Source organism: Lacerta agilis, chromosome 3 (assembly GCF_009819535.1).
Source record: "Lacerta agilis isolate rLacAgi1 chromosome 3, rLacAgi1.pri, whole genome shotgun sequence".
In the NCBI taxonomy this organism is placed as follows: domain Eukaryota; kingdom Metazoa; phylum Chordata; class Lepidosauria; order Squamata; family Lacertidae; genus Lacerta; species Lacerta agilis.
Genome location: NC_046314.1, coordinates 7428287 through 7665197, shown reverse-complemented (window position 1 = coordinate 7665197; position 236911 = coordinate 7428287). Strand labels below are relative to the sequence as shown.

The 236911-nt window shown below is 43.8% G+C and overlaps 7 protein-coding genes across 14 annotated transcripts in view; 3 read left to right on the top strand and 4 right to left on the bottom strand.

Moving 5' to 3' along the window:
* The window catches only part of SERTAD2 (SERTA domain containing 2), a 123857-nt gene extending 98573 nt beyond the window's left edge, over positions 1–25284 (bottom strand). The window contains exon 1 of the mRNA XM_033142733.1: positions 25199–25284. The gene's annotated coding sequence lies outside the window, so the exon portion shown is untranslated. The remainder of the gene's footprint in view (positions 1–25198) is intronic.
* Positions 25285–52191: 26907 nt separating this feature from the next.
* CENPA (centromere protein A) lies at positions 52192–55251 on the bottom strand. Its single transcript, XM_033145355.1, has 2 exons — positions 54772–55251; positions 52192–52887 (listed from the first exon to the last, which is right to left on the bottom strand). The coding sequence occupies exons 1-2, from the start codon at positions 55249–55251 to the stop codon at positions 52753–52755; spliced, it is 615 nt and encodes a 204-aa protein (XP_033001246.1). The 3' UTR covers positions 52192–52752.
* A 22411-nt stretch (positions 55252–77662) lies between these two features.
* On the top strand, positions 77663–108864 carry SLC1A4 (solute carrier family 1 member 4). Of its 2 annotated transcripts, XM_033142730.1 has the most exons (10): positions 77663–78360; positions 85187–85229; positions 87451–87513; positions 88243–88311; positions 90519–90685; positions 93837–94070; positions 95185–95379; positions 97215–97349; positions 100464–100629; positions 108844–108864. In XM_033142730.1, the coding sequence occupies exons 1-10, from the start codon at positions 77825–77827 to the stop codon at positions 108847–108849; spliced, it is 1614 nt and encodes a 537-aa protein (XP_032998621.1). In that variant the 5' UTR covers positions 77663–77824; the 3' UTR covers positions 108850–108864. The 2 variants fall into 2 exon arrangements, with proteins under 2 accessions (XP_032998621.1, XP_032998620.1); XM_033142729.1 differs by lacking the exon at positions 108844–108864 and having other exon boundaries at positions 100464–101563.
* A 3866-nt stretch (positions 108865–112730) lies between these two features.
* On the top strand, positions 112731–134506 carry CEP68 (centrosomal protein 68). Of its 3 annotated transcripts, none has more exons than XM_033142725.1 (7): positions 112731–112799; positions 124370–124819; positions 126691–128124; positions 129363–129485; positions 130746–130842; positions 132085–132247; positions 134066–134506. In XM_033142725.1, exons 2-7 carry the CDS (start codon positions 124421–124423, stop codon positions 134067–134069), a joined length of 2220 nt encoding a protein of 739 aa, XP_032998616.1. In that variant the 5' UTR covers positions 112731–112799; positions 124370–124420; the 3' UTR covers positions 134070–134506. The 3 variants fall into 3 exon arrangements, with proteins under 3 accessions (XP_032998616.1, XP_032998618.1, XP_032998617.1); XM_033142726.1 differs by lacking the exon at positions 112731–112799 and adding an exon at positions 118132–118155; XM_033142727.1 differs by lacking the exon at positions 129363–129485.
* A 2992-nt stretch (positions 134507–137498) lies between these two features.
* RAB1A (RAB1A, member RAS oncogene family) lies at positions 137499–162177 on the bottom strand. 2 transcript variants are annotated; one of them, XM_033142724.1, is made up of 6 exons: positions 161844–162177; positions 148245–148317; positions 146037–146132; positions 141998–142093; positions 141345–141476; positions 137499–139509 (listed from the first exon to the last, which is right to left on the bottom strand). In XM_033142724.1, the coding sequence occupies exons 1-6, from the start codon at positions 161864–161866 to the stop codon at positions 139312–139314; spliced, it is 618 nt and encodes a 205-aa protein (XP_032998615.1). In that variant the 5' UTR covers positions 161867–162177; the 3' UTR covers positions 137499–139311. The 2 variants fall into 2 exon arrangements, with proteins under 2 accessions (XP_032998615.1, XP_032998614.1); XM_033142723.1 differs by lacking the exon at positions 161844–162177 and adding an exon at positions 152698–152738.
* Positions 162178–167263: 5086 nt separating this feature from the next.
* On the bottom strand, positions 167264–184047 carry LOC117043244 (N(4)-(Beta-N-acetylglucosaminyl)-L-asparaginase-like). Of its 2 annotated transcripts, XM_033142721.1 has the most exons (10): positions 183926–184047; positions 180982–181120; positions 179955–180111; positions 178060–178105; positions 174402–174440; positions 173836–173924; positions 172016–172031; positions 169080–169147; positions 167976–168080; positions 167266–167730 (listed from the first exon to the last, which is right to left on the bottom strand). In XM_033142721.1, the coding sequence occupies exons 1-10, from the start codon at positions 184035–184037 to the stop codon at positions 167638–167640; spliced, it is 864 nt and encodes a 287-aa protein (XP_032998612.1). In that variant the 5' UTR covers positions 184038–184047; the 3' UTR covers positions 167266–167637. The 2 variants fall into 2 exon arrangements, with proteins under 2 accessions (XP_032998613.1, XP_032998612.1); XM_033142722.1 differs by lacking the exon at positions 180982–181120 and having other exon boundaries at positions 167264–167730; positions 179955–180088.
* Positions 184048–184205: 158 nt separating this feature from the next.
* On the top strand, positions 184206–211835 carry ACTR2 (actin related protein 2). 3 transcript variants are annotated; one of them, XM_033142718.1, is made up of 10 exons: positions 184206–184366; positions 190240–190350; positions 194854–194868; positions 197037–197252; positions 201435–201507; positions 203959–204095; positions 205712–205861; positions 207276–207421; positions 207763–207895; positions 210463–211835. In XM_033142718.1, exons 1-10 carry the CDS (start codon positions 184319–184321, stop codon positions 210631–210633), a joined length of 1200 nt encoding a protein of 399 aa, XP_032998609.1. In that variant the 5' UTR covers positions 184206–184318; the 3' UTR covers positions 210634–211835. The 3 variants fall into 3 exon arrangements, with proteins under 3 accessions (XP_032998609.1, XP_032998610.1, XP_032998611.1); XM_033142719.1 differs by lacking the exon at positions 194854–194868 and having other exon boundaries at positions 184208–184366; XM_033142720.1 differs by lacking the exon at positions 184206–184366 and having other exon boundaries at positions 190243–190350; positions 194851–194868.
* Positions 211836–236911: the final 25076 nt, after the last annotated feature.

Genomic DNA, 236911 nt, shown 5'->3' with positions numbered 1-236911 from the left:
TTTTTCTTGTTGAAGTTGAGGATGTGTGGTTTCCTTACCGGCTCTGCAGATGCTTTGGGCGCCGCCATAAATGGCTCTCATTTCGTTTCCGGGTGTCCAGACTCTCCTCTCAGTGGAGACGGAGTCCCGGAAATGACCGAAGTTTTTTTTTTTGTGGCCGACTCCACAGGCGCTACGGCCATTTTGTTAGTGGAGGTGGCGTCGGAAACTGCTTCTTATCCGGCTGGCTCTACAGCCGCTACTGCCACCGCCGCAAATGACAGTAAGTTTTGTTTCTGCCCGCTCTGGCTGTTGTGTTAAGTGGAGGCAGCGTCGGAAACTTGAAAGGTTTGAGAGTGCCGTTTCCGCCCGCCCTGGCTCTGTAGGTGGCCGAGGAAACAACGCAGATGGGGGAAGCGACGTTTCGTCTCACTTTCCCTCCCCACCCGCCAACTGCACAAATGGATGTTCTTGCCTGCGTGGGTCTACAGCTGCTGCCGGAGACAGCAACGGCGTTTGTGAGCGGCGTGCCCCTCTATTGGCTGGAGGTAGTGACGTAGTAACAGGAGGAGGAGGGGTTTGAGACATTTTTAGTGTGTTGTGGTGTTGTGGTGCATTCCGTCCACTGGAGGGCGCTGTGTTTTTTGGCATAAAATCCAATTTTTAACCAGGGTTAGGTGTATTATTTTTGCAATCTAACTACGTAAGATCCTTCCCATATGCCCATGGAACGTTGTGTCCAAATTTGAAGTAAATGGGTCAAGTGGTTACGGAGAAAGGTGGTACTGCACAAACACCCACCTTTTACGATTTTATATATATAGATATACTCACACATCCAAAAGTGTCCTGAAGCCATTTATAGTTAAGAAAATGTGAGATAGGAAATGCACAAGATAGTCAATAAAACGTAAGGTATCTAATAGAACAGCACGAAATATAATTCATTTCAAGCAGTAAATGAATTATAGGATAGTTGTGAATTTGGCATAACAAGTCAGAAACGTGTAGCCTTTGGCTGATTGAACTATACGGCCTTTTAAATGTGTTGTGGGGTTTTTTGTTTTTTGTTTGTTATTGCATTATGTATTTTGTGTTTTTTAATGTTTTGATCTGCCCTGTGATCTTTGGGTGAAGGAGTATATAAATTTTAATAAGTAATCACAATTGTCATAGCCTTTGAAAAAATGCACCAGAAGCCGTTCATCAACAAGCAGCGATGGTGTGAGCAAACGAGAGATTAAAACACGCACAGTGGAGATGGAGGAACCTGGTCCCCTCCAGAGGTTGTGGGATTCGAGTTCCCATCACTTCCCACCAGCATGGCCAATGCTCTAGATTTCACTGCACTTTATTTTATTACAAAACAAAACGTTGCAGTGCATCCTTGCCTCCTGTTAGGAGTGCTCCTGTTCTGAGTTCCACCATCGCCCCAGTTAGCTATTCTACTCCCCATTCCCTCCAAAAAAACTGAGACTTAACATTCTGTGGCTATTGTTCAGTCCTTATTGAACTATTGGGCATGTAAAGGTAAAGGTAAAGTTACCCCCTGACCATTAAGTCCAGTCATGGACGACTCTGGGGTTGCGGCGCTCAACTCGCTTTACTGGCCGAGGGAGCCGGCGTTTGTCTGCAGACAGCTTCTGGGTCATGTGGCCAGCATGACTAAGCCGCTTCTGGTGAACCAGAGCAGCACACGGAAACGCCGTTTACCTTCCCGCTGGAGCAGTACCTATTTATATACTTGCACTTGACGTGCTTTCAAACTGCCAGGTGGGCAGGAATGTCTGCCAAAATCACATATAGTCAAAACACATTGGGTGCAATGGTGGGTAGGATTGTCAAAGTCTTTCCCCCCCCAGATGCCCGCTTCCTTTTATTTTTATTTTTCAATTGCCATGCGCATAAAGCTGAATGTGTACAAGTTAAATGTGCACAAGTGTGCTCATTGTACTCTCTCTCTCTCCCTCGTTCCTTCCCCTAAAAAGAGGATGGGCTGCATACAGCAGTCATAGCACTCCTGGATTTCTGCAGTCAGGAAATATTAGCGGTTGGTTCTGCAAGCATATAAGCTGCAAGCCTGTTTTGGAAGATGTTCTTCCTGGCATAAGCCCCATTGGGCACAACCCCATTTATTTTCTTCAGAAAACTTATATATACTGCCTTTCACACAGGTACATTTCAACATAAGACCAAGTGCATTAAAACTGCATTTTAAGATACATTTAAAAAACAAAAAGCAGACAGGGAATCACTGAGCAAAAAAAAAAAAGAGGAGAAATTAAAATCCAATAAGTGTTCAGGTGAACAAAAATGTGGGTGGGTAGGTAGAAACTGTGTGTGTCTTGAAGAGAATTCTCACCCCCTCACCTTATCCTAAAATGCCCTTCTACCCATTTAAGCCAGTGTGGGAGAGCTAGTGTGGTGTAGTGGTTAAGAGCGGTAGACTTGTAATCTGGGGAACCGGGTTCGCGTCTCCGCTCCTCCACATGCAGCTGCTGGGTGACTTTGGTCTAGTCACACTTCTTTGAAGTCTCTCAGCCCCACTCACCTCACAGAGTGTTTGTTGTGGGGGAGGAAGGGAAAGGAGAATGTGAGCCGCTTTGAGACTCCTTCGCGTAGTGATAAAGCGGGATATCAAATCCAAACTCTTCTTCTTGCATATCTTTTTTTTAAAAAAAAGCCCAGTACTTCAGCTCTTAAAACTAAGCTTTACAGACACAATGTTCCTTTCTTTAATGAAATTACCATTTATTTCAAAGCCACTATCTCCCATCTCCTCATGATGCCCCATGATAGCTCATCATTCACTGGACTTCACTTTTGTGATGAATGAGAACCAGCAACACATGCTTTCTTAACAGCTCTATTAAAACGAGCTCCACAGTTGAAACAAATCATTCCAACAGCAGTTCTGAATTATGCATGGAACCATTCAGAAGCTAGAGGCAGAATATTCTTCAGCGTTCACAGGGTTTAAGATCTTCAGACAGAAATTACTCAAGGCGATGCAAGCTCTCATTATTGCCAAGTCAAAGTTCTACCAAGGCATGGTGAGTGTGTGTTCTGCAAGAAATGTTAAGAACTATAGATGGCCATGGATCACCGAAACACACAAATCCTTGTTGTGGGGTACAGTGCTCAGAGATCATTGCTATTCCTTAACTTTTCATAAGCAGCACATACGGGGACACACAAATGAAGTTCTGTTTGCCTTCAATACTGGTCCACACCTCACCTGCTCCTGAACCCAAACTCCATTTTGTCCCCCCCTTTTTTGCACAGATCCTGTAATCTTATTATAAATCTTTTACAACAGGATTGATTCCCTAGAATGCATTACAGGATCTACTGTCTGTCACTCCTAGCTTGGTGGTTTTCCAAATTTCTACCTTGAGTGCACTTGATTTATACACTGATTCAGATGCTGTAGAACCCACCCACCCACCCATTACAAAAACCCTGCACACTGCCGGGAGGGGAGTGATATTGGTGAAATACAGAAATGGCTGTCTGGGATGAGATGGTGGGGTCAGGTGTGTGGGAACACAGGAGAACCACGACCAGTCAGCTAATTTAATGACCCGGCAGCACGGTGGGAAGAAGAAAGATGATCCCAACAAGGGGTGTAGCCGGGACTGGGACACACTGGGGCAAGCTGGGGATGGGGAAGGAGAGGTTGGTTTAGGAAGTACGGGATGATGGAGGATGGGGGTCAGTGCACAGGAACCAGAGCAGCAGGACCCATCACCAGTGGGCTCTGAGGCAGGGAGCAGTGGGAGGTACACTCTAGGAGACTGAGGCAGGCAAGGGACCACAGCCTAGCTCACTAGCTGGCCAGATGGGGCTTGCTAACTCTGGGAGGAAGTGTGTGATTCTTCAGCTGGAGTACCACCACAGGTGATACTGATGTGGCCCACAGGTTAGAGGCTTGCAGTTCTAAAATAAGAGCTTCTCTCAAGGTCGCCTCCTCTGGAAGAAATCGCAACTGGCAGAGGCCCTAGTGCAGACAGAAAGAATGGGAGAAGCCGTTTTCCTCCCACCAGAAGACAAAGCAGTAGATGGGTCCCTATCCCCAGGGGCAAGAAAGTACACAGGGGGCAAAATAGAGACCGGAGGGATAGGGAGGGTGAGGAAGAGGAAGAGGCTCACACTCCCCACTCTGCAAGTAAATTATGCCCAAATGTGTGACCAATTCCACCAGCAAACAAAATCACACAGGATTAACCCTCCTCACTTTAAGTGGACAAACACTGTGTTAATGGACAAAAATCCAAGCGCATTGGAATAAAACAAGCCCAGATTCAGTGTTTTTTTTTTTCTAGAAACCAGGGGCTGTATTTAATCTTGAGTGTTAAATTATACTTGTATTTCACAGGCAAGATATTTGCTGGAGAAGAAGCATTCAGAAGGCGTAAAGAGAAGCCTCTCTCGATGGCCAGGATCCAGCTTGCTTGTTCAAAACTCCAGCATGTGATGGGAGGCCCAGAGGGGTGGAAATAGACAGCAGACACAGCGCAGCCAGGGATGTGAATATTCCGATATTACCAAAATAAGTCTTAACATTTTTTATTTGATGGCAGCTTTATAATCCGGCCTTTTCTCTCTCAGGCACTCAAAGCAGATAACAACACAGAAGGTGAAAATGCAGAGGGTGGGGTTGGGGAAGGGACAGTGTGTGAATATTGTGCGAAGCTCTTGATTTGAGTATACACACACACACAAAATTATAATAGGAAATAATTTTAAGTATTAATAGGAAAAAAATGTGGAAATAACAAACATTACAGAGCAATGCTTTTATAAAACATGAGCACTGACAGGGTCAAGCAGAGTTGTTGGCTCATTTGACAGTGGGCAGACTTATAGGAGTACCGGTAATTCAGATATTAGTACTACTTAGTTTTGTACATTACCATTACATTTCACATAACTTCACAGGGGTACCCTGCGGTAGTTGTGTGGTGAAAACATTTAACTTACTTAAATGTTATCCAGCAACAGCCATTCCACCAGGCTGGCGCAGAAGGCGAAAAGGGAAGCAGGCCCAGGAGCTGAGAGATCAGCAATGTTCGGCTCCTCCTCTTCTTGAGCAGTTTCCATTCCAGCTGGTCATTTCAAGAACCCTGTTACGAAGCTCTAGTGCCCAAATCTGCTTTTCTCCTTCTCCCTGCCCCAATCCCTTTTTCCTTTTTTGTTGGGCAGCACTAAGAACATCTTTCTGTTTCTCCAGTCTTTACTAGCTCCGGTCTATTTACTCAGTTATTTATATTTTTATATACGCATTTCTATGTCACCCTTCTAGTGCCTATGCAGTACACAGAGTGGCTTGCAACTATTTAAAATCACAATTGCATAAAATAAAATAAAAAATGCAGTAATAAAATACCCTACTGAAGTATTGTATGTGTCACCCTCCAGCATGCTATGTCTTAGTTAATTTTGTCGTGCCTATCCTATTCAAATTCAGGCCTTGCACTTCTGCAATTAAGGGTAGAATACATTTTCTGCATGTCTTCATTTACTGACTGGATTGCTTGAGTGTTCTGGGCTAGTAGACACAAGAGTGCCTTTTAACCATTCCCTGGGTGTATGAGGGGCCTGGATGACAGTACTGTAAAAGTGTTATTTATTGCACTCATAAGCAGCAAGAGAAAAAATTGTGGAAGGGACTGTTTCCCTTCCTAGCTTTCCAAGCTCATTCTTCCCCGTTCTCACTGCTGGAAGCAGACACCCAACACGAAGCATGTAGTTAGTCCCCACATGTGACTGTAGATTTGGCGCATAGTCTGGCCAGTAAAGAACAAAAACAAATAGTCTGATACAGGTCTCAGCAGATATCATAAGGAAGAAGAAAAGTAGGATGGAAGACCTGGCCACTTTTCTCTTCATAGCTATCCTTAGATTCCACTATTGCAGGGGTCTGCAACCTTTAAGACCAAAAGAGCCACTTGGACCCGTTTCCGAAGGGGGAAAAAAAACTGGGAGCCGCAAAACCATTGCGACATTTAAAACAAATATAACACTGCATTTTATTTTTAAAAATCCGATTTAAATTTTAAAAAATCCGATTTAAATTAAAAAAAAATCCGATTTAAATTTAAAAAAAAAACATTCATTTTTATCCACCCTGGGGACCACTACCAGGTCACAGCCTGATCCAAGGTGGGTTGCAACAGCATACAAATATTTGATTTGTTGTTTTTTAAAAAAAAAATGAGTCCTCAACTGCACACTTGTGTTAACTGTTTGTCCCATGTCTTATTGAAGACTGCTGGCTTTTACAATAATCTTAGTGTCTTTTACCCTTAATATTCCAGACCAGAGGCTATGTTCACCTCTTCCAACCTCCTCTCTTGCTAAATAAAGCACAGAATTGCACCAGAGAAGCCTGTGATGTTTGTGCTGACTTGCATACAGGTGGCTGTAGTAGTTCGTAGTGTTCAAACATTTTTAGGGGAGTTCCCTGCCCCCTTAATGACAATGGCGATAGATTTTGCACATGAACACAGATCCAAGTTAGGACTCCTCTCTTCCACGCCAACAGGTGCTTTGTCAAGGCTCCCCTAACACACACTCAGGACAGAGGAAAAACTGCAAAACGTCCTGGCCTTGCTCCGGGGCGGAGAGAGACGCGCACCCGCGAGAGCGCGGTCTGAGGCTGCGAGCGGAACCAGGAGCGAAGGAGGCAGCGGCAGGGAAACAGGCGCCGCTTCCTCGACCATTTTTAAAAAGAGGGCTTCCCCCCTCGCCCGCCACCCGCCGCCCCTAGCCCAGCCCGCAGCTGCCTACCTCATCGTCGCCTCGACGCAGCAGCCAGCAGCCTTCCGAGAGGAACCGCGGCCAGCCCTTCCCCGCGGTCCCACGACCCAGCCGAGGAGTCCTGGCCTCCAGTGCCCATGCGGGGACGCGTCTGAAGGCCCCCTTCCTGCCCCCATCCCGTCCCGCCTCCCAGCTGCCTCTGGATGCCGCGGGGTCCCACATACCCGCCGACCCCGGAGCTCCCCTGTCCGCCCCAAGGCCGCCTCCCACGCTAGGAAGACTCCCGGAGCTGGGCAGGGTTGGTCCCGCCAGGCAGGCTCGGGGGGCGGCCTCTCCCATGGGCGCCTGCTTCGGAGGCGGAGGCGGGATCTTCAAAGTTCCCCCTCCCGCTCGCCCAGCTCCATCTCTTCCTGAAGGAGCGTGCGCGCCTCAGGCGCGCTCCCTGCCAGAGCCCTCGGCTGAGCTGCGCCACCTCTACTGCGTCCCCACCGCCTCCGAGCCCCGCTGCCCCGCTGTTCAAGGCCAGGTGATCCTGGGTACGCCCCTGAGCAGCGCCCTCAGCCTCCGGAGGGCGGGCCGCCGGCCAGCTGGAGGGCGGTCGCTGCCAGCTGGAGAAGTGGGCGGGCGTATCTGCCCCGGAGCCGCGGCAGCCGTGTAAAAGAGCCGCATGCGGCTCCGGAGCCGCAGGTTGCTGACCCCCGCACTATTGCCTCCATATGCAAATCATCATCATCTCCCTTCTCAACAGCTGTGTTAACACATAATGCTAAGCCTGATCACAGCTTGGTGCAAGCTACCGAGGTGGTGAAGGGGCTCTCTCCTTCTTAACCATGAGCTGCAGCCAAGGCAACAAATCATGGTTTAGTAGGAGAGGCCATAACCACAATCCCTGGTTTGGACAACATGCTAAGCCAGACTTTGGTTCAGCTACCATGCCACGTTGAGCTAAAAGGGTCAGGGACTTGCAAAGTGGGTGTGAGCTGCTCTCCAGGAGCCAACACATTTCACGAACCTGTTAAGCCAGCGTTTCTCAAACATGGGTCCACAGCTGTTGTTGGACTACAACTTCCATCATCCCTGACCACTGGGATGTTTGGGAAACACTGGGTTAAGCCATAGTTTGGCTTATTGAGTCATGTTAGCCAAGCAATAATCATGAAAGACATATGAGTTGTCTCTTTGCAGACTTCATTTAACAGCTCTTCATTTTTCAAGAGGCAGCTGGTAGGATATAAAATCACTACAGAAACTACAAAAGTTAGTGGGGGGTGAGGGGAATCAAATATGCGTTTCTCTCACCTCTTTTCATACATAGTTTGTGTGCTATGGTGCTTCTAATTCACAAAAAAGGAGAAGGAGCGTGGAAGGGAAGTGTGCAGGGGGGGGAGTAGGGGCAGGAATTCCAAAAGATCCATTAAGCTACAATAAAAAGGTGTGATTGTGTATGCATGCCCCTAGACAAAGTACAGAGCTTCATATTCCCAAATAAAAGTCAGGATAATAAATATCCACCATCCCACAGAGTATGCACATGTGTGCAGTAACAGAAGCATTATGGATGAATTAGGCTTATGATTTTCAATTACGTATAGCAGCAACACCCAGACACCCTAGAGGACTGTGAAAACGTAAAATGAAGCAAATGCTTGCCTCCAAGGACCACACCGTCCGCTTTTTGGAGACTGGAAATTCCTGAAACAGCTACTGTTTCATCTGGCATATACTAGTTACCAGCTAAAAAAGCCACTTTTTCAAATACAGCACATAAGCAAAATTCTGCTTCCAGACTCTGTGAGATGCAAAGGAGCGCATAACAAAAGCAGGAAAGTCTTGCTCATTCTTCTTTACTCCTTGCAAAAAAATATTCAAAGCAGCAGAAACTATTTATTAAGAAATGCCACAAAAGGATTGCTTAAATGTAAGGAATAAGGACCTAGAGAAGAGCACTTAGGGCTTCTTCATAGAGATCCACTTATAAAGTCCTACCCTATTAAGCCACCAAGACATATAAACGAAATCAAAGGGGGGCTTTTGCAAGACACCTCAGGTCATGCTCAAGAATGCTAAAGAGAACAATTGCAAGTCTCCCACATGTACCCAAAACATCTGAACTGCACTTGTGGCTTCCATCATCACTTCAAGAAGCACTACGTGGAAAGCTCCAACCACAGCAGAGAAATTGTGTATTAGAAAATAGGCCTGTAATTCATAGGTCAGGTGAAGAACAATATAGCCACACAGCCAAGGATTGCACGATATATTCAATATTGTGCTAAACTGTTTAGGGACGCGGGTGGCGCTGTGGGTTAAACCAAAGAGCCTAGGGCTTGCTGATCGGAAGGTCGGTGGTTCAAATCCCCGTGACAGGGTGAGCTCCCGATGTTCAGTCCCTGCTCCTGCCCACCTAGCAGTTTGAAAGCACGTCAAAGTGCAAGTAGATAAATAGGTACCACTCCAGCGGGAAGGTAAACGGTGTTCCTGTGTGCTGCTCTGGTTCGCCAGTAGCGGCTTTGTCATGCTAGCCACACGACCCGGCTCGCAGTAGATTGTAAAGACTTAGATATTTTGTTTTGCCTGAAAAGATTTACATGCAAAGTACACATTGAATCTGTTTATTTCCAATGAACTGAACACATGCGTTTTAAATACTCACATCGAGAGCACATGCCAGTGTTGCAAGTGTGGATGTCCTCAAACTCTGGTTTTATGCAATGTCTCGATGGATGAGTCTGCCAGCTTCCTTCAGTATGCTAGCAAATTGAACACATGCGTATAACAGCTCTAGCTCTTGTGTCTAAGAACCAAAATGCACAATTGCAGTCCCCACCCCCCTTGGGGTAATATAGTTTGGCCTCACTATATATTGGTCATCATCACCCTGAATGATAAAATAAAGCCTTTTTAAAGGTTGATTCTACATGAAACCAGCAAGTCAATGTGTAACCCCCAAAATCAGCAAAGCAGTTCAGAAAACTTGTATGAATGAAGTCTGAGATTCAGACGCAAGGTTGCTTAACCAAGTTGTTCCCAAACTGTGCATCTTTTAAAACAAAGTATTTATGCAATATTTCTATTGATAGGTGGCAGCCATTTTTAAAATGAACAAAAAACAAGAAGTGCTACTCCGTCAAAAGGAGGCTGACAACTGCAACTTTACACGATTTATTGTTGAGGCCTTGACTCCTTCAACACAGTCGTTTTCAGAGTTTAGTAAAATCTGCTGCATCAGTACTTCAAGTACAATTGGATCATTATTTCTCAATATGGCAGAACCATCTGCCCTCAAGAGCAGGTTGGCCTGTTGTGCCGCTCTGTGGACCAGTGTTGTGGTCTTGTCTCCTTCCAATGAAGAGGCAGGCCTAGCTCAGCCAACTGATGCAGAACTAAGGGTGGGGTAGATATGCTTTTCCAAGAGTGTGCCTCAGCTATCATAAGTTTTGAACTGCTGGCTCAACTGGGCAAAAAACACCACATATGCCAGTTTCCACATCTGTTAAACATATTGGCTTGTATTCAGCACAGTGCTATGCCTCCCATCAGCATAAAGATTTATTGGGCGATATCCAACTCCCTCATCTTGCCAACACAAAATTTACACTTGCAAAATGGGATGCTCTCCCCTCCATCTGCTCCTCTCCCCTTAAATTTGTTCTGGGGTTTTCCCCCAAGACTCTGGATAATTTTTGGTGAGGGACCAGGGCATATCTGGTTGGGGAGAGGAGGGGCTATGTGTGCCTGGGAGATTAGCAGGTGTGATGCCAGGCAAGAGACTTTGAATCCAGCAGGTAGTCCCTCTACATTAAAGTAGACCACTGAATCCTTCTCATCTTGCCCTGTATGACAAATAAACTGGTGATGGCAAGAGGAAGAGAAATTGGATGGTTGTCTTACCTTACCGGGTTCACACTGTCCTTCATAGTCAGTGGATCTAAAAAAAGAGTGGCCAGATACCTCAAAAACATGCTGATAGTGACCAAACAACACCCTTCTTCTCATTTACAGCGTAAGAAGCCAAATCAGACTTGCCTTCCTGCAGGCCATTAACCGAGTCTATAAAATAGCCCCCACTGCCCCTGTTTCATTATGATTATTCTAATCAGGCTTGTGGTGTGGCACAAATCCATTAAAACCATTAGAAAAGCCAACCAGACAAGCACCAGGGTGTGTGGATACATGCATGTGTGCGTACAGGCACACATATACCACATCACACAAGGAGCTAGCTTTCTTCTAAGAAAATGTCTTCCATAATAATAATAATAATAATAATAATAATCATTTCTTATAATTCTTCAGCGCAGGACAGTAGTCTTATTAGTTTTCAGGGCACTTTACGAAAGGACTAATGCAGCGACATTATAAAGGCACAGTGATTTTCCTAGACTAGCTACTACCAGATCCACTGCAAAGGCAGGAAACATCGTCCAGATCTCCAGAGTCATAGAAAACCGATTCCCACAAACGTTTTTGAGTACTGGTATCAGAGCAAGTAGACTCTTCGGATATGGAGAGCCATTTTATTGTGAACACCACCAGATCGGCCTTGTTTTCAGAGAGGTCTCCGCAGCCCCCTAACCTCCTCGTCTTTGCAGACTTCACATGGCATCAAACACACTCAGAGTCTGATTGGAAATAGGTAGAAATGCCCGCAAAAAGGAAAGAAATTTTTGACAGCTCTAGCCTAAGGCTATTAAAGGAGGTCCCATTGAAAGGAGAATGCCATGCTATTTAATAAATTATGCTCACTCTTGTCAACACACACACAAGCTTTTCTCATGACAACCTGAACAGCAACATACACTCCTTGTCCACAGCAGGTACTACAGTAATCAGTTTGGCATCCAAAGATGAACCCTTAAAGGAAGCAACAACAGAGGTGAACAGAAGCAAACAAGCAATCCATGAGGAATGACAGGCTAAACTAGAAATGTGAGGATTCCAGCAAACATGTGTGATTCATCATTTGAGACGGGAGTAAGTACAACTTTGATGCCTGCATAAAATTTAAATATGTAATTCTAACTAGCAGGTACAACCCATCACACACAACACAATTACTATGGCAACCAGAACTTTTTGTGCTCCTGCACCACGACCACGATGCATTGCCTGAAATCCTTACAGCAACCTAATTCTGAATTGCAGTTAATCATATTTTGACAGTGCTGCTCTTCCTGTAAATACGATTCCTTGCCCACTGTCAGCACATATTTTTGCAGATGTTCAGGGAATAGAAAAAAGGCAAGAACCTCTGAAGAGGGGCTTAGCTTCCCAATCCCAACCGCTTCCAAAAGCAAAAGTTTGGGATTTCCTTGATTACAAAGAAAAGCCATGGCAATCTGGCTTTCACTCTGCTTAAGAGTTATGTGCTGCTGGAGATATATAGAGGGATTTGGGCAGTGCTAGGGAGAAGTGCCAGGCAATATTGTGGATAATGTGGAATTTATTTGTTTACCTCTAAAAACCCCTATCTGCCTTTCAGGGATTGTTTCTAAATAGCACTCAATCTTAGCTTTATACCGGAGCCACAAACATGATAGCAAACGTTTGCTCTAATTCAAATCAGTCTCACTTATTAAGTAGCAAACTACAACGTTTTGATTTTTAAAAAAATCTTTTTCTTAGCATGGTGAACAAAGAATTGGTTAGGTTGGGGAGGAGAAACTGGCAACTGAAAGCACAAAATAATAAGTGTACACATCCACTACAAAACATACACACTGGAGTGTGCCACACCCCAACCAGCTCTCTCTCTGAAATGTCAACATGGACGATATTATTAATTTTCCAACTTTGTGACCTTTACTTTTGCATGCATCACCAATCCAGTACTGTAATATGAAGAGTTTCTCTCTTCTGCAAGTTTTGTAGGCTCCATCCAGTCAGTGCTCACTTTAAACAAGCACCATGAGCCTCCACAGCAAACCTCTTTGTGAATCCTGTCTGATCTGGACTACAAACCCCAGCCCATTTTCTTCCTTCCCTTCTTCACCCACCTTTGCAGCACTGTCCATCCCCCCACCCCCCAGCCGAGTCCTCTTCACCAGCACTGCCCACCAACCAGGGTGGATTTGATTTAAATCAAATCGCTTTAAATCACAATTTAAATCACTAGTCAATAAGACTTGATTTAATTTAATTTTATTTTTAACAGAAAGGCATTCCTGCTGGTATAATCTTAATATCTGCAACCAGATGGAGGTTTCATTTTTGGAATAATAAATTTTCAGAGTAGTTTTTACAGTTATAACAAAAAATTACTGATTTGGTTATACTATTAGAAATACATAGGCAAATAGTTATGAAATTATTGTGAGGTTTAATAAGTTAACTGTTTGTACTTGGACAACTTTTCTGTTGTACTTTATTGGAAGGGAAAAAATAACCATTTCCTTAATAACAATTTAAACACTTCATTTAACTAAAACAATAACATTATAGCATATGTATCCACGTTTGTGGTTAAACATTTAAAAAAACAAAAACAAAACTGATTTCCAGCACACATGAAAAACTTAAAACAAATCCTTATTTCCTGATGGCCTTTGGACTATAATGTAACTTAAATAGAAAAATGACTTTAGAAAGATATTTTCCTCCAAAAAGAATTTTAGTTTAAAAATCCAATTTAAATAATTTTTTTGATTTAAATTTTAAAAAAATTAAATCATCGATTTTTAATCCACCCTGCCACCGGCTCACTCACTTCCCTTTTCCAGCTGTCAAACACCTCTCAGCTCCAGCCCCACGCATCTCATGCATTCCTCCATTCCATGCCTTCCCGACCCTCCTCTCTAGTGAATGCTCCCGGTCACCCACCCACCAACCCCCCCCCCCGCTTGAGCCGCTTGCCCCCCTCCAACTATCTCAGCCCTCTGAGCTGCTCTTAGCCCTGGAAGTCCTAATATCTGCCGTGCCCCGAGGCACACCCATGTCCTCAGGCCTCTTCCCAAGCCTTTGTTATGGTGGAGGCTCCTCTGCCATCCCCCTCACAGCTGCTATCACTGCCCGCCTGTCACCATCCCCGTGCCTTGTCAAGGGACTCACTGCCAACAGACCTCAGCGGTAAACATAGAGAGAGGCGAATGGGCAGGTGGAGTGGTATACTGTCTTCTGTGCCCGGGCACCACCATGTTGACCAGAGGCAGGGAATTGGGAGCCTTTGTTAATACAGTGGTACCTCGGGTTACATACGCTTCGGGTTACATACGCTTCAGGTTACAAACTGTGGGAATTATAGTTTAGCCAGGCGCTGGCATACCACGCCTCTTATTCAAGATAGAATTCCTCTCTGTTTAGATAAGAATAATTAATATACAGTGTTGGCATACCACACTAAATTAGGTAAGCTACAGAGCTTCATTTGGCATACCATTTGGCTCTGTGGGCACCAAGTTGGGAAACACATGTTTAGGCAGAGCAGGAGAACAAAGGAATAGGTGGAAAAGTACTGGAGATCATGAGGTGTTTAGAGGAGGGGGTGAGTGATAGAGCTGTAAGCATGCATCAGGTCACGTACTCAATGAAAGGAGGAAAAGGGTGTGTTATTAGGAGGGGCTTTCCATATTTGGTATTGGAAGATAGCACCTTTCCTTATTTGGTCTTTGGAGTTCTCTGTGTATGTTAATGTTTAACTTAGCTGTGAGTTTTCAATAAAAGGAGCCCCCTAGAATGCTCTGGGCGGCCTTCCCTTCACATCATCCTGTTCATCGCGTCAGTTAATTTCCCACGATCAACAATATCTAATATTGGCTTTAATATCTAATATTCCATAACAACAACAAACTCCGCTAACCCAGAAGTAACGCTTCAGGTTAAGAACTTTGCTTCAGGATAAGAACAGAAATCGTGCTCTGGCGGTACAGCGGCAGCGGGAGGCCCCATTAGCTAAAGTGGTGCTTCAGGCTAAGAACAGTTTCAGGTTAAGAACGGACCTCTGGAACGAATTATTGGCACGGGCAACACTCAAGGAATTAATGGCACGGAGGGAGGGTGATGGAGAGAGAGAGAGAGAGAGAGAGAGAGATAGGACTCCCAAGTATAGCAAATGAAGTTGGTATTATTAAACACGATAAAAGAATAGATTAAAGCAGGGGTAGGCAACCTAAGGCCCGGGGGCCAGATCCGGCCCAGTCGCCTTCTCAATCCGGCCCACGGACAGTCCGGGAATCAGCATGTTTTTACATGAGTAGAATGTGTCCTTTTATTTAAAATGTGTCTCTGGGTTATTTGCGGGGCCTTCCTGGAGTTTTTATATGAGTAGAATGTGTGCTTTTATTTGAAATGCATCTCTGGGTTATTTGCGGGGCATAGGAATTCGTTCATATATTTTTTTCCAAAATATAGTCCGGCCCACCACATGGTCTGAGGGATGGTGGACCGGCCCATGGCTGAAAAAGGTTGCTGACCCCTGGAGTAAATTGTGCATTCCCTACTCTTGCTGGGCATAACATGAAGAGCCATGCTAAGGGTTAAAATATCTCCCTCCCCCTTATATGTATACAAAGAGGCATGGCTGGCTGGCTGCCGCACAAAGGGTGCGAACATCGCCACTGACATTCGGAAGATTATGCGCTTGAGAGTGCGGGACCAAAATTATGGAAATTCCGAGATCCAATCAAAAGCCAAGAGGGCTTCTGCAATTCTGGGACGTCCCGGTCAAATCAGGGTATGTCATCCTGTATCAGATGGTCAACTAGATCCTATTCAGAATTACTGCAGTTACAACTCAGGACAAACACTGTGCTACAAGAGCAAAGAGGCACCTGAAATGAAGCAAGCCAAATTTGTATTATTTTATATTCATAAAATATAAGTAAACTGGTAATGCCAGCCTAATTTTCTTGGTGCTTCCCAAATAGGGCTTATTTAGCAAGTGTTTCTGAAGCAAGGCAAGAGCATAGGATTGATGTTAGGAGAAATGCAGACATCTTTAATGTCCACTCATTTCACAAAACATAACACAACTAAACGGATCGTTTTCGCTTGGTTGAGGGGAAGGAAACACAGAAGGCAACAAATTCTCCTTCCTTACATTCAAGATGTTTGAGGAACAACAAGTTAGGACAAAAAAGCAGTACCACAGTGAGGTAAATCTAGCTGGATCCTAGACAAAAATTTCCCAACTATGAGAACAAGTAACCTAGGAAGGTTCTGGAATGTTTTCCCTTTGACCACTAGACACAATTTGTTGCGAAGCTTTAGCTACCCTACTGGTAGACATCACACCTAATAAACTAGTGGATGATACACTGGATATCTTCCCATTCTGAGTCTTCACAAAACACTTCTGCCGTCCATATAACAAAAGAGAATAAAACCCGTTTTCTTAGCTTTTGCATTTTAAAGGTAATAGCCTTTCAATGTAAACACATTTGCCATTTTTTTAAAAAGTGAATCCACATTTAAATGACAAAATTATCTAGGTTGAAAGGTTGTCAGTTTTAAAACTACTTTAGTTCAAGTTGGGTAGATAGATTTTAACTCTTTATAAAGAAGGAACATATTTTTATACTCCTATTAAAAATCCACTATTTGTCATAAATTTACTAGGGAGGGGGGAGACTCTGTTGTCTAATCACACATTTTCATCTAACTATTTCAAAATCTTTCCTTCTCGTACCATGCTGAACACTTTTTTTTAAAAAAAAAATAAGTGCTTTTAAAGGCTGCATTTTGCTAAAGCTTGAATTCCTCTTTGGTCACCTGTGCTGAAACTAGTCCCTCACTAACGAAGTCAAGCTTCCCCAGAATCCTAAAATGTAAGAATTTTGTTTACTGCATAAACTATTTGGCAGTATCGTGAGCCAGAGAGCCCCTAAAGGCAACCAAGTCTGTTTAATTAATGTTAATTACTAAAACATCCCCATCAGTGACACAAAGCATAGCTATGAACACTCAGTCACACAAGCCAGCGGAAACATGATGAAACAAACCGAACAATTGCTCGTCATTCCAAAAGCTTCAGATATGAGTTTCAGGAGATTTCATTTAAAAGATGCAACTACACGATAGTTGAGCTCAAAACCATTTACTAGACAGGTTGCCTTCTTGATAATCTGTTAGAGCCGCAGCTTTCTGCCAACACAAGAAGCAGCTCCGTAGTGTGAACATTTTGGATAATACTACTGTAACTTCTAGCAACATCAGACAAAAGTTGCTTAGATGCTTGTTTGATTTAATTCCCACAAAAATCAGTGATTAAAATCAGCGTGTTAAATAACAGGAATATAACTAATCAAAATTCCTTCAAGCTAATTTCAATGTGTGTGTCTATATGACAGAATGATACACAATTAACATTCCTCTAGACCTAGGAAGGGAAACAAAACTTATTGCATCACCACAGAAATACCTTCCAGCACTATTGTACTGAGTCATACCACTGGTTCATCTAGCTTAGTACTGTAATAGATGAACGAAAAACCAAGACAGAACCAGGGTTGAGATCAAAGTAAGTGATCAGGAATATAAACAAAATGTACGTTACAAAATATAGCATAAATAGATGCAATCTCTTCATTATGCAAGAAAAAAAAACCTTTAGGACAAAATAAGCCAACCTCAATACATGCATCGCAGCTTCAATATGTCCAATGAGGCTGGAAAAAGGAATTGGTAGAGATTTTCATTATTAATATAAGAGACAAAGTCGCACCACACTCCCAAGGAAGAGTCCAGTTTTGCTTTTCTAGGTTAGAATCTAACATGCCAGGTAATTGTTTTTCGTAAGAAAATGTTCCTTACGTTTGTCAATTATCTAGCTCAGCTTTGCCTAAACCAGGAATGGGGAAGAGGATCTTTCCAGTGGGCTGGATCCTGAGCTCCTCCACACACACCCCGGGCCATTTTGAAAGGTGAGTGAGGCAGCCCAATATTCAATCACCACCTGACATTTAAAAAAAAAAGTGAATCAGGATCACACTAAGTGGACTCCTATTTCTTTCCTTCCTTCCCTCGCAACCTGATTTGAACACAAGTCTGACTGTAAAGGAAGATCCCTGCCAAAGTGGAGTTCCCAAGAGCAGCCATTCCCAGCTGGGTTGGCAAACACTGCCATCAGCTGAACCTGCAAATCCCACTTTGGCAGAATTGGCCGAACTGGTAAGCTGCAGAATGCAGCCCATCCTATCCCATCTGGCTTACTACGTTTTGAAGTAAGTGAATTAATACATATTACCATCCAAAAATGGGAAGGCGGGTGCTACGGTCTTTAAACCTGGAGCCTAAAATTATGTAACTGTACCACTGGCTGGGAGGGGAACAGGAACAGGAACAGAAGCTGGCAACATGCCTCCCACTTGCAGAAGGGGGGAATGTATTGGGCAAGGGGCTTCGACAGAGCCTAGGGCTTGCTGATCAGATAGGCGGAAAGCTAAACGGTGTTTCTTTTTTGAGGTTCAGCAACCAGGTGGCGCTGTGGTCTAAACCACTGAGCCTAGGGCTTGCCAGTCAGAAGGTTGGCAGTTCGAATGCCCGTGACAGGGTGAGCTCCCATTGCTCGATCCCTGCTCCTGACAACCTAGCAGTTCAAAAGCACGAAGTTCAAGTAGATAAATAGGTACCACTCTGGCGGGAAGGTAAACGGTGTTTCCGTTTGCTGCTCTGGTTCGCCAGAAGCAGCTTAGTCACTTGACCCGGAAGCTGTACGCCAGCTCCCTCGGCCAATAAAACAAGATGAGCACCGCAACCCCACAGCCATATGCGACTGGACCTAATGGTCAGGGGTCCCTTTACAGACATTACTGGGCTTCTGCTTTTCAAGAATTTTTCTGGATCCCTTAGCTACGCCCATTTTGTTACCCATTTGAAAAGATCCTTTTGGAATAACTTAATAGTTATTTATTATTTCAATTTATATCCCCAACATGCTTCAGCAACAGCAAACAATTAAAAGTGTGAAATCCAAACCATGCAATGAAGTTATTTAAAACTTGGTTTTTCAAACCACAAATTCAGTTCTTTAAAAAAATTGCAAATTCGCAACAGATTCCAACGAAACATTGTGTTGAGTCCAGAGGGGACGGGAATCATATTCCCTTCAAATGTGGTTTTAACGGACATCCTCGGTCTAAACCGAGGAGGCCTGATGAACTTCCCAAGGAAATAATTCTATCAATTCTATACCATCAAGAGTACCGGTATATTCTGTCTGTGCTGGTCACCCTAAGCCAGGGGTTGTCAACCTGGTCCCTACCGCCCACTAGTGGGCGTTTCAGGATTCCAGGTGGGCGGTAGGGGGTTCTACGGCACAAGCTGAATCCTCCTTACATCGAGCACTGGGGGGCGGTAAGAAAATTTTACCATCAAGAAAGATGCATTAATGGGCGGTAGGTAGAAAAAGGGTGACTACCCATGCCCTAAGCTAACGAACGCAGAGCTGGATGCCATGCATTGCTCTTCAGAGGTTCATATGGAAGAAGATGCCACAAACTCTTTAAAAGCCAAAAACAGCTATTCAGCTTGTGCCTAGAAATTAATCACCCAGTGTATATATAATTTAAACACAAATGTTACATGCTCTTATGCCCTATCTTGCACTATGAAGTGATTTGATGCATTCTGAACTAACTGAAGTTTCTGGACAGCCTTATGTGACATCACCCCACAGATAGGTTGCCAAGGTATTTATGACAGAAGCTACATCCCCTTTCTCCAGGAATGTCCACAGCTTGATATATCATCTGAACCTGAAAAAAAGTGATCTTGGCCACAGACACCGTCCGGGAATTCAAGAGATTTCCAGATCCTGCAGAACAGGCAACACTGTGCAGGTAGACTTTAAGGCAGCCTTTCTCAACCTTGGGTCCCTAGATGTTTTTGGCCTACAACTCCCATCATCCCTGACCACTGGTCCTGCTACCTGGGGATCATGGGAGTTGTAGGCCAAAAACATCTGGGGACCCAAGGTTGAGAAAGGCTGCTTTAAGGAGTAATTGCAACCCCATCCAGGGCACAATACACCAACAACTAACTCAGTCAAACCGTCCACTGTTAACATTTACATCATGCCTGAACAGAGTTTCCACTGCTGACTCCAGATAGCCATGCAAAGCTTTCAGTGCTTCATCCAGTTCAGATAAAAGGAGAAAGTAGTGCTGAATGTCAAAGGAATATTGACATCGCCACAGTCCAAACCTCTAGGTAACCTTCCCCAAGCAATTTCACCTGAACGTTAATGAACATGCGAGACAAGCAAAAACTAGTGGCACAAACAGGACATATATTTAATGGGATACAGCAGCAGCCATCCTCAAGGAACACTGATTTAAACCAAGGTAATTTCCATCTTTCTTTTAAATGACAAAGAAAAAGGGATAGTTTTAAAATAACTGATCAAAATCAAATTTCCATCTTTCATGTATGCCCAGAAAAGCATGCATACTACAGCAATTGGTTGCTCATAAAACGTACCTGTTTGCAACTAAACAGAGCCTTCATACTATCCAGAAAAAGAATATTCCAGTCATGTAACTCACATGACATTTTACTAAGAATTTTATGTATGCCCTGGTGAGCAATTGTGAAATTCAAGGAATTCTGTTTGGCTCACTTTCCAGGATCTGTCCAAAAGGAGCACAACTCCCTTCAAGGAGCCTAGAAATTAATCAGCGAGGGTGGTATATATTATTGAACACATGTGTGTTTGGATGATGGTATGGAGAGAAAGAGTGTCTATGATGCTGGGTGACAGAAAGAGTAGGGGGAGGGAATTGATTGAGAACTAAAACAACAATAAGTTATTTGGTATGATTTGGGGGGCATATTTTGGGGAAGGAATGTTTCTATTATATAACAATAGATCTGCTATTACATTATATATTTTCTTGTGTATGGAGAGGTATGTTATAGCATCATGTAATAATGACAGCTCACTGGATATGACTGCTCACTGGAAGGACAGATCCTGAAACTGAGGCTCAGATACTTTGGCCACCTCATGAGAAGAGAAGACTCTCTGGAAAAAAAAAAACTCTGATGTTGGCGTTAGATTGAGGGCACAAAGAGAAGGGGACAACAGAGGAGGAGATGGTTGGACAGTGTTATAGAAGCAACCAACATGAATTTGACGAAACTCCGGGAGGCAGTGGAAGACAGGAGTGCCTGGAGAGCTTTGGAGTGCCTGGAGTGCTCTGGTCCATGGGGTCATGAAGAGTCGGACATGACTAATCGACTAAACAACAACAACAACAACAACAACAATATATACAAACAAAATTATACACACAGTTATTTCAGGGGCCCCAATAGTACAAAATTCCTGGATACAGCCCTGCCTCTGGGGTAATCACAGCAAGCCAGAAAAGGTTCCCCAGCCCTGAAGTTTTCCCACATTCCTTCATGGACAACATGCTTCATTGACAGGAATTCCCTGAAAAACTATGGACTCCTTCATGTGAGAGAAAGTGCAGGGGGAGGTAGCATCAACAACTTGCCAATTCCCTGTTCCAATGATCAACAGGGTAGTTAGTTGTGTTAGCCAAACATTCCCTGATGGTTATCTGGGAATCATCTATAACAGTGGTTCCCAACTAGCTAATTACTGAGGACCCCCTATTTTTCAAACGCTAAGCCACAGACCCCCTACTTCTGAAAAGTTTGATAACTCTATGGCAGTTACCTCTGCAAAGCAATTTTTTGAACAAAATATGGGGTAGCCCCTAATAAGTGAAGGATTTTAGGTATTAAAAAAAAACAGACTAGGGCTGAGAGAAATCTGCTTTTCAGTATTGTGATATATCAGCAGCTAAGCATTGCAATATTCCGATATATCACGATGGCTGAAATTGGAGATCAGGCGTAGGAATGAGGGAAGGAGAAGCTGCAGAGATCTGGTGGGTGGGGAGAGGAGAGGAAGTGTAGTCGCCTCCACTGCGTGATTTGAGTGGGAGGTAATGGGGATGGGGGGGTGCATTAAGCTGCCAGAGGTGGCAGCCAGCGAAGATGCATATTAGGGGTGCCAACATGCCCCCCGCATTGGGATGGGGGACCCCCTGGGTGCATTCCGTGGATCCCCAGGGGTCCCCTGACCCCCTAATTGGGAACCACTGATCTATATCCATCAGTGAATGGAGAAAGGTAATTCTAATAGCTCCACCAACTTGCAAGGGCAGCAACAACCCACCTTCACTGGACTGTGTCTGTGATCTATTTTGTAGGTGAGCTAACAACACCCAACCAACCAACTAAAGAGCACCATTCTCCTAGCCAGTACATAACACCAAATCCAAAGCAAGTCTTTTTTTTTATAAATAAAGTATTTTAGAGGATTTGCTTAAAAGTCAGGGCGGTCCTACATATTTAGTTTCATGACCGAAGAGCCAAAACCATCAATTTGAAAACAGAACAAGTGGAGTTTGCAACAAAATGTCGCGGTGTAGAATGCTCCTCCTCGGGGTACTTCACTTCCCATTTCTCCTGGTTTTTCCATTTCACTCTTGACCTCTTTCAAACAACAACCATTTTTAGTTCGCTGAGCATGCTCAGTTCTCAATGGGCTGTTCCCCCACGCTGCTTTTAGGGTCTGTTAAAATGTATTTCTGCAAACTGTGGAGTTACCCCAAGCCAGCTGATACCAGCTTCTTATGCATGGATGGTGTTTTGGCTACATAATCAATGACACTCGCTTCTGAAGATCACAAATAGGAGGAATATTTAAATGTGCACTTCTAAATGCTGTAAAACATGACAGCACTGAATATTAGGGTTGCCACCTGTGCTCTGGCAAAATACAGGATACAGGACAGGGTAGGGGCCATTGGTGGACGGTTTCTATTTTCATCTGGTGCTGAAGTGACTTCAAAGCAACCCATAGCAATCTATTGCTGCCTAACAGGATGGCCCCGCTGGAATTTGTCACACATGCACGTGCATGCACGCTCAAACACACAAATTTGTAAACATGTCTGTGTTTGGGTACCCAGAACTTAAATACAAGACCTTTCACACACCCTTTTCAAGCACATGCACTTGGCAGAGAGAGAGAGAGAAGACCTGAAATACAGGACAAAACTGTATCAATACAGGAGGTTGCATTTTACATTGGAATACGGAACAATCCTGTATTATACAGGACAGGTGGCAATTCTACACCAACATTAAGGAAATCATACATTATGCGGGGATGGGGGGAAGCACAGCAAAATTGTGACTGGTTAAAACGGGGGCAAAGCATTTTCACTCTTACTAAACTCCTGAGAGACATCTGATCACACAATACTTGCAATTAAGGCTAAATTCACAGGAACATTAGGTACTTTCTGCAAGGGCTATGCAGGAAGGAGAAGCATATAACTGTGCTGGGCACACAGCTGATAAATACAACTGCATAGCTTTCCTCCTCACTCAGAGTGAACTCATGATGTAGAGATACCCCAGTTCTTCTTGGCTTTGACTCCTGCAGAGCAAACAGCCAATGCATTGCTTCCTCTGGAAACATGTCCATAACATTCACATTAACTCTTTTTTAAGGAGGAATACAGACTCCTGTTCCTTCTCTACTATGCTCTCAGGGTCATTAATGAAATAGTTTTCAACGTTCTCAGATCTGGGAAACACCTTTAGCCTAAACATGCATTTGGAGATCCATTTCTTTCTCTTTTTTTAAACATATATTTGCAGGGTGGTTGTACTGCTATTGTAACCTACGAGTTGGACCAACGAGCTGAAGCGTATTAAGGATCACAGGTGCATTCCTTAAAAAGAAGTCACTGCTTACCTGAAACTGGTCTAAATCAAGAGACTGGTAGCATTGGGTGGGTAGGTAAAACTGAAGGTTCATGGCCTAATGACAGAGGCATTGTGAAAGTAATACAGTGACCCGAAAAAGGCAAGGGATGCCCAATAGCTTTTATATACAGACTGAATAATAATACTAAAATAATATTTAAAACTGGTGATGCAGAGTCACAGACACACAGAATGCCTCCAAAAATGAGCCAAGTCATTGAAGTTACTAAACAGTATACCACTAAGCCCGACATCACACGAACAATTTATGCACACACCACAGTGCAAACCCAGCTTCACACCACAACTTGCTCAATGGAAAATGACTACAGTGTCATTGTTAATACCACTGCTTCCGACATGCCAAAAGAACAGCCATGTAGGTATGTTGCTCTAGCCAACATCCTTAGCTTTAAGGCATTAGTGAAACTTTCTGAATCTTTTGAATGTAAAGAATAAAGGGGTTGAGGATGGTAGTTTAGTAAATGCAGCACAAAGGAGGCGCTTGCAGCAGCAGACCAAAGGGCCCATGAAGTCCAACATCCTGCTTCCTACAGCAGCCAGCCAGATGACTTTTGGAAAGCTGCAAGCAGGCAACAGCCTCCACCCAACCCAGTGCTCCTTAGCAACTGGTGTTCACTAGCATAACTGCTTCTGAAACTGGAGTTTCCATATACCTCTCATGGCAAATATCCACCCCCCCCCCCAAAAAAAATGCACGATAAAACAGCTCTAAAGATGCATTCACCTAGGGAAGTGCATAACCTCTTTTCCGCCAACTGAAAGCTATCCGTTTTCATTCTGGAGCAACACTGAGGTGTTCAGAAGCAATTTACACAGCCAAAAGAATGCATTATTGTTGTAAACTTTGCATTATTGTTGTAAACTTTGCTCAAGCATCTGAACGCAAGAACAACCCCAGCACATCTACATTTTGAATCTGAACGGAGCACAAAAAAGTACATTAAAACCAAAGAGGATTGAAAAGGACCTAGCTGCGGATAAAACAAAGTATATGTGGTACAGCGTGTTTTTTTTATTTAAATCAGGACCTACGAGCCTCAGAAATAAAGGGGACAGGCATGTACAGAGTGCACCTCCTTTGCCAATGAGGAATGTCTGTATTTAATAAAAACAATTCCATGGTGCTCACAGTCCATGCTACTTTGTTGCTAAAAATTTCACATTTTAAACAATTATTTTCTACAATGTCAAAAGAATAATACTAACACCCCTCTTCTCCTACCCACCAAATGATGGTGATTGATGCTTACTAAATGTTGATTACATATTGCTATTTCTTGACTTTATTTCATATACATTCCTAAGAATTTGGGTTTGGGGGTGCTTGGAGGACACCTTTCTAAGCTCAGAGGTCTGAGGAGTCCTGATTTAGGTGCCTATCTACCATTTCACACCACCAGACAGTTATCAATTCCTAGTATTATATAACAGAAGGTAGAGAGGAATAGGAGATGTCTTTTTAGTCAAAAGAAAGAAGGAAAAACAGGTTTAACTTTTAGAGCAGTTGGCAAAAACCTAGAATAAAGTTAGCCATTAAAATGCACAAAAAGCTGCTTAATTCCTGCCATCCAGTCTGTCATTTCCCTCCCCCTTTTCCATTTTACATAGTCCAATGAACAACTCGAGAACATTATGCCCTTTGAGCAAATGTGTGTTTAAAAAAAACAAAACAGAAACAAACAAACAAACACCATTTCGTACTCACCCTTTCCAGAAGAATTCAGCAATCCAGCCTCATAAGGGAGGGAGAAAAAGAGGGGGATCAACTAAAAAAGGGGGAGGGACTGGGGGAGGGGGGGGACAAACACGAAAAAAGACACAAGGAAGACAAACAAGAGTCTCTCAAAGGAAGGGGAAGGAAAGGGAAAGGGGGGGGTACGATCCGAAGAGTGGGAAGGGGCGACCCAGGCTGGCGAGGAGCGAAAGGCATGCGCCCCGCCAGGTGCTGGAGGTGGGGGCCTTTTTGTGTTTTTATTTCCTTGGTCTATCCCATCCCTTTGCAGCGGAGCCTCTGCTCTGCCAAGGACCTCCTAGCCAGGGAGGGAAGTTGGCACTGCAGCGGTAGAGGAGGATGTGACACTGTAGCGAGTGCAACCAGCTAGCCATGTATCGGCAGCGAGGGAGAGAGGGAGGAGGAGGGAGGAGGAAGAGGAAAGAGGAAGGAGGAGGAGGAGGAGGAGGAGGCGACGCCAGCGAGAACGGGAGCAGCTCGCGGCGCGCGCGGGGAGGAGGGCAGGCTGGGGGGGGGGACCCGGAGCAGGAGGAGCCCCGGCCCGCCGCCGCCGCCGCCTCAGCGCCCCCGCGCGCGAGGCATGTCTGGGGAGGAGGAGGAGGAGGCTGGCGCAACCCCGGGGGCGAAGGGAGACTTCTGAGGCCAGGCACTACTCAGGCGGCGTTGGTGGAGCAAGCCTTCCGGGAAGCCTATGCCCGAGCCAGCGGGCACGGACTGGCAGCTCTGCCTGGCATTTGCGTGCTGCCAAGCGCCACGGCCGGGCGGGCGAGCATGCCTTGGGTGCCTGGTTCCTCAACGGAGTCTCCTGAGCGCGTCGCCGCTGGTTCGACGGGGAGAAGCTGAGGAAAGAGAAGGGGCGTGTGTGAGAGAGAGAGACTGCGAGGGACGGGGGACGCGGCTCTCTGTTTCTTCCCCTCCCTCAGTCTGTAGAAAGTGGGCCAATGCCGTGTGGGGAATTGCTTGATAGGCAAGGAGTGACCGGCCAATCAGGGGGGGGGTAAGGAGGGGAGGCCGAGGAGGGAGGCTGGTCAGGCTTTGCCCCGCCCTCTAAGAGAGGCGTCACATAGAACCATGGAATGGGGTGGAGTAGTTGGAAGGCACCCGGGGGTCATCTAGTCCAGCCCCCCTACAATGCAGGAATCTCAACTAACGTATTATATGCATTGGCAAATGGTCCTCCAACCTTTGTTTCAAAGCCTTCCGGGAAGGAGAGGCCACCGCTTCTCACGGGAGTCCGTTCCGCTGCCGGGCAGCTCTTACTTGCAGACTGGTGCATTGGAGCTGCTGGGTGATGGAGAGGGGAGAGGAGCACAGTATTGAAATGGCCCTCCCCCTCCTGAGGCGGTGGGCACAGGAAAAGAGGGGCAAGTGGCACCTGAGGGCTGAGCCAGCCTCATGCATGCCCACCTACTTACCTGTAAGCCCACCATGAGGCCAGGTGATGTGACTGCCTCGGGCGGCAGGGTCCACAAGACCAGCACATCCTGATGTAGAGCTTTATTCAGAGCCGGCCGCTCACCCATGAAGCCAGGTGAGGCGACCATCTCAACTGGCAGCATCCGCCAGGGCAGCCCACCCCAATGTCAGTTTCCCCACTACACCCCCTTGTTCCTGATGGAGATCTTTCACCCCTTTCCTCCCTGGTTGGGACTTGGGAGCGGAGGGGCTCCATCTTGGGGTCTGCCTCAGGGGCCAAAATGTCTTGGGCTGGACCTGTCTGTAAGGCCCGTGGACAGCAATGGGGAGTCTACGAGAGCCAGCCTGGTGCAGTGGTTAGAGCAGCCTTTCTCAGACTTTGGGTCCCCAGATGTTGTTGGGGCCACAACTCCCATCAACCCTAACCACTGGTCCTGCTAGCTAGGGGGACAATGGGAGTTGTAGTCCAACAACATATGGGGACCCAAAGTCTGAGAAAGGTTAGAGTGTTGGATTAGAACCTGGGCGTCCAGGGTTCAAATCACTACTCTGCCGGATTTGGAGAATGGAAGAAATATTTAGGTTTTATGAAAATGAGTTGATTATAATAATTTTGAAGTTGGGATTAGAAGTAATAAGGGCAACAGCTTTATTGAGTTAAGAGAAGAAAGGATATAAGAAGTTAAGATTTGGAATGTGATGTTTTATTTGATAAAACATCAAATAAAGATTTGTTGATTATAATTGTAAGATTAAGATTAGTTATAAGGATTTAGATTTTACAATGTTACAAAGTTACTAAAGAAGATTCGAAATGAACGCACAAGGGAGGGCGAGAGGAGGTCCCGAGTAAGATTCATAAGAAGTGAAGGATTTTTAAGTACCGGTAATTGTGTTGTTTTTGTGTGTTGGTGTATTGTGTTGTTTTGTATGGGATGTGGGTATTTGTAATTGGTTTAATTAGGAAAATCCAATAAATTTTTATTAAAAACAAAAAACAAAAACAAATCCCTACTCTGCCAGTCTTAGACCAGTCACCATCTTCCGGCCTAACCTAGAGGAAGGGGATGGGGGCCTTGTATACGCCACCTTGAGCTCCTTGGAGGGAAAAAAAGGTGGGCTACTCAGGCAAGAAAGAAATAAACTGTCTCGGATTTGTTTCCAGTTTTGAAGGTACCATAGAATGGCTGTCTGAGGCGTTGGATCACACCCCTTGTACCCAGGGTCCGTTAGTACTACAGTATAGCCAACATTGCCTTTCCATATAACAGTGAGCGGCAGCCGACTTTTGCTTTCACTTTTGTTGTAATTATTTTGCAGCAGAGCCAAATTAGCCTCACAAAATAAGCAGGATTGCACTTAATTCTCAGGCCCGCCACTTCTGGGAATGCCCCTGTGCTAATTAACCAGAGCATTTGATGGTTAAGCATCTGAACTTGCAGAATTCCCACGTTAGCAAATTCTATCGTTTTGCTTTCATGAAATGAGATAATGAGCACAATGCAGGCCTAGAAATATTTACTAAGACTAGCTACTAATGTGGTGTGTGAATACCACAGAGAAACTACAGGTTCTGTAATGGTAACTGCTGTTGTGGCTAAGTTAATATATGAACAACCCTTTGGGGGAAAGAGATTGAAATTTCTCAGCAGTGGTGAAAGTGGATTACATCTTTTGCTAGAATCATAGTGTTGTTGTTGTTGTTCAGTCGTTCAGTTGTGTCCGACTCTTCGTGACCCCATGGACCAGAGCACGCCAGGCACGCCTATCCCTCACTGCCTCTCGTAGTTTGGCCAAACTCATGTTAGTAGCTTCGAGAACACTGTCCAACCGTCTCGTCCTCTGTCGTCCCCTTCTCCTTGTGCCCTCCATCTTTCCCAACATCAGGGTCTTTTCTAGGGAGTCTAGAATCATAGTGTTACAAGACGTAAATGCTTTGTAGGAATGGCTTGTAAATTTTGTCTGTGATATTCCATCCGTTCCTTCTGCTTTCACCCTGGGAAGAGGAACTTAGGTAGTTAGTTGCCTTATACTGAGTCAGACCCTTGGTCCATCTTAGCTCAGTATTGTCTATTGGCAAGGGCTCTCCAGAGATTCAGACAGGAGTGTCTCCCACCCCTGCCAGGAGACACTGGGGATTAAAGCTAGGATTTATGCATGCTCTGTCACTGAGCTACAGTGGTGCCCCGCAAGACGAAAATAATTCGTTCTACGAATTTTTTCGTATTGCGTTTTTTTCGTCTAGCGAAGCGGCAATGACAGCTGCGCTTTCGCTAAACGAAGAAAAAAAAAAGACGAAAATTTTTCGTCTTGCGAGGCAGCCCCATAGACTTTTTCTTCTAGCGGGGCAGCCTTCCGCAAGACGAATGCCTTCGTCTAGCGAGTTTTTCGTCTAGCGAGGCATTCGTCTAGCGGGGCACCACTGTACATTCCTTCCCCAGTCTTTTCCAACTGCAAAGTGTGGGTAGGCAGAGGATGGTTTAATCAGCCTGATTTTCATTGCCTGGAGAGCCCTAGAGCATGTGGGGGGGGACAGTAATGATGATGCCTCTAAACATGGGCAGAGTTATTTCCCTCACTTCTGAGTAACTGCACCTGGGTTGCTTTCAGACAGCTTGTTTACCGATCACTCATTCTGATTTGTTTGCGGGGAGAGTAGACCATGCTACATCGATCAAATGCTGACCGACACTTTTCAGAGCATTTCCTTGTCACTTGTTGCAAGAAATCTGATCTTTTGTGGAAGGAGTTTTGTTGTGCAAGAACTCCAGTCAACTTCAATCGCTCAGCCTAAATCAGGGGTCAGCAACCTTTTTCAGCCGTGGGCCGTTCCACCGTCCCTCAGACCATGTGGTGGACCGGACTATTTTTTTTGCGGGGGGGGGGATGAATGAATTCCTATGCCCCACAAATAACCCAGAGATGCATTTTAAATAAAAGCACACATTCTACTCATGTAAAAACACCAGGCAGGCCCCACAATAACCCAGAGATGCATTTTAAATAAAAGGACACATTCTACTCATGTAAAAACACGCTGATTCCCAGACCATCCGTTGGCCGGATTGAGAAGGCGATTGGGCCGCATCTGGCCCCTGGGCCTTAGATTGCCTACCCCTGGCCTAAATTGTATGTGACTGAATCCTACTCCCAAGTAGTGGCAGTTCGAGAGCATCCCCCATCCTCTGGGCCTCTCCAGATGACTTACTTATTGATCATTCATCCTAGTTCGCATTCACGAAGCTTACCCGGTGGTTTCTTTTGCTTGCAGGGTGCTTATACAACAATGAGCATTCATCCTGATTTTCTTGTGTGGTGTTTTGACATCTTCCTGTTAGTCATTCATTCATCCCACACTCTTCAATGCATTTCCTTATCACTTCCAAAAAGTCTAGGTTCTTTGTAAAGTGTGTTTGTTGTGCTAGGGTGACAGAGCCCTTTAATCCACTTTAAATGTGGAAACCTAGGGTGTTTACACACAGCAGTTTAAAATGGATTTGATGTATCTCACATGTGCATATACTGTATATATATTTGGATCCTCCACCTGATCCCATCCCCATCCAAGTGGCAGCCTGCATGTCCCCCAAGTTAATTCAGATTTCCCTACTCTGCAGATAATCTAATAAGGGAGGGGAAGCTGACATAAAATTGCACATTACCGAAGGGTGGATGTTTTCACCATACCTTCTGTTTTCATTTGGTCCTCTCCTGAGTATCACCTAGCTATTCTGTTTCCATAACCCCACAGGAAAGGATGTAGCTTGCTTATTTCCACAAGTGGTTGGCTGAAGGCACCTTCAAATAATAATAATAATAATAATAATAATAATAATAATAATAATAATAATCATTATCATTATTTTGTTTTCAGAAGAGCAGTTTTGCACAGAACTGCTCTTGTGCAAAACAGCTTTTTAAAAAGAATAATACTGTTTGTGGAAGCACTGCCCAGTAGTGTGGATGGGAAGGACAGATTTCAGCTGAAAGTGCTCATCTGTGACGAAAATGCACAAAAGCATACATGAAACAATCAGGTCTGTGCAACACGTGTGCACATTAATGCCCAGGTGTGTACACAGCCCATAAACCTTTTTGTCTGTGCTTGAGTCCCTCCTGCAAAATAGTCACTGGCTAAAGGCACCCTCTGTGACTGAAGGATTAGAACAGGGGTCAGCAAACTTTTCCAGCTGTGGGCCGGTCCACCGTCCCTCAGAACATGTGGTGGGCTGGACTATATTTTTTGGGGGGCTGGATGAACGAATTCCTATGCCCCACAAATAACCCAGAGATGCATTTTAAATAAAAGCACACATTCTACTCATGTAAAAACACCAGGCAAGCCCCACAAATAACCCAGAGATGCATTTTAAATAAAAGGACACATTCTACAGTATTCATGTAAAAACACGCTGATTCCCGGACCGTCCGTGGGCCGGATTGAGAAGGCGCTTGGGCCGCATCTGGCCCCTGGGCCTTAGGTTGCCTACCCCTGGATTAAAAGAAGGACTGTTATCAGGGCTTTTTTTCTAGGCGGAATTTGCCAGAACTGTTTCCGCACCTCTCAGGTGGGCACCACTGCCATTCCTCTCAGGTGGGCACCACTGCCATTTAATGTATTTGATTTTTGTTGGAAGCCGCCCAGAGTGGCTGGGGAAATCCAGCCAGATGGGCGGTGTACAAATAATAAATATTATTATTATTAGTATTATTATTATTCCAAAAGAATGAGAGAGGCATTCATGATGGGTTCTGGCGCCTCTTTTTCTAGAAAAATAGCACTGACTGTTAGGATAGATGGAGCTTATTTGTTTGTTCGCTTGCGCTCTGAAATCTTGGTATCCGCCTTGTGGTGAGTTAAGCACTGAGGGTGCTGAAGAAGATTTACTAGGTGGGATAAAAAGGTAAAGGCACCCCTGACCATTAGGTCCAGTCATGGCCGACTCTGGGGTTGTGGTGCTCATCTTGCGTTACTGGCCGAGGAAGCCATCGTACAGCTTCCGGGTCATGTGGCCAGCATGACTAAGCCGCTTCTGGCGAACCAGAGCAGTGCATGGAAACGCCGTTTACCTTCCCGCCGGAGTGGTACCTATTTATCTACTTGCACTTTGATGTGCTTTTGAACTGCTAGGTGGGCAGGAGCTGGGACCGAGCAACGGGAGCTCACCCCATCGCGGGGTGATAGGAGGTGGGATTGTTGTTGTTGTTCAGTCGTTCAGTCGTGTCCGACTCTTCGTGACCCCATGGACCAGAGCACGCCAGGCACGCCTATCCTTCACTGCCTCCCGCAGTTCAGCCAAACTCATGCTAGTCGCTTCGAGAACACTGTCCAACCATCTCGTCCTCTGTCGTCCCCTTCTCCTTGTGCCCTCCATCTTTCCCAACATCACGGTCTTTTCCAGGGAGTCTTCTCTTCTCATGAGGTGGGATAGGAGACGTTAAAAAAGAAAAAAAAGTACATGCCTGTTTTTGAAAAACAGAATGGAATAAGAAGGCAGGTAGCCTGTACTGAAGTCAGAAAACAAGCACTTCCAGGGAACTAGAGAGGATTGCCAGAGGGGGACGGAAATGGTCTGCCTTGGAAATGGAGAGGGCCCACAGGGGGACGGAATTCGCCTGTCATGAAGAGAAAGTGGGCTGTCTCCAAGCCTGCAGTAGCCTGGGAGGCCTGAGGGAAAGGAGCGCTAGCAAAGTGTGCTTCAGAGAGCAGGGAGTTGGGGGGGGGGATGTGTGGTTTTCCAGAGAGAGAGCATTGGCAGGAAGGCTGCTCTTTCCACCCAGAGCTCCCTGCTGCTTTTAGAGGAGGGGGGGGCGGCGGCACACAGACCCTTCCTTGGCCTGTGGATTGCGAAGAGATGTGGGATTTGTAATGGGCGTGCAGCAAGCGGCTTCCTAATTATTGGATTGCACATTCTGGTAACGGATCTCGAAACGCTCATAATTTATCGCACATCTGTTCTGTGTGATATATGTGGGCTGATTGCACCTAAGCTTAGAATGCCTAATTCTCCCCACCCCTATCAATATTCTCAATTTGTCGTCTCCTTTTTTATATTAAAAACAACAACCAGGATTGGTGCAAAGGAATGTACAGGTCCATATATATTGTTATTAGCATGCATTACAGAAATGGCAGCACAGGCCAATAATACTGGAACTACAGAAAGCTGAAGGCAGCATCAAGTTGATGCAAGTGGGAGATTGTAGCTTCGGAACACAAAGTCACGGACAAGTACCATTTATTGCTGATTTAAAGGTAAAGGGACCCCTGACCATTAGGTCCAGTCGCGGACGACTCTGGGGTTGCGACGCTCATCTCGCTTTACTGGCCAAGGGAGCCAGCGTACAGCTTCCGGGTCATGTGGCCAGCATGATTAAGCCGCTTCTGGTGAACCAGAGTAGCGCACGAAAAACACCGTTTACCTTCCCGTCGGAGCGGTACCTATTTATCGACTTGCACTTTGTGCTTCCGAACTGCTAGGTTGGCAGGAGCAGAGACCGAGCAACAGGAGCTCACCACATCGCGGGGATTCGAACTAGATGGGGTTGGACTGGATGGCCCTTGTGGTCTCTTCCAACTCTATGATTCTATGATTCTACCTTTAATAGTACGCCAGCAAGTGCTGAGGTGAGGTATAGATTTCTTAAACAAATACAAATTTTATAAACTAGGGGGAGAAAAACAGGAGAAAGTGACTTGACAAAGATTGAAGCACCAATAGTGAGTTTTCTAGCTAGACCCTTCAACAAATCTTGGGCAGAAGCCTTGACTGCAGATTTCTTAAGGTTTGTACAGTATTCCAACAATAGTACTCAAACCCCTTTTACGTTTAGCTCCTGCGATTCTGGACGGGCCTGTAAAGTACTGTAGATGTTTAGTGAGTGGCATGAGATGTTCCCTTTGTTGTTCTTCACTCTGTGAAGCATTTAAGGGCTGGCCACAATCCAAGGTAGATGCATCATTTGCTCAGCGGCAAGAGAAAAGGGCAGGCGGTGAGGGGGGGGGACATTGCGGGGACCTTTACCAGCTGAGGGAGAAACAGTGAGCAGCATCCAGAAGCCAAGTGGCCTCACAGTGCCGCAGCTGCTTGTCTCTGCTAAATATAAAGAACTAGCTATCGGCGCGGGGAAGGGGGGGACACACGACTGGCTGGGGAAAGTTTGGCATGAAGTGGCAAAATGTTTTGAATCCTGCACCAGTCCAAACCCTCTTGGCTGGGGCAGGGGTTTGAGGGAGGCATGCTCAGAAAGGAATAGCAACATTTTCTAGAGGCTGAGAGAAGGATTGCCAAATTTTGAGTTTCCCAAATTCTGGCATTAAGGTGGAGCCAAGGACTGGAGAATGGATAGAGCCCAGCAGACTCTGAGGAACTGATCAGAAAAAGAACGACGAACAGATGCTTTCTCTGTATGCCTGTGGCTGGCAGGTACACGGGACAGAAGTGGGCTCCTGCCCTCACTAAATGTTCATCAACCTTAAAATTCACATCTTCTGCACTGGAGTGGGAAACCATTTCAGCCTAAGTGGGCTGGATCCTGAGGCCACCCACTCACCCATTCTGTAAATCCCTTTAGGGCCTACAACTATTCCCATAATTCACGAAACTTGCACAAATCACACTCATGGTTTTTAATCAGCATAAAGAAATAACTGTTTATTCTGTTTATCATTTTGACATTCAGTGCACTGAAAGAACATGAAGATTTACAGTACACACATAATGTAGCTTGCCTTGCTAACTATCACCTGTCACTTTTTATTTACATTTATCACCGCCTGGGACTGCAGACAAAATAGAGCCTCTTTGTAAAGGTAACCATAGCTTTTGATATCTCCTAATGATGAGTTTCTAACTAATTACCCATTTCTGGCGATTTTATATGTGTTTGTGCTGGAAGAACGAAACCTTTGAACAGGTCGTTCTGTTGTGCTTTGCCAAATGGTTAAGGGCTCTTACATTCTGAGCTCCTACAAATAGCTCCCAGCTTCCCTGTCTATTCTGAAAATCCACAAGATCCTAACTCCTGCTGTATTCCCTACACCAGCGTGGTCCAACGTGCAGCTCAAGGGCTTTTTCTTTTTTTGGTAACCCTCCGCAACACTGGACGCCTCCCCACAGCCCTTGGAAAAGCGTTGACCCTGTCAGAGTCTCACATCTCCTTCCCAAAGCCTGGTAAGTGAGGCGCTGGCCTTTGGGAAGGAGATGTGAGACTCTGACAGGGTCAACGCTTTTCCAGCTCTGGGAAGGGGGGGGGAGGGTTCTACCACCCTGCCAAAGCCTCATGCCTCCTTCCCAAAACCTGGTGCCATCTTCTGAGGGAGTCTGCTAAGGGTGATGGGAGTTTCCAGGAGACCCCACTATTCCCCTCACACAGCTACAGTTCCCAGGATGGTTTAATCATCAACCGCTCTTCCAAGGGAACTCAGATTTAGATGAATGGCTTCAGAGCTATATCTAAACATTAAATTTAGGCTATGTAGATATTAGTGGTTAAAAACACAGCAAAGTTGTTTCGAGTCGCTTTTTTATGTTGCCGGGCAAACTAGTGATGGGGCAGTTAAGCTGTCGTCCAATGTACATTACCTGATCTGTGTCTATTCACTGAATCCACCTGTCCGTATGCAACAGCTGTCTCAAATGTACACCCCTCAGCTTAACCATGGCTTCCATTTTCAAATCAGATGGAAGCGGGTTTGAGGGAAAACATGTCAATCAGATGTATTTCTCAGGAAACTACAGAATACAGCTGGGTTGTGCCTAATGTCACTCTGCTTCAAACATCAGCACATTGGACCCAGAATAAACAGAAATATTCACACAGCGTCCAAACTCAGACATTGTGTACAGAGCTTGCTTTTCTCCTCACAAGCAATAACCCCAACACCATTTGTTCTGAGAGTTAAAAGGGGAGTGTCTTTTCCCTTTTATGACGATTCGAATTCTACTGTGTTTTGCTTTTTGAATTTAGAAACAAAGGACAACACTGCTGTCTGAACTGGAGAAGGCATTTTAAGGGCAAACAGGGATAGGACCCTCCAAGAAGCCAAACCTTTCCTGATGACACCAGCTGCACAGCCAGTGGTTTACCTCCGGTATTCTCCTCTCTCTTCCTAGGCCACAACCTTCAACAGAAAGAAGTGATGAAATGACTACCTGTGCCCCAAGGCACTTCAGCTTCCTGCCCAGAGTCTCATAATCCCATCTGTCTTGCTGCTCCGTCGCAGTCGACTCAGCTCTATCGAGAAACTCTGCACGTTGTCCTGTCGCTCGAGCTTTGAGCCTTAAACCGCTGCGCCTTATATTTCGGCAAGACAAACCAGCTTGCACTTGCTACAAGCATACTGTTGCAATGTTGCATGTTCTCTGGCAGAAAGACCAGAATGGCACAGGTGTCGCAGGTCACTGCAGCATCTCCCTCGCCCTCCATGTCTCTTGGTCCTATGCACACCGAGAGACAGTACTCTGGGCCTCCCCTTCAAACTCCCCTGCTAAACACCCGTACAAAAGCCCCTGTTTGCAGGGTCTGTTCCGCAAGCTCACAGAAGCTGCAATGGTCTCAGTTAGACTACTTTAGTGTTTTGAGATGAAAACACAAAATACATAAAATAAACCAATGACAAACACCACCACCCCACACACACAACAAACACATTTAAAAGGCCCTGTCCAGGCACATCAAACAACACCAGAGTGGGGTCAGGGTAGCTCAACCATATGGCTGCCCACAGCTCATACACACTCTGATCACCTTTTCAGTTTTTAGTCTTGTGATCCAGTACATCCTGGGGGCTTGTTAGGGAGCAGCACCAGGTCGCTCAAACCTGAGTATTTTGTGTTGCATTCCAAATCTCTCTCTATTTTCTACTTTCCTCCTTGGTTTCAAACTTTAAAAATAAATAAAAATAATTACCTGGCTGCTTGGCGTGCTGCAAGGGAAAGTGCTGATGAGACCCCACCCAGCATTTTAATTTGCTCAGAGACTAAAAAGTGCATATAAATTAGCAAATGTTAATTGTACGCAAATTTGTGCCAACGTGGGCCTGTGCCCTGAGTCTCCTAATTATCTAGCAATGCTCCCGAGTCCAGTGTTGCTGCAGTCTTCCTGGTGGCAAGAGACAATTTCTGCTAGCGTTTCTCCCCTTCTTGGAGATTGAAACATAGAGGTATAGGACAACAGTTCAGGCAAACAATTCAGACATCCTTCCTAGCCTTGCACAGTATGCTCTGTCCACTGTAACACCACTGCTGCAGCACCTCCCATAGTTTTATCTTGCCCCTGCCACTTCTTAACTCTCGGATCCATACCTGCACAATCCTGTGTTGCAATCCATTGCTGCCACCCAGCTCACAGCAGGTAGAAGGGGCTCAAGAACTGCCCATCCGTTCTGTTAGCTGAGATAGCCTGCTGTTCACTTGGGATACATTTGATTCCCCTTAGACGGTTTATCATGAGGGATGGAGAGAAGGTGGCGGATTATTTAGAGCAGGGGATGTTCCGAGAATCAGCGTATTTTTTACAAGAGTAGAATGTATTTTCAGAACGTTTTTCATACGTGTGTAGATTCCACCCCAGTATCAGAGAAATCATTCAAAGAAACCAAAACAGTGCTGGCCTAATGATCCCAGCAACACTTCCTGGTAGGTCTTGCTCCAGTGAGGCCATTGTGAGGACTGAAAATCCCTGCCTTTCTACCGCTCTCTAAGACTCCTCCTCCCCTGAGTTTCCTTCGTCTTGTCCAGGGGTAGGCAACTTAAGGCCCATGGGCCGGATGCGGCCCAATCGCCTTCTCAATCCGGCCCAAGGACGGTCCAGGAATCAGCGTGTTTTTACATGAGTAGAATGTGTGCTTTTATTTAAAATGCATCTCTGGGTTATTTGTGGGGCATAGGAATTCGTTCATTTCTCCCCCCCCCAAAAAAAAGATAGTCCGGCCCACCACATGCTCTGAGGGATGGTGGATCGGCCCACGGCTGAAAAAGCATGAACCTTCAGAATGCATTGGGCTTTTCCCAACATCTCTTTTGTTGTTCAGTCGTTCAGTTGTGTCCGACTCTTCGTGACCCCATGGACCAGAGCACGCCAGGCACGCCTATCCTTCACTGCCTCCCGCAGTTGGCCAAACTCATGTTAGTAGCTTCGAGAACACTGTCCAACCATCTCATCCTCTGTCGTCCCCTTCTCCTTGTGCCCTCCATCTTTCCCAACATCAGGGTCTTTTCCAGGGAGTCTTCTCTTCTCATGAGGTGGCCAAAGTACTGGAGCCTCAACTTCAGGATCTGTCCTTTCAGTGAGCACTCAGGGCTGATTTCTTTGAGAATGGATAGGTTTGATCTTCTTGCAGTCCATGGGGCTCTCAAGAGTCTCCTCCAGCACCATAATTCAAAAGCATCAATTCTTCAGCGATCAGCCTTCTTGATGGTCCAGCTCTCACTTCCGTACATTACTACTGGGAAAACCATAGCTTTTACTATACGGACCTTTGTCGGCAGGGTGATGTCTCCAACATCTCTAGTTACAACTAATTGACAGCAGAGGGAGCACAAGTGTAGTTAAGGCTTATACAGCCGCTTTCTCCTCCTGTACAAGCGTCCTCCTCTGGCGATTAAGACCTTTGAATGGGATTCTGATCCAAGCTCTATCTCAAACCCAGTTCTTCAGCTTAAGCCAAGAAAAAGTTTTCTTCATGAATTTTTATAAGTATCCAAGTTTTGAGAACCACTGAAGAAGCCCGTAATCTTTCGTGGGAGTGTGCTATCTGCAAGCCCCAATCAAAGGGTCCCATTGGGGGCGAATAACGGCCTCCTAAACTACAGGATTGCCTGGGCGAAACAGGTGAAAAACGCCGGCATCCTTTCTCTTCATCTTTATGTACATCTTTAATAACGTCTGTTTGTAATATCATCAACACCTCACGCTTTTGGAAACCACGGTGAACTTACCTTTTGTTGATATCTTCAGGAATTTATTTAAAGGAAATCTAAAGACCGAGTTTAACATCTGGAAGACATACTAGAATTAGTATGTATCTCAAGAAGTGTGCATGCACACGAAAGCTCATACCAAGAACAAACTTAGTTGGTCTCTAAGGTGCTACTGGAAAGAATTTTTTATTTTGTTTTGACTATGGCAGACCAACACGGCTACCCACCTGTAACTAGAATTAGATATTTAGATGGTATCAAACTTTTTTTTGGGGGGGGGGGAACACATTGTAATTAGATATCAACAGTCTGTCTTCAGAATTGTCAGGTTATAAGTCCTTGTGGCTTTTGTATTTATATATTTTTCTCAGAACTTTGATGACTAATATATGATTAAGAATGTTGTGTATTAAGCAATAACACAGTCAAGATGTTTAATATAGAGTATTGTGTTGTATTACAGACCTTATTTGAATGTACAAGTTACAGCAGGAACGGCAATCATTTGCTGATTCAGGGAGCAGGATTCAGATCCTCTGCCGGATTGGTTTCCACGGGAGGGAATCCGTGCCATTGGTTCCCGCCAAAATGTATCTTCTCCCTACTAGATGACTGTTATTATATAAACCCCAGTTTTCTCCATTCCTGTGGCTGGCTCTTCCCTGTTCCCGAAATAAAGAGATGTTGTATCTGATTCTCACCTCCAGTTATTAATCAACACCGATGGAATTCACTGAACACAACACAACACAACACAACAAAGAATGTATTATTGTGCGCCGCCAACGTGTTGCATATATTATACTGTTGTTGTTCAGTCGTTCAGTCGTGTCTGACTCTTCGTGACCCCATGGACCAGAGCACGCCAGGCACGCCTATCTTTCACTGCCTCTCGCAGTTTGGCCAAACTCATGCTAGTAGCTTTGAGAACACTGTCCAACCATCTCATCCTCTGTCGTCCCCTTCTCCTTGTGCCCTCCATCTTTCCCAACATCAGGGTCTTTTCTAGGGAGTCTTCTCTTCTCATGAGGTGGCCAAAGTACTGGAGCCTCGGCTTCAGGATCTGTCCTTCTAGTGAGGACTCAGGGCTGATTTCTTTAAGAATGGATAGGTTTGATCTTCTTGCAGTCCATGGGACTCTCAAGAGTCTCCTCCAGCACCATAACTCAAAAGCATCAATTCTTTGGCGATCAGTCTTCTTGATGGTCCAGCTCTCACTTCCATACATTACTACTGGGAAAGCCATAGCTTTAACTAATATATTATACTAGATTGCACCTATCTCATGCGGAGCCTGGAAGGGCCCTGATGGACCTTATTCAGCACCCCTCTTTCCTCAGTGACCAACCAGATGACAATGCAAAACCCAAAGCAGTAGTACCTCAGTGCAGCAGTACTTTCCCGCTTCTTTCTCCCAGCGACTGGTATCGAGAGGCATGCCGCCTCTGATAATGGAAGAAATATATATTGTTACAAAATCTGGGTGCCTGCCCCTCTCTCTGCTGGGTGATGGAAAGAGCCCATGAAGTCCCAGGCGGGGTCTGTGCTCCTTGTAGAATTGAAGACGTGGCAGAGACTGCTGTGACTTTTAAGAAATATGGTTTGTTCACCTATTTACACCTTCAGTATGCAAGGAGGGAGTCCAGATCTTACAGCATAGTCATTTCAAGAGCTGCTTGTACCCCACAGCTGGGCAGCCACAGAGTCCAAGGCATCTCTGCCGCTAGCACTGCAGCCAGCCTCTCCAAAAAATGGATCTCAGCTCTTCCTCCTCCTCCTTATTCCCAGCAACGCTTGCCCCCTGTGGAGCAGTTAACCCTCACAACCTTCCAAATCCCCATCTCTGTTAACACCTGGGGCAAGGGGGAAGGAGTTCTCTTGTATTGCTAAAGGTAAAGGGACTCCTGAACGTTAAGTCCACTCACAGACGACTCTGGGGTTGTGGCGCTCATCTCGCTTTACAGGCCGAGGGAGCTGGCAGACAGCTTCCAGGTCATGTGGCCAGCATGACTAAGCTGCTTCTGGCGAACCAGAGCAGCACACGGAAATGCCGTTTACCTTCCCGCCGGAGCGGTACCTATTTATCTACTTGCACTTTGACGTGCTTACAAACTGCTAGATTGGCAGGAGCTGGGACCGAGCAACGGGAGCTCACCCCGTCACGGGGATTCAAACCGCCAACCTTCAGATCGGCAAGCCTGATAGCCATAGCTCAGCCAGGTTGTTTTGCCTAAGCCAGCCCAGGAATTCCTTTGCAGCTTGCATTTTCCCTTCATATCACAAATAACCAAAATTCTAGCGCTTGCTGATCAGAAAGTCAGCGTTTTGAATCCCCTAAACGGCCTCAGTCCTGTATACCTGAAGGAGTGTCTCCATCCCCATCATTCAGCCCGGACACTGAGATCCAGCGCCAAGGGCCTTCTGGCAGTTCCCTCACTGCGAGAAGCAAAGCTACAGGGAACCAGGCAGAGGGCCTTCTTGGTAGTGGCACCCATCCTGTGGAACGCCCTCCCATCAGAGGTCAAAGAGATAAGCAACTACTTGACATTCAGAAAATACCAGAAGGCAGCCCTGTTTAGGGAAGTTTTTAATCTGTGATATTTTAATGTATTTTAATATTTGTTGGAAGCCGCCCAGAGTGGCTGGGGGGACCCGGCCAGATGGGCGGGGTACAAATAATAATAATAATAATAATAATAATAATAATAATAATTATTATTATTATTATTATTATTATTATTATTTACATGTGCAAGAAGGGTGTACAGTAAGAAACACAGGACAGTGCTAGGCACAGAAGTGAAATTCTGAGTCTCCACTGGTCTGTCTTACAGCTCAGCATTTGCACTGAAATGAATCTGCTCACCCTGATAGATTATCTGAACCAAGAGAAGGCCAAGGAGAACTGGACTCTGCTCATTCTTTTGCAGCCATGTTTGATACTATTGATCTCAGCATCCTTCTGCAACATCTGTCTGGGTTGGGGGTCTTCTCTTCTCATGAGGTGGCCGAAGTATTAGAACCTCAGCTTCAGGATCTGTCCTTCCAGTGAGCACCCAGGACTGATTTCCTTAAGAATGGATAGGTTTGATCTTCTTGCAGTCCACGGGACTCTCAAGAGTCTCCTCCAGCACCATAATTCAAAAGCATCAATTCTTCGGCGATCAGCCTTCTTTATGGTCCAGCTCTCGCTTCCATACATTACTACTGGGAAAACCATAGCTTTAACTATACGGACCTTTGTTGGCAAGGTGATGTCTCTGCTTTTTAAGATGCCGTCTAGGTTTGTCATTGCTTTTCTCCCAAGATTTGGGTTAGTCTCCAATAAACTCAGGTCTCATTCCACCCATAGGGCAAGGCCACCTCTAGTGGCAGAATCCACTGGGGCAGCTGATGGTTTATTTATTTATTTATTTAAAATCTACAGTTGTTTATTCGTTAATCATTTTAAATATGTACCTGGTTAACATTAAAACAATTATACAAACAAATTCATAAATAAGCCAACAATGGAATAAATACAGGGAGCTAGTCTAGACCAATAATCTTCCCCTCCAAACCACTAACAAACAACCCACACAAGCCAATACGACCTCAAACTGGTGCTCTTTGCAGGTTTCTGACTGAGGCCTCGGCCACACTGCCACTTATCATGAGCCGATAAGTTTTCTGCTTGCCCCGTGCTTTGCAGGCATGAGTCCGAGCTGTGTTTCATTTGTCCCAGGAAAACCTGCTGTTTAGCACTAAACTGGAACAAATGTCAATCTGCACAACAGGCGTTTGTTGCGACTCTGCAGTTAACAGCAGTTTTTTCCCAGAGGAAAGCAGCTGGAGAAACCTGGGGCAGCTGATGTTGATCTTTCCCTCCACTTATTCCTGATGTGGATCTTCTCTCACCCATCTCTCACCCTGGTGGGGAGGGAGACACTGTTTTGGGGGGCTGATACAACAGTGGTCTGCTGTAGATGTTAGTGCGTAAGGACCATTTCACACATGTATACTCATCAGTGCATGACTTCAACCTCAGGAGATGACTTGTCGTATCTCTGTCAGGGATATACTGTATTATTACAGATAAAACTACGGTATCTGCTCACATCACCTCATGTGAAATGCTTTCAAGGGAGCCAAGTCACACATTAGAGGGCAGTTAAGACCTGAACTGTAGAGAGATCATGGGACATACATGCATGTGTGAACCAAACTTAAGAATATGCATCTGTATTTATTAGGCTTTAATCATACAATCATATACACACTTACTTGGAAGTAAGTTGGATCTAGTTATGAGCAGGCATGCATAGATTTTAGTGTCAGGATACCTGTACATCTGGGTTGCAGATGGCTAAAAAGCTGTACATTTAACCAAAATAAACAAGCGTAAAATGTATTTGAGCCAATAAAATCATTTATGTGACATGAACAATCCCAAGCTTTTCTCTTTAATACAAATTATCACTTACAAAAAGCCCAAGTTACAAGCTAAAATATTTTGAGTATCAAAATGGGATGTTTAGCACAGGTCTAAAGAAAGTTGTGGGGTTTTCGGGTGGTTGCTTTTTTTAAAAGCTTCCTTGTCCCCTTTTTTCTGCTGGACCAGAACAGAGCCCAACTGTTTAACTTGTGGTTAAGGATTATTTGTGTAGGGCACTTCTGTAGGTAAAGTGTCATGTATTTGGCAAGGCGCCCACAGAACACTGCAGGATCTCTGGTTACAAATTGCAGCTGTATAACATAACAGGAAATGTCGGGCTTGAAGTTATTCCACTGGAAAGATTAATTATTTGGAAAAATAGCTACGCAGCAGCCTGATGTATTTCTGGAGCAAAGGCAAGTGACACCATTTTATAAATGTATAAGACAATAGAACCATTTTGGAAACGCTTTAAACCCTACCCACTTTTCTCTTCTGCGACAATGTGCGTCGGGTTAGTGCGGCCTGTGTGCCTCTTACTTATTCTCAGAATTTAATTGGAGGCAGAACTCACCCAAGACTCAGCTCAGAAGTTATTTTCCACGACAGAGCTCAGTCCTGGAACACGTGAAGCAGCAATGGTGCATCTGCGAATGGGCAGAGTGCCATTCCCCATGGAGGAACTACTGCCAGCTACCCTTCTTCTGAGCCCCGAGAGCAGGAATATCATTTCAGAATATATACCAAGCTACCCATTTCGATGCTAGCATTGCTTTTATGAATTTAAGGACTGGTAATGCCAGCGTCATGTCCAAATACGTAACTGTCGTGCCTGGGAAGTGAATTGGATACAGCATGGACTGCACTAGATAGGCAGATAATTCATCCCCAAAGACATAGGCAGGGGTGGGTGAGGTGGGTGCCCTGGGCACCCAACTGAGAGGGGCACCAAGCTTTGCTCCGTGGCTGTGCTTCTTGTATATACTGTCTGCAGTGAGGTAGAATCATAGAATCATAGAGTTGGAAGAGACCCCAAGAGCCATCCAGTCCAACCCCCTGCCAAGCAGGAAACACCATCAAAGCATTCCTGACAGATGGCTGTCAAGCCTCCGCTTAAAGACCTCCAAAGAAGGAGACTCCACCACACTCCTTGGCAGCAAATTCCACTGTCAAACAGCTCTTACTGTCAGGAAGTTCTTCCTAATGTTTAGGTGGAATCTTCCTTCTTGTAGTTGTAGAGAAACTAATAGCAAGTGTCTATAACCTTTGACCTTTTATTCAACAGTCTACTGGTTGTTTGGGTGCTAACTGCAAAACACACACACACACACACACACACAAAAAAAAAAAACGTCATTCAATTAGCTTTAAAGAGGGGGAATTATGTGGGGCTACCTTTGAAGGTGACCCGGAAACTACAACTAATCCAGAATGCGGCAGCCAGATTGGTGACTGGGAGCAACCGCCGAGACCACATAATACCGGTCTTGAAAGACCTACATTGGCTCCCAGGACATTTCCGAGCACAATTCAAAGTGTTGGCGCTGACCTTTAAAGCCCTAAACGGCCTTGGTCCTGTATACCTGAAGGAACGTCTCCACCCCCATCGATCATTGAGGTCCAGTGCTGAGGGCCTTCTGGCGGTTCCCTCACTGCGAGAAGTGAGGTTACAGGGAACCAGGCAGAGGGCCTTCTCGGTAGTGGCACCCGCCCTGTGGAACACCCTCCGATCAGATGTCAAGGAAATAAACAACTATCCGACTCTTAGAAGTCGTCTGAAGGCCGCCCTGTTTAGGGAAGTTTTTAATGTTTGAAGTTTTATTCTGTTTTTAATGTTCTGTTGAAAACCGTCCAGAGTGGCTGGGGAAACCCAGCCAGATGGGTGGGGTAGAAATAAATAATAATAATAATAATAATAATAATAATAATAATAATAATAATAATAATAGTTGTTGTTGTTGTTGTATTTTACATAGTTTTGCATGAAACAGAATAGTTCAGTTTAGAGATCCTTCCCGCCATGCCCATTTTATTTCACAGGAGACGACACCTTATTGCTCTGACAAGAATCATCCAGAGCTCTGAAGTAAACGTCAGTCACACTGTGCAAGTTCATCTGCATCCATTTCAGAGTTGTTTAAAGAGAAGGCTGTTGTGGGGCAGATTCCAAAACATGCCTGCGATCAGGATTCCATTTGCGTTTGTGTGTGTTCCCAAAGGGAATGTGGTTTGGATGAGGTATGGGCAGGCAGAGCTATTTTAAAACCAGCACAACATGCCACTTAATAAAAACTTTTCCACCCAGAAGTCACTGAACTGAAATCCACTTTAGGAGCAAAACGTTACTGTACCATTAATGCATTTGCTATTCGGATTTTGCCTGAGGCTCTGACCAACAGCTGCCAGCCAAGGTGTTCTTGAACTACTGTTCCTGCTAACAGGAAATCCCCACTAGAGAAACATCTGCAACCATCTATTTTGTGTGGATTTTGGATGTACTCAGGAGAAGTTTGGCATTAAAACCTACCAAAAGAAAAGAAAATAAAAATGAAAAAAGAGAGAAGAGATGTTTTCCTTTTCCATTGTGGAAAGCTTAGCTGGTTTTCCTTAAACAAAATAATAATAATAATAATAATAATAATAATAATAATAATAATAATAATAATTCAAATGTCCCTTTTCCTTGCTTTTCCTATGCAGTTCATAAAATAAAGGGCCTGTTTTTTCTTACTTGCTAAGCCCTTAAGAGTCATAGAGTCTTAGGCTATTATGCCTTTTCCTAGAGGAAAATGAACACAGTAGGTGAATGGCTTCTTGGTCTGGGAAGGAGGAATTTTCCATCTTTTGGAAAGGTAAAGGGACCCCTGACCGTTAGGTCCTGTTGCGGACGACTCTGGAGTTGCGGCGCTCATCTCGCTTTACTGGCTGAGGGAGCCGGCGTACAGCTTCTGGGTCATGTGGCCAGCATGACTAAGCCGCTTCTGGGAAAACCAGAGCAGCGCACGGAAACGGTTTACCTTCCCGCCAGTTCAAGTAGATACCGATTTACCAGTATCTACTTGCACTTTGTGCTTTTGAACTGCTAGGTTGGCAGCAGGGACCGAACAACGGGAACTCACCCTGTCGCGGGGATTCGAACCACCAACCTTCTGATCGGCAAGCCCTAGGCTCTGTGGTTTAACCCACAGCGCCACCCATGTCCCTTCATCTAATAATAATAATAATAATAATAAACCTTTATTGTCACTACACCACCTGTGTGCAGTGAAATTAAACGAGCCCCCCTCCCCCCCATACACTCAAGTCTTGTTCGCACTGTGTGTGCTTGTCAATTGCACCACTATTTTTTTCTATTCAGCAGCCCAACAGCCCACGGATAAAAACTTTTCTTTAACCTGTTGGTGCGGCTGACTATACATCTTTATCTCCTGCCCGAAGGTAGGTGATTAAAGAGGTGCTGGCCGGGGTGTGAGTCGTCCCTGAGAATTTTCCTCGCTCTCCTGAGGCAGTGGTCTCCTGCGATGTCAACTAGTGAACTCAGGGGACAGCCCATGATATCATATGCTGTATTCACCACCCTCTGCAGGGACTTCCTGTCCGTGGCTGTCAAACCAGCGTACCACACTGTAATACAGTATGAAAGGACACTTTCTATTGTGGACCGGTAGAATCAATTTTTGTTTGACATTGTTCTTACGCAAGACCCTAAGGATATGGAGTCTCTGTTGGGCCTTCCTAACCACCTGGGTAGAAATCAGCCCTGAGTGCTCACTGGAAGGACAGATCCTGAAGCTGAGGCTCCAGTACTTTGGCCACCTCATGAGAAGAGAAGACTCCCTAGAAAAGACCCTGATGTTGGGAAAGATGGAGGGCACAAGGAGAAGGGGACGACAGAGGACGAGATGGTTGGACAGTGTTCTCGAAGCGACTAGCATGAGTTTGGCCAAACTGTGGGAGGCAGTGAAAGATAGGCGTGCCTGGCGTGCTCTGGTCCATGGGGTCACGAAGAGTCGGACACGACTGAACAACAACCACCTGGGTTGTATTGTTTTTCTAAGTGAGGTCTTCACTAAGGTAAACTCCCAGGAATTTGAAGGAAGATTCTCTCCACACAGCAGCCCCTGATATACAACAGGGCTAGTTCCCCTCTCTTCCTCCGAAAGTCCAACACCACCTCCTTTGCACTAATCCTGAAATGATTGAGAGGACTCATTAATCTAGCACTGTCACTTAAGGTACAGGTATCTCCAGTGATGAAAAATGCTCACCCCACCCTCCCCAGCTTAGGATCATACATCAGCTGCAACCTCTTCTGGGCAGGTAAGGGTCTTGGTTAATGATATATTCTTCTCTTGGCCAGCACTCTTTCGACTGTGCTACACTGCCTCTCTAAAGAATTAACCACCACGAATTCATGATGAAACTACAGATTAGAAATGGGCATTCCATTATATAAATGGGACTGCAGCAGGTCATCTTTAAATAAATAAGCTTTCATGCTTGAGGAAGAAAATCCATGTAGCACCAACTCACAGCAAAAAAACAACAATTAATTAAATATCCTTTATTAGTTTTCATAAATCAAGTAACTAACAATTTGTGGCTCCCCCATGCTATGCTACTCTATTGGAGTAACTGAAATTAGCTTTCCAATGCTTCCACTTGCATAGAAGGTACCAAGAGTGAAAGATAACCTGGCAAGTCACGGTTTTTTTTTTTTGCCTGCTGCTATGTTCATTGGCTGTACCCGTCCAATGGAAGCAGTAAGCTGGATGGATTGTGGAGCAGAGAGTACTAATGAACAAGCTATTGCTATAAAAAATCCAGCCTTCCTTCAAGAACACATGGGACTTCCAGATGGGTGATTATTTTAAGGCTGTTGCTCCTAACGCATGCAAGAACCCCAAATTAAGAGCTTTGGGGTTTTCATCAGCTGTACGCCACAATCATCACAATTATAACAAATAAAGGCTTGACATATCTCGCTTTGCATGTCACGAGTCTATCTCATATATTAAAAATATAAAAAAAATTCCTTCCAGTAGCAACCTTAGAGACCAACACGGCTACCTACCTGTAACTCATATATTAAACTCCAGTAGCTAATGAAAACAATTGCTTACATAAATGAACTTTTCCACGATATTCTAATTTTTCGAGTTTCACCTGTACTTCCAGTGGCAGATTTAGGGCTCTGCAAGAGGTGAGGACACACTGGGCTCTGAGCAGAGGAAGTGCAGTCTCAAAAAGCTAGTAAGGAAGGTGCTAGGCATTGGGAAAGAGGTGAAGGCACTGACAGGTTCCTAGAGTCCTCCCACCTAGTTACTGCCTTCTCACATTTGGGCAGGCAGTGAGGGCTCGGGGGGGGGGGCACCAAAATCTGACGTTGCACAGGGCGCCATAGTACCCTTGTCTAACACTAATACTTCCCCCTCTATTTAATCCAAGCTTGCATTTTCCAGAGAAAATTCAGTAACTTAAAAAACAACAGCAACCGGTTCTCGAGGACTTGTTCGTGACAGCTGAATGACCCTTCTGGAAACATCCAGTGAAGTATGAAGGAACTTTAAAACTGCAAGAACAGCCCTCCATCCTTCTTTGGCCTGCCTTCTCTGCACTTGCCGCTCTGCAGCGAAGTTGTGCCAACGCTGAGGCAGCGCAGTGCATTTCCACAACACAATGTCAACACAATCTTCCATGCACAGCTCCTTCTGGGTTCTGCTTTGAAGAACTGGGCTGCTCCACATTTAAGAATTGTCCCTCCAGTAGTTATTCGACTGTAGGCAAGGCAACTGTACAGAACCAAGTTGTGGAGCTGCTCAGTACGACAACAGGCGATATCCGACAGTGACTGTCTGCTGGCAGAAGGGAAGCTCTTGGTGGAATCCCCTCTCCCTTAGCAGGACGCCATGCTCCGGAGGGACCCACTAATCCTCAGGTGTTGATTTAAAGGGTAGGGTGGCACTGCAGGGTGAAGGAGGGATTGCCAAAAATTGCTTCCCTCCCCGTTATGTTGGCATATTCCCTTGTCAGCAGACTGAATATTGTCAGATGTAGCCTATCATGCAGGAATTCAAAAAGCTGCACCTGCTAAAATTCTCAATTCTGTTATTTATTTATCAGTATTGAGAATTTTAGCAGGTGCAGCTTTTTGAATTATAAAAGACACTTTTATAAAAAAACAAAAAACCCAAAAGCCTTTTTATTGGGAATAGTGGGGAAGGAAATCCCCAAAAAGGATATTACATTCTTTCTGTATGCCGCAACTGCTGCGCGACTACTACTAGCAAAGAATTGGAAGACCCAAGATCTACCAACGATAGATGAAGGGCAAAAGATGATGATGGACTTCATGGAACTTGCCAAACTGACAGGGAGCCTCCGCGACCAGGGAAAAGACGGTGGAAGATTGGAAAAAAATTAAATTATATTTGGAAAAAATAATGTAAGATTTATTAAAGCTTAAGGAAGGAATTTTAGGTTTTCAGAATCTATCTTATAATTAGGTTAAATGTAAATTGAGATCAAAAGAAATTTGGGTTCAGATTGTATTTCCCTAGAAATTGCCAATATAGATTTGGGATTTGAAATTCAGAAGGGGGGGGGGACAGGGGGAAGTCATTTAAGATGTATAGTGAAAGTTATGCTATGGTAAGAATAATTTTGGTACTTTTTGTTTTTGTCTTATTTTTATATTTTTTGTATTTTGTGATTTTTGTCTTATGTTTTTCTTCTTTAAAACGAATAAAAATTATTTTAAAATAATAATTCTCAATTCCGACTGGTGATTAGGCTAGAATAAATGGCCTTTGCGTTCTTTTATACTGGAGATGCTAAACAGAAAACAAAATCCAAAACCTTGCTTTGGTCTTTCCGCTGAACTGCTGTACAGTCAGACTGATGTCACATCCACACCACACATTTAAAGCAGATCCAATATACATTTAAAGAACATGACTTCCCCCAAAGTGCAACACACAATGTGACACTAGATGACGATGGTGAGCCTTATGGAAAAGTCAATGTATTTTTTAAAACGCTTTTTTTTTTTAAAAAAAAAAAGCATTTTCAGAACGTTTTTTTGTATGTGTGTAGATTCCACCCCAGTATCAAAGAAATCATTCAAAGAAACCAAAACAGTGCTGGCCTAATGATCCCAGCCTTTCCACTGCTCTCTAAGACTCCTCCTCCCCTGAGTCTCCTTCGTCTTGTCCAGGGGTAGGCAACTTAAAGCCTGCGGGCCGGATGCGGCCCAATCGCCTTCTCAATCCAGCCCACGGACGGTCCGGGAATCAGCGTGTTTTTACATGAGTAGAATGTGTGCTTTTATTTAAAATGCATCTCTGGGTTATTTGTGGGGCATAGGAATTCGTTCATTCCCCGCCCCCCTCCCAAAAATAGTCCGGCCCACCACATGGTATGAGGGACGGTGGATCGGCCCACGGCTGAAAAAGGTTGCTGACCCCTGGTCTTGTCTCTCTTTGCTCCACCCTCTTCATTTCTCTGCATGTTCTGTGAGACCAGGGCGGAGAGGAGCTGGTCACGGCAGGAGGGGGAAGACTCCCTGGATTCTTCAGTAATCTGCCCCCACTCCTTTCCAACCTCTCATTCAGCCTCTAATTCCGGTTCTTGAAAAGCTAAGCTCTGTGCTCCATGCACCCTGCATTACCCCTCCCCTAGACTGCGTCAATTAGAATGAAGTTCTGTCAGCATCAGAGCTGAATCTCATAAGATCGCAGAGATCATTTCTCAGCTGGACATGAAAATTCATTGCACAGTTCATCCAGAAATGGCAACAACCAGTTTTTATGAAGAGTCACAACAGCTTCCTGAACTAAGTAGAATGAAATGGCTTCGTGTCTAGCAATCAGACGTGTCTGTTCACATCAAACACTTCTCTCCCAGCGCCAGTGTCATTTGTATTTGCCAAAGCATTCTACGGTTTTTCGGCAACCAAACAGCTGTATGCTTGGGATGGGATGTTTGTTACCTGTTGCATGCATGTAGAAAATCTGCCTCTAAGCTGATAGCAGTCAAGTGCCCAGTACCAGTGAATATGCATCCCATGCAGCAGTCAGCCCATCTAGTTTTGTGAGAAAGATTTCGATTTATTTATTAACAAGCGTTCAAACCCGTTTTATTCAAACTTTGACGGAAAACACCTTGCAACGTTTAAAAAATAAAAAGAGGTTCACTCGTTCTGCGTCTCTCCCTCAATCACTGTTCTGCTGCCCTGGAATTCACTGTCGGTTTAGAAAAGGGCCTGTATGTATTCACTCTGGTTTCTGACAGGATTTTTCATTGCCTAGTTTTTGGCAGGGATCAGGTCTGAGGCGAAATTGCTTTCCCTCAAAGTCCGGCTGGAGATAAAGCATTCCCGCCCCCCGCCCCAATAATGTTCTCGTTTTTGATACAAAATGAGAGAATAAGGTGGGAAGAGATAAAATGGATGGCAGAATATCAGCAGGACATGGAAGGCACTGGTCTGAGGCCCTTCCAGAGGTTTTGGGTGCATGGGATCTGTAGTCCAAAATGTCCAGAGAGGCCCAGGTTGACAAGAGGAATGCTAGAGCATCCACTTGGGGTGGGGGTGGGGGGCAAGCATGGCAGCAAGTAGAGGGGACATCCACTGGCAACAAGAACAGTTAAGATAAAACTTCATGTTTAAAAAAAAAACCAAGCAAACTCTAAAGCAGTGTTTCCCAAACTTGGGTCTCCAGCCGTCCTTGGACCACAACTCCCATCATCCCTAGCTAGCAAGACCAGTGGTCAGGGATGATGGGAGTTGTAGTCTGAAAAACAGCTGGAGGCCCAAGCCTGGGAAACACCACTCCAAAGCCACATCTGCATTATGCATTTAAAGCAGTATCGTAACCACTCTAAGCACCCCTCAAAAGAATCCCGGGAACCGTAGCTTGTTAAGGCTGCTGAGAATTGATAGGAGGATTTTTAAAAGAAATTTGTGTTGTTTTTATGTGTTGGTGTATTGTGTTATGTATGGGATGTGGGTATCTGTATTGGGTTTAATTTGGAAAATCTAATAAATTCTTTTGAGAAAAAAAAAGAGAATTGGTAGGAGTGCCCCCCCCCTACTTCTTAAGAGAGAGGTTTAGCAATCCATCCCTCTTCGCAGGGAACTCTGGGAATTGTCACTCTGTGAGGGGAATGCCCTCAGCACCCCTAAACTACAGCTCCCGGGGGGCTAGTTAAAAACGGCATGATACTGCTTTAAACACACAGTGCCGGTGAGACCTAAGTAAAAATTGTGAGAGTAACTTCGGCAAAGCTCCACTGACACTCCGCGAGAAAGATTTTAAAAGCAAGGAGGGGAGAACTCGCAGCTGCCCACAACCATCAGCTCCAGCCAGCACCACCAATGGTCAGGGCCGGCGGCAGCTGCGCAACATCTGGAGGGGTCACAGGTCAAGCGTCTCCCTCGCTGGAGTCAAAACAGGGCTTTAAAAGCAATTCACGTGGAGCTGAACAGGGCCCCTTTCTTATCCTGCCCCCTTCCCCCCTGCAGCATATGACAACCAAACACTCCCACCCTACCACGCTCCACATTAAGTCACCTCATGGAGGAGTTGGGGCAGGGGGAGTTTTCTGAGGCAGAAAAAAAGGAGGGAGCCCAAGAGCTGAGGCCACGCTGCCACCCCTCACAGTGGCTTTTAAGCCCAAGCCAGCCGCTCCCAGCCTGAAAGAGGCCCCTGAGTGCGTCACAGTTTCTGGGATGCTCCCAATTGCCTTTTCGCTGCTCCCTCGGAGGCAGGAAGCTAGCCCAAGCCGCCCTGGATGCCCCGGATCCGCCGAGCCAGCTGGATGTCCCTGGGGTGGAGGGTGACCCGCTTGGCATGGATGGTACAGAGGTAGGCATCCTCCAACAGGAAGACGAGAAACGCTTCGGCGGCCTTGAGGGGAGAGCAGAGAGGAGGATAGGGGAGAGAAGAGAGAGCAAGTGAGAAGGGTGCAGACAGCATTGGCGGAGCCCCGATTTTGCTGCCCCCCCAATGCTGTTTAACATCTACGTGAAAGCGCCGAGATTTGGAGCACGTTGTCAGCAATAGGCAGGCAGCACGTGCCACTGCTCCACATCTGCCGGTGAGGCCGTGGATGCACTGGGCCGCCGTCTTGCCCCAGTAATGGACTGAATGGGAGCCAACAAACTGAAGCCCAATCCAGATTAAGAGTGAGGCAACTGTTAAGCGGGCAGTTCCCTAGGCCAGATGGATTGGGGGCTGCCTGCCCTTGATGGCGTTAACACAGCTCATTGGACAAGGTTGGGTTTGGGGCCATTTACTTGTCTCCCTGGTTTGAGTGATTACTCAGGTTTAGGGGGGGGGGCGGGGGCGGCACAAAACGCAGCACCAAATTTTGGCATCAGTTTGGGGAGGGATCCTTTGCTATCGCTTTAGGCTCAGGTGGCCTCAGTGATATAGTGCTTTCATTCCATATTTTTTAGGCACCAGGCAAAAACATTCCTCTTCAACCAGGCCTTTGGCTGATTAACCAATCCATAGAAAATTCTTTCCAGTAGCACCTTAGAGACCAACTGAGTTTGTTCTTGGTATGAGCTTTCGTGTGCATGCACACTTCTTCAGATACACTGAAACAGAAGTCACCAGATCCTTAAATATAGTGAGGGAGTGGGGAGGGGTATTACTCAGAAGGGTGGTGGGAATGGGTGATAGGCTGATAGGTGTGGAAAACCTGTTGATCGGCTGCAATTAGTCTTGCAGGGAAAGGCAAGGGGTGAGATGGCTAAAGATTTGTTATGTATAATGAGATAAGAATCCAATGTCTTTGTTCAGACCAGGTTTCTCTGTCTTGTGATTCCTGATATCAGATTTATGTCCATTTATCCTTTGGCGTAGGGTTTGGCCTGTTTGTCCAAAGAGAGAGAAACCAGTAGGAGAACACTTCAATCTCCCAGGACATTCTATAAAAGATCTCAAAGTAGCTGTCTTAATACAAAGAAATTTCAGAAATAGACTGGAAAGAGAAGTGGCTGAATTGCAACTAATCACCAAACTTAAAACCATGGAGAAACCTGGTCTGAACAAAGACATTGGATTCTGTTTCAGTGTGCATGCACACGAAAGCTCATACCAAGAACAAACTCAGTTGGTCTCTAAGGTGCTACTGGAAAGAATTTTCTATTTTGTTTCGACTATGGCAGACCAACAAGGCTACCCACCTGTAACTAACCAATCCATGTTAGGTGGGAGGGGGGTGTTAATCCTTTTCTATTATTATGTCACGTATTTTGCGTTTTTATGTTGCTAAGCACCCTGTTATCTTCACCTGAAGGGTGGTACCGGTATATCAATTTAATGATGCTGGCTGAGTTTGATGGCAGTGGGACTCATCCTGGTTTAGCCAATCCACTCCCATCAGCAGGACCCTCCCGGCTGTTCTCGCCCCCAATTCCATGGGGGAAAGAGATGGCGTTTCATGCCCTCAAGGTGACTACAGCCAGCCCCACAACTCTGCCCCCCCCACCCACAAAACAGCTGCCAAATGTCTGCAGGGGGGGAGGGGGACCCTTTCCCTAAATCGTTTCCAGGGTTTAAAAATGCACAGGGATCCTGGACAAGTTAGGGCCAGCTCACTTTGCCCACAGTCCGCAGGGAGGGTCAGCTGTGGGGCTGCAGTTGCATGAGGGAAAAGGGGGGGGGGGTCCTTCTGTTCTCATGCAAATGACACAGCTTCGTCACAGCCTGCAGAAAGGAGATCGAGACGCTGGCCAACATGAAGCCGGCCGGCCCCTCCCCACACCAGATCTCCGCACTTACCTCCTGCAAAGCAAGCAAGGCCATGGACTGCCATTGCATGTCGACCCCCCGGGTGTAATCTAGGCAGATCTCACGCACCACGCGGGCAAAGGGCAGCTTGCGGATGAGCAAGCCGGTGGACTTTTGGTACTTCCGAATCTCCTGCATGGCTCGCTGGCCAGGTCGGTACCTTCGCCTACGGGGGGGACGCTGTGCCTGTTGTGCGGGTGGCTCCCGGCGACGAGAGGCTGGAGGCGAGCGCTCCCCGCGCGGAGGTGTGCCGGGGCGTCTCCCCCTCCCGGAGGAAGGGGTGGAGGGGGCCCCCCGGGAGCGAGGGGTGGAGGGGGCCCCCCGGGAGCGAGGGGTGGAGGGGGCCCCCCGGGAACGAGGGGTGGAGGGGGCACTCCCGGAGGGAGGGGTGGGTGGGGCCCCCCGGGAACGAGGGGTGGAGGGGGCACCCCGGGAGCGAGGGGTGGAGGGGTTTCTCCCTGAACGCCTCATGGCACCTCCTGCAGCGGCGGCGGCGGCGGCGGCTCTTGGCAAAATCCTCGCTTCCTCCCTTTTTGAATTCTCGCCGCGTGCCCCGGTCTCAAGCCCCCCGCCCCGGCCCGGGAAGACCGTCCACCAATCCGCTCCTCGAACGCCGCCGTTCGAATCATCGCAGCCAATCGGATGGAGCGGGGAGGCGCCTGGGCGGGAAGCGCGACGCGACTAAGAAGAAAATTGTGAATGGGGTGGGGGGGGGTGGGGGAAGCGGGGCGGGAGGTTTTGTTATGTCTTTCCCTGTTCCCGGCAGCGATTGGTTAGCATTGGAGAGAAAGGCAGGAAGTTAGTCCAATAGAAGCTGAGGGAAAAAACAACAACAACAACGAACAAACCAAGATTTCGATTTAGGAGGCACCTGCGGAAGATTTTCAGTGGGGTGAATGCCATCTGATACATCTCAAGGCGTCTTCTGAGCTCTTCTGCAATAAATGTACATTTATTGAATTTAAGCCACTTGTTGCTGCTTTTTGATTGATTGATTGATTGATTGATTGACGGATGATAGAAAGGGCTGTGACCCATATCCCAGAGAAATTTAGGGGAGTCAGGTTACCTCCCAACTTCAAAAAGCCTTTTCACATATTGATAACGACATTTTGGCTCCCGAGATGGCCTTTAAATAAAATTCATTTTAAAAACATTTCAAACCCTCCCCCTTGAAATTCCACCCCCTGGAGCTTCAACCACCCCTTTCTGACCTTTGAACTACAGTATGTGTTTGTGGGAGGGGTTATTGGTTTGCTTTTGTTTATTTTGTGTTCTCGTTTCGAAAGGAAGTTGGTCCTGCTCTTTGATGATTTGATTATTTTCTGCACCTTTTCCAGCTCAACAATATCCAAACCTAATGGACAAGCCACTTGACGCATTCCCCCTCTACAGGGAAAGCAATCTTTAGGCATCCTGAATATTGTCTGAAGAGCTGGTCAAGCGAAGAGAACACTGATGGGGCAGTGAAGACTGCCGTGCATGAATTGCTCGGCCAGTGTCCTTGCAGGATAAAGGGCACCTGGGTGCCTGGTTTCAACCATATGAATGGCCAGGCAGTGGTGAAGCCTATGTTCGAGGCTCCTAGTCTCTCCTCTCGCCTCTCCCCCACCCCGGTCACGCTTGACCCAGGAGTGGAGCCCCTGGCTGTGGCTCAGCTGCTTGTCAAGGTCAAGAACTGGGCGAGCGGAGGGTGGAGAGCACCCAATGATCCTTGCCACCGATGGGCAGGCGCCAGCATCCTGGGTGGGAGCAGGAGGGCGCTCTTCAACACTTCCGACACAGGTTGTCACACACCCGGTTTTTTCCGGACAATTTGCCAATTTTAGAAAACTTTGCCTGGATGCTATTTTTGACGGATGAATCCAGGATGTGTCTGGGGAATTCCAGACGTAAGGCAGCCCTACAATTACTGAATATAGATCGCTGGTATAATAAGAGTCTGGCAAACAACCACAATGGAAAAATTGTCACAAAAATTGAAGGTGGCAGAAAAAACAAGGTAATTTTTACCCTGTATGGTATGAATTTCTTGCTTATACAAATGAAACAAGACCAGGATGAGAAACAGCTACAACATATACTGCAATCTGGTGGAGATAAGCCGGCAATTATTCTTTAGTTATTTCCTCCTATTTTTTTTTCTCCCCCAAATTGATTGACTGAATACTCCATTGAACTGCTTTAGTGTCATCACTTCATTATTTTGTACTGTAAAATAAAATGCTTTGCATTAACCCACTAGTGACCGGTTTTTTTTGTTAGTCTTGGCATGTTTTGTGTTTGCACAAATAAATGATAATAATAATAATTAAAAAACCTTAAAATCAACAACAACTCCCATTATTCCTGACTGTCGGCCATGCAGGCTGGGGCTGATGGGACTTGGAGTCCGGCAACATCTAGAGGACACCCTACTTTGGATGATCCCAGGATAGTGCTTGCTCTGCCACTGTTTCAGCTGTGCCTGGTTGGAATCTTAGCAGCAGCACCTTAAGTGTGCAAAGCAGAGCAGAGCTGAAAAGGAATATTCTGGAGAAGCGTCTCACTCCCACATGATTCCACGCATTTTCATTATACGAGGAACTAAGGGGAATGCATAGCAATTATTCTGTCCTCAGTGTATATGCAAATTCCACAAGATGGAATAATAATAATAATAATAATAATAATAATAATAATAATAATAATAATAATAATTTATTTGTACCCCGCCCATCTGGCTGGGTCTCCCCAGCCACTCTGGGCGGCTTCCACCAAACATTAAAATACATTTAAAATATCACAGTTTAAAAACTTCCCTAAACAGGGCTGCCTTCAGGTATTTTCTGAATGTCAGGTAGTTATTTATTCCCTTGACTTCTGATGGGAGGGCGTTCCACAGGGGGGGGGGGCGCCACTACCGAGAAGGCCCTCTGCCTGGTTCCCTGTAGTTTTGCTTCTCGCAGTGAGGGAACCGACAGAAGGCCCTCGGCGCTGGATCTCAGTGTCCGGGCTGAATGATGGGGGTGGAGACGCTCCTTCAGGTATACAGGACCGAGGCCGTTTGTTTGGAAACAAAGCAAATCCCATTATGGGGCCTAACAGTCAATTGGTGGGGTCAAGAAGATTAAAGACTGAGTTGCATCATAGCATCTGACAAATTGTGACATAGCGACAACAGCTCTGGGGGTGCTTGTGTCAGCCCTATGCTTTCTGTACTGTACTACTCTTCTATCTCAGGATGAGCCAGTAACAAAGTCACTCTATACAGAGAAATCCAAATCAGGAATAGTAAAGGTGGGTTGTTGTTTTTTACGGTGTCGTACAGCTGCTGTGGCTTGGAGATGACTGGGAAGTTTTTAATCATTAATCCTCTGTGAGTGCTATAGTCTGACAGAGGAGACATAATCCAAGGTCCTTGAACAAATCTCGGGGAGTTTCGCTCTTAAAGAGAAAATGAATGAGGTTAAGCAGGGATTAGCGAGGCTACGGCGAACATCAGGTCTAAGCACGGTCACAATAGTGTTTATATGTTGATTTATAATAACCACTTTTTAGTATGAAAATCAACTCATCACACACACCCGCCCATGGTGATCATCAAGGACAGTTGATGAAATGGCATTGACAGATCGGCAGAGTGGGCATAACTCTGACACACAGAAAGAAGGGGGCGGAGACTAAAATATTTGGTTCAGATTACCGGTATGTTTAAGTAGTTCCATTTCATTCTGGTTCAAATGTTTTTGCATTTTGTAATAGAAAGATGCCTTAAACCACCCAACAAGCTTTTTTAAAAGGTAAAAGCTGTTTCTTATGTATTGAAATTACCTTCAGACAGTTCAAATAAGAATCTGGGGAAGGAATTAATGTGAATGAATGCAGTTTCTTTCACGATTCTGGTAAAGCTGGAAATGGCTGCCTTGTGCTATACTTTATCACTTAAAAATATTGCTGACTGGATTTTCCAATGCTGATGTCTCGTAGTGAATGAGTTTAATGTAAAGTGGGGTGTTGATGGAACTTAACATAAAATGAAAGTTGGGGGAAACAAATAGTTATATTGCACTTCCCAAACAGGAAACCATGGGCTGTACCCGATGGTTGCATGAATGGAAGGCTGTTTTGTGTAACTTTGCTTTCCAGTGCTCATTACAATTTTCCTGTTTGCAGGTACTTCCTTGCATTATTGCTTCCAGTTGATAGTGGATGAGGACTTGGGAGCTTCATAATTGCCTCTTGGGTAATCAGTTCCTGCACTGGAAAGAGGCTTTAATTATTATATCTTGCATTAACTTCCCCATCTTTTCTATAGGGAAATAGGACTATTCTTCATATATATATATATATATATATATATATATATATATACACACACACACACACACACACACACACACACACACACACACACATATTAAGCCCCATGGGGGGGAAAGCACAACAGAATTTGTTTACTCAACAGAAATTCCAGTTACAGGTAGGTAGCCATGTTGGTCTGCCATAGTCAAAACAAAATAAAAAAATAAAAAATAAAAAATTCCTTCCAGTAGCACCTTAGAGACCAACTAAGTTTGTTCTTGGTATGAGCTTTTGTGTGCATGCACACTTCTTCAGATACCATGCATGCACACGAAAGCTCATACCAAGAACAAACTTAGTTGGTCTCTAAGGTGCTACTGGAAGGAATTTTTTATTTTTTTATTTTGTTTCAACAGAAATTGACACTGGAGCAATTAAGTTATTTAACAGGCAAGTATGAGGCTGTTCCTCACTAATGTCCCAGCCAAAGCCAACAGGAACAAATAAAAGGTGTAGGAACAACAAACCTTCATTTAAAGGTACAAGAGCCCTGAGAAGTCTCTGTAGTGCTCTGGCAGAGACCACATTAGACAGGCTGGTGCTGAAATTGCATTTTATGCCGTTGCCAAAAATTAGGCCAGTGAAAATCTAGAAAATACTGGGATATGGTATAATGTGGCCAGATGCAGAAAGAAAGAAAGAAAGAAAGAAAGAAAGAAAGGAAAGAAAGGCAGGAAAGGAAATGACTTCTGCTCCTTTAACAGTTGTGTAGAGCAGGGAGTTTCAGCAGAGCTCCATCTACCGACATTTCCTCTCTTCAGGGATATGACCTCTTCATTGATACAACGTCATCAGGATGCTCTGAAAAAAAGTGAATGAAATAAGAATAGTAACTGCAGTGAAAAAGACAAACTTAATCCTGAAAATGTTCTCTCCTACAACTGTAGCACATACATACTGTATGGAAATATGCTATCTTAAGTCAAACTTCTTCAATATATTTCCTTGGTTGAGTCAAGCCGTGTGAACAGCAGAATCACGTGCAGCAGCTCCTTCTGAACTGTACCATTTCAGGCTGCAAGAGGATTTTCAGATGTCTGGATGCCTCCTTAAGCTGAACAAAAATAAATGAATCTGTACTGTACATAAAAATGAGCATGCTAGGGAGAAGATATATGCCAGTCTTTGCCACTAGGTGTCACTGCACACTTGTCAACAAGCTGTGAGAAGTGGCTCATTGGTTTTAACATCCCCGCCCCCTACCCACCCTGAAAATGGAATGTTTTGCTGGTGCAAGGCAGTGCGCAGGGGTACGCATACCCCTAAACATCTTGTGAATCTAAGTTTGGCCTAATTGAGGGGCGGTATTTCCCATGGACTGCAAGAAGATCAAACCTATCTGTTCTTAAGGAAATCAGCCCTGAGTGCTCACTAGAAGGACAGATCCTGAAGCTGAGGCTCCAATACTTTGGCCACCTCATGAGAAGAGAAGACTCCCTGGAAAAGACCCTGATGTTGGGAAAGATTGGGGGCACAAGGAGAAGAGGAAGACAGAGGACGAGATTGTTGGACAGTGTTCTCAAAGCTACTAACATGAGTTTGACCAAACTGCGGGAAGCAGTGGAAGACAGTAGTGCCTGGCATGCTCTGGTCCATGGGGTCACGAAGAGTCGGACACGACTAAACAACAACATTTCAATATGAGTAGGAAAATGAGAGTACCCCTAAACATTTTTTTAGGAAAAAAGCACTGGTGCAAAGGTTTACAGTTCAGACTGATTGCATTGGCCAGACTGTATTCCTTTAGCAGGCTGGCTGTTCCCTCTTCTTCTTCTTCTTCTTCTTCTTCTTCTTCTTCTTCTTCTGCAATCACCTGTAGCCGAGTAAGATTGTCTTCCATAAACACGGTTTTAACAGTGAGTCCATAAGTGACTGTGGAGGCCAATTCTGGACCTACAAGTCCTTCCACAGTGGGGACATTGGTTTCCGGGCAGGAATTCATCATGGTGTGGATTTGCCAAGCGTGCCTTCCTCTTAGCACGTTTCTCCCTTACATCCTGAGTTCAAGTGTCTTCAAAGCCCATGACACCTTTGGTAAAGGCTGTTCTCCAACTGGAGCGCTCGCAGGCCAGTGTTGTCAGTGTTTATACTACATTTTTTTAAGATTTGCCTTGAGAGAGTCTTTAAACCTCTTTTGTTGACCACCAGCATTATGCTTTCCATTTTTAAGTTCGGAATAGAGTAGTTGCTTTGGAAGACGATCATCAGGCATCCGCACAACATGACCAGTCCAACGAAGTTGATGTTGAAGAATCATTGCTTCAACACAGGTGATCTTTGCTTCTTCCAAAACAAACAAACAAAAAATTCCTTCCAGTAGCACCTTAGAGACCAACTAAGTTTGTTCTTGGTATGATCTTTCGTGTGCATGCACACTTCTTCAGATACCAGTACTTCTTCCAGTACACTGATATTAGTTCACCTGTCTTCTGCACCTGAGACAAGCAGGTACAGCTGTAAGATAGTGAAGGAGAAGCTGGCAAAGCAAAGACAGAAGCAGAAGCAAAGGGAGACTACAGTGCCAGCAAATGTCGCTGAATCCAAAACGTCCCTTCGCAGCGGCTAGGACCTCTTCCTCCCATCTTTGGCTCCTCCCAAATTGACAGCTGCTGGGACAAATGGACGACAGACAAGAGATGGAGAAAGTTGGCGACTGTATGCAAAAAGTTCGGCCTTTAACAACTCATTTGGGAAATAATTTGGTTTTACATCTTTCAAATGTTTTTAGATGTTCTTAACTTTTACAAAACAAAATAAAATAAAAAAATCCTTCCAGTAGCACCTTAGAGACCAACTAAGTTTGTTCTTGGTATGAGCTTTCGTGTGCATGCACACTTCTTCAGATACACTGAAACGTGCATGCACACGAAAGCTCATACCAAGAACAAACTTAGCTGGTCTCTAAGGTGCTACTGGAAGGAATTTTTTTATTTTGTTTTGTTTTGACTATGGCAGACCAACACGGCTACCTACCTGTAACTTAACTTTTACAAACATTTTATTAGTTTTTAAACATTCCTATTTTATTTTTAATTGTATTGTTTTTACAGATTTTGGTGTCTGCCATCCTGGGCTCCTTTTTTTTGGGGGGGGGAGCATAGCTGTCAACTTTTCCCTTATTCCAAATAGGATTCCTCGCAAGAAAAGGGAAAAGTTGACACCTATGGGGGGAAGGGTGGAATAGAATTTTCATAACAAACAAATAAATGAAATCAAGCCTGGTTTTCAACCAAGTCCAAAGCCAGCAAAGGCTCTGAAAGAGAATGAGGCCATTTGGAGCAGGAATACTGGGGCTCCCCAGAGAGCTTTCTCTCTCTTTTCATCTCATCTTGCACAAGGGACAATGAGCACCGCCTGCTGCTCCCACAAAGTGTGCAGCAACGTGACACGAATGAAAATGGAGCACATGGCTGGAGCCATTTCCCACTCCCCATAAGGGAGAGCCAAGGAATGACCACGGAATAATAAGCTCAAGGGAGCCAGCGAAAAGTTACATGGAGGAAACAAAAGGTCCATAAGAAGAAGGAAACCCTCAGTTGGACAATACCTTTATTGGGACCAACTAAAATGCTGCAAAATAGTGCACAAGCCTTTGAGTTATCCAGAGCTTTTCGCTGAGCTAAATGTTACCCTGCTTTTTTTAATATCTACCCTGGGGAACTGAAAGATTTCTGGTTATTTTGCAGCATTCAGGTTGATCCTAATAAAGGTATTGTCCAACTGTAGACTTCAGAGTGAAAAATTAGTAACCTCTCAGGTTCTAAATAGAAAGGAAGGAGGACAGGAGGTGTTTTTCTGAGGTTGAAAAATACAAGCAAGGTCCCCATTTCCTGGGGACACTCCCTGGATTTACAAATCTGTCCCCGGACAAAATCCGTCCCTGGAATGTCCCCGGATTTCATTTAATGTCCCCGGATTTATATTTTAAGTGTTGTAGATTTATTAGTAGGGAATGAATGTTGCGTGATTGGTTCAATGGCACAAGACAAATCATATGGGGACTTCCGGCGAGGCAAAATGGCGGGTGCCACGGCAGCGGGCAGCTCCTGAAGCCAGCCAGAGCCAACTGCGCTACCAGGCTGGCTCCGGGCTGCTGAGACTGCCACTGCCACTGCCACTGCCACTGCCACTGCCACTGCCACAGGGGAACCGGGGATGCCCGGCGCATCAACTGAGGGAACTGCTGACACACACACCCCATGACCCAAATCGAACTGGGAGCAAGAGCACCCAGCCGACTGCCCAGCGGTGCTCTGGGGCCAGGAAAAGCCCAGAGCCGCTGCAGGGAGAAGGAGGAGAGGAGAAGGAGAAAGAGGAAGGAGAGAGAGAAAGAGGAAGGAGAAAAAAGAGTGGAGTCCCGACCTTGCCATGCTGCTGAGGAGAAGAGGTAGGAGAGCACCAGGAGGGCAAGGACACGTAGCCAAGCCGAGGCCTCACCCGAGCCTCCTCCATGGCAGCTAGCTCTCCAAGAGAGCAGGGCGGGGCCCAGAGGAAGGCTGCGCGACAGACGAGACCACAGAAGAGAAGATATTACTTCTTTAAAAAAAAAAATTCCAGGTTTATCTCCGTCCTTTTCCTGCTGAGTTCTACAAGGGCAACAGTGAGATAAAGGAGGTGGAAGCTGCCAGCTGCTTGTGAGTAAGAACACAGGCAGCTGCGGGGTCCAGATCTGCAGTCCCAAGCCCTCTTTCAAGCACCGCGGGCCAAAAGACAATGTTGTCGTTTTTGTTGGTCATATTCTAGCCCTGCTTTATAGTCATGACTTTTCAGACGTGTTCATGACCGTGTCTCCTGTGTGTTATGTTAGCCAGGAAGGGACCAAGCGCCCTTGGCAGCTGTTGTTATAAAGCAAACTGCACTCTGTATTTTATTTTATTTTTAAAAACCCCACATAATTTTAACTTGATAATTATGGCACACTGTTTTAATTTATGTATACCTGGTTGCAGTGCTATTTTTCTAGGAAAAGAGGTGCCGGAACTCACCGTGAACACCTTCTTTGTTCTCTTAGAATGGCAATGGTGCCCACCTAGAGTTCCAGTGAGTTCCGGCTGAACAGAAGCCCTGGCTGGCTGCTGCCTTGAATATTCTGACCGAAGAAATTAAGTGTTAGATTCTTAGTTTTTACATTGTTTTGTGATGGGTTTTAACTTTTGTAATGAATGCGTATTTTAATACTGGTTGCAAGTTGCCCTGGTGTAGTGGTTAAGAGCAGTAGACTCGTAATCTGGGGAACCGGGTTTGCGTCTCCGCTCCTCCACATGCAGCTGCTGGGTGACCTTGGGCTAGTCACACTTCTCTGAAGTCTCTCAGCCCCACTCACCTCACAGAGTGTTTGTTGTGGGGGAGGAAGGGAAAGGAGAATGTGAGCCGCTTTGAGACTCCTTCGGGTAGTGAAAAGCGGGATATCAAATCCAAACTCTTCTTCTTCTTCTTCTTCTTCTTCTTCTTCTTCTTCTTCTTCTTCTTCTTCTTTATGTGTCTTTCTATCTCTATAATTACAATAGGATGTAAATCTTGCTAAGAAAAAAGAAGTAACAACAAATAAAGTGTGCTTGGTGTAGTTGTGAGTTTTGAGAACAGGAATGAGAAAGGAGCAGGATGGACCAGAGAGGCTCTTTAATGAAGTGGGCTTTTGAAGAGGAATATGCAGGGTGCAACCTATCGGCTCTTGATGTTCTAGCGATAAGGGGGAAACTGGAAAAAACGATGTATTCAGCAACGTGAATCTGGGGCAACTGAGGACAGTCATGCCTTATTAGACAGAAAGAAACTCTGTGAGACAGGCTAAGGCAGAGCCAAGGAAAGCAGTGAAATGAAAGCAGAGAATTTGGACTGGATATGAAAAGAGACAAGAACTAGAGGGAGGGTGAGGGGTAGGGATTTGATGCCTAAGTACACTGAGGACTGTTTCACACCAAGGAGTGGTGAGGCTTTCTTGGGGAATCTGGGACAATGGATACATGCTGCCTGTGGGATTAGGCAGGCAGACAGGGGAGCCAACTTGAATAAAATATTGGGGTTGGGGGAGGTAAGTCCTGCCCCATCCCACATAATCAATCACACGGCATGGTGCACACACACCATTTGAATGCCAACGGCCCTTCAAATACAGTGGTACCCCTGGTTGCGAACACAATCGATTCTGGGGTGCCGTTCGCACCCCGAAAAGTCCGCAACCAGAGCGGCGCTTTTGCACATGCGTGAAGCGTGATAGAGTGCTTCTGCGCATGCGCGAAGCACGCAGGACGCTTCTGCGCATGCGCAAACTGCGCAGAACGAGCACAGCGCGAGCGAGCATGGTGAAACCCAGAAGTAAACACTTCCGGGTCTGCCGCGTTCTTAACCTGAAAAAACACAACCTGAAGCGGCCGTAACCCAAGGTATGACTGTATTTTATTGGGGTGGAGGGAGATTGGGGCATCATTTCCAGTTCTATGATTCCAACAGCAAAGGAAAAAGGACCTAAGTTTTGGCACTGTCAACTCCAGGCTGCCCATTTGTGTTTTGCCAAGGCCGCCATTCTGTGCAGGAGAGATAACAGGATGATGTTGCAAGGAAGAAACAGATTAAAGTGTGAAGGACTCATATAAGTACGATACAACGTGTTTGGAGAGTACAGGAGGAGGGACGGAGGAGGGAAAGGAGCACGACTCCTTTGTAAGTGTAGTAGAAATGTTTCTCCCAAGCATCCTTATGACTGAAAGGAAACACCAAAAGCTCTTGAGCTAGAAGGATGCAATAATGCAGGGCTTTCTGGGAGACAAAAGACAGGGTATTAGGGAGAGGGGTGTAAATTGTGCTTTTTAAATGAAGTTTGGCGACCAAATCAAACACACATTGGCTAGGAGAAAAAGTCCTCCTCAGCTTTTGAAATATAAAGCCTTCAGTGGCTCAGGACTGCCATACTTGAAGGACTGCCTCTCCTCATATAAACCGTCCTGGACTCTGGGTTCATCATCTGAGGCCTTTCTTCATGTGCCTCCTCCAAAGGGTAGCAACAAGAGAACGGGGCCTTCTCTGCAGTGGCTCCGTTTGTGGAATGCTCTTGCCGGGGAGGTTTGCTTGATTCCTTCATTATATATTTTTAGGCGCCAGGCAACAACTTTGCTCTTCAACCAGGCCTTTGGCTGATTAATATTCGGCAGTCTTTTAAATGTGTCTGTGCGAAGGGGGGGTTATTGTTTTGCTGTTTTGTTTTTAATTATTTACTTGTTTTTATCCTGTATTTCATTCTATGAGATCTTATGATGAAGGGCGGTGTATAAATCAAATAAATAAATAAATAAATAAAATAAAGTTACGGTGTTTTTGTTTTAAAGGGGGACTCAAAACTGTTCAATTGCAGGATAATTTGTCACTTTTTCCAAACTGTATCCTGTCTTTATTGGAGTCTGCCTCTCTGTCATACGACACAAAAAGATACTGAGGCCGGAAGCAAATGCTGGAACGGGAGGATGATTCAGTGGGCAAAGCATGAAACACTTAATCTCAGGGTCGTGGGTTCAAATCCCATGATGGGCAAAAGATTCCTGCATTGTAGGGGAGTTGAACTAGATTTCTCTCGTGGTACCTTCCAACTCTACAATCCTATGATTTAAGCATGACATCAAGGCAGGAAGATACAGCCAGCTCTTTCATGGGGTTCTCAGTGGCAGGGCCCAGCCCAAGACATATTGGTGCCTGAGGTGAACCACAAAATGGGGCCCGCCTCCCCATCAGGGAGGATGAAGAGAGTGAAGACCTACTTCAGGAACAAGGGGTGAATAAAGAGCTACATTGTGATCTTCTGCCCCTGTGGATCCTACTGCCTGAGGCAGCGGTCTTACCTTGCCTGATGGGTGGGCCGGCCCTGCTCAGTGGTCTTCCTTCTTCATATCTGCATCACTTCAGCCATTCTGCAATACCTGCTACTCCCAGGCAATGCTGTGGTTGGCAACCCACACTAGTGCTGGATCCCAGGAACCAGCCCACCATTTGTTCCCCAGTAATCCCTCAGCCGTATCCTTCCCAGAATCTCAGGTGCTATTGGGAGAGAGGTATCACCTGTACGAGTATTTACCTATCTAGGAATGAAGTAGTTGTAAATCTGTGGCCCTACAAATCTTCCTCCACAGGTGGATTTGGCCACAGTGTTTATGTCAGCAGAAAAACGTTGGCTATGTTAAAATGTGCATGGTCTCCTACATTGTTTTGTTGCCCTTTGGAATGGGTTTTTCCCTTGATCAGCTTTCTACTAAGCAATTTCGTGAGTGCCAGCAGGCTACACTTTCCAGAGTTCAGCTAAAGGGAAAAGTTTTAAAATTCAACAGATGGATAATTAGTCTGCCGTTTTATTAATATTCTACGTAGGCTATATCATCACAATTCAGATCATAGCCCGCATCTCGTCTACCTGTGGCTACATTGCAATCTTTGTGTCCAATCTATGTAAGTTCTGCTACCTGGGTCATTCCATATCAAGTGATTCAACTTTTTTTACCTCATGCCATCCAAATTTCAATTTTCCATCTCATCCCATGTTTTAATTTATGAGGGTTTGCATTATTATTTTTTTTAAAGATAATTTTGGCCTACACAAAAACCTTTAAAGCTTAGACCAGGATTGAGATACAGTGGTAGGCTAAGAACTTAATCCGTTCTGGAGGTCTGTTCTTAACTTGAAACTTTTCTCAACCTGAGGTACCACTTTAGCTAATGGGGCCTCCCGCTGCTGCCACACGATTTGTTCTCATCCTGAAGCAAAGTTCTTAACCCGAGGTACTATTTCTGGGTTCGCGGAGCCTGTAACCTGAAGCGTCTGTAACCTGAAGCGTCTGCAACCCGAGGTACCACTGTATGTCAAAACTAAAACCACTCAAAATGAAACATGTGCAACAAATGCTCTTGAAAAGTGTTTGGTGTAAAGTATAAATAATGGAAGAATTAATTTCATGTGTAAGTTCTGTCCCACCCCCCCTAATTTTGTTTGATACGCATGTAATGTTCATGAGATGAAGTAATAACAAGAATTCTTTCAAAGCATTCATATCTTTTTATAATGTGATCCCATTGAGATCCCAATATGAAATTTTGCAGGAAGTTCTTAGAAATATTAAATAATCAATACAAGTTTTTTGGAAATTTTAATCCTATTAATTTTTTAAATGACTTTTTAAAGCTTTGCATTTTGTAACTTACATTTAAAATTTTAAGCAAGTCCATCATATGACATATTATACTGTATTAAAGCCCATGAAGTTCTGTAGAGATTGGTGTTTCCGTGTAGTCCGGGATCAGTGATACTCAGAGGATACTGATAAATCACGAGGTAGCTTTCTGACAAAGTTGTTGATGAGCTGGACAGATTTGGGTTGAACCCTAGCATATGAAGAATTGGTGACTGATCCAAGGTATTTTGGGTGAATGGGCTGAATTGTGAGTATGTAGCACTCAAGTGCAGATGTGTTCTGGTACCTCTGCAAGACCAGAGGTTGAAAAACAATGATCAATAATGAGCAGCAACTTACTATTGACTGTTCTCATTGCCAGTGTTTATTACTGAGTGGGGGACAAGCTGTGTGTGTTGAAATGCTGGCAGTTGTTCAATGTCCTAGCAAAGAGCTTTAGTTCCTCAATGTTTGTGTCAAACACAGTAAGTGCCTCAATTTACAGGTGTAAAATGCCCCCAGAAACTATCAGGCTTAGGTCAACGGGTTTTCACTTGTTTATTTAGCCCACTCTGGACAAAGTCCTAGCAGAGGATCCTGGTTGGTATTATTAATGGTCAACTGTTCAGATTTCATGGTAGAATGATTGTTTCAAATGACAAAGTGCAGCAATCCATCAGTTGTTTGCCCATGGTTTTGACCTAGTTGGAGCCTTCCCATGTGGTCTTCCACCCCCTTGGAATCTGCACTTGTTGAACATCTCACTGTTTTACAAAAACTGCATTGCTACCACACCCTACTGTAATTCAGATGTTTATATCCTATGCTGCTTCACAAACTCTCTTGTCTGCCACACTCCATTTTTAAAAACAGTACAGTGGTACCTCGACTTACGAAGTTAATGCGTTCCGAAGGCGCCCTCGTAAGTCGAAATCTGTATGTCGAAGGCGCCATCTCCAAACTCCTGTGGTTTAGACCACAGCGCCACCCACATCCCCTCCAACACATATAGAAACATAATGAAACTTCAAACATTAAAAACTTCCTGATGCAGGGCTGCCTTCAGATGCCTTATAAAACTGGGACTCTGAAGATGTCTGTGAACCAAATCACAGAGAGGTTGGGGTAGCGGAACATAATGTATCCCTAACATAGAAGATCATGCCACCATCTTTTTAAAATTATTTTAAAGCCCCTTTTCTGGGAAAGCTCTTCCAAAACAGCTTGCAACATTAGGGGGGGGGGGACACACAACCACCACAATGTGTGAACAATGAATAGACTATCACTAAACAAGCCAACAGAAAACACAATAAAACAGAAGATTTGCATTTACGGCAGAACAACATTTGAGTTTGTAGAGATGGGGGGGGGGCAGAAACAGGAAGGGAGCAGGTTCTCCCCCCGTTTTCCCCTAATGCCATTTTTTTTTCTGGAAAAAAATTGAAAAAGACAGTTTAAATTCCACACACTTTCTACAATTTTTCTGAAAAAGCTTTGTTTTTTTAAAAAAATAATTTTTTATTAAGTTTCACAATTTTTTATCCATCACAGTAACATTGTCTTAACAGAAAAGAAAGGTACAATTCCAAAATTCCCCCCCCCCCCCATGACTTTCCTCAACTCCCTATTCTGGTTCGTTACATATTAGCTTCTTCTGCTTGTTTTATTATATCTTAATAATGCTTTTAAAAATTGAATATTATTCTGATCTTATCATTTTTATATCGTAATTGTTTTCAAATTGTCTCATTCTTTTCATTTCATTATAAATCATTCCCCAAAAGTTTTTGATTATTTTACAATTCCACCACATATGAAGAAACGTGCCTTCTTTTTCTAGGGGGAAAAAACGCTGGGGGGGGGGGAAGTGTGTTGAATATTCAAACTATATTAAACTGTCTTTTTAAAATATTCCAGAAAAAAATGGCATTGGAAAAAATCGGGGGGGGGGACTGGTGTCTCCCCCCCCCCCAATTTTCTGTTCCCCCCCCCCAGGCCTTCCCATCTCTAGTTTTGGGTGGTGGTCATGGGTGTTTCTGAACATGCTGAGTAAAATAATCCCACATAATTCATGATTTCCTTTTTCCACGAGCCTCTACAACTCCTTCCTGGGGTTACCTACCGGATGCTGAAAGAGTCCATTGGGCTATGAGAACCTTTTTTTTTTTTTTTTTTTAAAGGAAGTGATAGTTTGCTAATGCTGGGAAAGTTGAAATGCTTCAGGATTTCTAAATGATTTAATTATCCAAAGAGTTCTATTTCGCATTTCAGGAATCCCCTTTAAGCTTCTGACAGGTTGTGAGGGTCCCCGGCAGAAAAAAAGGAGGAATGGAATGATAGGAGATTCCACCCGCCTCTGAGAAAGTCTCCTTTTGTGGTTGTGAAGTTTCACAATCATCTAAGATAACAGAAAAGGCTGAGGTCAAACAAGAAGAGTGACCCTCCAACATTTCTCCCGATGAAAATAGGGGGACGTCCCATTCCATAATGATAATTTTACTATTTATACCCCACACATCTCCCCAGCCACATATATAAAAACATAATAAAACATTAAACATTTAAAAACTTCGCTATACAGGATTGCCTTCAGACAGCTCGGGGGTTGGATAACTCCATACCCTCCAACATTTCTCCATTGAAAATAGGGACACCCTAAGGAAAAGTGGGACATTCTGGGATCAAATCAGAAACTTCTCTAAATCAGGAATGTTCCTGGAAAATAGGGACACTTGGAGGGTCTGCATATCACATTGTTTCCACCCATCCTCCTACCCCTAAACGGCAAAGCGGATTGTTTCCTCAAAATCTGTTTCCTTTCTTCACTTCACTTTCTACCACTGAATGATGAAACAATTTGCCAGCTCATTGCTTTCTTGCAATCGCTAAAGTCTGGTTCTCATCCACAGGTCCCACAACTGGTCACCCCTGCAAAGTTTTCCATTTAAAATCCAACATTGGGGGGTGTTGGTGGTGGAACTGTGTGTGGCCAAAATGACTACTGCTAAGACCTTAACAAACAAGCTCAAACCTTCCAGTTGATTTTGGCTTGCCTTGCCTTGCCTTAGCTATGCTCTTTGCATTTTCAACGCATAGCATTTTGTAGTGGAAGCTTTCTGCTCTCAGTCCTCCATCTGCCCTCCCCTCTTGACCTCTTGCAACAGAAATTTCTCCAGTGTTTTTGAAATTTACCACTATGACCATGCCTTGCATTTATTATAGCTTTATTGTAACTTGTGATTAAAAAACAAGGGTTAAAAAATTGGAGAAGGCTTTGCAAGAGAATCCCTCCCCATTTAATCACTTTGCAAGTTTGTCGTTGGAAAGCAGTTGTTCAAGGGATGTGTTTCCCTTGTACATCCATCCAACCTACATTCATTTAAAGGTCTGCAGTGTGGGCCTGCAGATGTATGGAAAGCAAAGCATCACCCTCATAAGCTTCTTCTGGAAAGGCCTTTTAAAAATCCCATTAGCTTAATTGTGTGCGTCAGTGTTGTCACTGAACAGAGAGCTCAAACAGCATGGGAATGGGATTAGGATTTAGCTGTCAACCATCCACCCATACCCTCCATTCCCTAGCATAAAAAAATAAATACAGACACTCTTTTCCACTTATAGCACGGATATTTTCACACCAAGGATCCTTGCCCCCACCTATTATTACATATTGCAAAAGATTCAACTCAACCCAAAGGCAATAGCCTTTCCTGGGCATACGTAAAAGCCATTTGGGGATTTGTCCTTTTTTATCAAAGCCATGTTAGAAAATCCACAAATGTCTTACACCCGCAGCTCAAAGCAAACCTTGCCAGCTGCAGCAGCCAAAAAGGTAAGTGGTACATAATTTCTGCTTGGTGTGGTTTTTCTAAAGGAGGAGGCCACTTGAAAACAAGCATTTTATTAAATATTGGGCAAAACCTAAGAGTTTACAGTGTTTGGATTCCCAGGGGTCCTTGTTCTAGGCCAGCCCTTCGGAATGTCTGTGTTACATGCAATTCAAAGAAAAAGAAATTGTACCCAGCCACAACTCAGAGCCAAGTTACAGGTTATGTCAATTATGTAAAGGTAAAGGGACCCCTGACCATTAGTTTCAGTCATGTCCGACTCTGGGGTTGCGGTGCTCATCTTGTGTTACTGGCCGAGGGAGCCGGCGTACAGCTTCTGGGTCATGTGGCCAGCATGACAAAGCTGCTTCTGACAAAGCAGAGCAGCGCACGGAAACGCTGTTTACCTTCCTGACGGAGCGGTAACCATTTATCTAGTTGCACGTTTTGATGTGCTTTCGAACTGCTAGGTGGGGAGGAGCAGGGACCAAGCAACGGGAGCTCACCCCGTCACGGGGATTCGAACCACCGACCTTCTGATCGACAAGGCCTAGGCTCCGTGGTTTAACCCACAGCGCCACCTGTGTCCCGTCAATTATGTACTTGCACCCTGAGTGCAAGGTCCACCCTCCCCCCACCCAAGTTGCCAAGACAGGGGCCTCAATCTGGATAATGATGATGATGATGATAATTATATGCCACCTATCTGACTGGGTTGTACCAGTCACTCTGGGTGGCTTCTAAGGAGGATTAGGACCTTATCAAAGGGTAGGGGGCTTTAACCCTTTGTCCCCTGCACCCTGCAATCTTCAAAAGGAAAAGGCTCCTGTGTGTGTGTGTGTGTGTGTGTGTGTATGCGGCAGTACTTTGTGAATTCTGTAAAATGACTTTTGTTGTAAATGTGCCAATTAGCTTTGTTGTTGTTTTGTTTTGTGTAATGTAGATTGTAATCGGTTTACTGATGATTTGCAATCATTATACTGATGATTTGTTAATTATTCTAAGTGATTTATGTTGTATTCGTGATGTTCTATTCTGCTAGTTTTATTTTTTGCTTGCAAGCCGCTTTGCGGTTCATGTGAATGACAAGAGGCAAAGAAATATAATAAATCAATTAAATCAAATCAGGCATCATAGGCAAGTTGGCCTCTTGGTGATAGAACCATGAAAGGCCACTTTGCTTACAACAAACCCAAAGAAAGAAGGAGCATTGCGGGCAGGAACTGGAAAGTCAAGGAAGAAGGGTGAGATAAGGAAGCAAATAGAGAGCTCAGGAAGGGTCATTGTAAAGGAAGACAGGCCTGAGAAACATCAACGTAAATGAAGGATATCAGCAAGAGGAAAAGAGGGGACAGCGAAAAGTTTGTGCACAGGAAGGATAGTTTTTGTTCATGGTAACCAATTCACCACCAGTATTCGGATGGCCTGCTTGCTGTTGCACAGGTTAGGTGACAAGGGTAGCAAGGTAACAACACTGGTTGACTGGATGGACTGTTGTTGTTGTTTAGTCGTGTCCGACTCTTCGTGACCCCATGGACCAGAGCACGCCAGACGCTCCTGTCTTCCACTGCCTCCTGCAGTTTGGTCAAACTCATGTTGGTTGCTTCTATAACACTGTCCAACCATCTCATCCTCTGTCGTCCCCTTCTCCTTGTGCCCTAAATCTGTCTCAACATCAGGGTCTTCTCTTCTCATGAGGTGGCCAAAGTATTGCAGCCTCAGCTTCAGGATCTCTCCTTCCAGTGAGCACTCAGGGCTGATTTCCTTAAGAATGGATAGGTTTGATCTTCTTGCAGTCCACGGGACTCTCAAGAGTCTCCTCCAGCACCATAACTCAGGTCTGGGCTGTTACAGGTCTTCAAAGCTCCCCAAGATGAAACTTCTTTCAGTTGGTCTCTAAGGTGCTACTGGAAAAGAATTTTGTTTCTTCTTTATCTAGTTCTTCATTAGTTTTGGAAGCAATAATTGGAACACAGTTGTTGTTTTTTAACTGATTGCTTGAGAAAGCATGGCCCACAAAGGTTGATTGGTCAGAATTTCATTTCTGTCAGGGCTTTTTTTTGCAGATGCAAATCCAAAACCCAACTATCTTCTTTCTCTGCAAACTCTTATTTGTGCAATACCTGGCCAACACACTGCAGAGAACACTGTGACTTTGTGGAAATTAAATATTCACCTCAGATCAATCAATGTTTTCTGTTATGTTTATCCATGATGTTTGGGTAATGAAGTAATATCTGCTCAGCTGTCTGAAACTACTTGAAAGCAAGGCTGCATTTCTCAAAATATGTTTCCACAAGGTGTGGGAACCTAAACAGATTCAGACTATTGGCAGGAAGAAAGGAACAAGTGGGATTATGATAAAAATTATAAAAATGTAATATGGGGAAGTTAATAATTGCTAGGCTATGGCGGGATGTTAGGAATGCCCCCAAACCCTGATTTTAGTGAGGGTCATCATTGATTCATACAGCACAAATCTGTACGTGTCCATGTAGAAGTAAATTATCCAGAGTTCAAAGGTGTTTACTCCCAAATTATGCCTGCATAGCATTGCAACCTTATGGATATAGATATCACTGAATCTGAAAGTCATTTCCACCCTATGTGGAAAGTTGCACTTTTCAGAGGGGTATTAAATCTGAAGATCAGAGGGCAGTTCACAACATGAAACTAGAAAACGAGAACACAGGATACACGATAAAACAAAAAAACAGAAACAAACCAATTATTCCCCTCTTCCCACAAATACATTTAAAAGGACGTAGGATGTTAATCAGCCAAAGGCCTGGTTGAAGAGGAACGTTTTCCCCCTGTGCCTGAAGATGCATAAGGAAGGTGCCAGGTAGGCTCCCCTGGGGACAGTGTTCCTCTCCACAGAAAAAGCCCGTTCTCATGTTGCCACCCTCCTGGCCTCTTGGGGAGGAGGCACACAAAGAAGGGCCTCAGATGGCGATCGCAGGGTCTGGGTCAGATCATATTACCTGCTTATGATAATAAGCCTATCTGGAAGCACTTGGAGTTCACTCCCGAATTAAATTCATTTGGGGCTCAAGGTTTGGGGCGACTCTTAGAGCCTTTCCTCCTTGTTCATTCAGTGGCTCCCTGCCAGGGTGCCCAGCAGGAGAGGCCAAGCCGAGGCAGAGGCTTCCGGTCTCCCCTTCTACGTGCCCACGTAAGGGGCAAGGGCAGCCAGGTACACTTGCTCTGAGCCTCGAAGGGCTAAGCTGGCTGCGGGGTATGTGTGCACGCGTGCTTTTTCGTTTGAGTTTATAACTTTACTCTAACAAGACTGGTGCTGGAGGAGACTCTTGAGAGTCCCATGGACTGCAAGAAGATCAAACCTATCCATTCTCAAAGAAATCAGCCCTGAGTGCTCACTAGAAGGACAGATCCTGAAGTTGAGGCTCCAGTACTTTGGCCACCTCATGAGAAGAGAAGACTCCCTGGAAAAGACCCTGATGTTGGGAAAGATGGAGGGCACAAGGAGAAGGGGACGACAGAGGATGAGATGGTTGGACAGTGTTCTCGAAGCGACTGGCATGAGTTTGGCCAAACTGCGAGAGGCAGTGAAGGATAGGCGTGCCTGGCGTGCTCTGGTCCATGGGGTCACGAAGAGTCGGACACGACTGAATGACTGAACAACAACAAGAAGACTGATGCCCTGAGCCTCAAGCAAGCTCTCTGGGCAGTGTAATACAGCTTGGTCCTGATCCTGCTGTGCTACCCAAAAGGAGAGTCCGGAATGCCTCCAGCTGCCTGAATGCTCTCCAGTGCCCTGAGAGGACCGGCCCACTTTCCAATGTCCCCACAACTCTGTGAGAGCGTGGAGGCTGTGGCCACCATCCCTTGCATCTCTTGGTGGTGCAGCCATTGGCACTGGGTGGACTAGGCCCAGTTGCCTCTGCCTCGCCACCCAGAGGGAGAAGAGAACAGAGACAGTGGCTGTTCTTTGGAGCTGCCTCTCCCATTTGCTTGCCTGAATAGGAGACCAAGGAGCAGCGGACTATGGGGAGCAGCTACCTTCAACTCTGCCCTCTCTCTGGGCAGCGCAGTGATCAGGGTTTGGCTTTAACAGGCCCAATCCTCCTCTCCTCACCACCTCAAAGGGTAGAGTGGAAACAGCTGCTATTAAGTAGTGGTTTCAATACATAACAGCTGCTCTTTGCAGTTATGGACACTGGGGCCCAAGCGATGGCCAACCATAGTAAATGCTAAGTAAGAGGAACTTTTTGCTTCCGGGGGCAATAGCCACTTCTTGCCACTGTCGTGCGTGCCCACCTAAGGCACAGCCACCTCCGGTAGCCTGCTGGCTCTCTCCTTCCAGGTGGGTCGAGTTCCCATTGCTACTCCCATTGCTTGTCTGCTTTGGGGGCTGCGGGTGGGGAAGAGTTGGGGCTGCTTCCAGAAGCAACTCCAACCTCCCCGGGGCTTCTCCCGCCTAACAGTGGCGGTTGCTGCTCCTCCGTGACGCCTCCGCGGCCACCCAAGAGGGGTACCAACCTCGGAGGCGGGCTCCGCTGGTCGGCGCAGCTCACGCACGAATGTGGCCCGCCTGCTGCTCTGGGTACTACTACTATCAGGGAATCCCTTCTCGGATTGGGTGGGATTCAACGGGATGAGCGGCGATTGGGCCACCTCGTCCACTGCCCACGCAGCCTAATGAAGTGGTCGAACGCCGAGGGCCTTGCAAAGGGCCGCACCATTTCAGACCACGATATTTGCACATTTCGCCTATGACCACAGGACCATCTTTTGACCTTCCTCCTGCTTTTTAAAACCACCCTGCAAATAGAGGACCGCCAGGCGACCAGATTTTCTCTGTTTATCATTATCATTATTATCATTATTATTATTATTAGGGAGTTTCTTATTTTAAAAGCGAGCGGCCATTCAAATACGCCCCACCCCACCCCCGTCTCCAGAAGTGGTACGGCCTCATTATGCCACCCTGCCATTCTCTTCCAGCCGCTTCATTCCGCTTCCATGCGCCTCGGATAGAAGGTGACGCGCTGCTGCTACCTTCTTTCGCCTCAGTCACCATTTATGGGGAAAAGTAGGAGGAGAACGGAGGCGCCCAAAATAAAACTCTAACGGCATTCATCACTCCGTCTCTCTCCGGTGGGATCCCCGTAAGGGCGACCAGGCAAACGAGCCAAGGGGGAAAAGTCTGCATTTCAGGCCCCTGCTGACTGACAGCAGGGTTAAAAGCGCAGTCGCCGCTCCCGCTTCTCTGCAACCTACCAGCCTATTCGGCTCCACCCTCTCGACAACTCCCCCCCCCCCCGTTTATTGCTTCTTTTTCGGAGTCCGGGGTTAAACCCCTCCAACTCGCCGTGCAATGAGCCTATACCAAAGAAGAGGGGAGGGGGTGCATGTGATGGGAGGAGCCAAGTTCCGAGTGAGAAGGGGCGGCGGTAGCAGCTGAGCCCAGACAGCCTTCGCCTTGCATCATCCTGGCTGGGTAGGTGGGAGAGACGAGGAGGAGCGGAGCCGGTCGCCACTGACCACCTTGGTTGCGCCTCACGGTTGCTTCAGCCGGCGAGCGCCTCGGCTTGCCTGCCGCGCGTAAAAGACGCTGCAAGGGCGCGCGCGGCGCTTCGCGAGGGGAGGCTGTCGGTCCGGCCGCGAAGGACGAACCCCGCTTAGAAGAGAGCTCCCACAGCGGTCCCGGTCCGGGCAGCGTTTCTCCTCTCCCGCCGACGTCTCCGCGCGCCGGGCAGCATGGAGAAGCCCAACGAGAGCCGGAATGGCTACCTGGAGGCGGCGGTGGTGTCGGGCTTCGAGGCCGGGGATGAAGGGGCGCGTCGGCCCCGCCTGAAGCTCTTCCACCTGCGGGGTTTCGGGGGCTTCCTGAGGAGGAACTGCATGGTGATCCTGACCGTGTCCGGGGTGCTCCTCGGCGTGGTCATGGGCACCCTGGTTCGGCGCCTGCATCTCAGCCAGGCGCAGGTCTCCTACTTGGCATTCCCGGGGGAGATGCTGCTCCGCATGCTCAAGATGATCATTCTGCCGCTGGTGGTGTGCAGCCTGGTCTCGGGCGCCGCCAGCCTCGACACCAGGTCGCTGGGCAAGCTGGGGGGCATCGCCGTCGCCTATTTCTTGATCACCACCCTGCTGGCCTCAGCCCTCGCCATTGCCCTGGGCTTCATCATCAAACCTGGCGTGGGCGCGGGGAACCTCAACAAAAATTCCCTGGGCTTGGATGATACCCCGCACACCAGCAAGGACACGGTGGACTCATTTCTGGACTTAGCAAGGTAAGGAGTTGAGCTGGGCTTCCCTCTGTGAACCGGAGTCAGGAGGCACACACAGGAGCAAACTCATGAATGCCACGTGTGTTGTCTTCCTGGCTCATAATCTCCCATTTTGGGGAGGGTAGCATCTATGCGCTTTTTTTTTAAGCACTTTGCTAACCTAGTGTGCTTTCTGCCAGACTCTGTGGAACTGCAGACGTGACTGACATTTGAAGATTAGAACCCTGGACATTCCTGCCAGCAAAAACAAAAAAACAAAAAACAAAAGTGACACAGGCACCCTAGGCTTCTGTCATCCAGCCTTCCTCTCTGGGCAGTTTGTTAATAGTTAGAAACCTTGGTCTTCGTAAAAGGTACTTGGAGCTAGGGAACTAGTGTGTTGCTATGAGTGCCATAGTTCCAGTTACAGGTAGGTAGCTGTGTTGGTCTGCCATAGTCAAAACAAAATAAAAAAATTCATTCCAGTAGCACCTTAGATACCAACTAAGTTTGTTCTTGGTATGAACTTTCGTGTGCATGTGTATCTGAAGAAGTGTGCATGCCAACGAAAGCTCACACCAAGAACAAACTTAGTTGGTCTCTAAGGTGCTACTGGAAGGATTTTTTTTATTTTGTTTTGGCTATGAGTGCCAGTTATTGTGATTAAGAGAATTAAATAAGGATTTGAGAGCTTGGTTCTAGAAAGGTGGCCAGTACATTATTTCCAGCATAGGTGCTTGTGCTTCAGCTTTTTATTGCACGCGTGTGCATGGCCAGCGCAGTCTAAAGGCCAAAATGGGCAGGACTGAGCATGATTAAGCCAGGGACCCTCAAACCCGGCCCTCCAGCTGTTTTGGACAGCTCCCATCATCCCTAGCTAACAGGACCAGTGGTCAGGGATGATGGGAGTTGTAGTCCCAAAACATCTGGAGGGCCGAGTTTGGGGGTGCCTGATTAAGCTCTTTGTGCTTTCAAGTGTTTCATAGTCCAAGAAACTTTGGCAGAAATTCATGTTGGTTTACAGAAGAGTATGGCTAAAGAAGCATTCATTTTAATGCTAATTCCAGAGCAGAGTCAGCATTTCTCTGTTGAAGCAAAACAAACAAACAAACAAAAACCAATGTCTTGTGACACATTAAAGTTTAAGTTGAACACTAACATATTTTTTTGTGCCATGAACTATTAATGGATCAGAGTGTGCTTCCACTCATGAAGCATATCCTGGTTTGGAAGAGAGAGAGTGAGCGAGCTACAATAACCAGGGGATAGGATAGGGCTTGGTCAAGTTATTGTTTATATCTGAATGGCCAACATTTGGTTTTGGAAACATCGTGTGCTTTTTTATGTGTATTATTATCTGTATTATTTTAATGCTTCTGGCTTGTGATTCTCATTATGTGTCTCATAATTTATCTCCTTCGTTGTGGTCAGATTGTATCTTGTGGAGGTTTAAGCTTTTTGGCAACTGTTCCCTCTGCAAGGGTGGAGGATCTATTAACATGGTCCGCTGAAGGCTTTGGAGAGTTTTTCCAGATAAGAGTGGCTGCTGCTTTTGAAGCCCTAGTTCCTCTCTGGATTGGAGAGACCTTATGCATCCTCTTCCACTGAGCAGATCCAAGGTTTGGTTTGTACCTGAGCTGAGGGCTGTGATGCTAGTCAAAGATGGCTGAAAAGCTAGTGGAGCAAAATGCATAATGAATTGGGTTGAACACAAGTTATCAGGCCTACTCATGGTAGTGATAGGTAAAGGTAAAGGGACCCTTGACCGTTAGGTTCAGTTGTGGATGACTCTGGGGTTGCAGCGCTCATCGCACTTTACTGGCCGAGGGAGCTGGCTTACAACTTCCAGGTCATGTGGCCACTTTCTAGTACAGTGTTTTTCAACCTTTTTTGGGCAAAGGCACACTTGTTTAATGAAAAAAATCACGAGGCACACCACCATTAGAAAAGTGGAGGGTGTCCCCCTAGGGAGCGCCAATCAGCGCCCCTGCTGGCCGAGGGTGGGGTCAAAAACCCCACCCCCCCATACCCAGGACACAGTCCGGCGCCCGCCTAGTGGGCGAAAATTTGACATTTTTATTAAAAAAAAATCTTTCGAATTTTTCAATTTTTCCCACGGCACACCAGGCAACATCTCGCGGCACACTAGTGTGCCGCGGAACAGTGGTTGAAAAACACTGTTCTAGTAAACCAGAGCAGCACATGGAAGCGCTGTTTACCTTCCCGCCGGAGTGGTACCTATTTATCTACTTGCAGTTTGACGTGCTTTTAAACTGCTAGGTTGGCAGGAGCTGGGACCGATCAATGGGAGCTCGGTAGTGATAGAAGCAAATAAACTTTTCTCCTCCACCATAATTTTATCAGTGTCATCAAAAGGAGCTTTCTCTGGTGTTGTGGGACTTTTTGCAATTGGGGTAGAGTGGGGAAATTTCATAGAAGTCTGGGTAGCAATGCTGTAATGCATTTGCAAGACTCTGAGAAGGTCTTCCATATCAATCAGGTATCTTGTCATTTATTGTGAAAAATTATATTTTGATGCATCCCACTCCCCCGAAACCAGCTTCATGTGACCTGAGAAACAGAATTGACATGGCTGTGTTTTAAGCTGGTAATGTGTACACAGCCGGGTGGATGAAACAGATTTTGTGGTAATGGAATGAATGAAGGTGAAGAATCAGAGTCTCACAGCACAATCCTAAAAGCATGTCTACTCAGAAGTTTATTCACCTTTCTCTCTTTTTCTCTCCCCCCCCACCTTCTTTTTTCTTTCTTTTCCCCTGGATCTATATTTTTATTTTATCTAGATTAATGTTTTAGTCTGGACAGAAAAATATTTGTTAATAATTTTTGTATCTCTTTTTATGAAATCTAATAAAATGTATTCAGACAAAAGAGAAGTTTATTCATCTCCATTCAATGCATTACCATATCCAAGCCCTGATTCTGACCATTCACAGACTTGCTGCATCTGATGGAAAAAAAGACACAGCTGGGTTTTGTTCATGTACTGGTGACATCTTGACTCAAGTCTCTGGATGACTTCGCTCAGATATTAAACAACATAGGGCAGGTGCGCCAAGTTGCCCCCAACATTGGGGCAGTGGCGTTGTAGGCGCACAACGTCACACATGTGCCACCCCCCAACCTGGCCAGGCCAATACAGCCCCTGCCAGCTGTCTCACCTTTTGTTCGCCACCGCAGGGCTGAGGCCACCTCCACAGGGTACCTTTCGTGAAAGGGACACACCAGCACAAAGATGCGCCAGACAGCGTGAACACGCTTCATGTCCTTTTGAGGATCGCCACGGAATTTGGGGTGGGACCATCCTTGAAAATACAGGGGGATGGCACCCCTGCCCCCAGATGGCACCCCTGGAAATAATTCATCTGTGCAGGGTCCTCTGCAGCTATCAAGGGGATGAGCAATAGTGAAACTGCCTTCTTCCAGGTAACAGGTTAGGATTTCAGTCTCATTCCTGACAAGACAGATATACTATTGGTGGGAGGTTGGCCTTCTGTGTGAGTGATACTCATACTGTTCTGGAAGTGGTTGCACTCTCCCCCTAAAAGATCAGGTCTGCAGTTTGGGGATCCCACATTGTCCTTAAGCACTCAAAGCACTTTTTATCAGCTTCAGCTGGGCACCAGCTGCGACCACATCTGGCTTAAGATAGTGTAGTCACAGTTAACCTAGCGTAGCCTCCCATGTAGGTTGCTAACAGACTATTGCTATTTTATTTGGCACAGTGCTGGATCAAACCCCCTGGAAGCCCCTAGGCAGTCAGGGCCCCCTTCATGTGCGCTCTCTAGTGGGATAACATTGAACTAAGAAAAGCTTGATTGTAATTTTCTTTCAAGATCAAATGAATATCATTGTGATCCGCTTTCACAGGGCTACTAAAAAGTGTCGGGCTCACAGGCCAGTGCCTACTCTGCTTATTTGGTAATCCAGCACTGATCCAGTTATATACCAGCAAATTCAGGTTGCACAATTAGAGTTGGTTGGGAGGTATTATGCAACAAACCTGCTTCCTCAAAATATCAGACTTTTTGAGATAAGGAAAGTTGGGGAAACATCATCTAACCCTCCCCTCCAATAAATCAGAACAAATGTCAATTAAACAGCCAGTGTTTTCTTATGTCCCTGCAAATAAATTTGGATGAGAATGATCAATGAACAGGTCAGGTGGAAGTGCCCTTAGACTTTTGTAATGTGTTGTACTTGGAGCTGCCTTCTTGCTTCATATTTCTTAATTTAACATTCCCTATGCTTGATAGCCTGCATCAGCAACCCTTTTCTCTCTGTCTCTTTGAAGTGTCAAGGTATATTAGCCACATATCCCAGTTTTACCCCACATCACACTTGAGAACAGCCATTTTATCAGTCTTCATACCTTGTGCCTCTAGTTCCCTTTCCTTAAGCTATACTCTCCCTGTTTTAAACAGGAAAACAAATCACCGCTCAGCTTCCTCTTGCTTCCTCTTTCAAATATGATAACATTGCAGAGTAGACCTGGCTGCAGGATTAGATTTTTAAATATATATTATGTAGCTTTATGTTTATTATTTATTTATTCATACCCTACTATCCCCCCCAATGGGACTCAAGGCAGCTTACAGATAGAAATAAGAACTGCTAAAAACATAGAAAAAGAAATCAATGGAAAACGGTTAAACATTGTTAGAATTTAAAACTATATGCATATATAGAATCTATCAGAACCATACCAATAATTACAATAAAAACAGCACAGCGCGATTTCATTAAAAGCAGCCAGTTCCCAAAAGCAGTCTTCACCTACTGGCAGAAAGACAACAGGAAGTTGTCTGAAGAAGTGTGCATGCACACGAAAGCTCATACCAAGAACAAACTTAGTTGGTCCTCTAAGGTGCTACTGGAAGGATTTTTTTTATTTTTTATTTTGTTTTGAACAGGGAGGGAGTTCCAAAGCCTGGGAGCAGCCGCTGGGAAGGCCCTGTCCTTTTCCCCACCAAGCATACCTGGGAGGGTGGTGGGACCATGAGAAGGGCCTCCCACAAAGATCTCAAAACCCAGGCAGCAGGTTCATATGAAAGTATGTTGCTTTGAGCATAGAAAAAGTAACTGATACATTCCTTTTCTGTTCTTCTTTCAAATCAACCATGAATCGCACAAATTAGCTTACTGTGTGTGTCTAGTTAGACTGCAAAGATTGGTGGCATCAGTGAATGTACACAAAGCTCCAACGTTTAATGCAGTCAAAGAAGTTCGGGATTAGTTTAAAGAAACTTGTTTGGAATACATCTGAACAATACAGTCTGATACATTTTGTAAAGTTTGAAATAGAACAATACTTCAAACCCTCTGAATTATTTCCCTTCATTTCTAGTTGAGTAGGGGCAGAAAAGCAACAGCAGGAAAACTCAGACACTGGCAGAAGCAGTTTTCTGCATGGTTGTGTGCATGGCTGCTCATGGCTGTGGGAAAGTTCACTCAGTGTCCGTTGAGTAAAGAACTTGAGAGCCGGCAGCTTATCTGTGGTTTAGATAATGGCTCTTCCCTTTGTCATACCAATCTCACCGGTTCACATTATCTTCATACAATAGGTCCTGCAAGCTTATTGTTTTTCTTTCCACCACTGTATATAGACTCCAATCTCAGATTTATTTCGTTGTTGTTGCAGTTGTTGTTGTTGTTGTTGCTGTTGCTGTTGTTGTCAACTGAAGCTGTTTGCTCTGTGGGTGCCCCTTCTGGGATATACCTTCTCTCCTTTGTGAAGTGTGACCTGAATTGTGTGGGCTGTTGTGGAAGGCGTGTGTGTATCTGTATATGCAGGATTGGGGCGGTGGGCTCTAGATTACCAGATCTCATCTCACATGTTATCTTTGAATTACACAGCAAAGTTAAATGTAGCAGTAGTTGTAGTACTAATAATGACACAAAACGCCGGTGATGAACCTTGGCACTCCAGATGTTCTGGGACTACAACTCCCATCATCCCTGACCACGGGTCCTGTTAGCTAGGGATCATGGGAGTTGTAGGCCAAAACCATCTGGAGGGCCGAGGTTGAGGAAGCCTGTAATAGGTGGTCAAACATCTGGAGTGCCAAGGTTCGCCACCACAGGCTGACCACCTATTACAGGCTTCCTCAACCTCGGCCCTCCAGGTGGTTTTGGCCTACAACTCCCATGATCCCTAGCTAGCAGGACCAGTGGTCAGGGATGATGGGAATTGTAGTCTCTAAACATCTGGAGGGCCGAGGTTGAGGAAGCCTGCTCTAATAGACAAGATACAGAAGGGGAAAGGAAGAGGGAAGGAAGCGGAAACAAGCATTGATGCGGCTGCTTCTTTGCTGGCCAACAAATAGTCTTGTTGCCATGCTGAGTTGGAGCAGAGAGTGTCCTTCCTTGCAGGGCGGGTGTGGCGGCGACAAGCAGATTGAGGCAGGACATTATTTGTAGAAGCATTAAGAAAAGTCTGGGCTCAGTGGATCGGCCAAGGGACTAACCTAATGACATCCGTGGGATCCCAGGATGCCAGTTTGATGATGTCTCTTTCTAAAATGTTGGATGTTCCATATGGTGGGGAAATGTCACATGGCAGTTTTGAGAAAATAGTTATTGATTCAACTAGTTCATTCCTGTATTCTGCAACGGCAAGTGCGTCTGCTGAGGCCTAATAAGATTGAGGCAAGAAGTGATTATATGGCATTGTACATTGTTAATGCTGAATTAATGCCCTAATCCCACTATACAGGCATAATGTCGTACTAATGTGAAAAGAAATAATTAAGTTGATAAGCTGTCATTAAATTCTAATCTTTGTTTTTCTTCTCTTTTTCCTTTTTTTTTCTCGTTCCCGCCCACCCAGAAACTTGTTTCCAGCAAATCTGGTTGCTGCAGCCTTTCGATCGGTAAGTTTCATATGTTTTTACCTTCCTTTCTTTGGATTGAGATTTCTGAAGCATGTGACCAAGAAACAGAAAACAAGAAAAACCAACTCAATTCCTAATGGGATCGTGTGGTTCACTTTTTTATTTTTATTTTGGGCATTTCATGCTGGCAAGTACTGGGAGTTTCTTCAAACTCCTCCTGTGTAATTCATGCTGCCCTGCTTGGTTTAGCATACATGCATTTAACATTCTGCCTATGACTTTTTTACATTTTTGTCAGCAAATAGTACTAGCTTGATAAACTGCAGTCCTTTCTGTTAGCTAAGCTGCTAATGAAACAGCGTGGCTTTCATTCATAGATAAATGTGGGGTAGGGAGGGCAAGGCGTCTGTGTGCTTGCTCTGCCTCCAAAATCTTAAATCTATTTATTTATTTTAATGTACACAGACACATGCACACCCAGATAGTCAACAAGAGATTTAGAGTGACCTCTGAGGCCACTCCTATCGAGAGTGGCTGGCGTTCTCTGCACTTTTCCTGGCCAGCAGGCAGCTCGCATCTCAGATGAATGCTGCTTCTTCTGATCTAATGATACTGCTTTGGCAATGTAAACAAAGGAAACATGGTGACTTTTTGCGATTAGGTGAGGAGGTTGGGGGTGCTGTTGGACCTGACCCTGCATTTTGAGGGGCAGATGTGGGCAGTGGCGAAGATTAGAAATCAAAAGTGCCAACAAGGTGTTCCAGAAAGGACTAGCACCTTTTAATGGGAAACCACATCAAAGTGCAAGTAGATAAATAGGTATCCCTCCGGCGGGAAGGTAAACGGCGTTTCCATGTGCTGCTCTGGTTCGCCATAAGCAGCTTAGTCATGACCCGGAAGCTGTATGCCGGCTCCCTCGGCCAGTAAAGTGAGATGAGCACCACAACCCCAGAGTTGTCCGCGAATGGACTTAACGGTCAGGGGTCCCTTTACCGTTAAAATAACGTATTGGGAAACAGAAGCTTTGATTGGTTGAAGGTTGAAAGAAAGGCATAAGGGCTTTCTGTATAAGGTTGCTAGGGAATGAAAGCAAAGAAGAAGAGCTGTATTCACTTGTTTAACTATGGATATTATTATGGTGCTGGAGGAGACTCTTGAGAGCCCCATGGACTGCAAAAAGATCAAACCTATCCATCCTTAAAGTAATCAGCCCTGAGTGCTCACTGGAAGGGCAGATCCTGAAGTTGAGGCTCCAGTACTTTGGCCACCTCATGAGAAGAGAAGACTCCCTGGAAAAGACCCTGATGTTGGGAAAGATGGAGGGCACAAGGAGAAGGGGACGACAGAAGACGAGATGGCTGGACAGTGTTCTCGAAGCGATTAGCATGAGTTTGGCCAAACTGCGGGAGGCAGTGGAGGATAGGGGTGCCTGGTGTGCTCTGGTCCATGGGGTTACGAAGAGTCGGACACGACTGAACAACAACAACAAGTATTTATTTCATAACACACACACACACACACACACTGCTTGAGCGTAAAAAGGAAGAAAGAACCTCACAGTGCTTTACAAAGAAATATCCACAACTACTTCAAAAAGCAGAAGACAGTGAGCCCAGACACATGATGAATGAATGTACTGCTTCCTCAGACATTCAGCATGTAGCACCAGTGTGCCTCTGTCAAAAGAGAAAAATAATATCCAGGTATAGCCAAAGGCATGAGAACATCCCAGCTGCAAATGGGGCACCTAATAGGGTTGTCACATTTCAAAAAATGAAGATCCGGACACAAAAGTTGTTGAGCTCCCCCCCCCTACTTCCCCCCCAAATCTCCCTAAAAATTAATTGAGGTTTTTGAGCTATTTTTAAGGAAACCCATCAAAGCCAGGAAATGTCGGGCAAAATCCCGGGTATATGGCAGCCATAACCTACCACTGAATCACAGGAAAAGCTGGATATAGGGGACTACATATCGAAAGCAATGTTATTTATTTGTTGAATTTAAAAGATGTTTCACCTGCTCTTTAAGAAACATTTTTCACAAAGTGTCTTACAAAACACACATCAAAACACAACACAAAGATATTGAGAGAGCAAAACTGACCTCTTAATATCAGTGTAGAGCCTCATCAATGCGAGTAGCAGTTTCCAATATTACATGTAAGAGATCTGAGATGTTTACAAGCTGTCTTAACAGTGAGCCGGTATATCTGACTACCAGTGTATCAAATAGGACTCAGTTTATCCTTTTGCATTCACAGTATGCCACCGATTATAAAGCAATAGTAAGAAACGCAACTATTGGAAACGTTACTGTTGAAAAGGTAAGCAATGGTTTTGTGTTAATTTCACCCTCTGCATACAAGATTTAGATTAGAATTAAATCTTCCTAAAGTCTTTATAAGATGCATAATAACATAAGAGTGGCTGGGTGGGGTATAAATTGTTGTTGTTGTTGTTATTTATTATATAAATCCTAGGCATGCTTACAAAAGTAAATAACACTGCATTCAATGGGATTTGTTGCTAGGTCAGTGTATGTAAGATTGAAGGTCAGGGAATGTTCAGAAGTACCAATGAAGAAAAATCAACTAGGCTACCTCTAGGCTTTAAATGGTAAAAGAAGACTATTTTGACAAATGTGTTAATTTTATTTGTATCAATGTGTGTGGTGGTTTCCCTCATTATATGTATGAAGCTCTGGATGTGAATTCACAAGCTGTGTAGCGGTGTTCCCCAAACAGCTGCCCTCCAGATGTTTTTTAGTTTAGTTCCCACTATCCCTGATTATTACAGGACGCGGGTGGCACTGTGGGTTAAACCACAGAGCCTAGGGCTTGCTGATCAGAAGGTCGGCGGTTCGAATCCCCGCGACGGGGTGAGCTCCCTTTCTTCTATCCCAGCTCCTGCCAACCTAGCAGTTCGAAAGCACGTCAAAGTGCAAGTAGATAAATAGGGACCGCTCCGGCGGGAAGGTAAACAGCGTTTCCGTGCGCTGCTCTGTAATGAATACATAGAATATTTAATCAAAATATTGGTTTTTTTGTTAACAGTATATTACTGATTATGGCGCAGTAGTGATAAATGGAACTTCAGTTGTTGGAAATGCTTCAATTGAAAAGGTAAGCAATAGCTTAGTTTTAACCTCTCACATTTTAGGGTATCGCATAGATCTTAACATGTGAGTGTAAATGCTTCCTTTAGAGTTGGACTTCTGGCTTCAAAATGTGTGTGTGTGTGTTTTTTTAAATTAAAGTACTCTCAGAGAACATTTTAATCCTTTTTCCTTCTCAAATAAAAGAGCAACCTCTACACAGTGACCTGAGGCCATTCTTGTGGCCCTAGAGAGGGATAGGCAAATCGGCCTGTTTCTTCAGTTGTGTCACTTAAAGGGAAAAAAGGCACATTTTCGCCCATTTCTAGGGTTTGCTAATTGTGGAGGAGCAACCAGCCTGCTGGAGTCCCAGATCTTCCAGGAAATCGTAAAATGACATGATGCTTCATATTTAGAGTCTAAAACTATATAAAACACATTTGTTAAAAGTTCAGTTGCTAAGGTTGTGCCATATTGGTCAGTTACATCAAAGCTATTTTGTTCTGCTGGTCAGAACAAAATAAAAAATAAAAAATAAATTCCTTCCAGTAGCACCTTAGAGACCAACTAAGTTTGTTCTTGGTATGAGCACTTGTGTGCATGCACACGAAAGCTCATACCAAGAACAAACTTAGTTGGTCTCTAAGGTGCTACTGGAAGGAAAATTTTTTATTTTTTATTTTGTTTTGACTATGGCAGACCAACACGGCTACCTACCTGTAAGCTGCTGGTGGCAGTCTTGGATGTGGTGTTGGAGAATCCTTTCATGGTAGTTTTGGGGGACTTCACTATCCATGCTGAGGCTGCCTCAGATGAGCCAGCTTAGGACTTGATGGTCTCTGTGACAACCATGGGGCTGTCTCATCCACACTTCCGCTTGTTCCATGCCTACAAAGCACGTGTTTCCCAGTGAAAACCCACTCTTTAGCTCTAAATTTGAACAAATGGCAATTCACAGAAAACCTGAATTGCTGTTTGCTCCGATTGAGCACTAAAGAGCAGTTTTCTCTGGGGGATAGCAGCGAGACAAGAGAAATTGTAGAAAGCCCTCAGTATGTCACTGGTCCAACACATGTGGCCAGACATACCCTTGACTTGGTGTTTGCCACAGAATGGATTGGCAATACTCTGTTGATTGGGGGCTCTTAACCTTTTCCTGTATCTATGGTGCTCCCGCAAGGTGCATGTTGGGATTGGGCTCATCATCAAATGGCAGAGGTCTAAGTAAACCTCTCTGAGCGGTTGGCCATGCTGGTGCCCAGTAAGATACCTGTGAGCAAATGGGAAAGACTCCCTGAGGGGGAGTCTCTGCTGGCATCTCCCTTAGTGGGTTTCTCTTTCTGTGTCCCCCCTTCCCCCCTTTAGGGTCTCACGTATACTCTTGTGTGCCTCAATGCCAGGTCCCCACCCTACCCTGTTGCACTATCCCTTGTTTACAATGAAGCTTACTCTATTTTGCAATATCAGAAAGATCTAAGAAAGAAAGAGAGAGAGAGAGCTTGCTAGTAAAAAGGAGTCCTCTCAGTCCTAATTATGTTATTTGTCTAAGGCCAATGGGCATCTGGATAGTTAGTGCGAAGATGAACCAAATTCCCTTGGGTACCTCTAAACACAATTATTGAATGTAAGTTAAAATACACAGCTCTCATGTAAGGTCAGGGAAAGCCCCCTTCCCAATTTTGTGGGGTGTGTGTGTGTGTGTGTCCTGAAATATTAGCAGACTGAAGAACCTAGCAAAAAAAAAGTGCTGGGAGTTGGGGTGGGGGAAAAGAGTGGAAGAAACGGCTGAAGCACTTGGCACCCCGTTTTTCTCTCTAAAAGTTTTGCTCCTTTCCTTTGATCACTATACTGCTTGGATCTTCATTTCGTATTTCTTTTTGCCATTATGCCTTTAGAAGACACCTGAAGGCAGCCCTGTATAGGGAAGTGATTTTTTAATGTTTTATTACGTTTTTATATATGTTGGAAGAGGCTCTACTGTCTTTATTCTGAGCTCTCCTGGAAATAATATTTTTCTGCTCAAGGGTTAACATTTGTGTCTAGAGACAGGCTGTTTCTAGTTGTCCCCTGGTGTTTCTACAATATTTTGCATGTATCTTCTATCCATCCTGTGACCTGCCCTAGTTCATCTCAAAAGAGGGGGAAAGGGAAAACCGACCTAAAGATTTAATTTCATACAATTGGAGTTTAGCACTAATATTTTTTTTAATATTACAACTATGTATTGTTTCACAGTTCCCAGTTGGCACGGATATTGAAGGAATGAATATCTTGGGGCTGGTCCTCTTTGCTCTGGCTTTGGGAGTTGCCTTAAAACAGCTTGGCACTGAAGGAGAGGAACTCATCCGTTTCTTTAATTCTTTCAACGAAGCCACCATGGTCTTAGTGTCTTGGATTATGTGGTGAGTGTTCTTTGGGACGATTCTCTCTGGCAAATGTGTGTGTCATCATCAGAGAAAGCAGCACAAATCAGCTAAATATAGGCACAGACCAACTTGGAGATTGGCCTGATCCAACAGGCCCTTCTTTTCACATGGGTCTGGATTTGTGTGTCGAGGTCCCCAAGCCCACCCCTCAAATGAAACACACTTCAGACAGAAATTTAAGTTTAAGGTTTTTGGCATAATTTTGGCCACAACTTCATTAAAATACAAAATATGTGAGTGGTTGCTTAGGCATTGGTTCAGACTATCTGTCCCACTGGGGACAGAACTTGACATTTGTCAGTAAAGGGAAAACACTTTGGAGAGAGAATGGGGGTCGGGGATCTGACCCTCACCTCTCCCCTAATGCTCCCAGGGGCTCTTGCGTGGCTCTGGCCCCCGACCAGGGGATACGGACAAAAGCATGGCGAGCCCCTGGATTCCTTTAACAGAATTCCCTGCGCAGCAGCAGCATTGGAGGGGCAGCCACAGCCAATCCTGACCCCTCCACCAACCAAATTAATAACCAGTGCCTAACCGCCAACCTTACAAGTTGTGACGAATTGCTACGCAGTAGGCGAAAAACAGATGGCACCAGCCAATCAGCCAAATGGAAAAATTCCTACCAGGCCCCTGCCCCAAAAGCAGATAACCCCATGACAGGCATAGCAAGGTCATACGCAGAGGCTTAATAATAGGGAGGGGGGCAGGTGATCCGATGCACGCAGCAAAGAGGAATATCACGCTGCGAGCCAAGCAACATATAGTCGCTGGGCTGTCCATCAACAATTGCAACATAGAAATCACCCCGACGACACCCAGGACCCAATCAAAGCAGTGGCCATCTATACGATCCCGCCCAGCAACAGAGGGGTGACTTGCAACACGTGCTTTCCATGATTTCACACATAATCACTGCTTTACTTGAAATTCATAATTTTAGAGGGTGTGTGCTCGCATCTTCTTAAGAAGCTTTTCTCAGCAGTTAATAGCGTCCAGTGTTGGGCTTGGTCCGTAAGCAATGGAACGAATCTCATAGAACATATGACCTTAGAAACCAGACATTTATGTTAGTACTTGCCATTAGGGATTTGTATTAGAGCAGCTTAAGGTTTTTACTTCCAAGGATAATTAGGGATGGATGAGCTCATTAACATTTGGCCCACTCAAGTCCTCAGCGTAAACACTGGGGGCAGCCATGCTTTCGTGGCTTCCAACAGAATAATAATAATAATGATAATAATAATAAAGTGATAAAACATCAAATATTTAAAAATTCCCTTAACAGGGCTGCCTTCAGATGTCTCATAAAAGTCAGATAGTTGTTTCTTTCCTTGACATCCACAAGGCGGGCGCCACTACCAAGAAGGCCTTGGGAGAGATGCATATAGGGACACATTTGCCAGTTTTCTAAACTATTGATTGTATACTGTTTAGATTTCACTGTATAGCTTGATAGTTAAGCTCATTTGTGGGAAGAAACGCTGATTATACCAGAACAACGTTCGGGTGTTGACTCACAAGTTGATGTAAACACAAGGGATTGCAAAGAAAGAGACTACTTCTGCAATTTATTTATTTGCTTGTTTACACTACTTATTGTGGAGCAGTTGCCCTTGGTGATATATTTTTGTGTGACACTGTATATGAATTCAAAGCATGCAGGGACAAGGAGCCCTGGGTGTTAGTCAGTCCAAGTTATGGATGCCTTACTTTGGGGAGTTTAAACGCAAAACATTTTTAAGAGGAATGGAGGCAGTACATATCCCTTGGACCTTCTTGCAAAGCAATCCACTGGACTGTGGATTCTGAAGTGGAAGATTAATGTTTTCTGGGCCATGATCTCCCCAGATCAAATCAGGTGAGTTTGCTCTGGAATCTGGGTAGGGTGGATTCCTCCCCCCATTCCTAAATATAATCCCTTTGTAATATTATACCAACTGATAGGTGGCATCGCCATTTTGTCATTACTAAGCCAACACTCCAAGTTAATCAGTCATCAAATAATCCTCCACTTTGTAGATTATGGGCATACATTTTAACTTGACCCTGGAATGAACAGAAATTCTCAGAGCTGCTTTTTTTCTTTTCTGGAATTTATTATCTCCCTCTTTGAAATCCTAATTAGCAAATTGAAGAAAAGCCACCCTGCTATAGATTAAAGAGATCAAACAGTTAAGTGGTTTTTTTTTAAAGTGGGATTCAAAACATCAACTTCATTTGGTTTCATGCACAAATCATATTTAGAAACAAACAAAGTTGCTTTTATGCTTAATGAAAACATTGGTTTATCTTACTCAGAATTGTCTATATGTCTGACAACCAATCCCCAAGGATTCAGACAGGAATATTTCCTGGCTATACTAAGAAATGCAAGAGAGTGAACCTGGGGCCTTTCGTAAGCTTGGATCAATTTGTTCTGCTCCTATGTATTTAGCAGGCCCACACACTTATTTAAACAGCAGCATTAATATGTTGTCCCGTGCCCAATAGATGAGAGGAAGAGACAGTAACAGTTTTGCTGTGGGAGCACAGATATTTTACCTGTAGCTCTCACATCTTCCCTCACCCCATTTGAGCTGGATCAGTGCTGCGGGGCTGACTTAGCATAGCATGGAAGTTGACGGATAATGATAATAATATGGGTGGGCCTTAAATATAAGGGTTTAGCACAGGGGTCAGCAAACTTTTTCAGCAGGGGGCCAGTCCACTGTCCCTCAGACTTTGTGTGGGGGCCGGACTGTATTTTGGGGAAAAAAATATGAACAAATTCCTATGCCCCACAAATAACCCAGAGATGCATTTTAAATAAAAGGACACATTCTACTCATGTAAAAACACGCTGATTCCCGGACTGTCCGTGGATTTAGAAGGTGATTGAGCCGGATCTGGCCCCCGGGCCTTACTTTGCCTACCCATGGGTTAGTAAATGTAGGCAGTGCAGAAAGGGTAATACTGTATTGTTTGTGGGAAATATGCCAATCAAAGAACAAATCTTAGTCAAATGTTTTAATTAGAATGTTCCAGACTTGCTCTGTTTGACATGGTTGTTGCATTCTTCACATGCTTTGGTTTATGGCACTTTAAAGACCTTGTTTCTTACTAACGTTGAATGTTAACTTCCCTGCAGGTATGTACCTATTGGCATTACATTTCTTGTTGGAAGCAAGATAGTGGAAATGGACGACATCATGGTTCTGGTGACGAGCCTTGGGAAATATATATTTGCTTCGATTCTGGGCCACTTCATCCATGGACTGATCGTTTTACCACTTATTTATTTTTCAATTACACGCAAAAACCCATTCACTTTTCTGCTAGGACTTTTAACTCCGTTTGCGACAGCGTTTGCCACTTGTTCCAGGTTGGTTGATGTAAGCTTTTACATGTGAAATGGGAATAACATTATTCTAATTCAGAGTAATAATTCTAGGCTAATGACCTGCTTAGTCTTTTTCATAGCTTTTATTGCAACGCAAGAAGCCCTCTTATGGGTGTCCAATTTCTCAAAATGTCACACAGGCTTTTAGAATAATATTTGGATGTCCCATGTCTACGTACCCTAATGTAGCTGTCAGAATTTGACACGAGTAATCCTGCCCTCCTGATCCACTGGCTGAAGAGATTTAAGATGGGGTGAAGTTTCTCCAGCAGAGCTGGGGTGCCCACCAAAGAACCCCCTCTCTCCATGCACATGGAAAGCTCTGCAGGTATAGACTTGCTAATGGTAGTAGCCATTAGTTAGGCCCCGAAATAAGGCATTTCAGGAGCAGGCCAGAGGCCAGAGGCAGCCTTGCTTCCACTGGATCCAAAGTCTTCCAAGATCCTCCAAGAAGCTCCAAGATAAGGCTCATAAGCTATGCCAGTTTGAGGCTGACATAGCTATTTCCTCTTATTAGTTTCAAAGGGGGGGGGCGGCATTTACAATTGGGCTTGGGCTAAAGAGCGAGAGAGACGTCCCTCTTGCAACCCCATCCTGGGCAGCTCAAGCCGGGAGTTGTAAATGATCTGTTGCTTCACTCCCTTTCCCACTTAGGATGGCTCTGACCAGTTTTAAATGGCCAGAGAAAACAGCAGCACCTCCCTAAAAGTGTGAGATACCTGAGGTGCCTGGCTGCTAGGCACTGCAAATTGTCTGCTTTTGTCCACCAAGACAAATAATGAAATCCAGTCTAATCTAAATTCTTAGACAGTGTCTTGCTTAAACTAGTCATAACAGCTCTGAAACAGAAACAGCAATTTTAAAATGTACCCTAGACCGCCCTTTATTTGTCCTCTTATAAGACTTGTGTGTATCTTTTGGAAATGTAAAATGTGGAGCTCTTTTCAGTTCCCTGGTTACCCTGGAACGGCATGTACCTAGAATGCTGCACAATATGTTTAGGCTGGCAGAGAGATCCAGCTGTTGGAATGTTTATATTAATGGGTTATATGCATTGCCAGACCTGATGATGATATCCTTTCTTGGCCACATCCAGCTCTGCAACTCTTCCATCAATGATGAAATGCATCGAGGAGAATAATGGAATAGACAAAAGAATTAGCAGGTTTATTCTGCCAATTGGGGCCACGGTGAACATGGACGGAGCTGCCATTTTCCAGTGTGTAGCTGCTATCTTTATTGCCCAGCTGAACAACCATGAGCTCAATAGCGGACAGATCTTCACCATTCTGTAAGTTGCAATGCAAAGCTGCCTTTTTCTGATGGCCAAATGCAGTCCACTGTGGATATGCAATAAATGGAGCTATCTAGCTATAAAGGTGCAGGAGAGAAACAACAGCTTGCCTTCTTGCAGCTTTCTTGGTTGCACTGCTAGTACTGTTTGGAACGTGTTCCCTTCACAGAGTTTGTGGGTCAAATCCAGGCTTTCCCTTCTATGAATGAAGGAACTTTCATTTGAGGAAGGGACTCAGATCCATGGGAGTAAGTCTTCCACCAATCCTGCCAGTCATGTCCAGTGCCACTCAACATGCTGTTCTGGAGGGAGGACCCCCCAGATCTTCTTTGTGGGTGGAAGCGCGGGAGTCTGCAGTGGGAATAGGCAGAAAATAGTGTACCCTTAAGACGGCACCCATGGAAAGTGTTCCACTTCATGGGTAGTCTGGATTGAATGTGCTGAAAACAACTTTCTCCTCCCAGTGAGAAAACAGTATATTTTGCAAATTGTGAATAAGTGCTCAGATGGCCAGAAGGTCTGAGCATGAGACTCGCGATCTCAGGGTTGTGGGTTTGAACCCCATGTTGGGCGAAAGAGTCCTGCATTGCAGGCAGTTGGACTAGGTGACCCTTGGGGTTCCTTCCAACTCTGCAATTCTATGATTCTCTAATGGACCTGTAAAAAGGCCAAGCCGGGTCTTCTTGCAGAGGCGGTTTTAGGGTAGCGTGACTGGTATGGCCACACTGGGCACAAGCACTGCAGGGGGCACTACAACAATGATGTAGAACAGAGTGTGGCAGTTGGGTGCGCACTGAATTTTAGTGTCACACAGGGTGCCACTGAAATTTGAGAGCCCAAAGTCTGCCACTTGCTCCCTTCCAAGGCAGACCAAGCTAACCCCATTTCTGTGGCTTTCTGCTTTCTGCTTTAAGGCAAAATCCTTTGTTCATAAGCTGATGTATAAATATATTGCCGTTGGTTTTAACTGGTTGTTTCTATTTATGCCTCCTCTGTATTGCTTTCTTTTATTAATTTTTTATTGTATTGTATTGCTGTTAGCTATTTTGAGCAACATCTGGTGAAAAGGCAGGCTACAAATTTAAGAAATAATATAAATAAATAAATAAATACATAATTAAGCCAAGTGTGCACAACAGTGATTCAGATCTGCAGAATACAGCTTGGAGAAATATATGCACTTTGAATTGTGAGCGTGATGCAAATGGAGACCACAGTGAACAAAATTAAATCTAGTGCTGCTAGTAAGTGTACAGTTCCCAATGGTGATATGAAACATCGGAGTTGCAAAAAAGCACTTCTGTTTTTACACCTAAGTAGCTAGAACATAGGGACATGGGTGGCGCTGTGGTCTAAACCACTGAGCCTCTTGGGCTTGCCGATCGGAAGGTCGGCGGTTCGAATCCCCGCGACGGGGTGAGCTCCTGTTGCTCGGTCCCTGCTCCTGCCAACCTAGCAGTTCGAAAGCACGTCAAAGTGCAAGTAGATAAATAGGTACCACTCCGGCGGGAAGGTAAACAGTGTTTCTGTGCGCTGCTCTGGTTTCGCCAGAAGCAGCTTAGTCATGCTGGCCACATGACCCGGAAAAACTGCCTGCGGACAAACACCGGCTTCCTCGGCCTGTAAAGCGAGATGAGCGCCGCAACCCCAGAGTCGTCTGCAACTGGACTTAACTGCCAGGGGTCCTTTACCTTTAACATTTTACCTGGAACCTGTTGTGCCAGCATGTGGGAAGAAAGAAATATCCCTAGACATAAAAGGAAACCTTTGGCATTTTTATGCATATGTGCCTTTTCAGCACAACCGTAACCAATATTGATTCCCATTGACAGGGTTACGGCCACTGCATCCAGCGTGGGAGCTGCTGGAATCCCAGCGGGAGGAGTTCTCACCATAGCTATTATCTTGGAGGCAATTGGACTTCCCACCAATGACATCTCTCTCATATTGGCTGTCGACTGGATTGTGTAAGTACTTGGTGTGTGGTTAGGGCACACATTATTGTGGTGTCATTGCAGGTGGTAGGTGGCATGAATTAAATATTATATTTTGAGGGTAGCATACTGTTGCACACCACTCCAGTCTCCCGAGTGGTGGGAGATTCCTGGGGTTCCAGGTGCTTCACCCAGGGTTGTGTTTCCTTTGCAATGAGGTACCGTGGAGACTGTAGTGTCCTTAAGATATATGGTTTATTTACACATACAGTATATACAAGCTGAGCCTATGATGGATGGGCTCACAGCATTAACATGCCAAGAATGCCCTGCTTCTCCCATAGCCACAGCCTTGGATCTGTGCAGAAATCAGCCATGGCGCTCTCTCTCTCTCTCTCGCTCTCCCTTTCTGATCTGCCGCTTTTGCATCCAGCTTCTAGCTCACATCACTCAACTCTCAACTCCAGCCTCTTGTCTTTCTAACTAACAGAGAGTTGAGAAAGGGACATTTGTCCTCTGGCACAGAGCCACTCCCATATTTAGTGGGCAATTACTGGCTTGGCTATTCCAGCAGTTGAATCTGTGCTGGATCCAGGAATTAGCTTGCCTGCCTCCTCCCCACAAACTCATAACAATACATTTCAGAAGATTTTTTTTAAAAGCTGACAGTGTGAATAAAGCACAGAATTCCTAAAAATCAGTAACCTAAAAAATGAAAGAGAGATTATGTATACTGTAGGTCAGTTATCAAGGGCCAATCTTGATAATGTTATGGCACAGCTAATCCTTAGAATCTCCAGTTAAAGTGATTAGGAACTCAGCTACATTAGTAAAACAAAACCAAAAAAACCCAATACTTTGAATGTGTAACACCAGATGGCACCAGAGAGCAAACAAATTTTCTATGCGATTTTTACATAGGTTTTTTTTTGTTTTAACAATTTAATTTCTGACTTATTTATAGTGTGTTTTTTCTGTGTGAAGATCCACTCTGGGTTGCAGTCTACCAGTCAGTAGACAATTTGGGTCCAGATTGACCAACAGTCTGACGAGCTATAAGACAGTTTGTTGTGTTCCTGTGAGGGAAGCTGAAGTTTCTCTCCATAGCAACTTACTTTCCCACAATCCACCCTCCAGGCACTTTTTGCCTTAGCTGGCAGCACTGGGAATGATGGACTTTTGGCTTATCCACACTTCCCTTTCCTCTGCTCTTTCCACGCATGGTCTGCGCTTTAAAGCTCCGTGCGAAAACCCGCTCTTTAAAGCTCAGTTGGAGCAAACAGCAATCCGTGGAAAACCCAAATTGACACTTGCTCCGATTGAACGCTGAAAAGCGGGGAAAGCTCAGACCAAAAAAAGAAAACGTTTTAAGCGTGGGCCTGTGCTTGGAAAGAGTGGGACAAAAGATAAGTGTGGACAAGCCCTAAGAGAGAAGCATTGTGGAGGGTGGAGCTGTAGGGAGCCTCAGTCTTGGAGCATCCTCTCTGCCTGCAGAAGGTCACAGGTTCAATCCTCAGCATCTCCAGTTAGGGCCGAAACCCTGAAGAGCAGGTGCCAGTTAGCACTGACAATACTGGGTTAGATGCACTGTTGGTTTGACTCCTTTTTCCTATGAGATAAGCCAAAATTCAGCAGAGAGTAGCCTCCCCTCCCATGGAACTGCTGCTGCCCTGTCTGGTTAGACCCTTGGACAATATAAGTATTGATGCTTCCAGCCAGCTATAGTAACCACTGCTTTTGATTACCACTCTAATCCTCTGGCTGGAGCCCCACTTATAAGAGTCACATGCACTACTGACTGAGCTATCATCAAGGAGGAGAGCTGTTTCATTCCAGTCACTTGTTATTCCTACTGGAGGGAATAAGGAGGTTATTGCTCTGGCTGCTCAGGTTTGTCCTTGTTCATTCTCATGGTGGCTACATTTGTCTGCAGTCGTGACGGAGGAAAACAGAGGAAAGCAGCTCATGTGTGGATCCTTCTCGTTCTGCTTCGCTCAGTACTGTCCACACTGAATAGCAGCAGCTTTCTAGTGTTTCAGACCAGGTCTCACTCAGCCCTAACCTGGAGATACCAGGGATTGAATCTGGGATCTTCTGCATTGCAAAGCAGATTTTTTGCCTTTGAGCTGTGGCCCTTCTTCAAGGTTTCAAGGATTATTGGGCTGCGTGTAAGTAGAACTGGGGGAGCAGTATCCTGCCTGAGGGTGGGCTTTGCTTCTGACCCTGAGCCTGCTCACAGACATTGAGCAAATTTTGAGAAGCTCTACTCAGTTTCTCATGACGTCTGAACTGTATGTTGTTGTTGTTCAGTCGTTCAGTCGTGTCCGACTCTTCGTGACCCCATGGACCAGAGCACGCCAGGCACGCCTATCCTTCACTGCCTCTCGCAGTTTGGCCAAACTCATGTTAGTAGCTTCGAGAACACTGTCCAGCCATCTCATCCTCTGTCGTCCCCTTCTCCTTGTGCCCTCCATCTTTCCCAACACCAGGGTCTTTCCTAGGGAGTCTTCTCTTCTCATGAGGTGGCCAAAGTACTGGAGCCTCAACTTCAGGATCTGCCCTTCCAGTGAGCACTCAGGGCTGATTTCTTTAAGGATGGATAAGTTTGATCTTTTTGCAGTCCATGGGACTCTCAAGAGTCTCCTCCAGCACCATAATAATATCCATAGTTAAACAAGTAAATACAGCTCTTCTTCTTTGCTTTCATTCCCTAGCAACCTTATACAGAAAGCCCTTATGCCTTTCTTTCAACCTTCAACCAATCAAAGCTTCTGTTTCCCAATACATTATTTTAACGGTAAAGGGACCCCTGACCGTTAAGTCCATTCGCGGACGACTCTGGGGTTGTGGCGTTCATCTCACTTTACTGGCCGAGGGAGCCGGCGTACAGCTTCCGGGTCATGACTAAGCCGCTTCTGGCGAACCAGAGCAGCACATGGAAACGCCGTTTACCTTCCCGCTGGAGTGGTACCTACTTATCTACTGGAGCCTCTTTTTTTTTAGATGTATACAGTTCAGGTATTTTGGCCACCTGAACTGTGTACATCTGGGAAAAAAATGGTACCCTGTAGGCTGACTGAGCAATCTCATCTCCTGTGATATTTTGTTAACACCGGGTACCCTTTGTGTTCTTTCCTAATTGACCAGGGACCGGACCACTACAGTTGTGAATGTAGAAGGGGATGCCTTTGGAGCAGGTATCCTTCATTATCTGAATCAAAAAGAAGCTAAGGGGAAAGCAGAAGAAAACCTAAATGAAGTCTGCGTAGAAGCCGTTCCAAACAGCAAGGCTGAGGGGGAAACGTCACCACTGGTAATGCACAGAAACCAAGCCATCACAATTGCCACTCCGCCACCTAGCACTAAAGATCTAGGATCTAAAGAGTCAGTCCTATGAATGAGAAGGAGCGGGCAGGCACTCTGAGAACACTGCGTGTTGGAGACAACAGCATATTTAACTTGGAGCAGACCCATGCAGCCATGTGGATTGAACAGATGCGTCCCTTTTCCATTTTGGTGGTATGGAGCACTGTGGTAGCCAGCCACGGATTAAGTGTGCGTGTGTCTGTGTGTCTGTGTCTGTGTGCATTTCTAGTGTGTTTTCCCCTTTGAGTGCAGACACTTCTGTGATGAGGTAGTGATGTTTCATAGTTTTGCGTGTGTGCAAAATATGCAACACTCGTGCGCTGATATGAGTGAAAGCAAGGTGTTTTCTTTTTGTTGGAACACTAAAAGTTCACTCTGAAAGGTAGATTTTGACAGCTGGATTGTACTAAGCAAGGTCACCTTGATAGCCTAGCTTATACGGGGAGACAAATTGAGTTCCCTCCCTTTATTACATCAAGCTTGCCCTGTTGTATTTTGAAAGGCCCCCTCTCTGTGAAGGGATAAGTCTCCTTGATTCTAAGGCTAGAGATTATGGGGGTTATGTTTCTGCTACCAGTTACTGCAGAAATCTTGATGATGCAGAGTGGACTTGAACCAATGTATGCCGGATATGCATGCCTAATGGAAACTAGTCCTAGCTATTCTAAAAAGTACGTTCTCATTTATATTTCTCTTATGCCCCTCCTGCTAAGCCACATTATCTGTGTATGTTGAACATTGGGATACAGTATTTGAAAAGAATCTTTAGATGCTCCAAATAAGAAGTGTCAAGAACCTGTAACTATACAGAAATGGCCACAGTGAGATTGATGCAACAAGTTCAAAGGCTGTTTTACACAAGACACTTAATTTGCCTCTGAGCATCTCTTGGCTCCTTTATTCTAACACCTGGCTATTGTTTAGACCAGGGGTAGGCAACCTAAGGCCCGTGGGCCGGATGCGGCCCAATCGCCTTCTCAATCCGGCCCGAGGACGGCCCGGGAATCAGCATGTTTTTACATGAGTAGAATGTGTGCTTTTATTTAAAATGCATCTCTGGGTTATTTGTGGGGATAGGAATTCGTTCATTCCCCCCACCCCCCCAAAAAAATATAGTCTGGCCCACCACATGGTGTGAGGGATGGTGGACCGGCCCATGGCTGAAAAAGCTTGCTGACCCCTGGTTTAGACAGATGAAAGGCATTTGTAATGTAATTGAACATTCTGGATTATTGGTTAAGTGTTAGCATCCATATTACAAACCTGATTGAAGAAAGACTGATTTAAGCTTCCTGTGCAGATATTCTCATTCTGGTTTCCTTCCTATTACTGGTACCAGTTAACACACATTATTACTTAAGGCCTTAATCCTCAAGAATGCAGACCAAAGAAAAGACTTGAAGCAGTATAGTCATTATTTTCTCTGTGACTGTTAAAAGTGCTTGTTCTTTGCTTTAGAAGAGCAGTTCTTGACCACTAATGCACTACTACCAACCATTTCTGCAGCATTATCATTAAATGCCCGCTAAGCCATAGGTAAGAATTAGGACAGGACTCCAGACAAGGCAACTTACAGTATTCTAATATATAAGGCATAGAGAGCTGTTGCAAATGCATCCCTGCTCAGAATACATTTAATACATTATATCGACTGTTTTGGAGGAAGGGAGAACAGAATGAGACCCTGGCTCCACCTTTCCTCCAGACAGGTACAGTGGTAACTTGGTTTTTGAACGTCTCCATTGATGAACGTTTCAGTTTTTGAATGCCGTACACCCAGAATTAAATGCTTCCGTTTTCAAACGTGCCTTGGAAGTTGAACGGCTCCCACTGAGTCTACATGTTATTTTTCTCAATTTTCTCTATTATATTTGCAGACCGCCCTTTGCACCTCGGGTTTCTGAACGTTTCGGAACTCGAGCAATCTTCCGGAACGGATTGCGTTCAAAAACCGAGGTACCGCTGTATTTTAACACCCAGCTGGGACTACTGCTAATAATGATGCTGATTTCTTATCTGCCTCTAAGGAGGAATGATCCGGTATCTGCGGAAATGACCCTTTTTCAGTCAGCGCAATTTGGTTTAGTGCAGGCCCTTGAAAAAAGGTTGCACATAAATACTGGCCCCCAAAATCTCCCTTCTCTGTGGGAGCACAGCAGTATTTACCATGTGTACCTTTTCAAGTGTACTTTTTCTTACAATGTGTTACGCAAAGAATGCTGTCTTGTTCTTTTGGGTCCTATAGCTAAAGGTCTATGACATGCTGACTGACAAATGCCCTGCTGTAGTCTTAGTAGCCCAGCCAGTTAAGCCAGTCCTATTTGCACAAATTGCCAGGTTCTCTTTTGCAAGAAAGATACAATCTGTAAATAATCCCATTGCCTTTCAGTTAGATAATGATTGTCATAAGATTGCATCTATCCCTTGCTTAATTTGTTGAGCACACTTCAAAAAGGATGGGGGTATATTCTCACTGTCTGTGGTCTTGATTTCAGGGTTCCCGGTTGAACAAATGACAGACATACAGACTGAGATAACAGATGATACAGATAAACTTAGCTTACATTGAAGAGAAAGGCAGTGTACATCTTTTCTTGTTTCTGGCTCCAGCTTGTAGCTTTGTTTGGGGTTCATGAGTCAAGCATTTCAACTTATACATTCAAAGTATGTAGGAGAGCTTACAGGGAAGAAGCAATCCATTTGGAGAATAAACACCAGCAAACTGCTTTAATTGATCTAGCAAATATTTAAGCAAGAAATAAAGGAAGTTCGAAAGTTTGAAAGTAGCATCTTTCCTAATCAGTAACAACATTTAAGTTCAGCTGTTCTTCAGGAAATACCCCATTTTCTCAGCCGGTAATATACAGGAGTTACTTTCAAACAATTTACATTTTGCAGGTGATAAAGGCCAAACTACACAGGATATTCATGACTGGATCTCACCAATACATTTAATTTTAACTGGACAGGAATTCTAGGGTCTCGCCTCCCTCCTCTCCCTAAATTGGATCAGGTTGAGGAAGGGGTGACTTAATTATTTTCCTCTTTGCACTGTTTCCCCTGCTTTAACTTGCCCCCACTGCTGCTAACTATGGAAAGTGTATGTAAGGGAGGCTGTCATGCTCACTTGTTACCTATAAGAGAAGCTAGAGGGTGGAATAAGGGACTAAATTGGTATGTAACTACTTGAGGTGTAAGAAGCAAAGGCTTACTTAGTCCAGCATCCTGTTTCTCACAGTGGCCAAGCAGATGCCTAGGAGAAGCCCACAAGCAGGGCAACAGCCCTCCCCTGATGGTGACCCCAAGCCAACTGGTATTCAGAGCAATACCCCCTCTGGTCCTGGAGGGAGTAGATAGCAATCCTGACTAGCAGCAATTGACAGCCTTACCCTGCATGTTGAAGTGGCTTATTTCAGATGGAGAGTGAGTACCACGTCCAGGGAGAACTAGGCCATAGACACACATTGATGAGCCCCAGTTCCATGTTGAGTCTATAACAGAGGCAGGACTGCTGGGGCACCGCCCCACGAACCTCGGCCTGCTCACCAGCAGCTCCTACTTTGCCTACCTCCTTACTTGCAGCCGGTCCAGGGGGCAGCACTGCCTGTCAGCTTCCTTCTCCTTCTTAGCCTCAGTGGTGCCATTGTGGAACTCAGTGGGTCAAAAGTTGAATTAGTGGGCTCCACCAGTGGCTGCACCCACTGTCAGACTCTCTGCCTTCGGTACCACCGGTTCCAATGGATACCACCCGCCACAGCTTAGCCACACAACTCCGATTCTTTATGGTGTTCACGGTAGCAAACACTGTGGTACACACAGTAAACACACCCCTTGTCATAGGAGAAGGTGGAAGACTAGTCTTCTAATGTCACTGCAGATATCCTCTGTAGCCCGTCATATAAGGAGCCTTGAACAAAGAACCTTTCTGCCGAATCTCCAAAATGGTGAAACCAGCTGAATGTGTTCCCATCATCTTTTGCTGAGAAGATAAAAGCCTTTGGGGATGTTCTTGCCCGTAACGAGGGTACCTTTTCATGCTAAGTATCTGAATTGCAGGCTGATTTGGGGAAAAGCTAATTGAGAACAGAAGCTAAAGAGGAAAACATTTGTTTCTCAACATTTTCTACAGTTCAAATATTGAGTCAGTGCCAACGTAATTACCAAATTGCCGTCTTCTCTTTCCTTCTCTTGTTAAACAATTCTGCTTTCCCCAGTATCTTTATTTTCGAGAAAATCAAGTGGGTACATAGCTGAAAATTGCACAGGTCGTGTGTTCTTTGGCAGCTACAAACTTATTTTATACCAGGAAATCCCTGGACAAAACCCAAGGTGATCGTATCCTTTCTACCCCAACACTGTGTGTACATTGCGTAACACATGTCCTTTTGTACCTTTCCAGCTGCTTTTTTGAACATGGATGGTACAGCCTGTCTTCAGGTGCCCTATGGACCTTTAAATTAGCACATCCCCATTAGGCATGGTCAGACTACCAGGTCAGACTGTGTTAACCTGCAGCACGGTACTGTCTCCTATGACTAGCAGCTGTTCTCCATCATCTCAGGCCTTCTGCATCCTTTTCAAGCTGATTCTTTTTAATTACAGATGCCAGAGACTGCACCTAGGTCATTCTGCATGCAAAAGTAGTGCTAAGTTACTGTAATCCGGTCCCTCCCCAATTGATTTAAATGGCACAAATGTGGTTCTGAGAAGCTTTGGATTTTGCGAGTAGTCTTGCGTATTTGTAACCTGAAACAGCAAACCTTCACCACCATCTGATAGTTTTAACAGCATTCCAGTTTTCTACAGGCCACTAAGAAGTCTTAATGTCACAATCTCTCCTCTCCTCTCCATTCTCTGAATATTTCCCATTCCTTCAAAAGAGAAGGGTTTAAACCACTTGAGATAGACATTAGTCTTGTCTCCCTCTAGAGTAATTAGAGTGAAGAAGGGAATAGTTTTTCGCCCATGCAAGAAACTGCATCTCTGTGTGATTATTAGTGCTAGCTGTGTACACACACTGCCATTAAAGCGCATTTGAAGCAGTTTGTCCCCCTCAAAGAATTCTGGGCACTATAGTTTACCTCTCAGAAATACAATTTCCAGCAACTCTAAATTTCAGTGCCCAGAATTATTTGGGGGGGGGGGAATGTACTTTGAATATGCTTTAGAGCAGGGTTTCCCAAACTTGGGTCTCCAGCTGTTTTTGGACTACAACTCCCATCATCCCTAGCTAGCAGGACAAGTGGTCAGGGATGATGGGAATTGTAGTCCAAAAAACAGCACTTAACCACTCCAGTGGCTGAAAAAAGAAACCCTGGAATTTTTTAAAGGATTGTTTTACCAGATCTCCTTATGCACTTTGGACATGGCCTTTAGATTTTGTTGTTGTTTTTGTTGTAAGGATTTCTCATATATCACGAAACAGCCGCATATCCTGGGCTAAACTGATTTCCAAAGCCATGGAAGGAGAGTGAAGGATCGATGTAAACACTAAAAAATGAGGATTCAGGTTCACAGTTTATAAACAACGAGCAAAGCAGTTGATTTTTGCAGTGCAGTTGTGGAAAGTGCTACTGAAAAGGAAAATAATTAGTGGGAGGGGAACTGTGGACAGGGTTCGAGACTCACATATTAAGAGGTGGGTTTGGAGAAAACGTGAGGGGTATATAGAGATGCTGTGTCCTGTTTTCATTATGGAGGAGATGTGGTCTGAAGTGGGTGTGGTCTTCTGGTGATTTCAAGTGATCCAGGCTAGCTTTCACCTAGTTTGCCAGGAGGGGGGAAATGCAAATCTATGCGTTGTGACTGGTGGTAAGGCTTTGAAAATGACCGTGTCCAAACTGTAGCTGATTTGGTGCTACAGAACTCAACTGGATGGGAGAGGAAGGCACCTCAAGGAAAAAGTATCAACAAACACGAGTGTTCTCACTATAGTCATTCTTTTAGGTGGTTGCCTCTCTGGTTCCAGTGCTACACTCCCATTTTCTTCTGGTTTAGCGGGGTCAGTCCAAACCCTCATGTTAGCAAGATCACTTCAAAGTGGTATCATTTCAGTGACTAAACTTCTCATAAGGAAAAATACGGTTCTGCCATCTATTTCAGACGTTCTGTGTGTGTGTGTCTGCAATTTTAAGCCATATCTTTACATACATGCTTTGTTACTCTTCTTAGTTAGGTGTTTTTTGTTTTTTTGGCGGGAGGAAATATAACGCCACGCCTTGTTACAGTGCAACAATGCCTTCTGTGTCTTTCTCTGCTGATGTCCACAGCAAATGGCAGGTGGGGCCTAAAGAACCTCTGATAAACTGAAAACGAACCGCTGGATGGATATTTTGCTCAACATGGTGCCTACATTATAAGGAAGGTCCATGCTGGGAAGGCCGTGAGTCTAAAAAAAGAACTATGACACCCACTGCCTTATTATATACCTCAGGTGCTTTGACCTGCTGAGGTCTGCTGTTGGCCACTGTTTAGTATCTTGCTGTTTTAATAACTATGCACCATGGGAGGCAGAGATGTGGGCCAGTATCCAAGGAGAAGGAGGGCCAAATTACACGTGACGTTATTCATGCAGTTAGCAATTGTGTGATCGGTGTTTTTAAAGTAAATAGCAGCCGCAAGAGCGCCTAATCCAGACCATAAAGGATAGGGAGGTACTGAACCCTTTACAGCTGCTGCAGTCCCACTTGATCTCTCTCTCTCTCTCTCTCAACACACACACACAACTATTTGCAGTGGAAGGAAAGTTCCCATTGACATCAGTTGAATTGCTGGGTGTATTCCTTCATTAAACTCATTGCTTCACTGATAACATCTGCTTTTTAAAAAAACTATGAGTTTGTTTAACAGGGGCAGATTAGAAAGGTTATTTTTTGCATGATTAGTGCAGTATAATTCTGTACTATTCTGACGTTTCAACGAACACTGTTATGTTGCATCACACCTATCTCGTTCTAGTATATTCCATAGGAATATAAAGGCGTAGTCCTAAAAGAAAGGAATTCTCAGATGCCAAAAACCTATGTCGACTGTACAGATAACCACTCCATTTTCTACAAGTTCCTCCCCTCGCTTTGTGAAATGTTCTTAATATATATTTTGTCCATATGGCTCCATACAGTCCTGATCACTACAAAAGGACCAATGACATTTGTGTACATTAAAGACATTCTATGTAGATATGTGATTGCAGAGCTGATGTTATGATACTATTTGTGTATTTTGCCTCTACACATAAGAGGATCCTAAAGCCCTAACTTGTTCTTGCCTAGAGTGTGTTGCCTAATGAATCAAGTTCCTTTCTAACTTGACAGAGAATAAACTCTCTAACTCCCAAACAATCTTGTTTGTTCACTGTTTTTTTTCTGAATCTGAAATAAAATTCCTTTAGTCTGAATGCACTATGATTTGTCTTTTTTGGAAAAAAGAATATAGACTCTATTGTACAAAGGTATTCTTAGAACATGATACCTTTTGGTATTGCCAGTCAGGAAGCTATTATCATGGCTCTTTGCATGGCCAGTTCTGAGTTTATATTGGGTTCTGTGTTCCTTTGGTAGGGTCCAACCAAGCCACCTCTACACAGGTAAGTAAGCAGATTGCCTTCTGGTGGTTCCATCACTGCGAGAAGCAAAGCTACAGGGAACCTGGCAGAGGGCCTTCTCGGTAGTGGCACCCACCCTGCGGAACGAGATGTCAAATAAATAAACAACTACCTGACGTTTAGAAGACATCTGAAGGCAGCCCTGTTTAGGGAAGTTTTTAATGACTGATGTTTTAATGTATTTTTAATATTTTGTTGGAAGCCGCCCAGAGTGGCTGGGGAAACCCAGCCAGATGGGCGGGGTATAAATAAATTATTATTATTATTATTATTATTATTATTATTATTATTATTATTATTATTAGTGGAAATGCTTGAAAGAACTGCTTTTGTCCTTCAGAATCATGTATTTGGTGTCATTGTGAAAGGGCCATAATATACCTTTTAACACACATTTTACTTGTTAGTAAAAAGTAGAGGATAAAGTGGGCTTGTCTTTCCACTTGACCTTCCCTAGTTTATTTTGCCACTTTGCTCTTTGAGCAGCAGTTCTTGCCTTCAAGACAGAAAGATGCCCTTTAAGATTAGAACTTTGACTTTTCATTTTTTTTTTTAAAGGAATAGACCATTTGCTATGATTTATCTTAACGTCCAAGAGGAAGCAGATCTGAGAGGCTGTACAAAATGAAGTAAGACTACGAATGCAACAAGATACGATGGATCCAGCTTAGTACCAAAAGTTCTCTTTGAGAAACAGCATGGGTATCATCTCAAGAGAAAACTGCAGTTCACACCAAGCTAAAATATGGTCTTTTACACCAACTATAACTAGGGATGCAATGTTTGTTTAATAATGGGTTTGATATCTTGCTTGAGGCTGCAGTCTTATATCCACTTACCTGGGGTGGAGTAAGACTCATTAAATGAAAACCAAGGAGAACCATGTGAAATGCGCAGCAGAACAAAGTGATGAGAGATGTGCATTATTTGTTGTTCAGTCGTGTCCGACTCTTCGTGACCCCATGGACCAGAGCACGCCAGGCACCCCTATCCTCCACTGCCTCCCGCAGTTTGGTCAAACTCATGTTAGTAGCTTCGAGAACACTGTCCAACCATCTCATCCTCTGTCGTCCCCTTCTCCTTGTGCCCTCCATCTTTCCCAACATCAGGGTCTTTTCTAGGGAGTCTTCTCTTCTCATGAGGTGGCCAAAGTACTGGAGCCTCAACTTCAGGATCTGTCCTTCTAGTGAGCACTCAGGGCTGATTTCCTTGAGAATGGATAGGTTTGATCTTCTTGCAGTCCATGGGACTCTCAAGAGTCTCCCCCAGCACCATAATTCAAAAGCATCAATTCCACTGTAATCTGCAGCAGAATGACTAGGTCGGTGCTGAAAGTTTTAAAGGCCAGTTTTCTTATATTTACGTCACCTGTCTCTTAACAGTGCACTTCTGGAGGGGGAAAGAGAAAGCATAAGACTGGATTATTTTCCTCAAGTAACTTGGTCCTCCTTTTACATATGAAACACCAGCATAGGTCACTTCTAGGCAATCTGCTTATTCAGCATTTATCCTGATTTGCATGTCTGGAGATACAACATTGCATCAAGCAATTTTTTAAATGTTATTTATTTCTTTATTGCATTTATATTCCACCTTTCCTTCAGGGAATTCAAGGTGGCTCATGTGGTACGTTATGCTCACAACAACCATGTGAGGTAGGCTCAGAGACTGTGGCTGAACCAAGGTCACCCAGTGAGTTTCATGGCTTGAGTGGGGATTTGAACCCTTGTCTCCCAGGTCCTAGTCCAACACTGTAACCACGGGGAGTATATTCCTATCATGCAAGAAGTATGGTATGTGGGGGCAGGGGGAGAGCAGATTTGTTGCGCAAGAGTGCCAAAGCAACTTTTAATGGTGAAACCTGAATGTGCTGGAATGTGATTGTATCCCACCCAAAAACAGAGTCAGGGGGAGCAGCCTTAATTAATGCAGCTAAATAAACCGGAGTCTATTTCCATCTTGTGGCTAGATGAAGAAAGTGCAATTTTACTCTTTTCCCTAAGAACATAACCGGAGCTTGGTAAACTTGTTTTTTCCCCCTGGTGACAAAAGTGCAAGGGGTGGAGATATCCGAAGCTCTACATCAGTAGCTGGGATGGGGCAGCTTAAGGTTTTCCCCATCCTGCATTATCAACCTCCCTGCTGAAACCTGTCCAAAAATTTATCCATTACCCTCCCTTGCAAAAGTGCTTTCTGTTTTTATTGTGCCACAGAGCACAGAAAACGTTGAAGGGAAGTCCTTCCTTCTACCTTTAAAAATACCTATCTGCACTGTCTCTAAAAGTGTAGAAAGAGCTGCGCTTAAAACGAACAACAATGAACAGCTGTCATGTGCTCACCTTCCTGTCCACAGGAAAGCCCAGCAGAGGATATCATGAGGTTTTTAGGAAGCACATGCAGTCGGAAAGGCCCCAGAGTGCAACTCGTGCAGAGAGATGGTTTGGAGAAAGACAGGAAGGGCTCTCACAAACACACTTTGGCTACTTTGAAAGTAAGAGGAGCACAACAAAAACTCCACATGCCACCCTTCGGAATTTCACCAAAGTTTTCTATTTATTTTCTCATGAATTGATGGAGAACATTTTCACCATATCACTGCCTCAAAGCTTTTCTCACACCTCCACCATCCTTCCCTGTAGCTTTGATTTGGTCTTGGAGTCCTCAGCATGGGGGGGAAATGGCTGGACAGGAACGATGGGTGTTACAACTGGGTGATACCTTAGGCTTCTGCTTCTCCCTAACTTCACACCCACACCTTCACATTTAAAACACGCTTAAAGCATTTGTCTCCCCCCCCCCAATAATTCTCTACAACGGGATTGTACTGAAAAGAGAAAATAAGGAGTGCCTCAACACTACAATGCTGAATGTCTTACACTCCTGTTTCGTCTCAAGCATTTATTTAACAGGATGCAACTCATCTCAAATGCATTTCAAAAGACGCTATTTATTCAGGGGTCATCGCCTACCTCACTCCAATGCATTTCAGTGACCATTTGAAGGGACAATACATTCTTGTTTGGTTCTTTGTGACATTCCTTAATCATACTGCATAAGCTGCCCATCACTCAGGAGTGTAATGCATTCCTTCCAAATGAGTATTTGAAAATCCAGTGCATTTCTCTGGTCATTCAAAGGGTACTACTGTAATGTATCTCAGCAGCCATTCATTGTTGTCCTAAGACATGGGTAGGCAAACTAGCCCAATCGCCTTCTAAATCCGGCCCGCCCGCGGATTGTTCAGGAATCAGCGTGTTTTTACATGAGTAGAATGTGTCCTTTTATTTAAAATGCATCTCTGGGTTATTTGTGGGGCATAGGAATTCGTTCATTATTAATTTCCCCCAAAATATAGTCCGGCCCCCCACAAGGTCTGAGGGACAGTGGACCGGCCCCCTGCTGAAAAAGTTTGCTGACCCCTGTCCTAAGAAGAAGTGTGCATGCACACGAAAGCTCATACCAAGAACAAACTCAGTTGGTCTCTAAGGTGCCACTGGAAAGAATTTTCTATTTTGTTTCGACTATGGCAGACCAACACGGCTACCCACCTGTAACTAAGAGGATATAGTTTGCTGTAACACCCATGCAGTATAATGAAAAGTGAAAGCAACTGCCTTCTCTCTCCCCCCCCCCGCCCCCTGCTTTTCTTTAGTTTGTAAAAGTTCAAGTTTCTTTAGTTTGTAAAAGTCTCTAAACCTTGGGTTCCTAGCTGTTGTTGGACTACAACTCCCATCATTCCTACCCGGCATGGCCAGTGGCAAGATATTATGGGAGTTTTATCACAGAATTGTACAGTTGGCAGGGATTCAGAGGGATCTAGTCGTCTACCCTCTGCAACGCTGGAATCACAACTGAAGTATCCCCTGACAGATAGGCATCAGACTATCTGCTTAAAAACCTCCAAGGAATGAGAGGCGCCCCCCCCTCGTGTGTGTGTGTGTGTGGGGGGGGGGTCTTATTCTGGGGTGCCCAAAAGTCTTGGGCCGGCCCCGGCGGTGACAGCTTCTCCGACCACTTTTGGCGCGCAATGCGCCCCTGACCAAAACGGGCGAGTTTTCCCTCCCTTTCCCTTTCCAGGCCTCCCTTTGTCTCCATCTCCCTCACCAAAGCTACAAGACCGCGCGCGCGCCCCCGCCCGCCTCGTCTCGTCGTCACTTCGGCGCGCAACCCCCCACCCCACCCCCGCACCCGAAAGCTACGACGGGGCTGAACCCGCGCGCTCCGCCGCCGCTTTCGGATAGGAGACGCGCCAGGCCTGGAAGAGCCGCAGGCTCCCCTCAAGGAAAGGGCGGCCGGCGGAAAAGAAGCGCGTTCCGGGCGCGCGCAGGCAGCAGCCTCCTCCGCCGCCTCTCCAAGGCGGCCATTGGCTGCGCTTTGCTCTCCAGCTGCTTCCGAGCGTCTCCATTTCCAGAGGCGGCCCCGGTAGGGCGCGCGTGCTCCCCCTTGCGTTGTTGCCGGACGAGGGCCGGAGGGCGCAGGGCGGCGTCCGGAGCTCGGCGGGGACCCTTCTTCGGGTAAGGGCGCACCACCCGGAACGCTCGCTCGCTCGCTTGCTTCTCCGCCTGCGCCTCGTAGGCTGCGCGCGGAAGCTCCGCTGTTTTCGGGTGCCGCCGGCCGGGGTGGGAGGCAGAGGGGGGCGGCCCCGGCGTTTCTTGGGGCCGAGACACTGGCGAACGCGACTCCGCTGGGTTGGCCTGCCTTCCCCCTGCGCTGCGGTTGTCTGGAGAGAAAGCCGAGAGCTCGAGGTCCGGCGCTTACCTTGCCATTTCTCTCGGCTACTACTACATTTCTATTATTGTGCCGCAGGGCGGTTTGCAAGACGAAAACGCAAAAGAGGTTTTTGAGCAGAGGGCTGAGATTGTTTGCATTGGAAGGGGTTGGGCTAAATGACCCCCGGGGGTCCCTTCCAACTCTGCCCTTTTATGATCTTGTTGAGGTTCTCGCATTGCAGAGGGTTGGACTAGATTGGCCCTCGGAGGGGGGGTCTCTTCCAGCTCTACAGTTCAATGGTTCTGATAACAAACAATGCTGTTCCCACCCCCTTCAGAAGGCATGCCCTTGAATAAGTTATTTTTAATTAATTAATTAAAATTCTATACCGCCCTTCACCGAAGATCCTAGGGAGGTTCACAACAGAAAAATTGCAAATATATATTATAAAACAGAAACAAACCAATAACCCCTTTCCCACAAAAGCATTCTTGATAACGCCTCTAACTTTTTTTTTAAAACAAAAGCCCTCTGCAGGATTTTATTAAATGCAATGGTTCTTTTTAAATCTTTATTTCCTGCTTTGCATCCTTCTAAATTTGCGATTGATAAGCCACGATAGTTGCATCTGTGTGAATGGTAGTGTACAGGGATCTGCTCTCTTGGGTGATTCTTTCATTTGTTTACATTTTTGTAAGAAACAAACCCAAAACTAGTGTTTTCTGGGGGGTTGAAAACCACATAGTTCACCGTCTGTCTAGAGGAGATTTAATTTTATTGGCCAAGGCAGGATCTTTTTAATAGCAATCAAAGCTCTCCAGAGACTTCAGAGAACATTGCAAAATACTATTATTGTCTGGGGACTTGGTTGTTAGTATTTAAAAGTCTGGCAGTGGGTATTAACAAAAGGCAGGGCTGGCATTGTGTTATAAAAACTAGCTGTCTCCAGCTCTACCCACACAGAGTTGTGGCAGCCATTCATGTGCTAACAAAGAAATAATAACTCCAATACAGTAATGCCAGAACAGTTGTAGGCTTTCCTATTACTATTCAACATTTTTCCCACTTAAAGTTAAGGGCAAAACTTACTGACGGCAGTGTCTGTTAGGATTGTGAAGTTTGGGTCCCGATTTTAGGGCTTGGTTGTTTAATTCTGTACTTTTGACTGTTGAAATAAGCAGCCCTTTGGAAACACAGAATAGGAGATCATTGCATCAAGGCCTCTGAAGTCCAGGAGAATTAACTGGCATTTATTAAGAGTAGTCTTAAATTTCGGCTAGGCAGTGTGTTTAAATGCATGCCCATAAGAGCGATTGCAACACAGCCATTGCGTGCAAAGTGTAAGGCAGGCAAGCACAAACCGTTGGCAGGGGAGACGTGACCTGCTTCCTGTTGCCTCCCTCAGGTATGTGTGCGTGCCGGTGCTTCTGGATACTCAAGAGAGCTGTGTTGCTGATGGACTGTCCTTAATTTTCATGGGTTTGCTTCCCTGTGGCGTTGGGAACCCTGAAGCCCCAAATCCACACGTAGTTTTTGCTTGTCCTGCTTCTGCTGTATGTCTGCTTGTTGCTGGCCTCAAAGATAGGAGTGAGTGTACCCAGTTGAACTGGTCTAATAACCACAAGAAGCTAAATAATAATAAGAAATCCTAAGAAGACTCTTGAAAGACACTTGATTTTTTTTTTTTAAAGTGTCAAAAAGTAGTATAAGGAAATGCCAAAGACCTTTGCATTAACCAGAGCCATAGCTATAGGGGGCTAGTTGGGTATTTTTGCCCTGGGTGAAGCCTCCAGAAGGGTGCATTGAGGCTTTCAGTGTGTGTGTGTGTGTGTGTGTGTGTGTGTGCGCAAATGTGTGTGGGCACAGTGTCAAACTGAGTTCTTGACCCGGGTGAAATAAAGCCTAGTTTCACCACTGCCATATCAGATATGTGACAAAAATTGGAACTCTTGGTCAAGGGTAGGCAAACTAAGGCCCGGGGGCCAGATGCGGTCCAATTACCTTCTCAATCCGGCCCGCAGATGGTCCGGGAATCAGCGTGTTTTTACATGAGTAGAATGTGTCCTTTTATTTAAAAAGCATCTCTGGGTTATTTGTGGGGCCTGCCTGGTGTTTTTACATGAGTAGAATGTATGCTTTTATTTAAAATGCATCTCTGGGTTATTTGTGGGGCATAGGAATTCGTTCATCCCAATTATTTGAGGAAATTGCTGGTACAAGATGTGATCATGGGTAGCTTTAAACGGGGATTTGACAAGTTCATGGAGTGGAAGGCTCAATGCCCTATATGCAACTTCCAGGTTCAGAGGCTGCAAGGATGGGAGATGATGGTTGCTTTCACATACTGCTTATGGGCTTTTTGGGTGCACCTGGTTGGGCTCCGTGAGCCTTTTTCTCTTATCTAGCAAGGCTGCTGTGTATGATGTGAAATGCTTAACTAAAACCCAGCTCTTGTGCTCCAGTGCAGCTGTGCTGAACACAAAAGGATGAATAGAAAAGAGTAGCTTTGCTAAAATCCATACCCTGGAGACAGACAAGATGCTGCTATTCTGGGTGCACCTGAATTTGAGCAGCTTGCGAGCCATCTCATGGTACCTGTAACAAGAGGCACGATGGAGGTGGACGGCCAAAAGCCCCCTCACAAACCAGAACAATGGTTTATAATGTAAACCTGTTGATTTATTATTTTGCTGTGTTATTAGAATTCCGTGGTTGTACTAACAGTTGGGATGGTGATCTCCTCCCTAACAAATTCTTGTGTTTGGTGGTGAAGTGGTGTTGAACAGAACTAGTGGTTTGTGGGGGCTGGACCAAGAAGTAACAGTGAACAAAGACTGATTAATTCAGAATTTAGGAGGAAGTGAGTTTTGTGTATGTTCCTGAAGCAATTTGAGTTGTGATTAGAAAAGGAGGAAGCCTTTGCTGACAATAAAAAGGATTGCTCTGACCAGGGTACAATTTGGAGTAAAGGTAAAGTGACCCCTGACCATTAGATCCAGTCGCGGACGACTCTGGGGTTGCGGCACTCATCTCGCTTTATTGGCCGAGGGAGCTGGTGTACAGCTTCCGAGTCATGTGGCCAGTATGACTTAAGCCACTTCTAGCGAAACCAGAGCAGCGCATGGAAACTCCGTTTACCTTCCTGCTGGAGTGGTACCTATTTATCTACTTGCACTTTGACGTGCTTTTGAACTGCTAGGTTGGCAGGAGCTGGGACCGAGCAACGGGAGCTCACTCCGTTGCGAGGATTCAAACCTTCTGATCGATAAGCCCTAGGCTCAGGGGTTTAGACCACAGCGCCACCCGCGTCCCTACACTTTGGAGTAGGAGTAGCCTATTTCAGTTATCAAAAAATACAGAAGAGAAATGTGCATTCCTGGAGGGAGTGGTGCAAATCCCAGAACAAAATGTTTGCTGGGTTTCATTCCTCATTTTGTTTTGCGGTGTGTGTGTGTGTGTGTGTGAAAAGTAAAATAAACATCGTCTGCTAGAATGGCACAGCATGGCAACCCTCACAGTTTGAAAATAAACAAAATCAATCTATAAAAAATGTTCCAGTTACAGGTGGGTAGCCATGTTGGTCTGCCATAGTCAAAACAAAATAAAATAAAAAATTCTTTCCAGTAGCACCTTAGAGACCAACTAAGTTTGTTCTTGGCATGAGCTTTCGTGTGCATGCACACTTCTTCAGATACACACCAGAAGAAGAAGTGTGCATGCACACGAAAGCTCATACCAAGAACAAACTTAGTTGGTCTCTAAGGTGCTACTGGAAAGAATTTTTTTATATATATAAAAATGTGTGCTAGAAAGAAAGTAGAGAGAAAGTTCATTGTTTTGTCAACAGTGCTATCTGTTGGGAACTACCAATAGTTTTTAATATCTTTTTGGGTCATGACATGATGGCTCCTTTTAAGAATCTGGTGAAAGCTATGGATCTCTTCCCCAGAAGCTCAACTTATTTAATCTCTCCCCCCCCCCCCGACACATTTCAAAGTAGCTGGAAGGAAATGGAAGGGGGGAGGATCAATGGGGTGGGTTAGTTCATGAATGCCCCGGGAATCTATAGACTGTAGGTTGAGTACTTCTGTACTAGTCTCCTCTAACACACACAAAAACCACATCCCACATGGAACTTTCTTTAATGAGTTCACTGCTGAGTAAATGGGAGTTTTGCCTCGGCAGAAGTCCTTTGGGTTGTGTAATGATGGAATAGCAGGTGCTCAGTGTTTGTATAATAAAACAACCACCTGGAAACACCCTTGATGCATACAGCTTGGGCTGACTCTCCTGTAACTTTTGTGACTGATCCTCTCAGTTACTTCAGCTTTCTTTCGTTTGCATGTTGAGTTGACCTGCCCTTAAGGGAGCGGCAGCTTACTAGTCTCTGTTGGCTTTTTCTTTCTCTTGGGACCGAACAGTGTGCTCATTATGCATGCCCGTGTAAAATGGACGAAGCATTTAATTTGCCTCTTTCATGCTCTGCAGTGCTTTCCCATTGCTTAGTGATAACAACAATCTGCTTCATATATAGTACCCCTGGTAAAGCTCTCGCTCTTCTTTTTTTGAAAGCTTCATTTGCTCCCATGAAGAACATGCTACATACTGGGAACCTTTGAAGACACCTGCTCTCTTGTGGAGCAGCAGGCCAGAGAGATGCAGTACTGTGGCCAGGACAGAATTAGGCAGTCAGTGGACAAGGCTGGAGGTGGACCTAATGATGGCATCCCAAAAATGAAACAAAATAGAAAATTCTTTCCAGTAGCACCTTAGAGACCAACTGAGTTTGTTCTTGGTATGAGCTTTCGTGTGCATGCACACGAAAGCTCATACCAAGAACAAACTCAGTTGGTCTCTAAGGTGCTACTGGAAAGAATTTTCTATTTTGTTTCGACTATGGTAGACCAACATGGCTACCCACCTGTATCCCAAAAATGGCAACTGAAAGAGGCCTCATGCAATGTAAGGCTGCGTTTGTCCTTTCTCACAATCTCTGCCCTTTTTTTTGCAGTTGGAAGAATTCAAAAATTCAGTATTGGTTGATTAAGGCCAAGATTTATCTGCTTCAAGTACCTCAAGTAGAGGTAACATAGCATAAAGGGTTCCCCCCTCTTCTAGATGTTCAGGAATAACTATGAAGTTATTTCTTACGTGACACAGGTAACTTTTTTTTCTTTTTAAACAATGGCTCTTGTTAGACTGACGTCTAACATACCCTAGTACAGGGGTCAGCAAACTTTTTTGGGAGGGGGCCGGTTCACCGTCCCCCCGGACCTACTGGCGGGCCAGACTGCGCGCATGGGAGTGCCCGCGGCGGAGGGGGCTTCTCTCCCCCCCCAGCCCCATCCCTCCCCCTGCCTATCTCCTTCGCCGCTCTTCCTGCGGTTGGGAGGGGGTGGCGGCGCCTCTCCTTTTTGGGCCAGCTGTCCTAGGAGCCAGGCACAGGGCCAGCAGGTACTCCAGCCCACAGCATGGCCATGGGGAGAGGCCCATGGGCGGGCGGGCGGCAAGGCTTCCTATCAAAGCCCAGCTCCCTTCTTCCACAGGGCGGAGAGGAGCCAGGAAGAAGGAGGGAGGAGACGCCGCTGCGGTGAGGGAGGGAGGGGGGGGAATCGGAAAAAAAATGGCGCCCGAAAATAAATTGGAAAAAAATGGAGACCGTGCCGACCCAAGCGGCGATTGCAGAACTGTTCATGGGCCGGATCTGGAGGGCAATTGGGCTAGATCCGGCCCGGGGGCCTTAGTTTGCCGACCCCTGCCCTAGTAGGAAGGCAGAAAATTGAGACAACCATGTTTGTTCATTAGTATAAGGGAAAAAAGTAGCATGGTACTCTAATTAGGATGAACTGAAAAGTCACAGAGTACCAGTGTGGTACCAATTTTCTTCTTTAAACAGCTGTTGCCTGTTGCTGATGCTCGGATCTAGCCAAATAACCATCTTGTTGATGTTAGCAGTGCCATTTGGTTATTTATAGTATGTGACCCATCCAGTTAGCCACCACAGTGATGATGATACAGCATCATGCAACTCTGTACATTTGGCTGTTTGTGATGATGTCACTAAGGGCAAATGAAGCTCTCTAACTGGCCTCACTCTTTGCTGGCAGCGAAGTGTGTGTATTTGCACAGAATGGGTTCCTACGTCAAGGCAGCAAAACAAATGCTCCCAGTCCTGATAGGGTGCTCTGATAGTACATTACATGCCAGCACACTGTGGCAAGGGAACATTAGCCTACCTGACCTTCACAATCTATAAATATTTATTCCCGCTCCCAGAGCATTGGGAAGGGCAAAAATTGTCTCCCCAGTCTGGACTATCTGAAGTTTTGTATAATACTGTCTGCTCCCAGTGATCTTAGTTTGTTTACTGTCTGGTGTTTCTTGACATAGATTTTGATCATGTGCGTGCATCTGTTAACAACGCAAGGGTTGAGATGCTGAAGAATAAAAATAGAACAGTAGCCTGCACCAGCAAACTATTTTGTTTGTGGTTGTTGCATTCAAGACTTGGTCAGATTGCTCATGTGTATTGAAAGATCCAACAGAGTTTAACACAGTAATCATACCTACGTTACATAAGACAGCAGAAGCTTTAGTTATGGGGCCACCAGATGTTTATTTCTTTTTGCATCTGGGCCATTCCATGAAAAATGAGCCTGATAAGAATGCTAGATGAGCGCTGGACTTTGGTGAGGAAGATTCCAAACGTGCAGTCTAACCATTTTTTTTAAAAGCTAAAGACAAAAGAAGTTTAGTTTATGGACCTTCTTTTCAAAAGTCCACCCACGTAGTCTTCACACAAGTGTTCAGGTTAAAAGTTTTCTGATGACTGTCCCACCCGTGACAGCATTTTTTCCTTAATTTTGTATCGTTAAATTTCTTAAACTTAATTTCTGATTGCATAGTTGTAACCAATAAACATTGATTTAAACAGATATGCTGAGTTTATCATTGATTCACCTCCCAACTCAGAGTTTTTCCATAAATCAAACTTATCTCAAGCTCCATGTCCTTTTTTGTCCCACCCGTGACAATACTTTAACATTTAATAAAATTGTCAAAAATATCTATAAAAATAATAAAAAAATTAGTAAAATGTTCAGTATCTTATTAAGAACATAGTTTAAATTTTGGTTGTTAATTTTTATGTATATTTACATTGTTACACATGTGTGAATACCAAAAAACATGGTCCAAGTGTCCCACCCGTGACAATGGAATGGCCCATCTGCAATCCAAATTACATTAACACGTATTAGGCATTGCACCAGCAACATCTCAGGCGCAGCAGGCATGGGGAACCTGTGGCCCTGCATATGTTGTTGGACTCCGGGTCCCATCAGCCTCAGCCAGCATGGCTGTTGGTCAGGGATGATGGGAGTTGTAGTCCAGCGCATAGCTGCCAACCTTCCTTTTTTTTGCAGTGGGAAACGGTGCTGGAATAAGGGAATCTCCCGCAAAAAAAGGGAAAGTTGACAGCCATGGTCTAGCAGCATCTGGAGAGCCACTCCTCTTTGGACTACAGGAAACCTGTTCCTTTTGAAAGCCAAGATGAAGATACACACAGCTTAAATACGAGGACAGTGCTAAATGAAGCATGCTGCTTGACGTATCAAGGCTTCTACTGCTGAGGATGCAAACTCTGCCCATGCCTTTAAGCTGTTGGACCAAAGTTGAAGCAGGCCTTTTTGTTACTCGTGATGGCATGACCTGAAGCATGTAGTGAATTTACCAGCAGGCCTTTCTTTCACCTGAGCCGGTGCTCTCGCCAACAGGCTTGGATGGAAGGGGCTAGGAAAAGAGGCTGGATTTGCTTCTTGCAAAGCTCCTGGTCGGCTGTTAACAGAAGCCCTATTTTTGAGCTGAGCAAGGTCTGAAGGGCTTGCGACCGTTGGTTCTGCCCTCTGAAGTGCTGGCAAGGAAGGCTGTTTCACACCCCCCTACACACAGTGCGAAAGATTACGCAGAGGCCTTCCTTTAAGCACTTGAGCTGCTCTGCACCAGTTATCTGTGCGGGATTGAGCAGGAGGACAACGGGAGCATCCAGGCAGAGCGTCGGTTGTTGCTCATGTTGGGGAACAGGTTCAGAGGCCTTGCCTTGAGTTGTCCTTGAGAGCCAGTGTGGTGTAGTGGTTAAGAGCGGTAGACTCGTAATCTGGTGAACCAGGTTCACTTCCCCGCTCCTCCACATGCAGGATGAACTTGGGCTTGTCACACTTCTCTGAAGTCTCTCAGCCCCACTCACCTCACAGAGTGTTTGTTGTGGGGGAGGAAGGGAAAGGAGAATGTTAGCTGCTTTGAGACTCCTTCGGGTAGTGAAAAGTAGGATATCAAATCCAAACTCTTCTTCTTCCTTGCCTTGAGGTGTGCAACAGGGATCTTGTGTTGGAAGGTGCTTTTGTATCAGGTTGTGCTGAGGGCTAGATTTGGACCCTGGGTCTGCAGCGAGACCCACAGGAAGTGGGGCTGCCCTTGAGTGCTGCAAGGATGTGGTTTTGGGGTGTACAGTGTTCATCTTGGCGGTGCAGGAGACGATCCACAGCCATCAGGGAACATCTCGAGGTGACTGGGCTGTGTGGCTGAAACATCCTGGAGCTTTCTTCTCCATTGAAACAGAATTTGTAGTCCCAGGTTGACAGCTACGGGATAGTAGTATGTGCATGTTTAAAATGAAGTAGTTGTAGTTGGAAATACAGGCTGGAAACGAAAGTTTCACTTGCATGGGGTCTGTCATATTCACAGTGCTTCTGTTAGACCTGCACAGGTGAATGAATACTTAATATGAAGTTTGAACCAGAAAGTGTGTTTGTGTGTTGGAAAATGGGGGGGGGGAGGTAAGCTGCCCTTTGTGTTGTTAACATTTTTTGTTTCCTCTCCCATTGTGTCTCCTGCTCTGGGTCCTTCCTTTTCCTTCGTTGGGTGTGTGTTTCTGCTTTTGGAAGCTGTTGCCTAGAAGAAAGTGTGTGTGTGTGTGTTGTGTGGGGAGGGTCTTTCCTATCTTGGGATAATACAATGGACATCGGCAATAGGGTGGAAAAAGATGAGATTTTGCCAAGGATTTTGCTAGGAGGAAGTGGGAGGGAGATCTTCAGGCCAGATGACCTCATGAAGGCTTCCTCTGTGAACATTCAGTTGGACAAGGCAGGCTGGAATTGTGTAGGCATAAGTTTTCTGAGAGATTGCTGTTGGACCCTGCCCATGGGTTTGTTTGCAGAATGGTTATTATGCATTTTTGTGCTTTCATTTTGTATTTTTATGTTGTGAGCCACCCTGTCATCTTCGGATGAAGGGGGGTATACAGATTTAAGAAGTAAGTAAGATTTAAGAAGTAAGTGGAAGTAAGAAGTAAGTAAGTAAGATTTGAGAAGTAAGTAAGTAAGATTTAAGAAGTAAGTAAGTAAGTAAGATTTAAGAAGTAAGTAAGTAAGATTTAAGAAAGAAGTAAGTAAGTAAGTAAGATTTAAGAAGTAAGTAATATTTAGAAAGTAAGTAAGTAAGATTTAAGAAGTAAGTAAGTAAGTAAGATTTAAGAAGTAAGTAAGTAAGATTTAAGAAGTAAGTAAGTAAGTAAGTAAGATTTAAGAAGTAAGTAAGTAAGTAAGTAAGATTTAAGAAGTAAGTAAGTAAGATTTAAGAAGTAAGTAAGTAAGATTTAAGAAGTAAGTAAGTAAGATTTAAGAAGTAAGTACGGTAAGTAAGTAAGATTTAAGAAGTAAGTAAGTAAAATTTAAGAAGTAAGTACGGTAAGTAAGTAAGATTTAAGAAGTAAGTAAGATTTAAGAAGTAAGTACGGTAAGTAAGTAAGATTTAAGAAGTAAGTAAGTAAGTAAGATTTAAGAAGTAAGTAAGTAAGTAAGATTTAAGAAGTAAGTAAGTAAAAACTAACTAACAACTAACTAACATAGGACCAGTTCTGCCATCACCTTTATCCATGGTTGTGCTCACAGCATCACCAACAAAATCCTCATGTTGAGAACCCTTACTTGTTACTTTTCAGCTGTTCCCCATTCCAGGAGGTATTGCTTCCATTCTCGCTACCCCTACCTCAAGGTGGGCCTATGTGGGTGCTCCCTGGGTGTTTTGGACTTAGAAACCCTCCAGTCCTATGCAGCAGGGATGATGGAAGTTGTAGTGCCAGATTAGCTGCCCTTGTCCAAAGCCACTGTGGTTTTTAAAGGAGGACCAAAGAAAATAACCGAACGAGGCCCAAAAGTTCTGACTTCTGCTGCTTAAGGAAGCTGAATCCCAACAGTAATACAGGAGGGATGACAAACATGGCTGAAAAGAATTGTGCTTGGGCCACCCAAAAGCTCAGGTAGTTGGGGGGCATAAAGTGGGAAAACAATATGGCCACTGGGTTCCTTGGGTGGTCCTGGTGATCTGCACTAGTGCCTGCTATGTGATAATTCGTTAGTTCCTGAATAGAGTAGGAAGCCCACAATAATAAATAGGATGCATATTGTATCATTTTTGAAGCGTAACCTAAGAAATCAAATATTTTACCCATGGACCATGGCTCTTCATTAAAAGCTACTTTACTGTTAAATAGATGGTCGTGATTCACTTCCAGGAAGTGTGTGTGTGTGTGTGTGTGTGTGTGTGTGTGTGTATTCAACACTTTCCTGCAATGCAGGAATCTCAGCTAAAGCATCCATGACAGCTGTTTATCCAGCCTCTGCTTAAAACCTTCCAAGGAAGAAACAAAATAGAAAATTTCTTTCCAGTAGCACCTTAGAGACCAACTGAGTTTGTTCTTGGTATGAGCTTTCGTGTGCATGCACACTTCTTCAGATGCACACGAAAGCTCATACCAAGAACAAACTCAGTTGGTCTCTAAGGTGCTACTGGAAAGAAATTTTCTATTTTGTTTCGACTATGGCAGACCAACACGGCTACCCACCTGTAACCTTCCAAGGAAGGAGAGTCCACCACCTTCTGAGAGAGACTGCTCTACTGTTGAACAACTTCTACTGTCAGAAAGTTCTTCCGGATATCTAGTTGGAATCTCCTTCCTTGTAACTTGAAGCCATTGGTTTGGGTCCTAGAATCCGGGGCAAGAGAAAACAAGCTTGCTCCATCTTCCACATTTATTTGAAGATTGCTGTCATGTTTCCCCAGTCTCCTCTTATTCTTGGGGTTGTTTTTTTAAAGATCATTTTTACTTGTTTCCTAGGAGTAAGTCCCATTGAAAACAGTATGACCAGCTTACAAATGAATATGCATGGGATTCTAGATACCCAGAACAATCCTAGGGATGCTTTCTTGGACGGCTAATTGGAGCGTACTTGCAAATAAGCATGCATAGGCTTGCAGCCTCTGTGTTAGATATGTGCGAGTTCTTAAATAATTCTGGTGGGTCTCCTGTTTATTTCAGGTTAAAAGACTCACATTTGAGGCACTGAAGGAAAAGAAACCTGCTTTATAGATGGCTTTGGAGGTAGAAAAATCTCCTTTTGAGGCATCGTTGAGTGCGAAGGCCAAATGCTATGGGAGGTGGAACTACCGAGACCTCGAGACGGACCACTCTGAACTAGTTAGCAAGGTTTGCCAGCCTTCAGCTGTGGAAGAAGAAGAGCCTTTGCCCAAAGAAACGGGGGTTAGAGAGCTCAAGGCCATAGAGAAAGCTGACCATACATTTCCTGGCATTTTCCGGAGAACTGAAAAATGTGATAAGATGTCTTCTATGGCTTCGAACAAGTTTTGCAAGATGAAAGCAAAAGCAAAGTATGTGGAGAGACGGCCGCTCATCAGTAGGACCACTTTTGGTAGTGAAGTAGCTCCCAGTTTTAGCAGAGGTTGTCTGTTTCCGGAAGAACAACAACAGGTGAGCATATTTAGGTATCCATACTTGCACAATGCTTCCTAGAAAAATGCTAAGGAGACTGGATTCTCACAGTCGAAGAGTGAATGATCATAGTGCAGAAATAATTTTTTTATTTCCTTTTATACATCTATTTCCATTGGCACAAGTGACATGGTGGAGTTTGGAAGAAACTTTAGGAGTTATCCGAATTAGAAATCAGAGCAAATACATTGCAGCCTTTGACTGCCGTTCTGATTTAGTCACTCTTCTCCCTTCTCTGCCTCTTCCTTCAAAATTGTTTTTATTGAATGTTGGTCAGGCTGGGTAGGAATGCAGGTGGGGAGGAATAATCAGTGAGGAGGATAACAGATTGGCTACCCAGCATTGTTGTTGTTGTTCAGTCGTGTCCGACTCTTTGTGACCCCATGGACCAGAGCACACCAGGCACGCCTATCTTTCAGTGCCTCCCGCAGTTGGGCCAAACTCATGCTAGTCGCTTCGAGAACACTGTCCAACCATCTCATCCTCTGTCGTCCCCTTCTCCTTGTGTCCTCCATCTTTCCCAACATCAGGGTCTTTTCCAGGGAGTCTTCTCTTCTCATGAGGTGGCCAAAGTATTAGAGCCTCAGTTTCAGGATCTGTCCTTCCAGTGAGCACTCAGGGCTGATTTCTTTAAGGGTGGATAGGTTTTATCTTCTTGCAGTCCATGGGACTCTCAAGAGTCTCCTCCAGCACCATAATTCAAAAGCATCAATTTTTTGGCGATCAGCCTTCTTTATGGTCCAGCTCTCACTTCCATACATTACTACTGAGAAAACCATAGCTTTAACTATACGGACCTTTGTCGGCAAGGTGATGTCTCTGCTTTTTAAGATGCTGTCTAGGTTTGTCATTGCTCTTCTCCCAAGAAGCAGGCGTCTTTTAATTTTGTGACTGCTGTCACCACCTGCAGTGATCATGGAGCCTACAAAGACAACAGGCATACCCAGTGTTAAGCACACTTAATTGGGAGTAAGCCTCATTGAACACAGTGGGGCTTGCTTTTGAGAAAATGCACATGGGGTTGTGCTGTGAATTCGCGTTATTTTAGAGTTTCAGATTTGTGGTATTTGCTACTATGGTAGTATTGCAAGTGAGGGTGGGGAGGAAGAATGATGGACCAGCTTCCCTGAATGTATTATTCAGGGTTGGGCAGCATTATGGACTTTTCTGAAAACCTATCCAAATGCTGCACAAGATAGATCTAGTTTGTTCGCTTAAATACGGGTGAACACTGCCTAAGCATAAATAGTCCATGGGAGTGAGTGAACTTGCTTGAATGTAATTGGTCCTGGTCTTTCTATTTGGGTGTGTGTTTTGAGATTCCCAAGTACATAAGTAATTAGTGTCATCCTTTTGATGGCCCTTGGGTTCCTTTCCAAGTCTGCAGTTCTATGATTCTATATCAGGGGTCAGCAGGGGGCCGGTCCACTGTCCCTCAGACCTTGTAGGGGGCCGGACTATATTTTGGGGAAAAAATATGAACGAATTCCTATGCCCCACAAATAACCCAGAGATGCATTTTAAATAAAAGGACACATTCTACTCACGTAAAAACACGCTGATTCCCGGACCGTCCGCGGGCCGGATTTAGAAGGCGATTGGTCCGCATCCGGCCCCCGGGCCTTAGTTTGGGGACCCCTGTTCTGTGTCATTTGAATCAGAATGCTGGATTTCATTCCTCCAGCCTTCAAATTAACCCAGGTTCACTTATTTCTGGGGGAAAGCAACTGACCTTAAAAGAAAAAAAACAATTGCTAGCAGCCTGCTTGCTAATGAAACCCTCACCTGTATTGGAATATTGAAGCCTAACTTTCTAGCCTGACTTCTTCTTTTTTAAATGACTTGCACAGGTGACTTCAGCAGAAGACTCGGATTCTGCAGAGACGCTTCAGGGGCTGCTGGAAATCACAACCAAAGCTATGGACTCGACGTTTTACAGCCCTACCACCAAACCCCTCTACAACCTTGATGCCGATGGGAGGAGCCAGGTGACATTTGCGCCTTATTCATCCACTCCCAAACACCTGCCAGGTAAAATAAAGCATCGTTTTGATGCCGTGACACCTGCGTTCCCTCGGACTAGCTTCACCTTACAGCCTTCAGAAGACTCCGGTTTTGATCAGCAGGGGATGGCGAGATCTAAGAGCTTTTTGGGGGCTGGGGCTCTTTCGTTCTCACCTGAAACATCTACTCCCTGGCAGCTGTATGGTCTCCCTGACCCTTCAGGAAACCACATTCTGGGCCCACACGGGCACATAGCTTTGGATAGCTCCCCCACATTGGGTCACATGGGAAAGATGTCCTCCTTCCAGGCGGACTACTGGGCGTGTGCCATACCCGATTGCCTGCCCCCATCGCCAGACCGTCAGTCGCCCCATTGGGACCCTAATAAAGAATATGAGGACTTGCTTGATTACACCTATCCTTTGAGACCGAAACACAAGCTTGCAAAGAACCCCAAAGAGTCTTCTGTCCACGATTCTGGGGTTGACCTCAATAGCCTTTCCATTTCTCCCGAGAGTACCTTGAAGTCCATGAACCTGCAGGGCCAGGAACCTCTGGCTGCGGAGATCCCACACTCGGAGAGCTTTCCAACCCCTTTATTGGAAAAGTCGGAATGCCCTGTTCCAGTTTCTCACTACAGACTCTCACCTGTTGGGAACGTGTCCTTTTCTGATGGTGTTCCCTCTCCTGGGAGAACTCGCACCTCTGGAGAGAAGATGGTGCATGGCTTGTCTCCTATGTGCCCTCGACCAGTTCCATTTGATTCATACAACTTGGATGAAAGACTCTTGGACACAAGGCGATATGGCTGCCTTACAAAGAGAGATGCTGACAGTAGCAACTTCATACGCTCCACAAGGGTGCTGCCTTTACAAAACGGGAGTTCCATTGATGAAGAGTATCTCTCCTTACCACCCAGGCTCAAAGAGTTAGAGACATTGGCTCAGCAGCTGACTGATCTTTCACTGATCATAAGGAACCCTGAACATTTTCCATATGCCGATGTGAATGGAGAGCAGCTTCCTCTGGAGGTTCAGGGAGATGGTGGAGCCAGCAAGTGTCAGTGGGAAACAGATTGTGATTCTTGTCGTACGTGTAGCTTCCACGAACACATTGAAGAAGACCTTCTGAGCAACCAAAGCTGCCAGGACCAGGAGAGGCTGCTAGGAGAGGCTGCTAGTAGCATTGACTTGCTCAAAACAAGATTCCTCGAGAGTGGAGGTCATCGTGTTGAACAAGAGACAAACCGTTGCAGAGATTCCCTTGCACTGCATATAAGGGTAAATAATAATAATAATAAAAATCCAAACCTGAACAGCAAAATGCCAATTGTGTCATATGATACTTAGATTTGAAAGTGGCCAAAGTTGATTGTGCGACTTTTGAAGGGCTGAAAGACCTGAAGGCCTGGCTGCTTGTCCCTGTGTAGACCTGTATTATCACTTATATAACAATATATTATATAAGTGAAAATTATTAAATAATAATAATAATAATTTATTCTTTATACCCCAGCCACTCCGGTCGGCTTCCAACAAAATATTAAAATACAATAGTAAGTCAAACATTAAAAGCTTCCCTAAACTGGGCTGCCTTCAGGTGTCTTCTAAAAGTCTGGTAGTTGTTTTTCTCTTTGAAATCTGGTGGGAGGGCGGGTGCCACTACCGAGAAGGCCCTCTGCCTGGTTCCCTGTAACTTGGCTTCCCGCAGCAAGGGAACCGCCAGAAGGCCCTTGGCGCTGGACCTCGGTGTCCGGGCAGAACAATGTGGGTGGAGACGCTCCTTCAGGTATACTGGACTGAGGCCATTTAGGGCTTTAAAGGTCAGCACCAACACTTTGAATTGTGCTCAGAAACGTACTGGGAGCCAATGTAGGTCTTTCAAGACCAGTGTTATGTGGTTTCGGCTGCCGACCCCAGTTACCAGTCTAGCTGCCGCATTCTGGATTAGTTGTAGTTTCCAGGTCACCTTCAAAGGTATCCCCATGTAGAACTAATTGCAATCAGGTCATCTGGGGCAAGTTTATGTGTAGCATACAACCTACAGAATGTCATAGGGCAGGGACCTGAAAACAGGCATTTTCAGCTCCTGCACTGTGCCTGTCTCTCTACCATTTGTGAAGCAGCAGCCACCAGTAATGTATTTAGTGTTAATTCTGGAAGTGTCCCTTCCAACACTACAATTATATGGTTCTATGATATTTGGGTGTCATACTGATGCACATTTTGCTCTAGGAGGCTAAGTTAGGTCAGAATCGAGAATACAATTCCAGAATTAACGCTGAATACATTACTTCTGGTAAATGAGCCACTGTAGTCACTCGTGGGTTGTGAAAATTTGTGTCCCAGGCTTTCTGGACTTGTCTAGTTTTCAGCTCTCCCACCCCACTACTGCTTCTAACCTGGGATCTGAAACCGCCCCCCCTCCCCAAAACAGTTTTACAATTATACCTATAAAATTGAATTCTACGATGTCGTATGCATATAATGGGTGCCTTTGTTCTGATTCATCTAAGTAGATATTTTGCTGTCAACTAGAAGAGCTCATTTGTTGGCTGCACAAAGTGGCAGAAGTTACAGACAACTGGATTCCTCCCAAGCCAGATGTTGGAAGTGTCAAGGCAGCATTGCAAAACTACCTGGTAATTCCTCCCCCCCCCTTTTTCCTCCTTAATTGTGGATTTGAGTAGCTCTGAGATCACCGGGCTTCATTATGTAGGAGTAACTGACGGCTGAAAAGAGGCCTAATTCAATTCAAATAATCTCTTAAGCAAACCCCTGTGAGAAATAAGAAAACTATCAGTTTGGAAGAATGCCTATTGTAAATAGCTCTTAGTCCACATCATGAAACACCAGTCTCCCTTGGTGTCCCGTCCCCCCTTCAAATGTATAAATCAGTGGAATACGCTATTTGGAAAATTTATATTCTTGCCTTGTGCTCACCCTCCTAGGAGAGTTCTGCTGTTCTTTGTGTACCGTTGGTAGTAACCGGAGTGCAGACAGTTGTGATCCTTGTTCCATCAGGGCGCAGCTCACACAACTGATATTCCTGTGCCCTGCTTGCTGCCCACCCCTGATGGCCCCAACCCCTTCCAGAGATTCAGAGGGGGCCCCTGAACAGTCGAGGCTGCCTTGCACAGGACTGCAGTACAAAGGGGGAAATTGCATAGAATCTGGCAGAGAGATCTTTCAGCAATGGGAGCTTCTGCTGGCAGAAGATCCCTCTCAATTTTTCCCCTCCTATTTTGCACTGCAGAACTGTACACCACAGCCGCTGCTGTTTTGGGGTGCCCCATTACCTCCATACAGCAGCTGCAGACAGAGGAGGGAAAGAAAAATGGGGTGCACAGGCTGTCTTTTCACACCGTTGGATCCAACCCATAACTTTAAAATACATTTTGCGGAACCTATGTGCCCACTTGTGGATAATGAGCAATTTTTCTTTAGAAAGGTAAAGGTAAAGGGACCCCTGACAGTTAAGTCCAGTCGCAAACAACTCTGGGGTTGCGGCGCTCATCTCGCTCTATAGGCCGAGGGAGCCAGCGTTTGTCCGTAGACAGTTTTTCCGGGTCATGTGGCCAGCATGACTAAGCCGCTTCTGGAGAAACCAGAGCAGCGCACAGAAACGCCGTTTACCTTCCTGCCGGAGCGGTACCTATTTATCTACTTGCACTTTGACGTGCTTTCGAACTGCTAGGTTGGCAGGAGTTGGGACCGAGCTATGGGAGCTCACTCCGTTGCGGGGATTCGAACCACTGACCTTCTGGTCGGCAAGCCCAAGGCTCAGTGGTTTAGACCACAGCACCACCCATGTCCATAATTTTTCTTTACTCATTACATTAATTTTTAATGCTTTGGCTTTGAATATTGTTGCTCATGACATCAATCACATTTCTATGCAGGAGTTCAAAAAGGATTTAGCTGACCACCAGACACTGACTGAAAATGTCTTGCAAGATGGAGATAGGCTTCTCAAATGCATGGTATCGGATTCACCAGGTATGGGGAGAGACAACTATAAGGGGGAAACAGAACCAGAATACGGTGTGGGGGAGGACAAGTGGACTGCAGGCCACTAAATCAGACCTTGTAATATTTTTCTGAAACTCCTCCACCTCACACGGTGTTTTCAACTTTCTAGCTCTCATGGTTTTCAAGATACTTGGCATGAATCCTGCCAAATATAGTTTTCAAATCTCATCTGTTTAAATCAGGGGTCAGCAACCTTTTTCAGCCGTGGGCCGGTCTACCGTCCATCAGACCATGTGGTGGGCCGGACTATATTTTTTTTTGGTGGGGGGAGTGAACGAATTCCTATGCCCCACAAATAACCCAGAGATGTATTTTAAATATTAGCACACATTTTTACTCATGTAAAAACACCAGGCAGGCCCCACAAATAACCCAGAGATTCATTTTAAATAAAAGGACACATTCTACACATGTTAAAACACGCTGATTCCCGGACTGTCTGTGGGCTGGATTGAGAAGGCGATTGGGCCGCATCCAGCCCATGGGCCTTAGGTTGCCTACCCCTGGTTTAAATAGAGCAAACTTAAGCACATATTTGATGTTCTCAAAGAAAGCTGTAGGATTTCAGAATGCTTTATTTTTGCTGAAATATGCCCAGTGTTACCTTCTTTTTACTACATAAAGGCTGAAAAACTAGAAAGCACTTTGGCTGGGCAGTGACCTGAGCACATGTTTGTTCGCTAATAGAAAATGGAGCTTTGGGGTAATGCTTTTTGTTGAATCCTCCTTGTTAGTTTCATCCACTTGAGAAAGCTGCTATAACTTGTACAGCACCACCTCTCTATTCTTAGCATGCACCATAGTCTTTCTCTTTCTACACCAGCGTGGTGTAGTGCTTAAGAGCGGTAAACCCGTAATCTGGGGAACCGGGTTCGCGTCTCCGCTCCTCCACATGCAGCTGCTGGGTGACCTTGGGCTAGCCACACTTCTTTGAAGTCTCTCAGCCCCACTCACCTCACAGAGTGTTTGTTGTGGGGGAGGAAGGGAAAGAAGAATGTTAGCCGCTTTGAGACTCCTTCAGGTAGTGAAAAGCAGGATAACAAATCCAAACTGCTTCTTCTTATTATCATCTAGCTATTTATTGCAAGCGTAATAGGACGCTTAATGCCTCTTCTTGTGGTCATTTCTAACAGTGTGTGTTACCCAAAATTGTCAAGGAGAAACATCACAGAACCTGGATCTTAAATTCGTTTTAACCCTTGCTTCTAGTTTTACAGAACACTCTTGGCTTGATCGCCAAACAATCTGACAGGCTTGAAAGCCACGCTGAACGCCTGTATGAGACTCTCCTAGCAGCTATGGACACTCTTGGCGATGGCTTGATAAAGAATTGTGATGCTCAGCAAACCGCTGCCCAGGCAGAGTCGTCAAGGTGGGTAAGCAGAAGAGAAGATGTGAGGGTGGACGTTAATGAATGTGTTCTTCTTGTGTGGTGGCAAGTAAGGAAGCAGACAGAGCTTTCACCAAGCCTGCCTGGCTCAAAGGGCGTTAGAAGTTCCTTAAATAGTAAACTTGCACCCCCTCATGAATTGACGCTCATCTTGAGCTTTTCATAAACCACTAGAAATTCCGGCAACTTAGGCAGATGCACCCAGCTTTCCTGGGGTGGATATAAGGGTATAAACGCTTTAAGGAAATGCCCTCAAGGTTATAATGAATTAAGGTGGGAAGGGTGATCCGCAAGGGCAGCCCGGGATATTTTGCCACTGTAGGCAAAATTCCCCCACCCTCCACAGAACCAGGCCCCCTCCCTGCCCCCACTGTCATGCCCCTGCAGGTTGTCCTTCGGTTCTTATGACCAAAAGCCTCCTTCCTGCCAGCTGGTCTCAACTGGGCTGGATGAGCCAATGATCTGATTCTGAACAAAGCAGTTTCCTCTACTCTACTCCTAATGGGAAATTTGGAACCAAGGTCTAGCGCTTTGCACCTGAAGGGAACTCCATTGGCCCTTTTATTCTTCTTCTTTTTGTTCCTGCTCTTTGTGGCTAGAGTGGCTTCATTAAATAAAGGGAAAGGGCTTCTGCACTGTCAGTAGCTGCCAAGAAGAGTGAATTTGCATGGCAAGCTGCATCTCTTGAAACTACCTCTTCTACACAACTATTAAAAGTTCAGGAGCCTTTGTTCTTTTTTTTTTTTTTAACCTGCCATCTTCAGGTGAATCATTAAGGCTGCCATCCTATACCCAGTTTCCTCGGAGTAAGCCCCACTGAATTTAGTGGGACGTACTTTGATCAGACATGACACAGAACGGCACTGTAAAGGAGTTCAGCTGCCTCTGTGCTAAAGGAAACAAAATAAAAAAATTCCTTCCAGTAGCACCTAAGAGATCAACTAAGTTTGTTCTTGGTATGAGCTTTCGTGTGCATGCACACTTCTTCAGATACACACCAGAAGAAGAAGTGTGCATGCACACGAAAGCTCATACCAAGAACAAACTTAGTTGGTCTCTAAGGTGCTACTAGAAGGAATTTTTTATTTTATTTTGTTTTGACTATGACAGACCAACATGGCTACCTACCTGTATCTGTGCTAAAGGGTGTGAGGATCCTATCCTTCAAACCAGGGTAAGCTTCCAGAGCACACACTTTCTAGTTTTGTTGCTCCTTGCTTTCAGCCTGTGGTTTAATTTAAACTATCACAGCAATAAAATAATAAAATGCAGAAGACAATTGGGAAATCAAGACTGCATTGCCTGAATAGCACCTTCCTGGCCACTGGCTTTTAAAAAGATTTATTACGGGCTGAAAGTGACAGTATTAACAGTGGCCTCCTAGAAATGTGGAGCTTAGGTTGAAGTTTATCTGTACCTGTACACTTAAGTAAAAGTGAACCGCCATGTAACTTAAGAGGGCTACTTTGCAATGGGATACAGAACTGAGGCATCTTCATCATCATCATTTATTCCCCACCCATCTGCCCGAGTTTCTCAGGTGCTCTGGGTTTCTCCAGCCACTTTCTGTCCTGAGGAACTTTTGGTTGCGAATAAAAGCATACTAACCCCCCCAATATATATTTTAAGTTATTGAAATCCCATAGAGCAAATGAATGCTTGGTACCGTGGGCAGTTTTCTAAAGGCATTTGACGTAGCAACCTTGTTCATCCTAAGTGTATTTAGTTTGAATTCCACAGTGGGGGGGGGGGGGGAAAAGACAGGATGCATTTGTAAACTTGCAGATTATTTTATTTCAGATAATGCCTCTGTGTGGAATTTCACAGGCCTTCTTCCCCTGAATGAAAGAACTGCTTCAGTAAGGAGTTCGAGGAGATATTAAAGTGCTCTCGACAGCGTGCTCGAAGCCTGGAAGCTATATGACCTCTTGCAGCGTCACCAAGCTTTGTTTCCAAGTTCAGGTGTTACAGCAGCTGGGTCCATCTCTGGTGCCAGGTGGGAGTATGGAGGATAAGGCGTCCACAGATGCTGGTGTGGTCATTGACTTAATGGTGAAACGCCTCCAAAGCTGGATGGCCTTTTTATGTTATCGTTGTTCAGGTGAACAGTTGAAAGTCTTCAGTGCCTGGTCGTCTAACGTACTTCGGGTTTTCCTTCGAAATATGTTTCGTTTGTTTACATGTAATTTCTATGGAAGACTACATTTTAAATAAAACAGTTTTATCACCATATATATTAAAGCACTGGCAATGTGTGATTTCAGTACACCTGCCATCTCCCTCTCTTAAGAAGACATGGGTAACATGCTTTTTAAAGGAATAGTGCCATGGCTGGTGTGTTCTTTGGTTAATCATTGGTAGAGGTTCTCTAGCAAACTGCTTTTTAAGAGCTGCTGTTTTTCTTTGGAGCACAGAGAACTTATCCTTATAGCTCTTTTGAAGAATTGCTATGCGGTTTGCTAATGGCCTAATTTCATAACAGGAACGAGACTGTGCAGGCCTCCGCTGCCTCCCAGTAGGGACGTAACAAATGCGACATATTTGCTTCCATTTTCAGCTAAAGTATACTTAAGCCTAAGCAGGGAAGTGCAGTTTTGCCAAACTCTGGATCATGCTTTGAAGTTGCCTTGTTTGGACAAGCCATAGTTAAAACTAAACCTGATTTGTCTCAGTCTGGAAACTATTTGCAGTTTAAAACAGTAGCTGTGCCAGTAGATGAGTGCCCAAATCCAAGGCTTGTTCCCATAGTTTAGTACTGTGTATGATGTTATCCGATGAGGTAAACAGTTTTGCTACTGAAGTTGAGTTTAAAGAATCCTTACTGCCAAACATCTAAATAAGAATTTTGAATATTTAAAATACACCCCCCAAAATTGGATAACTGGCTGCTCATGCAGATTTGGCTAAAGCAAGGCCGCATATACTTTTTCCATCGTAGCAAGAGTCACTGCATAAGCTATCCATGCAAAATTAAATAACCTGTTTTTCAGTAACTAGTTTGCTCAACACGTGCGCCAAAAAATAAAGATTCCAAACCAGTTTATTTCTGGTTTGCAGGAAAACATTGGGTTGAGTAAACCAGTTTGCATCTTAAATGCAGTAACTGTGCTTTCCCCCACATTTGTTTCTCTCCTCCATCATGGGGAATAAAATGAACACATGATGAGACCAAGGCCCTAAATAGGCTGAATGAATTGAACATTTTCCTGCTGTTTTCAACTGTGCCACTTCAATTACCACTATGGTGATAGCTGTTGTGAGTAGTTTAATCTTTGCCTGTTTTCAAACCTAGATCCTAGCTGCATCATTGCAGCTTTAAAATAATGTGCTTTTTACAGGCTTCCCATTCAACTCCAGCTATAATGCTCTTCAGCAAGACAGGTAGTTTTAGTTGTCTGATGCCACTGTTCTGAAGGTGACATGATAGAAGGCACCCGCATTTAGCAATTTGAACCTTTAAACTGAATGTTGAACTGTGGCTGTTGTGAGCTCAACTTTACTAGTGCCCAGTGCAAAAAAGATTTGCTTACAAATGACCGAGGGTGGCATACCGTCTCAGTACCAATCCTTCCATACAAAAACCCATTCCTGCTTACCTTCTCCCCCCTCCCACCAGCTTTCATTTCGGCAGTATAATTTGTAAGTGGGAGATCATTTTGTTACTGCCGTTCATCAACTGGGAGACAAAACAGGAAGCAGCAGTGACGTGTGGGTATGTATATTCAAGCTAACCTGCTATTGTTGCTTTATGAGCATGCTTCAGGAATAACAAGACACCCCAGTTATGGCTCAGTTGTATGTCTTGCAGCCCAAACTGTCCTGTAGATTCGAGGCAGTGATTGAACTCCCTGAAGCTGTAGTCATAGCACTTTTTGAAACTTCCAAGTTCCTGCTTGGGACAAGAACTTAAAATATAAAGAAGTAACTGAGATGAGAACCTATCATCTCGTTACATTTCGGCTGCTTCTGAGAAAAATACTCATATGACTGACACATGGGCATTTCGTATTTGGCATTTTGTCACATGTTTTGAGTGCCCAAACCACAGTGCCGTTGTGCCTTCATCCTAGTAATGCAGATAAAAAGTACTGCTTCACAGAGAGCAGTGAGGCAATGGAACGTGCATCAGAGGAGACCGTGGTGGCCAACAGCTTGGATGGCTTCATCCTCTTCTCACAGTGACTATGTTCTACCTCCACTGTCAGAGGCAGTTGGTGGGCATCTCAGGTGTGTGGAGGGCTGTTGCACTCATTTCTTGCTTACAGGCTTTCCACAGGCTTCGTTGGCCACTGAGAACAGGAGGCTGCACTAGATGGGCCATTGGTTTGATCCAGCAGACTCTTCACTCCTCAAGAACCAGTGTGGTGTAGTGGTTAAGAGCGGTAGACTCGTAATCTGGGGAACCAGGTTCGTGTCTCCACTCCTCCACATGCAGCTGCTGGGTGACCTTGGGCTAGTCACACTTCTTTGAAGTCTCTCAGCCCCACTCACCTCACAGAGTGTTTGTTGTGGGGGAGGAAGGGAAAGGAGAATGTTAGCCACTTTGAGACTCCTTCGGGTAGTGATAAAGCGGGATATCAAATCCAAACTCCTCTTCTTCTTCAAATACTAAGGAGGACCTGCCCTACAAATAACAGGACATAATTTACACAGCTCTTTGTGTTTTCAGGATAATGGTTAGGACTTGCCAAGATTAAAAGGCTGCTTAACTTCAGCAAATAGGCACAGAAGGGTTGTCTGTTATACTAATAAAGTATTGTGCCTGCATAAACCATGTGAAACGGGCTAAGTTGTCCAAATGTGTTCATCAGCAAGATCTGTTCTCCCCATTGCCAGGGTCTTAACTTCAATAGCCTGGTTCTCAGTGTTAAACCTACTAGAACCTGAATTAACTCTGCACATAAGGAGGATTCAGGTAGGCAATCAGATTACAAGTTTGTTAACCAGAGGTTATTTGAGTACAATGGGTATATAGATTTCGTACACTTTTATTCCAGAACCTATTTGCATCCTAATGTTTTCTGCACTTCAGAAATGAATTTAAATGATTGTGCTCAATGAATTCACTTTATAAACTGCATGAAAGGTTTCAGAAGTAGCTTCAGAATAACCAAAATTCATTGAACACAAAGTATTCCAGCTGAATATCTTCTATGTAAGAACCATTTTGATCAAAACAGTACACTATTACCCTCAAAGCATGTTAGGAATTGATCCACTAAGCACATCTTCATTATGAAGTACACTTTATTGTGAAGTTCAAGAGCATATTCAAAGTTTCAATAATTTCAATCTTCTGACAACAGTATGAAGACTTAAGGTACTATGTATTCCAGTTGTGGATGCAAATCACATGTTTATCCCAATATTGGGATGAGTAATCATTTTAGTGATTTGCTAAAACCACTTGCCTCTCAACACATCTAACTGGCATATTTTGCAGTCACATCTGGTTGTTTTCTTGCAAAAAAAAAGCCTTAATGGCAGTTTTAATCTCTTTTAAAAGAGAGATTATTTAATCAAGTTGGTAACTTTAAAACCCAGATAACAGGCACTAATGGATTAGTTTCTCTGTACAAGACGTGGTCGCTGTAGCAATAAACCAAGTTTTGAGTTTTTGCTCAAACTTACATTTTAGAGTCTTCTTGCTGCACAAAGTTACATTAGTCATCTGGTTATTTCCTTGATAACCAGTTCCCACCACTCCAGCTTCCTTGTGCATAACCAAGCCAACCAATAAATTGCACTAAGTTTTATTAAAGTCAACAGTATTTGATTGTGAGAGAATGGAAGTAACATTATTTAGAAAAGACATAACATCAGATTTTTAACATCACCTTGTTAGTTTGAAGTCATTCATATATTAGGAAAATACTGCTTTCCTCTTCTATGACAGAGCAAGAGACACAAGGTATTTCTAAATGCAATCATTTAGAAAGATCCAGACACTTAGGAGCAGGGAAGGGGGAAAATATGGTACATTTAGAGTGATTATGATTCTATAAACAATGTTAGAAGATTTTGTGTTCCAAGTATAGCATACATGCCAGAAACACCATGGCAACTTTTAGTCATTTAAGCCATACTTGCTAGTTATTTGTTCGGCTGGGAAGGTATGGTCCAGGGAAAAGGTTCTAAAGTGCCATTACTGCACATAAAAAGGTACATTTGGGGCACAATGCAAGCCTTTCCGCTTTGCCATAAGAATTAAGACAATACTTAATCACCATACAGTTTGATATTACTTCCAATAAGTACAATATTTATTAAACATTTCTTCAGTTTGTTACATATTGTGCAACAAATTACAATGTTCTGCAGCCACAAATTATATGCAGAGTATTAAGAAAAATCAGCATCTTGGATCCAAAGAGCTATCGCCCAAGGCCTAAGGCATTGCCAATGGAAATCTGCAACTTTCCTTTCAGGGGCAGCCCCCCCCCCCAATGAAACATGCCTCAGTTTCAAAAAAAGGTTTGCCTGGGAGAGGTACAAGTAGAGTCCAAACCTGCCTTGGGCGCACAGAACCAATTAGTGCAGTTCTTTGGATCCAAGACAGATTGCAATCTCTCCGTTTACAACTCTACAAGGAACTAGCAAATCAGATCTTACATAGAACATGTGTCTTACTGAACTTTATGCATGGAAAAAGTGACAGACACAGTTGTGCTGTTGGATACAAAAAAAGGCTACACTTCATCTTCAGAAGACTAAACCTGACATCTAAACATGCCAATATGATCAGAACAAAATAATATATTCCAAGTTTAGCCAACCACAGGGAAACGATCTGGTATAAGAAAAAGCAACAAGGATTACACGCATTTATAAACCAGCACACAAAAGGTTTAACATATTTCTGAAAATGAAGTTAGCTTTATTGAATCGGGGGGAATAAAAAAGTCAGTTATTGACCATTTACAATCTCTGACCTTTGTGGAGACGATAAGAATCTGTTGTAGTGCAGCTACATACAGTACAATTCAGGCATTTTTTTTTTCAGTTGGGTTCAGGTTTCAAATTCATTGCAAATGGGGAGGAGAGTTTTAGCAGCAACCTCCACTAGACTGCTTGACGGGAGTGCTCTGAATTTTAACATTGGACTTCTCTGCACCACCTGCTGTAGCTCCAGGACCCATCCGTTTTTTGATCTCAGCAGCCATGGTCATGAAAGACTGTTCTACATTTGTTGCATTCTTTGCACTGGTTTCCAAAAAGGGAATCCCAAGGGAATCTGCAAATTCCTGTAGGGAAAGCATATCAGTGTTACTTATGTTATACAAAACTTGGAGAAAAATAAAGTAGCTCCACATTTTGCCACTGTACATGAGCAAGTCGGGTGTATATTTATGCCTTACTGCCGAAGTCAACACCATCCTTTTATTTGGTTACATTTTCATAACGGTATCTTGAATCACTGGTACTAGGACTGTGTGATTTATTGATACATTGTTGAAAACCATCTTAAAGTCCAGATTGTGATAAAGGTTTGATTTTTTTTGACCACGCAATACATCGAGAACCCCCACTCTGCTCACGAGGGGTGGAAGCAGTTGTTGAATTCCTTGCTGCTCAATGCCTCTGTGCTTCGGCTGGCTATGCAGTCCTTTACTGCAGAGTAAAGCATTTTACTGCCATGTAAAGGGCTGCTAGCCAGCTCTAAAGCAGCTCTGCACCCTGCTGTCCAAGGAAGAGGGAAAATGGAGTGGAATTAAGCAGAGCCAATTGTAATCTGCTCTCTTTGTAGGCTGGGCTGCAGAGGAAGGGAGGCTGCCCTTATCTTTGCTCTGTCAGGAAATGGATCTCCTGGCAATGGAAATGGTTCCTAGAGGGAACTGGAGAGGAGGGATGAAGAAGGCAAAATTGTCCTCACAGGGACAGTGGAGGAAATCATGACCTTGGATCTGGTTCATGAGACCTTGCAGAGGGGGGTGGGGCTGCGCTTGCCTCCATGTTGTGATTCTTCTGCAAGAAACTACCCCCCCTTCTGTTTTTTTTTTTAAAAAAAGATAATTTCCTCCCCCTCTCCCCACCACTTGTTGATCTCCTATTCTTTAGCTGCAATTGCAAACCTGCTTCTAGGCAAAACTAGGTTTAGGAGGAGTCAGACTTGGAAAAGATTCTCTCTCTCTCCCCTGCCCCAATTTCTTAGCTTATAACTTATATCCTAGTAGCCCCAGTGGACTTCTTTAAAACTCTTTTTTCACTGCTATTTCTGGTTGAAACTGGCCAACTTGGAAATAACTTTACTCCAGGCCCTTAAGTGCCTCTTAAATTTCACCCCCACTTCCCAGCAAAGAAATGGTTGAGTTTTTAGGTGGGCGGGCAATGATTGATTCCACCCCCCTTCAATGAGTGACTGGACAACTGGGCATTATATATATGGCAACTGCCAATCATTTCACAACTGTTGCTATAACTAAAGGGCAATATTGTCTTTTTATTTTAGTGAATAGCACTTCTAAAAAAAGGAAAGTACTGTATATTCTGGCGTATAAAACTACTTTTTAATCCAGGAAAATCTTCGCAAAAGTCAGGGGGTCGTCTTATACGCAGGGTGGAGAATCTGCAGTCGAGTATATCTCAAACTCTATATTTTAACTGGAAAAGTTGGGGTCATCTTATACGCCGGAAAATACAGTAGACACTGAACACTTTTAAAACAAGGGTATCCCTGGGGTGTGAAGCTCTCCTTTCACTTGTTCATGGTTATGTTTTTAGTACATTCCTGGGGAGTTTTAAAAAGTGCAAAAAAAAAAAAATCCTCCTCCCAAAGAAAATGCAAGGAAGGTGCTGCAGGAGAACAGTGCTCTTGGCTAGGGCTGGGCAATGCATTGTCCAAAACCGGTGTGAAGTTCACATCCAGGAATCAACGGCTTTCCCCTCCGCACCTTATTTCTTCCTTCATCCTTATTTCAGACATCGTCATATATATTGTTATATCATGACATTTAGCTGGTGATATAGCACAATGTTGAAAACCAGATATTGCCCAGCCCTACATCACCTTAGCCCATATCCAAAGTCAGAACTGTTGCAATTATTAAAAAACAACAACTTGTAAAATCAGTTGACGTACCTTTGCTGTTGTATAGTCTACTACTTTCTTTGTGGTCAGATCACACTTGTTCCCTACCAACAACTTGTTAACATTTTCACTGGCATAACGATCTATTTCTTGAAGCCACTGTTTTACATTATTGAAAGACTCCTGGAACATAAGGAGGTAAGTGTTAAATCTTGCCTTTATCTTGTACAAGTGTACAGGAGAACTTGAAAAATTGCTATAAGCTAGCTTAAAGCTCACCCAAGCAAACTTTATTTTTTTTAACTGGACAGATTTTTGGACTAACGTGCTTAAAACACACTCTTCTTAGTTCCATCACTTCTTCCTGTGGCTGCAGGAAGGACCTTGTCAAGCTCGAGATCCTTCCTTCAGAGATCCACAATAGCAATGTCAATAAGCTGCATTTAAAGCAATTTGGTGTGTGTGTAAACTCTAAAAGAGACACCTTTCTGGTCACCTAGGAAGGAATAATTGTAAGGCTGCCGGGAAAAGTGGAGCAGGAGGCTCAGAGAGTAGAACTACCACTTTATATGAGCCTCCTCTCTTGCACACAAGCTTTTGACACCTATGTACAAAGTTTACATTTCCCCATGGTTTGCTCAGAAACCATAAACAAGCTTTTGGACACTATTTCCTCGAAGGCAAAACAAAGGCCAAGTGCTTACCTGATCTGTAACATCATACACAACTATGATGCCATGAGCTCCTCTGTAGTAACTAGAAGTGATAGTTCGAAATCTCTCTTGGCCTGCCGTATCCCACTACAAAAAAAGCAAAAGAGAACTTAGAAGATGACACCTGTTCAGAGATGCAGCTCATTCTACCTCAGTAACTCAGGGAAAGTTAAAAGGAGTTCTGTAAATTCTTTCAGTGATCCTTTATGGACTGCTCTGAAGTATTTGCCACGCACAAAAACGCACCTTTACACTACTGAAGTGAAATTGAAAGATTCTGCCATATGTTAAGGCAAGGGGTGTCAACTGTAAAACATGTGACTATTCAAGGACTCTCAGTACATTGCCCCCCTGGGATCCCCCTCTCTAAATAGCACCTGGCTTTAAAGAGTGAAGGATCAAACCCTCAACAGTGAGGGATAGCAGCAGCCCTGCCATCATGCGCCTTTAATTAGCAGCCAACAAACTCAGAAATAAACAGCACACTGATGTGGAGCAGCAAGCTTTTTACATATTTGTTTAAGGTCCTCAGTTTTTGTACTGGTCTTAAAAGTGCAAAGGATTTTGGATGGTCACTGCTGTGCCACGGAGCACAAAAGACGATTGAAATGTGAAATGTCATGGGAGCCTTTGCTTTTGAAGTGGTTCTGTAGAACTCCGATTTCCCACATTCAATGCATCAAACACAGATCGCAAATTTGGAGGGTCACATAAGCTACCTTTGCAGAAGCTGCACGTTTATTATTTAAGACCTTAAAAAGCAGGAAAAGTCCTGGTGCCTGCCATCACCCCAAAAAGGATGCAACAACAACAACAACAACAATAATTTTTTATTTATACCCCGCCCATCAGGCTGGGCTTCCCCAGCCACTCTGGGCAGCTTCCAAAAGAATGTTAAAATACAATAATCTATTAAACATTAAAAGCTTCCCTAAACAGGGCTGCTTTCAGATGTCTCCCTAAAAGTCTGGTAGTTTGTTTTCTCTTTGACATCTGGTGGGAGGGTGTTCCACAGGGCAGGTGCCACTACTGAGAAGGCCCTCTGCCTGGTTCCCTGTATCTTGGCTTCTTGCAGCAAGGGAACCGCCAGAAGGCCCTCGGACTGGACCTCAGTGTCTGGGCAGAACGATGGGGATGGAGACGCTCGAGGCAGTTTAGGGATTTAAAGGTCAGCACCAACACTTTTAATTGTGCTCGGAAACATACTGGGAGCCAATGTAGGTCTTTCAAGACCGGTGTTATGTGGTCTCGGCGCCCGCTCCCAGTCACCAGTCTAGCTGCCGCATTCTGGATTAGTTGTAGTTTCCAGGTCACCTTCAAAGGTAGCCCCACATAGAGCGCATTGCAGTAATCCAAGCGGGAGATAACTAGAGCATGCACCACTCTGGCGAGACAGTCTGCGGGCAGGTAGGGTCTCAGCCTGCGTACCAGATGGAGCTGGTAGACAGCTGCCATGGATACAGAATTAACCTGCGCCTCCATGGACAGCTGTGAGTCCAAAATGACTCCCAGGCTGCGTACCTGCTCCTTTAGGGGCACAGTTACCCCATTCAGGACCAGGGAGTCCTCCACACCTGCCTGCCTCCTGTCCCCCCCAAAACAGTACTTCTGTCTTGTCAGGATTCAACCTCAATCTGTTAGCCACCATCCATCCTCCAACCGCCTCCAAGGCAAAAGTGACAGACCCCAGGAGACAGCCAGTGGCATGACCTCTGCTGCTGTCCACTATTGCAGTTTAAAGGGAAAATGCTACCACCAGAAAGGTAAGCTCTCTCCTCATCACCTCCCAAATTCGTATTTTCACCCCTCAAATTACTGGAATGGCAGTAATCAGTGTTCAAAATTAGCCAGGCGCCAGTCACATTTCACGACTGGCAGCTGGGCCTTTGCAAAGGATTGCAGATGTCCGGGCGCCATATTCTGCACCCTAGCCGTGGCAGGAAACGCGGCAAAGACAGGGTACCTGTGTTCACGGCAAGAAGCGTCACTGACAGTGTGCACAGCTGCCCTGGGGTTGCTGCTGAAGAGCCATTTGTGACTGCCCCCCCTGCGAATGGGGAGCTGCTGCTTGTTCTGCTGTCCTCCATGGAGCCCCTGGCTCAACCCAACCCTGCCACCCTCTCGCCCCACAAGGCAGCAGGAGCATTCTTGCCGCCACTGCCTTCTCCTATTTTCCATTCCTTTGCAAATTTATATACACAGAATCAACCCCATATCTCTTAAATGCTAAGTTCCAAGAGGTTCAATGAATAGATTGTTTGCAGTGGAATAGATCTGCACAAGTAGCTAAGTGTGAAGCAGTAAAAATGAAAGTGCAACCTTGTGAGCAGAATACTCCACAAGCCTTGGGATCTTTGTGTAATAATTATGCAAGTCAGGTGCATGTCTGTGCAACTCAGACTTGAGGCAAGTGCTGAAGGCACTTCAGGGCTGGCAACCTCTCCCTAATAATAATAATACACAAACACACACACACACACACACACACAGCATTCCAACAACTGCACCAACACTTAACTGTACAGAACAGGCACCTGAATGTAAAGCAAATCTAAAGGAATGGTTGGTGGTGGAAATACAGACGTTTTAAGCTTTTTATGTGTGCTAAAACTCAAAGTTTTTTTTTTTTTTAAAAAATCTTTAACCACATCAGTTAACAATCATGGATATATATGCTATAATGTTATTGTTTTAGTTAAATAAATTATTTAAGTTGTTATTAAGGAAATGATTACAGTGTTACCTTGGGTTACCAACACTTCTGCTAACCCAGAATTAGTACCTCGGATTAAGAACTTTACCTCAGGCTGAGAACAGAAATCGCGCACTGGTGTCAGCGGGAGGCCCCATTGGCTAAAGTGGTACCTCAGGTTAACAACGGTTTCAGGTTAAGAACGGATCTCTGGAACGAATTAAGTTCGTAACCAGGGGTACCACTGTATTTTTCTCCTTCCAATAAAATACAGCAGAAAAGTTGTCCAAATATAAACAGTTAACTTATTAAACCTCACAATAATTTCATAATCATCTGTCTATGTATTTCTAATAGTATAACCAAATCAGTAATTTTTTATATAACTGTAAAAACTACTCTGGAAAATTATTATTCCAAAAATGAAACCTTCATCTGCTTGTAAATATTAAGATTATACCAGCAAGAATGAGTCTTTCTGTAAAAACAGTGATTTAAATCGATTCTTACTGACTAGTGATTTAAATTGTGATTTAAATCAAATCCACCCTGGGGACACTTCAGCCCTATTACTGTTTCTGCATAGGCCTTTCACAGCTAACCCCAGCCTTAACCCGTAACCATTTCAGATACATGGCTTCAGAGAGCCAGTGTAATGTAGTGGTTAAGAGCGGTAGACTCGTAATCTGGTGAACCAGGTTCGCTTCCCTGTTCCTCCACATGCAGCTGCTGGGTGACCTTGGGCTAGTCACACGTCTTTGAAGTCCCTCAGCCCCACTCACCTCACAGAGTGTTTGTTGTGGGGGAGGAAGGGAAAGGAGAATGTGAGCCGCTTTAAGACTCCTTCGGGTAGTGAAAAGCGGGATATCAAATCCAAACTCTTCTTCTTATACATCTCATCACACTGTATCAAATATTTTGATAGACTTTGATTCTACATAAGAAGATTGCAGAACCTTGAGTTTAGTCCACTGTGCACCTGAAGTGTCGAACATAGGCAAGGTCTAAGGGACAGTGGACTGGCCCCCTGCTGAAAATGTTTGCTGACCCCTGACTCAGACCATTCATTCAGCTCCTACTTCTAATATTGAACCATTTTATAGCACTACAGAAATTAACAAATGGGGCTGGATTCAACTAAACACCTGCACAATAAATCCTAAGAGTGGTACAGGGCTGACCTCTTCACCTGCCCCCTGTCCCAAATCAGCATTGGGGGTCCCCCCCCCCCAAGAACAGCACATAGAGATTGCACTGATGGACCAATCATACTTGCACAATGTTGAATTCCTCCCATGAACTAGATTGGATTCACCAAGCAGAACAGGGGTTACTTACTATCTGAAGTTTGATTGTTTTTCCATCTAACTCTATAGTTCTGATTTTAAAGTCCACGCCAATTGTGCTGATGTAGCTTTCTGTGTACGTATCATCCTAAATGGGAGAAGAGAAAAGAATATCACCATTTACAAATCAGCAACACTGTGTCCTACAAAGGCGAAACCAGAATCAAGACAAGTTAAGGTTCTGGAAGGGTGGAGCTGAAGCCATTATACCAGCCTGTACTCTAACCTTGCGTAAAAAGTGATGCAACAATATGGCACCAGCAAAGGTAAGGTGTCATGGCTCACTGCAGAGGTGACTTGCAGTCAAAGATTGGCCACAGTCACAACTCTTGCAATATATATTTCAATAATGCAATGGGTGAGGAAACCTTAAACCACTATCTCCCTGGTGTCACAGTTAAGGGCTGATTCACATAATTCTGTCAGGGACAGAAAAGGTGGTAGATCTTAGGTACCAAGAGCAAATTTGTTTACTTTTAACACTTAATCATGTTTGGTGCTCAAACAGAAAAGCATGATTTATCAATATGGCGCGTGTGGTTTTCCATTGAACCAAATATTCCCCATTATCAACCCCAAATTATTGGGTGGGATTCAACTAAATTATTGCACAAATCGAATTGTGTAATGAAACTCTTTCCTCCCATCAGTTCGGGGTTTTTCATCATACTTCTGCAAATTAAGGGATGGCATAGGGCACATGCAGGGGAAGAGAGAAGTCCTGTTGTGCAAGCAAAGTTGTTCTGCTCACACAATTATTTAGTTAAATTCTGTTCACAGTTTATATTAATCAGTTTATTGTTCATTTATAAATTATAACTTACTCATATGCTATATAGAGCTATTTGCTCTACATGAAAAGTTTGGGCTCAGCCTTTATAAGATGTTGTTTTTGCTGGGAATTCCCAATTACACAAAAAACCATTATAATGCATGCATGAGTCCGCTGGACCCTAGGAGTAGTTTTACCCAAAGAGGTTCTTTCTGCTCCAGGTTGGTTTTATCTCACTTTGGGTGAAAACTCTTATTGTTCTGATATTGTTGTTTTAAGTAAAAACTATTAAACTGTTGGGATTATTGAGATACATTGGACACCCTTTTCATTATATTGCTATGAAGCAAATATATTCTCTAGTCTAGACATTATTTGTTTCTGTTTTGTTCTTCTCCTGGGTTATAAATTCACACATATTTTCTGTTTTTGCCTCTAGGACTTCCCAATAACTTAAATTCCTCATTGGGCTAACACTGTGGAGTCTAATGTACCCAAACAGCTTTTGTGTTCCACTATGTTTTTGGAACATGAGGATACTGATAAAATCTTCGTTAAACTGGAGTGATATTTGACATAATTCATTAACTTGTGAATTAAGAGTTGTTGACTCTTAAGATAAGCAATAATGGACTTTCAAAAGCAGTTTTTGATGTAGCATGGGTCCTGCTTTTCAAAGTAAAAAGCATTAGGCAGGCTCAAGATTCTGGCCTACTGATTCTCCCCTGCTGCCAAGTCTTAGATTAAGTGTTCCTCCCTGCGTTATAAACTAAGTGTAGAACTTCACTGACATTTGCAAAATTAGGCACAACTCACAGCTGCAAACCTTAGCGTACTTATTCCAAGTATACTTGGAACTCCATGCAACTGTCCTATTGAACTCCATGCAATTTACTTTCCATTTAATTGTGCATAAGATTTCAACCTGCTTGTGTTTCGTATTCTACAAATATTACAAATCACAGGGTTATTTCTCAATATGGCCTACAGTTATCATGTGGTAATTGCAAAGATCATATAGCAGCATGTTCAAAGATCATATGTTTTGATAGTTCTCCATTCAAGCTACCAAAGGAAGGAAGCTTATCAAGCAGGAAATTTTTTCACCCATCAGCTGGCATGCAAATGAGCTCGGCATAATTGGCAAAGCAAGGAGAATTCAACAACATGCGAGTTTTCAGGTGTATATGCAACTAAAAAACTAAACTTCAGTTCTTCCTGCTAGAAGAACCCATTTGAATTTGAAGGGTAACTGCACCCATAAAAGGAGAACTCCTTTTCATGTGACTGTAAATTGGTATTTTCTTTTGATTATGACTAGCCAGTAGGAAAGAAAAACCAGAAAACCTGGAACACATTCATTTTTGCATTACAATCAGTTTTTAAGGTTAATCGTTAACAAAAAGTTGAAGATGCATGACAACTTACTGCAAACCTAAGCAGAAGGCAAGATTTTCCAACACCAGAGTCTCCAATCAGAAGCAGCTTGAATAAATAGTCACTGAAAAGAGAAAACCATAATTAAATCTACTATAGTATGGCACATAGCAATTGAAACTGTTGGTTTGTAATACACTTTGTTCTATTTCTATCACAAACTAGGGAAATTTCACACCCTGATATTATTTTTATATATATATATAGGACCTATATAAGTAATGCTAGTACCTAAAGTACAAATTTAAAACTAAATTCTATGGCTACCTGGAACTACAGTTTTGTGAAGGTACCAAAAAAGGTTAAAGATCCTTCAGTTTCTTTAAAAAAAAATCTACAAGGCTGTCCAGATGGGAACTGCTGGCATAGTACTCAAGTGGTCCCATTTTTACCTGGTCAGCTGGTTCCACAAGATTATGTTAGGTGACTATTGTCCACACTGGCACCAGTGTCATCGTGTTCCATAGGGCTCTATCTTGTCTTTGGACATCATCCACTGAATTGGAGTCTTATTTAACATCTAAATGAAACTACAGGTTAGGGCACCTGGGCTAAGTGTCAACAATATATAGATTACAACTAGCTTCACATCTTTTCATCCAATCCAGGTGAAGCAGTGGGCATTCTGAACCAGGAACCTAGCTTGCTAATGGACTGGATGAGGGTCAATAAACAGACAAGAGAGAAGCACTGTTGGGGGTGCTCCCAGCTGTTTCTTGAGGCTCGGGTATCTTGGAACACCTTTCATAAGCTATAGTCATCTATACTCTGGTACCCTCCCAGGGTGACTACTGCAATGCATTATACATGGGGCCCTCCCCAGAGAGGCTCACCTAGCACCTATTGTCTTTTAAGTGCCAGGTCAATAACGTCCTATTCGCCAAAGCCTTTTAGCTTCATTTTTGGATATTGTACAAAAGCTGCCCCACAGGCTGTGTGCTGTTGCTAACATTTTAGCTGCTTTACCATACTACATGTGTTGTTGGGGTTTTAAATTGTATTCCTGGTAACCTTCATTTTAAAATGTTGCAAACTGCCTAGGCCTAGGGCAGGCTTCCTCAACCTCGGCCCTCCAGATGTTTTGAGACTACAATTCCCATCATACCTGACCACTGGTCCTGCTAGCTAGGGATCATGGGAGTTGTAGGCCAAAAACATCTGGAGGGCCGAGGTTGAGGAAGCCTGGTCTAGAGGACCCGGTAGGATGAACAATATTCAAGTGTGACAAATACAGGAGACACTTTCTAGTCCTTAAGAAGAGGTATGCACCATGGTTCAAGCTCCTGCTGTTCAGTAGCTATGAATAATAGGAGGCTTAAGACATTTGTGATAGCATGGTTGATACTTTTCCTATCTTGCCCTTCCAGAGTTTTGTGGAAGCCAGAAAAGAAAACATTGCTACTCTCAGGAGACTTCTCAATACGGTTACTTAAAAAACACTAGGCTAACGACTAACCACAACATGGAATATGTTTTCAATAGAAGAGGAATCGTGTGAAGACCACGGAGTTTGTGTAGATAGGAGAGAACTCTCACAAACCTGGAGATCAGTCCCAATGCCACATAACTTATAACCCTCTTTAAAACATTGGAAATCCCATTTTTATTAAGATTGCTATGAAAAGCCTTTTGAACACCTAGGCTTTACTACCTGCCATAGATTGCATTACAAAGAACCCAGTATGCATCAACAGCAATACTAGTTTCAGGTGATCATAAATCCCCTAGAGTAGCTGAAAGTACCGGTAAATAATGAACAGCAATTATAGAAAGGCTTTGTATATGCAACACCACAATCCTAAACTCATTACTTGGACAAAGCAAACTCAAATAAGATTTACTTCCAATTAGTTTAGGATTAAAATTCAAGAGTAAGAAGAGGTAGAATAATGAAAGCTAAAGGGTTCAACTAGTATGTGTCCCCCATGATGTTTGTTCCATGCCTCATTTAGAAGGAATAGATAATGTACAAACCACTTAAGTCCAGTATGTCATATTTATTTAAATATATAGATTACAAACAATTATGTATATACTGAGTTGCCACTGACCTATCTCAGTATTAGCAGCTGCTAACATGATACACTTTCAGGAAATGCTTGTCTTAAAACTTTGAGCCTGTTAAGACCATTCAGAGAATAACACTCACTCCAGTGCCAAGACTTCCTTAGAACCGATTTCTTGTTTAGCATTTCATGTTGTTAGCTTCACCTAACCAAAATAATGTGACTGTCTGTATTGCATTAACTACTACGGCAGCTGTAATTAGGTCCAGTTAAGAATATAGGAGACATAAGGCAAGCTCATCAGAAGCACCTATTCTATTTTTAAGTGCCCTAGAATAGTTGCAAAAATTCAAATGCATTTTGCAGATTTGACATTGGAATGAGGACCTCTCACTTTAACAGTACAAGCAAGTTAACACTGATTAAACCGTCACATTAAAAGCACTGCCCTGACAGTAATACTGAACCACTCATTTGAAAGTATTTTCATTTTAAAAAGAACAATCTTATTATTACATTTATATCCCACTTTTCTCCAATGAACGTAGGGTTTCAGTTTTCTTGGTATAGTTTTCTGAATATTAAAGCAGATTTGACATTGCAGATAAGTTTTTGGCAGCGGGAAGGATCCGATTATCTCAAGTGCCATTCCACATGGTATTTGATATTAAAAACCCAGAGGTAGGCTAACTTTCAGACATGAGCAGCCTACATATCAGTATGCAACTGCTGGAAGAGATCTAAATAAGAAGATTTAGAAACAAAGATTAATGATGCAGTCCTATGCAAACTTTCCTGGGTGTAAGTGCCAATGAAACAGTGACTCTTATTTCTGAGATTACCTACCTACCTACTGACCTACTCCGCCCTTCATTCAAGGATCACAGGGCAGTTTACAATATAAATAACAAACAAAAACAATACCCCACCAACAGTTTAAAAGGCCATAGATTGTTTAATTAGCCAAAGGCCTGTGAGAAGCGGAATGTTTTTGTCTGGCACCTAAGATATGTAACAAAATTGCCAGGTGAGCCTGCCTGGGGAGAGCATTCCTTATGTGGGGAGCCACCACAGAAAAGGCCCGTTCTCATGTTACCACCCTCCACACCTCTCAGATGATGGGCATCAGATAATGATCACACAGTCCAGGTCAGTTCATATGGGAAGAGGCAGTCCTTGAGGTACTGCAGTTCTGAGTCCCTTAAGGCTTTATGGGTCAAAACCAGAACTTTGAATTGGGCCCGGAAACCAATTGGCAGGCAGTGCAGTCAGGCCAAGATTGGCATTATATGCCCAAACTTTTTTGGCCCAGTGAGCAACCTGGCCACTGAATTCTGCACTAGCTGAAGTTTCCAAACCGTCTTCAGAGGCAGCCCCATGTTTAACACATTGCAGTAATCTGGCTGAGAGGTTACCAGAGCACAGACAAAAGAAATTAAGCTATCCCTGTCTAGATAGGGGCACAGCTGGGCCACCAGCCAAAGCTGATGGAAGGCACTTCACATCACTGAGGCCACCTGAGTCTCAAGCGATAGCAATGGATCCAAGTACCGTATATACCCGAGTATAAGCCGACCCGAATATAAACCGAGGCACCTAATTTTCCTACAAAAACCCGGGAAAGCTTATTGACTCGGGTATAAGCCGGTTCACCTTTGCCGCTGTGGAGGAGGAGGAGGAACAAGCAGCCCTTTGGGCGGCTCCTTCCTCTTCCTCCTTTGCCAAGTTTGCATTTATGCGAGCAGTTCAGGAATGAAACAAGCTGCCTGGGGAGAGTAAAGATCCACCGTTCTTGTACACTTCTTAAGGAATGGTTGACTGGGGAGAGTGGGTGACGGCATGAGCAGAAAGAAAGGGCTTCTTTCTTGCCGCCCCCACCGCCCGCCTCACTCAAGTATAAGCCGAGGGCAGCTTTTTCAGCACAAAAAATGTGCTGAAAAACTAGGCTTATACTCAAGTATATACAGTATCCCCCAATCTGCATACCCACTCCTTCAGAGGAAGTCTAACCCCATCAAGACCAGACAACCTCCCATCCATCTGGTCTAGAGAACCACCCACTAACACTGCTTCAGTATTATATGGATTGAATTTCAGTTTATTGGCTCTCATCCAGTCCAGTACTGGATGAGAGACATGGGTCCAGAACATCCATTGCCACACCTACAGATGCAAAGGAGATTTTTGTCATCAGCATATTGCTGACAATGTACTGTACTCCAAAACTCTGGACAACCCTCCCACACACTAAAGACTTCACAGGAGAGAAGAACACTCCCCAAGCACCATCCTCTGAAAATGGCCATCCAAGTAGGACCGGAATCACTGCAAAGCGATGCCACCCACTCCTAACTCAGACAGCTGCTCCAGAAGTATACCATGGCCGATGGTATGGAAAGCAGCTGAGGGGTTGAGGAGAATTAACAAGGACACATTACCCTGTCTCTCTCCTGACAGAGGTCATCATAGAGTGTAACCAAAACAGGACTGTATGATCAATTTATTTGCTAGGCTTCCCATGTTCATTTGCATGTTTCTCCTCTTCCTCTTTTGTTTAGTTGCATCCACTTTCAGACTGAAAGGTCCCTGGGCCAATACAAATACATAAAATACAATCCATTCTTCAGAATATCTGAACTGGGACATCAGCAATACCAGAGAACATATGATTTTAATGTGCTAAAATGTGCTATTATTAAAACATGCTAAGTACAGTCGTACATTGGATCCCGAATGCCTTGCAAGTTGAAGTGAGTGTTTCAGTTTGTGAATGTTCTTTAGAACCCAAATGTCCGACGCAGCTTCTGATTGGTTGCAGGAGCTTCCTGCAGCCAATTGGAAGCAGCGCCTTGGTTTTCCAACATTTTGGAAGTTGGACGGACTTCCGGAACGGATTCCGTTCGATTTTCGAGGTACCACTGTACTGTTAGTTCACAGCCATTATTTTATTCATATTAAACACTCACTTCTTACTGATTTCAAGGGCTGGGAGCAAAAGAACTGTATAACTAGTTTTACATGTCCAATGGCATCACACGGGATTGCTTCACTTGCACATTAGCATCTCCTACTATTGTGCAAACTAGTTCTGAAACCAAGCATACTTCCATAAGGATCTGGGGCACACCAGACTGCATTCTTTACGACAGTAAAAAGAGCCACTGACCCGCACAAGTCCTTGGATGGGCCTAAAGTAGCTCACTAAATCCCTGCTATTAAATCTATACGGACTATAGTAATGACATTCTTCATTAATCCATACACAAGATGCATCCCTTTTTGGAAATACTGGATTAAAACAAACATTTACAGCAAAAATAATTTAAGCAACTGAAGATGATGCCAGGTAATTTATTCACTGCTGATCTCCTATTTTAGACACACCAGAAACTGAAATGAAGTTTTGTCATCAGAATCATCCATTTTATTTCCATATTGCCCTTCCTCACATGGGAGCTTAAGGAGGTGAAGATTAAAAAAATCCAAAAATAATTGAAAGCACCTAAAAATCGGACCTCAAAAATAAAAAGCAATGGTAGGTATTGGGGGAGGCAGCCCTTTATATTCTTGGGCCCCACACCATTTGGGGCTTTACACCAGTATCAGCACCTTGAATTGGTCCTGCTAGCACACACAGTCTCAGCTTGCTGCCCTGCTGAGCAGGCAGTTGGGCCACCTGGGCCTCCAGGAAAAGTCTGGAATTGAGGAACCCAAACTACATACCTGCAGCCACAAAGGGAGCACAACCCTAACCAGAACAAGTTGTCTCCCCAATTTCTGGAGATGAGAACCACCAATCTACAACACCTCCAGATTATCAGCATTCAGCCTCAGTTTACTGGGCCCCATCTAGCCCATCATTCATCCCAACACTGGTCCAGCACAGCCTCTCTGATGCAGGTGGAATGGAGAGAGAAGTGAATATCACTCCAAAATTTAGGATGACAGTTCCCAGCAGCTTCATATAAGTATGAAACAACATGGTGGGCAGAATATACCCCCACAGAGCAACACACCACAAGTGCCACGAGGTCAAGCAGCAGTTCCTCAGCACTACCCTCTGGTAACAATCCTGCAGGTAGGAGCAGGAATGCTGTTAACATGGTCAAACACTGCTAAGAGATCAAAAGCCAACCAAGTCAAAAAATCTCCAAAGATTATCAACAATCAAGATGACCAAGACTGTTTCAGTGTCAAATCCAGATCTGAGGATACTGCCTCAGCTTTGACAGAAAAGGGAGGGCGGGGGGAAGCTTCACTGAGGGAACAGTAGCTGAGAGAGGAGAGGCTTCACTTCCCTGCCTGGCCATGCAGAGGGGGCTGGGAGACAGCCATCCTCTGCAGCGTTGGGGAAGGGGAAGAAATTAGGAGAGCTCCACCTGACAGAGGGAGGGAGACAGTGATAGAAACTGGGATAGGAATGCTAGGAGTCATGTGGCTTTTGGGACCTACCGGTAGGTTGTGAGTGCCAAAACAAAATGTCTAAGCACCATTAAAAAAAAAAAAATTTGCTGCCCCACTACCAAACCAGGCAGCCTTGCAGAAAAAAAAGCTGCTGGGCAAATCAGGGGAGCTGCAAGGTAGTGTGCCACCAAAAGAAACGTATTTTGCTACCACTCTACCCTGCCAAACACCTGCTTCACCAGTCAGCAAAGAAAAAAAATGTGTTTATTTTTGCTGCTGTGCTACTGGGCAAATAAGGTGTTTGGTGGGAGTAGCACTTCTGCAAAAGGCGTGTGTCATTTGCTACCGCTGTGGCCGGTATGCCAGCTGACTCCAACCAGGCAGGTGGAGGTGCTAGGTGCCAAGGGTGACTCCTGAACATCTCCACCCTGTCGCAAAAGGTCGGCTGCCGGATACAAAATGCGACTGGCACTCGGCTAATTTCAAATGCTGGAGGGAGAATAGGAAGAGGAGGAGGCAGCAACAAAGGCGCTCCTGCTGCTGCCTTGTGGAGCAAAAGGATCATGGGGTTGTTTGCGCTGAAGTGCGGAAGCTGTTTAAGAAGTTGGAGCAGCAGAACAAGCAGCTCTACAATTGCAGTGCCGGTAGGGCTCCAGGCAGCCGCCGCAAACAGCATCTCGGCAGCATCCACAGCGGCAGGGGGCGGACGTCTGTATGCCACTGATTGTGCCACTTGCAGTGGCCGTCGGCACCCTGCTGTTGCCTTTGCCACTGTTCCCTGCCGCCATGAGCAGCCTTCTGCTGTCTGGCCTAAAGAGTCACTGCCTCGGCTCCAACAAAACTGAGCCCAGGTGGCCTCTGCTGAATGGGTAAAAAAGGAAGAGGAAGCAGCTTGGCACTAGTGGATGTTTTGGTGGCAGGGGAAACCGCGGAGAATGGCAGCCTTATTTATTATTATTATTATTATTATTATTATTATTATTATTATTATATTATTATTATTATTATTATTATTATTATATTATTATTATTAGAGCCGCTGAAGCCTGCTGAGCAGTACTGGCTGTGGGGAATCACCTGGCTCACGCAGCACCAAAAGAGGTGCTTCTTTTGGTGTTGCGCAAGCTGGGAGATCTGTGGGGCACCGCAGCACAAATGAAGAAGAAGAAGAGGAGTTTGGATTTGATACCCCGCTTTCTCACTACCCGAAGGAGTCTCAAAGCGGCTAACATTCTCCTTTCCCTTCCTCCCCCACAACAAACAGAGTGAGTGGGGCTGAGAGACTTCAAAGAAGTGTGACTAGCCCAAGGTCACCCAGCAGCTGCATGTGGAGGAGCGGAGACGCGAACCTGGTTCACCAGATTACAAGTCTACCACTCTTAACCACTACACCTCACTAGCTCTAGACACTGTGTTTTGGAGCCCAACCCATGTGGCACCTAGCTTTCCTTCCCCAGCTTTGAACACTGCCTCAGATGTCATAGCCTAACCCTCACATCATACCTCCCCTCAACCCTGATGACCCATGCTCCGAGCTCTCCCTGTCCGCCATCTCCCAGTCACATGCTCTTTTCTTACTAATTTCAGCAGAACACAAGAAGAGAAACTAAATCCAGCCAAAATCAAGTGCGGGATGCAACAACAAATTAGGTTGTAGGAACCCACGCTAGGGGACATAGAGAAATGCACTGGCAGCATTTCTGTGCAGTACTTTAGCCATATACAGTGGTGCCTCGGGCTAAGAACTTAATTCGTTCTGGAGGTCCGTTCTTACCTTGAGGTACCACTTTAGCTAATGAAGCCTCTTGCTGCTGCCGCGCGATTTCTGTTCTCATCCTGAAGCAAAGTTCTTAACCCGAGGTACTATTTCTGTATTAGTGGAGTCTGTAACCTGAAGCATCTGTAACCCGAGATACCACTGTAATGCTAAAAAGATGTGTATCTTAGCTTTTTCTTCACCATTCATGCAGATCAAATGGGTTTCTAAAGTTGGTAGTACTAGTACCACTCTAACATCCTATCGCAAATCAAAGTAACAGTACCACGTGTGAATACACAACATGAGTCTCTTGATGGCTGGAGCACATTCTGTCCAAAATTAAGTAGTACCTACCGGTACTTAACTTTCTCTCAGCTGTGGGAGGATTTTGTCTTTGGTAACTTGCTGTTTTTTTAATAATCAGCTGTTTCCGCATCCCCACAATGATATGACTATATTTCCTAATCCCACCCACCCTCCCGATAATTCAGCTGACTCCTTGCAAACTTCACATTGGCACTCTTTAAAATAACCACAGCTCCACAGAGTCAACAGATGCTCCTCTTGAAATTATTTACCAGACAAGACAAATTTATGTCAAATTATCTGCTACCTATAAGCTCACTTCAAAGACACAATAAGATATCACTCAGTATTCTAATCTGGAACATCAAGAAACATGTTACTGCAATTTAAATATCCACTGCATATCAAAACAAGTTACAGCTGTGTTGTTGTTTTTAAAGGGGGTATTAGGATGAAACATGGATACAACACCTGACCATTTATTTAATGTTTCTGTTGCAGAATATTAGAAACAAATACAAACTGCCTAGAGCTGGGGCACTGCTAGGTACTAAAATGACTCACAGCACAGGCTCATGAAATAAATTTGCAGAAAATCTGCATATGCTAATTTACATGCATGGGTGCAAAATTTTAGCTGAATTTCATAGGGGAAACTTTTTTGCCTCTTGCTACGGGTTTCCAAAAAAATTTCATTGCTATAGTGGGTTATAGCCATTGCTAATCCTGTTCAGAATTGGCCATAGTGAAGTTAATTAACATGGCTAACTTAGGTTGATTAATTTCAGTGGGTCTTTGAGACGGGGGGGACGGGACGCGGGTGGCGCTGTGGTATAAACCACTGAGCCTAGGGCTTGCCGATCAGAAGGTTGGCGGTTCAAATCCCCATCACGGGCTGAGCTCCCATTCCTCGGACAACCTAGCAGTTCGAAAGCAGGTCAAAATGCAAGTAGATAAATAGGTACCGCTCTGGCAGGAAGGTAAATGGCGTTTTCGTGCGTTGCTCTGGTTCGCCAGAAGTGGCTTAGTCATGCTGGCCACATGACCCGGAAGCTGTCTGCGGACAAACGCCAGCTCCCTCGGCCAGTAAAGCAAGATGAGCGCCGCAACCCCAGAGTCATCCGCGACTGGACTTAATGGTCAGGGGTCCCTTTACCTTCACTTGAGAAATAAATGGATTGGGTCCTACACCCCACCTACATTCTATATGCACCTATTAACAACTAGAAGAAATCTTGTCCAATGTCTAACATAACACTCACACTCTCTTTCACAAACACTTCTCCTTCCACATGCCATTCAGCTATTGCGTATACTCACAAGTCCCCTACCACCAGTCAATACCATTGATACACGATATCCAACAACCACGATCTATACTAGAATTGGAAAGCAAATGAAAACAGAGGGTGATGGGGTCTCAAAGCACTATGCTTTGCAGTTCACCCAGCCATCCTATAGGCAGGTTTATTTTTTATTTTTTTGGATTGGGGGAGGTGAGAATAACCATGGTCTAGCACAAAAGACCCAGGGTCAGTCCCCAACATCACCCCTGCCTAGTATCCCCATACAAATCATAATAAATTTAGATTTATTGCCCTACAGTGTCACCGCTGTTGCCAGAAACAGAACATGATCTCCTGATAGCAGCCTGCACTGTTCTCAAGAGAGAGGAAGAACTTAAAAAAGTGCGAGGGTCAAAGAAGTTCAACAGTTAAACAACCATTTTAAACAGCTAAATAACTTCTTTTCTTAGAAGCTAGCACTGTGATGCAGCAACATTGCAAAATTAACGTTAAGCCCACAAAGCATTTTGTAAGCATCATGTGGTGAGCACATGACCAGCAGCTAAGTGAAGGGTAGACACCCATGTCAAGCAGTCAATAGCAATTGGTTGAAAAGTGTGTTAGATGAACTGTCAGAATGAGACAAGACTTCACTTTATTCCTTACAGCTTAAATTTAGGGAACTCAACTAAGCTTTACTGCATTTTAATACAAAACAGCAGGGTTCATTGGAAAATAGGCTTGTATGTTCTGCATTGGCAGCCTTAAGGGCGTAAGTAAAGTAGGCCTGCTATGTGCGCAATTGCTTCTCAGTGTAGAGGAGAAAATATCATTAACTTTTCATGACGTGTCATAAAATCTTCTCACTCCCCATCTGTGACCACTGCTGTTTGTAACCCAAACTCCCATGGGACAACATTACAGGCTTCCTTCATTTCGCTTTCATTCGCCTTCACATTTGTTAAGTTTCTAATACATTTTGAAGACAGCTGAAGCCCTAAAGTGTTTCAGTAGTGTAAATAGAGTCAATTGCTTAGAGTGCAATTTTCAGCCAACAATTTCTTGCCTCCATTGTTAAATCCACTAGATGGCTACTCCCAGCTTCATTCCACTTCCTGCACTATGGAAAGAATATTGACTTCTCTTTTAGGGTAGCTCCCTGTTAAAGCAGGGCTGAAACCATAAAGCCTCTGGGTTGACTGTGCTTCTATATGGCAGGAGTAGAGAATCTGATCCAACCCGCCTCTATCTGACCCTTGAGATTCTCCCCAGTCACACCCTCAAGTATTTGTGCTGAGCTGGAATGTGTTCTTAACTATGGAAGTGCCTCTTGCTTGTCTGGATGGATGACAGAAGGATGTGTATGAGTACTAAAGTACTGTACAAAGGTAAAACTTACATTCATTGCTCCACCCACTCTTGCCTCTGGAACTGCTCACCACTGGCAACCTCCATAAAGTTGCTCAGAAAAGAATGCAGCCCTTGCATTCCCCATCCCTGCTAAAATTTATTTATTTAAAAAAAATATTGACCACACTTTCAAATAAAATATTGCAAGGCAGTAAAACAAACCTAAAAACATCAATACGGGAACCTCAGGCACTCAGAATTTGTGGTCTATCTTCAGATTTGTATAAGAGCAATCCAAGTCTATCATAACTGAGACCAAGGACAGGAGATAGTCCACACCACTACTTCTGTACTGTCCCTCCTGTATTCTGAATCACATAGTGACACTGATACCAGTTTTTCCAGTCTTTTGCAGCTGGCCAACTAAGCTGCATGTTCACCTGAATCTCGGATCCCTTCACTAAGATACTGATGCTACTAAACTGAAAAAAAGGAGTTTGGACAAGACAGCAGGCCTTCAGGGGGAGAAAAGCAAACAGCGAAAATTGGGACAGGGGAGGCTGGGAAGAGAAACTGGTAGGTGGAAAAGACAAATATGGGAGAGTTGACAGAGATAGCAACAAAGATGCAGTTGTAGAGACTTGTAAGGAAAACAATGAAGGGTGTCGCTGAGATACCTGGGTGCAGATAGAGACTGCACCTGCAAAGAGGGAAAGAGTGCCATGGGGTATAAAGAGAACAGAAGAAATGTTGAGAGAGAGAAGTTCAGGGAGGCCTGTAGCCATGGGGTGGGAGAGAAATAAATTCACTTACGGGTCACAGAGAAAAAAAGGAGGCAAAGAGATTACAATTAAAAGGAAGTTACAGCTGAGGGCACAAAGCAGGGGTCAGAGCACAGGACTTAAACCTGGGAGAACACTCAGCCACAACTCATGCAAGAGATGTAGATCAGTTGGTACAGCATGAGACTCTTAATCTCAGGGTTGTGGGTTCAAGTCCCATGTTGGGCAAAATTCTCCTGCATTGCAGAGGGCTGGACTAAAAGATCCACAGGATCCCTTCCAAATCTACAATTCTATGATTCTATTCTGGGTAACTTTGGGCTAGTTACCTAGCCTATATCAAAGGAATGTTGTGAGGATTAGAAAGAGGGAGCCCTGTGCTCACTGGAGAAAAAGTGGAGTTTTTTTTTTAAACCAACCCACTGACTTTTAGTGATTAAAATACTAACACAGCTCTAGTGTGTTAGTAAAAGCATTCTTCACAGTGTGATTTGAGTTGTGCACCTCTACTATAAGGTTTAGGGACCCAGGTGGCGCTGTGGGTTAAACCACAGAGTCTAGGGCTTGCTGATCAGAAGGTCGGCGGTTCAAATCCCTGCCACGGGGTGAGCTCCCGTTGCTCGGTCCCAGCTCCTGCCCACCTAGCAGTTCGAAAGCACGTCAAAGTGCAAGTAGATAAATAGGGACCGCTCCGGCGGGAAGGTAAACGGCGTTTCCGTGCGCTGCTCTGGTTCCCCAGAAGCGGCTTTGTCATGCTGGCCACATGACCCGGAAGCTGTCTGCGGACAAACGCCGGCTCCCTCGGCCTATAGAGCGAGATGAGCACCGCAACCCCAGAGTCGGACACGACTGGACCTGGTGGTCAGGGGTCCCTTTACCTTTACCTTTACTATAAGGTTTGCCAACAAGTATGCATACTACTACTTAGCATCTGGGCTCCACAATTTAAAGTTTGAGTTGCATACAACATAGGTGTGCAGAACACAAAGGCACAAGAACAGAATCAGGCAAAACCATATCTCGCAAACACTTTTTTTAAAAGAGAGATTGTTTTGCCCAAATCTGTTCTTGCGCCTTTGTGTTCTGCACACCTATGTTGAATGCAACTCAAACGTTAAATAGTGGAGCCCAGACGCTATGCATACTTGTAGTAGTAGAGGTACACAACTCACATCACACACATATATATATATGTATATGTATATCCACAGCAGGAACTGTTAGCGAGAATGTCATCAAGAAGGTACCTGTGTCGTGACATCCATTCCCCCAATACAGACTGGAGCCCCTTTATAGATCCTCGCCGGCCAAATGCGCCGAAACCGTCCCCCTCCCAGCCCCACAACAGGACTTGGAAGAAAAACCCTCAGGCACATTCAATTCCACCAGTTCGTCTCCACAGGACCCCCCGCCCCAATATTGCATTAATACCACTTTTTCGCAGTCCCTTCAGCCCCTTACTTTCTGCGGCTGGGAGGCCGGTGGGAGCAACTCACCCCCCACCCCGCCCGACCCCGGGTCCAGCCCCCTTCACCCCAGAGACATTTGTCCCCCCCGCACCTATTCCTGCTCTTCGACTTCCGCGTCGCCCCCCAAATCCGAATTAGCGTTTCCTCCCCCCTCCCCCCTAATCCCCTCACCCTTTTCGGCCCACACGCAAGCGCAGAGCGACCCTCCCCTGGCGGCGCGCTACTCACTATTCGGGATTCATGCTTGACATGTCAGCGGGGCCCCGCGGCCTGTGAAGAACGAGCTCGCTCCGCGGAGCAGGCGGCGGTCAGACCCACCGGCGGCGGCAGCGGCGGCTCCTCCCGGCGGTCAGGCTCCCTTTATCCGACGGAGCAGCGACGGGGAGAGCGGAGGACAGCACCGGCAAACTGACGCGGCGTCTCCCTTCTTGGCCGGGCTCCACTCCTCCCCTCACAGGCGGCGGCGGCGGCGGCAGGCAGCGTCCGCTCCGGCACCCAGATCCCAAAATGGCTGCCGGCCCCGCGAACCAGGAAACAGAGAGGCATCCGAGAGGAGGGGCCGGCCTTACATTGCGGCGGCAGAGCGGGGGGAGGCCTTCTCAGGGCACGCCGGGAAATGGAGTCTCCGCTGGAGGAGGCCGCCCTCGGCCCGCCGCGGAGGCGTGAGCAGGGAGAGAACTCAGTTTCCCGGCGGCGCCCTCGGCTCAGCTGGCGCGTGCGCGGTTCGGGCCGCCTGTCTCCCCCGCGGCTTCCCGGTTGACTCAACTCCGATGTTCTGGTAGCGGATTGGCTGGCGGGCTCGGCCGGCCGGGTAAACGTCAGCAAGGAAACGTGGCAGCTCGGGCGAGCCGTTGACCTCGCCGGACGGGAGGGGTGGACGGGGCGGGGACTGGCAGCCCGTGTGGGCGGAGCCACGCTGGCAGGCGGAGGGCGGAATTGGAACTGAGGAGACTCTTGGGGCAAAGTTACCTCTGGGCCCCGATCCGAGTCCCAGAGCAGCAGGGCCGGCCCACCCATGAGGCAAGGTGAGGAGGCCGCCTCAGGTGGCAGGCAGGGTCTACAGGAGCGGCAGATCCTGATGTAGATCTTTATTCTCTCCCTCCCGCGCCTTGTTCCTGTAGATCTTTCCTCAGCCCTTCTTCCCTGACCGGGGGAATGGGCGTAATTTTGTGGTTTGTCTCGGGCACCAAAATGTCTCGGGCCGGCCCTGGTGGAACATAGCCAGGGAGCTATCTTATACCACCCAGCCTGTGGAACGCCCTCCCACTGGATGTCAAAGAAATAAACAACTATCTGACTTTTAGAAGACATCTGAAGGCAGCCCTGTTTAGGGAAGCTTTTAATATTGGATGAATTATTGTATTTTAATATTTTGCTGGAAGCTACCGAGAGTGGCTGGGGAAACCCAGCCAGATGGACGAGGTATAAATATTATTATTATTATTATTCTACCCAGTCAAGCCCATTGCTCCATGTAGCTCAGTATTGTCTACACTGACTGGCAGCAATGGCTCTCCAAGCTTCCAGGCAGGGGGCCTCTCTGGGGATTGAACCCAAGACTTTCTGCTCGCAAGGCGGATGCTCTGCCACACACTGAGCTATGGCCCTCTCCCCACTTATCTGCTATACCATTGGTTTGTTTAAGGGGTTGCAACATGCACATTGCTACAAAGATATCAAGTGATGCTCAGCAATTCCACAAGCTGTAGGTGGCGAGGTTCATCTTGCACTGTGTAATGAAATATTACTATCTAAAATAGTAGCAAAATCACACTTCCCCTGTTTTTCCTCCATAATGGCAGAGGTGGACCACGTGATCCTTGGTGTGAGAATGGGAGTGTTACAAATACAGTGGACGCTCAGGTTGCAAACACGATCCGTGCGGGAGGTGCGTTCACAACCCGCAGCGTCACGTCTGCGCATGTGCGGGTTGCGATTCGGCGTTTCTGCGCATGCGCCGAAACCTGCAAGTAACCCATTCCGGTACTTCCGGGTTCGGCGTGGAGCGCAACCTGAAAACGCATAACCCGAGGTGTTCACAACATGAGGTATGACTGTACACAAGTGTCCCTTTTCTCATCTGTGAAATATTGTTGAGTACAGAAAGTTGGAAACAACCGTCTGATTGAGAGATGGGAGGCCCATTGCTATAAAACAGACATCTGTCAAAACATGATAATTTTATGCATGGAGGCGACATCTGTGTAGGAATCGGATGCACCTCTAGCTCAATGCTGCTTACACTGGTAAGAGCAGCTCTCCAGATTTTCAGGCGGGGAACATTCCCAGTTCTCTCTGGAGATGTCACTGGGGGATATACTTGGGATCTTCTGCTTCCAGGGCCGTCTTAAGCATATCCGGCGCCGTGGTCAAAGCTCCCTCCGGTGCCCCCCTCGTTTCCCGGAGTTGTCCACCTTTCTTTAGGGAGGACGGGGCTGCTGGCGGGGTTGGAGGAGGCGGGCAGCAGCTGGAGGGCAGCTCTGGCGGGGAAGAGGCTGGATGTGGTGATATGAGCGTACATACAACCTGTTAGCTATCAAGAGAATGCATTTCCCTTTCTGAACTGAGCATAACAGTAGTTAGCAGATTCTGGTACTAATATTGGAGAGCTCAACCAAATACTTCAAACCCTGTCCATACTGACACAATGATAAGTGGTCAGAGCATTGAACAAGGGGCCAGAATTGGCTATTAAAGAAGTAGGGGTGGGAAGGGAGATGATAAATATTTGGCTTACAGTTGTTTTCTGTCTCAAGTATCTGTTGCATCCTGTTTAGGTATTAATGTTATATATGCTTCTTTCCATGTATTTGGTATCTTTCCTCCTCTCAAAATATTGTCCATCACATCCTTCAGTACCGGAGTCAGTTGTTCGCTGAGAACTTTGTAATATTTCGCCGACAGTCCATCTGGTCCTGGAGATTTCCCTAACTTCATTCTTTTTATTGCCTCTTGTATTTCCAACGCCGTGATTTGAGCATTCAAGATATCTATCTTTTATTTTGGGATTTTCTCCAAATTGTATTTTTCCAGATATGCTTCTATTTTCCTTCCATTCTCTTTCTCCTGCTGGTATAAATTTTTATAATATCTTTGGAAAGCTTTTTAAATTTCCTTCGGATCTTCTGTTACCACCTCTCCAACTTCCAATTTATTGATTATATTCTGATTTTGTCTCTTCCTTAATTGCCAAGCTAACAGCTTTCCTGTCTTATTTGCTGATTCAAAATTCTTCTGTCTCATCTGTTTAATTTTCCACTCAATCTATTTTTCTGTCTCAAGTATCTGTTGCAAAATAAGGGACAATCTTATCATGTCCCTTTGAGGGACACATACAACTTTGAGCATGCACGTGTATGTGCAGAGCAAAATAACCCTCTTATACCTGGAACTCGTGTGCGCAGGAGGGTGGATCCAGCAAGTCTTTCTATCAGAAAACAATTGTGTAGATGTTTCCTACACAATTTTATTTCTAAATTTTGCATTTTACTCATTGCCAGCGTATGGGTACAATGACAAGCTAAACTTAAAAAGCAGTTATCTGAATTGGAAGAGAACTCCTTGCTCCCTAAATAAGTCAGCAAAAGGATTTGGGTGGTTGTGAATGTAATTATAACGTTCAGACATCTCACACTAGACTAGTGATCTCATGTTATGTCTCCAAAGATGTTTTAAAACTGGTTAAAGAAATGGTTGTGGACCAAAAGGTAACAGCAATCATGTTCCCTTGTAAAGAACAAAAACAGTGTCCAAATGACAAAGGCAGCCCATAATTATCAGCAGCCCATATTTCCACTGAGGTGGCAAGCTGTGATTATATCCTAAAATGTCAATGTATTCTTATCTTCACCCTTTTTTGCAGGCAGAATGTTTTTGTTTTCTGTAGATAGTCTCTCCAGGCACCTGGTCACAGATCAGGAAGAGAATCTGGAAGAGATTCAACGAACTCGTGGGTCGCATCCAGTTTCCATGAACTTTTTTCCAAATGCAATCATTGTCTGCATCATGTGAGAAGGGGATTTTTAGTGTAATGGCAGAAGCTTCCAAGATGTCCACTCATTTTATGCTGGGAGCAGCAACACAAATATTGCTTTAGGCCTGCCAAGGGTCCTTCCCAGGGCCAAAAGTTCATTTTGTGCTAGAACAAGTGCCTTCCAGATTAGAAGCCGTACAGAACCTTGCATACTGCTTTTGAACTTAGTAGTGCCACCATTACCTCCCAACATGGCAGGAACCCCTACTAGAACAAAATAAGAGGGGAGGGGATTATTAGGAACTTTTATCAGCCTGGGGGTGGGATAACCGGTTCACTGCAGCTCATGTTCCATTATGTTACTCTACCATTTCACTTCAGAACTAGGTCTAGACCTCGTTTAAAGTTGTGCCATTGAGGATATGTCAATGCTCTAGAGTAGTACAAGGTGTGGCACCAACATGTTCTTCCCCTGTGCTGCGTATTATGACTAAATGACCCCTGGGGACCCTTCTAACTCTACAATTCTTTAAGTCTATGAAGAGGTGTCACAGGTACCTTCACAATATGTATGCTGCTCCAACAGCTATTACTTTACTTATTACTTTAATAAAGCATGGATATTGCAAATTTGCTACAAAATGTTAGAAGTTTTGCCTACCACGGCAGTTGACTGCCTCCAGTGTGGCAGGTCTATCAGTGCTAGTACCAAAGGTCAAAAATCTGCACTGATTTGTGCAACTTCTGTGAAATCAGCAGCACACACAGAACTTTGTCACTGTGATGTACAGATGTAATAGTTATCAGTAATAAAATATTGCATGTTTCTGCTCTATGCATCCCGGAGCAACTTTTATTTTTTTTAAAAAAAGCCTGGACAAAGCATGTATAACTTAAAGCATGTATACCGGTAGTTTTATTGAAAAGGCTTTCCCTTAATAAATACAGCACTGGCTTTCATTTACTCCCAAGAGTGAACCTGTGATGTCTGTATGTAATATGGAAATAGGGCATTTTTTGCATTTTTTTGCATTTTTAATTAATATTAGACACAAGGAAGCATTATACATTTACAAAAATACTCTCAGGGAAACACAGTATAAGCATATTATGAAAGGGTTTTGTTTTTTTAAGCAGAACTGCCCCCCCCTTAATATATCTATAGTCTTACCATCTTCTGCCATAAGTGGAGCTATTTTGGCTAGTTTCCAAACGCCACCTCATAACTGAAGCTGCTATTTGTCCTAGGAGAGAAGCTGTCATTGGTGTTAATGGCAGTTTTCTTCCTGGAATGAACAGCAGCTGAGGGTGGGTGTGATTTCGTAATGATCACAGCAGAGGGGAGAAAGAGTTAAAATCCTCCTCTCAGTTCAAGGTCTTTATTCTCTCTCAGGCACACTGTCATGGAGTGGCTGGACACAGACAAATGGTGGGAGGCAGAAGCTGGGGAATCGCCAGGGGAACACGGCTCAGAGCCTGGGGATTGGTCGCGGAGCAACAATGAGTGATCTGAGGGAGAAACCTGGGAGGAGGTGTCAGAAGCTGAATAGGTAACAGGGTTTGGTGAGCAAGAAGAGGCTGTGGCAGAGAGCAGTCCAGAAGCAGAAGGAGAGGTGGGGTGGGTGTGTCAAGAGGCAGACTGCTGAAGCCAGGGAGTCTCCCCTTCCTGCTGTGACCAGCTCCCCTCCACCCTCGTCTCCCAGAACACCCTGAGCAAGCCTTGTTTTCTCTAATAAAGAGTTAACTTCATGTACTTCGTGTGAGTTATTGCTGGCTGGCTCCCTGACATACATGGTATAAAGATGAACAGTAACTGCACATTTTAACGTATTGTCCAGCTTGGCATAACAAATCAGTTTCTTGATTAGGTATAGGCTGAAGCTCTCATACACCCATAGTTCAGACCTTCTGAAGAAAAGTCTCAAATTGGATTCCCCTCCCCAATACTTTACACAAGAAAAGGAAACTTCACAAGATTAAGGTAGATGTGACTCTGAACCTGGGCGCAAGTGGTACAGAATAATTTTTTCCTTGATCCTTTCAAAGTTGTTAGCATTGCTGCATCAATTGTTCTACAGAGTCCTTCCCCTGTGACCAGATGCAGTATGGGAATGGCATTGACGAAGCAGCTCCAACTTCTCCCTGAACATTAGAAATCCACAAGGGGGGAAAAGAGGAATAAATTAGGATTTATTAATATCCTATTCAATTTGCCTCAATTATTATTGCAGCAACTCCCATCCTACCATTTTGTCCCTGTTTAGTCATAATCAAGGCTAGCTTGCTACATTATCCCATATGTAGGATATAAGATGAAAGGTAAATAGGAACATAGTTATAGCCATGATCAACCAAGAAAACGTGAGAAACCACTTGTCTTTCCGTACCTTCATATTCATTGCAATTATTCCAAGTTCAAACATATTTTCCTTTCCTGTTCGCTGGAGGATATCCTGGACAACAGTCTGGCATGCATCCATGGGAGACAAGCCCTGAAAGGTAAACAAAACCTAAAACCAGTTTCTTTCACCACTCATTTCTATTCTATGTATCTAAGCAGGTTTTAATTCCTGCCCTCTCGATGCTGCTTACATTGACCAACAGACCGAGATGTAAAAGCAGATGCACATTGCTCTTCATTTTATCTGTTTATACATTAAATCACACAGTACACTGCAAGGCATAATTTGGACTGTTCAACAGAGGGCAACGTAAGGATTACAACTGCAGAAAATGCCAAAAGGACATTCTGCGGTAATTTCATTTATCAGGAGCATGTGCCAGGATTTATTTGTGCAAGAATTCTTATATTAGAACTCAAATCCTTATCTCAGAATTGTGCTGCTGATCAATGGATTGCCACCACCTCTTAACAAATTGGTGAAACGTGTCTAGTCCCTCTATGATTGGTTTGGTCTCACAAGGGTCCGTAAGAAAGTGGTCTAGTGAACAGAGCATCGCTTTCTTGTATTAAGAGGGCTGGGTAAAAGTTTTAACATGGCTGGCAAGCTTCCATGAACAGACAAGGGAAGGAATGTTTTACATATAAAGTGCTAGAGTCTAGATTGCATCCTCCTCTTCAGCACTCTGTCCTCTGGCTAACTTTGAGTACTGATGTTTTCAGCTTCTGCCTACCATTTGGCCTTTCTTTCTGCTCTTTTCAATCACCTATGTCAGAGGTATGTTCCTTGAAAGGGACTGTTGCCCCAAACAATTTATTAAGAAAGTCTACACCGCCCTCTTCTCTAGCGCATAGCTATCAACTTGTCCATTTTCTTGCAAGGAATCCTATTTGGAATAAGGGAATTTCCCTTAAAAAAAGGGAAAAGCTGACAGCTATGCTCTAGTCTAGCGGGAGGGTTCAATCATTTCTAGTCAACACATTATGGTTGAAAACCACTTCCCTTTCCCTTACTAGCTAGTCTCTCTTCCTCTCCTCTCTCCCAGTGATGCTTCAAAGTACGCATGCTTGAGACCCACTGATGACATACCTGTTTCATTAACAGGGCTGCATGAAAACAAGGACAGAAACACATAATCTTGTCTCCATCACCAGTAGCTGATGGGATAAAAAAAGATGTACTTGTGAATAAGTGTTCTGTGTTAAATAAGAAAACAGAATTGCAATGCATCTATATACAAATCTCTCCTCTTCTATCATACATTGTTGGAGTAGGACAATGTCTGGTTTCAGCGGATAATACCAACAGAGAAACACTTTGACTAGACTGTTCCCAAAGTATATTTTCTCGTACTCTCTGTATTGTCTTGGATTTAGTAGCTTGTATCACAATGGCAAAAATCGCCTCCAATCGGAGAAATTTTTACAAAACCTGTGTTGTTTTCCACTCCATGCTTTTAGGAAATAGAGGCTGAGGCTGCAATCCAAGGCAAACAGGTAGAAGCAACAGTAACTATAATGGGGCTTACTTCTGAGTAAACAAGAATATGATTGCACTGTAAGGCTGCAAACCTACACACACTATGGTAAATCCTGCTGAACTCAATGGTGCTTATAGCAGAGACATAATAATAATAATAATAATAATAATAATAATAATAATAATAATAATAATAATATTTTATTTATACCCTGCCCTTCCCAGCCAAAAACCGGGCTCAGGGCAGCTAACACTAATTAAAATCACAGCAAAAACATAAAAACAATCAATTTAAAATACAGATTAAAATACAAATTCAAAATTAAAACAGCAGTCTCATTTTCAAATAGCCCACCAATAAAAGAATGAAGCATAAGTATCAAACAGAAACCAAACCAAAGGCCAGGTGGAACAGCTCCGTCTTGCAGGACCTGCGGAAAGATGCCAAATCCCGCAGGGCCCTGGTCTCTTGTGATAGACTGTTCCACCAAGTCGGGGCCAATACGGAGAAAACAGGATTGCAATGTAAAAGATTTATGTGAATGTGTGGTTGATGAGTAATTGGGGGGGGGGGGCTAGCAGCACTCAGCCATGAAACTCACAGGCCAGTCACTCACTCTCAGCCTAACTTACCTCACAGCCTTATTGTGAGGATAAAATGGGGAGGAGGACTCCTATGTAAACCACCTTGAGGAAAAGTGGGATATAAATGTAATAAATAACCAACAGATAACATTTGCAACTATGGCTGGGATACTTTTTTTGCAACAAACATTTGTACATGATCCTCATTCATCCCTCAAAACGCTTTAGGTGAATGTTTATTTCTAAGGACTAAAAAAGCCAGACAGTTCTTAACAGTTATCCAAGCAGCTTGGAAACAGGTGTGACAGTTTTGCTAAGCCCTTGCTAGAGCAACAGAAAATACTAGTGTTAGCATAACAAGGTTAGTGCATGAGATTTGGATAGGTGTTTTTTTAAAAAATAAAAAATAAAAGGAAAGAGGCTACAGGGTATTCCTATTTTAATTAGCCAAGGTATGGAATTGTAACAACAGGTTAAGTGCAGGGGAACAAATAAGCCTACATATTTCAGGTCTCTCCGTCTTTTTTTTTGGAGGGGAGGACTAATGTTTCCTGTGTTTATCAGCAGATTTTGCTGCAATAATGATTTCTTCAACATTCCAGTTTCCCTTTGCCTGACTTCAAGGGCACTGCAAAGCTATAGGGAACTGCCTTGCGCAGACGATGAATGGGCAAATCTGTCCATTTTGGTTTCTCCGTTTCTTATTTTTCTAATCTGAAATTCGGTTCTCAACATTTCCAAATCAGTCTGCAATTTTTTTTCCTTAAAAAAAGTCCTCATACACGCATACTTGCAAACTAGTTTTCCCTAATATAATGCAATACATACATACACATTATATGCCCACTTTAGATGTATTTTATAATATATTATATGCGTTTTACACACCCTTTACCCTACTATATCATAGCTGTCAACTTTTCCCTTTTTTAAAGGGAAATTCCCTTATTCCGAATAGGATTCCTCGCAAGAAAAGGGAAAAGTTGACAGCTATGTACTATATGCATTTTTGTAAACGTTACTTGGCTGGAGAACTGCGCCACAAAATTCAGAGAAGTACAAATTTTGAATGATGGCTGAGTTTCGATTCACATATTGTTTCCGAAAGTGCAAATTACACAGAATAATGACGTTAATGCCCCAGAGACCCATAATGTGGCCCTCTTTGTGCTGGTGGCAAGAAAGATTAGGAAGAAGAATCATAAAATTGCAGTAAACTGTAAGTGAGAATCATAGGTCTAAATAGGAAAATACTGTATGCTATGTGGAGACACACAAGTTATGCATGCACCTGTGTTCTATGATTCTAATGGTTTAGGCAGAGGTTCTGTTTTTATACATAGATTTATAGAGATTTATTGCTTTGGTAGTCTGTACGGTTTTGTCATGGCCTATGACTAATACAATAAAGCTATACACACACCCTACTTGCTAGGAAAAAGGTTGTGTTGCCTTCAAATGCAAACAAAATTGACTTTCTCCCCCATCCTCACCACAGATATATTCTTCCTTTTAAAACTGTGTTCATGGCCCAACTAATCTCTGAACAGTCCTGTTAAGTAACATCACATACTCACTCTTCCTGATCTCATACCCTAACATTGCTTTGTTATTTCTGGCTAGTGTGCTCCTTTCAACAACTGCACCAACATGAGCTCAGCAAAACAGAATCTTGATTTGGGAAGCAGGGAGATGGCCTGTTGTGTTTAGAACCCTTTAAAATAGAAAAGTGGACAATTTTCATTTCTGGCATGAGTACAAGAGGTAAATGTTTCCATAATTTGTGGATTCTTGGAAGGCCAATTAAACTACCGGCAGGATAAACTGTAGAAGAACCTGGAGTAAAAATTAACATCAAGGACGTTAACTGGCTCATGGGAGATTTCAGCTCTAGATATGCATCAATGTATTTAAACATAAACAGGTATGCAAATCTTTTAATTATTACTACTAATACATACCTACTGCAGCTCCTACCTAGAAAGAAAGAAATTATGTTACTTTGGAAGCAGCGTGATTTGAATTAATTATTCTCAGAGCCATAAAGAAAGTGACAGCACAATTCTAACTCCCTGATCAGTATGGCTGGGAAAGGTTAAGAATTAGGCGGAGGTGTCCCTCTGCTGGCAGGCGAGCTCCACTGCAACAGATGCCCCTGAAAGTGTGGGTGGTTGAGACGCTACTGTCAGCAGTAGCCAGTGTAAGGCACAGAAACAGGGTAGAGGGGAGAGCTGGGTAAAGCTACCTCTCTATCCTGTCCAGACAAGAGCCCACTCCAAACCCCTTGGTTATTCCAGGCTGGAGCCGGTGTAGCAAAATATTAAGAACAAAAAAGTCCCCCTTCCCCCCTGGTTGCTGTGAGTAGCAGGGCTTTGGATGCAATCAGCGGCATCGCAACTGGGGGGGGTGGGGTGCGCCCTGGGTGCCATGTCGGGGGGGGGTTGACAAGAAGGTACCCTGCAGGGCTCGTGGCAGCGTAAGCAGCCAGCGCCCCAGTGCAGCCGCATGTGGAGGATCCTCCGTTCGGGGCTGCAGCCGCAAGCCGAGAATCCCGCGTTGGGGACAAATCACTATGTACGGCGCATGTGCGGCACCGCACACATGCGCTGTACATAGCGGTCTGCTGCCAGCGCCGCTCGAGCGCCGTACAGACAGCAGTGGGATCCCTCCATCGCTGCTACAGCCACATGTAGAGGATCCTCTGTTCACGGCTGTAGCGGTGACGGAGGGATCCCGGCACCATCCATACGGCGCTGGAGCAAACCGCTGCCGGCAAACCGCTGAGTACAGCGCATGTGTGGCTACACTTTGTACGGCGCATGCATCGTATGTAGTGGCGCCGCACATACGCCCTACATAGCAACGCCCCGCCCCGGGTGTCACAATGCCTTCGTTCTCCCCTGGATGCAATGGTGGCTCCATTGCTTCCCAACCACATTTAGGGTTTTTGTTATTATTATTATTATTATTATTATTATTATTATTATTATTAATCACTCAGCTTGCAGACAGACCTCCACATTTCAAAAAAGACAATAGGTTTTTATGTTGCAAAATGTTGCCTTTTGTCACGGCTACTCTTGCCTTTGATGTTGCTGTGAGTAACGGCCGGCTCAAGCGTTGAGCTTTAAAAGCTGTTTATTAGACATTGGTAATTACAGATTGATAAATCATGACTTCTACAAGGTCATCCTAAAAAAATGGCAATGGATGGAAACAATTTTGGTTGTTAAGGCTGCAATCCTTTGCACACCTGACCAGAGAGTAAGCCCCAGTGACCATGGTAAGACTTACGTCTCAGGTAAAGATGTAAAGGATTGTGTGGCAAGGCTCTTTCCTACCTTGAACTATTTTCTATACTTGTGTGTTTTTAGTAACTATATTTCTTTAATGAAATATGTATACCGCCCATCATCCGAAGATCACAGGGCAGTTTGCAACATAAAAAGACGAAACACATAGTAAAATAAAAGCAAAAGAAGCCAATAACCCTTACTTCCACAGACACATTTAAATGAATAGTAATATTAATCAGCCAAATGCCTGGTTGGAGAGAAACTTCTGAATATTTGTGTTTCTATACACTTCTTAATAATAACAAAATGAATATTACTAATTGTTCCAGAGATACCTGTGTGATCACATAACTACTGCTGACAGTGGAGTGGGAAGTACTGTTACTACTCAAGTTACTTTTTAGGAGTATTATGGTTGAGTACTTGTTTCTAAATGCTGTATCCTACTACCATTCCTTTGCTCCATACAATTGATCTTGGCATACCTCTTTATCAGCATACAGCCCACATCCCGGCATCGGAGAATCTCCCACTCTTCCTGGATATTTAAAAGGTGCTCCGGAAGTAGAAACCCCTAAACATTATTTTTTTCCAAATCAGCAAAATATTGGCAGTTATTCTGATAACAATAGAAGAATGGTTATACGAGACAGCGGAAATGATGGAGCTAACTGAATCATTATCTTTTATTCACTACACACACCTCACTCTCTTTCATGCATTTGGTTTATATCCTCGGTGAAAAACTGTCAAATGACACAGCTTCTCCGCTAACGAATTCTGCTGCATTCACAGACTGTGAATGTTACACAGTGCTAACAACTGTAATCAAGCTCTTTTTTTTAAGGGTTCATAAGTCCCCTGTAAATACTAACACAGATGGATCTTTCTCATGACAGACTCTGCTTCCTTCTCCCCTCCAATAAAGCAAGTGTATTATTTCGCTTCCTGTAAATGATGAGAAGACCCACACAGCTAACTAGCAGCAGTTGTATAACATAAGGCAGGGATGAAACTCATTATTTATTTGGTTTATGCTGCTCCCCCTTACCAACTGTTATATTTCCAAAGGTATCCAAGGCAATCAAACCTAATGAAAAGACAAAAATAGAATAAAAGAATTAACTTACCAAGCAACACTAGGAATATTGCTTCAAATAACAGTCTGTTAGCTACTGAAATTTTATAATTTCCCCATTTAAAAAAAATATGCAGGAGTATTTATCTGAAATTTCCTAGACAACAGAGTGAAACCCAGATGACATCCTCGTTTCATCCCAAGTCTGTTATACTGTCACCTTGCAACTTTCTAATGATATGGGTGAGTGCACTGTAGAATTCAATATTGTTAAAAAAAACAAAACAAGCATGTGGTTGTGATATCTGGAATAGAGAGAGATCCAGGTAAAATAAGTATATATTGCATAAATTCTGTACTAGTACACTTGTTAACCAACCCTTCCACTTTGAGAGGGTAGCCGTGGGGAAAGTGGGGGCAGAGAAGTCTGCTTTTCATGCCCTTGATAATGCATTAACCCAGAATCATGTTTAACTAGTATCACTGTGATATATGATCTTAAAATTATCTGAATATTTTGGATTATTTTGAGATTGTTTATATACATCCAGGCATATTGTACAGGTACTGAGGTTTTATTTACCCTCCCTACAAGCTGGGTTAACCTCGGGAAAAAAAATGGTGGACAACAGCAAGATAAGATAAGGCAAGGCTGTTACAAGCCTGGCTTTTATCTTCTATTACCGTGCTCCTACAAGGTGCAGTAAGATACTTTTAATTGGACTTTTAAGCATTGTGTTTTAATCTCTCGTTAAATTCTGGATATGGGCCGCACTAAACGACCAAGAGATTCTGATGAGGCAATTCCTCCCCCGAGGCACAAACAGTCTAAGGTAGACTCGCTGCTCCCTAAATATACAGGTCCTGAGTAACTGCCAGTGTAAATGATTGTCATAATTTCTACTGAAACATCTTTTCAGACATCACTTTACAAGCAACTGCATTTAGATTATCTTTCATTTTTTATATGCTGCCTAGCACACAGTAACTGTTTTGAGAGGCTAAACTTGGTGCTGTTTTAGAACCAGCAGAAATATCAAACCAAACACCAAATTTCCATGAGTCCTTTATGATTTTGGGAACATAACAATAGTTTGTGTTATAAAGCCATCATTATATGCAGTATACCTGCTCTTTATGGTGCACTACTGCCTCTGGCCAAACTGGCCTTGCAAGTGTTTATAAGGCTTTAAGTTGCATTCTGGAAACAGCCAAAACAAGTATCAAGAAATGTGGCACTGCTGGAAAAAAGAGAGCAGTAGTTTTGATGTGACTGTAAGGACGTTCAGTGGTTGCTCATGAGAAATCAGCCAAACGCAGAACTTCTAAAACAAAGTTCTTTATTGTGCAGATATTTACAGTGGAGCAAAAGTTCAAACGTCCATCTCATCCCTCTGCAGAGTCCAGGAATGAACCCTTCTGGTTCTTTGTCCAGCAAAAAAGGCGCAGGATCCTGAACCCCCGCCTCCCCCTTCCACTTCCTTCCTGTCTGCGAACTCGGGGCGTGGGAAACTGTCCCTGTTCCCCGCTTCCCCCTTGGTGCTCAGGCTCTGCAATCTCTTCATAGTCCCTGCGCCGACTTCCTGCCTCTAACTCCCCCTCCCCACTGGAGGAATGGTCGCTTCCTGCTGAGGAGGGGGATGACGAACTGGTGAACAAAGGGGGTGGGGTTCCCTGTACTGCAAGCGCTCCGGGGATACTACCTGTCGTGGGGAGGGGGGTTTCCTGACAGTGACTTTCACAGATTCTTATTGGACTGTCTTCATCCCAAGAAAAATGCTGCATTTCTTCCATCCTAAATATGCAGAACACTTTTGGAACAAAGTTATTGTTTTTAAATGTAAAGTATTTATCGATATACAGTTCTTGAGGTTTTTAAAAAGAAAAGTTCCAACGTTTCCCTGAGAGAAATTTAATAGAATCTTCTGATTCTACGGAAGACAGCAGCGACAAATGAATTGAGAAAGGGTTCCCTGAAAGTTCAAAGTGGCTACAATAGGAAAACACAGCCTAAGATACTTCTCTTCTCCCACCCCTCCTATTCATTACATTTAAATTGATTGTTTTTATGTTTTTAGTGTGATTTTAATTAGTGTTAGCTGCCCTGAGCCCGGTTTTTGGCTGGGAAGGGCGGGGTATAAATAAAAAAATTATTATTATTATTATTATTATTATTATTATTATTATTATTACATTAATAGTGATGACTCTTTCAATCCTAGATCAGGACTTCTGCCACATCTTAACAATAAAGGGGAAATGGTAGCTGTTCCATAGAAATGTTTGTGTGCTGCTAGCTTCACCACTTCTGCTGTGCATATCTAACATGGGAATATGTATGTAAACAGTGAATTTTTTAAAGAAGGTGGAAGATTTACCCTTCAATTACTTTTAAAAACCCTGTGATTCTACCTACAGTACTTGGGAGTGACACTGGACTCATTTTCAAACAAACTTGCATAGGATTGGAAGGCAACTGCTTATTTACAGTTGTTCTGTCAACTGGATATTTACAATGTCACTTTGAGGCTAAAATCATTTACTCACTTACCTAGGAGTAAGACTCAATGAAATCAATGTGGCTTTGTCTTCCCCCCCCCCCCCGCTTTTAAAATGTGGCTTACTCTGAGTAGACATGTATAGGATTGCACTATAAGGCTTAGATCCTATCCTAAGCACCCTTAGAGCCAATGTATTTATGTTGTCTCTTGTAATGGAGATGGTGGGTACAATTGCCAGACCTGGAACAATTGCCAGGTGATTTTCAATTATTTCAAGGCAGGAATTAAAATATTTTTTCCTAGTCACCATTTCCTTTAAACCCAACCTTATAGTTTTCTTATAGCTTTTATTAAGCCATAGCACCCTCCTGAGGCAGAACAAAGAACAGGGTGTACAAACTTTTGCAGGATACTGAACAGGGCAACATTTTCTGGAATGGAATGCCTAGCACTGCACTAGGCAGAAGAATGCCTAACCTAGATTTCTGTAGGCACTCAAGTAAAAAGATCTAGCAATAAGTTCTATTTACTTCCTATTGGTCCCCTGGCCACAGAAAGTGAAGTTATTAGGATGAATGAGAGAGCATGCTATACTCCATGATCTCATGGCAGCTCCCTGAATTTTCCAGGCACAATGTCACTTATATTGAAGCTTTCTTGATATTCTATGTCCGCTAAAAAAGAGGCTACATTTAAACTAGAGATGTATGTCACTGACATATGTATGTCAGGCAGAAAAGAAACCACAACTTCTGTTTGCTGCAGCCTTCTGCACATGTTCATGTGTTCATTGAGATAGATGTGGATGCTGCTGTCATGCATGACACAATACACAAAGACCCGCATGCTTGGATATAAGGAAATGGAATATGTAGGAAATTACCATGCTGGAATCATCCCAGATTGTTTCCAAAACTTAGATTAATTCCTGTATTATTTCAGAAAGTCTGTAAAAGTTGCCAGTTAATACATAAGAATTAATTAACCACAGCATCTTATGCACCAGTAAATTCTTGGTAGCATAAACATACAACTAGAAAATGGCACGTTAATGCCTCCACAGTTACAAAAAGAAGACGACCCAGCATGTCCCATAAAAGTGTTATTTTAATAAAAAAAATATTACTTACCCAATGTATCATGTTTCTTCAAGCTCTTTCCCTTTTCTAAATATTCCTACAGAAAAGATAAGACTAGAATGAATTATGCTATCAGATGCCACCCATATGTAATGAAAGTTTTTTCTCCAAGTAGAAATCTGTTAAGTAAGCAGAACGTATCTTCTTATGTATAAGTAACATCCAGAAGTTGTATCTTGCGGGGATTCTTTGCTGGAGCTTCCCGCGTGTAAGTTTAGGCCACCTACACACAGGATTCCAGTTGCTGGGGATCTGCGGCCAGCACCTCACATGCGTAAAAGCACGGGCGCCGGCCGAGCCTGCGAACGGAGCGGCCGATAATTCTGGAGCATAAACTCGCACCGTACCGCTGTCCGCCAGGCTAAATCTGAAGGTGCGTGAGTGGTTCGGATGAAAATGCCTCGTGAAAATATCTACAAACACTTGCGACCTCCTGAGTTACTCTAAAGTTACATACCCAAGCATAAAGGCTAAATAGACCCCAAAAATTTTAAATTAAGATGAAATAAAGACAGACAACGTTACTTCTTTGAATGGCTTTGGCTGACCCGCATAGGCTTTTACACTTCACTATTCCTAGCCCTATTCTAAGCTTTTCCTAAGCTAACAGACCCTGCACCGCCAAATCTTCCGCAATGCTAAGGCTAACTAAAACTATACCGCCAAATCTTCCGCGATCTAAGCCTATGCTAAAACTAAAGCTATCTAAACCTTTACCGCCAAATCTTCCGCAAGCTAAGACCTAACTACATCTGCACGCGCTTCAAACCCGTCCAACCCATCCAACCCGCTCCCCAAAAACCCCGTTAACTAAACTGAACTAAACTGAAGATAAGCAACAAAAGAACCCTAAAGCGGGGAGCCGCAGCCTTTTATTGATAACCAAGTGCAACGTCATGATCGATATATTTACCAATAGAAACGCTGTTGCTGCCCCCAAAAAAGGCGGGAAGCAGAATAAACGACCATTGACAACTTCAAAACCTCTGGAACTAACATTTTAGGCGGAGGGATCTCAGTGGCAAGATGCCTACTGAGCCCTGCTTTTGCTTTCACTTTTACGCGGAAGAACACATAAAATAGTACATAAATAATCATTAAATTAAGCAAATAACCGCGGGTTCAAAGGAACCCACGAAGTGTATTCCCACAGTATCTGAAACATAGTTTCTCCTAAATTTTATGTGGGTTCAGAGGGAGAAATTGTTGGGCTCTTCTGATCATTCTGTCAGCGCAAGCATTGTAGGCTTGCTAGACAGAACAACCTCCACTCTCCTCCTCCCATGTGCTGTTCCACAGGTTCTCTGAACACTCCAGAGCCAATTTTGGGGATGGGGGCACACAGGGGGGAAACGCTGATGGGATTCATTAGTTGAATTCCACCCTCAGTCTTGGGACTATTCTAAGGGCTGGTAACTCACAGCCCATGGCCACTGGCAGGGGTTTTCCAACACATTAAGAAGCAGCATAACTTCCCAGCTAGTTTCATGCTAGGTGAGATGAGGAAACGTTAACTTTAGAAAGGAGAAATAAGCAGAATTTCAATCTATTTTTCTCTCCTTTCCGAGCCACCCATAGCTGATCCTTCCTCGGCACAGTCAGCATGAACTTAGGCCATTGTCCATGCAGTTGTGAAGCACTTTGGCCAACAGAACATTAGTAGTCAGTTAATTTGAATTCTATTTCTGACTATCTGATGCATGACATTTTGAAAATGTCACATCAGGTGCCCCCTTTGTTGTTTGAAATGACTTCAATGAGACTTCTTGATAATTTATGAGAGTCGGGATGCTCAGAACATCCGCAAGGATATTTATTCCTAATGTGAATTATTCTGCTACTGCATAATGAATTCACATCACTATTGTTCCAAAGTACAGCATTACCTGATAAGCTTCTGTACTCTGCTTACTCATCATGCTTTGGTTATCTTCCACAGTGAAGCCTTGGTCTTCTGCAAAAGCCACAGCACCATCCCCAGCCAGAAAACTGTGTGGAGTTTCTTCCATGACCTTACGAGCTACAGCGAGAGGAGTTCCAATTCTTTATCAGCAGAAAGAATATAATTTGAAATGGGGTTTGTTCCATATATACTTTTAAAGAACTGAGTTCTATGGTTAAATGCAATGATAAGAATATGAAGAGCTAAACCATTAGGCTCTAAGGAATAAAAAAAATTCTGTGAAAAGCATACAGTGGTACCTCGTGTTACGTACCGTCCCCCTTATGAATGCTGCGGATTACGCGCTCTGCTAACCCGGAAGTAGATGCCCCTTGTTGCGACCTTTGCCCCGGGATGCGAGCGGAAGTCGCGCTTCGGCGGCGGAGCAGCAGCAGTGGGAGGCACCATTAGAGAAAGCATGCCTCATGTTACGAACGGTTTCCTGTTACGAACGGATCTCCGGAATGGATTAAGTACATAAGTGCTGGGAGTTGCATTCCACCCTTGCTGCAGATGTGTGGGCTTGTCACATGTCTGTTTACATTCCAGCACGGATTGTTGGGAGTCTCGTGAGCGGAACATCCGCTCTGTATTGCTTTTGTGTTCTCTCTCTCTACGAAAAGAACGACAAGGAGAGAAGCCATGTTTTCTTTGTCCTGATTTATGTACAATAAATGTAGTCTAGTATCCACGCCTCCAGCCAGATCTGTTGTGTGTTTACTCTGCTGAGTAATGTGTGCTCATGCACAGCAGCGTGAGTCGCTGACACATGTCAGAGGTGGATGACTGATGGATCTCCACAGCAGCAAGGCTGAGAAGGGAGATGCTCCAGCTGGGGCCTGTCCAGCTGGGTTTCCATCCCACGGTTCTGACAGTAACATGAGGTACCACTGTAATTAAATAATAATAATCTCAGAGTTTTTGGTGCCAGGCTGGCGACCTCTGATGCATAGCAAGGTATAAATACATACCCATGCAAGGCTGCCACAGCTCCAAAACGCCCAGGTTGTCCTTCCATTATTGCTGCATCACATTGGATTATGCCCTGTTTATTTGGGTAGCCTCCCCGTCCTATTACAAAACATCCTGTTTTCTCATCGTTCTCAATATCTGAAAACATTTTTTAAAGAAAAAAAAGTGTTTTAAAACCTTTTCTTTCTATAGCTATATCCTGGAGCACATTCAAAGCACATTTTCTCCCTCAAAGAATTCTGGGTGCAGTACTGTTGTTAAGGGTTGCTGGGAATTGTAACTTTGTGAGAGGAAAACTACAGCATCCAGAATTCTTTAACAGGAAAATGTGCCCAAGATTTCATATTAGCATTTGAAAATTAGCAATCAAAAGTATCCAGTGTACAACAATTAACCATTAATGTATGATTAACTGCATGTGCTTTAATAAGCGAAGTGTCTGTATTATTATTTTTGACCTGGTTGGGAAACAGTATTTTCCATGATGGACTGATATTAATGATAATACATAACTATTGGTTAAAGGTCAATTAGTCCTGAATTCATCTCAGTTACATACAGTGCTTTTTTTCTGGGAGTATACAGGGGCACACATTTTGTGAATCTTCATACTTTTGTTCATACATTTACTGTATTTATTTCCCCCGATTTGAACGATAAAATTGTTATTTTCTTGAGTCAAAATGAGAGTACCCCTAAACATTTTTTTAAAAGAAAAAAGCACTGGTTACATATACCGTGTTTCTCCTAAAATAAGACACCGTCTTATATTTTTTTTCGCTCAACAAAACACAGTATGGCTTATTTTCAGGGGATGTCTTATTTTAACCGCGTCGCATCAGTACGCTGCATAGCCATGCCTCTCCAGGCTGTTTTAATGGGAGGTACCACATCACTATGGCTTATTTTCGGGGTATGGCTTATTTTTGGGGAACGGCTTATATTTCGCAAATGCATAGAAATCCTGCTATGGCTTATTTTATGGCCATGTCTTATTTTAGGAGCAACAGGGTATATCCATGACTTGACAAATGGCACAAACATACTCTTCAACTTTTGATCAAGTAAAACAGCTACACTTCTTTTACAATAAGCACACAAATAATTCCCTATATTACTATGAGCAAGCAAAATAAAGGTGGGATTTTCAAAATATGTATTTCCTCAACCACTTAGAAACTTACATTGTATAAAGTATACATTTTTCACATTGTTAAAATGCTAGTTTTGAGTTTCCAGTGGCCAAAAAGGCTGTACCATTCATATACACAAAGGGAAGCAATTGTCACAAATTCTGCAACCTTTCTATGTGGCAGTCATATTTGTGGTGCATCACCTTTACATATCTGCCATCTTTATTTTGATCAGATAGGTGGACAAAATTGACATCTTATGTCATTCATATGCCACTAGATATAGCATGAAACAGTAACCTTTATAAGTAAGTTACAGGTAGGTAGCTGTGTTGGTCTGCCATAGTCAAAACAAAAGAAAAAAGAAAAAAATTCCTTCCAGTAGCACCTTAGAGACAAACTAAGTTTGTTCTTGGTATGAGCTTTCGTGTGCATGCACACTTCTTCAGATAAGATAAAGGACTCCTGGATAATAATAATAATAATAATAATAATAATAATAATTTATTATTTGTAACCCCAGCCACTCTGGGCAGCTTCCAACAGAGATTAAAAATACATTAACACACCAGTCCTTAAAAACTTCACTAAACAGGGATGCCTTCAGATGTCTTCTAAACGTCAGGTAGTTGTTTATCTATTTGACATCTGATGGGAGGTCGTTCCTTGCTCCAATAGGACAGTACCTTCCACTGCACCTGAGGGCAGCAGGCTAGTGTGCAAAGTGCAAACTGGACTCAGGCCAGGACGAAAATAAACAATGGTTTCCTCTATTTTTGTTATTTAAAGTATGAAACAAATTCCAGTTGCAATGATTTTTAACTCCAGGACAAGGCCGTTTCGTTTATTCTTCATATCATATCTTTATGAAAGAATACACATAAAAAATTATATATAGAAAATTATAATAAATAATATAGCAATTCATGTAGCAAACACAGACACCTTACCTGTCGTTTCTTAGTTTTATGGTCAAACTTTTTATGGTCAAAGTTTTATGGTACACTTTGACCATAAAACTAAGAAACGACAGGTAAGGTGTCTCTTTGCTACATGAATTGCTATATTATTTATTATAATTTCTATATGTATTTTTTTATGTGTATTCTTTCATAAAGATATGATAAAACATAGATATACTTTCTCTGGATGTTGGAATGCTTGTCACACAATTGTTTTGATAGAAATGACTAAATGGATAATATTGTCAGAAGATATAAGTTTAATTTGAGATTCTTTATTGTTCCAGATGATGAAGAATAAACAAAACAGGGCCTTGTCCTGGAGTTAAAAATCATTGCAACTGGAATTTGTTTCATACTTAAAACAACAAAAATAGAGGAAACCATTGTTTATTTTCGTCCTGTCCTGAGTCCTTGCAACCTTTCTATTTTATTTCCTGAATTCCCCAAGGACTTCCAATTTTTTCATTTAGTGTGCAAGGTGTGCAGGCCCAGGTACTGCAGCGCTCCCAGCACTGGACATTCCTTGAACCCCAGCATCTACAGCAGGCATCCCCAACCTGCAGCCCTCCATATGTTCTGGCCTACAACTCCCATGATCCCTAGCTAACAGGACCAGTGGTCAGGGATGATGGGAACTGTAGTCCAAAACAGCTGGAGGGCCGAAGGTTGGGGGTGCCTGATCTACAGCCTGAGGCAGCTGCCTCACTCTGCCTCATCGGAGTGCTGGCCCTGGAACGTCGCCCGTTGCTAGGCAGCGAAAGAAGGGTTTTTTTGTCGTTGGTTTTTTTTTTTTTTTACTCAGCCTTCCCTCCTTCACATTAATTATCCTTCCCCTCCGTCACTACCTGCCATGGCCTCCTGGAGGCAGTCGGTCGCTAAGCCCCCCTCGAGTAGCAGCTGCTTCATCCTCTCCACGGCAGGGAGCGAAAAGGCCCAGGTTCCCGCGGCGGCTGCCATGGCGACGCCCGAACGCTGGGCGGGGGCTTCGAAGATCTTTAGGAGGCTCTGATTGGGCGGGCGGCGGGCTGTCAGTCACGGCGGGGTCGAACGAGTTGAGGGCGCGGCGGGGTCACGCTCGTCGTCGTCGTCTTCCGCCTTCCCGCCTTCCCTTCCGGGGTTGCCTGTGAGGGAGGAGAGAGAGAGAGAGGCCTGGTTGGGAGTCTCGGGGAGGAGGCGAAGCTACCCTTCACTTCAGCCGCTCGCTCTCGGGCCCCTTCCCTCACACGGAAGAAGGAGACATGGACACGCTGGGAAGGAAAGTGGTCGTCTGCGACAACGGCACCGGGGTGAGGAGGAGCCGCCTCGCTTCCTGTAGCGGCGGCCGCGACTGAGCTCGTCCCCCCCCCCCACCATACGAGGGCGGGAAGGGCTGGCGCCTCTAACGTCAACCGCCTTTCCCCACCTCACCTCAGTAGCCTGGAGGGGAAACCCTAGTGGGGTGTCTGGCCCGCCGCAGGTGGGAGGGGGGGGGCTAAATCGGAGAGGCGCGTGCGGGGCGGGGTCTGGGAGGTAAGGCGTTAGCCAACCCTGCCAAATAATTATATAGTTATGTACTCTGCGGTTTTTCCCTGACAAGGACTCAAGGCGGTTTACAGATTTATTTATTTTTTTAAAAAATAAGAACATCTCTAACGCATAGGGCGGGGTGTGGGGGAGAGAAACACCGACCATTAAGAAACTATTAAAACACCAATGAGCTGCAAGCCTTTGAGTCCTTTTGAGATGCTGATAGAAGAAGCTAGTATGATTCTTCCTCTTTCTCCTCACAGGCATAAGTAGCTTTTAACTTGCCGAAGGTGCGCGCGTGCCCCTAAATTAAGCATTTCCTCTCATAACTGCCACGCTTTCTTTGAAGGAACTCTTTCGCTTTTTCTCTGAATTTTTGCATCCCCATCCCACACTTTCATCCAAGGCTCTAAGGGCGTCGTCGTCACATTCTCCCATCTTATCCTCACAACAACCCTGTGAGGCGGGTTAGGCTGAGAGTGAGTGAGTGTTCGGCCCAAGGTGGGCTTCTTGGCGAGGTAGGGATTTCAACCTGCAACTCCCAAGTCCTATTCCAGCACTCTTAAGCACTATGCCGTGCTGCCCTGGCACAGAATCAATCCCATGGTCAATTTTACTCCAATTCTGTTGGATTACAATCCGACAGAAGTTGGATGAGTGTCTCTCAATCGCACACACACTCCTACCACTTTTCTAACATTTTGCCATCTACTGGCACCTGAGTTACTTTCTTTGTATTTGGCTGTCCCCTCAAGCAGTTTGTCACAGCTGCACCCCACTTCTCACCTCCCTGCGTGTCCACCCCATATCTGTGACTCTTTCCCCATTTTTTATGTTTGATGTTTTACTATTCTTTTTCATATGCTGTAAGTCGCCCAGAGTGGCTGGGAAAACCTAGCTAGATGGGCAGGGTATACAGGATAAAATTATTATTATATTGAGGTGAGTATGTTCTCACATGGGCGTAGCCAAGGGTGGGGTCAGGTGCCCCCCTAGATCAAGTAAAACAGTAGAAATAACTGACCAATCATGTCGGTTCTGCCCCCCCCCAAAAGTCCTGCTTCCTCCTAACAAAAATCCTGGTTAGGTAATCTGCATCACAGATCTTTCTACTGTATTTCTTGCTTCAGTGTCCTACCCCTCATGTTTCACAGTCAGTTACTCAAACAAGACACCAGAGTGTTGGTTTCATTTTTTTTTTCTCTTGAATGGCCTAGAATCAGCAGTACTGTACTAATAATAGTACCTAGACGCCTCCCTTCTCTAAAAATATGTTCTCCAACGTAAGGTCTTTCAGTTTGAGAATACCAAAAGTAGAATATTGAAGTCAGAAAACTTAAGTGCCTTTTTCAGCCTGAGGCTAGAATAATTTTTTGTACTCTTCTCTAACAAGCCATTAAAACATTCCCCTATACATGTAGATTTATTGCTGATAGTACTATGGCAGGGAATACAGTGGTACCTTGGTTTAACAGCTTAGTTTATGAACAACATGGATTAAGAACGCTGTAAACCCGGAAGTAGGTGTTTTGGTTTGTGAACTTTGCCTTGGAATAAGAACATGCTTTGCTTCCTGTTGAGTGTGTTCCATTTGTAAATTGAGTCCCCCGCTGCTATGGGAAAGCATGCCTTGGTTTAAGAACGCTTTGGTTTAAGAACGGACTTCCAGAAGAGATTAAGTTTGTAAACCAAGGTACCACTGTAACAGCATTTCTCACTGCAGAGTGATGAGTGGCCTGAGCTTTGGGGTGGAATTATTATTAGCCTATTGTTCACCCTAAGCTCCCACGGAGGGTTACAAGAATTTAAAATACTGTACAACTTTAAAGATATGCTGAAGTGTAATGACTTTCTTTGCAAATGAGTAATGGCCAGTGTGGTGTAGTGGTTAAGAGCGGTAGACTCGTTATCTGGGGAACCGGGTTCACGTCTCCGCTCCTCCACATGCAGCTGCTGGGTGACCTTGGGCTAGTCACACTTCTCTGAAGTCTCTCAGCCCCACTCACCTCACAGAGTGTTTGTTGTGGGGGAGGAAGGGAAAGGAGAATGTTAGCCGCTTTGAGACTCCTTCGGGTAGTGAAAAGCGGGATATCAAATCCAAACTCTTCTTCTTCTTCTTATAAAATTGATGCTTACTGTGACTATTCTTTATGTGTGTGTTTGAGACAGATTATCTGGCTTCTCTGTATCACAGTGAATAGTATCATATACAGAGTGCTCATTCATTTTTTGGAATGTAAGGCAAAGCTTCACTTTGGTTATTGCTTGTGGTTTTTGTTGATGAAAAATTGTATGCTTTCTATCTACAGCCTAAGCCTGTTAAGTCCTATATACATTTATTGGCAGTAAGTCCCATTGAACACATGTGACTGCTATGTAAATCCTCATTAAGAACATAAGAAGAGGCATCTGGATCAAGCCAGTGACCCTTCTAGTCCAACATTGTGTTCTCACAGTGGCCACCCAGATACTTGTGGGCAATCCACTAGCAGGATTTGAGCGCAAGAGCACTCTCTCCTATGGTTTCTAGCAGCTGGAGTTCAGGATACAGCCTTCAACTGTGGAGGCAGAGCATTTTTAACTTTTGACACATTCACAATTTATTTTTTCAAATAAGCATTTTTAAAAAGCTCACACTTTCCTTAGGGTGAAGTTAGATGTGACGTTAAATGCATGTTTACTTAAAATGTATGTTTTTAAAAATTCACATGGAGGGGGGGGGAGATCTGATAAGTGTCAGGATCTCAGCAGGCATGGAGAAGGAGGTTAAGTCCTGCTGAAGCTGCTGTTTGCATTTAGAGGAAACACCCTGTTGACACCAATGGGATTTCAGCTTAATTAAAATGCTAGCTTCAGAAGACGAATTTTCTTCTAAAGTAGTCATTCACCAACAATTGGAACATGTTTATATTTCCAGTATGTGCTGTGTTAGCAACATCAGCAGGGATGCTTCAAAACTGAGTGTTAAGTTTAGTGTCTTTGGGTAAATGGCAAAATGCTTCAGGTTCGTGTATTCTCATTAAAACCTTATTCTTCCATCAGGAAAAACTAAAATGAATGAAGTCTACCTTATCTGGAAATTATGATAGGAATAATGCCATTTAATATTAACGAGAACACCTATTTTTCAAACTTTTGTGCTTTCCATTTGAAGCAATATTTATAGGCAGCAATTTATTACCACTTGATGACTTAACAGGAAGTGAGAGAGCCAGTCATAACCACATAGCGTGTAGAAGAAACTATATATGGTAAAGCATACACTAGATAAACCCAGCAGATTTTCCTAAAAGAGTTGTTGTTGTTTTAAAAAAGGTTATGTTAATGTCTATATTTACAATTGTGAAGTTAGTTTAGTGCTGTATTTCTTTTTGAAGAGGCAAATAGTTAGCAAATGTGCTCAGCACTGTGGTAAGCTGAAATAGCCAGTTTTATTCATTTACTTAATTGAAATTAAAATTATTTATACTTGGACTTTAAACTAAAAAAATCAAGGCAACTTAATATTAGAGAGACCTAAATAAAAGGTTAAAAGCTTTCCCTGGTTACTTTATTTTGTTATATTTAATTTTACCCTGGTTTTCTATAGACATCAGAGCACTTTATGCCACATATCAAACAGCATATTGCTTAAATGCTTTTTGGCAGCATACACATATGTATAAAAGCTAGTATCTAAAATTCTTTTACTGAAGATGGGCTTGTGTAGCTAGAGAGAGGGGGAGGAAGAGCAACGACAAATGAGGTGTATGCATTTAAAACACTTATAGGCTGCTTTTACACAAATCCAAAGCTATTTATGGTGCCAAATAAAGACTTTGCAGCACAATGGAGAGAAACAAAATCCCAAATTATTTCAAACACTGAAAAGATATTTCACAATCAGTTGAAGAGCAATCTTTGTGTGTGTTTTTCTAAAGTCTATAGATTTTCATAACCATTTAAAAACCAGTTTGAAATAATCATAAATAGACAGCTTTGGTGTGTCGATGCATTTTTGCTGAACTGTTTTCAGCACCTGCTAAAAACATTCTTGTTTAGGGAAGTCTCTCCAAATACACAAACTTGACAAGTATTTTAATATGTAATTGTGTTTTATTCTGTGTTTTTAAAAAACTACTTTTTAAATATATATTTTGATTTACCGGTATTTTTTTTAGAACAAATTGTGTTTGATTATATCTGGATATTTTATGTAATCTGCTTAAAGGCTTTGATCAAGCAGCATATAAATCTGGTAAAATAAAATAAAAATCAAGTTCCAACTGAATGGGAAGCTCCGTGTACCAGCATGCAGGGAAACAAACCAGTAAGCCCATAGCTGACCATAGCTTCCTGTTAAGTGCAAACCGGAAACGATGGTTAATCATTTCCAAGTATGCCAGCCTAAACTAGGATGAACCACCATTATATGTCTTGGGGGAAGAATTCGAAGAGACAGGCAAAGTCTCCACAAAATCTGCTCCACTGGGACTATCCCCTCACTATCACAGTGCTATTTTACCACCAACTGTGGGAAGGATCCTAGTTCCTGGTTTTTTGTTTTGTTTTTAAATAAAATTACTGTTAACGGTCTTGATTTTTAAAATGTAGTTTAGTGTTTCCTGTAAGCCACCTTGGAAGGATTTATATTCTGAAAGGTGGGTTGTAAATAATTGGAATAAAAAATGCATAAATTATATAAATCAAGGACATGCATTCTGCTTATGCTAAATATTTGGCCACCCAGACCATTGGACTTATTAAACAATTTCAAAGATTTCATCAAGCATTGCCTACACAACTTTCAAGCATCTTTTTACATATAAAATATTAGGTACCTTTTTTAAAAAAAATGACAGCTGGGATTTTCAGGAAGCTGAGTTTAGTGCACTGTGCTTATGCACTTCACATCAAGTAACAGAATTCCAGCAGCTCTATGCCTTATAGATACTGGCAAACCTAAGGAAAGCTCTACTGCTTAGATTGGTTCTTTTGAAGTGTATCCAGCAACCAGCAAGACAAGAATTCACCACCCTTTTTATAACTGATATTTCATGCATTCAGAGGTTTTCTATCAGCATAAATGCAGAATCCATGAATAAATCTAAATATCTAAAGATACTTTAATATACATAACCAGATGAAACTGGACTGTGTGTATTTTTCCTTTACTGTTTTGGCCTGAATATAAGCCTCACTTTTCCCCCAAATTCTGACCGTGAAAAGTTAAAGTGTGGCTTATGTTTGTGACCTTATAGTATGCAAACAGCACGGGACAAACAGCACCAGGAGTGCGGCAAAATGGTACCCACCCTGTGCATAGTCCCCTGTCCTCTACCCCAAGGTCGGGAAGGGAGAGAGCGAGGAAGGGGAAAGGCCACTGGCAACGCCCCCCCGGCTTATATTTGCATATTTTTTCTCCCCCCCCCAATCAATTTTAAAGGTGGAGCTTATATTCGGCCAATACGGTAATTGTTTTTTCACAATTTCCAGAATTTCCTTCATGAGAACATTTTTAACTTAAAATGATAAGTGCTTATTTGGGAATATGTCCAGCTATCTTTATTTTCTTGTAGTTTTATGTTAAAGTAACAGAACAGCACCAACAAGCTATTATAATGTATGTGGGTGCCAACAAACTAACTTGAAGGATTTTCATTTTATTTTTCAGTTTGTGAAATGCGGATATGCAGGATCCAATTTTCCAGAACACATCTTCCCAGCTTTGGTTGGAAGACCAATTATTCGTTCAACTACCAAAGTGGGAAACATTGAAATCAAGGTACTATTAAAGAACTTAAGTCCTTTGCATGGTACTTTGGGTTGCTCCCTATCCCTTCTGGATAACTTCTTCTAATGTGTTGTGATAATCTAGTTGTTAAATCAGTGCAAATGCAAATTGAGATGTGGCTTCTTTATGGACAAAAATATGCTGATGGAGCTATTTGTTAAGTCGATTTTTAAATTACAGTTGTACCTTGTGTTACAAACGCTGCGTGTTGGGTTCCTCACAGGTTACGAACCCGCTGAACCTGGAAGTACCGGAACGGGTTACTTCCGGGTTCGGTGGTTCACGCATACGCAGACGTGTCAAATGACATAACGTGCATGCGCAGAAACGCCGAATTGCGCAGTGAGCATGCGCAGACGCGGCGCCCAGGATGCGGACTGTATTGTGAGTAAGTGAGCAAGCTGATAGCAATATTTTGTAGTGGTTATTGTGTCAGACTAAGATGGGGGAATCCATGCTGAAACCCATTCAGCCATGAAGATCACCTTGGACCAGTCATTTTCCTTCAGCCTAATCTGCTCACAGGAAGAGGATTTTCAGGACATTCCTGCTTCCCATTATCAACCCTGACAGCGCAACAGATAAGCTGGGTATAATATTTATTCTGTGACATTCCAGAAGACCTTTATTCCTGCTGACTCATTCTGTTAGAGTTTAAGAATATCCTTTCCTTTGAGTCGTGATTGTTTGGGGATCCTGGCATTGCCCCAGTTATTATGTTGAGATATAGCAGGGGAATCAGACTAAATCAAGTATGTGGAGGGTAGCAGGCAGAGAACCTGCTAAAGTGAGATTCACTTAAGATATAACATGGGTTGATATCAGTAGATAGTTGTGTATTGCTTTGTTCACTTAGGTTATGGCCCAAATTGCCCTCGTCAACCAACTGCATGACCACAAGGAAACATGGTGGAATTGGAGAGATCAGACAAGCAGGCTTCAGAATGTTTTAGTAAAGCAGAGCTTTCTAAAAGCAAATGGGGTGATTACAAACAGGCAGTACCACCTTGTATCCGTGTAATTCACACAGATTTCTGTCCAACCTTGTTCATGCAATATAACTGGAGCACTGTCAGTCACCTGCATTTTAGTGGAGTAGTTATAAGTTGCATTATATGACAGCAGTTCCATTTCCTTGCCTTTCACTGTCTAGGTTCATGTGTAGTTTTCCCGTCTGCTACTCCATTCTGTGTCTAGGCTCATGTTCATTCTTCTTTTCTGGCCAACTTACAACATCTCAGTTAGTGTAACAAACAGTTCTCTTTTCTCCTCCTCACGATGCCCAAACAGATGAAGAGCTTAGAAGAAGAGAACACACCAAGCATGGGCAGAGGGGGGCAAGGATGTTCAAAGTCTGCACCTACTTTCAAACTATAACAGTGATTGGCTAGCACAACTTTAGAGAAACCTTGGCTTTTACTACGAGTATTAATACTATCAAGAGTTAAACATTATATTAGCACTGCCAACTTTAGAGGTCCCACAAGAATTTTCTGTAGCCAAATAGCACAAATAACTTAGCAGGCATTAGGAAGAGAAGAACGATGGCCATCCTACTTGACTAGATTCTGCTTTGTTACTGCATTGGATAAAGACCTAATTCTATGCAATAGGCAATTCATGTCCAATCTCGAAGGCAAAGGGAAGAAGATTCACCTTTGGGAAAGGGTGGTAGTTGAGTGGTAGATTGTCTGGTTTGCCTGTAGAAGGAGCCAGGTTCAGTCCCCAGCATCTCCAGGTAGAGCTATGACTGTCCCTTGCCTAAAACCATGAAAAGTTGCTGCCAGTCAGTGTAGACAGTGCAGAGCTAGATGGGCCAACATTCTAGCTATATATAAAGCAAATTCATGTGTTCCTGTAATCTAAAAAACACATCCATGCAAGGCTGAAGAAAACTCGGAAGAATGAGATAGCTCTTTTCACCTGGTTTAACCCAGCTCTGGCCACCAAAATCCATCTTTAATAAGTTTCACAGTGCTCATAGATGCTCAGGCTTGCATGTTAATGGGAGCAGCCTCCACATCTGTGTGTTTTTCACTTGGTTAATGAGTGGTATTACAAAGAGAGAGTGCTTTGGGAGAGGATTGTTTTAGGCACACTGGGCCCAAGCCCACATTTTTAGCTGCCCTACACAATTATGAAATGCACTGGCATTACATATTGGGCACGGGCTGAAAGGGCCCCTCCAGTCCTTTCTATCTGATCCTTGGCATTCTCCCAAGATCCTGCTCTTCTCCGGCTACATCCCACCTCCCTTGGCAACACCCCTTCCTGGCCGTACTTTGCATCCTCCTTTGGTGTTTTTTGCCTGATGGGAACGAGTCTGTGAACACTTATAATGGTTCTTGCTTGTTTGGATGGAGAATACAAAGGCGTGCAAGTGTGTAGAAACTAGACTTCTGTACGAAGGCAACATTTATATTCATTGTTCTGCTCTGGCCCCTGCCCACCAGTGGCATGTTGCTCTCTGAAAGATTGACCTGAACAGAATGTGGGCTTGGGGCTGAAACTTTCCCCATCTAAAGGCAGCATTGGTTATTTGGATCCTTGTGAGATCTTTATCCTTAGCAGGTTCTAAGAATGAGGGCTCCTGAGTCATGCAGCACTCATTTTCTTTGTTTGAAAGCAAAAGTGGGGTGCCACATAGAGATATTGCACACCGTTTCAGTTTTTCCTGGCATATAAATAGGAAAAACAGTAAGGAGCATGATCAGATTTCTAAACTGTCTTTTCAACATACACAATGATACAGAAGTTTCCAGAATATACTTACTGGAACCTAGATGCTAATTGCAACAACATAGCAAAGAAGAAATTGGGGGCTGCATAAATATCTGTTTTATATGCAAAATACATAATTTTCTTTTAAGTGATACTCAGAAAATGGCCCAGTTCACACATAATGGTAATCTACAATCAGAAATGAACTATGGCTTGTCATGAGCGAACAATCATACCTGTTTCAGCTTGTGTACCTCAGAGAGAAACAAGCTACGAGTTTTGGGCTCAGTATTAAAGGAAAACCAGCACTTGTGGTTTGTTTTTCTCCAGAAAAACCATGAGTTGAAGCCAAGATTTGTTCTTGATTTAGCCAAACTTCATAGTTTGTTTTTGCTACAGGCAGGCAAGGCACAGTTGAGCAGTGCATACCGGCACACTGTTCATTCATGCTAAGCTAAGGTATTATTCCTGACCTTTATGGGCAGAGGGCACTGAAGGAGAGGTGATTGTGAAGTAGCTACAAAAGTATCAAAATTTTGCAGAAGCAGCATTAATGCATGCAAAACCATCAACTAAACTATTAGCCTCTTTAGAGCATACTGAGGGCTGCCTGGACTATATGTGCAAGTTGGGGTAGCTCTTAAAAAAATACAAATCTATTAATAATTGTAGTGTTTTGGGCAGCTTAGTGGACTTAACTTTGCCAAAGATTTGATTTTTCAAAACATGATAAAACACTCTTTAAAAAACACCCCAAATTTGACCCCAGATGTTATTGATGAAGTTCTCACAATGCTTAGTGTTCTTACATTTCAAACACCTTTCAAGTGTATTCTCTTTGACTCCTACTGGTTTAAAGATTTGTGTAACTGCACTATAATATAGTTGCAGTTCTTCCTTTTCTTCCCTAACCCAAACTCCCAACCAAGAAACAAGCTTCTGAAACACTAACAGCAGAAAATTGGCTTTAAGGGGATGGAAGTAAGCTGCATGGTACAGTCTGGATTTTTTTCTGGCAGAGATGGAGTTGTATCTGCTCTCCTTTACATTGAAATATAGTAAGTAATCTAGTATGTTTGAAGCTAATGGTTTTCCTTAGTGACATGACATATCGTGGGCTCCTTGTCTTAGATTAGTGACAAATAGCCATTGTATAGATATTATACTAGTACTTAAATTTTGCTTGTCTACAGAAATGCAGATTACTGCACTATAGAACAGTGAAAAGTTCTATTCTTTGCTTTTGAATTAGCAATGTGCTTAGAGAATTAAAGCATGCAGTGTTTAACATTTATCTGGTTGTATGTATATATTTCATCCTATTTCTTCACATTTTGAGTCAAAATGAATAACACCTTAATTATTCAATGTACTTTTAGTGGTTAAAGGATAATAGCCATTTCTTGGGGGGTGACAAATGCCTTCCTGCGTAGCAAAACTGCAGGCACACCAGGATACCTGTAGTGTATTATCGATGAAAATCAGAACATCAGCCATTGCATGCATGGAAATAAGCTCTTCTTGTTTCTATTTCTGTTTTGGTTCTTTTTTTCTTTTCTTTTTGTTCTGTTTTTTTAAACTTAGTAGACTTATTCTCACTTGCCCCGAAGTATGCAGAATTTGGAGCATTTCCACCTGTCTGTGCACCTGTTTTTTCTGCTTTAGTTCTGTTGTTTATATTTGAAATAATTTGGAAAAAAAAGATTTCACTTAGGCCTCTTCTGATTCTCTTGCTTCTGCCTTTTCTTCATCTTTCTTGACCTGTTGAAGTAGAATAACAAAAAGATGGTAAGTGAGGCGTCCCTGTGCTATCATCCACTCTTTTGCTTGGTGGGACCTTGTAGCCTCTTTTTTTGGGGTGCTTTATAATTTTCATGTCCTGTCCACTCATGTTCTGAATACATAACCATTTTAATCTTTCTTCATTGCTTTCATTCAGTAGCTAGTACTTCCTTAAAACTATTTTACACATCTTGCACTCGCCCCAATAATTGCAAGCTGCCTGTAGAGGCGAGGAATCTGAAGGTCAGTATCAGTGCTAGAAACCACTTGCTAAGACATAACAAAAAATGAGTCATAGAAAACTACTTGCATCTTGTCTGCTATGTAGGTAAGACATATTATATGGAGAGTATTAAAACCAATAATGTCAGTTCACACATGCAAACTCGCCATTTCTTTTTTCCTCACGATTCCTCTTGCAATCCCCATGTACAGATCACATGGGGAAATGCAGTTCGCACATAGAGCTATTTCTACAATCTCATTAATGCAGCGGTTCCCAAAAGTGCAGATGCAGAAATCATGTCTATGAAGCGAACCTTCCTACGATTCCCTATGCAGTCCATACTCGAGGGAAAATTAACTGGCTTGTATGTGTGAATCTACCCTTAATATGTTCTGTGTCATCGTGTTGCCATATATTTAATATTTGTTCTTCTAAATTGAATACAGGATTCTCAACATGCTTCTTCAAGATCATGTCTGAAGCATGTGCTAAAAGCTGTGTGATTTGTTGCTCCTCTTGTTTGATGTAGATCAAGGGTTGTCAACCTGGTCCCTACCGCCCCCTAGTGGGCGTTTCTGGATTCCAGGTGGGCGGTAGGGGGTTCTACGGCACAAGCTGAATCCTCCTTCCATCGAGCACTGGGGGGCGGTAAGGAAATTTTACCATCAAGAAAGATGCATTAGTGGGTGGTAGGTATAAAAAGGTTGACTACCCCTGATGTAGATTGAAAAAATAGTTTTTTTTTAAAGTAGCGTTAATAGGACCAAGGCAGCAATGGGGTAAAATGATACACTGAATATACTCTTTTTACCTTTCAAGCAGTTTTGCTTCTAAATTTGTTAAATGAATGATCTTCAGTAGACTATTTTAACCACAACTAGTATGAAGTTAAGAGCTATGGTAGAGGTGCAGAATTACAATTAAAAAACCCTAAAAAGCACAATATTAAAACCCTGCTTAGAGGAGGATTTCAATTTGGTTTTAAATGCCTTTTCCACCTGCATGTAAGTTCCCCATATGACAGATATATTTAGGCTCAAATATTCCATAGTTGCTGGAGATCTGTTACTTTTATTTGAAAAATAAGGGACTTTACTGTTTAAATCTCCCCATTTTGAAGCATGAAAACAAATTTAACTTTGTTCCTTTTTAATATCGTGTTGGTTAGGATATTGATGGGATAGTACACAAAATAGATTAGAGGTAAACTTTTTCTATGCCTGTGTTCATTGCAAGAATGATATCATATCACTGACTTGCCATCACTGACTTGCAGTGCAAAGTATTTTTGGTAACTTCAAAATGGATCACAGAGTTGCTTAATAATTTCACAAATGTCTTTATAAATCAAAATTAAGTTAGGAATGAAGTTCATATGTTTGTGGAGGATAGTTCACAGACTTTGAATAAGCGGTGCACATTGCAGAAATCTTCTGACTAATATAAAACTTCTATTTCCCCCCCTCAATCAGTGTGGAATTTGCAGTCCCTTATTTGCTTTTGCTACTTGTTCTCTATGCTTGTGCAGCACTCGTTATTCCCATTTAGTAATGTGCACAAAAACATGAAACATGCATGGAAATTTTATTCTGCTAAGCCCACCTATTATTGTGTGCAATTCCACATCACGTGACTTGTTCATATATAAATGTGTAATAAAAAGTTGAATGTATTTGGTCTAGAAATCTACGTGTAAACTAGGCCCTTTGTCCCAAATTCCATGTGATTTATATATACATAGCTGTTTGTAGAGTTGTGCCTACTGTGTTTCTTTCATTTTAAATACCTTGCTATATTTTTCATTCGAACATGTAAGTATTATCCCTCTCCATTGTATTGCAAGACTGAATAATAAAAGCAGCTTCTTTTATAGTTTTTTTAAAAGAGTTGGATTCAAAAAATGGTTCTGGAAAATGTTAATTTGCCAGTTTTCCTTTGTAACTTGTAGGATCTTATGGTTGGTGATGAAGCAAGTGAGCTGAGGTCAATGTTGGAAGTTAACTACCCCATGGAGAATGGCATTGTCCGGAACTGGGATGATATGAAACACCTTTGGGACTACACCTTTGGACCAGAAAAACTTAACATTGACACAAAAAACTGTAAAATACTTCTAACAGAGCCTCCTATGAATCCAACAAAGAACAGGGAGAAGATTGTGGAGGTAGGTACCCTACTTTCTGTCTGAGAAAGCCCAGGTGGCAGCATTCCACAGGAGGAGTTATATTCTGTTTAGGGGCAGGGAAAACTGATTTTATCCAGAGTCATGCGTTCAGAACCTGCTGAAATGGCAGTGGAAAGTTAGATATCCATCAATGCTTAGGATGTTTTTCAGTGAAGTAATATGTCCTTCATTTCTTTACATCCCTACGCTGGCTTATTCTTGAATGCTAAAGAGCATTTTACGCCTTGTTAAAACAAGCGGGTAGACCTGTTGGTAATTAGGTAGGGTCCTGTTGAGAGCATTAGTGATTTTGCAACACCAAGCACTTAGAGTTTAGCCCTTCACAGTAGGCTAATACTCTGTGGGAAAGGAACAAATTTTATAGGTTTTGGTTAGAGATTACATGGCCATGGCATCATGCTAAGATGGGCACTGGAAAAACTACAGCACTTAATTTAGTATGCTTCCAACTAATTCAAACCAACACTCTGGTCAGGGTCAAATGCACTCCGCGAAAGCTGAAAGCTGTCCTGGTTTGGCAAAGAATTTGGCTTGGGTTCCTCACTTGCCGGTACCTACTGACGGAGGAGAGCACACTACTAGGTGTGCCTTGAAGGATCTTGCTGTTAAATCTTTTGTTATGCAAGTGACCGAAAAGAGTTTTAATGTGAGAACTGAATGGAAACAGACATTTCTTGAAAATCTAATACATAGCACGGTATAGCCTGGAAGCTGCTGTATCATGTAATCTCTATTATACCTTCTTATTTCCAAATAAATATTTTTTGGATCCCAGTCCTGTATGTGCCTAAGTATCACTTACTCTGTATCACATTTTTGGAAATCCTATTTTGATACTGGGCATTCTAAAAATCATGACGTCACGAAGTCTTTCAAACGTTTTCCTGCCCACTGCTGAATAATGCTGTGCTGTCTTCTTGTTTCTCAACTGAAGAGCTGAGCTAGCTATTAGAAAGGTAAATTGGATGTCCTATGTAATTAGTCCCCGCTTAAGAAGTGTAAACTAAAGGGATACCTTAATCATAATGTGAATCCTTAGAAAAAACACTTGCTTATGGCTGGCCCAAAATGTATTGGTTAGTATGCTGTTGATTGTATGGGTGTAGGAATGTTTTTACTTATTTGGGGTTTCTAAAAATGAGAAGTTTCTAGTTTCAGCGGTGCACAGAAGGTAATCCTGTGGCATCGATGACATGAATGTAACTCATCCAATACATAAACACACTCGAACAGGGTGGAAAGGGTGAAATGGCTGCTGAGTGATACTGATGACTTATAAAGTAGCACTATATGCTTTGGCAACTAAGAAGATCAAGAGAAAAGAACTAGATAAAATAGCAGTCAATTGCAAAGGTGATTCGGATAATTAAGCTGGCGCATTCTACCTGAGAACCCCTCGCTATTCTATCATATGCAACAAATAATTTTTAGGAGACGTGATCATGGTTTATCATATCTGCAGTGCATGATGTTTTTATGGTTATTGTTGCTTTTCTTTTTGTTCCCTTTGTGAATGATGCCATGGCCTTTGGCTAGTGCAATAAAGTTGATGATGATGATGATGAATTAGATTGTAAGAGTAGCTTGCTTGGAGGCATGGGCCTTCTACAAGGGGCTTGTGACTGCTCTGAATGGTGGAGGCAGCACTGCCTTCTTGGTGACGGGATGGAACTCAGCCCCATGGGGGTCCCCTTCCTTCAGCTGTCCATCCTGCCCTCCTGATTGATCAACACTCTCGCCCTTGTTGGGGAATATCTGTTCCGTGGATGGGGCAGAACAGGAAGCCAGTGGGGCTGCTTCTACAGGGAAAGGGGGGAGCCCCTCTGTTCCTCCTCTCAAGTTGCTCTCCTCTTCCTCCTGTGACAGCAACTGCCACCCCAGCTCCGAGACATTTGGCATTTTGAGACCCATGACATTTGCCTTGACCAATTCCCACTCTTACAAAAAGAGGGAAGCAGAAAGGAGCAACCCTGAAAAGAAGAAAATGCAAAATTGCACAGGTCTTTCTTTGGCTCCTAAATTTCCATACTTTTACTTCAGAAGCTATCATGGTTGCTGGTCACTGGGGCCTGTAACACATTTCCCCCTATCTTTGAAAATGGAAAACCTGACAAATGTATAGTATAAGAAGATTAAGACCTATTATAAGAGTGAAATAAGGATATAAAGCATATTCTAGTAAATAAAGCATATTCTAGTAGTAAAGTAACATGATTTGTGCAAATCCAACCAATCAGGAAATATGAATAAGTATTCAATGGAGAGAACATGATTTAAATCAGTCTTTCCCCCCTCATTTAACGTAATTGATTCACTCTGCTTCAGCCTCATAAGGTTTTGCCACTTTTATGTTGGAATCAGGGAGACTTAACTATAGTAACAAAATGTGCCTAAGTAAACGAATAAAGACATTACCAAAGGATGGATGATGAGGCGTCTGGAAAGCAAATCTTTAAGGAACAGCTGGAGAAAATGAAGGGGAGACCTATTTATTTATTTAAAGTATTTTTTTATACCACAATTTAAAAACTACAATAAGCACCCCCCAAAAAATAAATCCAATTTGTGGTGGTGAAGCTCCAACATGTTGACCTAATTCAGCCCTCCAGGCCTCAGAGGTTATTCTGTCAAAGTATTGATGAGCCAAGGCCACCTTCCCCATACCTTTTTCATGGCAATAGGAAGAAATGTTGGATTTTGCCTGTGAAGGAAAAATCAGGAGCCGAAATGCATTATTTATTTAATTATGTGGCCTACTACGCCAGTCCTCTCTGCTTTAGGGTATTGGGCAAAGGTTGACTGATATATTGCCTGAACTTGGAAAACTGAATGTTTGTTTAATGATATAATTAGTTTGCCACATTTTCAGGAGAACACCTTGAATAAATATTTCAGCCCACATACTATTTCATTTTTTAAAAAAATTGCAACTTGCAAATTAATATTTTTTTAAAAGTAAGTCATAAAAATGTAGCATTTCTCAAAAGTGGCATTTGTCTATTCTCAAGGAAAATTCTCACAACTCTTAATAGAAGACAATAAAAGCTGTGTAAAAGCACAATCCTAACCTGCTCAGAAGTAAGTGCTATTGAATTTAGTGGGACTTACTCATTTTCATTTTATTTCGCTTTTAATCTGTATAGCACCTTTCTACGTTGCTATACACAAGGCGGACAACAAAGAACACACACGTTATAGTAACCTGATCCAATACAAAAAGTCATAATAAAACAACTTTAAAATGGAACAACTTATATCAAATGAAGAAATATTCAATAATCTATTGAAATGTAATATAACACAATAAAATTAACCCTCAAAACATGAGCAAATAATAATTAAACAGAAACGCACTGTTAACAATTACAGTAAGTAATTACTAAACAGTTATCAATAAAAATAACTGTGTCACAATGCATAACATACCACAGTACATACAAACCATGTAAAATGATCCAATTGAGAAACAAAGAAACACAACTTACAAAAGGATTATTTTTTTAAATCCCCGAATCTTTGCCCTTCCTTGCTGAGAAAGTGACTTCTCCTTAATTATTTTAGTCTTCCTGTAGGTTTTTGTGTGTGTGTGTGGGACTTTTCCAAACAACTTCCAGCCAGGAGCACTGTGGACAGCAGGCTTGAGTTCCTTTGTCCTTTTAGTAAAGACGTTCCTTGTGAAGAATTTAGAGAAACTGGAGCTGGCAATTCCTCCCAGGTCCCTTTGTTTGGAGCCGCCAGTGGCAGCAGCTGCATTGGCCCTGGAGGAGAGGGCTGGTGGCTGCAGTTGCAAATGCTTTGGGCCATGTGGCAGTTCACCTCAAAGGTGTTGCAGGAGTTAAGGGACGTCCATGCAGGCCAGGGAGAGCCCCCACTGCTGGTGATGCCAAGCCTCAGTTGCTTACATTACAGGAGTATGCTCTAAATGTTCAGAAGATAAAATCAATTTATTCTACATTGAATTTTTAAAAGCACGGACTGCTTCTATGTTTGAGGGGGTGGAGAGACTTGCAGCAATCTTTTTATGACCTGTAAACCACATTTTTTTTTTTTTTTTTGCAAATGCATATAATGAAGTTGGCAAGTAGTGCTTAGTCAAACACAGACTTAACCTATGAAATTTACTGTGCTTTCTTCAAATAAGAGATAACTTTCATTTTCCAGGTAATGTTTGAAACCTACCAGTTTTCTGGTGTCTACGTAGCCATTCAAGCCGTTCTCACTCTGTATGCACAAGGTAAGTGTAAATACTCAATAGCAGTCAGCTGGGTGAGGCTGCACCACTCAAACTCCAGTCATTTTCTTTTGGTTGTTTACTGGAAGGAGGGCCAAGGCATTGGTGCAAATGCATCCTTGGGAGTACTGGATTGTCCCCTCTGGTGCATTTGAACCTAAGGCTGCTGCTTCACCCCCCCCCCCTCTTTCTCTACCTACTAGAAAGCAACAAAGATACAGGTGACAGGTTGGGTGAGAACTGCAACGCCACCTTGGCCGACTGCTACTGTAAATGCTACTTTGTACTTAAGATTTATTTATGTACCAGCAAAATAAACCATCCCAGCCCTAGCTAATGGTATCTTTCTCAAATGATGTCGTTTGGAGGCTGTGCAAGGAGATCTCCACAGTATGCCACGAGTAGTAGTAGTAGTAATAATAATAATAATAATAATAATAATAATAATAATAATAATAGTTTATTTGTATCCCACCCTCCGAGGCCGGGCTCAGAGCAGCCAACATCATAAAAGCAACACAATGTGCATAAAAACAGACATCAATTAATTAAAATACATCTTAAAATTAATTCAGACAAGTTAAAATCTGGGCAGGTGGCAATTATCAGGTTGGAACTGAGAGTGATTAATACTTGCCAACTGTTTCCACCGATCATACAAGGACCTGTGAGCGGGTTGGGGGCCACCTTCAGGCTTGTTTTATACAAAGGCCTGGAGGAACAGCTCTGTCTTGCAGGCCCTGCAAAAAGATGTCAGTGACTATGAGGCAGCCCTGCCCACTGTGACAAAGGGAATGCAGCTTTTGGGCTGAAATCATTTCCCCACCCCTGCATTAAAAAGGTAAAGGGACCCCTGACCGTTAGGTCCAGTCGTGTCCGACTCTGGGGTTGCGGCGCTCATCTCGCTCTATAGACCGAGGAGCCGGCGTTTGTCCGCAGACAGCTTCCGGGTCATGTGGCCAGCATGACTAAGCCGCTTCTGGTGAACAAGAGCAGCGCACGGAAACACTGTTTACCTTCCTGCTGGAGTGGTACCTATTTATCTACTTGCACTTTGACATGCTTCGAACTGCTAGGTTGGCAGGAGCTGGGACCGACCCCCCCCCCAACTTTTCCAGTTAAAATATAGAGTTTGAGATGTACTTGACTGCAGATTCTCCACCCGGCGTATAAGACGACCCCCAACTTTTGAGAAGATTTTCCTGGATTAAAAAGTAGTCTTATACACCAGAATATACAGTAGCTAAAAAACATAGGTAGTAGTACTTCTCTAAAATGTACTCCTTTCTATTGCTGATTGAGAGACTACTGCTAGCTCATAATTATGGCAGAGAGAACACTATGGCAGATGTATTAGACTGAAACTGCATGCTGCTTTACTCTTGGGTCAAGTTAATAATTTTTTATGGAAGCAAGCTACTTCATGTATTGCTTGAAAAGGCTCGGAAGCCTATTCAACTGGCTGCTTCATTTACTGAGACTAGAGGAAGACAGCTTGGCTTTTGGAGCCTGAAGAGAATAAAACTTGTATCCAAATACAAATGGAACCATGATGCATTATTATTACAATGAGCTTGCATTGTAAAGAATATGAAAAAATGACTATTGTCAGCAACATGCTCAGCTACTAAAAATGTATTGCCATTCTCCATGTACGCAGCACTATCTTGCATACATGGAGAATAACTACCGTATATATATTTTGTGGCTCGATATGTCAGGTTACCCATTTGAAATGCTAGCTGGCATTTTCACTATGATGCCTTTGTTTCCTTGAAGGAAAGAAGCAAAAGCAATCTGCATCTGGGAAGGGCCTATTTTAAAAAGGAAGACTGTGTAAAAGATTGACACTAGGAATGTGCCCAAACGTCTTCTTTAATGGTTTGAATAATATTTTTTTCTAGGCTGCAATGTGAAAGCCCTAAAATGTTATAGTAGCATGCTTTCCATCTTGAGGCAGAATGACACTAGCCATTCTTGATATCTTCATACGGTGGGATATAAATATAACAACACAACTGAATTTAGCTTACTTTTTTGCTCAATGTGGTGTTAGTTTCACAGGCTTCTGGAATAAGCCATTCAAGAAGTGGCAGTCCACAGTCCCCAATCTAGATAACTCTTCCAGAATTATACTTTTAGGGAAGTTTTTAATCTGTGATGTTTAAATGTATTTTAATATTTGTTGGAAGCCGCTCAGAGTGGCTGGGGAGACCCAGCCAGATGGGCAGGGTACAAATACTACTACTACTACTACTACTACTACTACTACTACTACTACTACTTTCATTGTCGGTGTCACAAGCCACAGAGAGATTTAGAAGAATCTGCAGGCTCATGCTTTCTTCTGCCCTTCTCCCAGCATATAGACCAAGGCTAGTTTTGTTTCCTGAACTTAAAACCAGGATCCATATTGACATGTTCTCATGTGCTTTTGCCATTATTCTTGTTCAGGTTTACTGACTGGTGTTGTTGTGGATTCTGGAGATGGTGTTACTCATATTTGTCCAGTCTACGAAGGCTTCTCTCTTCCTCATCTCACCAGAAGACTAGATATTGCTGGTAGAGATATTACCAGATACCTCATCAAGGTAAGCTAGTGGTGTTGAATCTGAGCAGAATGCATGTTTTATTATTATTATTATTATTATTATTATTATTATTATTATTTTCAAGAAAAAAGAAAACTTTCCACATATACACTCCAATACATAATTTTCTTTTTTGTTTTGTCAACTTCTCATCCCATTTTCCATGGTGATTTTGTTTTCTCCCCTTTGCTGCACCCTGTCACAACAATATTACAGTAAGTCCTAATTCTTTATGTTGCTCTTACTTCAAATCCTACTTGCGAATTCATCAAACTATACAGTGGCACCTCTGGCTGCAGACACGATCTGTTCCAGGGTGCCGTTCGCACCCCGAAAAGTTCACAACCAGAGTGGCGCTTCTGCGCATGTGCGAACCATGCAGAACACTTTGCGCGCACGGTGAAACCTGGAAGTAAACACTTCTGGGTTTGCCACGTTCTTAACCTGAAAAAACGCAACATGAAGCATTCTCAAGAAGAGGTATGACTGTAATATTTGTTTAAATATTCCAAAAAGGGCTTCCATTATTCCACAAAACTGTCATCAATTAATTTTAGCTGTTCACTTTGCCATTTCTGCATAGTCCATCACTTTACCCATCCATACTTGTTTTGTGGTAATTTCTTCTTCCTTCCATTTTTGAGCATATAAAATCCCTGCTTCTCTCGTAACGTACATAAACAATTTAATCATATTTTTGGGAACTTCTGTCCCTATAATCCCTAAAAGGAAAGCTTCAGGGTGTTTTTAATTGTATAATAATTTTAAACATATTTTTTATCTCATCATATATCATCCTCTAAAACCTCCTTGCTTTCCTACAATTCCACCACATGTGAAAAAGGATCCTCCTGCCTGTTTACATTTCCAACCGTTCTTAGGAAACCTTCTTATACATTTTAGCCAATTTACTAAGTGTTATATACCATCTATACATCATTTTCATATCATTTTATTTTATAACATAACAAGCAGTAAATATCAAATTTGTTTTCCACAACTTTCCCCACACATTTATTTCTATATTATGGCCTAGATCCTTGGAACATTACTGATTTAAATATTTCATCGTTCATCTCCCATTTCAATAATAGATTATACATTATAGACACCTGGGAATTTCAGTCTGGGTTATCCCCAACAAAAAGGACTCTGTTGTTTTGGGGAAAGTTATACTTAAACATGTTTTTCAGTTCATTATACATCATTTCCCAGTACCCTTTTACCTTTTTACGTGTCCATAGCAGGCTGGACTTGAAAACTCGGTCCCCTTAACCTACGTAATTTGATTATTTTCTTAAAAGCTTTTATCAGCTTGTCTTTCAGAAGCCTGCTTATTTTAAAAAGCTATACAATAACCTGCAACTTACACACATTTAACTTGTGTGCATTCAGCTTTACATGTGAGGCAATTTTATTTTTTTAAAGGGACGGGGTTCCAGGGAAAATGACTTTGGCAGTCCCACCATCATTGAACCCAATGGGTTTTGATTATATGCAGTTTGGCTTTAGGCACAATTCTCAGAACATAACCCCCACACAAGTTGTGGGCTTACACTATGTAGAAGGGAGAGCAGTTTTCAGATTTGCCACTAATTAACTTACTTTCATACCAGCTGCTTTTACTACGAGGATATGCCTTCAACCATTCCGCTGATTTTGAGACTGTTCGTATGATTAAAGAAAAGTTGTGCTATGTGGGCTACAACATTGAACAGGAGCAGAAACTGGCCTTGGAAACTACTGTGCTAGTTGAGTCCTACACGGTGAGTATGTCACAGGATTAAGCTGCCACACTTAGGCACTACTTCAAATGCTGATTTGAGTGAAGCCTTGTCTAAAGCAGGGGTAGCCAACTCTCAAATGACTGTGATCTATTTTCAGAATTAAAAACTGGCAGTGATCTACCCCCGTTTTTGGGGGGTTCAGCTCAAAGTTGTTGAGCTTTCTTGGGGGAATAGAAAAGCCCTGTTTTTTTAGGAGTTAAAAAAAAGCTTTTTGAGCGGGAACTTCTGTTTTTTTTTGGGGGGGGGTCGAAGGCAAGGGACAAAGGGGTAAAGTCACTCACAAAAAGATCTCTATGGGTGAAAATAGCAGCACAGAGAAAGCTCCATCTTCCCTTCCAGAGATCATATAACAATGGAGGGCGGGGCGAGGGGGCAGGGCAGGAGTCAGTTTTACCGACGCCAAGGAAAGGGAGCAGAGATCTACCAAAACCTCGCGAGGATCTACCAGTAGATTGCGATCAACCTGTTGGACATCTCTGTTCAAGGTGTTCATTGTTCAAATGGGCCGCCTTGTTCCAAATTCTATTGAAAACATGTTCCTTAAGGCTTAATAAAAGCTGATGAGTAATCTGAAGACATTACCACTTGGTGTGCCATTTGCCTATCACTGTCTGTCTATCTCATGTCTTCAATGCTTGTAACTACCTTAGACATACAATTTAACCACTTTCTTGCAAAGAGCAGGAAGTAAATGCTTCCAGTTAACGGTCATCTGCCTCTGCTTTTTCCTCGTTTTGTCACTGCTACAGTGTTGTGGTGTGTTTTGTTGTTTTTTAAACTGTTGTAAGACACCTAGGAGGCTTTGTCGACAGGCATGATGTAATGTTAAAATACATTTAAGAGCTGCAAGAGAGGGAGACGATTGGAGTGTTATTTTGCCAGGAGACAGGACTGGGTCATGATAACAGCCTGCCTTGCACCAGCTGTGCTTTCTGGTCAGAAGTCAGATAAAAAGCCACACACCAACCACTGTGGTGGCTGTAAGCGAGGTGTTAAAAAGCAGTCAGACTCCTGGAATAAAACCACCTTTTACATGTGTTTGTGGGAGGGGGGCTAATTGTTTGTTTTGTTTTTGTTCTAACAGTCCTTTTATATTGTGCTTTCATATTGTCTTTTTCTCTTGTAAACTTCCCTGAGATCTTCAGAGAAGGGTGGTATATACATTTAAGAATTACAATTAGAATTCAAGTGGAGAGAGAGCCCAAACTACAAGTGCATCAAAATGAGGTTTGGTAACTGTCCTCCCATCACACATTTGGACCAACTTGGGACTGCTAGAGGCGTTTCCAGTGATTTATCTGAACACTATCAGTTTTTTTTTAAAAAAATAAACTTTTATTAGTAGTAATTTATCAGTGATTTTATCAGTAACATCAGATGTTCTGTTCCATAGCTCCCAGATGGCAGAATTATTAAGGTTGGTGGCGAACGGTTTGAGGCACCAGAAGCTCTGTTCCAGCCTCACTTGATCAATGTGGAGGGAGTCGGTGTCGCTGAACTGCTGTTCAATACCATCCAAGCTGCTGATATTGACACCAGGTAGGACCAGGAAAAACTAGCACACTCAAATCTGTGTGAAGGTAGAAGATGGGATGGGCAATTTCCCAATGTTGCATGGACGTTGTGTTTAAAGAGATGAGTATATGAAAATACAATTAAGATTCAAAGACTAGCGGGGAAAGGCTACCAATCACCTGTATGGCATTTACTACTCCTGTCTTGCTGCAGAAAGACAATCCTGAATGGGAATGTTTTTAAGGGACTATTACTGCATCTTTAATGTTTGTTTCTGTTCACCTTTTTGGAAGTGAAAACATGTCTTTCACACTGGTGTTGCTGCAGTCATGCTCATTGTTTACAGGAATGTGTTTCATCTTTAGGTCTGAGTTCTATAAGCACATTGTGTTATCTGGAGGTTCCACAATGTACCCAGGGCTGCCTTCACGACTGGAACGTGAACTTAAACAGCTTTACCTGGAACGGGTCCTGAAAGGTGATGTGGAGAAACTTTCAGTAAGTAGCTTTCAAATAAATCCTAGGTTATATACAGGACTGTCACTAGAGGGAGCAAGATGGTCAAAATAGTGTGGGACAGTCAGGATTGAGTTTGTAAACTTTGAATAAACAACTTCACATTAAGATTAAAGTTTCTGAAATTGCTTTAAGCTGTTCAGCGTCTTGGATTGTACTTAAGTACACGTGTGAAGAACTTTCTCGAGTTCTCTCTAGAATGCCATCTCAGTAAAGGAACTACTAAGTGAGGAGGAACTGGTTTTGATTTGTGATGTTGTCCATTCCATAACACACAGTAGAAGTTTAGTTTCCTGAAGTTCTTAGGTGGTCTTCATCCTTCATAAAACAATTATTTAACGCAGGATGGCCAGGGTGCATGTTGTATACCAGGGGTGGCTAACTCCCAAGAGACTGCGATCTACTTACAGAGTTAAAAACTGGCAGTGATCTACCCCCTTTTTTGGGGTTGTTCACCTTTTGGGGGGAGGAGGAAGGCCCGTTTTTTACGCATTCAGATCAAAGTTGTTCAGCTTTTTTTTTTTTAGGGAGAAGGAAAGCCCCCCGTTTTTGGAGGTACAGGGCAAAAATATTGAGCTTTTTTTAGGGGAGCCGTAGTTGTTGAGCTTCTTTGGGGGGAGCCAGTGATCTACCACAGATGTCCAGTGATCTGCCAGTAGATCACGATCTACCTGTTGGACGTGCCTGTTGTATACAATAACCTGAAGGAATTTCTGGCAGTTCCTGAAGCCTCCCAACAATGATCTTAAAACAAGATAAAATTTAAAAATCCCCCAGCAGGCGGCATGGACCCAGTATTGTGCTGGTCATACTGGACAGGTTTCAGCTTCTCCGCTGGTCTCCTAAGCTGCCTCTTTTTACCATTGCAGAGGGGCCCCTTCTCCCTTGGGTACAGTGTCCTGGTTAGAAGTTCTCAGAGAGGCTTAGCAAATAGGAAGAAGCACTGCTTCCTTGTTCCTCTTTAAGAACATCTGACAATGGCACCAGTTGAGAGCATGTACCTGTATATGTATGTGTTTATATGAGTGTGCACACATACTGGAATGTGGCCCTTGGAGGGTGGCATACCTTTAATGTGGTCCTTGAGCAGAAAAAGATTGGCCACCTCTGCTTTGACCTATCCACATCAGTGGCGTAGATTAGAAAATGCTCCAGTGCTTAATCTTTCTGCAGGAAAACATCCGTTTCATGAGCTTATTAGCACCAATGAATGGCTACTGATTGAAACTGCCAAGACTGCAAAATAAATTGGACAAAGTTTTTAGCTTGGTTTACTGAAAATAAGTAAAATAAACCTGCTAAATTAGATCACTCTCTAACGTGAAATCTTTGACCCTCTGGAAATTGCTGGGCTTTTGTACAGGTTTCCAGAAATACCAAACAACACTGTGTTCTCAAAATTACATGGGAGCTGACCTCACGTTTGTGGGATCAACCTTGATTTCTTTCTTACTAGCATCAGTTAATTTTCTATATTATAAAGCTACCTGCTTTATGGGATAACTTTGTAACGGATTGGATTTAAATGTTAATGGATTAATCGCATAAGAGTACTGGCATTGGTTGGGCAGCATATTTTTAATACAAATGTTTATACAAAATGTAGGTGACATAAGAGGAATGCCTCCTAAATTGTGCGCATCTAAATGTATCAAAAATATTCTTGCTTCACAAACATTGTCATATGCAGGTTAATTGACTAATATATATTAACTGGTTTAAAATTGTGCAAACTGGGTTGCAACTCTACAGTATGTCATATATAGAGCTTCCAAAATACAGTGGCTTACCAATTACAGAACTTAAAAAGCCTATATATTAACATTTTTATACAGTATTCTAATACTTACATAATACTTAAGTTCGTTGTGTGGCTTAATATATATAATTAGACATCTGCATTATACGCCGCTTGCATATTGGATAAGGTCATGGATTATAAACTAGTCTCTTAGTATCTCTGTCCAGAACTACTTTTGTGATTGTTCTGGATCAGAACACAAGGAAAAACTTTCTGAGCAGAGATTGCAAGGCATATTATGTTTTGCTGGTGCTCTTGAGTCCAGTTCTACAGGAAGCCAAACCCAAAGCTGGGGGAATAGATTGGAGGTCTAATCTGTGCTATAAGACTTCAGGGAAATAATGCAAAATGTAGAATGCTCCCATCTGTTGCCAATTGCATCCACATAAAGATAGTTTACAGATTCTCCTATCTAAACCTGCTTTTTTGTTATATATATATATATATGTGTGTGTGTGTGTGTGTGTGTGTGTGTGTGTGTTTAATGTAGTAGGCTACAAGTTCAGACAAATCCATTAGAAAAAGGCAAAATTGGAACTACAGTTCAGTTTCTAATTTGCAGTGTTTCCCATAATCTCCCGAGCTATAACTCTTCTATACATGGTGTCTACTAATATTCCAGTACTGTAGTCATTGACCATCCAGAGAGAAAGGGCTGTTTGAATGCCAGTTCTGCCATTCTTAACAGGTTGTACAGCTTTGCTTCATAACCTCTAGTAATGTTGCTTTATCATCTTTTCCCGTTAAGAAATTTAAGATTCGTATTGAAGATCCACCTCGTCGAAAGCACATGGTATTCCTTGGTGGTGCAGTTCTAGCAGACATCATGAAAGACAAAGATAACTTCTGGATGACCAGACAAGAATACCAGGAGAAGGGAGTACGTGTGCTTGAGAAACTTGGTGTGACGGTTAGATAAACTCTGGAGCTTGCTCCCATCGCAGCTCCAATGCGCGCATTCCTTTATTGCCAATCTTTGAACTCATTCAGCTATGTGACACGGAAAGGCCTGTTTCTGCCCTTTGACCCAAGGGCTAGGTTTTGCTCTGGTTCCTTTTGTTAGATATTTTAAATGTGGCTATATTTGACTACTTAATTGGACCACTTCTCAGCAAACAAAACAAGGGCACGAATAGCCTGTCTGTCACATCGTTCCTTCCCAGTAGGCAGTTGGGTAATTCCAGTGGCTTTTTCTTGGGTTATTGCTATAATGCTGTTGGCATTTGTCTGTAGCTCATCATGGATGGAACCTTTTTTTTAGCACGAGAGAACCTTTGGACAAACAGCTCTTTACTATCATGTTGTTGTAGTGATTTAATCTTTGCCTTTATCCCATGCTGTTCAGTGTCTTTATATCGTAAGAACTCTGAAATCAGTGTCTTTATATCTCGCTTATGATCTCTTAAATTGGATCAAACGGCAAACGTTTTTTAAAACCCGGAATATTTTGGGGTCTGAAATTGTTTCACATGAAAATTATGTATCCTTAAATCAGATGGCAGAGTTATGAGGAAACAAAAATAGAAATTTGCCTGTCTGTTGTTGCAAATTAATTATCTTAACTGCCTGCACTTCTCTCTCTCAAATGTATATTTCTAGCTTAATGATTTGGCACTAGGTAGTTGTTTTCTCCTATGGAATGCATACAGAGCTATTTGCAATGTTTCTTTCTCTTTTTTGGTACTGTGATGCCATCTTTCATTACCATTGGGCTTAAAGACTTTTTTTTTAATGGGTAACATTAGAATGTCATCTGGGACTGGATTCCTGGATATAATCTATTGAAAGTAGTATGTTAAAAAAAAAAAATCTGAACTTTATTTACTGGTACAAAATTAGAGAAAAACAGAATTGTTATTAAATTTGAACACACAGTAACACAGTGCCAAGTAATTATTGCGTTTTTTAAATAAAAAAAATATAATTGTTAAATGTTATTTAAAATCACCCAGATATTTATATATGGAACTGTGAGGTAGGTTGTGAAGAATGACCTATATTTGTAGCGGTTAAAAAAAACACACATTGGAATATTGGCATTGTAGTAAACTGGTAAATACTCAAAATTTACCTGTCTAATCTTGACTCTGGGATAAAAGGAAATAAAATAAGTATTTGAAATACTGTTTCATTAAAGTCAAATGTACCACTGAAGAAAGGTATAGTGAATTATTGACACCTTTCAAAGTAACATCCACCAGGAATGCCAGAAGACGAAAGCTGCTTTCTCACCGGAGCATTCTTGGTGATTTGAGGTGTGCATAAAAAGGAAAGCCTGTCAAAAAGATGGGTGAAACAGCTTCAGACAGAAAGAAGTACAACATACAGAGCAACTGTCCCATGTGAATAAGGGTTCCCACAAAGTATTATCTTTTCCTCCCATTTCACATGGTACGAAAAAGCATACCTGTTGAAAACAAGTGCTAATGTGTGCAGTGCCTCACACAAGAACAAACTCAGTTGGTCTCTAAGGTGCTACTGGAAAGAATGTTCTATTTTGTTTCGACTATGGCAGACCAACACGGCTACCCACCTGTAACTCACACAAGATGGGTTCAGCTTCAGCTAGTAGTAGCATGTACATTGTAAGTGCCTTCTGCTAGTCCCAACTCATTCCGCTTTTCCTTCCTCCTTGGGGTTGTGAGCTTTTACTCTACCTTTCCCCCCTAGGTGAAAATCCCAAACAGGAACACAAACTACTGGGTTAACAGTGCCAACAGTGCCCTTCAGCTCTCTATATTGGACAAACAGGCCAAACCCTACGCCAAAGGATAAAGGGACATAAATCTGATATCAGGAATCACAAGACAGAGAAACCAGTAGGAGAACACTTCAATCTCCCAGGACATTCTATACAAGATCTCAAAAGTAGCTGTCTTAATACAAAGGAATTTCAGAAATAGACTGGAAAGAGAAGTTGCTGAATTGCAACTAATTACCAAACTTAAAACCATGGAGAAACCTGGTCTGAACAAAGACATTGGATTCTTATCTCATTATACATGACAAAGCTATCTTTAGCCATCTCACCCATTGCTTTTTCCTTTAGGACTAATTGCAGTCATTAACAGTCATCAACAGGTTTTCCACACCCATCAGCCAATCACCCATTCCCACCACCCTTCTGAGTAATACCCCTCCTCACTCTCTCACTATATATAAGGGTCTGGTGACTTCTATTTCAGTGTATCTGAAGAAGTGTGCATGCACACGAAAGCTCATACCAAGAACAAACTTAGTTGGTCTCTAAGGTGCTACTGGAAGGATTTTTTTTATTTTTTATTTTGTTTTGACTATGGCAGACCAACACGGCTACCTAGCTGTAACTAGGTTAACCCTTGTTTTCTACTATGAGAAGCACTAAAATATGGTAAAATTAACTAGATAACCTGTATCTAAGTACATAAGATCTACAAATGCCAACTTTAACAAATGGCTGGCAAGAAATACTGACTCAGAATTGTAAGCCTTTTACTGTGTGGGAGAATATGGTGTGGGTGTTCTTACAATAGTGTGTGCTATTGAACCTCAGCATAATTTGCTGATCAGAAGGTTGGTAGTTCGAATCCCTGCAATAGGGTGAGCTCCCGTTGCTCAGTCCCTGCTCCTGTCAACCTAGCAGTTTGAAAGCACGTCAAAGGGCAAGTAGATAAATAGGTACCGCTCCGGCACGAAGGTAAACGGCATTTCCGTGCGCTGCTCTGGTTCGCCAGAAGCGGCTTATTCATGCTGGCCACATGACCTGGAAGCTGTACGCCGGCTCCCTCGGCCAGTAAAGCGAGATGAGAGCCGCAACCCCAGAGTTGTCCGCGACTGGACCTAATGGTCAGGGGTCCCTTTACCCTTGTTAAATGTTTAGGGAGTTAGGAGACTAAAACTCAATGTCAAGAGCACCAGCTATTTTTTGGTTACTGATGCTATCACAGAGAATGAGGCAGATTTTTCCAATCATAAAGCTATATAGACAGTTTGAAGGCATCACAGTCAAAAAAATTTAAACAAAACCAAACATTTTTATGATGATGATGATGATGGTATTAATATTTTCACATCCGACTGGGTTGCCCCAGCCATTCTGGGCTGCTCCCAACTGAGCATTAAAAATATGGGGGGGGGGGAATCAAACATTAAAAGCTTCCCTAAATTGTTTAAATGTTTTAAACTATTAAAATGGAAAAGAAATAGTTCTACACTGATGAGAAAGGAAGTAAATAAATTCAAATGTTTTATATAATAAAACTGCTTTATGTGAAAAAACTCACTGTCAGTTATTCATCTGAACTGAAGGATATGTATTCAAAAATTAAGAGTTGAATGCCTCTTACTTAAATTAATTACCTCTGTGCTGGATTGTGGCCATACAAGAATTCAAAGTGCAAGTAGTTTGCAAGATGATAATACAAACTCTTAAATTTTTTACAGGATCTGTAAAATGTGAGTAATGCTACTTGCATGCAAGTTCTTTTTCTGTGGACTCGTAGCAGGCTCCAGACTAAGGCGTTTAGCTAGTAATTTGCAGTGTTGCCAAGATAAGAAAGAGCTTAAAATGACAGACCAAATTGTCTTGATTTATGACACCAAATAACCTCAAGAAGCTTGGCTGATTTCAGTTGATTCATCTATTTCTGTAGCATGAGGGTGAAAAATCTATTGCAGTAGAGATGGAAGAAATTACTTCTGACTCTAGAGACTGAGGGAAATAGGAACCCTTGCATATAGAATAAGACAAATTTATGTAGCAGTGAATTTAATGCTCTAGAGCCTGGGAAACTATAAAGAGAGCTGGAGAAAAAATTAAAACAAGTAATGAACATTGCATAAACTCATAGCAAGAGATGAAATTTAAAGCTATTACTCATTGTGTGTACAAAAAACATAAGGGATGCAAACTATAAGACGTTTTAACACTTCCTGTCCAGAAAAGCTTAAATTTTAGTTCAAAATGGAAATGCAGGATTTCTTCTAGAAAATGTAGAAATTAGATATTCCATTTTGAATAGCATACTTAGTACTGCTCCTGTTTCATTCTGAAAATGTGCAAGGTATGCCAACATTCAGAGGCAGATCAGCTGCTTGAGGGAAGCAAACATACTTTTGCCTTCATGTGTTCTTGGAGCTTCCAGAGCCATCAGGGTGGCTGTTGTACGAAAAAAGCATATAAAACCCTAAGGGTCGGGGGTTTCCCATCCTTGCTGAATACACTGGGCCTTACGACCAGCAGGGGAGGCATCACTGCAGCTAAATTAAGCTTTCTATTTAATGATTCTTTAAGCACCAGGCGGTGAGGCTGATACTGTATATATAGCAGCACTACTAAAGGTGGGAAGGACCAAATGACTATTTCATTCATAAGGCCCCGTGTCTTGTCTTATTGCACACAAGAGAATGCTTACAAAAAAAATCTCTGAAGGGGAGCAGACCTGAATCTGTAACCTGATTCACACATAACGCTAAACCATAGCTTAAAAACACATGGAGAAGCGTCTTCTTAAAACTGGCTCCCAGTACATTTCCGAGCACAATTCAAAGTGTTGGTGCTGACCTTTAAAGCCCTAAACGGCCTCGGTCCAGTATACCTGAAGGAGCGTCTCCACCCCCATCATTCTGCCCGGACACTGAGGTCCAGCGCCGAGGGCCTTCTGGCGGTTCCCTCGCTGCGAGAAGCCAAGTTACAGGGAACCAGGCAGAGGGCCTTCTCGGTAGTGGCACCCGCCCTGTGGAACGCCCTCCCAGCAGATGTCAAAGAGAAAAACAACTACCAGATTTTTAGAATTCTGCTTCGATCCCTCCACCCCACCTCCATTCTGCTGTAGCGAACAATATAAGAATCACCACAACATGTCTGGTTGGAGGACAGTGTTATGTTTTCTTTCCTTCCTTCCTTCCAAACAGAGATCAGAGCCCTGTAAGTCAGCAAGTTTCGCAAGGTGCTGTTACCTGTCATTTCCCATGTGGAAATAAGGGATGCGGGTGGCACTGTGGGTTAAACCACAGCCTAGGGCTCACTGATCAGAAGGTCGGTGGTTCGAATTCCCGCGACGGGGTGAGCTCCCATTGCTCGGTCCCAGCTCCTGCCAACCTAGCAGTTCGAAAGCACGTGCAAGTGCAAGTAGATAAATAGGTACCGCTCCGGCGGGAAGGTAAATGGCGTTTCCATGCGCTGCTCTGGTTCGCCAGAAGCGGCTTAGCCATGCTGGCCACATGACCCGGAAGCTGTACGCCGGCTCCTTCGGCCAGTAAAGCAAGATGAGCGCCACAACCCCAGAGTCGGACACGACTAGACCTAATGGTCAGTGGTCCCTTTCCCATTTACCTTTAGTCACTTCTTCCCCACATGGTGGCATCTAAGTTTCATGGCCTCTTGGAGATTGAAATTCAGACTCTCTGGGAATGGGCTAAACCCAAAAGAAGTGTTGCTTGTGTGGAAATGACAAGTGGAGGTCCTTTTGTTTTTCGGAACAGGGAGGACTGGGCTGCAGTCTCTTATGAATCTGCATTTTCTGTTACTAGCGCAGGAGAAGAGTGTTTTGAAGGAAATGGCTTTCCCGCTCATTCCAGCATTGTTGCTTTCGAGAATATGGATGGCCTGTTTTCTTCAGACTGTAGACTCTTGTCTGGTAAAGTAATTATCTGCGAGGCAGACAGGGAAGGAAAAATCCCATCTGCACAAGACAGGACAATCCGGCCTGGACAGCAGAGAGGGGGGAGAAGCTGAGGGGATCCCCATCCCCACTAGAATCCCAGCTGCCCACCAGGCAGAGGAGCAGAGCTTGCCAAAAACAGTCAAACTGATTTATGGGGGAAAGCAGAGGAAGCCATTTCACCTCCAATAGCTTGGACTGGTGTCACACTGCAAAAAAAGGAGCTTAACATGTTCAAACCATGTCTTTGTGCCCCCCCCTTCTTTTATGTCCCTTCTGTAGCAGTAAATAGGGAGGAACTAACTAAATAGCTTATTTTCACAGAGGTGCCTGCTGGAAATTTATAAATAATAATCATAATCATAATAAATTATTTTTATCCTGCCTATCTGGCTGGGTTTCCCCAGCCACTCTGGGCAGCTTCCAGCAAAAGATTAAAAGTACATTAAAACATCAGTCATTAAAAGCTTCCCTAAACAGGGCTGCCTTCAGGTGTCTTCTAAACGTCAGGTAGTTGCTCATTTCTTTGACACCTGATATGAGGGCGTTCCACAGGGCGGGTGCCACTACCAAGAAGGCCCTCTGCCTGGTTCCCTGTAACCTCACTTCTCACAGTGAGGGAACCGCCAGAAGGCCCTCGGAGCTGGACCTCAATGATCGATGGGGGTAGAGACGCTCCTTCAGGTATACTGGGCTGAGGCACATCACCAGCAACCATTCATTATGGTGCTTATTTTACATACACTCCTACTTCTGATTGGTTGTTGGCTGCACATTTATCTAATCACTAAGGATTATACCTCGTGCATCTAATGCAGTGGATTCCTGTCCATGAAAACACATGCTGTAAGATGCCACAATACCTTTTCTTGATTCTGTGGCAACAGAGCCCAGTTACCTTTGTTTTAGGATTTCTACTGAAACACCTGCAAGAGGTTCAGGTAGCAACAAGCAGACCTTGCAACAAAATTATGCATTGCAGAGCCCCCCTGTGTTGTGATGTCACGACGCAACGTCACTGCAGCTCCAGCTCCAGCCCCAGCAGCGGGGAAAAAGCCATTTTTAAAAAAAGCAAAGACAAGACAAGCAGCCTGCTTGCTTTGGCTTTTCTTTTTTTTAAAGGGCTTCTGTCCCCACTGCTGGGCGGAACCGCTCACAGGCGCAAGGGGCGGGGCAGGCCAGCGAGGATGGGGTGTCACCCTTGTGACAAGCCTGACACCCCTCCTCCTCGCTGGTCGCCCGGCAGCTCCGCCCCGGCAGCGGGGAGAAAAAAAAGGAAAGCAGGTGCCAGCGGCTGGCTAAGCCAGCAAGCGCGGCGGCGCCGATCACGGGGGGCGGTGCCCCCACCCCAAGTGTCACCCCCACCCCAAGTGTCACCCGCCCAGGGCGGCACGCCCTCCCGCCCCCGCTCGCTACGCCCCTGCTCACCCTGTCACGGGGATTCGAACCCCCAACCTTCTCATCGGCAAGCCCAAGAGGCTCAGTGGTTTAGACCACAGCGCCACCCGCGTCCCTTTCTTGGGGTCACAGAATCATAGCATTGTAGAGTTGGGAGGGTCATCTAGTCCAACGCCCTGCAATGCAGGAATATTTCTGCACAGCGTGGGGGCTCATACCCCCTGACATTAAGAGCCTCATGCTCTACCGACCGAGCCCAGCCGATTACTTTATACGTGTGCATAAACCATGGGAATACTGACATGCCCACTTTTAAAACAAAATGAAAGGTATATTTCCAAATCAGTTTTTGCAGGCCTCCCATGTGAGCAAGTGCGATCACTGCCCTTAACTTCCTCTTCCGGAGGCGCGATCTGCAGAAGAAGAAGAATTTTTCTGTGTATATACACACGCATTCATAGCAACGGGGCCCACAAACATAACAGAAGGCCCATATGTTGAAAGACTAATCTGCCGTAATGAGAATTGCTGCATTTTGGGGGGCAGCGTAGTGGGGCAGCTACGCAGCAGCTGTGGCTTACTCAAGCGGCAGCTAATTTCGCGAGCTGAACTTAAGGATATTTTCCCAGAACTGCAAAACAATGAATAGCGTTATTGTTTAAGATTACCAATGAGGGGCTTACATCCTCCCCCCTGACTGGAAGCAGAGGGAGGAAGCCTTTAGCGGTGGTTCTGGGGCAGAAGTGCAGGATTCCTGGCTAGTCCATCCCAGGCAGCCCCCAAAGGAGCAGAGGGGACTGAGGTGGAAGTACTGTAAAGAAATGGTGCAGCACAAACAAAGAGCAGTGCCTCAGGAAAGGAAGCACTTCAGATGACAAGGCAAGCTAAGGCTGCCAGATCCTCCTGGGGCCTATCTGAGTTCTTGTTACATTAACTCATTTTAGAAAGGAATAATAATAATAATAATATTATATACATATATTTTTTATTTAAAAAAAAACTTGAGCAGGCGAGACTTCGTCTAAAAGTGTCTCCAAAGCATGCTAAGCTTAATGTTGTATATATTTAGAGTGCCTTTCTAAACCAGTGCGCTCATTGTTTTGGATATAAATAGGCTGTTTTCAGAACATGTGAGTCTAAGTTAAGCATCATTTACCAGGGGCTTAAGCAGCATTTCGTAAGTTTTCAAAAGAAAGATGCGACTGAAACTTAAGCCCTTTGAGAGCTGATGCAGTGCAATGGAAGCACGTGAGTTGAGCTACGAAGCCCACACTTCCAACTCTCTCTCTTTTCAGCCACGGACGGCGCATGCAACCTTTTCCAACGACGTGGCCTGCAGTTATTTTGGACTACGACTCCTATCGGGCCCTAAACTTATAAACGCTGCAATGGAATGCTGGGCTGAGCATCAGTTCCTTCTATTCCACTCTTTTTTTGCTTTACCATTTTTGCAAATATTAGAAAAGCAGAGGCCTCAAAGAAATTGACAGCAACACTTTGCTTCTGCAAAAAATCTTAACCAGGACTAGCCCCAAGGCCAGAAAAAAAACCTGCAGTTTTTTTAAATCAAAGTTTCTGTCCGTAAGGACTGTGAAGATGGGCTCTCAAGTGTGCAGGCAGCTTGTGTTGACATGCCTGGCACAGTGCAATGCTCCTTCCCTGGGAATTATGGGAAATATAGCTAGATAAATAGAAATCTGCTTCTTTTGCACGATTTGCAGAGTTGCAGAATTAAGCTTTTGCTGTTGGAGAATCCAGTGGCTGGTATAAACTCGAGTTTTGTGTGTGCACGTGTGTGTTTTTTAATAGAATCATAGAGTTGGAAGAGACCACAAGGGCCATCCAGTCCAACCCCCTGCCAAGCAATCAGGTGTTAGAAATGCTTTTCTCATGGTGAAATGGACCATTTAGTCAGATGGCATGGTTCAGTTGTAGGTTGTCTTTCTGCATCTCTCCATCTCTCCAGGGGTTGGCACTGCAAATTTGTTACAGGTTTCATACATGTTAACAGAGCCCTGGCAGACAATTAGAGAGCCCGTGTGGTGTAGTGGTTAAGAGCTGTAGACTCGTAATCCGGGGAACCGGGTTCGCGTCTCCCCTCCTCCACATGCAGCTGCTGGGTGACCTTGGGCTAGTCACACTTCTCTGAAGTCTCTCAGCCCCACTCATTTCACAGAGTGTTTGTTGTGGGGGAGGAAGGGAAAGGAGATTGTTAGCCGCTTTGAGACTCCTTCGGGTAGTGAAAAGCGGGATATCAAATCCAAACTCTTCGTAAATTAGATCCAAAGTACTTTTTCATATTAAAAGAAAGCAAACAGGGAACTGGAAGAGGGATTGATTTTACTTCTGTTGTAATTAGGGACAGATTGCAAAACAACATCATTGCACATAGTGCAGTGGGTTTTCTAGACAATTTCCATCCTCTTCAGCCTGTGCACAGTTCATTCCTATAAATATAGCTCTTTATTGCTGCGCAGCTGAGATAACTTCAGAGCTAGTGCACCACAATGGATAGATAGGTTGTCGAGCTGGAGAGGCTTGAGTTCAAATCTTGCTGGGCGATTCACAATTTGTCAGCTTAGCTTGCCTCACAACATTGTGGGGGAGTGATGCTGTAAGGATAAAATGAACTAACCCCAAATATATTGCCCTAAGCTGTTTGTAATAACAGAAGGAAAGAAATATGGTAAAAAAATAAAAAAAAATAACCCGCGGATTCCAGAGGGATAGCTATGTTTCATTCATTCATTCATTCATTCATTCATTCATTCGTACATACATACCCCACCCCGCTTAAGGCAGTTTGCATATAAAAATGAGAACCACTAAAAACGTAGAAAGACCCACAATCATTTAAAAAGCAATTAAACATTGAAAGGAGAAAAAACATAAACAACGTAATCCAAAGCAGCAGGAAATGGGATAGAGCAGCCTCAAAAATGAGTGTACAAAAAAATACGAGCAACACACACAAATAAACTGTATTAAGCCCCCGGCCCCAAATCTGTGTTACATGTTTACAGCAGGGGTGCCAACTTGAATAAAATATTGCGGGGATCCAGGTAAGCCCCGCCCCGCACAATCAGTCACATGACACGGTGCACACAAACCATTTGAATGGCGGTGCCTATCAACTCAAATATTTTATTGAGGGGGCCGAAGCCCCCACAGCCCCCAGGAGTTGGCTCCTGTGGTTAACAGAAAGATTCCAATTGTTGTTGTTGTTGTTGTTCAGTCGTTCAGTCGTGTCCGACTCTTCGTGACCCCATGGACCAGAGCACGCCAGGCACGCCTATCCTTCACTGCTTCTCGCAGTTTGGCCAAACTCATGTTAGTAGCTTTGAGAACACTGTCCAACCATCTCATCCTCTGTCGTCCCCTTCTCCTTGTGCCCTCCATCTTTCCCAACATCAGGGTCTTTTCTAGGGAGTCTTCTCTTCTCATGAGGTGGCCAAAGTACTGGAGCCTCAACTTCAGGATCTGTCCTTCTAGTGAGCACTCAGGGCTGATTTCTTTGAGAATGGATAGGTTTGATCTTCTTGCAGTCCGTGGGACTCTCAAGAGTCTCCTCCAGCACCACAAGATTCCAATTAGCTTTTGTTATTGCTCACTTAAAGAGTAGGTTGATCTCATAGGTGGCAAACCATAAATACAGGCACTTGAAAGGACATGTACCCGATTCAGCGGCGGTATGAAAAAGGGTATATAATCTGTGACTTTTAAAAAGTTGCAATTGATTTCTCCTCCTCCTCTTTGTAATTTACAAGACTACCAATTTTTATTTTTTCATTTTTAAAGGAAAGGGTTTTGTTTGTTGCTTGCTCTGAGCGTGAACAAAATCAGAATAAATTCCACATTACTGAGAGCAGGAATGCCGTAGCAAAGGAGAAAAGGGTAGACGGTATGCATGCAGAACATGCCCCTTCCTTGCGATGTGAACTGCATAGCAAAGAGCAGATTATAGAACAGTCCTGACTTACTTTCACAAGCAGCTATTTTGTAGTCAGCATAAGGAGCGACCACGAATAGAGAATAGCAGACAAGACACAAATTACAACATTGACTAAAAGAAGAATGCTGATCATGTGGCGCTTTAAACGGCAGACCAGATGTCTCAAGAGATGCATTCAGTGGTTTGTGATTCGCTTTGTGTGTTTTCCTTTGGGCGGGGGGGGGGGGGAGAAGTTAGTTGCAACAAGATAAGTCTTGCAAGGCAGTCTCACAACTGTCACTCTTCCACAACCGGCTAAATTAAAAGGTGGGGAAGATGTCTAGCAACCTGCCAACATCTGCAGTGAAACATCACTGTGGGTATGAACTGCAGCGTAGTAGTGTGCATGTTAAATAATAGTTGTATTTATTTATTTATTTCGCAAAATTTATACGCCACTTGATTGTTGGGAAAAAAACAAAAACCCTCAAAGCGGCCTACAAAAGAGAAAACAATAAAATCAAGGGGGAAAAAACACAACTGTGTTTTAAAAAAAAAGGTAAAGGGCCCCTGGTATCTGAAGAAGTGTGCATGCACACAAAAGCTCATACCAAGAACAAACTTAGTTGGCCTCTAAGGTGCTACATCACCTTGCCGACAAAGGTCCGTATAGTTAGAGCTATGGTTTTCCCAGTAGTAATGTATGGAAGTGAGAGCTGGACCATAAAGAAGGCTGATCGCCGAAGAATTGATGCTTTTGAATTCTGGTGCTGGAGGAGACTCTTGAGAGTCCCATGGACTGCAAGAACATTAAACCTATCCATTCTTAAAGAAATCAGCCCTGAGTGCTCACTAGAAGGACAGATCCTGAAGTTGAGGCTCCAGTACTTTGGCCACCTCATGAGAAGAGAAGACTCCCTGGAAAAGACCCTGATGTTGGGAAAGATGGAGGGCACAAGGAGAAGGGGACGACAGAGGATGAGATGGTTGGACAGTGTTCTCGAAGTGACTGCAATGAGTTTGGCCAAACTGCGAGAGGCAGTGAAGGATAGGCATGCCTGGCGTGCTCTGGTCCATGGGGTCATGAAGAGTCGGACACGACTGAACGACTGAACAACAACAAGGTGCTACTGGAAGGAATTTTTAATTTTATTTTGTTTTGACTATGGCAGACCAACACAGCTACCTACCTGTAACTGGGCCCCTGACAGTTAAGTCAAGTCACAGACGACTCTGGGGTTGCGGCGCTCATCGCGCTTTACAGGCCGAGGGAGCCGACGTTTGTCCACAGACAGTTTTCCTGGGTCATGTGGCCAGCATGACTAAGGTAAGCTGCTTCTGGTGCAACGCAACACCGAAACCAGAGCAGCGCACGGAAACGCCGTTTACCTTCCCGCCGGAGCGGTACCTATTTATCTACTTGCACTTTCGATGTGCTTTAATCAAATGGAGGATAATCAAATGTCAGTGGCTACTAACCACAACAGCAATGTTCTACTTGTGATCTTCTGTACTTCCTCCAAGCAAGGCAGCAGTACCTATTCTAAGGATAACAAATGATGGTACAGCAAATTGATTTGTGCTTCTCAATTTATATTGTATTATTTTATTAATTAGTTTAGAAATGCAAATGTTGAGTGGATTTCTGTTTAACTTTTATTTGTTGATATTATTTTATATCACTAATAATTGTTGAATGTTACTTTTTGATGTAGGTTGCTTATTTTAAAGTTTTGCTTTATTAACACATCTTTTTGTATTGCATTAGATTGTTATAAGATGTACATTTTTTGTTTCTTCTGCTTGTAAACCGCCTTGAGTATCATAAGATAGAAAGGCAGTATACAAATAATAAATTATTATTATTATTCAGCACACTGGGGCCAAATTCCCTATGTGCATCCACAAATTTCAGTGCCAGGGCCATGCACAGTGCTTGGCACCCACGGCCCCCTGGCCCTCCGGTTTCAACAAATGCTGACAAAGGAGCTGACGTCTCTCTTACTGCCCCTGATTCACTTCATTAGGGAAGCTACAAAATATGCAAGCTTCAACTGCAACACCATTCATTACATTTATTGATCCTTCTGGTGGCACAAGTGAAAATAAATATATAAAACACTTGGCTTCTGACCAGAAGCAAGATAGTTTCCACCCTTGAAACTATGTGTGTATTTTTGGTGCGCTGGCTTTGCGTCCTTCAGAATTTTTAGACCTCCCGCACCCTGCATTGCCGGACATCAAGGCACCATCATTCATCTGATTTTGTCTGTCTTCGCCAGGAATGAACTTCGAACAATATGGCAGTCGCTGGCCCGACTTACTTTCTCACATTGTCACTTTGAATCTAAAGACAGAGCCACTTGGTCGGTTTTAGAGTTAAATGTAAAACCATTGACATGTCCATTAGCCTTCCCTTCGTAAAATTAGGGCACTTGGGATTTGTTTTTCTTACTGCAATTTTTTAGAGTTTAATGTATTGGCTCTCTCTCTCTCTCTCTCTATATATATATATACAAAAGAAGACCACGCCTAATTTCAAGACACTTTTACCACAGCGTTTATGTTCAGCAAGCTTACACTCATAGATGAGTATGGTTCTCCATTAGCCTCCATCTTTCCCCCTAATAGTGAACTTGTGTGGCCAAATACCTTGTTGTTGTTCAGTCGTTCAGTCGTGTCCGACTCTTCGTGACCCCATGGACCAGAGCACGCCAGACACGCCTATCCTTCACTGCCTCTCGCAGTTTGGCCAAACTCATGTTAGTAGCTTCGAGAACACTGTCCAACCATCTCATCCTCTGTCGTCCCCTTCTCCTTGTGCCCTCCATCTTTCCCAACATCAGGGTCTTTTCTAGGGAGTCTTCTCTTCTCATGAGGTGGCCAAAGTACTGGAGCCTCAACTTCAGGATCTGTCCTTCTAGTGAGCATTCAGGGCTGATTTCTTTGAGAATGGATAGGTTTGATCTTCTTGCAGTCCTATCCATTTTAAATAAAAATGGGGCTGTTCAAATAAGAAGATGAAAATAATAATAATAATAATAATAATAATAATAATAATAATAATAATAATAATAATTTATTTGTACCCCGCCCATCTGGCTGGGTTCCCCCAGCCACTCTGGGCGGCTTCCAACAGATATTAAAATACATTAAAATATCACAGGTTAAAAACTTCCCTAAACAGGGCTGCCTTCAGGTATTTTCTGAATGTCAGATAGTTATTTATCTCTTTGACCTCTGCTGGGAGGGCGTTCCCACAGGGCGGGCGCCACTACTGAGATGGCCCTCTGCCTGGTTCCCTGTAGTTTTGCTTCTCGCAGTGAGGGAACCGCTAGAAGGTCCTCGGTGCTGGATCTCAGTGTCTGGGCAGAACGATGGGGGTTGGAGACGCTCTTTCAGGTATACTGGACCGAGGCTGTTTAGGGCTTTCAAGGTCAGCACCAACACTTTGAATTGTGCTTGGAAACGTACTGGGAGTCAATGCAGGTCTCTCAGGACCGGTGTTATGTGGTCCCGGTGGCCGCTCCCAGTCACCAGTCTAGCTGCCGCATCCTGGATTAATTGCAGTTTCTGGGTCACCTTCAAAGGTAGCCCCACACTGAGCAGATTGCAGTAGTCCAAGCGGGAGATAACTAGAGCATGCACCACTCTGGCGAGACAGTCCGCAGGCAGGTAGGGTCTCAGCCTGCATATCAGATGGAGCTGGTAGACAGCTGCCTTGGACACAGAATTAACCTGAGCCTCCATGGACAGCTGGGAGTCCAAAATGAATCCCAGGCTGCGCACCTGGTCCTTCAGGGGCACAGTTACCCCATTCAGGACCAGGGATGGCTTTTTCATGGGCTCAGGGGTTAGATTAACAAAAGTACAGAAATGTGTGCATTTTTTACAAAATCCCAAATGGCCCTGTGAGTTTCCAGGACATCAAAGGAATCTTGAGGACACTTGAGACAATAAAAGGATTCAGTGATTCACCTCTGGAGGGATGGATGCTATGTTTTTTTTAAAACAACAACAACAACAACAACCGTCCCTTTCACTAGACAAGGTCTTGAGTAGTCATAGCACTTGAGAAAGTTATGTGGAGGCATTATAAATGTGAGTAGGAGAGTAGACCAGCCATTCATTGGGAGGAAATTATTCACAATAAATGCAGTGTAAATTCCTTACAGATACACAACAAAGCCTAGTACAATGAAGTCAGCAAAGTCTTTTCTATGCAGTAGCATCATAACTTTGGAACTACTTACCAAAGGAAGCCCATCTGTCTTGCTTTGGGAGGGAGGCCTGTAGACTTTTCTGAGACCCATTCTTATGGACCTTAAAGACAAACTGCTTATTTGTTTCTGACTATCTCCCGCTTGGACTACTGCATTGTGAGGGGAGAGAGACTTTCTGTTCTTCATCAGGCAATAGTGCTTCCACCTGCCTTGCCCTGGGAGCCTTTTCCAGACCATGACATTAAGAACAACAGCAGCAGCAGCAGCAGCAGCTGGGAAGAAAGGAGTTCAGGGATATTTTTTTAAAAAAAGTTTTATAAGTTGTGTGCTTGTTTCTCAATTTGATCCTTTTACATTATTTTGTATGTTTTGTGTTACTTTGTGCATTGCAATTTGCTGCAATTTTTATTGATTACAGATTAGTAATTCTTTATAGATTAGTTTATTAGTAATTCTTTATAGATTAGATTATAGATTAGTAATTCCGAAGAATTGATGTGTTACTTTGTGCATTGCAATTTGCTGCAATTTTTATTGATTATAGATTAGTAATTCTTTATAGATTAGTTTATTAGTAATTCTTTATAGATTAGATTGTAGATTAGTAATTCTGAAGAATTGATGCTTTTGAATTATGGTGCTGGAGGAGACTCTTGAGAGTCCCATGGACTGCAAAAAGATCAAACCTATCCAACCTTAAGGAAATCAGCCCTGAGTGCTCACTGGAAGGACAGATCCTGAAGTTGAGGCTCCAGTACTTTGGCCACCTCATGAGAAGAGAAGACTCCCTAGAAAAGACCCTGATGTTGGGAAAGATGGAGGGCACAAGGAGAAGGGGACGACAGAGGAGGAGATGGTTGGACAGTGTTCTCGAAGTGACTAGCATGAGTTTGGCCAAACTGTGGGAGGCAGTGAAAGATAGGCGTGCCTGGCGTGCTCTGGTCCATGGGGTCACGAAGAGTCGGACACGACTGAACGACTGAACAAAAACAAAAATTCTTTCTTGTGGTTGATGAGTGTAAACTGTTTAAATTATTATTTGCTGATGTTGAATTTTGCTGTTTACTATTAGATTATGATGGATTGTTGAATGTTGTTTTGTTTGATGTACTTTAACTCAAAACTGTTGCCTCCCATGTTGGTTTTGCTGCATTAACAGCAGCGAAGTGACTTCTTCAGGGTGCAAGCCCTGGCAGTGTGTCTGAAGCCAGTGTGTCTGAGCCAGTGTGGTGTAGCGGTTAAGAGCGGTAGACTCGTAATCTGGTGAACCGGGTTCGCGTCTCCGCTCCTCCACATGCAGCTGCTGGGTGACCTTGGGCTAGTCACACTTCTTTGAAGTCTCTCAGCCCCACTCACCTCACAGAGTGTTTGTTGTGGGGGGGAGGAAGGGAAAGGAGAATGTTAGCCGCTTTGAGACTCCTTTGGGTAGTGATAAAGCGGGATATCAAATCCAAACTCTTCTTCTTCTTCTTCTCTCAGCCGCATTGATGTGGCCCAAAGGAAAGCCAAGCAATACGTTTGGCAGCAGCTTGGCTGCAGGAGTTGCTGGAAAGAGGTGTACAAGACGACATGCAAATGTCTTAGGGATTCTGCTCCACTCCAGATTTGTGTAATGGTTATATTTATAACCACAAACACCAAGAAACATAGGAAGCTGCCTTATACTATCTCAGACAATGGTCTTCTTCTGCATGGGACCAGAGCATGTGCTGGACCACTAAGCTACGGATTCTTCAATATAATTTAAAGTACATCATTTTAATTATTTTAACAACACCATTCCTAAGCTTCTAAAAACACTTCTCCAAACTCCAAGTCCCTCTTTTTGAGGGTATCCTCCCCACAGAGCCCCACACAGAGTAAAATAATTAGTGTGCTGTGTCCTCAGTTTGCTCTGCTTACTTGGGTGGTAACATCACTTCTTGCAATTTCCTTTTCTCCCTTCTTCCAACTTAGCACCAAAAGCAAGACTGAGCATCAGCTGGTCCTGACATCTCAGTGTTAAACGACAGATTGTAAGGATAACTATTTATTATCCTGGCTCTCATTCTTCCATGTGATTACAAAGTGTCCTCTTGCCTTTTACCATGGGGAACAAGAGCTCTTCCCTTGCCGTTAAATACAGATCTTTCCAGATTGGGGTATGTGTTTTGGATAGCGGAGCTCAGGGGCTCTTTATTCAGGGAGTTCTCTAAAATGGCATTCAACACAGCCCGAGAGCCATCTGCTGTCATGAGTCACACACACACACACACACACACACACACACACATTACACTTGCATCTCCTCTATTCTTATCATTATGAACTTGAATAACCTTGAGCTGTACTTCAGCTGATGATCACGAAATGCACCAAATTACCTCTCTCCCAGCATTTAAGAGGGATAGTTCCCTTTCCTCTTCTTGATTCTCAGAAGAAACAACACTCCACCACCACAAAAGGTGGGAGGAGTATCATGGATGCAATAATTCCAGACAAGGCTTGAAAGACAGCTGAGAAGTGTTTATGGCTGCCACAGACCAGCTGCTTCCTGGTGGTCATAATACAGGTGTGCATTTCTTCGGAGGGAGTTGGAGATTTCCTGTTCCCCGCGGTTGTCATCCTTTTACCAAGTGGTGGGGTTGATTTTGCTACAAAGAAAACCAAAAGGCTGCACGTCAGGCAAATTCTGCGTAGTTTGTGCAAGCTGTTTCTGAAAAACCAAAGAGTGTTTTGTGTGTTGATGAGGTGCTGCATTCAACAGCAGAATTCCAAAGCATTTAAGAGGGAAGAGGGTTTAGCTAGGGCAGGTGAGAGATGGAAAAGGAAGACAGTGAAACAGACACTTTTCAGTCATTAAGTCTGCAGGCCTTTATTTATGCAGGTCAATGGGACTACACAAGAGGCTTGCATAAGATTGCCCTGTTGTGCCTTAGGATCTACTCGTTGTGTAAGGAACAAGGCTGTATATTGTCTCCCTGTTTATTTAACTTAGATGCAGAATTCATCATGCGAAAGCCTGGACTGGATGAATCCCAAACCGGAATTAAGATTGCCGGAAGAAATATCAACAACCTCAGATATGCTGATGACACAACCTTGATGGCAGAAAGTGAGGAGGAATTAAAGAACCTCTTAATGAGAGTGAAAGAGGAGAGCGCAAAATATGGCCTGAAGCTCAACATAAAAAACTAAGATCATGGCCACTGGTCCCATCACCTCCTGGCAAATAGAAGGGGAAGAAATGGAGGCACTGAGAGATTTTACTTTCTTGGGTTCCATGATCACTGCAGATGGTGACAGCAGTCACGAAATTAGAAGATGCCTGCTTCTTGGGAGGAAAGCACCAGGCTGTTAAAATGCACGGGAGCATGGCACTGTCCTTCTTTTGGCAGTGTTTTCCACAGCATGGTTGGAGGTATTTACAAGCTTCCCGGATGGATTTGGATATTAGCAATATCTTCTTTGCACCCACCCACACTCCACAGCTGCAGAGAGCAGGAACCGGGCAACTCTATTCCAGCATGGTGTGCTCTGCTCATGACAGATCCAGTTCCGAGCAATGGATACAGTTAAACCGTTCAATGTTGACCAGTGTTTTAGGTAACACAAAAAGCAGTGTAGGAGTTCAGCTCATCTCATTCCTTCCCTCATCCATTAATGGAAAACAGAGCTGTCAATCAAGCTGCTTTAGCAAGAAGACATTGCTTTTTTTGTATTTTCACAAGCTACCTCCTGCAATGTTTGATTTTTAGGGGTCAATCTGTGCTGCACAGATGCACAGCATCACTTCGGACAACTCAGTAGTGGATGCAAGACTCCGAGGACGTTTTAAAAGTTGACGACTGCACTCAGCGAGCTTTACACAAACAAGCATTGCCACAGATAGCCACCTTGAAAGGGCAGCAGTTTAACTGTTGTTGTTCAGTCGTTCAGTCGTGTCCGACTCTTCATGACCCCATGGACCAGAGCGCGCCAGGCACGCCTATCCTTCACTGCCTCTCGCAGTTTGGCCAAACTCATGTTAGTAGCTTCGAGAACACTGTCCAACCATCTCATCCTCTGTCGTCCCCTTCTCCTTGTGACCTCCATCTTTCCCAACATCAGGGTCTTTCCCAGGGAGTCTTCTCTTCTCATGAGGTGGCCAAAGTACTGGAGCCTCAGCTTCAGGATCTGTCCTTCTAGTGAGCACTCAGGGCTGATTTCTTTAAGAATGGATAGATTTGATCTTCTTGCAGTCCATGGGACTCTTAAGTCTCCTCCAGCACCACAATTCAAAAGCATCAATTCTTCGGCGATCAGCCTTCTTTATGGTCCAGCTCTCACTTTAAACTTTAAATTTTGCAGTTTAACTAGTGCATTTTAATTAAGATGTAATACAACCACAGGTGTTACTAGGTCACGTCTGGTGGCCGCCTAAAACCTGTAAAGCTTCTGGGGAAAGGTGGAGAGCGTTTTATATGGTCAAATAAAGGATGGCAATATTGCCTGGCCTGAAATTAAGGCTGATTTGGTATCCATACTGTAATTCTTAGTTCTTCCATACATAAAAGCATGAAAACAACCAATAGCCTCTGGAGAGTTACATGAATGCAGAAGGAGACCTCCTTTAGAAAACAATGCTGAAATCATAGGCTTACTTGCTCGTGGGCAAGTCCCACTAAATTTATTGGGAATTGTTTCAGAATGCCAACAAGATTCCCTACCAAGAGTTAAACGTCCCTTGGGCTATGGTTATGCAGTATGTCATTATGTTTAGAAAGCTGCTATGAAGTGTGAAGATCCATGGCACTTATAGGAAGACTTCCTGTTACCTAGCTGAGCTGATACAACTAATCCCAAGTGAGATCATGAGATACAGAAACCAAATATGTTTTGAATTTTAAACCCTTCTCTCTAGTTCCTGAGATTTGTGGACAGATCACTACTACAGTGGAACCTCGGTTTTTGAACGGAATCGTTCCGGAAGACCGTTCAGCTTCCAAAACGTTAAAAAACCGAAGATCAATGGGCTGGCTGCAAAGTCAATGGGAAAAAAGGAGAGAGAAAAAAACTCCCTGGACGCCATTCGACTTCCGGAAAACGTTAGAAAACGGAAGTAATTACTTCCGTGTTTGGGTTCCGAATTGTTCGGCTTCCAAGACGCTTGATAACTGAGGTTCCGCTGTACTGAAGTCAAGAGTCTTCTGAAACGAAGGGTGGAGACACAAATCTGTTTGCAACATTTTGGAGTCTCAAAAGATCAGGATGTTGGGAGCTGAAATTTGTACATTCTGTGAACTGCACACTGATCTCACGGGGCGGGGACAGTACATCACCTCTCAGAGAGCTGGGTCTCTCAGGACTCACAAGAGGATTAGCCACTAGGCTACAGTACACTTTCATTATCTCCATACCTAGAATGCATCTATTACATTGGACAGTGTCTCAAGGGGCATTGAAAGCCCCACTCACTGTTGATCTGGATCTCTCCCCTGTGAAACTGGATATATCTGTGTAGGAAGAGGGCAGGGCAAGAATGAACCCAGGGACAGAGAATCAACAGAGAACAAAATCTGTTCTTATATGTTAAGAGAGAGAGAGGATTATTTGAGGATTCTAGAATAACCACTAGAAATAACCACTAGAAATGAGATTATTTTTTTTAAAATGAAGTGAACCATATCGAAATAGCATTTTGCATATAACACGCTGTAGTGAAGCTACGGTAATTTATAAACATTTGGGTTGGATGTAGTTTCTTTCCCGATACAAAATGCCAATACTGGAGAAAAAAAAAAAAGTTAGGATTAACACAGAGGAAGCCTGACTCCATACATGCACACACAGAGGTTGAGTTTACTGGCACTGCATAAGACTGCAGCCTAAAATATCAAGTTAGGGGGGCACTATGCTGTCAATACTTCACAACTAGAGTTGTAAAATTTCCAGAAATTTTGAAGCTTCGGAAAACCCCTGCCCTTTTTTCCGGGTTTTTTCGGGAAAAAACGGAAATTTTCAGAAAAATTGAAAAAATGCTACATTAGCACTTTTTTTTTCTTTTCCAGATTGAAAGTTATTCTGTTACTTTAGAAACATAACTATGGACAATTTTAATGGGCATAAAATTATCACAACTAGTATATTAAAAATATAGTGTATCCAAACAATTATTAAAAACAGAATTTACTTTTAAAATAATATTTATTTGTAACAAATGGAGCGACAATCTCCTGAACTGTTTACTAGTTTATGTGGAACAAAAAAAAACAAAAAACAAAAAAAACTCCACAATTTTTAAAAACCCAGAAGTAACAATTATTTATATTTCCTCACCACAGTATTTAAAAAGACATTCTCATAAAGAGACCTGAAGAAGGAAGTGGGACTAAGTGGGCATGAAATTTAATCAGAATCATTTTCTGAGCTGTAATTAAGTATATACTTTCAGGCCCTTTTTGTTGCTCAATATTTTCTTCCAGTGCTTTGAGGCCTAGTGAAGAGGAACAGAACCAATGCATACTACACGCATGCAAAAACAAAACTGAAACCTTTTTCTTTTCTGGTGACAACAGCACCTCCTAAAGGAAGAAATGTATCTTGTTCTTGCATTGGAGAGTTCAGTTTGTAACCTAGGAGTTGCTTGTCCTCACAGAAATTAGAATATGATACGATACCATACATATTTTTTTAGAAAGGATTTATAAAATATTTGAACCCCTTATCTTAAAATATTTTATTCATCATGTTAAAATAGCATAATCTATTTTTATTTTTCCAATTTTTCGGAAAAAAACAAAAAAGGCTTCAGGAAAAAAAACCTGTTTTTTTTCCCGGGCCTTCACATCTCTATTCCCAACACACTTACGATGGCGATCAATGTCTGCTCCTTCCTCATGGAAGAACCGCGGGCACAAATCTTGTCCTGCCTACGTCGAGGAAGTGCAGGTGAAGACCAGCTTTCAATTTAGGACCAGTTTATGGAACTGAATTTCTCCACCTGAGATCAGTGAAGCAAAAAGTAGCACGAGCTAAAATATCCATGACTGCAATTTCTAGATCAGCTGCTATCGTAGGGACAGGATATGACAACGCTTTCCCAGTTCACGCTACAATTTCCAGTGTGGTGTAGTGGTTAAGATCGGTAGACTTGTAATCTGGTGAATCGGGTTTGCATCTCCGCTCCTCCACATGCAGCTGCTGGGTGACTTTGGGCTAGTCACACTTCTCTGAAGTCTCTCAGCCCCATTCACCTCACAGAGTGTTTGTTGTGAGGGAGGAAGGGAAAGGAGAATGTTAGCCGCTTTGAGACTCCTTCGGGTAGTGATAAAAGCAGGATATCAAATCCAAACTCCTCTTCTTCCTTGTGCTAAGAAATTATTGCTCAGAAAATGTATATGGGTGCACCTTTAGTATTCTGGAATGCAGCACAAAGATATATCTTGGTCCTCATCTTTCAGATACCCAAACCTTTTCGTTAAAAGACTTGCAAAGCATGTAACACAGCTTTTCTTTTGATATGATGTATTTATATTTACACAGTACATTTTTAAAGCAATAGCTACAATGATCATACATATTAGAAACAATAAAAAAAGAAGTTAAGAACTAAAATATACATCATACACTTGTATATATATTCTTTACACAGAGGTAAAAAGGCTTATAAAAATCAATACAACAGAGTTTTAAACTTTTAGTATACAGATACATAATAGAAGGTTTGCTTCAGGCACTTAAATTTGTTAATGTGAGCAAGAGCTTGGGTGGGGGGGGAAATGTTCCGAACCGGGGGGGGGGGGGGAGGAGGGAAGAAACAGCTTTTGGTTAATGGATTGTTACCACAGATACAAAAATAAAATCTGAATAATTTCTCAGATGATTAATGTCAGTACTGAAAAGCCAACAGGGGAAAAACACTACACGCTGTTCAGCTGCAGTGTGGAGATCAATGGGAAATATTTACAGGGGGGGGGGAAATCCCCCTCCCAAACTCCCATTTCTACCCTCGTGCCAATTTTGCTGCACTAACGAAAACAAAAACAACCCCCCAACAACTCACATGGAGAGGGAGAGGGAGAACAAACACGGAACGACTGAAATCAGGATTAAAACAAAACCAGAGAAGAGAAAAGGGGGAATTTACAGAAGAGGACATACATCAAGGCTTGGAGTATGTCTGCTTTAGCAAAATAAATAGGGGCACTTGAACTGAGAGGCTTGACAACCTGTAAGATCTCTTCTGTAGTGTTGTGCTTTTGTTGGGGGGGCGGGGCGGGGCGGAGACCTTACAGAAATTCAGAAAAGCGGAACAGCTTGCAAAACCAAAATATTGTCCCCATCACTTTGTTGTCATTTTATTCTGAGGCTGGCATGATGTTTTCTAGTCACCATTTACAGCGATTTGTCATTTGCTATTAGGCACAAAATATTTATTCTTTCCACGAGTTTACAAATAATAATAATAATGAAAACGGAAATGGAAAACTTCCCTTGCAATTTAGCAGTCCATTTACATTTACAAATGTAAAACCTAACCATTGCGAAAACATTGAAGCCCACGTTAAGTATGTTACAGGCAAATCCCAAATCTTGAATACCAAAATATGAACTAGAGAGATCACACAGCCAATCTACACATTATACAGAATTCTAGACTGTATCACTGCATGCTGCGGATTTTTTTTTTTTAAACCTGCTTAATGCCAAATAGACTAGCACATCAGAAAAAAATATGCATGCTTGATCTCTCTGGTCTGCTAGCTTGTTACAAGCAATGAATCTTTTGTTGTTGTTTTAATATGAGGGAAATTAAATGTGACTCCCTAATGTTAGTGGTACAGTCCAGAATTCTTCTGCCTTGGTGTGTGTATGTATGTATATATATATATATATATATATATATATATATATATATATATATATATATATAATGTCGTTCCATTACCTTTGGGAAATGGAAGTTACTGCAATATGCTCTTTTCTGTATGCAAAGGTAATGTGGGAAGTCCCAAGCCACCTGGGAAGAGCCCACGCTGCAGCGCCTCCCAGAAACGAGGGTAATTATTGGCATGGGGAGGAGCTCCAACACAAATTCCCACCCGCCCCCCTGGCCTGGGAGCTTATGACTGTGCCTTTGTGGTGAGTGGAAAAAAGGGCTGTGCTCCAGTTGTTTCTATGCTGCAAAGGCAAGAAAGAGCCCGCAGAAGTCCTTAGGAATGTTCAAGTTTCAACACAGACCCCCCCACATCCACCCCATAGGTCTCCCAACTCGGTTTCTGGAACTGCTCCTGAAGGTCCCCTGAGTTTCGCAACAGTGGCTTGTCTGGAGGAAAGAGGGTAGGGTCCAGGGTCCGTGTTTGCAAACAGGCCTCAAATAATTGCATTGCCAAATGGCCCCTGGATCCTGGCCCATGAGTTTCTGGGTTGGCCCAATGGATTCTGCCATGTGCCCGGGCAGGCAAGTTAAAAACAAAACAGAAAAAAAAGCTCGTAATCAAATCATTAAGTCAGTGCCTGGGTGTAAGCAGATCTGCTCAAGCTCCAGGTTTCAACCATAACATATGCCACACACCTGTTGCATATGTGACAAAAAGCTGTGGTGACTCCCAGAAGGAGCTGCTGGCCCGTTTTCACAAGGAGAGTGGCAAGCGTGTCGCTATTTGCATCTATTTGGCAATGAAATGAAATAAAATAAAATAAAAATTCAGTTCCTCTTCCTTTAAGACTCATGTCAATGTGCAAGAAGGAGGGAGGAGGGCAAGGGCATGCACTCACCGGAACTTGGCTGCAGAAAAAAAAAAGGTTATGGCAGAAAACAGCAGCGCCAGTTCTCACAAGCCAATAGCTGCCTCGGATTACTCAAGATTGTACTATGCTATATTATAGCTAAACTGCTCTACATTATTCCTTTGAATAAAAAAGAAAAATTGCCATTCCATGTCATATATTAGAAAAATATTATTATTTCCCCAGATAATTACAAGCCTTGTACACAAGACATGGCTTTGAAGAAGGAAATCAAACCCACACAAAGTCAAAAGCATCGTGCCTCACACCCCTACGGTACGCCTTTCACAACCAAGTAAGAAGTAGCCCGTTAGGAGGTGCAGGATCCTGCGAAGCACGCACGTTTTATGCACCACCAAGCACTACCGAAATCAACTGCCTTTTCATGTTGGGGCCACCCACCGATTTCAACATGGCCTGCCTCTAACTTAGGGCAGGGTTGGGGGGGGGGGAGAGAAATGCTTCAATGTTCCTAGTGTTTGGGTTTGAAGGCACCAAGGTGACCAGGTGCCTGGGAATTTACCCAGCTCTGGCCTAAGGGATGTCTGCCCTGGGTTCTCCGCAGATCCCAAATATGCTGGTTCAGTGCATTTGGAAGCAGAAAGTGGCACTGACCTCAGGCTGATCCTGTAGTCTGCACAGCAGACAGAACTGTGGGGTCAGATCAGGCCACACCATGGAAAACCCTGGTAACAGCATAGCACATTTCCCCCCCCCGCCCCCCTGTACTTTCTGCTTCCTATCTGTGCATTAAATCCACCAGGAATTATTCATGTCCACACTGCAAGCGCACCTACGTTGCAGATCCAAAGGCTTGGGGGATGGAAGAGATTTATTTTTTTGGGGGGGGGAATCCTTTATCGGTCAATTTCACCAATGCACTTAAAAAAAAAAAAAGTGGAAGCAAGGGACCCTGAAATGCGCAGCAACGTTAAAGCTTTCTTGAAACTGACACACACACATTTCTCTACAGATAGCTTGGAGAATCCCAGTGAAACTGATTAGCTCAGAAAGTTTTGCTAGGCTTCTCCGCACTGGTGGGGGGTGACGTTTGTCAATTTCACTTCTCCCCCCCCCCCCAGATTCCTGTAGGCCTTCTGAGGAAAACTGAATAATGATAAAAAAAGAAGCCATGCCCCTACCTGCATCCAGGTGATTGTCAAATGCTGTGATGATAGGATGCCTGTCTTGGTGCTGGAGCCACACCCACACCTGAGAGTCTCAGATGCAGGCAGTGGTGTTTTTCCCTCAGTC

Bases quoted from the DNA above. Each gene is read 5' to 3' on its own strand.
- CENPA (XM_033145355.1), bottom strand. From the start codon at position 55,251: ATGAGGCGTTCAGGGAGAAACCCCTCCACCCCTCGCTCCCGGGGTGCC. The intron at 52,888-54,771 runs GTAAGTGCGGAG...TCTCCCCTCAAG, and splicing joins CCTTGCTTGCTTTGCAGGAG to GCCGCCGAAGCGTTTCTCGT.
- SLC1A4 (XM_033142729.1), top strand. From the start codon at position 77,825: ATGGAGAAGCCCAACGAGAGCCGGAATGGCTACCTGGAGGCGGCGGTG. The intron at 90,686-93,836 runs GTGAGTGTTCTT...ACTTCCCTGCAG, and splicing joins TTAGTGTCTTGGATTATGTG to GTATGTACCTATTGGCATTA. The intron at 97,350-100,463 runs GTAAGTACTTGG...CTAATTGACCAG, and splicing joins TTGGCTGTCGACTGGATTGT to GGACCGGACCACTACAGTTG.
- CEP68 (XM_033142725.1), top strand. From the start codon at position 124,421: ATGGCTTTGGAGGTAGAAAAATCTCCTTTTGAGGCATCGTTGAGTGCG. The intron at 124,820-126,690 runs GTGAGCATATTT...TGACTTGCACAG, and splicing joins TTCCGGAAGAACAACAACAG to GTGACTTCAGCAGAAGACTC. The intron at 128,125-129,362 runs GTAAATAATAAT...TCATCTAAGTAG, and splicing joins CCCTTGCACTGCATATAAGG to ATATTTTGCTGTCAACTAGA.
- RAB1A (XM_033142723.1), bottom strand. From the start codon at position 152,726: ATGATGACCTCTGTCAGGAGAGAGACAGG. The intron at 148,318-152,697 runs GTAATGTGTCCT...TTCTCTTTTCAG, and splicing joins TCTGTCAGGAGAGAGACAGG to TGACTATTTATTCAAGCTGC. The intron at 139,510-141,344 runs GTACGTCAACTG...CTTTCCCTACAG, and splicing joins TAGACTATACAACAGCAAAG to GAATTTGCAGATTCCCTTGG.
- LOC117043244 (XM_033142721.1), bottom strand. From the start codon at position 184,037: ATGGCAGCCGCCGCGGGAACCTGGGCCTTTTCGCTCCCTGCCGTGGAG. The intron at 174,441-178,059 runs GTAAGTAATATT...TCTTTTCATTAG, and splicing joins GAAGAAACATGATACATTGG to GTTTGATTGCCTTGGATACC. The intron at 173,925-174,401 runs GTAAGGGGGAGC...AATAATGTTTAG, and splicing joins CTTTGGAAATATAACAGTTG to GGGTTTCTACTTCCGGAGCA.
- ACTR2 (XM_033142718.1), top strand. From the start codon at position 184,319: ATGGACACGCTGGGAAGGAAAGTGGTCGTCTGCGACAACGGCACCGGG. The intron at 197,253-201,434 runs GTAGGTACCCTA...TTCATTTTCCAG, and splicing joins ACAGGGAGAAGATTGTGGAG to GTAATGTTTGAAACCTACCA. The intron at 207,896-210,462 runs GTAAGTAGCTTT...TTTCCCGTTAAG, and splicing joins GTGATGTGGAGAAACTTTCA to AAATTTAAGATTCGTATTGA.